This window comes from Phocoena sinus, chromosome 20 (assembly GCF_008692025.1).
Source record: "Phocoena sinus isolate mPhoSin1 chromosome 20, mPhoSin1.pri, whole genome shotgun sequence".
NCBI classification, from domain to species: domain Eukaryota; kingdom Metazoa; phylum Chordata; class Mammalia; order Artiodactyla; family Phocoenidae; genus Phocoena; species Phocoena sinus.
This window is the reverse complement of record NC_045782.1, coordinates 33,223,227-33,498,744: the sequence shown is the minus strand read 5'-3', so window position 1 is coordinate 33,498,744 and position 275,518 is coordinate 33,223,227. Positions and strand designations below refer to the sequence as shown.

The 275,518-nt window shown below is 44.7% G+C and overlaps 8 protein-coding genes and 3 pseudogenes across 18 annotated transcripts; 2 read left to right on the top strand and 9 right to left on the bottom strand.

The window, feature by feature from the left end:
• Positions 1-77,174: 77,174 nt before the first annotated feature.
• LOC116746350 (C-C motif chemokine 1-like) lies at positions 77,175-80,744 on the top strand. The gene is made up of 3 exons (XM_032617776.1): positions 77,175-77,906; positions 79,064-79,178; positions 80,302-80,744. Exons 1-3 carry the CDS (start codon positions 77,831-77,833, stop codon positions 80,390-80,392), a joined length of 282 nt encoding a protein of 93 aa, XP_032473667.1. The 5' UTR covers positions 77,175-77,830; the 3' UTR covers positions 80,393-80,744.
• A 16,990-nt stretch (positions 80,745-97,734) lies between these two features.
• Positions 97,735-99,881, bottom strand: LOC116746168 (C-C motif chemokine 8-like). Its single transcript, XM_032617470.1, is given in 5 exon segments — positions 97,735-98,043; positions 98,449-98,566; positions 99,383-99,449; positions 99,451-99,558; positions 99,873-99,881. Coding segments are annotated over 5 exon segments (408 nt in total). The 3' UTR covers positions 97,735-97,937.
• A 10,275-nt stretch (positions 99,882-110,156) lies between these two features.
• LOC116746167 lies at positions 110,157-118,213 on the bottom strand (annotated as a pseudogene).
• A 1,618-nt stretch (positions 118,214-119,831) lies between these two features.
• LOC116745793 (transmembrane protein 102-like) lies at positions 119,832-122,948 on the bottom strand. The gene is given in 5 exon segments (XM_032616835.1): positions 119,832-120,959; positions 120,961-121,789; positions 121,791-122,157; positions 122,259-122,615; positions 122,811-122,948. Coding segments are annotated over 4 exon segments (1,449 nt in total). The 5' UTR covers positions 122,473-122,615; positions 122,811-122,948; the 3' UTR covers positions 119,832-120,920.
• Positions 122,949-124,754: 1,806 nt separating this feature from the next.
• Positions 124,755-127,159, bottom strand: LOC116746166 (annotated as a pseudogene).
• Positions 127,160-128,056: 897 nt separating this feature from the next.
• LOC116746165 (uncharacterized protein SPEM2-like) lies at positions 128,057-131,201 on the bottom strand. The gene is given in 5 exon segments (XM_032617469.1): positions 128,057-129,265; positions 129,268-129,489; positions 129,623-129,680; positions 129,844-130,037; positions 131,180-131,201. Coding segments are annotated over 5 exon segments (1,524 nt in total). The 3' UTR covers positions 128,057-128,237.
• An 882-nt stretch (positions 131,202-132,083) lies between these two features.
• LOC116746164 lies at positions 132,084-133,306 on the bottom strand (annotated as a pseudogene).
• Positions 133,307-135,940: 2,634 nt separating this feature from the next.
• On the bottom strand, positions 135,941-139,394 carry LOC116745753 (neuroligin-2-like). Its single transcript, XM_032616778.1, is given in 6 exon segments — positions 135,941-136,817; positions 137,610-138,206; positions 138,575-138,744; positions 138,746-138,768; positions 138,891-139,076; positions 139,250-139,394. Coding segments are annotated over 6 exon segments (1,974 nt in total). The 5' UTR covers positions 139,371-139,394.
• A 6,697-nt stretch (positions 139,395-146,091) lies between these two features.
• Positions 146,092-149,791, bottom strand: LOC116746421 (peroxisome assembly protein 12). Of its 2 annotated transcripts, XM_032617960.1 has the most exons (3): positions 149,141-149,791; positions 148,292-148,845; positions 146,092-147,469 (listed from the first exon to the last, which is right to left on the bottom strand). In XM_032617960.1, the coding sequence occupies exons 1-3, from the start codon at positions 149,264-149,266 to the stop codon at positions 147,070-147,072; spliced, it is 1,080 nt and encodes a 359-aa protein (XP_032473851.1). In that variant the 5' UTR covers positions 149,267-149,791; the 3' UTR covers positions 146,092-147,069. The 2 variants fall into 2 exon arrangements, 1 of the variants encoding a protein (XP_032473851.1); XR_004347704.1 differs by lacking the exon at positions 149,141-149,791 and having other exon boundaries at positions 147,320-147,456; positions 148,292-148,426.
• An 85-nt stretch (positions 149,792-149,876) lies between these two features.
• On the top strand, positions 149,877-274,657 carry AP2B1 (adaptor related protein complex 2 subunit beta 1). Of its 10 annotated transcripts, XM_032616606.1 has the most exons (24): positions 149,910-149,954; positions 150,360-150,431; positions 154,662-154,970; positions 161,163-161,222; positions 165,336-165,441; positions 169,297-169,432; positions 171,366-171,611; positions 186,601-186,791; positions 189,065-189,286; positions 189,817-189,937; positions 190,070-190,165; positions 197,068-197,183; positions 199,183-199,348; positions 200,881-200,979; positions 208,965-209,224; positions 215,687-215,879; positions 228,054-228,095; positions 228,943-229,089; positions 232,033-232,178; positions 235,238-235,367; positions 259,142-259,226; positions 260,164-260,250; positions 268,037-268,191; positions 272,932-274,657. In XM_032616606.1, exons 4-24 carry the CDS (start codon positions 161,186-161,188, stop codon positions 273,004-273,006), a joined length of 2,856 nt encoding a protein of 951 aa, XP_032472497.1. In that variant the 5' UTR covers positions 149,910-149,954; positions 150,360-150,431; positions 154,662-154,970; positions 161,163-161,185; the 3' UTR covers positions 273,007-274,657. The 10 variants fall into 10 exon arrangements, with proteins under 10 accessions (XP_032472496.1, XP_032472501.1, XP_032472502.1 ...); XM_032616605.1 differs by lacking the exon at positions 150,360-150,431 and having other exon boundaries at positions 149,877-149,954; XM_032616612.1 differs by lacking the exon at positions 150,360-150,431 and having other exon boundaries at positions 149,898-149,954; positions 197,068-197,118; positions 199,193-199,348.
• Positions 238,832-248,840, bottom strand: LOC116745392 (glutathione-specific gamma-glutamylcyclotransferase 1-like). Its single transcript, XM_032616095.1, is given in 2 exon segments — positions 238,832-240,403; positions 248,694-248,840. Coding segments are annotated over 2 exon segments (1,002 nt in total). The 3' UTR covers positions 238,832-239,548.
• Positions 274,658-275,518: the final 861 nt, after the last annotated feature.

The following is a 275,518-nucleotide window of genomic DNA, read 5'->3' as shown; positions in this document are numbered from 1 at the left end:
TTCAGAGGTTTTCCCTGTGAACACACATGGAGAAGACACTTAGAAAGTTAAAGTCAGCATGTTAAGTAATTTTCTTGAAATACTGTAACTAGCACCCAGTTTACCTTCTTCACAGGCCTTTTCATAATCTATTTAATTTTAGTCCTTTTTAATTGTCTGGTACACCTTTAACACCTAAACTCCAAGACGTTTTCAAGTGAAGGGCGTTGGCGGGGGGGGGGGGGGGGGGGGGGGGGGGGTCGGGAATTTAAACTTTGAGGCTACTCAGATTTCAAACTTTCTGTATAGAATAAGTTCCCTATTGTATATAGTGTAGGAGTGCCTCCAATTTCAGAAACTGAAGGGGGTTGGGTAAAGGGTTAAGGGGATCTTTCTTTCTTCATCTGTATATTCACCACACCATTTTATTATTATTATTTTTTTTTTTTTTTTTTTTTTTTTTGCGGTACGCGGGCCTCTCACCGCTGTGGCCTCTCTCGTTGCGGAGCACAGGCTCCGGACGCGCAGGCTCAGCGGCCATGGCTCACGGGCCCTGCCGCTCCGCGGCACGCGGGATCCTCCCGGACTGGGGCACGAACCCGTGTCCCCTGCATCGGCAGGCGGACTCTCAACCACTGCGCCACCAGGGAAGCCCCCATTTTATTATTAACAAAAGCTTTTCCTCCTTGTCTTCATCCTCTTTCCCTCTGCTCCCACTTCCTCTTCTGCCTCCTCTTTCCTCCTCTTCCTTCCTTCCCTTCCTTTTCCCTCCTCCCTTCCTGCTCTTTTGTCATGAATACTGAGGGAGTTATCCAGCAGTGAAGAATAGTGTAGGATTTCATAATTACAGCAGCAGGGTCAAGGGTCATTTGTAGTGACACCAGCTGTCCGGTGACTACTCTGGCTGCATGTCAGTGGTGGTCTTCAGACGCATCCTGCCAAATGACCTTGGCTGAGTTTTACTTTTATGCCGGCCTCGCTTGGTTCCTGCTCATTTTCTTAGTTCTGTTCTCTGCTTTCTGTTGATTCTATGAGGTATAATATATCCTTCCAATAAGATCTTTTTTGCATAAATTAGAATTGTACATGTTTGCATATATTTGCATAGAATTTGCACATATTAAAACCTGCCTGGTAGACTGAATAACAGCAGTTTCTGTTATTCAGGATATAGACTTATCCTATAAGAACTGATTTAAATTCCAGCTCTTGAGTACAGTCCCCCATGACTACTTCATTTCTGCATTGATCTTTTGTGCTGGTAATTTTTTCTAACTGAATTAAGCTAATTTATTTCAAATTCCTAATTCCATCAAAAGTTTCTCAAGGGCAGATTCTCTCTCCATCCCTCCCACTCCGATTTTTCTCCTTTTCCTCTCTCCCTGATAGAACTGTGTATGAAACTGAGCACACCGAAGGTTTGAAGGTCAGAAAATACTTGTCTTTCTTTAATTGATGTAGGTCATAGTGCTTTGTTGACTAACAAAGATTAAACCATGCCTGTGCAACCAGTGTTGAACATACCTCTGTCTGTGTTTGTAGCTCATATGAACAAGAACAGTATAAGAAACTGGTGGGCTTGAGCATGAATTCTAGAGCAGACAAACCTGGATATGACCTTGGAAAGCTTTAACTTTTTCTAACTGTATAGCCACAGACTGGCTTAAATTAGCTCACTCATGAATGGTTTAAACAACACTTTCCAGGGTAGAAAAGAGGATTAAGTAAAGTGATAATAATAAAGTACCTAAAGCACATATCAAGAGCTCAATAAATTTTGAGTGTACTTATTCTCAATCTGTTGTGGCTTATCAGAAAACTAACGGGTGCATAGAATGAGTTAATGGAAGTAAAATATTAAAGGCGAGGGAGGGGGAAATTCCACTGTCCTTCAGCTCTTGTTATCTACTGAAAGTAAGCATTTCTGGCGTCCTTTAGGCAGAATGTTGACAACCAGTACATTTTCAGGGATGAGGATCCAGGATCTTGGAGGGTTTCCCTGTGGAGAGTGAGTCTTCATTTATGTTGCTCTGGAAGTACGGTCTAGAAACAATGGGTTCTGATCACCGTGAAGAAGATTGCAGTCTGACCTTAGGAAGCACTTTACCATGTGACAGTTGGAACGCTGAATGGGCAACTGGAGATGCTCAGTTAGAAACTGCATTAACACTTGGCCAATGTGTGGTGGAGAGGACTGAGCACTGGAAGAGCAGGTTGTATTAAGGTATCCTTCAAGATTCCTTCCACAGATTCTCTAGTTATCCTTATAGCTGTTCATCGTCTAGAATATATAATTGCCTAGAATCATAAAATCCTTATGGGCCAACCTACCTCTGGAAATTCTCCAGCACCAATATTTCAGATGTCTCTCCTTTACTTCTAGCAACATTTTCCAGACTTTTCTGGTTGCATCTGGACACTTATTTGAATTATTCTGCAATGCCTTGTTCTCCCCTTCCTCCCTCAGCCATGTCCATTTACACAGCGATGGGCTCAGAATCCAGACTGCAGCTCAGAGAAGTGGGCTGTACTTGCTTTGGCATCACTTTGCATCACCTCACCTTGGAGTCTGCTCTTCTGCCTGCTCAGGGCATTTTGTGAAAATTGCCAATAATATGGCTTCTACGTCTGCTGGTGTCACTTACCCTTTAACATGATGGAATAAAAATGTTGGAAGTACTGGAGATGCTTGTTACTCTACATTTGGAGCTGTCTGTGGATGTGGCCCTTGACATGAAGCTTCTCTGTAGAGATGCTTTCTGCTTCTGCTAAAAGTTCCGGCTTTCTAAAGCAGTCTGACATCATTGCTAACTCCCCTCTGCTTCTCCAGGATCAGACTTCCTTTGTGCACTGACAATGGGGACAGGGAAAGGAACTCACAATTATTGGACACTGTTTTGGTATTTTATATTGGTTATCAAATTCTGAGCTCACATCCACTCTATCTGGGAATCTCTGTGATTCCCATTTTACAGAAGAGAAAGCTGAGTGTCCAAGGAGTTGAGTAAGTTGCCAAAGACACAGACATAGTCAAGAGTGGAGATGAATGCATGAATTTTATGATTAAACTTACAAGAGTCAGTTTTGCTTGGCACTAAGAACTCTGATACAGGAATCAAGTTCTTTTTTTTTTTTTTACAATGGTTATTAATTTATTTTAAATTGGCAATACTTAGTGCTGACAAGGATGTCAGCACTTCTCAATGCAGTGCTGGTCAGCATGTAAAATGGTACAGTCCTTTTGCGAAACAGTTTTGCAGTTTCTTTTTCTTTTTTTATTTCTTTTTTTTTACATCTTTATTGGAGTATAATTGCTTTACAATGGTGTGTTAGTTTCTGCTTTATAACAAAGTGAATCAGTTATACATATACATATGTACCCATACCTCTTCCCTCTTCATCTCCCTCCCTCCCACCCTCCCTATCCCACCCCTCCAGGCGGTCACAAAGCACCGAGCTGATATCCCTGTGCTATGCGGCTGCTTCCCACTAGCTATCTACCTTACATTTGGTAGTGTATATATGTCCATGCCTCTCTCTCGCTTTGTTACTGCCTACCCTTCCCGCTCCCCATATCTTCAAGTCCATTCTCTAGTAGGTCTGTGTCTTTATTCCTGTCTTACCCCTAGGTTCTTCATGACATTTTTTCCCTTAAATTCCATACATATGTGTTAGCATACGGTATTTGTCTTTCTCTTTCTGACTTACTTCACTCTGTATGACAGACTCTAGGTCTATCCACCTCATTACAAATAGCTCAATTTCGTTTCTTTTTATGGCTGAGTAATATTCCATTGTATATATGTGCCACATCTTCTTTATCTATTCATCCGATGATGGACACTTAGGTTGTTTCCATCTCTGGGCTACTGTAAATAGAGCTGCAATGAACATTTTGGTACATGAATCTTTTTGAATTATGGTTTTCTCAGGGTATATGCCCAGTAGTGGGATTGCTGGGTCATATGGTAGTTCTATTTGTAGTTTTTTAAGGAACCTCCATACTGTTCTCCACAGTGGCTGTATCAATTTACATTCCCACCAACAGTGCAAGAGGGTTCCCTTTTCTCCACACCCTCTCCAGCATTTATTGTTTCTAGATTTTTTGATGATGGCCATTCTGACTGGTGTGAGGTGATATTTCATTGTAGTTTTGATTTGCATTTCTCTAATGATTAGTGATGTTGAGCATTCTTTCATGTGTTTGTTGGCAGTCTGTATATTTTCTTTGGAGAAATGTCTATTTAGGTCTTCTGCCCATTTTTGGATTGGGTTGTTTGCTTTTTGTTATTGAGCTGCATGAGCTGCTTATAAATTTTGGACATTAATCCTTTGTCAGTTGCTTCACTTGCAAATATTTTCTCCCATTCTGAGGGCTGTCTTTTGGTCTTGTTTATGGTTTCCTTTGCTGTGCAAAAGCTTTGAAGTTTCATTAGGTCTCATTTGTTTATTTTTGTTTTTATTTCCATTTCTCTAGGAAGTGGGTCAAAAAGGATCTTGCTCTGATTTATGTCATAGAGTGTTCTGCCTATGTTTTCCTCTAAGTGTTTGATAGTTTCTGGCCTTACATTTAGGTCTTTAATCCATTTTGAGCTTATTTTTGTGTATGGTGTTAGGGAGTGATCTAATCTCACACTTTTACATGTACCTGTCCAGTTTTCCCAGCACCATTTATTGAAGAGGCTGTCCTTTCTCAACTGTACATTCCTGCCTCCTTTATCAAAGATAAGGTGACCATATGTGTGTGGGTTTATCTCTGGGCTTTCTATCCTGTTCCATTGATCTATCTTTCTGTTTTTGTGCCAGAACCATACTGCCTTGATTACTGTAGCTTTGTAGTATAGTATGAGGTTAGTGAGCCTGATTCCTCCAGCTCCGTTTTTCGTTCTCAAGATTGCTTTGGCTATTCGGGGTCTTCTGTGTTTCCATACAAATTGTGAATTTTTTTGTTCTACTTCTGTGAAAAATGCCAGTGGTAGTTTGATAGGGATTGCATTGAATCTGTAGATTGCTTTGGGTAGTAGAGTCATTTTCACAATGTTGATTCTTCCAATCCAAGAACATGGTATATCTCTCCATCTATTTGTATCATCTTTTATTTCTTTCATCAGTGTCTTATAATTTTCTGCATACAGGTCTTTTGTCTCCTTAGGTAGGCTTATTCCTAGATATTTTATTCTTTTTGTTGCAATGGTAAATGGGAGTGTTTTCTTGATTTCACTTTCAGATTTTTCATCATTAGTGTATAGGAATGCCAGAGATTTCTGTGCATTAATTTTGTATCCTGCAACTTTACCAAATTCATTGATTAGCTCTAGTAGTTTTCTGGTAGCATCTTTAAGATTCTCTATGTATAGTATCATGTCAACTGCAAACAGTGACAGCTTTACTTCTTCTTTTCCGATTTGGATTCCTTTCATTTCCTTTTCTTCTCTGATTGCTGTGGCTAAAACTTCCAAAACTATGTTGAATAAGAGTGTTGAGAGTGAGCAACCTTGTCTTTTTCCTGATCTTAGTGGAAATGCTTTCAGTGTTTCACCATTGAGGACGATGTTGGCTGTGGGTTTGTCATATATGGCCTTTATTATGTTGAGGAAAGTTCCCTCTATGCCTACTTTCTGCAGGGTTTTTATCGTAAATGGGTGTTGAATTTTGACGAAAGCTTTCTCTGCATCTATTGAGATGATTATATGGTTTTTCTCCTTCAATTTGTTAATATGGTGTATCACGTTGATTGATTTGCGTATATTGAAGAATCATTGCATTCCTGGAATAAACCCCACTCGATCATGGGGTATGAACCTTTTAAAGTGCTGTTGGATTGTGTTTGCTAGTATTTTGTTGAGGGTTTTTGTATCTATGTTCATCAGTGATATTGGCCTGTAGTTTTCTTTCTTTGTTACATCCTTGTCTGGTTTTGGTATCAAGGTGATGGTGGCCTCGTAGAATGAGTTTCGGAGTGTTCCTCCCTCTGCTGTATTTTGGAAGAGTTTGAGAAGGATAGGTGTTAGCTCTTCTCTACATGTTTGATAGAATTCGCCTGTGAAGCCATCTGGTCCTGGGCTTTTGTTTGTTGGAAGATTTTTAATCACAGTTTCAATTTCAGTGCTTGTGATTGGTCTGTTCATATTTTCTATTTCTTCCTGATTCAGTTTTGGCAGGTCGTGCGTTTCTAAGAATTTGTCCATTTCTTCCAGGTTGTCCATTTTATTGGCATAGAGTTGCTTGTAGTAATCTCTCATGATCTTTTGTATTTCTGCAGTGTCAGTTGTTACTTCTCCTTTTGCATTTCTAATTCTACTGATTTGAGTCTTCTCCCTTTTTTTCTTGATGAGTCTCGCTAATGGTTTATCAATTTTGTTTTTCTTCTCAAAGAACCAGCTTTTAGTTTTATTCATCTTTGCTATTGTTTCCTTCATTTCTTTTTCATTTATTTCTGATCTGATTTTTATGATTTCTTTCCTTCTGCTAACTTTGGGGTTTTTTGTTCTTCTTTCTCTAATTGCTTTAGGTGCAAGGTTAGGTTGTTTATTCGAGATGTTTCCTGTTTCTTAAGGTAGGAGTGTATTGCTATAAACTTCCCTCTTAGAACTGCTTTTGCTGCATCCCATAGGTTTTGGGTCGTCGTGTCTCTATTGTCATTTGTTTCTAGGTATTTTTTGATTTCATCTTTGATCTCTTCAGTGATCACTTCGTTATTAAGTAGTGTATTGTTTAGCCTCCATGTGTTTGTATGTTTTACAGATCTTTTCCTGTAATTGATATCTAGTCTCATAGCGTTGTGGTTGGAAAATATACTTGATACAATTTCAATTTTCTTAAATTTACCAAGGCTTGATTTGTGACCCAAGATATGATCCATCCTGGAGAATGTTCCATGAGCACTTGAGAAAAATGTGTATTCTGTTGTTTTTGGATGGAATGTCCTATAAATGTCAATTAAGTCCATGTTGCTTAATGTATCATTTAAAGCTTGTGTTCCTTATTTATTTTCATTTTAGGTGATCTGTCCATTGGTGAAAGTGGGGTGTTAAAGTCCCCTACTATGAATGTGTTACTGTTGATTTCCCCTTTTATGGCTGCTAGTATTTGCCTTATGTATTGAGGTGCTCCTATGTTGGGTGCATAGATATTTACAATTGTTATATCTTCTTCTTGGATCGATCCCTTGATCATTATGTAGTGTCCTTCTTTGTCTCTTCTAATAGTCTTTATTTTAAAGTCAATTTTGTCTGATATGAGAATTGCTACCCCAGCTTTCTTTTGGTTTCCATTTGCATGGAATATCTTTTTCCATCCCCTCACTTTCAGTCTGTATGTGTCCCTAGGTCTGAAGTGGGTCTCTTGTAGACAGCAAATATATGGGTCTTGTTTTTGTATCCATTCAGCCAATCTGTGTCTTTTGGTGGGAGCATTTAGTCCATTTACATTTAAGGTAATTATTGATATGTATGTTCCTATTCCCATTTTCTTAATTGTTTTGGGTTCGTTATTGTAGGTCTTTTCCTTCTCTTGTGTTTCTTGCCTAGAGAAGTTCCTTTAGCAGTTGTTGTAGAGCTGGTTTGGTGGTGCTGAACTCTCTCAGCTTTTGCTTGTCTGTAAAGGTTTTAATTTCTCCATCAAATCTGAATGAGATCCTTGCTGGGTAGAGTAATCTTGGTTGCAGGTTTTTGTCCCTCATCACTTTAAATATGTCCTGCCAGTCCCTTCTGGCTTGCAGAGTCTCTGCTGAAAGATCAGGTGTTAACCTTATGGGGATTCCCTTGTGTGTTATTTGTTGTCTTACCCTTGCTGCTTTAAATATATTTTCTTTGTATTTAATTTTTGACAGTTTGATTAATATGTGTCTTGGCGTATTTCTCCTTGGATTTATCCTGTATGGAACTCTCTGTGCTTCCTGGACTTGATTAACTATTTCCTTTCCCATATTAGGGAAGTTTTCAACTATAATCTCTTCAAATATTTTCTCAGTCCCTTTCTTTTTCTCTTCTTCTTCTGAAACCCCTATAATTCGAATGTTGGTGCGTTTAATGTTGTCCCAGAAGTCTCTGAGACTGTCCTCAGTTCTTTTCATTCCTTTTTCTTTATTCTGCTATGCAGTAGTTATTTCCACTATTCTATCTTCCAGGTCACTTATCCGTTCTTCTGCCTCAGTTATTCTGCTATTGATCCCATCTAGAGTATTTTTCATTTCATTTATTGTGTTGTTCATCATTGTTTGTTTCATCTTTAGTTCTTCTAGGTCCTTGTTAAATGTTTCTTGCATTTTGTCTATTCTATTTCCAAGATTTTGAATCATCTTTACTATCATTATTCTGAATTCTTTTTCAGGTAGACTGCCTATTTCCTCTTTATTTGTTAGGTCTGGTGGATTTTTATCTTGCTCCTTCAACTGCTGTGTTTTTCTGTCTTTTCATTTTGCTTATCTTTCTGTGTTTGGGGTCTCCTTTTTGCAGGCTTCAGGTTCGTAGTTCCCGTTGTTTTTGGTGTCCATCCCCAGTGGCTAAGGTTGGTTCAGTGGGTTTTGTAGGCTTCCTGGTGGAGGGGACTAGTGCCTGTGTTCTGGTGGATGAGGCTGGATCTTGTCTTTCTGGTGGGTAGGTCCACGTCTGTTGGTGTGTTTGGGGGTGTCTGTCGACTTATTATGATTTTAGGCAGCCTCTCTGCTAATAGGTGGTGTTGTGTTCCTGTCTTGCTAGTTGTTTGGCATAGGGTGTCCAGCACTGTAGCTTGCTGGTCGTTGAGTGAAGCTGGGTGCTGGTGTTGAGATGGAGATCTCTGGGAGATTTTCACCGTTTGATATTATGTAGAGCTGGGAGGTCTCTTGTGGACCAGTGTCCTGAAGTTGGCTCTCCCACCTCAGAGGCACAGCACTGACTCCTAGCTGGAGCACCAAGAGCCTTCCATCCACACGGCTCAGAATAAAAGGGAGAAAAAGTAGAAAGAAAGAATTAGTAGAAGTAGAAAGAAAGAAGGGAGGGAGAGAGGGAGGGAGGGAGGAAGGAAGGAAGGAGGGAAGGAAGGAAAACAGAAAGAAAGAAGATAAAGTAAAATAAAATAAAGTAAGATAAAATAAAATAAAGTTATTAAAATAAAAAATAATTATTAAGAAAAAAAATTTTTTTAAATGGACGGATAGAACCCTAGGAATGGTGGAAGCAAAGCTATACAGACAAAATCTCACACAGAAGCATACACATACACACTCACAAAAAGAGGAAAAGGGGAAAAATCATAAATCTTGCTCTCAAAGTCCACCTCCTCAATTTGGGATGATTTGTTGTCACAGGTGCAGGTACATCAAGTTGATTGTGGAGATTTAATCCACTGCTTCTGAGGCTGCTGGGAGAGATTTCCCTTTCTCTCCTTCGTTCTCACAGCTCCCGGGGCTCAGCTTTGGATTTGGCCCCGCCTGTGCGTGTAGGTCGCCTGAGGGCAACTGTTCTTCGCTGAGACAGGACGGGGTTAAAGGAGCAGCTAATCCGGGGGCTCTGGCTCACTCAGGCCGGGGGGGGGTGGGGGGGGGGGGGGGGGGGGGGAGGGAGGGGCACGGAGTGCGGGGCGGGCCTGCGGCGGCAGAGGCCGGCGTGACGTTGCAGCAGCCTGAGGTGCCGGCCGGCGTGACGTTGCACCAGCCTGAGGCGCGCCGTGCGTTCTCCTGGGGAAGTTGTCCCTGGATCCCGGGCCCCTGGCAGTGGCGGGCTGCACAGGCTCCCCGAAAGGGGGGTGTGGAGAGTGACCTGTGCTCGCACACAGGCTTCTTGGTGGCAACCACAACAGCCTCAGCGTCTTATGCCCGTCTCTGGGGTCTGCGCTTTTAGCCGCGGCTCGCGCCAGTCTCTGGAGCTCATTTAGGCGGTGCTCTGAATCCCCTCTCCTCGCGCACCCGGAAACAAAGAGGTAAGAAAAAGTCTCTTGCCTCTTCGGCAGGTCCAGACTTTTCCCCGGACTCCCTCCCGGCTAGCCGTGGTGCACTAACCCCCTGCAGGCTGTGTGTTCAGGCCGCCAACCCCAGTCCTCTCCCTGCGCTCCGACCGAAGCCTGAGCCTCAACTCCCAGCCCCGCCTGCCCCGGCGGGTGAGCAGACAAGCCTCTCGGGCTGGTGAGTGCGGGAATCTCTCTGCTTTGCCCGCCGCACCCCTGTTGCTGTGCTCTCCTCCGCGGCCCCGAGGCTCCCCGCCTCCGCCACCCGCAGTCTCCGCCCGCGAAGGGGCTTCCTAGTGTGTGGGAACCTTTCCTCCTTCACAGCTCCCTCCCACTGGTGCAGGTCCCGTCCCTATCCTTTTGTCTCTGTTTATTCTTTTTTCTTTTGCCCTACCCAGGTACGTGGGGGGTTTCTTGCCTTTTGGGGGGTCTGAGGTCTTCTGCCAGCGTTCAGTAGGTGTTCTGTAGGAGTTGTTCCACGTGTATACGTATTTCTGGTGTATCTGTGGGGAGGAAGGTGATCTCCGCGTCTTACTCTTCCGCCATCTTCCCGGAAGCCTCCTGCAGTTTCTTCCAAGTCCTCTTTAAACCAAAGTTTACATCCAATCATCAGCTCAAATTCATCACCTCTCTTTGAGATGAACTGTAGTAGATGAGTTGGCCTGCTTAAAAAGATCTGAAGAGAGATACTCTTGTTCCCTAGGGCCCTTGTGAGTTGTCATTTGTAGGGGAGGTAAAAGTGTGTGTGTGTGTGTGTGTGTGTGTGTGTGTATGATTTCAAATCAAGGTTTCATTCTTCATTAACTGTTTGAGGCTCGGGGAGGTTAAGCAGCGTGACCCAGGTGAGTTTTCTCATGTGAATGATGGACATAATATGTGTCTCATCCAGATTATGAAATGAGCAATTTGTTTCAAGCACTTCTCACATAATAGATGTTTAAAAATACGCATTAACATTCCTTTTTGTAACAGTCTTTAAGAACCTATGTTTTCCGGGAGTTCCCTGGCGGTCCAGTGGTTAGGACTTGGCGCTGTCACTGCTGGGGCCCAGCTGGGGGAGCTAAGGTCCTGCAAGCCGCTTGGCACAGCCAAAAAAAAAAAAAAAACCAACCAAACAAACAAACAAAAAACCTATGTTTTTTCTGATGTAACATTACAAAGTCAACCAAACTAGGGAATCAAAGCCAACTGAAGTAGATACCTTTAGTTTCGTTGATCGAAAGTAGGTGGAAATCTTCAGCCAGTGGAAATCTGGCCACCCATTTGCGGAGTAGGGACAGGACTGACAGAAAGTTAAATCCCTCAGGCATGTTGGAGAGAGAGTCAAGCACTGGCAACAGTTATGTCCCAAATCAGTGATTTTCAAAGTGCTCTGGAGAGCCTTAGTGTTCTCTGGAGAGCTTCAGGGGGTGTCAGTGAGAGGAGGCGACGCGGGTGCAAGCCTGACTCTTGCTCCATGTGAACTCTTCATTATCTTTTAAACTTTTGCTTGAATCATGGTCTCCAAACAACATGGTGGGAATTACGATCAATGGACTCACTGATCACAGCTGATTTCTCTTCCTCCTCATTTGTAGAAAACCAGGGCTTCTACTTTCCTAGGTACTCATGTCTGTTGTGTGTCCCTTGCAAGGGACTGCAACTAGCCATCGGTGCCCCTTATGATGAGGCTCAGGCCTGTGTGGATTTACCATAGACAGACTGGCACCCTGTCCTTAGCTCTGGACTTGGGTTCATTCACAAGGGCATCTGCTCCATTTCCCTGGTTTGATGTTGACTCCCCCTCTCCACAGAGTTGGATGCTGGTGTCTCACAGGAGCTCAGCATGTGATTTTAAATTCAGATGGTCAGATAGCTAAGAAAGTGCTGACAGCTTGTGCTGTGGTGAAATATGCTTTGTTTTGTTTTGTTTTCTGTACGTAACTGCTTTTGTATTTTGCTCCCCTTATCCCCAGCTGACAATATTTTAATTAAAAGTTGAGGTGAGAGAACATGGGGAAGTTTGTGGAGAAACGTGCTTGCCTTTTGTTTAATCCTACCACTCCAAAAAATGCTTTAAGCCCTGTGGTAAGCAAATAGAGAATTGAAAAGTGAGAAGAAGCCAGACAATGTGTTTTTCAAAAATATTTTATTTTGTTTTTTCTTGTCTTTTAAGAAAAGACTCAGAATTCAAATGCCTTTGCTCTCCCAACTCTATATTATTGCTTCAAGAAATGATCAAGATCACTGAATCCTTTCATTCCTAAAGCATATAAAAATAGACAAATCACATATCTATCTCTCTATATATGTCTATTTATGATTTTTAAATGGCAGATTCAGCACAGGACCTAATCTAAATCAAATATGAATTCCAAACCTGAATGGCACTGATAAAATTAAAATCAAGAATTGTTTCTAAAAGGGATGCTCCTATATATTACCACTCATAAGGTTACAGTGGGAAGAGTGCATTATTTTACTTCCATCAGATGGTTTTCTCTGTTCACTTCTGCAGAAAGATAGAAGCCGCAGGTAACAAGGAAATAAATTTATTTCTGTTCTCGCTGTTATAGCCTTACTCAATTTCAGCTGCCCCCTCCCAGTTACATATAGTCTCTCTCTAGTGTGGTCTTCTTCCTGACATTTTTCCTGAGCTTCGCTTCCAAGGGAAGAAGCAAACATACTTGTAAGCTTCTCCTAGAAGCATAGTTGGTTGACTTTTGCCACCTTTTCTTTTTCATGATATAGTATCAGTAAAGCCGCCTTTAGCCTGGTTTATTTTCCCAGAGTTGGGCCCGTCCACAAATGATCTTTGTAAACAAGCTGATAAGAGGTGCCAGGAAAAACAAAAAGAAGCTATTTTAAGGATTTCTCCTTTCTTTAGATACAGATATTGTTGAAGGCTTCACTGGGTTTTGCTGTCTTCTATTTTGGAGACCCTGTAATTTACACAGGAATAGTTCTTTTAGCATCACCCCTGCCAAAGACTGAATGTTTGTGTCTCCCCCAAATTCACATATTGAAACCTAATTCCCAGTGTAATGGAATTTGGAAGTGGGGCCTTTGGGAGGTGATTAGATCATGAAAGCAGAACCCTCATAAATGGGATTAGTGTCCTTATACATCTCAGAGAACTCCCTTGCCCCTTCTACCATGTGAGGACACAGTGAGATGACAGCTGTCTATGAACCAGGAAGCAGGTCCTCACCACACACCAAATCCGATGGTGCCTTGATCTTGGATTTCCCAGCCTCTAGAATCCGGGGTGGGGAGTGGGGAGGTGGGGGAAACAGGTGAAGGTGGTCAAAGGGTGCAAACTTCCAGCTATAAGAGGGTTAAGTTCGGGCTTCCCTGGTGGCGCAGTGGTTGAGAGTCCGCCTGCTGATGCAGGGGACCCGGGTTCGTGCCCCGGTGCGGGAAGATCCCACATGCCCCAGGAGCGGCTGGGCTCGTGAGCCATGGCCGCTGGCGTCCGGAGCCTGTGCTCCACAGCGGGAGGGACCGCAGCAGTGAGAGCCCCGCGTACCGCAAAAAAAAAAAAAAAAAAAAGAGGGTTAAGTTCTAGAGATCTAATGTACAGTATGGTGACTGGAGTTAATAATATTGTTTTATATACTTGAAAATTGCTAAGAGAGTAGATCTTAAATGTTCTTACCAAAAAAAAAAAAAAGTAACTGTAAGGCAATGGAGGTGATGGATGTGTTAACTAACTGTATTGTGTTAATCATTTCACAATATATACATATATCAAATCATCACAGTGTACACCCTAAACTTACCTAATGTTATATGTCAGTTATATCTCAATAAAGCTGAAGAAGTTTTTTTAAAAAGGGACCAAAAATATACATTTGTAAAAAAATTTACAGTTATGATTTCTGGACTGAGATGTAGGGGCTACATGTGACCTTTATAATAGTGCTTCTCATATTATATCGACATACTTGGTATAATAATAAATATTTGTTTTATTCATTTATCCATCCATCAATGCATTTGTCACAGGTCTGCATCAAAACAGAGCCCAAGGCAAGGATGAATTCTGATGCAATCAGCACGCATTCACTTGGCAGTTAAAAGGATAGGGAAAAAGAAAATGAGTCGGGGAGAGATGAGAGGCATTCAAAGAAAAGTGGCTACTGCTTTATAGTAAGTCACAACAGACATAGCTGATTGCTCAGTAGATCCAATACTTAAGATCACAGGATGCTTTGGGACAGAGAAGCTGTTCCTTGTAATGGTACATTGGAGGGATAAAGGATAAGAGAATTTGTCTTCTGGGCAGTGAGGCGGGGTGTTGCACAGAGGATGCGAGCAGCCACACCTCGGCTTCTGGGAAATGAATGTGCAGCTGTGTGCTCGGTGGGCCCGGGGGAGGCTGGAGGCAGAGAGGCCTGTGAAGAGGTGGCTGGGGCAGCTCAGGAGAAGGACAGTGGGGAGGTTAGCCATGGGGGTCAGAATGGGGAGAGAGAGAGAATAATGGCGCGAGAGCCCAGATGTGAGGCTTGTCTGTCTCTGAGTCACGGGGAAGATGCTTCTAGGGAGCCAGAGAGGAAGGGCAGCTTGGTGGGGGCAGGGGGATAGCAGCCTTGGTGATTGGACACCTGAGCCCACCCCATCCCTCCCCTTTGTCTGCAGAGATGAGAAGCACTACTCAAGGAGCACCTACTGTGTGCTATGCACGGGGCCTGCCAGGTGGCTGTATCATCCCATTTCACAGATGAAACAATGGAGGCTAAGGATGTGTGTGACTGGCTGGAATCACAGGATGAGGACTCAGGTCTGACAGCACAGCCAATGCTGGTCTCACCCCCTCCCTCCCTCCCTCTTGCCTGAGCTGGCACTGACAGCCCTCCCCTCCCCACCAGTTACATGCCCACCAGGCTCCTGTCTGGCACAGCCTGGGCCAGCCTGAGGCATTCCTGTGAGCCCAGGAGGATGATAAGAGCTCCCTTCTGGCTCCTCACCTTCAAAGAGCCCAGCGCTCTATTTGCAGCTGCTTACTCGGCAGGCCCTTTGATTTGCAAGAGAGGCTGGCGGCAGGGCTGTCCCTGGCCACCAGCAGAATTAGAGATCTGGCTTCAGGTGAAAAAAGTTCCTTCCTCCTCTCTCCCTCTCCCTTTTTTCCTTTTCTGACTCCTCTTCTGACTTTTTTTTTTTTTTAAGCTTATTTTTAACAAGGGATTTGAAACTTCAGATGCCTCAAAGCTCCGGGACAATGGGAGATAGAGGGTTGATGCTGATTGGCTGGAGAGGGGAGTGGCTTGGAAGCAGGTCTGGATCACAGTAATGTCCCTTAGCACTGACTGAGCACCTAAGTGCAGACATCAAGCTGGGTGCTTGACGGCCATCCTCTCCTCCCCACGCCTCTGTGAGGCAGACTTAATTCACTCTCCATGTGGAGAAACAAAGTTTTGTTCCAGGTCACGTTGCTGGTAAGGGGTGGAGTCTGGCTGTACCCACTCCCTTGGCTGGGATGCTGAAGGGACTGGGACCCCTCCCAGACCCTGTCCCACCATGAGATAGAAAGCGTAGGGGTTCAGATCTTTCTTTGCCTTCCCTGCCCCCAGACAGATTCCTGGACATTCAGAGATGTGCTTCACAAGCCTGAATCATCTTTCTGGTCGACCAGGAGGACTTACTGAAGGGTGATCCTTCCTTTCTTGGCTGTCCCCATCCTGGGTAATTTGGGACTTTAAAATCTTAAGGACACTAGCTCAGCTCTGTGCAGCCCCGGTTTGGGACTAGGAGAAGAAAACCCCAGCCTGGGAACCCCCAGAGTCCTCACTCTGCCCACCGTGTGACAATGGGCAGACTTTCCAAGGAGGTGGCCGCCATCTTCCTGTCCCTCTTGTGGGAGGAGAAGCACGAGGTGGGAGGGGACAGCATGGGATGGCAGTGGGAACCTGGCTTTGGAGTCCAACAGATCCGGGTGACATTGGGCAGCAGCCTCTCGTCACACTTAGGAGAAAATCCGGAACATTCTACAGAGCTGGTGAGGTCCTGCCTGGTCTGGGCCTGCCTCTGTCTCTGCTGCAGCCAGCTATATCCTCTCTTCGCACAGGTCCCAGCCACTCCAGCCCCACTCACCCATCCCTTCCCTCCTCAGGGCCTTTGCATATACTGTCCCCTCTTCCTGGGACACTCTTCCCTCACTTCTAGATGGTTCCTCTTCATACCTTGGGCTTCAGGGAAGCCTGCCTATCCCAGACCATCTAATCTGCCACTGTCCCCCTGCCATCTACTCAGCAACACTTGTGGCTGATTCTGACCCTGCCGTGGGGACAAAGGATCGGCTCCAGTTTGTACATCTTTGCATCCCAAGGGCCCACCTGGAGCCTGGTCCAGCCTAGGTCCACCAGAAGTACCTACTTACAAATCATTGAATTTAACCTCTCTGGCAACCTCCGCTTCTTTATTTGCAAAATGGGTGTAGTGACATCTACCTCATACGGTTGCTGCAAGGGCAAAACGAAGTAAAGCGCTCAGCATGAAGTTCCAGGAAATACCAGCCTCTATTCATATTCATATTCATTCCTGAGTCGAACTGGTTAGGCATGGCTGGCACACATGAGCATCTTGGAAACTTGCAGTGAGGAAACCCAGATTCGGAGAGGCCGCTCAAGGCTGTCTCCTAGGCAGGCTGGCCACCTGGCTGCCTGGGGCTCCTTGCTGCTCCGTCCTGGCCTCCTGCTGACCGTGGATAATCATACGGCCTCCTCTTGCCTCAGCGTTTCTAATGTGGCTGATGGGATGCATGATGCAAGGCCTCGGGGCGGCGGGGGAGGGGGGGAATGAGTGGGCCGGCGGAGTGCTTCCCAGGAGGAACCAAGAGCCGCGCCTCCACCCCCTTCCCTGCCCCCATAACTGGCTATTCAAGGCCCTTGGTCTGCCTTCCAGCTCAGCCATCCCCCGCCCTTCAGCTGACTTCCCTCCCTAGCGAAGGACTTTTGCACGAGCAAAGCATCTCCAGCGACTGCCTTCTTGCCACCTGCTCCTGTGGCTCTCTCCCCACCTGAAGCCATAAATACATATGCAAAGGCCAGGATATTAATTTGTGTTTGAGCACGGAGCCGCGGACGCTGCCGAGAAAGGGGATTCGGCGGTGGCAGTGGGTGGGAGGCAACAGATGGCCTGATGGCTTTTACCTGTTGCTAATTTGTTAGGCACCAATTCCTGGTTTGTGCTTCGTTGTGCCCAGACCCCGAGACGGCAGCGTGCCGGGCACTGGATGGCCCACGAGTGCTCCCGTGGGGTGATGGGTCAGGTGCCTGCCTGGGAATTAAATGTTGAAGTCTGGAAATGAACGGCTCTGCCTTGTTCTCTCTTGACTGGACTCTGGTCCCTCTTGCTGGCTGGGCACGAGGACCCTCAGAGCATATGCAGCAATGAGGAGGGTGCGGAGTCGGGGCAGCAAGGCCTACCTTTCTGTTAAGCGGCTGTGTGACCTTGGGTGGGTCACTTAGCATCTCTGGGCCCCATCTGCCTGTCAGGGAAATGAGCATAATCACACCTGCCCTATCTACTTTGCAGGGTTGCTGTGAGTGTGAGCTGAGATAATGGATCTGGGAGCACTTTGACACGTGGAAGCCTCTCTAGTAGTGAGGCATTATTTGCTAGCAGAGCGGTTAAGAGCTTGGATTCTGGAGTCAGTGAGGCCGGAACTGAATTCTGACTGTCACTTATAACTGTGAGGCCTTGGGTAAGAAACCTAAGGTTTTGGAGCCTCAGTTTCCTCACCTATGCAGCGGGTGATACCAGTCCCTACCTCAGGGGTGCTGGGAGGAGTAAAGGAATTAATGCCAGGGCTGGTCCCAGCTTTCCCAGAATGCAGTCCCGATGAGCCAATATTAGTTTGCTACGGCTTTCCCTTCCAGCCTCGGCTAAGCATCACCTGTTCTGTGAAGCCCACTCTGATCTGTATCCCCTACCACTGTGGATTGTCTTCTCCTGGTGGAATTTGTTCGGGGTTTACTTCTTCCCCATTAACTACAATCTGGTGGGATGGTAATCTGGAGCCTGTGAGCCTGTCACCAAAAGGACAACACGTGAATAAGCACAGCCATCCAAAAGCATCTTCTGGAGTACAAAAGAGGCGCCAAACCTCAGAAAACAGGGAGTTCGTGCACCCACGGGGCAGGGCCCACAGCAGAGGGACACTGCTCTCCCCCTTCCACACCTGGCCCTCCAAGTGGTCCTGGGACCCATCCACATCTGAGCCCAACTCCCTAGCCTTCCTGCTGATTCTCTGAGCCTCAGATATATTTCCAAGAAAGTTCCATTCGCTTCATTGAGCTTATCTTTCAAGAACCTGGCTTCTACACCTCTAGGCCTTATACGTATTTCAGTGACAGCATGGAGGAACTTTCTTTTGAATGTTTTCTATATTTGTCTCCATTACTTCTTTGTTTTGTGACCTTGGGCAAATCCTTTCACCTCTCTGAGCCTCAGTTTCTTCTTCTGTATAATGAGGGGTGGGATGGAGGGTAGGGCTCCCTGGATTATTGTGAGGATTAAGTGTCCTGCTAGTGTCAAGCATATCACTGGCACTCAGAGATGACCCATCGATTACCCTCTATCAGTTGAGGATAAGTGACATTGCTTTCATTTGAAATCATGGAGGAAACCAAGGCCTGCAAGGCTGTCAGGAAAGCATCCTTCTGAGAAACTTGCTTGAGGGCTTATTGACCGAGAAATCATCTTCTCTCTCCTTTGCCTTTGAGTCTCTCTCAGGGAAATGCGCAGTTATTAGAAGACGGAATGGAAGGTGGCAGAATGTTCTCTTGGGCCAAGTGGGGGACGGGGGTGGTGGGGGAGGTTGGGGGAGGGGGGAAGAGCCAGGGCCATGGCCGGGGGAGGCAGGAGCTGTGGCAGGGTGGGCTGGGTTCCCTGCTGCTCCTGTTTGGAGTGGGAAGAGAGGGAGAAGAGGGGAGGGAGAGGAGGAGGCGGGGGAAGGCGAGAGGCAGGAGGTGGTGATAAAGACTCTGACTTCCCTTTCCATCCCTCCTCATTTCCACCGCACCACCCCCTCTCCTCATATATTATTTAATTCTACATGTAAATAACGCCCTCCCTCAGTCATGCCCCCGCTGGCCCTACCTCTGTGGGTAACTCAAGGAGCACACATCAAATGGTCCAAGAGTTTTTCTTCTTGAACTGACGCCTTGGAGAAGGCTCTCCTGCTTATATCTCTCCTGTAGTTTTTCCTCTCTTAGGCGGGAGCAACACGGGGTGCCCAGAACAAGGGCACACGTAGTTTGAATGAGGATTTTCTCAGGTACCAGCTGGAGACTTGGGGCAGCTTACAAATCCCTCTCGCTAGGCAGTGTGCCTGATGCTCAGAGCTGCTACCATCTGCCTCGCAGAAATTCCTGTATGCAAGGTACCTAGCGCAGCACCCAGCCCAGGTGCAGGGGCTGCTGCCTGCCCTCCAGCCTGACACACGTTCAGGCAGTTGGTGCAAGGACCCCACTGCATCACGGGAACATCTCAGTGTCCGAGGCAGGTACGTGAAACCAATTCAGTGCTACAGAGCCTGGTCTCGTAAGCCAGCCGGACCCAGGGTTGAGTTATTTGTGTTATTATTGAATCTGTCCCATGTTCACCTAGATTCTGCCCTTGACCTTTAACACACCTCTCTTCTCCAAGTCAGTTCTGCCTGGCCACCCTCCCCTAGAGCTAAGAAAACAAGGATGGAAAGAGAGGAGCCCCCATTTTGGGCCAGCATAGTACTAGTGCCTCTGTATACCTTACTCCTCTAATCCTCACCAGAGCCCTTGGAGGCTGGTCGTCTTGTGTGTTTTGTGGGTGTAAACACTGAGGTTTAGTAAAGTTAATGACCTTCCCAGTTACGTGGCTGGTGGAACTAGGGCTGGAGCCCACAGGCGCCTGACCGCCTTGGCGTCACGCTGGTTCCTCCCTCTATCTCTCAGCTCCTGAGCTTTTACTGCCCCAGCAGCAGCTATAGACTCTCCCATCCCTTCTGACTCAGGAACCACATAATTCTATGACATCTAAACTTCTGTAGACTCTAAAGCAACTTCCTTTCTCATACCATTTACTCCCACTATGTTCCATCCCCCTGGAAGGTATACCGACCACACATAGTAATAGTAACACATATAATGATGGGAAATGTTTAGAATAGACCAATAGGAAATGTGGTGGGGTTGGAGGGTTAAAGGTCTGGCTCTACGTGTGCTTGACCAGGAGATGCTGCAGAGCCCAGCAGGGAGGAGCCTTACCCTTAATCCCAGACTTAACTGATGTTTACTGAGAAGTGGCCACTCTTGGAAATCCAGCAACCAGTTCCTTGGAAAGTGGTGCTGGATGTCATCAGAAACCTGTGGGGAAAATTGGTGATGGGAAAATAAAATTGAGAAGCTTGGGAAGGCTGGGAATGATGATGAACTCAGCTGCTTAAAAAAGACAAAGGGAGCAGTTCTCAAAGGAAGGAGGTCCCCAGGGCAAGGCAGGACCCCTCTCCCTCACCCCTCATACATCATCGCCGGGCCCCTCCAGTTTGTGTGCAGATGTGTAAAAGGCAACATCTGGGTGAGGTTTGAAAGCTTACGAGACTCTGCGTATTTTATGAGAATTAATATGTGTTTAATTTAGGTGTTCCAGTGCCCCACGCAAAAGTTTTCATGCACTTGTGGGGAAGTGAGAAAAACATAAGTGAGTTTTCCACAAAGCTAAATTTATTCATTTTCAATAGGATTGTCTTTTTTTTCTTCTGGGATTCTCTCTTTCCTCCTTTCTTGGTGTTAAAACATTTATGAAACTGTGGTGATAGTAGACTAAACTTGATTTCTTGAGCATCTGTGCTTGGCAGGCTGTAAAGCTGGCAACCTTATGTTGAATCCTCCAATTTTCTCTTTAAAAATTTTGCTGAACTACAAAATCTAGAAGTCTGAGGACCACTGGGTTGCACTATGTCAGTCATCATTTGTATCAACTCTCTTCCTAATCTTGGAGCAATTTTTTTCTGCTTAGCACAGATAGTCTTTGAAATTCAGATACCTCAACCCTATACTTAAATTTAATAACTTGTTTTTTGGCCTACAAGGTAACAGGTATTATACTCCACATATACTGTAATTTGAGGATAGGAGATATTTACTTTATAAGATCGTGTCTTTTGCTTTTCTGTATCTGTTACTTTGGCTTGCTTTGAAGAGTGTTCAGTCCTATAAAAAGGCTCCATCTATGACCCCATAGGCTGAAATGAGGTGGGTGGAGTGAAGGGGAGGGATTGAAGGTGGAGGAGACAGATGATGAGACCCCAAGGTATTCCGAGACAATTTAGATGGAGCAAAGTTCCAATCATAAGCAAGAGACTGACAAGTTCCTTGGCCTGGGAAGGTCAATGCCAAGAACCAAGTTCAAAGGGCAAGGTGGGGAGAACATGTTAGAGAGATCAGCAATGTTAGAAACTAAAAGAATCTTAGGGAATGTAGTGGAGAATGAGAAGTGCCAGGAACTCCCAACCATGATGGGCAACATTGAGGGCTGGAGCTCCGTGCATTCCTGGTGGATGGTGCAAGGTAAGGAGCCTGGGTGCAGAGGCTGCACGTGTCCCTGGAACAGGGGTTAGGACCTGTGCATTAGTGACCCTGCTATGCTAGACAAAACAAGAGGTGGCATCACATTGGTGGTTTTTTCATTTTCACAACCGCTATTGATAATGCAGAGTAAACAGCCTACTTCCTTCTTCCTGTTGTTGCCTGGGAATGGGGATGGGAAGTGGAATTAACTGTAAATGGTTGTGAAGGAGCTTATTGGGGTGATGAGAATGTTTCAAACTGGATTGTTGGTGATGGTTGCACAACTTGGTAGAGTTACCGAAAAATCATTGAATGTAATGAATGAACACTTAAAATGGTTGAATTGTATGGTATGTAAATTATACCTCAATCCTGGTTTTGAAAAATGAATGAATGGATGCTCCTGTGCATTCCTTAATCAGGAATCCTGGGCAGATGGAGGCTGACGGTGGGGACCAGGGCAGGACCTAGGTTTTTCTGGTCCCTTCCATCAGGTTGCCAGCATGGATGAAAGGGCCTCTCTGCTCACAGGGTGGGAGCAGAACAAGGATGGGTAGGAGCCTGACAAATCCTTGCTGCTAATGGGGCCTCAAGATGGAGAAGCCTCAGAGGCCAGGATGTCTGAGGAGGGAGGGCGGGGCAGGGGAGGGCCGCAGGAGACAGGTGGGGAGCTGGATACAGAGAGGGAGATCTGAAGTCAACAAAGGCTTTGGAGAAACAGAAGGGCAGCCAAGGGAGGAAATAAAAGGCATAGAGAGTCTTGGGGCCACCAAAGGAATAAGAAGGGTGTTTTACAAATATATCAGGGGAAAAAGAATCCTTGAGAGCTGCCTGGCCCATTAATAAATGAGAAGGGAAATAAAATTAATGATGATGATAAAAATGGCTGAGCAGCTGAAGTGCTTTGTAAAATTGGTCTTTAACAAGGAAGAGAAAAAGAAATCCGAGGGATGGGCAATTAGAAAGGGACAGAAGCCCTGTCAATAGAGTTGACGAAAGGTAGGAAAGAGAATACTTAGAAAAATTGGATAATGCTGACCCAGTTCAAATCACCATGTCCGTATATACACTACCAAATGTAAAATAGATAGCTAGTGGGAAGCAGCCGCATAGCACAGGGAGATCAGCTCGGTGCTTTGTGACCACCTAGAGGGGTGGGATAGGGAGGGTGGGAGGGAGATGCAAGAGGGAGGGCATATGAGGGTGTATGTATATGTATAACTGATTCACTTTGTTATACAGCAGAAACTAACACACCATTGTAAAGCAATTATGCTCCAATAAAGATGTCAAAAAAAGAAAGAATCACCACGTCTGGATGCAAGGATTAAACCATTGGCAGTTGTTTTAATTATATATATATCTATTTATTTAATTATATATAGTTAAATATATATATACATATAAAATTATATATATGTTTAAACATATATATATATGTATACATTTTTTTCTTTTAAGGGAAGAGACAGAATCAGTGAAGATTCAGGAGCTTGAGATAGAAGAGGGAAAGGAAGTACTATATTACCGTATGTTGACTTCCTTCATGGGGCCTGGCACCGTGCTAGGTACATTGCAAATGTCCTATCATTTAATCCCCCTAGCAGCCCTGTGTGCTTCCATGACCAGCCCATTTCACAGGCCAGGAAACTGAGGCTCAGAGAGTCTATGCGTCCCTCCAAGATTACTCAACTACACATGGTAGTGGTAGACTTTGGACCCACGTTTTTCTGATTCCCAAGAGGATTCCTTTCCGTTCTACCAGCTGCTTATTCTAACTCTCAATCAGTCGATCTCTGATTGATTCTACACATCAGAGAGAAAGACACCCAACTGCCAATGACCTACTTTTAGTGACTGTCCTTTGTCCTGAAGCCTTGGGATTCTGATGACATAGACAGAGGACTGTCTGATTGTAACTTTGAGATATTTAGGGAGGATTTCAGACTTTGCATGTTGAAGAGAAAGAAATGGGGCAGAGTTTGAGGAATGATGGGCCCGAGGGCACAGGACATCAGTGTCCTCAGGGGTATGCGGGCTCCCAGAGTCCAAAGGCCTTATCACACCGGGAAACTGAGGCCTGAGAGCAGGGAGTGACTCACCCAAGGCAGCACCGGGAGCTGGAGCTGACTTGAGGGCCAAAGCTCTGCTTTCCACACTTCTCAGCCTAAGCCCATTATTTGCCCTCATCGCTGACTTCTGTCCTTTGTCATGTGAGACTGACCTTGACTTTGATTTTCAGCTTTGACTCCATCCCCTTCTCTCTCCTTTTTGTGGCTCACATCAGTGGCTTCTTTAACCTCCCATCTCATGTCTGTTGCTGTTTTGTTAACCCTGAGGCCGCAGGGGGTGGGGATGGGAGGGTGAGGAAGAGAGGGAGAGGCATGTAGGACTCATCTGGCTCTTGTCCCACTGGGGTCCTGTCATTGAGGGGTCTTGAGCATGGTGTGGTGGGAACCCACCTGTGATTGATTCAAACACTGGCCCAAAGTCTTTACCCACCTCATCTAACCCTTGCCACGGCTTCCTCAAATATGGAGTTTACTTTCCTGCCTCTTGACCTTGGGCTTGATCATGTGACTTGCTTTGGTCAATGAGATGTTAGCAACATGGAGAAAGCAAGGACTTGAAATGTGCTTGTGTGGTTGGGCAACTCCTTGTGCACCTTTGACACTGCCATGAGATGAACATGCCTCAGCCAGCCTACTCATCCAGGATGGATGAGACACAGCTGGAGTACAGCCTCCCCAGCCAACTCCAGCCTTTCAGGGAGAATCAGAGCTGTCCCAGCTACCATGGTTTGAAGCAGAATTTTCTGTCTGGACTTAGACCAGCCAAGTTTCCACTGACCTGAATATCCCTGAGAATAGATGTTCATAATAATATACCACTGAGATTTTTTGTGGTTGTTTGTTACGCAGCATAGCTAACTGGTACACAAGCCATTGACACAATGTGCTTGGAGGGCTCTAGTTCCTATTTAAAATCTCTCTTTTCCTCAATTTATTAAAAATAAAAACAAATCATTAAGCACCCACAACATGTCCATTCCCATGACGTATTTAGAAGTATGGGTTACTGTCTTTGAGGAGCTCAGCCTGGGGGAAGCAAAAAGATGGTTACAAAATATGATGTCAATGAAAACTTCCCGGGTGGTAAAGATCGCTGAGTGAATTCTTGGGGGAAGGAGAAGAGGGGAAGGATGCTCAAGGCAGAAAGTACAGTGTGCCCAAAGACATGAGGGTGTGAAGCAAGCTGGTCCATTCATGGAACCCAAGCCCTCTTTGCACTGGAATGTTACCCCCAGCATAGACAGGCAGCCTGAGCCCAGGTCTGGCTCTGACATTTTACAAGTCCCTGACCAAATGTTTAGACAAAAAAGCGACATCGATGATGACAATTTATTACCAGATGATGAAGTTCAGGGAAACTCTATTAGATAAAAAATGGCACAAGATGTGGTAAAACTCGAAGAAACTCAAAGGGGATAAAAGACTCATGGTAGTGTTGCGATACAATAAACAAACAGCATAATCCGGGAATGCCAAAGGCGCAGACGTAATCACACATGGACACCTGCTGCCGGAAGTCGGGCTGGGGTCCAGCAGGCCCAGCGGAGGGCTGCTGACAGGGTGAGCATCCCAGCACTACCCTCACCCCACCCTACCCAAATCTTGCCTGAGATGCAGAGCCCTCCCTTGGCTTCTCCCAGTTTCCCTTCCCCTACGACTTTTCTCAGTGTCACTTGCTTTCTGCAGGGAGAGGTGGCTAGGGGTGGTAGGGAGGGAAGGTGAGCTGCCTCCCTGGCCTTATGCAATAAGCACGGCCTCCTCCTCGAGCCCACCCCTCTCCTTCTGACGCTCCCCCTTCCCCCAGCCCAAGTGTGTGCGATTTCCGAGTTAATCTGTCTGCACTAATTAAATATTGAAGGTTGTTAAATATTCATGGGGCGTTTTAGCTGGCAGGTTTGATGTCTCCAGGCCCCGCTGGCTTCAGCTCCGCTGATGGGCCATTTTGGCGGGGCACTTTGCGCTCCTGACGACCTCTCTCTCATCCAGATGTTCCCAGCTGCTCTGGACCACTTCATCTGCTAGGGATGCTCAGCCCCCAGCCTGGGACTCCCAGTTAGCTTTCTTGTGTGGGAAGTGGTACCTGCAGCTTTGGCCTTGGGGGCTTGTAGTGTGCCACCAAGGAAATCTGGCCTGGGGTGCTGGGGAGAGGGGCTGAACCAGGAGTTCACTGAGAGGCCAGGTGGTGTGTCCTCTGGGTAGGGGCTCCTGGGAGCCTCCTTCCTTCCACCGGCTTCTGTTGGCAGCTCCAGTGCTGTGCTGGGTGGGAGGTGCTGGGGGGAGAGGTGGCCGGAGACAGACTCTCCGATCCCTGCAGGAGGCCAGTCTGCGTGGAGACGGTCCTACAAAGGGCAGTTACGATCGCCGGGGACAGTGTTATGCTGGGCAAAGCGGGGCTGTCTCACGCACAGGAGCTGAGGGGTCCCAGGAGACACCAACCAGACTGGGGAAGGGGGAAGGTCAGGAAGGCTTTGCAGAGTGAGACTTCAGGCTGAACCCTGGGAGACAAGAAGGACTCAGCCCAGTTGGTATGAGAGGGTCTGTGTGGAAGGCCTCTGGTCAGGGGAAGGGCAGAGTGAGGGCCTGGACCAGAGCGAGAGAGGGGTGCCCTGTGAATGGGCGTGGCAGGCGCCTGAAGCCTGGGGCACAGAGGGGAGGGGAGCAGTCAGCACCCTGCGGGAGTGAGGGTGCCTGACCCCACCCAGGGTCAAGGCCAGGAGCTTCCTTCCTGTCTCTCACCTTCTAAGCCCCTTTGTGCGTCCCCCTCTGCTCCCGGCCCAGCACCTCGCTCCCCAAATACCTGGTTACGTCCCCCTCCACTTCCTGTAGGAGAGGAGGGCTGGGGAAGGGAGGGTCAGGAGGGCCAGCGTCAGAGAGCAGGACGTCCCATGATGGTGCCTCCCGCTGGCTGGCTGGGAAGCTGGTCCATCGCTATGTTTTCTTTCTCTTTTAAAATTACAGTTGAAGTACAACATTGCGTTAGTTTTGGGTGTACGGCATAGTGATTTAGTACTTTTGCAGATTATATTCCATTAAAGGTTATTACAAGATATTGGGTATAATTCCATTGCTGTGCTTTCTGTCGGAGAGTCACACAGACTTGACGCAGGGCCAGCATCTTCTTAGCCGGGGAGCACTGGTTTCCTGAAAGGCGGCTTATCTCCAGGCAAAGGAGGTTGCGTTCCAAGGCACACGTGGAGGTCAGTTAGCACCTAACCATAGGCCATAGACAGATGGCTCCCCGAGGCCCAGAGGAGATGCCCAGGACCCTCCACGTGCCCCTTTCCCTCTGGGCTATGGGGTCTGTTGCTGGCCTCGGGCACCTCTGTGTGACTTTGCAGCTCAGTGCAGGCCCAGGGTGTCCGAGAGGGCCATGTCCCTCCTGTGTGCGCGGCTCTGGTTGCAGGGGGAGGGGTCCGTGTGGTTCAGGGAGATGTTACCAGGGTGATAACGTGTGTCAGCTCTCCCTCTAGAGGGGAAGGCCATGCCCTTACTGTTCTGAGTCCCCGAGGCTGGGTCCCCGAGTCTGCGTGGCACCAAGGACTTGTGAATCACACTGCATTGAGCTTTGCGCCCAAGGGAATCTGAGAATCTGGAATGTTCTCTTTGGATCATACCTAAGGCAACAATGCCGACAATAGCAATAATAACTTGTGTACTGAGTGCCACTGTCTCCAGCACTTTAAACACATTATTTCATGGAACCCTGCCAGCTAGCAGCTTTTATGACCCACAATTCACAGACAAGGAAGTGGAGGGTCAGAGAGGTTGAGAAAACTGTCCAGGGTCACACAGGAAAGGGCCGAGCTGGCATCTGAACCCAGGTGGTCTGACTCCAGAGTCCATGCCTTCAGTTCAATGCCAGTGGTTTTCAAACTTCCCCGAGACAAACAATCACCTGGGAAGCTTGTTAAAATGCAGATTCCAGGTCCATCTTAGCCCCACTGAATAAGAATCCCCAGGGTAGGGCCAGGAAGTGGGTGGGGTCAGTGGGACCTCTGCTGTGGTGTTGCCCCATGTCTGGTGGTCTCCTCCCGACTGGGACAGGGAAGGGCTGGTGGGGAGTCAGCTCGGGAACAGAAACTACCACCTGAGGATCCCGACTGCTTTAGTGTTGGGCGAAGTTCTCTTTAAGATGCCAGCCTGACTTGGAGCTGCTAATAGAGCTGGAAAGAGTTTGTGTTTCCCTTGGGCCAGGGCTATAAAGCAGAGACTGTTAAGCACCAGGCTGCCCTGATGGCTGTGGCAGCAGCAGAAACCAGAGAGGGGCGGGGGGAAGGAGGGGCTCAGGGACAGGATTCAGGGCTCAGTGTTCGGCCACCCACCCCCTCGAGAGAAACAGAGTCAGAAAGAGCTGTGCTGGGATCCTCTCTCACTAGCTGTGAGGCCTTTGGTAAGCAACTGATTGTCTCCGAGTCTCAACATTCTGATCTGCAGAATGGGCTGATACCCCTTACCCAACAGTGTAGCTATAAGCCTCAGACGAGATACGCGAAGCACAGAACACCTGCAGCAGCGGCCTCTTACAGAGGACTTCCTAGGTGTCAATCACTGTTCCGTGGGCTTTACATGCATGACCTCCTTTAATCCTCAAGACAGCCCTGCCAGGCTGTTATATTTACTGTCCTTGGTTCCCGGTTGTGAGACTGGGGCGTGGAGATGTTCACGCACTTGTCTGCATCCTACAGGCGGTAAGTGACAGAGCTGGGGTTTGAGCCCCGCCTTTTGGGCTCCAGAGCTCGTCCTCTTAACCCACAGAGGCGTCCAAAAATGTTAGTCTGTCAACCTTCACTTTGCCCAGACTTCGGGAAAGTTCTGCGTTCTGTTGGACGAAGGCCCCTTGTCTGTGGATGATCCTTCTCTCAGGAAGCCCTCCAGGCCGAGAATGGATTTCTCCTTGGTCAGTTGGGGCTCTGTTACGGGAGATTCGCCGTCGCTCACTCATCCCCCCACTCACTCACCATTGCACAGCTATTCGGTGAGCACTGGTCACATGCCCTGTCCTGGGGACACAGCGCAGACACTGATTGTGACCCCCGTGAGACCACAATCGGTGAACAACAACAGAAAAAGGCAATAAACACGAAACTAAGTGAACTGTACAGTGTGTCAGGATGGGATCGCTGCTGGGAGGGAAATAAAGCAGAGAAGGGAGGATGGATGGAAGACGGTGTCTGGGGAAGCCCTCGCTGGTGAGTGTGTTTGACCGGTGGCCTGAGGGGGTGGAGGAGACAGCCACGTGGGCATGAGACGTGGAGAGCGTGCCAGGCAGACACACCAGGAACAAAGCCAGGACAGCAGCGTGGCTGGCGGAGGGGGCAGTGGAGATGCAGGCTATCGGTGGAGAAGACCTGCCTCCTCATGGTTTAAACGGGCTGCCCTGGCTGCTGTGGACGATAGACTGTAGGGCCAGGGTGGGTTGGGGACCAGTCAGGAGGTCCAGGTGACTGAAGATGGGGGGTGTACTCAGGTGCTGTGTCTGAGATGGTCAGGAGGGCTTGGATGGTGACGGATGGGATTTTGAAGGTAGAAACAACAGTATTTGCTGACAGACTGGATGTCGGACGGTGAGGGAAGAGTGAGTCCAAGGGTTTTGGCCGGGGCAACGGGCAGGATAAGATAACCATTGACTGAGATGCAGGAAGAGTGGGGTTTGGGGCAGAGGTGGGGGAATGTTTGGCTTCATTAATTAGATCTCCAAATGGAGGTTCAGGTAGGCAATTGGAATACACGTCTGAATTTGAGGAGATGTCGGGAACAGAGACATAAATTGGAGTTATCAGCATGTAGATGGTGTGTGTGTGCTTTTAAATTTTTTATTGGAGCATAGTTGCTTTACAATGTTGTGTTGGTCTCTGCTGTAGGGCAGAGTGAATCAGCTATACGTATATCCCCTCCTTTTTGGATTTCCTTCCCGTTTAGGTCACTACAGAGCATTGAGTAGAGTTCCCCGTGCTATACAGTAGGTTCTCATTAGTTATCTATTTCATACTTTGTAGTGTATGTATAGCCCAAGGAGGAGGAGAATAGATCAGAAAAAGCAGAGGTCTGAGGACAGAGCCCTGGAAGCAGGAATATTTATAGGGCAGGGAGAGGACGAGGGGCCAACACGTGAGACAGGGGCCCTGTTACCGCAGCCCACAAAGCCAGGCGGGGACCGGCTCAGGTATTTGGGTTCCCCGCCTTTCCCAGCATCAGCTCTGCGCTTTTGGCAGGCCTTTTCCGCCCTCTAGTGGTCATAATTGGGAGTGCACCCAGTGGAGCTAGAGAGCCAGACTACCTTTCTGGGTGTCTTCTGAGTCACTTCACTTGTGCATTCGGTAGGTAGGCAACTCTGCTGTTGACAAGTCTTGTGATCTGGGGTGGGTCTCAGCTCTTTCCGGCTTTGGTTTTTCCATCCGTCCTGGGACCATCTTTAATGACCTGTCCAGTTTCCACCTCCTTTGTTCTTGCACTTTCTACTTCTGAGCCCCTCGGGGCCACTCAGCCCTGATTCTGGAGTTTTGGCTTCCGAGCAGCCGGCGGGTGGGACGACTCCCCCTTTCCAGGACTTGGGTCTTGAATAAAACGGGGACAATTCTATCCACTTGGAGAAGGCAGCCCTTTGGGACATGTGTTATCAGGTGCTCTGCTGGGCACCCCAAGAGTCACAGGCTTGGAATCTACTTGTGTGAATTCCTAAGACCCTCCTCCTCTGGGGCCTGCGTCTGATGGACCTGTGCCAGGCTCCTGTCTGCCCAGCCATGTTTCTGGAGAGCAGGTAAACAAGCTTTGCAACAGGAAAATCAGAAAGGACACAGCCTGAAAACTCATCAGAGACAGACAGAGTTCTCTCTGCCTTGTTATTTAAAGAGGGTTCAATTCGAGTGGGCAGAGGTGAGAGCAGACAGGGCCGAGGCAGGACCGAGTGGGAGAGGGCTTTCTAACAAGACAACACCCTGTATGCACAGTGACTCACAGCCCATGGGGAGGGGGGAGTTAGTGGATCATCTCCATCCATACAACTGAGATCCAGAGGGGAACTCGTTCAGCAGATGTATGGCTAAGCATTTGGGTGGAGAACCCAGGCACTCTGACTCTTGTTTGATGTTGTTTCCGGAACATCTGTTCTGATGCCTTGTCTTTGATAGAGTAGGATGCTGGGGTCTAGAGAGGCAAAGAGACCCACAGGTCATCTAGCTGCTGAGTGACACATTAGGGACCAGATCTTACCATCTTGCCAGGGTCTCCTGCCTGTAACCGGCAAAGGGCTAGTGATGTCGCCCATCTGTCTCTTATTTCAGAAATTGCTTGTCTCTGTGCATCCCTCTCCCTACATACATCATCCACTGACATCACACAAAAGTCTCCTCCACTATAAAAATACAAAGAGAATTTAGACAATAAAGCAAAGTAGGAAGAAAAATGGTCCTACCACTCAAGCATTAACTTTTGGGTACATTTACGTCCTTTGTTTTTCCTGTATGTGATAAGTGATTCTTTTTTTTTTTTTCCCTTTTCACATAATTGAGTTCATATCGACTAGACCACTTCATGCCCTGATTTCACTCACTATTATAAGTATTTTCCATGTTATTACATACACTTCATAAATGTCATTTTGAAGGCAGGAAGCTTGCTAGACCAACCCCTGATTATTGGACATTTAGACTGTTTCCAGTTTTTCACTGTTACACACAGTGCTTCAAAGAGCAGCTCCGTGTAGGATGGCTTTGAATATTTAGGATGGTGTTCTTGGACTGGAATTTTAGGGAGAATACTGCACACAGGTGCTCCCATGGCTGGCTCTCCCATGGGCGGCCCAGTCTTGGGGATCCAAGACAGAAGGCTAACAGGTCCCCTCTCCTCTTTCTACAGCCTTTTCTGAAGGCTATGTTGATTTCTTTTTCTCATTATTCACTCAGGACCTATAAGTTCTTTCCCAAGACTCCTCTGTTAAAACCTGTCACATTCACCAGGATACTCTCTCTCTCTCTCTCTCTCTCTGCTGAAAGTGAAGAAAACTATTGATTGAAAATAGAATATATTGTTTCAATAAACTGAAAAGTTTCTGACTTCAGGTATAGCTGGATCCAGGCACTGAAGCAATATGATCAGAACCTGGTTTTTCACTGACTCTAAGCCCAGTTCTGTTGGCGGCTCCATCTTGAAGCCCACTGTCAAGAAGACTGTAGAAGATTAGTTTCAGCCTGCCTGTTTCCACGCCTGTAGGAGAGAGACAGAGAAAGAATTTCTCCCTGGTAGGTCCTATATAAACCCCAGAATTCACTCTGATCAGACTAACTTAGCTGCTCACTAACTCCTGAACTAATCACTGTTATATGTCCTGACCTTAAGCTTAGGCAACTTGGATAACATGTGTGCCTGGGGCTGGGGTTGGCTCTGCTTGTTCCAGAGCCCGTAGATTAGGAGAGGTGTTCCCCGTGAAGTGTGTTTGGGGCATTTATTATCCCAAGAAAGGGGAGTGGAACCAGGAGGGAGAACACAAAACAATAGTTGCTGCTCTATTTGGGGAAAGACTCAGAAGCATAGCATTTTGGACCTGAAAGCTCCTGTGAACACATGCCTCTGCTCTCTCAGAGAAAGAGGATCCCCTGTAACAAACTTTCTGAGAGACAGCCCTTCTGATTCTGCTTGTATGCCTCTAATGACAGGGAGCTCACCACTGTCCAGACCAACTCACTGCACCCCTGGTACAGCTGTAACCGTAAGAAGATGAATTCTCCTCTACACTGAGTGTTCAATCAAGCCTGTCTGTCTGTCTAACTGCACCCCCATGGCCCTGGCCCCATTGGACCCATCTGGGGGACCATCAGATATATGACCTTTAGAATCAGAGCCATCCTGGGGTTTTTTCTTCTTGACTAAACAGCCCCTGGACTTTGTTGTGTGCTACTTGGTTTCCTGTCCCTGCTATTGGTTGACTTTCTCCATATGCTCTTGTCAGTCAGTATAAAGTCAAGAACTGAACATGAGGCTGGGGTCCGATGCACGCACACGGATTCTGGCTTTTTGAGAAGTCTTTAGCAAGTGACTCAGCCTTCCTCTTTAAAAAGCTGCCCAGCTGTGGAGAGAGTTTGTTCCAGTCCAGGTATCCGAGTCACCAGTCCAGGTATCTGAGTCACCAGTCCAGGTATCTGAGTCATTCCTTCCCTTGTGGTTCATGTGAATTGCTCTTTTAACCAGTTCAGGGTCCTGAAAGCAAAAGTAACAAGCCCAACAATGTGTTACTTAAAAGGAGACTTATTACATTCAACGGAAGGGATATTTTTCTAGGAAGAGACCGCTAGGTGTGAGACACAGGCAGATGTACCCGCCATGTGGCTGGCTGCCTGGGCCTCCCCACAGGTCCCCTTTCCTGCCACTGCTGCCCTGATGTCAGAGCTGTCTCCTGCCCTTAGGTGGCATCCAGCGCCTCACGGGTCCAGCAGATCATAGCCCATGTAGCACAGGGGTGGATCATGGTGCCTTGGTGGCCCTGCAGCATTTTGTAGACTCTGTTTTCCTTCCTGAGGCCCTAGGGGGCTGCCACTCAAGGCAGCCACCAATGCCCCCTTGTTGGCCAGCCTTAAGTGTATGCTGTCACCATCCCTCCAACGGCCAAAAGCAAGCAAGGGGTCCAGGAGATCATCCATCGGCTGGATTTAGTCAGAGTCAGAGCTGGGTGGCTAGGTTGCCATCTAAGTGGGTTAGGGTAATGCTTGCTGCTGTAACAAATAAACCCCCAACTGTACAGTGGCTCAGATGTGACAGAGACTATTCCTTCCCTCTGCCACGGGCCTGGTGTGCAATCAGGTCAGCAGCAGGCCAGCCTTTGTGCTGTCTCTGGACCCCAGGCAGCTCGAAGCTCGGCCACCTTCACCTAAGGGCTTTGGTAAACAATCCAAGGGTCGCCTCCATTTCAGCCGGCTAGAGAAGGAGAGGAGCACCAGCAAAGCGGAACCTCAGTGACAGTTGTATGGAGGGTGACCCTGGAAGGGACATAGATTTCTGCTCATCTCCCATCGGCTGGGTCAGACCTTTGCCACGTGACTGCAAGAGATACTGAGAAAAACCGTCTAGCTATGGGCCAAGAAGTGGATGCAGATTTTGGTGATCAGAGAGCAGTCTTTGCCACACAATCCCACCCCAAATAACAAGCTTGGACCATTCCATAGGGAAGCGGGGGGACTTGGTGCGTATCAGGGGAGGAAGGTCATGGGCTGCAGGGCAGCCAGGCTGTCAGCCAGTCCCTGTCATTGGTCATCTCTCTCACAAGACTCTCTCCTCCAGCCATCCCTCAAGCCCAGGTCCCAGTGCCCTTGGCTGGTTACCGTGACCCATTCCCAGGGCAGAGGCAGGGAGGCCTTGTGTGTGCATAATCCCTCGAGGGGATTCTCTGATCTCTCCACTCCACTCCCCTCTTTTGCTTCTCAAACACACACTAGGCGTGATTTAAAGACATCCTGATAGAATCATCTGGACACATTTTGCAACTTCGACTAAACCACCGGGGATGTCTTGAAGGCTTGTCGGGCAAGAGGAACCATGATTGGTGATGTGGAGACACGCGGGAACTCGGGGAAGGATTTCTGATAATGCAGTGCGATCGATCTACAGCATTTCCTGACTTGCGTGAACAACCTCCAGCTGCCACTTCTCCATCTTGTCAGCTCACGTCATACTAACGTTCCCTTGCAAAGGATCAGCTCAGACTCAAGTATATTTTACAGACTCTCAGCCGGCTCAGTGGCTGTAATTATTGTCTTGATGCTCAAGTTCAAGTTCTACTTGCTGTTGCATGACAACTCTTTTTTTTTTTTTTTTTTTTTGCGGTATGTGGGCCTTTCGCTGCTGTGGCCTCTCCCGCTGCGGAGCACAGGCTCCGGACGCGCAGGCTCAGCGGCCATGGCTCACGGGCCCAGCCGCTCCGCGGCATGTGGGATCTTCCCGGACCAGGGCACGAACCCGTGTCCCCTGCATCGGCAGGCGGACTCCCAACCACCGTGCCACCAGGGAAGCCCCTCCTGATAGCTCTTTATGATATTTTACACACCCCACATCTTTTAATATTTATCTGACCTGGAGAGCTTGCATTCTTGATTGACTTTCCTCACTTTACTCAATTTGTTGACAGCAGTTTCCATATCCAGCACGTTCAGGAAACTGGAAACAGGGTAATTTCACCTGAGGTTCCACGTGTCCTTTTAATATGCTTGGATCCTATCCAAGCACCCTTTTAAGAAAGAACACTCCACTGTGAATAAGATGTGGACTCTAAAAAATAAGAATCCTTTCCTGTTTAAACTGGCCTTTAGAATAATCCTATTCACACAGCATATGACACAACCAGATCATCTTTACCCAGGGCAAATGGCCCTGGATGATTTCAGGGAGGAGTGTGTGTGGTGGGGATGAATGGGGGAAGGGGCTCGTTTGGGAGGGGAAGGTAGTGATGAGAAATGGCAGGGTTGGCTTGGCCTTGGGAAGACAGTCCTGGGCCCCAGGAGAGAAGCATCCCAGACTCATCAGATCTATTGGGATAGAGAGCACACACACACACACACACACACGCACACACACACTGGATTTCTATGGCCACTGCCTGCGCAATTCTGTTCCTTCCCTGGAACACTGCCTTCCTCCACTTCTGCCCAACCTGTGAATTATCCTAATTCTGCATATGATGATCTGTGACGCCGTCCACATGGCTTGCCTTCTGTGCATGACACCGTATCTATACCTCTTGTACCATTTGCCACACTTGATTGTAGTGTGTGTGTGTGTGTGTGTGTGTGTGTGTGTGTGTGTGTCTTCCCTTTTGACCACAGGCTCCTGGGGGTAGGAAGCATTTCTTCCTCATCTTAATATCCTTAGTGTCTAGCATGGGGTCAATACTCATTGAATTGTGAACAAACCACTAAAATTAGCATCCAACTTACCATAAAATCTTTGTGGACGTTAAACTTGAAGGGAACGATATCCCATCCAATGTCTGTTCTTTGTCAAAATCCAGGAAGACATTTGATGTGCTCGCTAATGACAACCATGCGTATTTCATAGAAACGTTTCCAGAACCTACCAAGCCCCCACTTCCGTCATTCACAATGGCAGCGTGTTATTCCACTGTGTTAACCCATTTCTCTTTGCTTGGTTAGCCCCCTCTTCTTTGGCCTTTAGGTGATTGACAGTGTTTAGTTATCACAAGCAGCGCTGCTATAGACGTGCTTTTCTTTCTTTGGGGCTAATACCATGGGGTCTGTTACCAGAGAGAGGATCGCTGGGTAAGAGTATAAAGAGTCCTCACATCTGTTGCCTGATGCTTTACGTAAATTGGTCCAGCCTTTCTCGATAGCAATGCTGAAGGATGTGTTTTCACTGGCTGCCCATCTTGGGTTCTATCATATTTATTTTTTGTGACTTTAATAGGCATGTAATGGGACCTGAAATGTGCTTGGTTCTAAATTTTATTTCCTAGTTGGCGGGATGGTGCCTGTTTCCACATGGTGATTTACTGTCTCCATTTCCTGGCCTAATTCTGTTCATCTCCTTTGACCACTTATCAGGGGGAGTCATGTAACGGCCCATCCGTTATCTGTTTGGGGCAGTCAGCGAGCTTGGGAAGGGGAATATGACAGACGGAACGGATGCTGCTAGTTTCCTTTTGATACTGATTTTTATTACATGGCAGTGTAAACATTTTCATTCTTAGATATTTGAACCCATCCATCAGAGCCCTGATGGTATCTGTTTCTTCAGTAGCTGGGAATTTATCTCCTCGTTGGCGTCAGGGATGGTAATGCTTGTCCCTTGTTCCCGGGTTTGTCACCGATTAATGGTGCCATAGGGCTGAACTTGACAGGTGTGCTGTATGGATTTAAATGAACTCTCCCTGGCCCGTTAGCCAACTGTCCCGGTGATGTTTATTAAAGAACAATTTCTTTCCTTGGTGTTCTCCTTTGTTGGCCTAACGTTAGTTTTACCAGGGCTCAAATTCATCTCAGGAATCTCTCTTCTGGTGACCTTTGCTGCTTTTAACTCAGCATAGGCTGGTTCCACTGATTGACGGTGCATATTGTAATTGCTCCAGAGGGATGGTCTGTCACTGCCATCGAAAGTCAAATCCTTTGATGATTCTTCACCTGGAAGAATAAACATCCCACACTCAGAGCTGTCAAATTCTATTAGAGGACTTAGGGAGATTTACATTGGTATTGCATTAACTCTATACTTTGACTTTGGGACATAGCATATGTACTTAGGGATTACAATTAGACCCGAGCTGGGAAGCTCCCCAAAGACCTCAGGGCTTTAGACACAAGGAAGATTCACCTTTCCTTCCAATGGGCCTGGCCTGGGGACAGTCCCATAGGGTCGGGCAGTCCCGAGGCTGATGGTTTTAAGTAACGTCACTTTTCTGTAAACTCCCTCCTCTCCCACCCCAGGAGGATGCTCTGGCTATTAGAAAGAGAAGACCAAGAGGGAATCTTGACTAGATCACATGAGTCCTACGATAAGGGTGTAGTGGGTGAGTGGTGGGTTGGGACGGGAATGACAATAGAGGACTCGCAGCTCCTCCAATCAGGCTGGAGTCCACGGAATGTGTCTCCTAACACTTTATCTATCTATCTATCTATCTAGGCCATACTGCTCAGCATGCAGAATCTTAGTTCCCTGACCAGGGATCGAACCCACGCCTCCTGCAGTGGAAGGGCAGAGTCTTAACCACTGGACCACCAGGGAAGTCCCTCCTACCACTTTAGTGTCAGTATTTTCCTCTGTCCCTTTGTCTTTTGGTTACACTCTCCTGGTAAATCTGCCACATTGAATCAGTCGACCTGTCCACCTCTGTCACACCTGGGCTGCTGGGCACTCCCAAGGAAGACCCTGCGGAAAATTCATGTCTCCAAGCCCAGGGTTGCCGGTGGTCCTCCTCTGCTTCCATGGTCTTCACTCTCTCTTCCAGCCTGTCTTTCCTTTCTTCTTCCTGTTTCCCTGGGAGCAGCATCCTTGCTCACACTTGGATCTGTTCCTCCTGGGGCCCTTCCCTTTTTGCCTTATTGGAGAGCTCACTCCCCTGATTACACTCTCTGTCCTGTATCCTCAAACTTGTCTTCTCTATTAGCTCCTTCCCATTCATACTTATATAGACCTGACTGTCTTCATTACTGAAAAACTCTTTCTTTCTTTAAGATGTTTTGGGACTTGAATGTTCTTCGTGTATTCAACTTAAAATAGTGAAAATGGATAAACCCTCGGGGAAGGTACTCTTCAGCTAAGCCCAAGACTCCCTCTAGCCATTGCCTCCCTCCATCCCCTCTTCAACAGCACATTCAAGAGCTGGTCTACACTTGCTGTCACATCTCTTCCATTATAACAATCTTCTCAACTCAGTAGCTTAAGGATTTGGCTCCCATCACTCCACAGAGACTGTTTTCCCCAATGTAACTATCAGCTTCCTTATTTATTATTATTTTTTTTTTTGCGGTACGCGGGCCTCTCCCGCTGCAGAGCACAGGCTCCGGACGCGCAGGCTCAGCAGCCATGGCTCACGGGCCCAGCCGCTCCGCGGCATGTGGGATCCTCCCGGACCGGGGCACGAACCCGCGTCCCCTGCATCGGCAGGCGGACTCTAAACCACTGCGCCACCAGGGAAGCCCTCGGCTTCCTTATTTTTAACTCCTACGGTCACTTCTGCGTTCTCATCTTCTCAACTTCCAAGCAGCATATGGCTATTCTCTCCTTCTTGGACCACATTTTTCTCTGACTTGGGAATAGCTTTCCTTCTCGACTTCCCTCATACCTCTCTGGCCGTCCCCTCAGTCTCATCTTTTGGTTCCTCTTTGTCTGCCCAGTCCCCCTCTTCCTCCCGGGGCTGCTTATGCCCTTGATTCTCCCCATTGGCCACGCTGTGTCTTGCCAACCACATCCATTCTTTTGGCTTCATGGCCCTCTGTTCATGTGTAGATGACTTTGCATTTACACCTCCAGGCTCAGGACAACTCTCTCCTGAGCTTTACATCCTTCATATGAGCTCTGGAACCTGAATGTCTTTGTATGAAACCACCCCTGCCTCTTAGGGGCTGTGTGACCTTGGGCAAGTTACTTGACATCTCTGTGCCTCGTTTTTCTTCCTCCTGAGATTGTCACGAGGGCCAAATTGAGTTGTTGTCAGTAGTATTATGAACAGCCAACTGCTTGTTGAACATCATCTTCTTCTGGTGACCCAAAGACATAGCGAATGTGACCTGCCCAAATCTAACCTCACCATCTTCTCCACCTTGTCCTTTAAAACCTTCATCTCCTCAGGTGCTCTTTTCTTTTTGGTGGATGATACCACTGAAGTCCCCCAACATCCTGGACTGCCCTGCTTTCTTCACCCCTGTGGCCAGTGAGTCCCCGAGTCCATGCATCTACCTTCTAAACATCCCTCTTACCCCCTCCTACCCACGAGCCGTGACCCCACCCTCGCTCTGGCTGCCACCATCTCTCACTTAGGTTTGCCTAAGTGAGCATGAGCTCTTCAGGGGGTCCCCCTTGCTCTTCACGTCCAACCCCCTTAGTATGGTTCACAGGTTCCTATCTGGTCCGGCGCTTCTCATTTCTCTTTCCCCTCCCTCCCCTCCCGCTAACATCCAGCCACTATCAACACGACTCCTTTTACTGCGCTCACTATGTCCTCTTGCATTTTCACCTGCTGTCCCCTCTGGCTGGAAGTCTTTTTTCTGTTCCCTTTCTGTTCATTGCTAACTCCTCATCTCTAAAGCCTCATATTAAAAGCCATCTTCTCCAGGCAGCTTCTTGGACCTCCCCATGTGGCAAGAGATGCCTAGTCCTGTGTGCTCCCACAGCACCCTGTGCTTCACCCATCCTCGGACTCATCACCACTCCCCACCCCACACGCACACCAGCCTGTTTAGAAGTTTATATTCCCCACCAGAGGAATCATGACACTCTTGTTCACTCTTTTATGTCTGGTGCTTGGCACAGAGTAGGTGCTCCATAAATATTTGCTGAATACACATCTCATTCCGCATCCTTGTGACGATATGCATATGCTCTAGCCATCCTCTTCCATACGTTGCTCCATTCAACACTGGGCACTGGATATCAGGTATCTTTCTCTCTTGCTTACTCTCCTTGAAATGTTTCCCAGCCCTTGCCATTAAGAAGCTCAGAGTGCGGTAGTGGAGATTTACAAGGCAGAAGGTAATGACCAGGAGGATGACCCAAGGTGATCTGTGTGTACAGGAATCAGTGGTGTGGGATAGAGGCAGCGGGGCAGAATAATTCCTGGGGGAATTGACTCTGAGCTGAGTTTTAAAAAATAAGGAAGAGTTGGACTGGGGAATGAAGGAGGGGAGCAATGCTCATATTCTTCTATGGGCCAAAGAGCAGCTAAGCAGACACAACCCTTATGTCTATTTCCATCAACAATTTTTACAGCTCGTATCAGCTTCGTTTCATTGAAAGACTGTGATGTACTCCTGGGGTACCGAGAACAGCACCCGCTTCTCGAAACCCCTGCTATGTCTTCACTCATCTAACGAAATCTGGCTGACCCTGCAGGGCAAACTGCATAACTGATGCTACCAATATCCAGGGCATGCCTGTCTTCACTCATGATTTCCCCAGACGAAGGAATGGGCTCGGAGGAGATGAATCATTTGTCCAAGGTTGCACAGAGCTAATTAGAAGCACAGCCGGGTGTCAGCTCCAAGGACCTGCTCTTTTCACCTGCTGCCTGCTACATTTGTAAACACATGTGTACCAAAGAGTGATGTTAAGGATGGTTTTTCAATGGGGCTGGGGTATAGAGTAGCAATACTCACATCTTGAACTCGACCAGTTAATCTTCCTGGATAGATTCTTCATGGAATGTATCACTTACTGGGAAGCAAAGACACTTATTCAATAAGAAAAGACAGAAACATTTTGCCTTCTGTATCCTAAGATGGCAGTTCAGTGAAATTCGAAATAAATCTCACAACCAGAAGGGGTTATCCATTCACACAGAAGTTGGCACTCCTAAATAATACCACGGAAAGAGGAGTAATTCAGAACAGAGTATTTAAAGAACAAAGATATAAACACAGCATATCATATAAATTTATGGGATGCTGCCATGCTGGTACTTAGAGGAAAAAGTATTGTGTAAGATGGTCTCTAATAGCGAGAAAGAAGAAAAACTGGGAATTAAGTCTCTATCTAAATAACCCAGAAAGGGTAAAAATTATCAAATGAAAGGAAAGTGGAAAGAGTCATAAACCCAAAAATAGAAATGAATAAAACAGAGACATAAAATTGAATTTGAAGCGCAAGCTAAGCCAGTGCCTCCAATGCATCAGAATTACCTGGGATGCTTGTCTGAAGCATAGATGCCCTGACTTGAGCCTGGACTTACTGAGTCAGACTTACTAGGGACAGGGCCTTGGAATCTGTATTTTTGACAAATGCCCTTCATGACTGCTATGCACCCAGAACTGCTATGTCTAATCAACATTAGACAATGTTGATTCTTTCAAATGGGACTTAAGGAGTCCCGGGCCAACATGGCTTTTAGTAACCTCAACCTTCTCCTTCCTCCACATGGTGGGAGCACCTAGGTCACAGTGGAATACCAGCCTCTGGACGCAGTTGATTAGTCTAAGAATGGGCCCTCGACCCTGGCTGGGCCAAGGTGTCCTTTCCCTGGGACTTTTAGATTTGGAGCCAAGAGAGTTTTGCAGCCTTCCTCATGGTCAGGATTGTTATATATGAAGTGATAGTCTCGCTGATACCCTATTTCCCACCTTGTGGAGTGGAAAGAGGAGGAGGCTGGTCTGTAGAGAGAGAAGGTTCAAGGTGACACACAGAAAAAAGTAGAGAGGCCAGAGAGAAGGTGAAATCCCAGCAGCATTCAACTCCTGCTTCCGTTTGTCCCTAAGACTCAATTTCGAAGAGATTTCGAACAGTTTCGAAGACATGCTTCTGTGCACTTATTTTTCCTTCGTGTGTCAGCTGGATGTATGATGTGTCCCATACATCAACAGAGGCGTAGCTGATTCACAAGTTTATGTCGTTCCTTTCTCTCCAGGCACAGGCCCCTAGTATCACCTCCCACACCTATCCTTCTAGGAGAGTAGTAAGAACACAGTTATGGGAGTCTTGCCATCTAAGTCTTGGTGACAATGAGGCTTTACAAGTCCGGGTATCATAGAGGTCTATCGTAAGTCAGAATCTACTTTCTTCTCTGTGACATACTTTCCTGATTCTCAAGGTCAAATCTCACTGTGCAGCCAAATAGCCATGCAGATGGGCTTAAGATGCAGCAGCATGACTGAGGTGGCCCATCCTTTGGAAAATTATGGAATAAGTCCTAGACCATAAACCTATACTCATCATATTTTTAAAGGTTGATAAGACACACAGTAGTAGGTGCTGTTGAAATAATCATCACCAAATAGTCAAGAAATATATGCTGAATATCTCATTTAAACTGAAGATGGTGTTATGTCTGGGTATTCTGAACGGCACGTAGCCACTGTCCCATGGCGTCTGAGTGATGGAGGACACGTACACATGAAGACACAGAAGGGGCAAGATGACAATGAACAAGGCATTAAGGAGGACAGAGGTGGGGATTCAACTCTAACTGGAGATGTCAGAGGAGGCTGACCTGGAGGAGGAGCCATCTGCCCCGCGTATTCATAAGTGAGTTCACAGGCGGATCAGCGGGTGGGAAGGGCCTGAGTTCAAGGCAGAAGCATGGACAGCCATCTGGGTCTTTGGAGGCTGGAGGTGCTGTGGAGGCGCATTGGAGGCAAGGTTGATGGATCAGGTGGGAGCCACACTTGGAGGGCCTCATGTGTTCTGCTCGGGGGCTCATACTGGATCTTGGTGGGGAGAGAAAGCTGGGAAGGTTTTTAAGATGGGGTGTGGTCTTGGTAGATGTGCCATCATTCGTGTGGTTTATCAGTTATTTCTGGTTCTCCTCTGTGGGCCTTTGGTGGCACTGCATTTCCCAGCCTCCTTGTGATTGGATGGGACCCCACGAATGGCTCTGGCCATCAAGACGTGAGTGGACATGACATATGTTATTTCTGGGTGAAGCATCTACTGGCTGGTGTAAGACCCCATCAAGTTCTCTTTCCCTCTACCATGTTAACTGTCAGTGTTCCAGATGGCTGTGGCTCCACCTGCCTGGAGGTAGAGCAGAACCCTTGGAAGCCCCCTGCTGGACATGTAACATGAACAAGCAATAGACCACTGTTCATTGTAAGCCAGTGAGCTTTGGGGTTGCTGGGTACCACAACGTATCTCAGCCTGTCCTGATTAATAGACCCGACTTTTCATCCATCCCCCATGTTGGGGGGAGGGTAAGGTAGGATGCTGGCAGAGAAGGTCTGTGGGCTGGGCCTGCTGTCCATGCTAGTGAAGGACATGGAGGCCTGGGGACCCTCAGATGGGCAGCCCAGGGGCAGGCCATTGTCCATGTAAGCAGTACTCTTGACTGCCCCTCTCACTCCAACCCCCCGGTTGATCCCTGGAGAAATGGGGAATTCTGAATACGATAATCAAAAGTGAAAGGTGAAAGCCCAGAGAAATGACGGTCATGAAAACACCTTGACTTGAAAACTAACATGTGAACTTTGAAAATGCAAATCTCCTCCCAGCTAAATAAATGGCACACACAAATTTTGAAAAGTGTGATTGAAGAAAAAGGATGAGAGAAAACAAAATATAGTGGCAAGATGGCAGAATATAGCAGAAAGGATATGGACTTCAGAGCTGCAGACCTGGGATCAGACTCTGCTTTGGATGTTTACAATATAACCTCCCGAAATTCATCCATTCATTATTCATTCAATAAATATGAGATGCCTACTGGGTGCCAAGGACCATGCTAAGTCCTGGGGCCCCGTCCCTTTAAGCCCTTCCAACACCGACTCTGCCTACGTGGAACTTATGGCCCAGTGGGTCACCCAGTCAAGAACCTGATTTCCTTACCTGTTTAGCCAAAACCGCCCACCTGCCAGGTGTTGCGAGCAGCTCCATTATTGAATAAGCCCCCTTGCTGCGTGCACAGCAGGCCAGAGATGCTAAACGGATGATGACTAAGATTATGAAAATGCCAGAGACCAGTAATAGACCACAGGATATTGTAGGAAAAAGAAAAAACAACTCTGTTCAGTAATCATTGGAGAGTCATGCATTATTTAGAGTCTGCAAAGAGGCAATTTGTAACGTGCAAAGTTTCAATAGAAACCAAAAGGGAATTATTGCTCCGTATTCTTAAGTCCAAACACTTTCTCCTGAGCCCGTGCATGGGAGTCTAAACGTTCTATTATAGATTAGGTGGCCCTTTAACATGAGCAGACAGACAAGGGCTAGGAACCAGGGGGTTGAGGTCATCAGGCAGCTCACTGGGAACTGGTTCTCTGGTCTCTTGGCCTGGCACACCTAGGCTACCCGGCTATGCCCAGAGCATGCTGTCACCTCCCTCCCCCACCCTTGGGTTTGGTAAGACACATTTTGGGGATGCCTAGAGTCGATGTACACAGAATTCAGAAGAAATATTTCAGGGAGCTAGATCTGTCATGCGTATATTTATGTGTGTTTTAAAATAAATTTATTTATTTTTGGCTGCATCGGGTCTTCGTTGCTGCGCGCAGGCTTTCTCTAGTTGCGGCGAGCGGGGGCTACTCCTTGTTGCAGTACGTGGGCTTCTCATCACGGCGGCTTCTCTTGTTGCGGAGCACGGGCTCTAGGCACGTGGGCTTCAGTAGTTGTGGCGCACGGGCTCTAGAGCTTGGGTTCTGTAGTTGTGACGCACGGGCTTAGCTGCTCCGCAGCATGTGGGAGCTTCCCGGACCAGGGATTGAACCTGTGTCCCCTGCATTGGCAGGTGGATTCTTAACCACTGTGCCACCAGGGAAGTCCCTATGTGTTGTTTTTAGGAGAGGAAAGAGTGTGGAAAGAACATGGGTTTCCCAGTCATGAGCATTTGGAATCAAATCCGGCTTTGTGACCTTGGCAAGTTAATTAATCTCTCTGAGCCTCAGTTTCCCTGATTTTTAAATGGGCTGTTAATGAGGGCTACTGTGAGGATACACACACACACACACACACACACACACACACATACACATATACACACTCTGTCTCTCTCCACTATATACATATTCACACATACAGTATATATAGAAATGTATATACATGAGTACGTCTAGGGATATGAATATGTATATATACATAGGCATACTCATGTATACAAAATATATATTCACATGTTTACATATATTTATACCGTCTATACACACGCAGATGTATGTACACATATATACATAAATAAACATATGAATATGATATACACACATATATACGTAATACATACATTTATACAAAATACATATGTTTATGTACACACACACACACACACACACACACACACACACACACACACACACGGCTTAGCCCAGTGCCTGATACCTGGTCAAAACTTGGAATGTATTAGTACCTTTTATGCAACTGTGATATCATTTAAGGTTCCGTGTGATCTGAAGAATAATAACTGTGGGGGGGGTCTCTGGAACCCCTCTTCCCCCTCAAACTCCTTTCACAACTGCTAAGTTCAGGTGCCAAATTGTCTTCCCAAATACCTTTTAACCTGGTACCAAGCTAGAAGAGTGACATCAGACAGCTGACAAAATACGCTGTTCTAAGCCAGAGAGAAGTTTCCCTGTTGGTCAGTCACCCTTATAGACCATGCGGGTAGACTTCCTATTTAAGAAGCAAAAGTAGCAAACCAAACTGGTTGTTATCTAAACAAGAAGAGAGGTGACTGGGGGCGAGGGAAGGGATAAATTAGGAGACTGGGATTAACATATACACACCACTATATATAAAATATATAATCAATAAAGACCTACTGTACAGCACAGGGAACGCTACTCAATATTTTTTATAATCTATATGGGAAAAGAATTTGAAAAAGAATGGATACATGTACGTATAACCGAATCACTTTGCTGTACACCTGAAACTAACACAACATTGTAAATCAACTATACTCCAGCATAAAATAAAAATTAAAAAACAAGAGAGGTGATTTATTATCTTTTACCCAGAGGACCGACTGTTAAAGGGAATATATAGGTGAGAATAACGGAAATAACAAGCAATCTTTATTGAGTACTAGGTAAGTGTCAGGAGCTGTTTAAACTCATTGTGCTCTTACCACAACAGGATGACTTAGGGGCACTTCTCCCTGTTCTGCAAAAGAGGGAGTTGAAGTCAGAGAGGTTAAGTGACTGGGTCAAGTTCACACAACCAGGAAGTGACTTGAACCTGAACGTACAAGACCTCAGGTCTAGCTTAAAATCCCAGTGATATAATTTGTAAATTGGATGTCCTTCAGTAAGCCACTTGGCCACTCTGAGCCTCAGCTTCTCACGGTTAAGTGGTAGCCGCAAGTCTTATTTCAAAGGATAGAGGTTAGCATTAAGCAAGATGATTTATGTAGCAGCTTATCCAGTACCTACCACAAGATACGTGCTCAGTGACGGTACCAGCCCCTTTTCCTCCCCTTCCCACAATGCTGGGATCTCAGTCCCCTGCCCAGCCTTGGCCTCTGGTCCCAGAAAGACAACTCTATTTCCTATTGAAATATCTGTGTTTCTCAATTGTTTTGTTATTTTGGCTTCTGGGAATGTAGGCAACGCCTTTGGGCAATGCTGGTAGTGAGAGGCCAGACCGCTCTGTTCCACGTATAGGGGGAGGTGAGCCTTAGGGTTGGGAGCCCCAGGCATGAGAAAACAACCACCCCCCACCAACAGCTCCCTGATGAGGTCTTAATGCTTTGCTGGCAGGAAGAGGCAGCTTTAGGGGGACACAATCCTTACAATGTAATTTCACAGCCCTGGAGGTTCAGACAGGGCAGGAGAGGAAGTAACTGCCAATAGTTGGTGGCTCCATCTTCTTGCCTCAGCCTCTCCTAAGCACAGGACTCCAGCAAAGCTCTGATTTTACTCCTGAGGATACCTAGATCAGAGGGTTGAGTCTCCATAGGTTTTTCCCAGAGCTATGACTGGGAAGAAGTAAGACCAGAAGTCCTAATATTTCCCCCTCTCTTTTATATTTCCACTGCTGTGCTGGGCTGCCTTCTGCCCAGGCCAAAGACACTATGACCTTCTACCCTACCCTCCAGTTCACACTAGCACCCCACCTCCAGAAGTTTCTCCTGGTTCCTAGTTTTTCCTTTCTAATTCCTTTGGGCTCCTTTGGAGATGATCTTGGGTAGGGGTTGAGCAGCTGGGTTTGTTCCGAATCTTGATTGGAACTGGAACCTCTATTGTTTCATCCCTTTCAGCTTTGACATCTCATATAACCATTCCATGAGGCCTTAACATTCCAAATGTGTGTGCACACACACACACACATGCACACACCCCAGGCCACTCCCCAGGCAGGGTTGGGGAGAGGTGTGTTAGGAGGAGCTGGTAGACCCAGTTTTTGCCCTTACTCTGTCGTGCACTCCTCCTTCTGGGATCACCAGACCTGCCTATGATTTTTGATCTTCCCGGGCTTTGATGTCCAGGTTTCTCTTTGATGCTATGAGATGCCCCAGTATCTTTCTGATACATTTCCTATTTTCTTAAGATACTCATTCATGCATTTAACACATATTTATGGAGCTTCGACTATTCGCCAAGCACTGTGCTAAGTGGAAAGTTGAACTGGCTTCTGTTTCTGTCACTTACAACCAAAAGTGTCTTAGCTAAGACACCCAGGTATTATTAAGTTTATTTTACAGGTATAAATGTGGGGAACAAGAGGGCATGAATGAGCCTAAACTAAGAGCCTTAGCCAAAAAGGGTAGATATAGAAAATATACCCTTGTCTGGGCTCTTTCCACTGCACTTCACTGCCTCGGGGAGATACTTGTCAAACTTTCTCTGCATTCTGCTAAGATCGGAAGGTGAATGTGCATGGTGTGTTGTCCCAAGAGGGAGGCACTAACAACCTCCTGGGTAAGGCTGAAGAATTTGATGACATTCTTAACTTTTAAGGCAGTACAACATGATAATTATAAAAATGAATTTGCGGACCAGTAAATCTGGGTTCAAATTCTCACCTTGCTGGGCAGGTGACCTTGATTAACTTACTGGGTCTCAGTATCCTTCTCTGTAAAATGCGGATCACTGTAACTACCACCGTGTTTGTCATGAAGCTTCGCTGAGATAATGATGCCTGTAAGCACTGAATGCTGCACGCCTGGCATAGATCAGGCACTTGGTACCGTTTGTTAAGATGGTGACAATGATGATGATGCTGACCTACCAAATTATTCATCTTGGCAGAAGCACTGTGGCCCTCAGGTGGTTAATATTAAGCAATTCTATTCAACAGGTTAGCCTGTATAGTTTCCTAGCAGCTATATTTTAAGGCTGGTATTGGTGTGTGCTGTGGGGTTGGTGAGTCGTTGGCCCTGGGTGTCTTTACGTTATCCAGGAAAGGTTGCCTTTGCTGTTGTTCATGCTGAAGACCTTTGGGGAGCTCCAGCCAAGTATGTCATCGGGCCCTGGAGAGCATCTAGAGTGGCTTTGCATTGGAATTTGTACAAGGTGCTCTGCCGCCCAGCTGAGTCAGAATTAGTGGTGTTCTAGATAAGGCAGAGACTCCACTCAGACTCTTAGAGCCTCTTCAAAGCCTCTTTGCAAAAAGGTCACTGGCCTACTTTCATCCAACAGCAGAAGCTCCCAGCCCACTGGGTTCATTTTGGAAGCTGTGGTGGGCTTCTCTGCCATGCAGTTGCTATTAAAATCTCAGTAACGGGGGAAAGTCATCTTCCCATGTTCCTTGGTGCTCGCTTGGCACTGAGGATGGTAGTACGAGGAGAGAGTCCCCACCCGAGGAATGAAGCAAAGCCCAAGCCCTGGAGGTAAATCCCTAGCAGGTCCCAGGGCAGGCAAATCATTAAATGTCTGTAAGGCGGCTGTGAATTAGAACTGTCCCTTAGGCTGGACCACAATGCCACAAACCCTTCAAGGACAGCTACAAAGGGAATTTTTAAAACCTCAAGGTTATTGTATAATTTTAGAAGTTTAAGGTCATGTATAATAAAAATCATATATTATTTAAATGCCACTCTTTTTTTTTTCCCTATAAAGTATCTGGGGGAGGCAGAGAGAGAGAGAGAGAGAAGAGAGAGAAAGGGGCAAAGATAGAGACCAAAGCAGAGAGAGAGCTTTTAAATATCATTTAATGCCTAAATGTCATAGGCTTAAAAAATTCACCAGAATTCTCATGCATTCTTTCCCACAGGGGGCTGGCTACCCTTTAAACAACGACCTTTAAAAAAAACCCAAGCAAACGAACAGCCCTGATACTGATGACGTGTGGACATTCTGCTGTTGACAGGATGAATTTCATCAGCCCAAATGGTCAGTATTTGGGGTGGTAGATCTTAGGATCTAACAGATTTTTATGGCCCACATCTGTCTGGGGTGATTGAGTTCCTGATTCTTTCAAGATGGGATGATTTAAATAATTGTTCTTTACTGCGGTTTTAAAAATTCCATTCTGCCTTTCTAGCTGCAGTGATTTATTTGAAGACCCCAGGGGCAGGCAGGGTTGGAGGCAGAGTAAGCTATAGGTAAACATACCAATTACATTGCAGGTATTACTTCCCCAAAGGTCTCAAAAAATGGCTCAAAAAGCAGTGTTTCACAGTGGAAAGGGCATGGTCCTCGAAGTCTGAAGGCCTGGGCTCATGCCTTGGTAACATTAATAAGCTCCCAGAGGGAGCTACAGTGCGGCTACACAGAGAAGCCTTTCCAGGTAATTGCAGATGTTTTGCAAGGCTACTGGAGACAGCAACTCTCTTGAGAAAATAATTAATAAGAACTCTGCTTAAAGTCAGCACTTTGAACAATTGCACACCGAGAGACTGATAAATCTCTATAATTAATATTAAACATGTTGATACGTGGAAGTGACATTCAGCTCGGACCGGTGTGGAATGAGACCAGTTCGGTCAAGTTAAGCAGGTCCTGGGTGATACAGAATAGGGATCCAGGTAGGCGCTACACATAGAAATTCTTTTCCTAGCTAAGGGGTCCACTAACTGTTAGCGGGGAGGATTGCAAGTTGTGTCTGAATTTCGCTCTATGTAGTATGATTACGAATCTTCTATTCTCAGTCCTTTGCCAGTCCTCAAATACAGCAGCCCTTTCAGGTATTAAGAGAAAAGTAGGCTCTGTAAATAGTTGTCTGTACTCACTGTCTTCAATTCTTTTCTTCCATCCTCTCTTGAATCCATTGTGATAAGGCTTGTCAAGGTCCCCAGGGACCAATGATGAAGCTAGTTGTCAGTTATTCTCCTTGAACTCTCAAAAGCATTTGACTCGGTTGATCACCCCTTCCTTCCTGAAATACTTTCTTTATTTGGCTTCCAGGAGACCATAGTCTCCTGGTTTTCCTATTGTTCCTCCTTCACCACCACCCCTCCCTTCCTTCTTAGTGTTCTTTCCTGGCTTCTGTTAACCTTCCTGACATTTTAACCATAGAGAATGCCAGGGATCAGTCAATGAACCTTGCCTCCTCTTTGCCTACATCCAATCCTTGGTGATTGGATCCAATACGATGGTTTTAACAACCATCTCTAGGCTGATGCATAAGAAGTCACCGTTTTATGGGTCCAAGGGGTTGAATATCAGTACCTTCATATAGTTAAACCTAATGACTCCCAAGCATCATTGCCCATGAGCTCCAGGTACCTCCATCTACTTGTATATGGGACTTGATATTTTCTCTGGGATGACTAAGATGCCTTACAAGCATAATATTCTTGCTTATTTCAGTTAATGACATGTTCATTTTTCCAGTTGTTCAGCTAAAAATCCTTGAATCCTCTATTCCTCTCACAACCAACATCCCATCCATCTGCAAATCCTTTATGACTCTAACTTCAAAATATATCCAACCCTGACAACAGTTACCGTCCCCTCTACATGTTGGCTCATGGTATTATAATCTCTCATCTGGCTTATGGAATGCTTTCTAACTGGATCCTTGCTCTGTCCTTGCCCCGTAAAGCAGCAGGGGAACTCCTGTTAAAACACAATTTAGATCATGTCAGTTCTTTGCTTAAAACCTCTGACTTACTCCGAGTTAAAGTCAGAGGTCTTGCAATGGCTTCCCAGTCTCTGTAGAGATCTGGTTGCTGTTTCTTCCCTAGGCTTAACACTGAACTTCTCCTTCTCGCCCACTCCAGGCACACTGACTCCTTGTTGTTCTTCTAGACATGTTTCTGCCTCAGGACCTTTGCACTGGCTAGTTTTTCCACCTGGAATTCTTCTCCCCTGGATAGCCTTATGGTTCAGTTTCTTATTGTTCTGCTTTGGAACCCACTATTTCCACTACCTGCCAGTCTGTGTGCCAAGTGCTATGGATACAGTGTGGCAAAACTATAGCAGTTCTTACCCTTGTGGAGCTTCTATTTAGTGGGGGGGGGACATATACTAACTGAATAATTGCACAAACCTGCAGAAGCGGAGCTCAGATGAGTGCTGTAAGAGAGAGATACTCGTGCAATGAGAGCTTAATGGAAGGATCTGGGGAGGCTTCTCAGAGGAGGTGATACTTGAGCTGGGAATGATGGAGGGCCATGGTTCTCTCGGTGCGCTGATTGGTGCACACATGGACCTGTGACTCTTGCTAGGTCAATGACTGTCACCAGGCCTCCATGCCCTGGGGGTTATCTATCAGGATGTGGGAGAAAGTGATCCCTTTTTTCCAGGTAGCTGAGCTATTGGCTGTGAGCCCAGAGCTGCTGGTGGTTACATCTCCATAGTTGGAAGGATCTTACCTGATGGAAGAAAGGATCAGGACCGCATTAGAAAAAATTTAGATGGGCTGGATGGAGAGTTCTGACAGTAGGGGAGGCTCCTGATCCGGTGTCCCCAAATCCAATCCTTCCCCTAGGTTATATGAGCCATTAAACTAGTTGGGCAGTTTTAGCAAGTTCAGTTTAGCGATTTGTCCCTTGAGATATGTGCATCCTGACCAATCTTCTTCCCTCCATAAGAGGAGCAGAAGGGTGCATCTCTGGGAGAAAGAGCTCAGCTTGACAAGACCCAGAGCCTCCTTCTCAGGTTCTCCCCTCCTCCCCAGCATCTTCAGTCTCTTCCTCACAAGAGCCGCATCAAAAGGGAGGAGGGTCATGGATTCTGGTAGATTTGAGGGCAGCCGTGACAATGATCATGGACAGAGCTGCACCAGGTGGGGCCTCAGCTGCTTTATCAAGTGTTCTCACCTTTTCTAAAAGTTAAGGTCTAGAGAAAAAAACTCTCTGAGCCCAAGATTAAATACTTATCATGAAATGTTTCCTTTCTCTTTCTCATCTCTTACAGTAGATGCTTCGTGGTGTAAAATGTAAGAAGCCCTTAGGGTAAAAAGTAAGCCTCTCTTTGTCTTCTCCAGTCATGAGTTCCTCTCCTGAGACAGCTTCTGGAGTATCCTTCCAGAGGAATTTTACACACAGACAAGGGAGTATGTAACTCTGAGTGCATATGGTTTCACACAAATGGTTTCCTGCTATGCATGCTGTTCTGTCTCTGGCTCTTAGTACTTACTGTATTTTTGGTTATTGTTTCATATAAGCGCACATAAAGTGGTCTCAGCCTTCTTATAAGTTCCAGAACATTCTATTGTGTAGAGGTATACGTGCTTAACCAGCTCCCAATTAAAGGATTGTTTCCAGTCTTTTGCCATTATCAAAGATTTCCCGAGTGCTCAAAAGACGATACACACATCTTTGGGTCTATGGACAGGGTTCTCAGTAGGGTAAATTGGGTGATGTTTTCCCTTTAATTTTCATTTTGTCCTTCTCTGGATCTGAAATGCACTCTCTCTCTTAGTCCAGAGAGGGGGTATAATTAGAAGAAGATCGTAGAATAAGTGATGAGCTAAGTCAGAATTAGAACTCGGATGCCGGGCCTCCTAATCCAGCCAGCATTGCCTCTGCCCACCTCCACGTGGCCCCCTGGCTCACCAGAGAAGCAGGCAACAGCAGCTGAGCTGGGGAAGGTGCAGGAGTGGGGCTGGGGGAGGGAGGGTGATTATAGCCCAAGCTGTTGATAAGGCAAGGCAACAAGGGAGGGCTCCATCCAGGGTGTTTAGGACCTGGGGAAGGACAGGCTGAAGGTGCACGGCCCAGAAAATGCACTTAGGAGTGAAAACAAAAGGCAAGTATCCATTTTTCCCTTTTTCCATTGTCACAGAACTTTTAGCTGGGCTTATGGCCACCCAGAATAAAAATTATTTTCCAGCCTCCCACTGGAGGCTGTAAAGTGATGTGTCATGTGACAGCCTCCAGGAACCCTTGTTAAAAGACAAGGTCTGCCCCCTCTTCTTCCTCATCCTGCCCTGCTGCCTGGAGAGCAGGTGCCCTCACTCGAGGCTGTAGGACCAAGGCCGTAACTTAGGGATGGAAAGAGGGTGCTGGAGTGAGCCTGGGTCCCTGGCAACCTTGTGGATCAGAGCTCTCTTATAGCCTGGACCTCAGGCCTCCAGACTTTCGCCTGAGAGATTAAAAACTAGGGTGCAAAAGCTCAGAATGTTTTGGGTTTCTTTGTGCAGCTGAATTGAATCTTACCTGAAACTGAAGGCCATGGTTGAGTATGTTGAGTTCTTACGGTTCTGACAATGGATTTGTCCTGGGCTACCTGAGCTCCGTTTGCTAGATCACCTGTCAGCCTTGGTCAGGGGTGTAAATGGAACCATGATAGTGCTGGGGATGGGCCTGAGGAGTCAGGATACCTAGGTCCTCAGCTGGCTCTGCTGATGCCAGTACGTTTCATGACTTCATGCAAAGAATTCCCTCTCCCCGGGTCTCAGTTTCCTAATCTGGAAAATGAGACGTTTGAATCAGAAAACCTCTAAGGTCCTTTCCAACTGTGACGCTGATAGCTCTGGCTCAGATGTTTGACCTGGATCTCTCTCCCTTCCCAGCTGTGTCCTCTGAACTCCTCATGGCATTTCACTGGTCTCGCCCTTGGACCATGGTCAGGTTTTGTCTTGCATCTCTCTTCACCTTGAAGTTCTCTGACATCAGGCCCTTGGGCTTCTTCCTGTCATACCCTTGTCTAGCTTCTAGAATAGTGCCCTGGGTATAAAGAGTATTCAGTACACCTTTGTCAAATAGACGATCTCACACAGACACAGCTGGAATATGATCCCGGATCTTTCATGCCCTACTCCCCCAGCCCGCCCCCCAGCCCCAGCCCATGCTGGTTCCACTTTGACCCCGTGGAAGTTGGGAGGGAACAGCAGTCCACACCCACCTTCCCCTGCTGGAGCTTTGCCTCCCTCAGAGCTGCACCCACACAGGGTTTTCCTGCCCCAACTTGTTGCTAATTTTGGTCTCTGTGGCTTGGTCCTCCTCTGCCACACCTTCCTGTCACGTCCTCAGGCCCCCATCTCCCAGCCAGGGAGTGAAGGAAGGGAGATACCACTGAACGCCCTGGCGGGGGTGGGGAGGGGTTCTTTGCTGAGGTCTTCTACCTCTTTCCTTTCCAGTAGTTTATTCCTCCTCATTCTCCTCCCTCCCAATCAGGAGCTTTGTGAACATCATTCTCCTAGACACCAAAAAGAGAAGGAACAGAGTGGGTGAGCAACTTCCCCGGGGTTACACAGCGGGACGGTCTCTGTGGACAATAAGTTTCTTGGTGGCCACCTTCAGCAGAAGATGACAGGAAAGGGTAAAGACCCCAGTCCTGTAATGTTCCCATCCATCTTTGCTCCATGAATATCATAATCTCTCTCTGTGACTGGGAAATGCCCACCTTGGTTTGGCAGTAGGGTTTGGATCTTTTTGGGCATCTGAACCTTCCTCCACGCCCCTTCCCCTCTCTTTCTTACTGCCCACAGCTCATCAGTCTTCACCACAGGGCAATTCCAGTCCCTGCCTCCTGGTCTCTGCTCTCCTCTGAACCGTGCTAGGGGCTGTCACCTACCCGGCGTGACACCATTACCCTGCACAGTTGGTAGCCTCACTATCCTCATTCTAGAGGTGAGGACACTGAAGTTCAGAGACGTCCAGTGACTTGTCCAAGGTAACACCCCGGGTAACGTGTAGGGCTGGGCTCTGAAATCATGTCCTTAGCCCCCAAGCCCAGGGCTCTCTCCTTTGCAGCCTACATGGGGTGGGGGCAGCCGTGCTTTCTTCCACTCTCCCGGGGAGTGGCTTTATTGGAGAAGAACGCAAGCTCCACAGTCGACATAAATGGAGCACTGACTCTCTACCAGGCTTGGCTTGAGCTCCTTCAATCCTCACCACACCCTATGCAGTGGGTACCACTACTCTCTTTGGTTTATAGCAGGGGAAACTGAGGCCCAGAGAGATGAGTGACTGATCCGAGTTAACATATCTAGTGGTTGACAGAAGTGTCAACTTGAACCCAGGACCGACAGCTTCAGTGCTTAAGAATGGTGCTGCCTTTCTGAAAGGAAAAGCACAGGTTTGAGAGAGCTATATAGATCTGGGTTTGAAGCCCCACTTTGCCACGTCTAGCTGGTGCCGTCTCTCTCACCTGGGCCCCTAGATATGCAACGGGGGTGCTGCCCTGCAGTGTTGGGTTGTGTGGACACAAGAGAGGCATCTAGAGATAAAGCTTATTATAAAGTTCTGGCCCTGGGCGCAGGGTAGGGGCTCAGTCAACCCGAGTTCCTTTCTTCTCTTTCTAGGCTTCAGCTAAGGTTCTCCGGTCTCAGCCCACGAAGGAAGGATCTTAGATTACAGGAAAGAGGGTGTTCTACTGAAGTTGGAGCCGGCTTCTTCCTGGTCCCAGGCAGCTTGCCCTTTTCATCTTCCTGGACCTCGCTCCGAGGGGCTGTGGGAGAGACTGTGCCCTGTGTCTCCCTCTCTGTTTTACAGCCTGAAGTTTAATCTTCTCCCCTCCCTGCCCACCCTGGTGTCCCCTTTCCACCTCCCTAGCACACTGCCCGTGGGTTTCTACCATGGAAAGGCCCTACTGCCTGAACTCCTATCTGCTTCCTGTGGTTAATATTGGGGCAGGTTCTTTGAGTGGGAACATCTGTCTGAGTCACTGTGCCCTCCGCAGCTCCCACTGATTCAGCATTGGGCTTCCCTTCCTGTCCCCATCCCCCCCTCCCACAGGTGAGCTGCTCCCTGCTCTGCTCTGACCACCAGCTCCTCCTTTACCAGCCGCTCAGAGCCTCTGAGAGACTCTGAGAGAGGGCAGGGCTCAATTTCAAGGCTCCACTCCTTTTGAGCACCTGCTCTGAACCAGGCCCTGTGCTAAGCATTTTCTGTGCATTATCTTATTTGAATCTCAAAACATCACTGTGTGGTCACGATTAGTTACTAACTGTTTCCTCTTGGAGGCTCAGGGAGGTTAAGGAGGTTAATTTACCCCAAATCGCAGAGCTAGGCAGAGCCATGACTCAAACCCATGTCTGGTGGACTCCAGATCCCAGGTTCTTAAACACACTGTCCTGTGCGATATTTGGTCCTGAAGCAGAGGGAAAGACAGACAAGCGTCCTTCTAGCTGGGAGAATTTGAATACCCCATCACACACTCAACTTTGGGGGAAAATTTGGCTCCTGGGCACCCACTTAGAAGTCAAAAGTTGCCCTGGGATTTCCCAGAGACCAAAGAAGGCCACCATGTGTGGGAGGGAGGAAGTGTGAATTTCCAGGGGCCGGAGGGGTTCTCAGTGCTTGGAGTCCAGTGGTGCTGGGCAGTCCAGTGGTGCTTTCCTGTAATCTAAGATCCTTCCTTCGTGGAGGGGTGGTTCTCATCTCCTCGGAGGTCTGGGTTACTTGGACTGGGCTGTTCATTCCCTAGCAGACCTTCACAGAGGGCCCTGTGTGTACTCACACTCTACCACCAAGGCTCTCTGGGTAGTAAAAGAGGCAGAAGTGGCAACAAGTATTGGCATGGCTGGTGACAAGGGCTATGGTGGAAGCAGGCAAAGAAGGAAGGCTTTGAGGAAGGCTCTGAAGAAGGGCAAGGACCCACTGTTCCCAAGGTCTCGTGTAGAGTGATGGAAGGTCAGAGAGTGCTGGGTTCAAATCCAGGCTCTGACGCTTCTGACCTAGGGGATCTCCAGCAGATTTTCTCTGAGCTTCAGTTTTGCCATCATGAAATGGGGATAGTCCTGTCTACTTCACTGGGGTGTAGTGCCTGGTAAATAAGGCGGGTTTTTTTTTTTTTTAATTGATTGATTGATTTTGGGCTGCGTTGGGTCTTCATTGCTGCATGCCAGCAGGGGCTACACTTTGTTGTGTTGTGCGGGCTTCTTATTGCGGTGGCTTCTCTCGTTGCAGAGCATGGGCTCTAGGTGCATGGGCTTCAGTAGTTGCAGCACGTGGGCTCAGCAGTTGTGGCTCGCGGGCTCTAGAGCGTAGGCTCAGTAGTTGTGGTGCACGGGCTTAGTTGCTCCGCGGCATGTGGGATCTTCCTGGACCAGGGCTCGAACCCGTGTCCCCTACATTGGCAGATGGATTCTTAACCACTGTGCCACCAGGGGAGTCCAATAAGGCGGGTTTTAAAGCCCTGAGAGGTATCAGATGCTACTCTCTGTTTCCGTTCCCACCTTGTCCTGTCATCAAAAAATACTTGCAGGAACAATTTTCCCAGCAGCCATGGTTGCTGTCAAAGTCAATGGCTTGATCCTCAAGTTAGACAGTAACTCTGAGCTCTACTCTTTTGGCCTGATCACAGAGGGTTTTAGATAAGAGATTGAGGAGAATTGGGGGTCACTCCCATACCTCTTCTTAAAAACAAAGCAAAAGAAAACCAAACAAAAAAAACCCCAAAACTAAAAATAGTGTTACAATGTCAATTGATGGGGAATTGGGAACTTTAACTCGCAAAGATGCTACTTAACCCTCAAAACTGGGAGGCTTTACAGGCTGGGTTAAGAACACAGATTCGAGACTCAGACTATCTAGGTTTGCTTCTTGGCTCCATGATGTTCAAGCTGAATGAACTTGGACACTTTTCTTATAATGCCCAGTATCCTTGCATCGGGCCTTATCTTTCTTAGCTGAGAATGGGGATCCTAAGAGTACTACTAGGGTCTTCCTCCTGGAGAACATGTGAGGCTGAAATAAGATAGCATGTGTCAGGAGCTAAGCACAGAACCTGGAGTATAGGAAGCTCTCAGAAAACATTAGCTGGTCTGTTACTGCTTGGAAACTGCGGTTTAGCCTTAGAGAGTGGCAGTGCTGGCCGGGACTCTGGGGTTATCTAGATGCATGGTTTTCACCTGGGGGGCTCCAGGGTGTGTGGACGTGCCCCAGGAGCCCCTCGTCAGATTCCAGAGAGGAGTAGGCAGGCCCACCTATCCTCTGCCTCTGCCCCTGCCCCCATCTGTTTCATAGCTTGGAGTTCCCTGTAAAAGTTGTTTGGATAAAAATGTGTGTGTGTGTTGATAGGGTTGGGGGGTTGGTGGTTCTACTGTTTTTTTTTAAAGTTTGAAATCTACAGATTTGTGTCAGTGATTTCCAGCTCCCTCTACCCCATGAGGACCTTTGACTATCTTTTCATCATAAACCCCATGGTTTGAAGAGTTTGGTCTACCTCCAAACTACATGTATTTAGCAATGACGTGTAAGATTTTTAGCTCTGGTTAAGGTATTTTGGGAAGACCTTTGGCAACACTTACAATTAGGAATCGTCATTGTCTATTTCAGAGTCTGAGAAGAGACTGGGGCCCTAGGCCTGGGACTTGGGTCCCCTCCACTCCTTTTCCTACAGGGGACCACGTCTTCTGAGCACCTTCTATGAGCATCATCTTATTTAACTTTCACAAGCATCCTTTGCTCCGATCTTCATTTTAGACTCAGAGAACAGAGCACGGAGGCATGGGCGGGGGTTGTTGGTGGTGGTATGTATCACTGCCCAGTATCACTCATTTGATAAATGGTTTTCAAAGTCCCAGCCCACTGAAGCTTTATTTTCTGCATGAAAACTGGAGGCTTGTAGGATCTGTCCACTTTTTCCCAAATCGTCCCATCTCTTCTATACATTTCACTGTTATTTGGAATTCATTAATTGGTTCCCTATGTTAGCAGAGCTATGCAGGAAGGTACAGATGAGAGAACTGTGTTAAGCCACAAGTGGTCTGTGTTTGATTTCATTACTTGCATCTCCTCCACGATTCCACGCTACAGTTTATTCACACATACACATGAGCATTCTCCAAGGAATACATGCTCAGAAACAAGGTGTCTGCAGCAGAACCCCAGACATACACACTCCACAACACGTCTGTTCTTTGAGGCATAAACATGGAAGCGGATACACACACAGAGACGGTCAGATACTCGGACTCTTATATGTATCCAGATACAAAGAGCCATAGCTACACAGCATGCACACACATACACGTACACCCTAATTGAAATGAATTCTCTCTGAAGCCCGTTTGACCAGATGTCTTTGGAAGGAAGAAGGGATATAGGATTTACAAAAAGGAAAATTGCAACGATAACAGGGTAAACTTACATGCTCACTAAACTGGAAAAACAAAAGTTGGAGGGGAGTTGAATAATGACACCCAATGCTGAGGACTACTTTTTATAAAACAAGTGTCTTTATACATTGCCACTAACAAAGAAATGGTCGCTTTTTTGGGAAACATCTTTCTTATCGCTCCAGTAGTCAGATGTGTTTATACTCTCTTTTGCTGTAAGTCCACTTCTAGGAAGTTAATCTAAAGAAAAACATCAACAAGAAGAAAATTTGACTTATAGCCACAACACTGTTACTTAGGAAATAGTGGTAGCCAGATAAATATCTACAATTAAATCCCGTCATCTCAGTTTGAGGCAATCTTTTCCAGTCACATCACAATGACAATTATGAAGACTAGGGAACATCACAGAAAATATTTATGATAAAGTCAGTGAAAAAGAAGAGCACAAACCTGGGAGTTCACTGTGGATGGGATGAGATGAAGATTTGTCTACAAAGAGCTAAACAATGGAAAGTGAGAAACGAACAGCTCTTTGAGAGAGATATGACTATTATTGATTTGGTTTTTTGTTTGTTTACTTTAATGTTGTTATAATAAAGATCTCTGTTCCCAAAGCTATCTGTAATATAAAAAACCCAATGTAAGCCAGCCTGACAACTGCAGTAAAGATTTAACCCACTCGCGGATAATGGACCCTTAGCAACTCCTATGTTCGAGGGGCTGTATACACAGACATGTGCATCTCTAAGGATGCCATGTGTACATTGGACTTGGTCAGCCTCCCAGCCTCAACCTACAAGAGTCTTAAATGACAAGCTAAGAATTGTCCATGGTGCTTCACAGGCCTAAGGCTCACCTCTGTTATTCTTCCAAGCCCTAAACTTGAATATTTTCAGGTGATCTCTTTAATACCAATATCTGACCTTGCAGCTCTTGATCCTTGGAGATAAGACTCCAGTTGGTGAAAAAAGTTATTCAGTAGGGCCAGAGACCAAGTAAGGCCTAGCCTTTCCATGAACTAGCTCTGTGACCTTTGACCAAGCTTGTTAGCATTCATTGAAAACTGACCACTTTGGGTGTTGTGGTGGATGCCCTACACCAGAGGTCCTCAACCTTCAGGAGCGCCAGAATCACCTGGAGGGGGTTTCTTGTTGATACAGAGGTTACTGGGCCTCACACCCTGTGATAAGACTCAGTAGCACTGGAGTGGAGCCCAGGAATTTGCATTTCTAACAAGCTGCCAAGTGATGTTGAAGCTGCTGACCCAGTATGGAGGGCCACTTGCTCTACATATATTTTGCTCAGAATAACCTTGCAAATGAAGTGCCTTAAATATTACTCCCATGAACTAAGAGGATAGAGAACTTGAGTGACTTAATCTTCTTGGTAATAAGATTACCTCCTTCTCTTTCAAGAACTGAAATATGGAATTGATGAGACAATCCAGATACTAGTCATTTGCTCTGATGTGAATACACACACACACACACACACACACACACACACACACACATCTTCTCCTCTATTATGGAGACCCACTGCCAGCCTGCCTTCTTTTTCAATATGAACTATCTCCAGGGGTCAGTTTCCTGTTTGTTTTTTGTTTTGTTTTTCAGTCAATGAGAATGAACTGACTTAGATGGTCAACTTAGAAACTTAGATGGTCAACTTAGAAACCTGCATGGTTTCTGCTGTCACCAGGGATCCTCAGCAAAGTGACAGCATGCACTGCTAGTGACTCTGCAGATGACCCAGGCTTTGTGGTCTCAGGCTTATCAGTGTATCCACTGTGCTGCCTGGGTGAGCTGCGTGCTGGGGCATGCAGAAGAGCTACTGCTTTGCAGCTGTGTGCCAGCAGTCCATCTCTGTGCATCTCAGCTGTAGTATGAGGAAAATAACACTGACCTTCATCAGGTAGTGGTGAGGGTTCAATGAGATGGCCGTGTAAAGAGCACAGACTGGTACCCAACAGAGATTTTCCTGGGACTTGATGAAATGGCTCCAAACTTGACGTAAAAGAGTAAAAGGGTGAAAATAGCCGGAACGCTTCTGGTTGAAACACAAAAAAAACAACAAAAACAAGAGAGGGGAGCCTTACTTAACCAGATACCATGGCTCATTATGGTCAATGGAGTGATAAAGTAGGTGACCAATAAAAAGAAAGTCCATAAACAGAACCACGTATGTATCATGCTATGGTATATGATATGGCTTGTATGTCACATCAATTCAAAAATTAGGCCTGGAAAAATGGCAGTCCATATGGAAGAAAAGATTAAATTGGATCCTTACGTTACACCATATGCAAAAATCAACTGCAGATGGTTAAGTGTTAAAAATACGCCCCTGGGGCTTCCCTGGTGGCACAGTGGTTGAGAGTCTGTCTGCTAATGCAGGGGACACGGGTTTGAGCCCTGGTCTGGGAGGATCCCACATGCCGCGGAGCAACTGGGCCCGTGAGCCACAACTACTGAGCCTGCGCGTCTGGAGACTGTGCTCCGCAACAAGAGAGGCCGCGACAGTGAGAGGCCCGCACACCACAGTGAAGAGTGGCCCCCGCTTGCCACAACTAGAGAAAGCCCTCACACAGAAACTAAGACCCAACACAGCCAAAATTAATTAATTAATTAATAAACTCCTACCCCCAACATCTTCTTAAAAAAAAAAATACGCCCCTGAAAATTTTAATAGAAAACCTTAATAGAAATATCTTTTGAACTTTGGAGAAGGGAAAGATTTCTTAAACAAGATACAAAAATGTTGACTCTAAAAGAAAAGAATGATACATTTTCTGTATTAAAATTAAGAGTTTTCTTTCTTAAAAAGACAACCTGAAAATAAACTACAGGTACTTCCCTGGTAGTTCAGTGGTTAAGACTCCGCGCTCCCAGTGCAGGGGGCCTGGGTTCCATCCTTGGTCAGGGAACTAGATCCTGCATGCTGCAACTAAGACCGGCGCAGCCAAATAAAGAAAGAAAGAAAGAAAAAAGAAAATAAGCTACAAATCGTAGACTATATGGCAATCCACATCCTAACAAAGGATTATATAAGAATGTATCAAGAGCTCCTTGATATCTGTGAGAGACTCTATTCTTGTTTAAAATGATTCGAATATATTGCCCTACATCATTGGCTTTGTGCTTGGCCATGTAACTTCCTTGAGCCAACAGAATGTGAGCAGATAGGACATGTGTCATAGCTTAGCAGAAGCTTTAAAAGCGTTGCAAGTTTCTTTTTCCTGGATCCTCTGCCAGGAGAATGACATATCCTAAACAAGAGCTGTTCTTTAGCCTGAGCCCAGGAGTGGGAAGACGTGGGGCAAGGAGCTGACCCACAGATTGGAGCAGAGATACAACTGACCTGCAGACTTGAGAGCAAAAAGGAATGTTTCCTGTTATAAGCCACCAATTTGGGGGATGAGGCGGGGGGGTTGTTATGGTAGCGAAAGCTGACCAATATGGAAACTAGTACCTAGCAGTGGGGTGCTGTGCTACCCAAAGAATAAAATGTGTGGTTTTGGCTTTGGGGCTGAGTGGCAGGCAGGGAAGTAACTACTATAGGGGGCTGGAAAACCAGCAAGCTATGTAATGTAATAGTTAAACATTTGGAAAAACTGTCACATGTGATCATTCGGAAGGCAGAAAATATACCTACCGAATTTATGGCTTTGGGAGAAGTTTTGAGACAGAATGCTGTTGGTGTGAGTTACTTGTTACTAAGTACATTTCATCAGATACAAGAAAGAGGTGACAGCAGATAAGACTGGCTCATTTGCAAGCAGAATTGGAAGAGAACATAGAAAGTGTAGAAGTTGTAGGGTTTGAATGATGGAAAGGTGCAATCATCTGTTTTGTCAACCTCTGCAGCCTGCAAAATATTCTCAAAATAGGAACTAGCTTTAGGGGCAATATCAAAACAAAGGCATGACCTGGGGTCAAGACCAAATCAAGAGCATGACTGTTACTCCCTTTGTTAAGACCTCTGAGGAGATTTAGATAGTCCCAGGGAATCCTGCCAGTTGGACAACATCACTTCTTAGAAAAGAAACTGAATCTCATTAATCCTGATAGCGTCCAAATACTTGGAGTTGTATCTAGAGAAGGACGGAGAGGCGTGTCTCAAAGCGCATGTTGTGGCCACTGACACTTGAATTGGCTACTGACCTTTCACAAAAAGTTTTTGAGAGTTCCATCACCAAAAGTGCTGCTGGTCTGGATTAAATAAGACTGACTCTTCAGGACATAAAACGGTCTTGAGCCCCAGACTTTACAGGCAGGAAGCAGACTGATGATATTGATAAGAAAAACACAGACACCCAGAAGAAAAATGATGAAAAACAGGAACAGATATTTCATAGAAGAGGACACACTTAATGATTGATGTGATGGACAAGCGAAGCAATGTTTAACCTCATTACTGTTCAGGGCAATGCAAATCCAGACAAGAAAGAGATCTCAACTCAAAGTAATTTGACTAGCAAAAACGGGAAACTGACGACATCAAGTGTTGGAGAGAACATGGATCTACATGATCTCTTACACATGGCTGGTATCTTCAGGCAGCTACTTTAGGAAATGATTGAAACTGTACTTATAACAGTGACTATCCTAAACCAGCAGTTACACTTTTTCATATAGACGTAGTAGGAGTCTTGCTCGTACAAAAATGTTCATAGCTGCACTGTTTACAATGGCGACAATCTGGGAAAAACCTCAAATGCCCATCAAGAGAGAGCAGATGAATAAATAGGAGCATACTTAACCAATGGAATATTATACAGCAGTTAAAACAAAATGAACTGCATTGGCACAGTCTGTAATATGGATATATATTAATAGAATACTACTGGCCGAAAAGTAAGTCCCTACAATTATAAACACTATGATACTCTTTTTTTTTTTTTTTTTTTTTTTTTATACGGTACGCGGGCCTCTCACTGTTGTGGCCTCTCCCATTGTGGAGCACAGGCTCCGGATGCGCAGGCTCAGCGGCCATGGCTCATGGGCCCAGCCACTCCGCGGTGTGTGGGATCTTCCCGGACCGGGGCATGAACCCGTATCCCCTGCATCGGCAGGCGGGCTCTCAACCACTGTGCCACCAGGGAAGCCCACGATACTCTTTTTATAAAGTAAAAATATATATACTTTAGAAACACACAGAGATTAAAATAAGCAAGGGAATTTGGGATGTTGGTTACCTTGGGTTGAAGGAGTCAGGAAAAATAATATAGAGGGAAACTATGATTAGAAGCAGGTTATTGTCAAGGTTCTAGCTTTTGTTTGGAGTGGTGGTTCACACGGGTTTGTGGCATTATCAAGAAGAGCTAGAACTTTAAAAAAGAGGGATTGTTTTGCTTGCTTTTTTAAAATTTTATTTATTTATTTATTTTATTTCTTTGGCTGTGTCAGGTCTTAGTCACAGTATGCGGGATCTTCATTGTGGCATGAGGGATCTTTTGTTGTGGCATATGGGCTCTTCATTGCAGTTCATGGGCTTCTCTCTAGTTGTGTCGCATGGGCTCCAGAACGCATGGGCTCAGTAGTTGCGATACATGGGCTTAGTTGCCCCGTGGCATGTGGGATCTTAGTTCCCCATCCAGGGATTGAACCTGCGTTCCCTGCACTGGAAGATGGATTCTTAACTACTGGCCCACAAGGGAAGTCCCTTGATTGCTCTTTTATATTTTATTTTGTTTTTAATTGAAGTATAGTTGATTTATAATGTTGTGTTAGTTTCAAGTGTACAGCAAAGTGATTCAGTTATACATTTATATAAATGTGTGTGTATGTATATATGATTGTTTTTATTTAAGTCATAGACTATTAGAGTTAAAAGCATCCTTAGAAGTCAGTTAGGGGGCTTCCCTGGTGGCGCAGTGGTTGAGAGTCCGCCTGCTGATGCAGGGGACACAGGTTCGTGCCCCGGTCCGGGAAGATCCCACATGCCACGGAGTAGCTGGGCCCGTGAGCCATGGCCACTGAGCCTGCACATCCGGACGGCAACGGGAGAGGCCACAACAGTGAGAGGCCCGCGTACCGCAAAAAAAAAAAAAAAAAAAAAGAAGTCAGTTAGTTCTACTTCCTTATTTCCCAAATGAGAAAACTGAGGACCAGATTGGAGAAGTGACTGACCCAAGTTGCACAATTCCTGAGTGGTGCAACCCAGCCTGCTCCTCTTGTAATCCTCCTACCTCAGTACTGACACGCTCAAACCAAGGCTTCATCCTCTTTTACTCTGCCCCACATCTAACCCATCCATCAGTTCTGCTCTGCTCTGACACACCTGGGTCCATCTGCTTTGCACAGTGCCCACCCCACCCCACCCCCAGGAGCCAAAGCCAGCCTCATCTCCCACCTGGACTTCAGCCAGTGCCTCCTGACTGATCCTCCTACATTCTCTCTTGCTCTCCAAAACACCTGTTTCCCATACAACTAAGGGAGGAATCTTCTTTTTTTTAAAAAAGTCAGTTCTTATCTCTGAGTTTCTCAGCTGTCTTCCCAAAGCACTTAGAATAAAATTCAGACTCATCATGGCCTCCCAGGCTTCACCTGAGCTGGTCCCTGCCTTCCTCTCAGGCTTCATTTCCTACCATTGCGCCCCAGCCCCTGCCCAAGTTTAATATGCCACTCTCACTGACTTTCTTTCTGGAATATTCCAGGCTGCTCTCTGCATGTAGCAGATGCTGCCAGTAGCCAGCTCACATGCCTTAGCTAGGCCTTCCGTCTCAGTGCACATAAGCTTCCTTCAGCCATGGAAGATCACTCAGCCCATGAGCAGGACAGGACAGAAGTGCCAGGGAGCAGGCCTCACCAGTGGGAGACAGGAAGTGGAGTATAAATACCCCAACTCTCTTGCTCCTAGGTGAGATAACTCAGCTGTGTCTCAGCTGTGTGCTCTGTACTGTTTCCCAAAGTGTCCCTGGGGAGCCGGCCCCACGACTCACAAAGGAGCTGGCCTGATAACAGTTCTTTATCAAGTCCTTGTTTTGCTCTCCTGTTCCCTTACTCATCTTTCCTGCACCTCCCCAATAGATTACTTTCTTTAAATCTTTGTCTTGGGTCTTATTCAGAGGGTAGTGTTAAGATACCACATTAGGCCTTTGCACTCACCGTTCTCTCTGCCTAGAATATTCTACCCCTCCAGGTCTCAGCTCAAATGCCAACTCTTTAATCTCCCCTCTGGTCATATCCCATTGTTATATGTCTTCATTGACTTATCTATCCTATTAGAAATTATCTTGTTTATATAAGTAACTGAAAAATTATGTCTCTCCCAGGGGGTTAGCTCTACAAGGCAAGTGCCTTGTGTATCTTGGTTCCCAGCACATGGGAGAGTGATTGGCACTTAGTAGGCACCCTTTAAATATCTGTTGACTTAATGAGTATTTTTTGCCGGGAGGGATGTCAAATACTGCATCAAGAGTAAGATTTACAGTAGCTGTTTGAATTTATGCATTTCTAATCGGCAGACAAATTGCTAGCATGTAAATGGATACTGAAACTGTGTTTTTGAGTCGTTGATTCTCTTTAGTGAGTTACCCTGCTTCCAGCTACTTTAAAGTGCTCTCAGTTGCTGTGCTAATTACAAATCCTGATAAACTCTCCGTTAACGTGTATCTTCGAAGTACCTTCAACGCGATAATACTGTTAGAAGGATTTATATATGGTTGGAAGTAAGAGAACCACATTTATTTAATAACAGTCTTAAATTCAACTTGCCTTTCCACTGATGTACCTGAATAAGTGAAACTGGACTACATTTACCTGCTTGCTTATTTACACAGGGGGGATGTTGGCAGAGGCTTGCCCTGGGGAAGTAGAGATGTGGAGGCCAGAAAGAAATTCCATACACAGTCTTGGAGAAAACTCATTTCTTATGTGGCCTGGGCCCATCTCATGCTCACCTGGCATAAACCTGCTTCAGCATGGGACAGGCAGTCTTTGGACCCATAGGGCCCACCGCTTTCCGTGGAGGCGTGTGTGTGTGTGTGTGTGTGTGTGTGTGTGTGTGTGTGTAGTATTAATTTCTATGCGCCTTGATTTCCTCATTTGTCAAATATATAGATTTATAGCAACTATTCCATACCTTGTTGTGAAGCTTAAATGAACACATGGGTGTAAGGGACGAAAGAAGCCACAAATAGTTGTGAACACATAAGGGACTATTTTTGTAACTACTGTTGGAGACAGTCCTGTCTATGTGGGACATGACTCAGTAGTCAAGTTGTAGCTGCTAGGCCCCATGAAACGGCCTGAACATTATGGAAGAATGCAAAACTCAGTCTCAGAGTTGGGATGAGACATTGTGGAAAGGCAGGATTTTCAGACTCCTGGAAGGTTGTACAGTTAGGAAAATGGCCTGAGGGGGCTGGGACTGCCTAAGGGAACTTCTGAGCCTGGGAATGTGTGCGTGTGTGTGTGTGTGTGTGTGTGTGTGTGTGTATCATTGTATGCACATGAGAGCGTGTGTGGATCTGAATGTGAAGGCTTAGATTTTAGGTAAAAACACAGGGTAGATGAGGTTAAAGTCTCAGGATAAAGAAGCAGGACCCGATGGGGCCTTCCTGGGACAGACCTCCCCATGTCCTGGCCTGCCTCTTGTTTGTGGAAAAGGTTTCATCTCCCAGGCCTCTGTTGGTCGCAACAGGGTGGCTCAAGAGTTAATGATTGGAAGAATGTGAACATGTATAACAAAAGACAGCAGCTGGGTCAGGAGAACAGGTAATAATTTAAACAATAGATCAGCCATACAGTAGAGTCACAGAATCTTTAGTTCTTCCCTGAAGAACATAAATGACAGTACCTGACACACATTCCTGAGCTGTTTCACAGATACTAAAACCCCCACCAGAAGGAAGGAGTTAACTGCATGATGACCATGTACATGTAGCCCCCAGACCAGTTGGAACCAGAAGGTTGATGATGTTGACTCCAGAATGCATCACCACCAATCAATCAGAAGAATGTCTACGAGCTGATCAAGCACCTCACAACTCTCTCCCTTACCCTGTCTTTGGAAACCTTTCCCCAAAAGCCAGTGGGGACTTCAGGCCTTTTGAGCATTAGCCGCCCATACTCTGCTTGGCCTTGCAATAAATGCTGCACTGTCCTTCACCACAGCCCAGCATCGATAGATTGGCTTTACTGCATTCGGATGAATGGACCCAAGTTTGGTTCGGTAGCATCAGGTTCCACTGAGACATGGGCCAGCTCATTAGTTCACCTACACATTCTCCAGCGGGATCATATGCCTGTGTTAAACCAGGAACTCAGAGTCTAGACAGGAAGGCAGTCTCAGGAACAGACAAATTACATTATAAGGCAGTCCGTGCAAGCACAGAGGGAAAAGCACGGTGCCTGGGATCCAGGGAAGACGGAGGATTGGGAGGAACCAGAGAAGGGTTCACAGAGGAGGTGATTTTGAACAAGAGTGGAACTTACCACGGGAAAAAACAGTTGAAGTTTATTCCCCTTAAAGAAAGGAGCGTGTGCAAAGACCAGGGTGTGTCTGGCAGAAGGGTGTGGAACCCAGTCTAGGGGCACAGAGTGTATATATGGGGTTACAGGTGCTGTAGGTTGTGGCCAGATCAGGAGGCAGATTGCAGGACAAGGTAAGATGTTGGGCAGCACCCAGGGGTGAGTCTCTACCAAGAGGTGGTGCAGAGTACTGTTTCAGGATTGAAGCCAGACTGTCTGCGTTGGAATCCCACCTTCCCAGCGACTAGCTGAGTAATCTTGGACAACTTCTCTGTGCCTTGGTTTCCTCAGCTGTATAATGGGTGTTAATAATAATGACTACTTCCAGGACCATGAGGAAGACTAGACAGCTGAACACACATGAAGTGCTTAGAGTAGCTTGACACACGTGAAGTGCACAACGTAACGTTAGCTAATAGCCGCTGTTATTCCACGGAGGGCCGGGGGAACATCAAGATTAAGGGATGAACAGAGAACCAGGAACCTCTAACCAAGTCTAGAAGTAACAGCAGAGTGCTTGGAGGAAAACCATGAGGGCCACCTGTCATAGAAGCCATGGCAAGAGGATGTTTCCAGAAGGAAGGGTCAACAGGGTCAAGGGTGCCAAAATGTCAGGCAAGGTGACAGCCAAGGATGCCATGGATTTAGCAACAAGGAGGTCACCGTTGACTTTAGCCATTGCAGTTTTGGTGGCGTGGTAGAGACAGAGGCCAGTTTGCAGTATATTGAACACATGGGTTGGGAGGAACGGGGGAGAGTGGCGCCAACTCTTCCAGCTGTTTGGCTGGGAAGGGACGCAAGTGAGAGGCAGCAGACGTAGAGGGACGGTGAGGTCGATAATCATATGCTTTGCCAAATACCCACTGCATCCCGCCATTGTCTCCTATGAGGTTCACAATCTCCGGTCAGCTAAGCAGGAGAAAGAGCAGAAAATATAAGTCATAAATGAGGACACGTGTATAGACAGATCAAGAATGGCAGAGCTGGGAGAAAGGCCGGCTACCCATTTCCTCTCCCTTTTCATGATGTGATTGTGGGCAAGGGGGGACTGGGCAAGAGGGTGGAGGATGCTCAGTGCCGTCTACCTGCTTTACCATACCTGGATGTAAAGGACCTATCTCTTGAAGGTGGATGGAGGAGGTGGCAGAAAAGGTTGGTGACAGATTCCTTTAAACTAATATACGCTGGGTGCCCAATATGTCCCATCCTACTGAATCACATCATATCCAGGTGGTGGGAGAAATATTTGGTTGAAATTGGTTCCAGCTAGAAACAGAGTAGGCAAGATGGATCCCACATCAGCAGAGGCAACACTGTCTATTTTTCACTCCTGCCCCTCTCTACAATCCCTTCTCTGACATTTTAGATAGGTCTGGTCTTTCTTTGACTCTGCAGCTGGGGAGTTGTGGGTGGGATTGGCTTGGAGGTTGATGTGTCACTTAAAGCAGCAATGCTTGTGGGAAGTAAACTGCATCCTTCTGATTTGTTTGGGAAATGTCTTTATGTCAAGGACTTTCGAACGATAAAACCATAATGGTGGGATTTTGGAAAATCATTTTCCAAACCAGGGCACAGGAGACCCAAAGTGGGATATTTCAAGAAGAAAACCAATGGATGCCTGTCCAACATGAAGCAGAAACATGGCAGGAGGGCTGAGAGGGGCAGGGCAGCCTTCATGGCATATGACTTGTGCAGACTCTGCTGTTGCATGCTTGAAATTTTTAGTTTTTAAACAAGACCCCTCATTTTATTTTGCACTGGACCCTGCGAATTATGTGAACCTCCTGGTCAGGGCCGCAGGCTTGGTGGAACACATGGACTGCAGACTTCAGCTAGGTCTGGCAGGCAGCAGCCCTGACTTCAGATGCTCCCCACGTGAACCTGGCTCCTGAAACTCACCCACCCTTGGGAAAACTGGGCCAGCCAGCGGAAGTTGAGAAAGAGGACCTGGCCAATTTGCAGTCAGCTCTTAAGAGCAGCTGTAAAGATGCCTCAGACAAACCGAGCAGGGAGGGAGGAAACACAGAACACTCTTAGAAACCACGATAATGAGCAGGGCTCTGTGCTGCAAGCCTTCTGACACATTTCCATATTTAGTCCTCACAACGGTCCTAGTACAGAGGCACTGGGATCCCAGGTTTAGGGGTAATGACCCAGAGGTTCAGGAAGATGATCAGAATTGATGGTGCTGGTAAGCGGTGACCTGGATTAAAATACAGGTGTCTGGATCCCAAGTTCAGTGCTTTTCCTATTACACTAGAGGATAGAGGTGAAGGCCAGGGGACCCGGATGTCCAGGCTATGCTGGCTAGCACATCCCAGGCCCGGCTCCAGTTCTGAGCTAAATGCACTCTCTGTGACCAGTTCAGCTCACTCCAGAGCCCATGAAGCCAGACCTGGCAGTGGAGGTGTCTCTTTGGGTGGCCAGCTCTAAGCTGAGCCTGAGAGCCTGCCTGAAGGGCAATGAAGGAAGAGCATCCCTGCTCAGGCTCCCCTGGGCTCCCAGAGCTGTGGCCCCAAGATGAGCTGGGAAATTGGTGGTGAGCAGAGGTGGGACCCAGGCGTCCACCTACTACCTCAGGGGGAGAGGGCTCCTCAGGGGACTTTCCTAGCAGCATGTGGGCGTGTTTGCCTACATGGGTAAATCATGGGTGACCTTGTTGGTGTTGGTGGGTGTATTTTGGGGTCAAACTGTTGCCACTTCCTGCCCCTGCGTCCTTGCTCTGTTGGGTGGAAAAGCTGGGGCTTTTTTCTTCTACCATTCCCTGCAAAGTTGGCATCGCGCCCTGGCCTCCAGGTGGGCTGCAGGAACCCTGCAGGGCTTTCCAGCATCCCAGGGGCCCCGATGATGCCCAGCTTCTCTCTCTGACCACAGCCCAGCTCTCTGGTCCTGAGCATAAAGCCAGAAAACCACAGAGAAGGAGCCCTATCTGGGAGTTAAGGTGGGTTATCTTCAGGGCTCTGTCACAGGGTCCCCATGTGACAACTCGCTTTTCCTCTCTGGGCTTCCGGCTCCTCAGCTGTAACGTGAGATGGTCCACCCCAATTGTCCTGAGTGTCCTCCTGAGCGCTGGGGGGATGTGGCACACACCTGACCCACGCTGACTCCCCGAATACACCCACAGAGACTTTGCAATGTGGCTATTTTTGGTCCAGGGCCGAGTGGCTCAAGAACCACAAAACTGAGGCTACAAAACATTCTGATTCTAAGCCTATGAGTTGCCTATCGGGCTTCTTTGAGTTTCTGGCTTCCTGGGAGCTTTCTGAGTTTCAGATGACCCTGGCTCCTAGGGTGGGTGGGATCTAAATGCCTCAGGGACTTGGATCAGCCCTTATTAGGCTCTTTGCCCTCTATCCTCATCAGAAAGGGCAGGGAGCCCTCCCCAGCAGGCTCTCTCAGTACAACAGGCCTGATCCGAAAGGCCAGTTCCACCTCGGATGGACGAGGGGGCTGTTTAGGGTGTAGATTGTGGGCAGGGCTCTATCTGCCCTTAGGGACCCAGAATATCATTTCATGCCAAACCAGAGAGGGTCTCAGTAGCCATGCAGGCTAGAGGGAAGTGGTGGGATTGGATTATCTGGGGAGCCCTTTTGAGATACTCCAACTACCTTGAACTCAGAATACAAAGGTCCACAGTGAGGTTCAAGCACGTGTCTTTGGATAAAAGCTTCCCAAATGATCCTAATATGAATCCCATTTCCAGGTAAAGAGTCACTGACTTAGGCCAACTTCCCCACGTTTTAGGTGGGAGAACTGATGCCCAGAGGCAGGAAGTAACCTGCTCAAGGTCCCACAGAAAATGAGCGGCAGAGCTCAAAAATCCTAATTTTTCACCCTCTTTCTACAGAACCCCACCTCCGTCACCTCTCCTGGACTCCTTCAAACTTCCCAGTCTGACTGCCTTCTTCCAGTCGCTGTGTCCTGCAGCCTCTAGCACAAGCCCTCAGCACAAACCACAAATCTGGCCGCATCCCTGTCCCAAGCAAAAGATTACTTAAGGCCTTCCCTCCACTGACAGCAAGCTTAAGTCCCAAGTCCTGAGCCCAGTAAACAGGATCTTGTGAAACCCAGCCCAGGTCCTCCTGGCTCCATTTCCAGCCCCTCTCTGCAGGCCTTCCTCACCCCCCCATGCCCTGAAGACATCAGCCTCCACACCAGCTATTAGCATGCCATCAAACAGCTGTTTGATTTTCCTTAAGAGATACAGCACGTTTCATTTTCACACAAGCCTATGAGCAGGTATCATTATTATCCCTGTTTGGAGATGAGGCTGGGAGGTTAAGAAAGGGAAAAAAGTCCCACCAGTGGTGTACAGAGGAGCTGGGCCTGGGGGCCAGGCAGAGCCCACCCTTACAGCCACACACAATGTGCCATCCAGGCCCCTGCCCGGGGGAAATTCCACCTTCATCCTTCCTGGCCCAGCCAGTATTCCACATTGCACCCCAGTGAGCTCTCCGCTCCCCTAGAATGGGCATGTGCAGAGTCTAGTCTGCATATTATAGCAGCCTTGACCATCTGTGCCCACTTACTGGTTTGCGTATCTGTTTCCCTCTGAAGGCCCTGACTCTGTGGTCAGCTCTCCTCTCTCACCTGACTGCCCATGCACAAAGTGGGCCTTCAGAAGATGTTTCCTGAGTGAATGAGTGAATGAATGAATGAATGACCACATCAGGAATTGAGACCTGTCACCAGCATCCTGTGTGTGGAATGGTGCCCATCAGCACAGTCGGAAGATGGTCCATCCATGCCAGAGGGTCCAGGGGGGTATAAACAAGCACAGGGTTTGGGCCAGAGCTTCTCATCCTAATTCTGTCACTTGCTACTTGTATGACTCCTGTTACCTCCAGGGCCTGTGTTTCTCATCTGCGGCAGGGGGATGACAAGAATGATGTGAAGGCCTCTCCTTCCGCCTGCTTTAGCAACAGTCACTACGCACCCATCCTGGGTGGGGCGCTGGGACATGAAATGAGGACCACGACAGGGACTGCTGCTCCCCGGGAGCTTCCAGATGAGGGAGGGGTGTGGACCACCAGGCAATCACAAGATTGGCTTGGCTGCTATGGGGCGTGAGCCTGCTTCATGCTGGGAGCTCAGATGGGGCAGCCTGCAGGAGGTCTTCCAGGTAAAGCTGGAGCAGGCGTCCCAGGCAGAAGGCGCAGTGACACCCCAGCACAGGTGCGCCGAGCAGTAACAGCGCCGTGCAGCTAGAGCTCTGTGGGCCACATTGTGTGGGACTACGTAAGCCGAGCCAAGACATTTGTACTTCACCTCCGAACAGCAGGCTGAGTTGTCACTCTGGAGCTCCACGGCTGTGGACGCGAATTGAAAAACTGGTGACTGTCACTGCTGTGACATTCTTTGGGCACCCCCAGGGTCTGCTGTTGCTACAAGAGATGCTTGCTGTCTCGTTCACTTTGTTGCTGAGAGCTGGATAACAGAGGCCTCCTGAAAAGAACAAAAAGTGCTGAATGTTAGAAGACAGTGTACAAGGGAACCCAGGAGGAGGGTAAGAGTCGCTGGAAAACAGAAGAAAGGGTTTTTAATTCAAAGATGTTTGGGTGCTGGAGGCACTGTGGCTGGACTTGCACTTATAGGAGGCAGCTGGGGAGGGGTGCGGAGGTGGGGATGGAAGAGAACACTGCACTCCTGTGGGTGACAGTAGAAAGCCTGGCCTGGGCGTTGGGCATCACAGGATTGGAGAGGAAAGAGACCAGGAAGGGGGTCCCGGCTAGGGAGGTGGCAGCACTGCCTGGTTCCTGGATTAATGGGTAGAGGGGGGAGGGGTGCAGTTTTATTGAGCACCTACTATGTGCCAGGCCCCATGGTAAGCGCTTCCGTATACTCTGCAGCTCATAGGACACGAGGTCTCTTCTCGAGCACTAAACACAGTTCCCAGTACCTGCCTCCTGCGGTGAGCTGTAAGCCCCACAGGGGCAGGACCAGTGTCTGTCTTGTGTCTGCTGTGTCCTCAGGACCTGTCATATTTTAGGTGCTCCACAATGATTTTGAATGATCCAACTTTCTTTTCCTCTCCCTCCTTCCTGCTCTCTTTCGTTTTCTCCCTCCCTTCCCTTCCTCTTCCCTTGTTCCAAGATAAGGTGAGACATCTCATTTAATCCTTCAAATAGCCCAAAGTTAGGCTGTGGTTTGGGGAGTTTATTTTGAAAACATTGGGGAGAGCTTTACCAGATCCAGTCGGTAGTGGATTTTACAACGAAGGAACTAAAGTTCAGAAGTGTTAAGTTACTTGCCTAAGGTCACACAGCTAAAAAGTAGTGGGGCTGAAATCTGACACAGTTACCTCTGAGGGCAAACACACTTCCTCCCTAAGTGAGGGAACTAAGAAAACTTGGCCCCAGAGATGGACAAAGCGAGGCCAGTATTGCTGCAGCTGTGCGATGCTGGGAAAATGACTCCTCCCTCCACCCCCATGGGTTTCTGTGTCCTGGTCTGAAGAATCAGGCTAAGATGTAACTGGAGGGGAAGAGGCAGGACCAGGCTCCAGGACCCCAAGGCCAGCAGGGCTGAGGCAAGAACCTGGGGCCACTCCAGGAGGAGATGATCTTAAGATGAACCCGCACCAGTTGAGCTCTGTCTGACCTCTACCCATCTGTAGTAAATTGGTCCCTACTTCACAAAATATGACTAATAAGAAAACCTCTCGAGGGGTGGGATAGGGAGGGTGGGAGGGAGGGAGACGCAAGAGGGAAGAGATATGGGAACATATGTATATGTATAACTGATTCACTTTGTTATAAAGCAGAAACTAACACACCATTGTAAAGCAATTATAGTCCAATAAAGATGTAAAAAAAAAAAAAAAAGAAAACTTCTCTACAGGCCCATACTGGTTTTCAAACTTCTAACTAAGAAAAGGGTAGTTCACATGAGAAACTGGTTCAGTGTCAATGCTGGGAGCTTTTCTTACCTTTCCCTCAACTACGCAGTTCTGATCCATCACATTCAAGGCCATGCAGATCTTACTGAGTTATTACTTGGCCAGTGCTTTGTGCCAGGCTTAGAGAAGAAGAGTTGGAGTGGGGCTGGGGGCGGGACCCTGTGGGACGCTGGGTTTCCATGTAATTGGAGCCTCTGGCCAGTTCCTTCTGGGGCTGCGACAGCTGGGAAGGGGGAGGCGTGACTAAGTGAGGCATGACTAAATCTTTCTGTCGCCTCTTTTCCTGTCCTGGGCTCATGGTAGCCGCAGTGAGGGGGAGCATGGGAAGTGAGCAGCTGGAGGGGGAGCCCTGTCCTGGTCTCGAGTGGGCCAGGCAGCATCCCCGGGAGGAGGGGAGAGCAAAGTATTTCCTGGGTGGCGACCTGGCCCCTCTCTGTGTCCCAAGTGAGTCTAAAGGATCTAAGGTGACATTTGACCAACTGGCCACATCCCTTTAATCTCCTTCCTCTTTGAGACCCCACTAAAATGACAACCAAGTAATAAAAAGTATCAGTCTGCGAGGACAAAGAAAATAGGAGAGTGACAACAGTGTCTTAGTGATTTCAACTGCTTTAAGTACTTTTTGGGTGGCAGGAAGCAGCTGGCCAGATGAAGGAATTGATGGAGCAGGTCCTTACTGACAGTGTGTTCCCAGAGGTGGCCGCACGTGGTGGTCAGATGACCAGATGCCTTGGCATCCACTGTTCATCTGTGCAACGAAGTCTCGGTATGGCCTTGGCAAAGTCGGTTTCTGCTTTCTGAGGCTCGTTTGTTCCCCATCTGTAATAGAAAGAGACCGTACTAGATTCTTATCTGCCGGTGCCTGAATTACCTGGAGTTTTCCTCCCCTGCCCCTCAACACGTACGGGCACATGTGTCTTGATGTTGCTTCAGAAATGGGGCAAAGGTATTTTTGCATTTTTTGCTCTCCCAGGACACTTTCAGAGCCACTGCTGCAGATGGTCTCCAAGGGAGCTTTCAACTCCGACACGCCAGGACCCCCACGCAGGTGTTAGGATGGAGAATACACGGAATGGAGGGGTTGTAAGGATGAAAGACCTTCATGTGGGAGATCCAGGCACAGAGGGGCTTCAAAGGAGGCTGAAGGCCTATCTGTGGGGACATCAGAAGGGCCTTTACAGAGACAATGACATTTGCAATGGGTAGAATTCACAGAGGGAGACAAGGAGGAGGGCCCTGCAGGTGGAGGTTACGGTGGCAGCAAATCCCGGAGATAAGAAAGCATGTGACCTGTTCAGAGACCTGCAAATATTGCAACATGCGGGAATCCATGGAGACATCACGTGAGCCACGAATGGCCAGGTCAGCAGCTTGCACTTCATCCCATTGACCATGGGAAGCTATCACGTTGGCCTTGTGATTTTAACACACGGATATGGCCCAGCTACTTTTTCTTGAGCACCTGCTAGTGTTACTTATTCCACGCACTGCACACCATGTCTTCCTGACCTGGCCACTTGGTCGCTGGACAGTCACACATCTCTCCAGCCATTTCCTCACTCGGGGCACTGTCCTCTACGCCTCGCTGTCCTTACACAAGCTCATTCCTCTGTGGAGAGGCCGCTTTCCAATTCAGCCTTCCTGCAGGAGACTCTGCTTGAAGAACATTCCCCTGGGAGGCCTCTCTCCTGTGGGCAGCTCCCAGCCTCCCCTGCGCCCTCCATATGGCACATCCACTGCTGTCCTTACACCAACTGGCTTTTCCTTATTTAGCTGTGATGCAATGGCTTGCATGTCATCGGTAGCTGTCTTCCCTGGGGCTAACCAAGGACCAAGAACAGGGCAAGTGATTGAAAAGTGTTGAGTGATTGAAAAAATAGAAATTGCAACTATCTGGGCCAGGCCCTTGACAGAATGGATCTTACTGAATGCTCCTCGGTCACCTGTGAGATACGAGTTACTCTTTCCGTCTTCCACAGGAGATGTGACTCGGGCGAGTTTATGTATCCACTGATTTGCAGAACTGGGATTCAAACCCATGTGTGTCTCAGTGCTGGTGCAGAGCTCTTCTGCTCTACCATGTTCCTGGGACAGTAGCTCCATCCCTGGATGGAAAAACGTGACATCAGAGGAGCCACAGACAGGCCACTTCCTCTCATTCACCTTTTTCCACGTCCCATTCAGCTGGGACAGCTCCTACTCAGCCTCTCAAGATCCGTATCTGTTCCTGCGCTTAGGGAAGTTTCCTTACACCTCTCACACCACCCAGGGGAGGTAAGGAAAGGAGTTTTCCATGTGGTCACTGGACGTGAGTAACCACCTCTTCTTCCTGTGACTTCCCCACCTCTGCACTGGGGCTTGGAAAACCCCACCCAGGTCTTCTAATAAAAGCTCTGGGTACTGCAGGATGGGCCAGAGGACAGCTCTTCACTCCACCAGACTCCTTGAGGGACTCCTTCCAGGGAGGCCTGAGCTGGACGTCCCGAGATGAAGGTCATCACCGCTGCTCTGGTGTGCCTGCTGCTGGCCAGGGCATGGCTACAGGATGTGGATGCCAAGAGCAGTGAGTTTGGCTGGAGTCACTTTGCTCCTCCTTGGGGAGGGTGGAGACGCAGGCAGGTGCTCTGGGGCTGGGGGCAGGCTCACCCCTTCATCTCCACTCGTCCAGAAAGAATTCTCCCTGAATAGGAAGGGAGGACTTGCTCGGGGGCAGGGGAACAGCAGGAGAGCCATAAGCCTGGGGCCGACACAGACCGCTGAGCAGCTGGCTTCAGCCAAAGGAGGCCAGCCTCGTCCAGATCCTGCGGACTGATGGAGGGCAGCTGTGAGGTCATTGAGGCCAAGCTGGAGGCCTGAGGTCCAGAGGAGGGACTGACTGGGGTCTCGCCTCCGCTGTGTAACAGATAACAGGCAGCGTCTGAGGTCAGGATCTGGGGCTTTAACAGTTGGCTAACCTTGGGCAAGTTACTATACCTCCCAAACTCTGGTTTCGCTATCAGGAAGATGGGTTTGATCATGCCTACCCTCTAAGGCTGATGAGAGAATACTGACCTAACAGCAGACATAGGGAAGGGGCTTTGCAAACGGTCAAACTAGGAGGAAGGAGCCAGGATTGAAATGCAAGTCTTTTGAAGGTGGGGTGTGTGTAGGGGAGGTTACAAACCGGCAGAATGGGAGTTGTGGGTCAGAGCTGAGAGGACCAGGGTGGAGGGTGAGGTTGGGATTGCGTGGAGCTGACCAGTTCCTGGAAGCTCTTGCCTGGTCATTTCATCAGTCTGAGCTCCTAAAACAGTCCCTAATCCTGCCCCAAATAGTGGACTGCTGTTGAATCAGACTCACAGGGTCTCAGGGCCCTTGAACCCAAATGTAAGGGCAGAACCATACCCTAGTGGTGGGATGTCAGAACTAGAATTAGCCTTTAGAAATCAGTCTAAAGAGTCTTGCTTTTCAGCTGGGAAGTCTGGGGCCCAGGGGAGGGCTCATCGTGACCAAAGCCACACAGCTGTTTTGTGGGGAGCTGGGATCTGAACCCCAGTGTCCTGACTGCCTAAATACAGAACTGGGTGGCTGATGAGACACTAGTGCCCTTTGGGTGTGATCCCAGAGCCTGAGCCTGTTCTGGAAGGGTTTTTTGTTTTTGCTTTTTTCCCCATCCTGGATGAAAGGAACTCAGTCCAGCTTGAGAAATGGATGCAAACCATTTTTGCGCTTCTCTTCTAGTGCATGTGTCATCCTCCAATTGTTGTTTCACACTGGTAGAGAGAAAGATGTCCCTGCAGAGAATCCAGTGTTACAAGAACACCAGCTCCACCTGCTCCTACAAAAACCATCTAATGTGAGTGGTTGTATCCTCTTCCATCCTTGACTCCCTTCTCCAGAGGACAGAAAGCGGCCGCCCTGGAATTAGAATAGCAGACGCTAGATGGCGATGTTCCACCGGATTAAGGTTTTTTAACCAAACTAGTGAGGAGGCCAAAACCTGGGCGCAGAGCTGAGAGTGGGCGCTAGGACGAACACCTGTGTTCCTGCAGTGACATGGGTTTCTTGGAGCTGCAAGGTGCCAAGTGTTATATCTTAATATTTTATGCCCAGAGCTTAAAAGCTCCAGGTACTACTGGGTGATGGTAAGAGTGAGGGGCTCTCACATAGTTCCTGCTTCTGGATTTGCCAACCTATAGTCTTGAGTGACTCTGGACAGGTAAGTCTTCTGAACTTCCTTATCTGGGTAGCCCCTCTGCACTCCTGATCTGTGACGTGGTGTAAACACGATAGCTGCATCACAGGGTCGTTATGAAGCTCCAGGGAGGTAGCTTACACTTGCCACTCAGTGTCTATAAGGCACTTTCGTGTATATTATTATCTCATCTAACTCTTGGTGCACACATTTTCATTATCGTGAAAACTGAGGTTCAGGGAATTGGAGAGATTTGTCTAAGGTCTTGCAGATAATTAGAGGCAGAATTGATCTACGGTTTTGGACAATAGCCAAGTTTGGGAGGTGGGTAGATCAGAAAAGAAACACACGCAGGCACGCGCACACACACACACACACACACACACACACACACACACACATCCAAGGCAATGACTAGGGGTCCCGGATGGGCACAGACACATGAAAAGATGGAGCAGGTGGGCCCTCAGAGATGTTCTAGGAGGGGAATTTTCCATGTTAGCAGATCCTCAGAATGTCTGCAGCCTTCACTCTACCCTGATACAATAAATCCGCAAAAGGGGTCCACGAAATGCAGTTTTGAAAGCCCCCCATCCCTTGCCCCTGAAGCTTGGGTGTTCCTCCCAGTGTACAAACTGTAGGGCTTACGCAATGACTTCATTTTATAGGCCCCGGGAGAAAAGCTTAGGGGCACCCAGGAGCAATGAGGGGGTGATGGGACTTGTGTGTGGCACCCAGGGCGTGGCTCAGGTGACTTAGCCCTTCCTTTGTTCTCTGCCTACAGATTGAAGCTGAACGGAGGCCAAGAGGCCTGTGTCTCACAGACAAAATCATGGGTTCGGGCTTATTTAAAAAGGATAAACCCCTGCCAGTGAAAGGACATATGAGCTGATTCCTTTCCGTCCTGGACTCTGGACACCGTGTGGCTTTACCTGTCCCCTCAACGCCCAACCCTACACCAGTCCTTCTGTCCCAGCTTTGCCGGGTCACGCCAGAGGGTCTGCTGGGTCCTGATAAGATATGTTGTCGCACTTTATATAGTTAAATTCTAGAATCTTCAACTTCTGCCTCCCTGTGCCTCTTGGACCCCACAGGGATTTCAGGGTGCAAAGCTGATTGACATTGAGGAGCTGGGGTCAGGGGCTGGAGAAAAGGAAACATGTTGGACCAGGTGCCAGGGGAACTGACTTCTCATCATAGGAGCCAATAAATGACTTACATCTCTCAGCTGACTGCCTTTGTCCCGGGGGATAAGTGTGGGCTCTGGGTTGTGATGTAGATTCTCTGTGGGGCTGGGTCCCCATTTGGATGTAGGATGTTCCCCATCCCCCCCGCCCACTCTGCACTGCCCAGAGGGTTCAGAGGCTGATGATATCCAAAAGCTGCCCTAGCTGGAAGGGATCTTGGGCATCGTCTGCCTGTAAGACGATGCTAGCCCCATTGTATAGATGAGGTGAGGGCTGGAGAGGGACACCCACAGGCCTGAGGACACGCAGAAAGTCAGGATTAGATCTGGCGCTAGAGCCCAGGGTTCCCGCTGCTCGGCTGCTTACAAAACCAAACTCAACAAGTGTCGCTAGAAAGGAAAGTTGCCGTTAATCAGAATGCTGGCAATCTGGGGAGATGGTGGACTCAGTGTCCCCCCAAAGCCACCTCCGAAGATTCTCCTCGGCCATGAAAGGTTTTTTTTTTTAATTAATTTATTTATTTTTGGCTGCGTTGGGTCTTTGTTGCTGCACGCGGGCTTTCTCGAGTTGCAGTGAGCGGCGGCTGCTCTTCGTTGCGGAGCACGGGCTGCAGGGTGCATGGGCTTCAGTAGTTGTAGCATGCAGGCTCAGTAGTTGTGGCGCACAGGCTTCGTTGCTCTGCAGCACGTGGGATCTTCCCGGACCAGGGCTCGAACTCGTGTCCCCTGCAGTGGCAGGCAGATTCTTAACCACTGCACCACCAGGGAAGTCCAGCCATGAACGTTTTTAAGGGGAAACAGGGAAGTAATCTCAGTTAATCACTGAAATAGGGGGTCAGAGTCGTCACCATCCCCCACTGTGTGCAGGCTTGTGGACTCCTTGTGATCTTTTTTTAGATGCTCTCTTGCTAGCAGTTTTTTCGAGAGATTACTGAACAGGAAGCTGGGGAAGAGATCTGGCACTCCGTTAATTACTTACTCTTCATTTCTGCTTCTTTGATCTATGTAAAGAACCAACAAGTTAGGCAAAGTATTGTGTGATCAAAAGGTTTGAAAAGTGTGCTAGGGCCAGAGACAAGTAGAGCATGGGGGTGCCTGTTTAAGTTTAGCAACAAGACAAAAGGGACCTCCTGCAGAGAGCGCTTTCCTGCCCAAAGCTGCTTACAATGCCTCCCAGGGTAGAACTCTTCCCCGAGTCCCCAGATGCCACGTGACTGTGTGGTACAGCAGGATACCTGGACCCTGTCTCAACCGGAAGCAGCCTGCAGAGTTGGTTAGCAGGGCCTTCTCCTGGGAAGGGCCCTGGGGAGGGTCCAGGCATCGGTGGGTCCACGTCTGATGAAGATGCCAACACAAGTCATCCAGGGGAGGGAGGCAGTCTCGGGAAGAACAGGGGGCCCCTCAGGGGATAGAGAGGAAGAGGAGGTCCTGTCCCTTTAAGAGGGACAATCACAAGCTCCAAGTTGTGTAACCTGAGACTCTAGGGAGACTAGCAAAGGAGGGCAGTGAATTCTGGGTCTCAGGGTTTGGTGGCTTTAGGGGAGACGGTCTCCTGTCCTGTGTCTCAGGGCTTTTCCCTCTTTCCCCGGCATTCAACACGCAGCGCATCTGGCTCATTCTTCTTAGGCCATCTCTTCCCTCCGCCCCCATGACTGCCCTGCTTCTCTGGCTACCCCTCACCTGGACCACTGCAGTAGGCTGCTCTCCGTGCCCCCCTGCCAACCCCATCCTGCCCTCGGCCTGATCCCAGGCTACTCTTCCTGGCACCCCACACCCTGCCCTCCCTATCGCTCCAAAGATTTCAGAGCTGACTCCAAACTCCCACCTTGATATTCCGATTCCTCTATAACTGTGCCTCAACCTTCCTTTCCAAAAGTCTCTGGCTTTTCCATTCTGGATCCCTTACTCTGACTATTTGGGGATATTCCCTGCAGGCCCTCTCCCCTCTTTTCCATCCCGCATCTTCTCCGGGAGAGTCTTTGCTGTGACGGTGCTACACCATCTGTCCAAGTCCCATCTTTGCTGTCAAGTCTGATGCTAATCAGGACAGGGCCACCTGATTCCTCCCCCTCCCCCGTCCCCGCCAGTGGGTGTGTCAAGTGCACTTACTGGCTGTCTTACTCCAGGGTGGAGGACGAGGGCAGGGAGACCCACTGGAAGCTAATGCTGGGGACTGGAGCCATCGTTCTAGAATATCCTGGGCTGATGAGCCAGGCCCTCCCTGACACTCAGATGGGCCCAGGTTAGCCACACAGCCAGGCCCTGGCTACATCCGCATTCCTCTAGCACCCTCTGCCATCCACCTGCACCTGAGAGCACCCCCTACTCGTTGGGAGTTATCCCTGAAGAAAACACCATTACTGTATTAGAGATTTTAAACAAAATGTATTTTCTGCAAAAAGTCAGCCGTCCTACAATTGCATTCATGTTTCCATAATAACACATTTAGCAACACCTCACATTCACCAGGCGCCGTCCTCCCTAGATTGCAGTAGCCCTTCATCGCCATGGCTCTCATAGGCATGCTCATCTCCCCTGGGGAGTTAGGCAGGAGAAAGACGCACTTCCCACAGCTTACAGGAGAAGGAACTGGGGCTCATGACAGGAACCAAGTGGCTCAAGGCCTTGCTTTAAAAAAAGAGATCACCAATATTCAAAATAACTCCCCAACCAGCCACACTTCAAATAATATGAAATATTACTTAAGACATAGTACATTTTGCATCAGGAAACAGAAAGCACCCTATTTGAAAATTCAGGTCAATTTAGTCCAGGATAGAGACAGGAAGCCTGGGGGAGAAGAATCATTTCTCAGCCTCTGGCTTGGTCTTAGTGTGGCCGAAAGAGTCCAAGTCTTCAGGGTGTGAGGTTTCTGACCCAGGTGTTTCATGTAATTCCAGACCCATTTCTCCTTTGGGTCGGCACCGATGTCCTTGGCCAGTTTGGTTCTGAAGCTGTGGATGAAAGTGGGCTGGCAGGGTTAGGTGAAATGTTGGAGGGTTTTATCCAAGGGATGACTCGTTAGGGATGACCAGGCCCACCTGCTACAGGTGAGGGGCTGCCCTAGGACAGGAAGTCAGAGGGGTGTGGAAAGGAGAGGCCCTCTGGGGGTAGTTGCTGTTCTTGCCACGCCCTGGGAGAAGCTGACCTGGCATCCAGCAAAGCAACCACCCGAGTGTGAGCTGGTACCCATTCAGCAAGGAGGGTGTGGGATGTTACCGGCCCTCTCTGGGCCTGTCCCTGATGTAATAATAGGAGGCTTTGGATTACATAGTCTGGTTGGATCTTATCCCCTGAGTGGGACATCTCAAATTAGTCTATGTCTGTCTTGTGGGGCAGAACTTAGGATGGGGGGGATGAAAGAAAGGGAAGGGGTGAGATGAGGTGGGGGGCTGGAGGGGAGCAGGGTTTTTCTAGCTACAGGACAGCTGCCTGCGGACACTGGCTACTGGTGATTCCATAGCTCTTCAGCCTCTGCAAGGGGATCTTCTTATGGTTAAATGTGAAACAGCAGTTGAACAGGTCGCGGAGTGCATCTAGAAATAAAGTCACGGAGAAAAAGCATCTGATATGTCAGGCTTTTCTCAGCTTGAACGCAGCAGGGGAAGGAAAGCTAAGAGGTAGAAGTGTGTCTTCTCCACGCAGGTCCAGTGCTCCTGCCAGCCGCCCCGAGTGGGGGTGGGACCAGGAACATGTGGCTCAAGATTTTGAGGTTGATTCTGCATGGTGAGGACACATCTTTGCTGACTGAGGGAGGCCAGTGCGACAGGTCCTGGATATGGCCCCCCAACCTGCAGGGTTTGGGGCGATCATCTGGGGTCAAAGAAAAGGCCCTGGATTTTCAGTAGAGTTTAGGCTTTATTCTGGCTCTGTGTTGTCCTGGAGGGGGAAGGGGGCAGGTAGGATGCCTGCTGTCCCCAACCTGGGCTTCTGCTTTCTGGCTCCAAAATTAGATGTTACAACTCCAAGGACCCCGGGTGCTCTGATAGTCTCTGAAGTGGGTCACTTTGTCTTAGGCCTTCCTAGAAGATGAGAAACAGAGGGAAGGAGAGAGAGGAAGGGAAGGGGGGAGAAAGATTGAATTTACTTGGCTGAGTGAGCACCTGGGTGCTGATGGCAGCTGCCGTGAGCAGCAGACACAGAGGCGCTGTGGACACCTTCCTGTTGGAAGGGGAAGATGTGAGCTTCAGCCTAAGAGCTGTTGGTTTCTGGGTTTATCTCAGCCTCTTGGCAGCTCTGGCTGCCCTGCCTGCCTTTGTAGAGAGGCAGAGAGGATGGGGGCCCCCAGAGGGATCATTGCCTGGCCAGGGTACAGTCAAGTCAAGATGAATCTACTAAGATTCTGAATTCTTACTGTGTATGCTGAATCTACTAAGCTGGAGGCTGGGTTGCCAAAGAGTTTTCCAGGAAATGCAAGGCAAAAGCTGTGGCCTGTAGCAGGGTAGGCACCGTTTCCCTCCAGCCGCCCAGACCACAGAAATGAAGACAGAACACAGATGTGCTGGCACTCACCCTAGTAAGTGATCCGAGGAGCTGCTTTCTCCAAAATGAAAAAGAAACCATAGAAAAGAACTCCTATGCTAAGGACTTTCCCCTATTACATATTTAGTCCTGACAAGGTAAGCGCTATTATTATCATGCCCATTTACAGATGGGGACACCGAGGGGCAGAGAGATTAAATAACTTGCCCAATGTCTCATGGGGAGTGAGGGGTGACACTGGGAGAAAAAAACCAGTCTGTTTACATATAATCACCAAGAGAGTTTCATGTAGCTGATGTCTTTTTCCAAGGCAAGTTTTAGGTGGAAGTCTCATACTGGAGACAAATTAAAGCCAGCTTCTGGTGACCAGGCTCCTCCCATCACATCTAGGTGCTCCCTTCTGCTACTCAGGCCCAGAGGGATACGGTTTGAAAACCACTGATTTGTCTAAGCCCCTTGTTTTCAGGAAGGATCATTGATAGGACGGGGTGGGGAACAGAGCAATGAAGTGGGCTCTTTGTTCCTGAACCTGGCTCCCTCCTGCAAGGGGTCTGAGCTAGGAGCTTGGGGTGGTGGGGGGGAGTGCCAATGAGCACGGTGGCAAGGAGGGAACAGCTTGGACTATGATAGAATACCTGGCAAGGCCCTTGGCCTGAGTGTTCCTATCCCCATGCTCATTCTTGGCTCCCAGACTTTGCTTGCTTTTTGCACCTGCTTGGAATATCCTCCTGTCCACTTTCCATCCTTGCAAGTTTTTCTACTCTAGCAAAACAAGCCCAGTGATAGTAAAAGAAATGAAATAAAGAGCTATGTTTTGTGAAATAGAAAAGAATATATAGACAAAGGGCTAAAGAGTCTCAAATTTGGTTCTTTGACAAGCCTACAAAGAAGCTGAAACTCTCCTGAACTGACCATGAAAAAAGGAAAAAAGGCACCAGTAGGGAACATCACTACAGAGCCTGCAGACACCAAGAAGAAAATAAGAACCTTATGCCAGCAACTTTAATTTAGAAGAAGTGGACGGATTTCTTAAAATCTAACTTAGCAGATTGCAAGAAAAAAAATTTTTTTAATCCTCAAACTATTTAAGAAATTGAGTCAGTAATGGAAAACCTTCCCACAACACATCCTCCAGTCTCCAGAAGCTTTAACAGCTCTTCCTCCAAGCATTCCAAGAACAAATAATTCTGATCTTACACAATCGCTTCCAGGGAATATCAAAAGTGTTTACTCTTCGACTCATTTTATAAGTCTTTGACATAAAAACTTCTCAGGAACCACAAAAGAAAAGATTTCAAGTTTGTCCCTGCAGACACACATGCCATTCTTTTGTGGATCACGTCAATGAGATTGCAGGTCTTCTGGCTTTGGGTTGGGTTTGGACATGAGGGAACCCTGCAGGGTGTTGGAAAGAGGGAGTAGTTAGGGTGAAGTACTGATTTCTCTGTTGCCTCCTTATACCTCTGCCTGGATGCAGCCCTCAACCAATGGTTTTCACTTCCTTTCCAGGTGGCCCTCTCTGTGACTCTCTCCGTCCAGTTTTGGGGAACCACACTCTGTCCTTGCTCCTTCAGGTCCAAGCGTGGTCACCATGCTGTCACTAGCCTCAGAGTACCAAAGCAGCCCTATGGTTTCTCCACACCCAGCCCACATCTTGGTAAATAGCATTTTTATTAAACCCTCCTCAAATCATTCCAATTTCAGTGTTATCTATTTCTTCCTCACTGACAGAGGTTTAGGTACCAGAAGTGGCTTCTGGTAATAGACCTTCTAAATGGGATTCTGGAATTGGGTTGCTCATATATTTTAGGAGCATAATAATGGCAGCTGCTGGCATCATGATAACTTAAATTGTCACCAATAGTAGGATGGCAGACTGTGTTGTATCAAGCCCTCCAGGTGATTCTTAATGGGCACTAAAATTTGAGAACCGCGGGATTCCAGCATATCCCGTGGCCATCTCTGACCTGTAGTGAATAGCCACCAGAGAGCTCTTAAGGACGCTGGCCTCCTCTCACGGCCCCATCAAAGCATGCCTTGCTAAAGGAAGTGTCCTCTGGCCTTGCCCGGGAGTGCAGTTAGGGATGGCTAGGCAGCTTGCACATAACAGATCCTTTTCAATAGACCCACTTCCCTGAGCCTTTAGACACCTTCCTAATGTCCCAGGGGAGTTCTGGCATTTCAACTTCATCAACTGCAGGCCTGTTTTAAAGCCTAGATTCCAATCAGCCAATCTAGCTAAATATTCATCATCCCCAAGTACTTGTGCTAGGGCATTGAATCCTGAATTCTGGATAAGCACATTCATGCCAGTGAATTTAACCAACTGAGTCTTGTATGTTATCATCCTCTTACAATCCACTCCTACACATGCACCCCAAACTCTTCTCCAAATTGAGTGAGTGGGGGGACATTCAAACACTTCCAGCTGAAGGGACTCCTGTCTGTCCTTCCCTCTGCTTCAGGACCTATTATCTTGTAAGAAAACATGTTTAGGAGCCTGGGGTCTGGAGTCAACCAGACATGGATTTAAGTACTGTATTTGTCGTTTACTGGTTATATGATTTGGAGCAAATTGCTTACCTCTCTGAGCCTCTAAGAGGAACTGATTGCTAATTATTACCTCATTGTGATGTTCTGAGAACCCAATAAGATAATGAGTGCATGCAAAGTGCTCAGTCCTGTGCCAATAATTTCAATTTTGAAAAATTTTTATGTTCATTGAAGTATAGTTAATTTACAATGTTGTGTTAGTTTCTGGTATATATCAAAGTGATTCAGTTATATATATATATGTTATTTTACATATTCTTTCCCGTTATGGTTTATTACAGGATATTGAATATAATTCCTTGTGCTGTACAGTAGGACCTTGTTTATTTATTTTACATATAGTAGTTTGTATCTGCTAATCCCAAACTCCTAATTTATCCTTCCCCCACCCCCTTTCCCCTTTGGTAACAATGTTTGTTTTCTATGTCTGAGTCTGTTTCTGTTCTGTAAATAAGTTCATTTGTATCATATTTTAGATTCTACATATAAGTGATATCATATGCTATTTGTCTTTCTCTTTCTGACTTACTTCACTTAGTATAATCTCTAGGTCCATCCATGTTGCTGCAAATGGCATTATTTCATTGTTTTTTATGGCCGAATAAAAAAAATTATATATATATATATATATAAAGGAGGAAGAGAGCAACCAAATCAATAAACAAGTCTACCAATGATAATAAACTCTAAATACTAAACTAACTTAAACATAAAACCAGAAACAAATTAGATGCAGAAAGCAAACCCCAAGTCTACAGTTGCTCCCAAAGTCCACCTCCTCAATTTGGGATGATGCATTGTCTAAAGCAGGGAAGGAAGGAAAGAAAGAACGAAGATAAAGTAAAATAAAATTGTTATTAAAATAAAAGTAATTATTAAGAAAAAAATTTTTTTTAAAAACGGACGGATAGAACCCTCGGACAAATGGTGGAAGCAAAGCTATACAGACAAAATCTCACACAGAAGCATACACATACACACTCACAAAAAGAGGAAAAGGGGAAAAATCATAAATCTTGCTCTCAAAGTCCACCTCCTCAATTTGGGAAGATTCGTTGTCTATTCATGTATTCCACAGGTGCAGGTACATCAAGTTGATTGTGGAGCTTTAATCCGCTGCTTCTGAGGCTGCTGGGAGAGATTTCCCTTTCTCTTCTTTGTTCTCACAGCTCCCTGGGGCTCAGCTTTGGATTGGGCCCCGCCTTGCGTGTAGGTCGCTGGAGGGCGTCTGTTCTTCGCTGAGACAGGACGGGGTTAAAGGAGCAGCTGATTCGGGGGCTCTGGCTCACTCAGGCCGCGGGGAGGGAGGGGCACGGAGTGCGGGGCGACCCTGCGGCGGCAGAGGCCGGCGTGTCGTTGCACCAGCCTGAGGCGCGCCGTGCGTTCTCCCGGGGAAGTCGTCCCTGGATCCCGGGACGCTGGCAGTGGCGGGCTGCACAGGCTCCGCGGAAGTGGGGTGTGGAGAGTGACCTGTGCTCGCACACAGGCTTCTTGGTGGCGGCAGCAGCAGCCTTAGCGTCTCACGTCTGTCTCTGGGGTCCGCGCTTTTAGCCGCGGCTCGCGCCCGTCTCTGGAGCTCGTTTAGGCGGTGCTCTGAATCCCCTCTCCTCGCGCTCTCCAAGACAATGATCTCTTGCCTCTTCGGCATCTCCAGACTTTTCCTGGACTCCCTCCCGGCTAGCTGTGGCGCACTAGTCCCTTCAGGCAGTGTTCACGCCGCCAACCCCAGTCCTCTCCCTGCGCTCTGACTGAAGCCCGAGCCTCAGCTCGCAGCCCCGCCCGCCCCGGCGGGGAGCAGACAAGCCTCTCGGGCTGGTGAGTGCCGGTCGGCACCGATCCTCTGTGCGGGAATCTTTCCGCTTTGCCTTCTGCACCCCTGTGGCTGCGCTGTCCTCCGCGGACCCGAAGCTCCCCCTCTGCCACCAGCAGTCTCCGCCCGCGAAGGGGTCTAGTGTGTGGAGACTTTTCCTTCTTCACAGCTCCCTCCCACTCGTGCAGGTCCCGTCCCTATTCTTTGTCTCTGTTTTTTCTTTTTTCTTTTGCCCTACCCAGGTACGTGGGGGAGTTTCTTGCCTTTTGGGAAGTCTGAGGTCTCCTGCCAGCTTTCAGTGGGTATTCTGTAGGAGGTGTTCCACGTGTAGATGTATTTCTGATGAATCTGTGGGGAGGAAGGTGATCTCCACGTCTTACTCTTCTGCCATCTTGAAGGTCATAAATATATACACACACATATACACACACACACACCACATCTTCTTTATCTCTTCATCTATTGATGGACACTTATGTTGCTTCCGTATCTTGGCTATTGTAAATAGTGCTGCTATGAGCATTGGGGTACATGTATCTTTTCGAATTGGAGTTTTCTTTCCAGATATATGCCCAGGAGTGGGATTGCTGGATCATATGGCAACTATATTTTTAGTTTTTTAAGGAATCTCCATACTGTTCTCCATAGTGGCTGTATCAGTTTACATTCCCACCAACAGTGTAGGAGGGTTCCCTTTTCTCCACACCCTCTCCAGCATTTGTTATTTGTAGACTTTTAAACTATGGCCGTTCTCACCAGTGTGAGGTGATACCTCACTGTGGTTTTGATTTGCATTTCTCTGGTAATTAGCGCTGTTCATCATCTTTTCATGTGCCTATTGGCCATCTGGATATCCTGTTTAGGTCTTCCACCCATCTTTTTTTTTTTTTTGAGCTCTATCCCTTGATCTGTATTCTGCGGTTGCACTATTTTGCGAGAATGTTTATTTCAGGACTTCCCTGGTGGCGCAGTGGTTGGGAGTCCGCCTGCCGATGCAGGGGATACGGATTCGTGCCCCGGTCCAGGAAGATCCCACATGCCGCGGAGCGGCTGGGCCCGTGAGCCATGGCCGCTGAGCCTGCGCGTCCGGAGCCTGTGCTCCGCAGCGGGAGAGGCCACAGCAGTGAGAGGCCTGCGTACCGCAAAAAAAAAAAAAAAAAAAAAAAAAAAGGGCCTAGGAAAGGACTTAGAGGGCATTTAGCCGTTTCAATTGGGCTTTAAAGGTTGATTAGCATTTTCCAACAGGTAAAGAAGGGGAGGGATGAAGGCCCTCAGGCAGCAAAGCTCAGAAGGTGTTGGCACATGGTAAGCCCTCTGCTGTGTGACTTAGGAGAGGGTACAAGAGGAGAAGGAGGAAGAGAAAATATTTTGGATTCAGATAGGAGGGTCGTGAGTGCCATGCTAGGGAGCATGGATATTCTGGGGACATGGGGAGCCATCCACAGAGGGTCTCTGAGCACAGAGGTACCATGATGAGATCTATCTAGACTTTCCTAGAGACGGCAGCCATCAGGGTATTAGCTAATGACTTTTTTTTCTCTTCCTCCTATTGGGAACTCCTAGTCTTCAAGAACATATTTATTTTCTTTCTACCCTGGGGTTTATAATCAAACATCAATTTAATCTGCCTAAACACACATACCACAGAAGCAAAGTTTCTGTTTTATCCAAAGAAGACTGTAATCAGGCATTCACACTCCTTCAGCTCTCTGGGTGTTTCTTTTTATCCTCTTTGAAATAAACATTCTTTTTTTCTTTTTTTTTTTTTTATGTGAGGTCTGGCTTACATTGGGTCTGGCTTCACAGATTTCATAGGGAACCAAACTTGCTCTGAAATAGATGGCTGATGACCTTCCAGCTCAAGACCTCCTACTTCTACTCTAGAAAACAGATTCATCTTTCTGGTCATGCTCTGGACCAGCATATAGTAAAAAATGAATACTTACCAATGATCCAAGGAGCCTAAAAAGACATAAGGGTTCTCCTCTGTGGGAAGATTCTCATGTAATTGATTTTCCAAGCCAGACAGGGGTGAGGCAGAATTGTCCTGGGCAAACTGAGGTGTGCAGTCTCCCTACCCACTGGGGTCTTAGCATTTTGCCTGTTGTTGCATTGCTAATTCAGGTGTTTATAGTTTTTAGTTTCTGCTGTCCTCTCTTTGGGGGAGACTCCCAGGATGAATGCCTGAGGCTGCCCCTTCCCACGACTAAATAGAAAATACAGGCAGAAAAAACTTTGTATTTGGCACACCCTGGTGCAGTGGCCAAAGAAACGGAAGTTCTTCTGTCCACAGGCGAGTGGACCCAAATTTGATTCGGTAACAGATTTTCCTCCTAATTCAATGTAATCCCAATTAAAATCCAAGCAAGAATTTTGTGGAGATTGACAAGCTGATTCCTTTTAAAGGAGAAATAAAAAACCTAAAATAGTTAAGACAACTTTTAAAGAAGAACAAAGTTGTAGGACTTACACTCCCAGATGTTAACAGTTTTTAGAAAGCAATAGTCATTATGACATGGTGCCATTGTTCCAAGAATGGATGATATGCCAAGGGAACAGATTAAAGAGTGCAGAAGTAGAACCATACATATGTTGATGTTGGATATAACCTAAGTTTGCACTGTGGAGTAGTTAAGAAAAAGAACTCTTTTGAATAACTGATGCTGAATCAATTGGATATTTATATGGAAAAATAAAATCTTGATCGCTAACTTTCAGCGTACCCGAAAATCAAGTTAAGGTGGATTGTAGTTCTAAATGTGAGCAACAAAAAATAACGCTTTTTGAAGATAATGTAAAAGAATAACTTTGTGATGTCTGGTTAAAAAAAGTTTTCTTTAACAGAAAACAAAAGCACTAACCATAAAGGAACATATTGATAAATGGACTATTTTAAAATTAGGAAGCTGTATTTCCTGTTAAGAAGGTCAACAAGACGGGGGTTCCCCATCCTAGCCTCTCCCCATCCACATACACAATGCAAAGCCTAAAACTAACTCTAGCCACTGAGGTCTCTTTGCCATTCCCCAATCCCTCTGGACTTGTCCTTATTTGAGGCCTTTGCTCTAAGTATCCCCCTCCTTGGATGCTCTTAACCCCACCTCTCTCTGGTAAATCAGCAAAGGCCTATCTTGGGCCAACTATCCTCTGGCCTCTGCCCAGTGATACTCATTAGTGCATGATGAGGAAGTCCTGATGGGGGTGCTGAGTCTCTTTTACCACCATAATGGCACCCTCAACAGTGCCAGCATTGCACCAAGCACACAGTGGCACTCAGTAGGCGATGCTGAGTTGAAATACATTTCTCTCCCAAGAGATATACACAGAGAAGTTCCAACTCAATGGGGTTAAAAACTAGGTTCTGATCTACTTACTCACTGAAGAGTGAGACAGAAATTTCTCTTAGGCCAATTAATTGCATTTGAACCTGTTGCCCAAGAACAATTCAGCACATGTGTACAGCACCCTGATCCTGTATCTCTCTAGTTACCTCCATCTTGGTCTTTGTAAGCCCTTCCATGGAAATCAATCAATCAATCAAATCAAATCAAATCAGTAAGCTGTATCATCAAAAGGCAAAACAGGAGTGAAAAATAAAATAACAGATTATGAGAAGATATTTCAGTTCACATGTCTGTCAAAAGATTCCTATTCAGAATATAGAAAATACTTCTACAAATTCATAATACAAAGACAGGCAATCTAAAAATAGACAAGATCCAAATCTAAACCATCTACAAATGGGCAAAGGATATGAAGTGGACCTTCATAAAAGAAGATATCTAATAAACATTTAAATAAACATTTAAATTTAAACCATAAGTATGTGGAATTATACACATAATCATCATGGCTAACTTAAAAAGAATGACAGTACCAAGTGTTGAAATACCAAATATGGAATAACTCAAACTCTCATACATTGCTGGTAGGAGTGAGTGTAAACTGGTGACATAACTCTGGAAAATATTTAGCCATATCTGGAAAGGTGTTTGGTGGTTGAGCATATGCTTAATATATGCATGTCCTATCATCCATGTGTGTATATCTATCTATCTACTTATCTATCTATCTATCTCTATCAATCTATCTATCCATCTATCTATCCATCTATCTTTATCTATCTGTCTATCTATCTATCTATATGTACTATCTACGTGTAATGGTAGATACAGGTAGATAGTACAGGTAGATAGTACAGGTTCACACTGATACCTCCAATTGCAGTCCAACACCACAGGGTTTTTCTAGCTTCCAACATTCCATATTTTTCTATGGAAGCTTCTCCAACAGTAAGGGAGATGGCTTCCATTATCTTCAATACATTTACTTATTTGCTAAATCCTTCTTTAGGTCACCATTCTCCTAGCTACGTGGCTAACTCAGTCCTCATCCGGTTGACCCGGACTTGTGGGCTGACCTCTTGAACCCAGTTCTACCAAACATGCTGGTTGAGTCCACAGTCTTGGCCCCAGCCCTGGTCCCAAAGAACATACTGGGTGAGTCCCTGATCTTGACCCCAGCCCCAGCCTTGGTAAACACACCAAACAAATGCCCAGCTAAATCCCTGGCCCTGAGCCAGCGAACTTGCCTGTTGAAATCCAGGCATTGGCTGGGAGAAGGAGAACAAATATTGACTGCATAAAACAATGAATCAATAAGGCAGAGCCTGAGATGAGAACTTCTCTCATACATAGCTCCTTTGGGAAGTGACCCCAGAGATCATGACTGAGAGGCAGCCGAGTGAGACGGAAAAGGAGGAGGAACGAACAGAAGCATGCAGAATCAAGGTCGGTATAGGGCGATGGGGATAGCTTCTCCTGAACTGGCTGACATGCCTGCAGAATGGCTCTCAGAATCAGCCGCCGGAAGGAAGGGTGGCAGAAGCATTTAAACATCTGCCTTCCACCCTGCATTGGTGGAAAGTTGTCACCCAGAGTGTTCACTGCCCCGCACTTGTGAGCCTCAGGCAAATGTGCAGGCTGAGCCAACCCCTGACCTGAGATGACACCCAAGGAGGAGCCTGTGTGCAGAAAGCAAGAAGTGAGGAGACACAGAGCAGTTGCTGAGAGAGTGAAATGAGTCCAAGCCCGCAGCAAGCTCCCTGCCCGAGCCCAGGGTGAATCAGAGGAGAGCCCTAGAGGATGCTTGTCAGCTTCAAGTGACCTCACCAGTTCTTTGCCCCCAGTTGACAAGGGAATGAATTGTGCTCACAGATATGAACCCATTCGTGGAAGGATGTGTTTTTCTTTTTCTAAAAAAAGTTTTAATTTATATTGGGGTATAGCCAATTAACAATATTGTGATAATTTCAGGGGCACAGCAAAGCGACTCAGCCATACAGATACATGTAACCATTCTCCCCAAGCTCCCCTGCCATCCAGGCTGCCACATAACATTGAGCAGAGTTCCCTGTGCTATACAGTAGGTCCTTGTTGGTTATCCATTTTAAATGTAGCAGTGTGTACATGTCAGTCCCAAACTCCCTAACTATCCTTTCCACCCCATCCTTCCCTCTGGTAACCATAAGTTCATTCTCTAAGGTCTGTGAGTCTGTTTCTATTTTGTAAATACGTTCATTTGTATCATTTCTTTTTAGATTCCGCATACAAGGCATATCATACGATATTTCTCTTTCTCTGCCTAACTTACTTCACTCAGTATGACAATCTCTAGATCTATCCATGTTGCTGCAAATGGCATTGTTTCATTCTTTTTAGTGGCTGAGTAATATTCCATTGTATACATGTACCACATCTTCTTTATCCATTCCTTTGTCGATGCACATTTAGGTCGCTTCCGTGTCTTGGCTTGTAAACAGTGCTGGGGTGCATGTATCCTTTCAGACAACGTTTTTCTCTGGATATACGCCCAGGAGTGGGATTGCAAGGTCATATGCTAGCTCTATTTTTATGGGGATTTTCAAAACATTAATATCCAAGTTAAGGCACATAAACATCAACAACTTAAATAAGATGACATATCACTTAACACATTTATGTTTAATGTCATTAATAAAGTTCATTGTGATTTGAAATACAACGACATAATCCCAGAGTGCCTCTGGGTAATGCTCGGGGAAAACAAATGGATTGTGTCTTGTGCTGTGGCCTGGTGCCAGTTTAGGGTGAGTCTCTTGCCTTTGGAATTTAGGATTTGTGTCTAGGTGGTTCATGAAACCCTGGGCCCAGATCTCCAGAGGGAGCTTGACCTTGAGACTGTGGAAGAGAGTGGTTAGAACTGGATGGAGCCTACTGTGGTTGGAAAGCACTCCTTTTGCCCAGCTGACATTTAGGTGCCTTATTTAGATGCCTGGGGTTTAGGTGTGCTACCTTGGACTTCAATGGAAAGCTCATCTTCAGACAGGTTATATACCTGACTTGCAGGTGTTTGCCATTAGGCTGGGCTCCTGGCTGGCTCAGTGGTTTTAATTCTAGGCACTTTCTTCCTGGCCCTAGCCAACAGATGTGGCCAAGGTCCCAGGAGACATGGCTCGTAGAGCAGGAGAGAGTTTATGAGGTTGTCTGCCAGATCCTCTCACTTCCTGCCTGTGACACAGAACAACTTCCACTTTTGTATGGGGCATCTTATTGCCAGAGAGAGAAATTGACTTGCTGTAAGTGACTCAGAGAGTCAAGGTCAGTTCTGGGATCAGAGCCCAGAAACATTGCCTTGCTATGTTTCCATGTTTGTACTGGAATCATGGTATTTCTCCAACCAATGACAGCCCCCCTGGACTTGGGTCAGCAGGACAATAATCTTCTTTCCCTTAATGAGGGGTCTGGTCTTTCTGCCTTGGTACTGTGGGTCTCATGTCTGAAAAAGGAGCCAGCTATGCTCATGAAGTACAAGAGAATCTTGACCTTAAGGGGCTATTAAGGAAAGGAGATTCCATGCCTTCAAATGGATTTTGCAAATTCTTGAGATTGGGGGCTGAGGGTATAGTGACAGAGATGAATTCATTCTGTGTCTCAAGGGTGCAAGCCCTGTAGATATTGGTTTGCAAGATTATAAGAGTCAATTATTGGTCTTGGTCAATTATGTGTCTTGGTCAATTATTCTCAACCTTCTACAACATTTAACCTATCACTCTTTCTGGCCCATTCTTCCTCACTTCATCTCCACTCCCACCCTGTACCATTTATGTCCCCATCATTTCCCCTGCACCATGGCAGCAGCCTGCTCTCAGGCCTCTATCTCTAACACTCCATCCTGTACTCAGATACTAGGTTATTCTTCCTGATGCTCGCCTCTGAATGCGATATTATCCTTCTCTCCTATTTCAAAATTTTCGGTGCATCTCTATTACCTGCTGACTTCCCAATCTGAAATTCAAGAGCCCCTACAACCTGGCTCCAACCTGCGTTTCTAAAACTCTGACTCCTCTTTCTTCCCAGAGCTTGATTCCTTCCTCTGGCCCCCTCCCCTCATCTCCCTCCTGTATCAGTTCTGAAGAATCCTTTCATTTCCCATCATATTCCAATCTCTCAAGACTGGTCCTGTTGAAGGCTCATCTCCAGTAAAGAACCTTAAGTGGACCTCTAAGTTATAGACATCTAGTTTCCTGTTAGACTCAGTTTCATTTCTGGGACATTACTCTGGGTTTGAGAATTAATTAGATGGAGAAAACCTGGGGCTATGGAGAAAAGTTTTCAGACTCTTGCAAGAGATCAAGAGAGAGACCAGGCAAAGGTAAGTGTGGAGAGAAAAGCAATAGGACTCTAGATTCTATTAAATAAGGGCAGGTGATTTAGGGACTGGAGCCACAGGGCTGGAACAGTCTGGTCTGGTCCTTCTAGGTTCTCCGTAATCCTCAGCTGAGTCCAAAAGACTCAATTTAGAGGATGATCCTCACACCCCCAATTGTCACTCACTACTGCCATTTTCTCCCTTCCTGCCAAATGTTACCCCATGAAAAATAAGACCAAGTAGTTTAAAATTATATAGATTTTTTTCTTTGAAAACACCATAGTCATTTAATAACATTAATTTCCTTCACAATACTACATAGCACACATCGACTTCCAGGAGCACTGATTTCCTAAGAATCCAAAGGTGTTTCACTCTGATGATCAGTGGAAGGACCTCAGGATACTACAGGCAGGTAGGAGGGAGAACAGTGCCATCTTACCATGAGCTTAATTGAGCTCGCAAAGGAAAACTCATCACCAGATGTTGTGTTTTTACATTCATTAGGATTTATGGCAGATAAAGTTAAAACATCAATAACTTAAATAGAATTATTGTTTAAGAAACTATGTGTTTTAAATTATTAAACAAAGAACCTCTTTTTGGACATTATAATAAAATAATACAGCTGGGGAAGGGTTGGGGGAAATAAATAAGATTTTCCAGGGCTCTGACTGTCTCTCAGTCCAGGTACGAAGGTTCAAGCCTTCAGGGCTTGGGGCTTTCGATCCAGGAGCTTTATGGAATTCTGGACCCACTTCTGCTTGGGGTCAGCACAGACCTCCTTGTCCGCTTTGGTCTTGAAGCTGTGGGGAAAAGAGGGCACAGTTAAATCAAGTGTCTTGAGGATTTTGCCCAGGAGCTTGGCCCGTTGTCCCCTGGACATGATTAGCCCTTGCTCCCTGTGTGAGGAGCCTGGATGGGGACAGGGAGAAGGGGAAAAGGGAGGAAGAGGCCTCTCTTCCAGAAAGGAAGTTCTGTTGTTACTGCTCCAGGGGAAGCCTTCCTTTAGCTCCTGGCTAAAGGAACTTGGATGATCTGACCAAGCTTCCAGAAGAGCCTGGAGTGAGTATGGATTCCTTCTCATGGGCTTCATTTGTCTATGGGGTAAAGGGTCCTTTGGATTAGATGGCATATTTATCTGACTCATTTGGAAGTATAGAACTCAGATAGAATGTTTGGCTGACGGTGCCCGGGCATGGTCCACTCACATCACAGCTTCCTGGGGACACCGGCTGTTGGTGATTCTTGTGTAGCTGTCCAGCTTCTTGAAGGGGATCTTCTTACTGATCACAATAAAGCAGCAAGTGATTGGGATGGAAACTGAATCTGAAAAACATTTTGCAAAGCATCAGAGAGTTATAATGTATTGTCAGCCTGCATTTGTAAGAGAAGAAGGAGAAGGTAGAAGACAAAGCAAATACACAAGTTCTAACTAAGACCTACCATTCCCTAGTTCAGAGCTTTAGTCCAGATCCCATAGATAAAATGTTATCTGTGAGTCAATTTCCTCTGCTGAACTATGGGGCCCCTCATTGTTGACTGCAGATGGCGAAATCTTGAGTAACAAGATTAATCCTTGTAGCGTGATTCGGAGGGTCTACAGATCCAAAACCTCTGACCCTGGGAAGATAAGTTCTAAGACCTTGCTTCCCAGCTATTTGTCCCCATGGGCTTAGAGCCAACCTAAGTCACATGCTGAGATGCCTCTGGGTCCTTTTCCTCCTTACACAGCCACCCTTCTGGGAGCTACCCTGGACTGTAAGCCAACATTTGAAACCTCCAGCAAGAGTTTCTTCCTCTCTACTACTGCCCGAAATGTCCTTCCTATCCACAATGAGAAATGGTTCTTCCTTCTGTGCCACATCTCCAAACAAGGTAAGGATTGTTGAGATAGCAGCTGCATTTAATGTCCCAAAGCTGGTGTCGAGAAAGATCGTGGAGCCTGGCTCCAGTGGCCTGGGCTTCTAGTTCTGGTTCTGCCTCTGACCAGTTGTGACATGCCAGCTCTTCTTAATTCCCCTCTGGATTTCATTCTCTCCATCTTTTTAATGTAGGCTATGCAGCAAGCATGGGATGACTCATGCCAGGTATTAGTACCTGGGGTAGTTAAAATGTTAAGGCTTAAGAAGAGAGGAGGCTTACCTGGCTGAGCCAGCACCTGGGTGCTGAAGACAGCTGCTGTGAGCAGCAGACACAGAAGTGCTGCAGAGAACCTTCATACCGGAGGGTGAGCACGGGAGCTTCAGCCTGAGAGCTGGAGGTTTCTGAGTTGGTCTCAGCTTCTCTGCAACTCTGGCTCCTCTGGCTGATCTGCCTGCCTTTTATAGGGAGCAGAGCACACGGGCAGGGTCATGTCTAAGGAAGGATAAACTAGGCCCCTAAATGTGATGAGTAGGTACCAGATCCTGGTGGTGATTTCCAAACACTGAGAAAAGGAAGTCGTGCAGCTTCCATCATTTGTTTAGATGGTGGGGCAGTGGTGGAAGGGTATGTGGTTATGCCCAGTAAAGTGTAGGAAGTGACCTTATTGGTCTATGAAGGGCTCTGATTTCTTTGAAATAGAACATGATCTGTTGGAAAGGAAGAGTAGAAGCTGAGTTCCTAACAGAGCGAAGAGAACCAAGTGCCTGACCCTCCCCATGTCCCGGGAGGTCTGGGACGGGGCCCTAAGGCTTTGCCTGGTCTCTTTATCAGATTCGTGTCCCTGCCATCCTAAATCAGTCAGGCTCCTTTAGAACCTCATACAGGTAGCTTGATAGAGCCTTAGCAGAATGATAGAATCCAGGAATCTTCAAGTCTTAATGCCCTGGAATGTTCTGTTGTGGAGCCTAAGAACTGGGTGGCAAATACCGATCTTTTAGGGTGGTGATTTCCAAATATTTTATCTAGACACTAAAGTTTCTTTCCAAGTGAAATGATATGCGGAAGCCCAATATATCATACAGATTCAGGTAGAATGGGTCTGTTTGAAAAGGGTCTTTTGCTTTTGGTGTCAAATCTTTTGCCCATTTAAAAAAATTTTTTTTTCTTACAGTTGACTTTAAGAAGTTCTTTGTATATTTTGTATTCAAGTCCTTTACCAGATATGTGCATTGCAAATATTTTCTCCACAGGCTGTAGCTTATATTCTTAACAATGGCTTTCATAGAGCAGAAGTTATAAATTTTAATAAAGTCCAATTTATCATTTTTTTCTTTCATAGATGTTGCTTTTGGTATTATAGCTAAAATCTCATCATCAAACCCAAGTTTGCATATCACCTTTTCAATGAATATTTCCAGATTTTCCACAAATCATTCAATATTCTCCAATAATCTTGAATGTTAAAGACTCCACAGGAGTCCATATATAAAGGCATCATAATTAATTGAAGAATTTCAGTTGGGAATTATATAATTTCCATTTTTTCACAATCATAATAATTATGAGAAAACTGATGTAATATTATCATTAATGTCTCCATTCAATTCCATAGCTAAGGGATTAATCAATCAAAATGTGTGGATAGAGATACACCAGAAATACATCTACACGTGGAACAACTCCTACAGAACACCTACTGAACGCTGGCAGAAGACCTCAGACCTCCCAAAAGGCAAGAAACCCCCCACGTACCTGGGTAGGGCAAAAGAAAAAACAGAGACAAAAGAATAGGGACGGGACCTGCACGAGTGGGAGGGAGCTGTGAAGGAGGAAAGGTCTCCACACACTTGGAAGCCCTTTCGCGGGCAGAGACTGCGGGTGGCACAGGGGGAAAGCTTCGGAGCGGAGGAGAGCACAGCAACGGGGATGCAGAGGGCAAAGCAGAGAGATTCCCGCACAGAGGATCGGTGCCCACCGGCACTCACCAGGCCGAGAGGCTTGTCTGCTCACGCCGGGGCGGGCGGGGCAGGGAGTTGAGGCTCGGGCTTCGATTGGAGCACAGGGAGAGGACTGGGGTTGGCGGCGTGAACACAGCCTGAAGGGGTTAGTGCACCACGGCTAGCCTGGAGGGAGTCCTGGGAAAAGTCTGCACCTGCCGAAGAGGCAAGAGACTTTTTATTCCCTCTTTGTTTCCTGGTGAGCGAGGAGAGGGTATTAAGAGCGCTGCTTAAAGGAGCTCCGGAGACGGGCGCGAGTCGCGGCTAAAAGCGCGGACCCCAGAGACAGACATGAGACGCTAAGGCTGCTGCTGCCGCCACCAAGAAGCCTGTGAGCGAGCACAGGTCACTCTCCACACCCCCCTTCCGGGGAGCCTGTGCAGCCTGCCACTGCCAGGGTCCCGGGATCCAGGGACAACTTCCCCGGAGAACGCTGGGCGCGCCTCAGGCTGGTGCAACGACACGCCGGCCTCTGCTGTCGCAGGCTCCCCCCGCACTCCGTGCCCCTCCCTCCCCCGCGGCCTGAGTGAGCCAGAGCCCCCAATCAGCGGCTCCTTTAATCCCATCCTGTCTCAGCGAAGAACAGACGCCCTCCGGCGACCTACACGCACAGGCGGGGCCAAATCCAAAGCTGAGCCCCTGGAGCTGTGCGAGCAAAGAAGAGAAAGGGAAATCTCTCCCAGCAGCCTCAGAAGCAGTGGATTAAAGCTCCACAATCAACTTGATGTACCTGCACCTGTGGAATACATGAATAGACAACGAATCTTCCCAAATTGAGGAGGTGGACTTTGAGAGGTAGATTTATGATTTTTTCCCCTTTTCCTCTTTTTGTGAGTGTGTATGTGTATGCTTCTGTGTGAGATTTTGTCTGTATAGCTTTGCTTCCACCATTTGTCCGAGGGTTCTATCCGTCCGTTTTTTTAAAAAAATTTTTTCTTAATAATTACTTTTATTTTAATAACAATTTTATTTTACTTTATCTTCGTTCTTTCTTTCCTTCCTTCCCTCCTTTAGACAACGAATAATCCCAAATTGAGGAGGTGAACTTTGAGAGCAAAATTTATGATTTTTTTCCCCTTTTCCTCTTTTTGTGAGTGTGTATGTGTATGCTTCTGTGTGAGATTTTGTCTGTATAGCTTCACTTCCACCATTTGTCCCAGGGTTCTAGCCATCCGTTGTTTTGTTTTTTTCCTCTTAATAATTATCTTTTTATTTTAATAACTTTATTATATTTTATCTTACTTTATTTTATTTTACTTTATCTTCTTTCTTATTTTCCTTCCTTCCCTCCTTCCTTCCTCCCTTCCTTCCTCCCTCCCTCCCTCCCTCCCTCCCTCCTTTCTTTCTTTCTTTCTACTTCTACTAATTCTTTCTTTCTACTTTTTCTCCCTTTTCTTCTGAGCCGTGTGGATGAAAGGCTCTTGGTGCTGTAGCCAGGAGTTAGTGCTGTGCCTCTGAGGTGGGAGAGCCAACTTCGGGACACTGATCCACAAGAGACCTCCCAGCTGCACAAACGGCGAAAATCTCCCAGAGATCGCCATCTCAACACCAGCACCCAGCTTCACTCAACGACCAGCAAGCTACAGTGCTGGACATCCTATGCCAAACAACTAGCAAGACAGGATCACAACCCTACCCATTATCAGAGAGGCTGCCCAAAATCATAATAAGTCGACAGACACCCCAAAACACACCACCAGACGTGGACCTGCCCACCAGAAAGAAAAGATCCAGCCTCATCTACCAGAACACAGGCACTAGTCCCCTCCACCAGGAAGCCTACAAAACCCACTGAACCAACCTTAGCCACTGGGGACAGACACCAAAAACAACGGGAACTACGAACCTGCAGCCTGCAAAAAGGAGACCCCAAACACAGTAAGATAAGCAAAATGAGAAGACAGAAAAACACACAGCAGATGAAGGAGCAAGATAAAAACCCACCAGACCTAACAAATGAAGAGGAAATAGGCAGTCTACCTGAAAAATAATTCAGAATAATGATAGTAAAGATGATCCAAAATCTTGGAAATAGAATAGACAAAATGCAAGAAACATTTAACAAGGACCTAGAAGAACTAAAGATGAAACAAACAATGATGAACAACACAATAAATGAAATGAAAAATACTCTAGATGGGATCAATAGCAGAATAACTGAGGCAGAAGAATGGATAAGTGACCTGGAAGATAAAATAGTGGAAATAACTACTGCAGAGCAGAATAAAGAAAAAAGAACTGAGGACACTCTCAGAGACCTCTGGGACAACATTAAGCACATGAACATTCAAATTATAGGGGTTCCAGAAGAAGAAGAGAAAAAGAAAGGGACTGAGAAAATATTTGAAGAGATTATAGTTGAAAACTTCCCTAATATGGGAAAGGAAATAGTTAATCAAGTCCAGGAAGCACAGAGAGTTCCATACAGGATAAATCCAAGGAGAAATAGGCCAAGACACATATTAATCAAACTGTCAAAAATTAAATACAAAGAAAACATATTAAAAGCAGCAAGGGAAAAACAACAAATAACACACAAGGGAATCCCCATAAGGTTAACAGCTGATCTTTCAGCAGAAACTCTGCAAGCCAGAAGGGACTGGCAGGACATATTGAAAGTGATGAAGGAGAAAAACCTGCAACCAGGATTACTCTACCCAGCTACGATCTCATTCAGATTTGATGGAGAAATTAAAACCTTTACAGACAAGCAAAAGCTGAGAGAGTTCAGCACCACCAAACCAGCTTTACAACAAATGCTAAAGGAACTTCTCTAGGCAAGAAACACAAGAGAAGGAAAAGACCTACAATAACGAAACCAAAACAATTAAGAAAATGGGAATAGGAACATACATATCAATAATTACCTTAAATGTAAATGGACTAAATGCTCCCACCAAAAGACACAGATTGGCTGAATGTATACAAAAACAAGACCCATATATTTGCTGTCTACAAGAGACCCACTTCAGACCTAGAGACACATACAGACTGAAAGTAAGGGGATGGAAAAAGATATTTCATGCAAATGGAAACCAAAAGAAAGCTGGAGTAGCAATTCTCCTATCAGACAAAATAGACTTTAAAATAAAGACTATTAGAAGAGACAAAGAAGGACACTACATAATGATCAAGGGATTGATCCAAGAAGAAGATATAACATTTGTAAATCTTTATGCATCCAACATAGGAGCACCTCAATACATAAGGCAAATACTAACAGCCATAAAAGGGAAAATCGACAGTAACACATTCATAGTAGTGTTCACCAATGGACAGATCATCCAAAATGAAAATAAATAAGGAAACATAAGCTTTAAATGATACATTAAACAAGATGGACTTAATTGATATTTATAGGACATTCCATCCAAAAACAACAGAATACACATTTTTCTCAAGTGCTCATGGAACATTCTCCAGGATGGATCATATCTTGGGTCACAAATCAAGCCTTGGTAAATTTAAGAAAATTGAAATTGTATCAAGTATCTTTTCCGACCACAATGCTATGAGACTAGATAGCAATTACAGGAAAAGATCTGTAAAAAATACAAACACATGGAGGCTAAACAATACACTACTTAATAACGAAGTGATCACTGAAGAAATCAAAGAAGAAATTAAAAAATACCTAGAAACAAATGACAATGGAGACACGACGATGCAAAATCTATGGGATGCAGCAAAAGCAGTTCTAAGAGGGAAGTTTATAGCAATACAATCCTACGTCAAGAAACAGGAAACATCTCGAATAAACAACCTAACCTTGCACCTAAAACGATTAGAGAAAGAAGAACAAAAAAACCCCAAAGTTAGCAGAAGGAAAGAAATCATAAAAATCAGATCAGAAATAAATGAAAAAGAAATGAAGGAAACGATAACAAACATCAATAAAACTAAAAGCTGGTTCTTTGAAAAGATAAACAAAATTGATAAACCATTAGCGAGACTCATCAAGAAAATAAGGGAGAAGACTCAAATCAGTAGAATTAGAAATGAAAAAGGAGAAGTAAGAATTGACACTGCAGAAATACAAAAGATCATGAGAGATTACTACAAGTAACTCTATGCCAATAAAATGGACAACCTGGAAGAAATGAACAAATTCTTAGAAATGCACGACCTGCCAAGACTGAATCAGGAAGAAATAGAAAATATGAACGGACCAATCACAAGCACTGAAATTGAAACAGTGATTAAAAATCTTCCAACAGGGGCTTCCCTGGTGGGGCAGTGGTTGGGAGTCCGCCTGCCGATGCAGGGGACGCGGGTTTGTGCCCCAGTCCGGGAGGATCCCACATGCCACGGAGCGGCTGGGCCCGTAAAAAAAAAAAAAAAAAAAAAATCTTCCAACAAACAAAAGCCCAGGACCAGATGGGTTCACAGGCGAATTCTATCAAACATGTAGAGAAGAGCTAACACCTATCCTTCTCAAACTCTTCCAAAATATAGCAGAGGGAGGAACACTCCCAAACTCATTCTACAAGGCCACCATCACCCTGATACCAAAACCAGACAAGGATGTCACAAAGAAAGAAAACTACAGGCCAATATCACTGATGAACATAGATGCAAAAATCCTCAACAAAATACTAGCAAACAGAATCCAACAGCACATTAAAAGGATCATACACCATGATCAAGTGGGGTTTATTTCAGGAATGCAAGGATTCTTCAATATACGCAAGTCAATCAATGTGATACACCATATTAACAAATTGAAGGAGAAAAACCATATAATCATCTCAATAGATGAAGAGAAAGTTTTTGACAAAATTCAACACCGATTTATGATAAAAACCCTGCAGAAAGTAGGCATAGAGGGAACTTTCCTCAACATAATAAAGGCCATATATGACAAACCCACAGCCAACATCGTCCTCAATGGTGAAACACTGAAAGCATTTCCACTAAGATCAGGAACAAGACAAGGTTGCCCACTCTCACCACTCTTATTCAACATAGTTTTGGAAGTTTTAGCCACAGCAATCAGAGAAGAAAAGGAAATGAAAGGAATCCAAATCGGAAAAGAAGAAGTAAAGCTGTCACTATTTGCAGATGACATGATACTATACATAGAGAATCTTAAAGATGCTACCAGAAAACTACTAGAGCTAATCAATGAATTTAGTAAAGTTGCAGGATAAAAAATTAATGCACAGAAATCTCTGGCATTCCTATACACTAATGATGAAAAATCTGAAAGTGAAATCAAGAAAACCTTCCCACTTACCACTGCAACAAAAAGAATAAAATATCTAGGAATAAATCTACCTAAGGAGACAAAAGACCTGTATGCAGAAAATTATGACACTGATGAAAGAAATAAAAGATGATACAAATAGATGGAGAGATATACCATGTTCTTCGATTGGAAGAATCAACATTGTGAAAATGACCCTACTACACAAAGCAATCTACAGATTCAATGCAATCCCTATCAAACTACCACTGGCATTTTTCACAGGAGTAGAACAAAAAATTGCACAATTTGTATGGAAACACAAAAGACCCCGAATAGCCAAAGCAATCTTGAGAATGAAAAACGGAGCTGGAGGAATCAGGCTCCCTGACTTCAGACTATACTACAAAGTTACAGTAATCAAGACAGTATGGTACTGGCACAAAAACAGAATGATAGATCAATGGAACAGGATAGAAACCCCAGAGATAAACCCACGCAGATATGGTCACCTTGTCTTTGATAAAGGAGGCAGGAATGTACAGAGGAGAAAGGACAGCCTCTTCAATAAGTGGTGCTGGGAAAACTGGACAGCTACATGTAAACGTATGAGATTAGATCACTCCCTAACACCATACACAAAAATAAGCTCAAAATGGATTAAAGACCTTAATGTAAGGCCAGAAACTATCAAACTCTTAGAGGAAAGCATAGGCAGGACACTCTATGACATAAATCACAGCAAGGTCCTTTTTGACCCACTTTCTAGAGAAATGGAAATAAAAACAAAAATAAACTAATGGGACCTAATGAAACTTCAAAGCTTTTGCACAGCAAAGGAAACCATAAACAAGACCAAAAGACAACTCTTAGAATGGGAGAAAATATTTGCAAATGAAGCAACTGACAAAGGATTAATCTCCAAAATGTATAAGCAGCTCATGCAGCTTAATAACAAAAAAACAAACAACTCAATCCAAATATGGGCAGAAGACCTAAATAGACATTTCTCCAAAGAAGATATACAGACTGCCAACAAACACATGAAAGAATGCTCAACATCACTAATCATTAGAGAAATGCAAATCAAAACTACAATGGGATATCATCTCACACCAGTCAGAATGGCCATCATCAAAAAATCTAGGAACAATAAATGCTGGAGAGGGTGTGGAAAAAGGGTACCCTTTTGCACTGTTGGTGGTAATGTAAATTGATACAGCCACTGTGGAGAACAGTATGGAGGTTCCTTAAAAAACTACAAATAGAACTACCATATGACCCAGCAATCCCACTACTGGGCATATACTCTGAGAAAACCATAATTCAAAAAGAGTCATGTACCAAAATGTTCATTGCAGCTCTATTTACAATAGCCCGGAGATGGAAACAACCTAAGTGTCCATCATCGGATGAATGGATAAAGAAGATGTGGCACATATATACAATGGAATATTACTCAGCCATAAAAAGAAACGAAATTGAGCTATTTGTAATGAGGTGGATAGACCTAGAGTCTGTCATACAGAGTGAAGTAAGTCAGAAAGAGAAAGACAAATACCGTATGCTAACACATATATATGGAATTTAAGAAAAAAAATGTCATGAAGAACCTAGGGGTGAAACAGGAATAAAGACACAGACCTACTAGAGAATGGACTTGAGGATATGGGGAGGTGGAAGGGTAAGCTGTGACAAAGCGAGAGAGAGGCAAGGACATATATACACTACCAAACGTAAGGTAGATAGCTAGTGGGAAGCAACCGCATAGCACAGGGAGATTAAAAAAAAAAAGTGTGGATATTATTAAGGCTCTTAATCAAATTACAACATTGTTACATTGCTGGACGGTTTGCATCTTCATTAAAATACGAGCTTATTGTTCTTAAAAATATTTAATGATTGCTAAGAAGATATTTATCTCATTAAAAGGTAAAACTAAGCTGTGGAATAGTGGTTTCCTTTGTGGTGTTGACATCATGAGGGAGTCTTTTTAGAGGCAGAAATGTTGTATATCTTAATCAGAGGGGTGCTTAAACAGTTGTCTACATATTTAAAATTCACGAAATTGTACACTTAAAATGTCTGCCCTTTATTGTATGTAAATTAAGTTTCAACATAAAGTAAATAAAAAGAAAAAAGCACAGCACTATTTTGCTTACATTCTAATTTATTTATTTTTTTAGTGAGTCTGTTAGTTGATTTATTTTTTTTCTTGTAATACATTCATGTTTTTATATCAGATGGCTTTTTATTGTTCTTATTGATTTGGAAGAGCTTTTTGAACATCTACCTCATGCATTTTCCATTTATTGCAAATACTGTGTGAACTTGTAAGAGTATAGAGTTTGCAGAACATGAGACAAATAAGTGTCATCAGAATTTCTTGTGACCAGAAGGGAACTTGAGTTCTTCCAGACAATCCACCTTACTGGTGTACTGTGTAGCACTGATCTCTGTGTGGGAGGATGTTGTCTAAGAGGTGGTTTGCACACATTTTTCATTCAGAAATAAAGTCATTGTCTTACAGAATACCTTCAATGCCTCATTAATTTCTCCTCTGAGTTGCCTTCATATAGAAAGTGCATCTATAAGCAGATGACAAAAATGGTAGCAAAAATCATATTAATGAGAATCAACAAGGGTTAGTCAAATGAAGGGAATTAAGTGTCAAGTAACTTGATTCCAGTCCTGATGGAGCCAATAACAAGCCAATGACTTGCCCAATGTGACCATGGGTAAATCTTTTTTTTTTTTTAAACATCTTTATTGGAGTATAATTGCTTTACAATGGTGTGTTAGTTTCTGCTTTATAACAAAGTGAATCAGTTATACATATACATATGTACCCATACCTCTTCCTTCTTGCGTCTCCCTCCCTCCCTCCCTCCCTATCCCACCCCTCTAGGTGGTCACAAAGCACCGAGCTGATCTCCCTGTGCTATGCGGCTGCTTCCCACTAGCTATTTTACGTTTGGTAGTGTATATATGTCCATGCCACTCTCTCACTTTGTCACAGCTTCCCCTTCCCCTTCCCCCTCCCCATATCCTCAAGTCCATTCTCTAGTAGGTCTGTGTCTTTGTTCCCATCTTACCCCTAGGTTCTTCATGACATTTTTTTCCCTTAGATTCCATATATATGTGTTAGCATATGGTATTTGTCTTTCTCTTTCTGACTTACTTCACTCTGTATGACAGACTCTAGGTCCATCCACCTCACTACAAATAACTCAATTTCGCTTCTTTTAATGGCTGAGTAATATTCCATTGTATATATGTGCCACATCTTCTTTATCCATTCATCTGATGATGGACACTTAGGTTGCTTCCATCTCCTGGCTATTGTAAATAGAGCTGCAATGAACATTTTGGTACATGACTCTTTTTGAATTTTGGTTTTCTCAGGGTATATGCCCAGTAGTGGGATTGCTGGGTCATATGGTAGTTCTATTTGTAGTTTTTTAAGGAACCTCCATGCTGTTCTCCATAGTGGCTGTACCAATTCACATTCCCATGGGTAAATCTTAACTCCTAGATTCATTCTCCTCATCTACAAAATACGGAGTTTTGACAAGTTCAGGGATGACAAATAGTTTTCAATAATTTATTAACTTAATAGATTGATGGCAGATAACCAGAAACGTTTCTTGGGGAAAAAAAAAAAAAGCCAAACCAAAAACTCCAGTGAGGCCTTACCTCGGGTTATCGAATGCAATGCTGTGATTGATTAGTGATGTCTGCCATGGGTACAGCAATAGAAAGTGGTACTACCTATGTAACATAGTTGCTATTCCTGGATTAAATAATATTTAAACTTTAATTTAATTCATTAATGATTGTTTGCAAAGTATCTAGTCAGAGACAAGAGAAGCTAGCAGGCCTGGCAGAGAAACTTCTTAGCTGTCAGCCCTAGGAAAGGCAGAATAGCATAGTGGTTAAAATTCTGAATTTGGATACTATGAACACTAGTTCATATCTGTATCAGAGAAAGCACAAGTTATATAACTTCTTTGTACTTCAAATTCCTTACCTATTCTTTATTTATGTGGAAATGGGGTTTATTGTGAATCTTAAATTATCTGATACCCAAAACTTGCTTTGCAGTGTGAGTAGCATATGGCAAGTGATCAATAAGCTAGCTGTCATCAATAGTCAAATAAGAAGGGTATTGTGTCTAGTACATGCTAGGAAGGGACCCAGAGTGTGGTTCTTGGTCTCTTGTACAAGTTCTCTCTGAAATTACTTCCAAACAAAGATATGTGGTAGGGATAGACCTCTGGGAATATCTGTGCTATAGGTGAGGAAAGAAAATGAGTCTCCCAGAAGCAGAGAAGTGCAGTCCTGGGATCCTGCCATGAACCAGAAGAGTGGGCCCCAGAGGAGATGGGGGTCATACTCCAAGCCTGACACACCAAGGGGCACCAAGGTCTTAATTCTACAGGGAGCTCAGAGATCTCAAGTGGTAAGTCACTTTGATTATGAAATTTCCCTCTCTTGTTTTGTTTTTAAACTGAATTCGAGAAATCCCATCATAAAAGTTAAAACGAAACTTTAGGTCATGCAAGTTCAGCAGCTGTTTTTTTTCCAGCAGCTTGGCTGTGCTGTTTAAGGCAGTGTTCATTCTGCCCTCTCTCTTTCTTTTCTCCTGGGTGTCTTCCCAATGAGCATCTTCGTAACGCAGTTTTGACAAGTCACCTATGGCTCAGTGGCTGTGAAGGGGCACCTGAGGTCAGAAACAACCTCTGTGAATAGAGGGTCAGAAATGGGTACCCTGCGGTGGAAATAGATCTGGATTCTTACACGGTTCTTTTTTTCTTCTTTTTGCGATACGCGGGCCTCTCACTGTTGTGGCCTCTCCCGTTCCGGAGCACAGGCTCCGGACACGCAGGCTCAGCGACCATGGCTCACGGGCCCAGCTGCTCCGCGGCATGTGGGATCTTCCCGGACCGGGGCACGAACCCATGTCCCCTGAATCGTCAGGCGGACTATCAACATCATTTGGTGGCTAGCGGATGAAATATTCATCTGTTCCCCGACTCCAGCCACTTCCTGGAAAATCTCTGAGAGGTATAGCAGGTGGCTCCGGTATCTGGTCTCTCTCAGGTTTGGGTCTCTTCAGACCCAGATACGGAGGGAGTTTGTGGATAAAGATCTGCAGAGTAGAAGAAGAGGCGTATTGGAGGGGGCTCTTATGCTCTCAGACCAGAAGGGAAGCCGGCAACCACCTCCACGGCACGTGCCCATTCCTACGCATGGGTGCATGCGTCCCACAGATGAAATGCAACTACACAGCCCAAGAGTTCTTAAGTGGGTTAGGAGGCATCCTGACTGGAAAGAAAAGTTCTGAGGGCTTCCACCCTGATAGTACCTCACCCTTAGAATGCTTCCTTGGGACCCACGATGGGCAGTATTGATGAAGAGAGTCTGGGATCTACGCAACGTCAATGATGGGAGGATAAAATTAATTGGGCAACATTTCAACACTCAAAGACCTTGGCACTTTGACACTCTACCAGGAGTTGTAGTTCTCCCTCAGGTCTGTGAAAGGGAAGGTTGAAGTTGGTGGGAGGGAGGAGCGATACCTGGACAAAAGGCCAAATACTAGGATTGAGAGTTAACACAGGTTGGAGAGGAGATCTTCTTACCTGACGGACCCAAAGGGCCATTTGGTGGGTGTGGGGTGAGCGATGGTGTAGGTTGAGGTCTACGACGCTAAGGATGACTGAGAAGGTGACGAGGACCATGTAAACATGAGGTATTTGATAATGATGGGGACAGACAGGGAGGTCTCAGGCACTTTGTCTGCCAGCAGCAGCAGGAACACAGTAAGGGTCAGCAGGGCAAAGATCGAGAGCCCCATCTTCTCTCCTTGGGGGACAGAGGGGAAGGCGGAAGGATTAGGCTTTGCCAGAAAGCAATCTCCCTGGCATAATCAGTGACCGTGTTTCCAGCCCACTCAAGGACAGGCTTTTGGAAGGGCCAACTGGATGCAAATAACTCCTACATTTATACCTCCAACCTGGACTGATTCCCCTAAATTCCACACTTGTATCCACCTACCTACTTAACCTCTCCATTTGGGTATCCACTAGACATCTCGAACTTCACATGTCCAAAACTTAATTCCCTCACCACCGACTCCTGCCATAGTCTTCCTCAGTTCACAAATGACAACTCGATCTTTCCTGTGGCTCAGGCCAAATCCCTTTGAGTCATTCTCAGCTCTCCTCTCTCTCATCCCATATCCAGTCCATACCAAACTCTGTTGGCTCTACCTTCAAAATATATCCTGAAACCGATGACTTATCACATCTACCACTACCATCTTGGCACAAGCCACCATTACCTCTGATCTGAGTTATTATAAAGGTCTCCTCTTTGCTTCATCCTTTGCCCCCCTGCTGACTGTTCTCAACAGAGCAGCCAGATTGACTCCGTTAAAATGTAAATCAGATCATAACCCTCCAGTGGCTTCCCATCGCCTTTAGCATAAAAGTCCATACTGAAGTCTACAAGGCCTTCCCATTAGCTCTCTGACTACATCTCATACTGTTTTCTCTCTTGCTTACTTCATTCAGTTATTACTTCATTGGCTATTTCTTGAATATGCAAGGCACACGCCCACCTCAGAGCTTTTTGCACTCACTGTTAACTCCTCCTGCTAATTTCTTCCCCCAGATATCTACCAGGGTCATTCTCTCACTTCCTTCAAGTCTTTGTTCAACTATTGATCAAACATTCCCTTTTTAGTGAGGCATTCACTGACCATCCTATTTTTAAATTGCAACCCCTGTGATAAAGCATAGCGGAAAAGAATATGAAAAAAATATATATCTATAAATGAGTCACTTTGCTGTACAGCAGAAATGAAACACAACATTGTAAATCAACTATATTTCAACAAAATTGTTTAAATAAATAAATAAATTGCAACCCCTACCCCCATTCTCATCCTCCCCAAACCCTTTTCCCATTTTTCCTTCTTAGGAATTGACCTCTCCTTATATACTATCTAGGAATTCCCTGGTGGCACAGTGGTTAGGAATCCGCCTGCCAATGCAGGGGACGCGGGTTCAAGCCCTGGTCAGGGAAGATCCCACATGCCGCGGAGCAACAAAGCCCGTGCGCCGCAACTACTGAGCCTGTGCTCTAGAGCCCGCCAGCCACAACTACTGAGCCCAAGTGCCACAGCTACTGAAGCCCACGTGCCTAGATTCTGTGTTCCACAACAAAAGGAGCCACCGCAGTGAGAAGCCCGTGCACTGCAACGAAAGTAGCCCCTGTTCACCACAACTAGAGAAAGCCCCCGCGCAGCAACGAAGACCCAACGCAGCCTTAATTAATTAATTAAAAAAATAATAATACACTATCCAATGGGTTTATTTATTATGTTTGCTGACTGTCTCCCCACTAGAATATAAACTCCATGAGAGCAGGGATTTTTGTCTGTTTTATTCACTGATGTATTCCCAGTGCCTTGCACATTACAGATGTTCAACAAATATTGTTAAATGAGTGAGTGGACCAACCCCTGTAGCGGGAACTATATAGCAAATCGAAGGATCTAAAAATGAAAACAAGTATATAAGAATAGGCCAGGTGACTGGTTATTACTGTGGCATACAACAGGCACTGAAAACTTCATGGAAGGTATTGAAATAAGTAACTATTATGGTCTGTTCTACTTTAGTCCTGTAATATTGGGTTCCAAGATTTGCCTTGCTCCAGGAAGAAGGAGAAGTTACATGTGGAAGTGTGTTCTAGAGATGCATCACTCTCCTTCCCTAGACGGAGAGGGGGCTTGATTACAGAGAGAAGGAAAGCATGTGTTTTTGTTTGTTTTGTTTTGTTTTGTTTTTCAGGCCACAGCAGTGAAAGCCCAGAATCCTAACCACTAGGCTACCAGGGAACTCCCAGGAAAGCATGTTCTGAATATGAGAGTTTAGGATATCAGTCTCTGAATCAGACTAGTACTAAGCAGGGTTGGAATAGCAACACTGCCTCTCTCTGTGTAATGTCAGGTGAATGACTTAAACTCACTTAGCCTCTGTGAAACGGGCAGACAATTCAGTACTTACCTCACAGAGTTGTGAAGATTAGAACTGAGTTAATATATGTAACACATTATTTGTATTATCTTATAGCAAGTGCTCCAAATTAGAAAAGACTATACCTACACTTACACAAAGCTTACAGAGTACCAGGCATAGTTCTATTAACTCAGTTAATCCTCAAAACAGTCCTATGTGGGAGGGACAACGACTGTCCTATTTCCAGATCAGGACACTAAGAGATTAAGGAATTTGCCCAAGGTTACTCTGTTAGCATATTGTGCTGTCTCCCAGAGAAATGTTGGCTATTATTTCCAAGGAACATAGGAGGTTAAGGGACTAGTAGGCGGCATTTGACAAGTGGGGGAGGGAGTATGCCAGGAATGGGGAAAGGGAAAGGAAGCGTTAGCTGAGCCTGGGAGTTTGTTGGTCATAGGAGTGGCAGTTCCAAGGATGAGATCCTAGGATTCTGAAGGGAAGAGTTCAGAAGTTACTGGGTGCAGAGAAGTGAACAGCAGAGGGGAGGCAGAGCTTCAGGTTGGAGGGGAAATCTGGATGCAGAGGCAAAGGCTCTTCCTGAAAGGAAAACCTGGGTGAGATTGCTGAGGCACAGTTCATGAAGGCTTGAGTTGGCAGGAAAACCTTCCCTGTTTTATGGGTGAAGAGCAAGAACCTGACCTATTGGTAAGAAGGAGTGCTGGACCCCTTCCCCTCTTACCTGCATCTGGTGGCAGGTAGAAGACGAAGATGGCCAGAAGAGTGATGAGGATGCATGGGGCAATGACGTTGACCAGGTAAAAGAGAGGCTTCCGGCGAATGATGAGGTGGAAGGTGACTTCTTCACGCCGTCTTTCCCCCCCTCCCCTATGATCCACTGGAGGCTGGATTAGCCAAGAAGGCTTGTGAATAATCTCCCATTGACCATTCTCTTGGGGGGAGTGGGGGGAGAAGAGAAGGTGACACAGATGTGGAATCTGTCTTTGTTGGTGCCAGATACGGCTTACTTTTCTTTTTTTCTTTCTTTCTTTCTTTTTTTTTTTTTTTTTTTGCCTCACAGCGCCACCGCGCTGCTTGTGGGATCTTAGTTCCCCAACGAGGGATTGAACCCGGGCCCTCAGCAGTGAAAGTGTGGAGTCCTAACCACTGGACCGCCAGGGAATTCCCAGATATGGCTTTCTCTGCCACATCCTAGAGCAGGGGGGACTGATGTAATAAGGGGCTAGCTATGGTCCCTGGGCTGGACAGCCCATCTCTAATAAATTTGAGCAAGTCTCAATTTCCATAACCACAAAATATAGACAGTTATACCTATCTTGCTGAACCCACAGGACTCACTGAGGGCGTATATTTATCAGCCTGTCAGAAACTGGAAATCGTAAAGCCCATGGACATGGGAGCAAAGCCCACTCACCAATAAAGGTGCCTTCATGAATGTGCACTTCCTGCCGCTCCTGCCCATCGGGACCCAAGCCGGTCTGCAGACTGACTTCTGATCTGTCATAGCTATAGGAACTGAACACCATGGTGCAGTTCTGCCAGTCAGAGGGGAAGTAGGTGACATGGATGGAGTGGAGAGTCACTAGCGCTGCCAGAGAGCTGGTCAGGGCTGGAGGAGTTGGGGAGGCCACAGGGCAGACAGGGGTCAGAGGATATGGGGCACTAGGGAGATAGGGACCACCGGGGGAGATCACAGATAAGTGGAGTCACAGAGGAATAAGAAGGTTATGCGGGGAGGTCATGGACAATGGAGGGGGGCGGTCACTGAGGAAGACTGGAAGTCAATGAAAGTGGACAGAGAAGATGAAACTCAACGGAAAATCAGAAGGGTAAGTGAGACGTGAGGGTCATGGGGATTATGGAGGAGGGATATCTGAGTGAGGGTTTCTAGGAGCGCCTTGAGCTTCCCAGGTGGGGCCGGACACCTGGATGCTGCAGCTGCTGCGACAGATGCCCGGGGGCTGCCAGCGCACGGAGCCGTCGGAGGACACCGTGACGCTGATGTCCAGAGCAACATCAAAATTTCCGTCGTTGCTGCCGGGAAAGAATCTTCTCATCTGGGATCAGGCCCCTCCCTCCGGAGGCCGCGCCCCTCCAGAGGCCCTTCCCCACCTCCCAGACTCTGGGAACATCCTTACTTGTTTAGGACCACCACGCCTGGTAGCTACACGGATTCGGCAGTGATGCGGAGTGAGTCGATGCCCTCTTGCTCCTCAGGGTCCCAGCTCAGCCTGTAGTCAGTCCACTCCTAGGGAAGCAGAGGCTGAGGGGCCGTCTGGGGCTGGAGGCTGGAAGGAGTCTTGGGATGTGCTGAGGAAGCCCGGGCAGGGAATGCAAGGGAGGAGAGCCACGCAGGCATGGTCTGTGGTTCTGGAGGCCGGGGCTCTGTTTAAGACTCCACCTGCACTCTTTGGGACCCTATCAACTAATTTCCCCTTCTCTCTCATGGGGCCCCAATTTCTTCTTTCTGTAGAAACGAGGGGGTTGCACGCTAGCCTCTAAAACAGTGGCTTTCAAACTGCAGTTAACGACCCTTTTCATAGGTCCGGAATCAAATGAGTGGCCCCAAACCAGTGTTTAAAAAAATTTAGAATGAAAAATGCATGGAATGCAGCTCCCATAGCAAAGATAGGTATTGTTTCCTGAAGCTTCTGTTTCAGTTATAAATGTGTTTTCTGAGGTCGTGATGCAAAAAAAAAAAAAAAAAAAATCTTACTGCGCGGAACATTCGAGGAAATTGTAAAGGCAGCGGGACGCCCGCCCTTTCCCACCCTGCGCGGGTCTCCGTACCAGGTCTAAGTAGACCTTTGTGCTCATCTCCTCATCCTTCTCGTTCTAGAAGGGAAAAGTTTAAAGGGTAGATATGATGTCAGTGTAGAGAAATGAGGGGCTCGGTGGGTAAACTCTCCCTGGAAACTCCCCTCTTTTACTGCGTCGCACCCTCTTGGGTTCAAGCTCCACCTCCTATAAACTGTGTTGGCTTAAGCTCCGCCTCTATCTCGTAAACTTCCTGCTGGCCGTACAGCCAGCCAGTTCATTTACCAGTCCCGGGCCCGGCCGGAGTGAATCTCTGCCCGCTGTCGTTTATTGACCCTGTCCGGCACCAAGGTCCGCCCCAGCCTGTGACCCCGCCTCAAGGTCCGCTCTCCGGCCTGTCCATCGGCCCCAGCTCCACTTTGAGATCCGCCAACAGGCCAGTTCATCATCCTGCCCTGCTCAATCCTGGCCCGTCCAGCAGCCACGCCCACAGCTTGTCTATTGGTCCGATTTCGACCCAATCTCTACTAACGGCCCGTCAGTCACCCAGCCTGGCCTCGCCCCGGACCCCGCCCCCGGTGGTCCCTGGGTTCCGCCCTGCCTAAAGCCACGCCCCCCAGCCAGCTAGCGGGCCAGACCTCAACTCCCCGCGTGCGCCCTCACCAGGCTGATTAATTGCGCTAGGCTGAGACCAATGCTGACCCCGACGCGGTCTCCCACCTCCCGCGCCGGCCTCACCGAGCTATCATAGCCCGAGCAAAGTTTCTCGCGGAGTCGGCCCTCCGCCTCTGAGGCGCGGGCGCCTGGAGGAGGAGAGAACTGAGTGAAGCCGTGGTGCCCGGCCACGACCTCTGGCCCTGTCACTGCCCCTTTGAGGCCCAGACTTACCCGGGGCAAACGGCGCCCCCAACGTCCGCAGCAGCAGCAGCAGCAGCAGCAGCAGCAGCAGCAGCAGCGCCCCTGGGGTCATAGCCCGCCCGCGTCGCTCAGTGAGTCCGCTTGGGTGAGCCGCCAGGACAGCCAGCGCAGGGGAAGTGACGAGGCGCCCAGGAATGTGCACCTGTTATTGGGGGGCAGCCGCCAGCCTACCCGCCCCGCCCCTGGGACTTGATCCCTCCCCGAGCGACTGCCAAAGCCTGCTACCCACAGATGGCAGACAACACTCCAATTGTATAAATCTTCTTTAATTGAGAAAGCAGGACACTGGTCCCCTGGGAGCAGAGCCTTTTTGGGGACCTAACACACAGCTGAGGTAAAGCAAGTTCTATTCAGTTAGAAGCTGGAGGGGTGTATGAGGTCTAGAGACCAAGAGGCCCTCACCCTCCTTGGCCTGACCTGTAGGGGAGAAGGGTGGGACTTATTGCTGAATAGGTGTCTCCTCATTTGAGGGGGTTCAAAGCTATGTCCCATTTGTCTTTTTTATTCTAGACCCATTACCCTAAAGACTTCAGCTTTAAAGGGGACCTGGAAGGAATTCCTGCTGAGGTAGCTAAGTGTTCATGTCCCCCCATCCCAGGCACAGGTCCAGTCATGCCATGGTTCTGGCCACTTTCCCATCCTAGCTGCCCTTCTATGAGCCAGGGATTCCTTCCAAAACTCCTCTGCCCTTTCTCAGCCTCTGTTCCCTGGCAGGGCCCCAGCTGAGTTGCAGGAGCTAGAAACTGCATGTAAAAAATAAGGTGAGCATTCTATAGGAAGAATGAGAGTTTTGGAAAATTGTCTAGGGAAAACAAGAAGTTCTGGATGATCCATCCAGAACTTAGTTCTTTGTGGATCATAGCTGGGTCCTTTCCAGAGCTCCTGCTTAACAGGTATCACGAGAGAAGGTGGGAGCGTGGGTCTAGAACTCTTACTCTAGACCAATAACATGCCTATATAGGCTCTAGTTCCATCCTAGAGGGAAGGGCTGAGAGTCGGGGTCTATGTCCTAGACCTGAGATTCAGGAGGAAGTATGGCTCCGTATGTGTCTAGAACACCACGCTCTAGAATTGGGTGTCTCTGGGGTAAGAAAGTTAAACCTGTGGTGATCTGAGACTGGCCCAATTCAGGCCAAGACCAACAGCTGGACAGGGCCCAAATCCAGCCTCTCTCTAGTTGGAAAACAGGGGTCCATCTGGGTGAAGGACAGAAGCCTGATGGATCCAGAACAGAGCCTGGCAGCATGCCTGTGTTCCAGCACAGACCCTGGGTGCAGAAATGGCCCTGGCTGCGGTGCCTGGTGTTCCAGAACCTGTCTGGAACAAGGCAAAAGGTGGAGTAGCGAAAGAAGGAAACTAATCCTGAGCTGCAGTGGACCTATAAGTCTATGGCTTGGTGGCCATGAAAAGGGCAAAGGGCTCCAGGACCTGGCTGAGCCCGGGGTGGGGAAGATTTATGCCCCGGTTTTGTCAGTTTTGGAACCCCCCGCGCCATCTCGGGAAAAGGCTTTGGAGGGTGTGAGTGTGGAAGGAAAGAGGTGATCAGCCAGGACCATTGTCAGACATCCCCCTCTCTGACCCCTTTCCCGGGCCCAAGGATCTAAGGGTCTCAGCAGCCCTGGAAGTCATGGCCGGCCCCTAGTCTCCCTCAGGGTAGAGCACCTGGTGGGACGTGGCTGCTCAGGGCATGAGTGTGGCAGCAGGGGTGAGAGCAGGGCCAGAAGCAGGGCTGGGAGACAGGCTGTGGTGGTGGCGAGTGCAGGGAGCCTCCAGTCCGGGGACTACATGGCAGGGGGCAGGGGGACTAGAAGGGGAGGTCTCAGGGACACTGTGGAGAGAAGGCCCCTCAACCTGTCCTGTCTTGTCAATCCGGGGACGGCTGGCGCTGGCTCCGGTTCCAGGCTCCTCCCTCTCTGTACCCCACAAGCGGAGCTTCCCCCCACGCCCGGCAAGGCGTCCCGGACCCCAGGAAGGAGTGAGAGTGTCTCCGCAAGCGCCCTGGTCTGGCGAAGTGAGCGCTGGGCCTGGCGGCTGGACCAAACGGAGCGGCGGCAGCGTCGGCAGCGGTGGCAGCGGTAGCGGCTGTGGGAAGCTGAGGCGGCTGCGGCGGCGACAGCGGCTTCCCCCTCCCGCTAGAGCCGGTCCGGGGGCGGGGCAGGGGGCGGAGACGCCAGGAAAGAGGGGGAGGTGAAGCTGGGCGGGCGGAACCCCGGGGTTCCTTGGAGGCAGGGAGTGGCGACGGTCTTAGAGACAGGCGGAGCCGAGGCAAGGCCGCATGTCTCGCAAGTCTCCGGGTTCAGAGGAGGAGGGACAAGGAGGCGACTTCACTGAATGGAACTCTGGATGGGGGGAGAGGTTGGGCTTAGATAGATGGAATGGCGGATGCCCCGAGAATGGAGAAAGGGACCCTACTGCCCGGGATGGAGGACAGAACTGGATGAGGAAGGTGGGGGGAGTAACTGAAGAGATAGCGGTGGTGGTGAGGTCTAGCCTGGGGTGAAATCCGGCCTCCTTAGTGTCTCTGCTTTTGTGTGAGACAAATTGGGCAGTCCCTGGTCTCCATACCTTTCTCCTTTACACGTTCTTTCAGCAAATATATTACCCCCATCCCTATTGACTCCTAAGAGAAAAGACCATAAGAACAGGCGGGAGATGGATGCCAGAGGCTGCACCGGAGTGGGAGGGGTGCTGGCCACAGATATGGAAAGTGGAGAGGCCAGAATGGAACGACCTGTGCCAGGGATGGGGCGGGAGGAGGGTGGGAGGAAGCGGAGGAACCGGCGAGGAGGCCTTCTAGAATGGGCTCTTCAGGCCCAAAGGGCTCAGCCTGTCTCCCAGGTGAGGGGAGAGCAGTCCCCTCCACATCCCGCTGGCCAAGAGAAGCACATTCCAGGTTAGTAGGAACAGACTCTTTAATGGGCCCCGCCTCCCACGCCCGCTAAGCCGCCCCACCTTGCGTGCAGCCTTGGCCTCTTCCACAGCGGCGCGCAGGACGCGGGCAGGGTCCCTGCGAAGCAGGGCCAACGCCCCGAGCAGCGAAGCGGCGCCGTCCCCCGCACGGAGCTTTTGGCCACTCAGAAAATAGTGGGGCAGCGTCCCGGCCTCGAGCACCCGGCCCAGCTCATCCAGCAGCCCGAGGCAGCAGGCGCCCGCATTCTCGGCTCGCGCCAGAGAGGGCGCGGGCAGCCGCTCACACGCCCAGTAGAGCAACGTCCGCAGGAGGTAGGGCGCCGCGACCCTAGTCCCGGCCACCAGCGGGCGCAGCAGCGCCTGGGCCGCCGCGTGCGCTTGCAGCAGGGGAACGGTTATGCGCGTCTTGAGCGCCAGCTCTTGACGGGCGAAGCAGAGCTGCCAGCCGGAGGCGTCCGGCCGCTCTGTGCCGCCGCCGCCGGGCACCAGGTAGAAGGAAGACGACTCCGAGGCCAGCGGGCCGGCCCACGAGTGGCTCCGAGGCCCCTAGGGCCAGCCGGCCACGGACACAACGGGGATCAAGTCGAAAAGCAGGAGGCGGCGCGGGGGCCCGGGCGTAGCCAGGAGGATGGTGGTGACTCCCGCGTGGCGGGCTGCGTGGACCAAGCGCGGGGCACCCGGAACCGGAAACGGGGACTCAGTGACCGCAGCCAGCGAAGCAGAGAACCAGGCAGCCACCTGGGCGGGGCACAATGTGGGCCATGCCTCAGGAGCCTCCAACGGCTGTGGCACTGGGCTAACGTCGGTTGCTTTGGTGACGTCATCATTCGTTTTTTTCAGCGGTGAGGGAAAGCCAACATCGGTTACGTCTCTGGTCCACAGAGATTTGCGGATCCTTGGGAGTTTCTTTGCTTTGGGCTGGGTGGATCGAATCACGTCCTCTTGGGACTGGGGGTCCTAGGCAATCCTGCCATGCCTCCCGGACCGAGGTTCCGCGTACCTGCTCTGGGAGGAAGAGCCATGTGTAACAGGATCCCACGTCCGGTTGCAGCTCCTGCCCAGTGCCATCTAGCGAAAGCACGGGCGCCAGGAGTGTGAAGCCGGCATCGTAGTGAGGTCCCCGAGCGTAGGGACCTAGAGGCGCAGGCCCCAGATCCAGGGAGCTCGCGCGAATCCCGCAACTAAGTTGCAGGAGCTCTGCCTGAGGAGGAAAGCGAGGGTCCCGGCGGTGAACGAGACCTAAGGAAAGAGAAGGGACCGTAAAGTCGTGATCCAGAGCCGGGGCGGGGTGAGGCGGAGCTGAGATGTGCAAGTTCCGGAAGGCTGGGAGGGTTACTTACCAAGCAAAGAGAAAACAAAGTCCTTGGCCTGGAGGAGATCTGGTCCTGGCTTGGGACCTTCACTCCAGCTCGCCTGCACACCCAGCTCCTGGATCAGCTGGGTTAGTTCTTGCAGCTGCGCCCCAGAGCAGAAGTCGATGTCCGTGAGCGGCCGGGCTGGGGCTGGGGGCGGTGGGCGCAACCAGGGAGCACTCCCCCAGACCGCGGAAGCCATATGGCTCTGTCGTTTGGGGGCTAGGAAATACACAAACGGGAGGAAGCCCAGACGGGCCGTACCTTTTGCTGCGGAAAACTGGTCCCCGTTCTTGGCTCTTCCAGAGGCCAAGAGGGTTCCCAAGACACAGTCCGCCAATGGGTCTGCAGACGAAGGGCCCTAAATTTAGTCTTGAAAGAGAACAAATAAATACCTCCTCCGTCCTTGCCCTTTTCTCATATGCTGGTCCCCGCCCCCATGGAACGGTTCACCTGACTCAGCCGGTAGAAAGTAGCTGTTTGGCCCCTCCTAAGGAATGCAATAGCCTCCTTCGCTGCCCCTTGTCTACGTCCACTTACCTCTTTTTCAGAAGAGGCTAGTGGTTTGCGGCTTCCCTCTTAGGGTTCGCTCTGCAGAGATCTCGCGGCTATCCTGGGAGTTGTAGTTTGTCTTCAAAGCTACCAGGGCGTTGGGGCCACGCCCCCACATCCTTTCCTGTTCCGTTGAAGTAGTGCCTGATGGAAGCTGTAGTTTCTATGGAGGTAAGCTATTCTGTGTCTTTATGATAAACTATTCTGTGTCTTTACAAGGCCAGGTGAACCGCACAAACACTCCTTGGGGTCAGAACAGAGGCCTAATAGGATGAATCTGAATAGCAAACAATAATGAGGGACATACAGTAGGGTATGCGGAGAAATAGGGGACTCTACATCTCACTTGGGAGTAGAGGAGCCCTGGTCATTTAAATCTAGAAGGGTTCTTGCATGCAATGATAACTTCAGTTTAGAGATGAGACTGCAAGCCTAGAAAGGTTGCACATGACTTGTCCAAGGTCAGAGCTGAGCCAGAGAGGTGTTGGAAATGGGCTCTCCAGCTGGGACGTATCTCCTTGGAATCGGTGGTGGTAACGTTAGACAAGAACACACCGATAGTGTGCATGTAGTGACCCAGGGATGGACATCTGACTCAGGGAAGGGACATATTAGTGTTGCCCACCTCAGACACACAAGTGGTGGCAGGGAAAACGCTTTGGAATCTCACAGCTTATGTGTGTATACAGAAGAGTTATCAGGACTGAAAATCAAGTCCAGAGGAAACTCCAGCTGGGCTAGGGCAGGGCAATGAAAAATTATCAGGGGAAGGAAATGGCTTTCAGCGACCAGTGCTATCATGGACACAGCTTAAGTCCAGGATGAAACTAGGAGCCAGAATAATAGGACAGAAAGATAGGACACCAGAGACACGCTCACAGATTAGACCAATGCATACTGGACCAGGAATTCTTACATGCCTTTTACCCAGGGGTCTGTCTCCACACTGAACTGGGACTAAGTCCATGGGCAAGAAAATTAAGTGGAGACACCTCGAAATATTTAGAGGCCTATGAAGGAGGGTACCCTCAGAATCCAGGGCTCAATTTGGGGAAGCCTAAAACACAAGGTTTCCTAGTCACTGACAAAGAGAGGTCTTCTTCCTCAGTAACCAAGAGCCCCAAACACAGCCCAGAATGGGGGAGGCAAGTTTCCATACATCTGGTCGTGACCCAAGAGACCAGATGAGGAAAACTGAAGCCTGGGCTCTTTCTCACAGTCTGGGGAAATCAGGCACTGGGTGTCCATCCCCACACCTTACCTCCTCCCTAAAAAGTTCTCTGAGCTCTGGGGGAGCTTTAAGGTGCTGGGGGTGGGTGACAGGGAAAGGAAAATTGCTCTAAACTCTAAAGCACTGCTCTCCAATAGCATTTTCCATGATGATGCAAATGTTCTAAGTCTGTGCCGTCCAATGCAGTAGCTGCTAGCTCCATGTGCCTACTGAGCACTTAGAAGGTCGTGGCACTGAGGAACAGAATTTTTTTTTTTTTTTTTTTTTGGCCAAACCATGAAGCTTGCGGGGTCTGAGTTCCCCGACCAGGGATTGAACACCAGCCACAGCAGTGAAAGCGCCAAGTCCCAACAACTGGACCGCCAGGGAACAGAATTGGATGCCAGGGAAATTCCGTTCCCTGAGGAAGAGAATTTTTAACTTTTCAACTTAATTTTTAACAGAATTAATTTTCCTTAATTTTAACTAATTTACATTCTAATAGGCATTTGGATAGTGGCTACTGTAATTGACAATGCAGCTCTAGGGCCTTGGGGATGACGGATTCAGCTAGACAGCGATGGAGGGAAAGCAGGGATAGTTTAGGTCCTCATCAGGCCCTGTGGGATGGGGCTGGGGTGGATGTCCTCAAAGAACCGCAGAACACTTCTCTTGTCTTTATTCCTCATGCATATCTGTCCCCTCTTTTGCTAAGTTGCTCATCACACACTGATATCCCCACTCCTTGATGGTCTCAGGTGAGTTGTTGGAGGTCTCTCGGTGAAGGCGCCTGGGAGACAGAGCTTCTCACTTGTCCCTGCCTGCTCTGAACTGTCTCTGGCGGGCGTCAAAGACCACATGCCCGAGCCGGGTTGCCTGACCCAGGACAGTAGGGCTTCCAGCTGGTTTTGGGAGGCGTAGACATCTGGCGATGGTTCTGGCAGGCTGGAGGAACTGTATCCATGGGGTGGTACACCCGTTCTTGGCCGCCTACTCGCCGGGAGGGTGATTGCAGTACAATCAGCACAGGTACCTCTGAGCAGGTGAGCAGGTCATTGTAGGCCACCTGAGCCTCGGGAGAGCAGGAGTTCTGACTGGGTGGGATAGAAGTCCATGGTATGTGCTGCCCTGCATCCTTGTGGAGGCCAGGATTTGGGATAAGGCATGAGTTGTTATGGAGGCCTGATGTCTGGGATAAGCCAGAGTACTGAGTAAGGGCTGGACCCTTATGGGGGCCAGGAAGCTTGTGGAGGCCTGGATCTTGAGCAATGCCTGGGTTTGTGGTAAGGCCTGGGTTTCTGGAAACTCTGCAGACTTTGGAAGGGTCTGGGGTCCTTGAGAAGACAGAGCCTTGGTTGAGGCCTAGAGTCTCATGAAGTTCAGGGGGTTGGGCCTGGCTTGGGGTTTGCGAAGTAGTGGATAACTGGGGAGGGATGGGGCCTGGGAAGAGAGGACAGACTGAGAAGACTTGGAGGTTGGGGGAAAGGTGGGGTGTTGTATTAAGGTGTAGGGCTTCCCAGGAGTCTGGGGGTCCGTGTTTCTCTTCTCAGACCTGCAAAGAAGGAAGTTGCAGTAAGGGAAGGTCTTGGACTGTACAAATTTGTCTTTGGCATCATTTGAGATCTTCCATTCCATATTCCCCAACTCCAGGTAACCCAGTATGGATCCTGTGGAGGGCTTAGCACTGTCCCCACTACAACATTGCTTGAGTGTTTGTTCAGCTGTACCAGAGCTCACCAGACCATGCCCCTCTTGGGGCCTGGAGAGGGTACCCAAGTCCTTTCTGGAATACCCAGAGTTCTGAGGGGGACACACATGGAATAAGTTCTGCTTTACCCTGCGGGCATCGTAGACCACACGGCCGGAGGAGAGGCCTTGGCTGAAGGCAGACAAGGTAGAGGGAGTAGAATCTAGGATGGGGGTTGGGGTGGTGGAAGGGACTGGAGTGGTCGTCAGAGCCATGACCAGCGCTGGGACAGAGGTTGTGGCAGAGATCGGGACAGGGGCTGGTGTAGGGGCTAGGGCAGGAGTAGTAGCAGGGGCAGAAGTTGGGGGAGGGACTGGTGCAGAAGTTGGGGGAAGGACCAGAGTGTTGGCATGGGTATAGGTCAGATGAGCATGGGTCAGGGTGCAGACAGAGGTGTGGCCCAGGGACTGGGCTGAGGCATGTGAGGGGGCCTGGGCTTGGGCCTGGGCTGGGGTATGGGCTGAGGTATGCTCAGGGCCATGGACCTGGGCAGGGCTGTGCTCAGGGGTGAGGGCTGGGGAGGGGTTCTGGGCCTGGGGGGTAGTGTGCTCAGGGGAGTGGAATGTGGAGCAAGTCTGGGCCTGAGGTGGGGCGTGCTCAGAGGGGCGGGTGGAGGAGAAGGTCTGGGCTTTGGCAGGAGTGTTCCCAGTGGGGTGCAGTAGGGAGAAGGCCTGGGCCCAGGCGGAAGTGTGCTCATGGGCGTGGCCTCGGGAGCAGGTCTCGGAGTGGGGGAGGTGTGTTCAGGGGGGTGGGCTGAGGAGGTGGTCTGGGCTTTCGCAGGAGCATGTGCAGGGGGCTGAACTGGGGGGCGGGTCTGGGCCTGGGCTTGGGACTGGGCTGCGTCAGAGTCTGGGGTCTTTGTCTTGCTCTCTTGGGGCAGGCGGAGTGGAAGCACGTCCACCTTGCTCATCCTTCGGAGCTTGGAAGATGTCTCTTACCTGGAGTAAAAGTTGGCTTGGGAATTTAAGTCTGTGACCGGAGGGGCCTCCCCAGCTCCCACTACCCGCTCCTTCCACAGTCCCCGTGGAGCCTCCGTGGAAGCCGCAGCCCGTCCACACTGAGGCGGCATCCGGCAGCACTTAGGAGCCTTCTCATCTTTTGTGTATCGTATCCAGGAGTCAAGGTGGTTTGGGTGCCCGAGCGGGAAACGTGGGCCATGGCGGAAGCGGGAAGAAACTCTTGAGCACAGGTTCTTGGGAGCCACGGAGCAGCGCCTGCGCATGCGATGGCTGCCTACACAGCTGGCTTGCTTGTCTGCAGGGAAAGGCGAGATGGGTCAGGGCCTGGGTTCCTGAGGGGCTGAGAATCAAGGCAGGGATAGAAGAAAGGGGACAGGCCCATATCCCCTGAGCTCACGCTGGCGCCCACTCACCTTTGGGGAAAAGATGATTGAAAAGTGCCCGCAAGAATCTCTTCAGATGCCTCCAGAGCTGAGGAAAGAAGGGGAGGGGGGAGGCCGGGAGCAGGGTGAGCCCTGAAATCCAACCCTTGTCCAGCCACACCCCAGCAGCCTTCCCACCTCAGCCCCTTCAAGACCCCAGGGCTCCCCCAACCCCGCTGCCCAGATCCTGCCCTGACCATAGTCACCACGTGGATCCCCACGATGAGGAAGATCAAGCTGACGAGGAGCAGAAGAATTGAGTCTTCTTGCTCCTGGCATTTCCTGGGAATGGGGCCAGGGAACGGCTCGGCTCCATAGTAGGTCCGCTCACCCATGGCCGGGGGTCCCAGGACTGCCTGGGCCCCCTGCCCTCCACTTTTAACTGGGAGTCAGACTGGGTCATAATGGGGCAGGTGGTGAGGTCACAGTGAGGGAGGGGGATTCCCTGGTAACCAGGGTGGCATTCCCTGGTAACCAGGGTGAGGTAAGCTGAGCCTGGACAGTCAAACAGGGCCTGTAGGCTGGCACACCTCCCCTCAAGCGGTCAATCATTCGCTCACAGCCCGCTGACTCACTTGTTCAAATGACACATTCCGTCTCTTGGCCCCTCTTGAGACTAGAAAGACCTTGGCCTCAGAGCCCTGCGGAAGGCCTGGCTGGAGTCCAGAGCCTCAGGCTTCTTCATGCCCTTCACTGGGCGTGGAGCTGGACCTGCCCAGATGTGGAACCTCCCAGTTTGGAAGCAGCTTCTTGTACGAGACTCTTTGGGGACAGGGCAAGCTGACACACAGAGGAGGTGCCCAGAGACCAGAGGTTTGGAGTCTGCAGCTGCAGACCTACTTAGTGCATGGTATAGGACCAGGAGGGGCCTGCTGGCAGGACTGCAGCCACTAAACCAAGGGGACCCTCAGGCCAAGAAGGGGACACCGGCTTCTTATTGCAGGAAGCCAAGGGCAGGGACCCAGGCTGGCAGAAGGAGTGGCGCTTCCAAGCCACAGACCACCAGTGTTTCCTGGACTCTGGCGCTCTTTATTCCTCTCTCCATGGCCTGCCGCCCCGCCCCCCATTTGCTGCTAGTCAGTTCATTTTCCCAGTCTGGCTCCTGTGCAGAGAGGGCCTCGAGGCCGAGGTGGAAGGTAGCAGTGAGTTGGCCCGCACTTGGCTCTCCTGCGGTTGCCGCTTCTGCTCCAGGCTGTCATACACCTGGTAGTTGGCATTGCCCCCCGGGTTCCGCCTGAGTGGCATGAAGGTGGGTGGAGGTGGAGGGTGCTCGGTAGCCTGGACGTCAGGCAGGGGCTGGGAGGGGCGGAGGAGCAGCGCTGAGCTGGGAGCCGGGGCCCACTTGTACGAGGCCTCGGCCAGCACCGTGAGGGAGGCGGAGGTGGCCAGAGGGCGCCGCACGGGCAGCATCTCGGCCCATTCGGCCGCCCGACGCCGCACCTCGTGGGGATCCCGGGAGTAGGTCAAGTGTCCCGTGGAGGGGTGCGGGCTGCGGTTGGGCTGGCTGTGAGCACAGCTGGGGAGGCTCCATCCGTGGGCCAGTGGGGAGTTGCGCTGCCAGGCTTCGGGCCGGCAGCCCCGAGGCACCAGAGCGGATGGAGGCTCAGAGCCCTCCAGACCACGGCGCCGCTGATCCCAGGAGTCATACGGGAGCTGGCCCCTTGAGGGGTAAGTGCTGTGCCCCCCAGGGACCCACAAGGGTTTAGGGGGCAGCCGTCGGGGAGGTGGTGGAGACGAGGTCCACTGGTCAGCCTCCACGTTGCCCCAGATGCGGGTTGGTGAGCAGGGGGCCCCGAAGGACTGCAGCCTTAGCTCGGACTTGGCCTCCACACGCTTGGCCATGCGGCGCAGCTCGGGCGACAGGTAGAGACAGAGTGGTGGTATGCTGGCCAGGATCCCACCCTGGCAGGCCCAGAGGCCCACGTTGGAGGGCAAGCCCATCTGCTGGTAGAGCCCTCCCCAGCACCCCCACGGGTACTTGGGTTGTGGGAAGGAAAGATCCTCCTCCTCCTCCAGGTAGGAGTCCGGGTCCTCCCGATCAGAGGAGGGCATCGGCCGCAGCTGTGACATCCCGTGGCTGCGATGCGGCCTACGGAAGCCTGAGCGCTGTAGGGGAATTGTCTGCGGTTCTTCGGCCTCCGCTGGTGGCTGCCGGGGCGGCGGCTGCAGCTGCGGCTACGGTTGCCGAGATGATGGTAGGAGGACAGGGGGTAGCAAGCGGGCCAGGCCATCTTCACTTCCACAGGGTCCAGGGTGCAGTGGATGTGGACGTCTTGGGCCTTGGCTGGAGGATGTTTGGGGGAACTTTCACAAGCCTGCGAGATGTCATCTGGCGGAGGCGAGAGTCCGTGAGGGCAGGGCAAATGTCAGAAGAGTTCAGGGTTGGGAACCTGGGGGCCTGGGTTTCTAGGGCCCTGGGAGTAGCGGGGGCGTGGTGCCCCCTACCTGTCTTCCGTACTTACTTTTCTGATTAATCCAATAGATGGTCTTGTCTAAGGCATTCTGGAGCCCGTGCCATACCTGGGGTGGGGTGGGGTTGGGTGGGTGAAAATGAAGGCCAGGCTCTCTACCCTCACCCCCCCGTCCCAGCCAAGACCGTTCCTGCAGACGGAGGTGCAGGCTGCAGCTGGTTCCCACCCTCAGCCCTCTTCACCCCTACTGGTGGTCCCCAACCATCGCTGACCATAGTTGCCATGCTGATCCCAATGCTGACAAGAACGACAAGGCCCAGCAGCAGGAGTAGGAAGTCCTCCGCATTCTGGGTACTTTCTTGGTATTGATGGCAGCACCCCAGGTTGTCATACCAGAGCCGGTTTTCCAAGGTGGGGGGGGTCCTAGGGCCACCTGGGCCGCGGGCCGCCCCCCCCGCCACCAGCCCTGACCCACAGTGCACTCATGCCAGGACCTGCGGACACCCACCAACAGGTGAGGGAGCATGGTCATAATGAGGCACGTTGCAGGGAGTCACAATGCCGAGGTGGCCAAGCTTTCATCCACTCAGCTGGCCCTTTATGTGGCCATCTCTGCCCTCGGCTCCCACTACATGGAGCCTAGTCCCCAGAGTTCAGTCTGTCCTTCTGTCTCCATGGGGCCTTGCTTAACTTGATTTGCAAGCATGGTTGCTACAGATGGGAGACAGTCTTCATAGGGACTGAATCATGCATAAAGGATTTCCTCCATTTCATTGTTCGAGACATTATGGCAGCTTATATAGCCTTTTGGGATTCCCCACTCACGCCTGCTTGGGGCCAGCAGCGAGGGTGACTAGATGGATGAGTGACAGTAAGAGTCCCCTCTGGGGTCGCCCCACTGCACCATCCCCTCCTTGTCCTGCTCATTTCCCTGTCATAACCCCTCTAGTACCCACCCCTTCCTGCCAGGGATTGCAGCCTTAGGTGTTGGCGGTCACTGAGCCCACTGGCCCCTTTAGTTCAGAGCAAGGGTTTGCCGCCTTTTCCAGAGACCACCCCAAACCATGGTTTCTCTCCTTCCTAACCAACTTCCCTCCCACTGAGCCAACGCTCAGAGTTGAAAAACGGTTAGCTGCTGTCTTAAGAAAAACCACATGAAATTCACAAAGCACAAAATAGATGTAGTTGTTGATATGACAAACGGAATCTACTATTATCAACCAGGTTCATTGCTGGGGTCTGTGAAAGTGGTACCTGGGGAACCTCAAGTCATTTTCTTTGCACAATGAACATCTCAACAGATATAGAGGAACAGGGAGTTCCTGGGATGTCCGGTGATTAGGACTACACGCTTTCATTGTTGAGGGCCCCAGTTCAATCCCTGGTCAGGGAACTAAGATCCTGCAAACCACACTGCATGGCCAAAAAGAAAAAAAAGAAAGAAAGAAATAGAAACAGCCAGTGGGCCTTTTCCATCAAGACTTCAAACACATAGCAGGTGCTCAATATAGACCCACTTAATGGAATCAGCTTAAAATGATTGATAACATTAGTCAAATGAAAATGAACAGAGAAGCAGGATGATTCATAAAAGGCCTATCTGCTCACATTCCAGGAACCCATCTGGCATGGAAGGTGGTCTAGTCCCCTCAGCCTGGCTCCTTGTTCCCAAGTTGTGTGCGTGTGTGTCTAGAAGTAGGTAGGGCCTGGGTTTCCCTGCTGTCCAGTGGATGCAATTTCCTGATGAGTTTACATGGGAAACCGAGGAAGGTGGGAGGAGACTCTGCCGGGCCAGGCTGGCTCAGTAGCAGTGGGAATCTACCTGTGGGAGCAGGGGGACGGAGCGTCTGAGGCCATGAAGTTGATCCTTGGTGTCCGCGTGACCATGAATAAGTCACTTGGCGTCTCTGAGCCTCGGTCTCCTCATTTGTGACATGGAAGTGCTAATCAGAGGAGTGAGGGCACACAGGGCTGTGTGGAGGCAGCCCTTGAGAGTGTCCTCAATATTTTATCCTCTGCTCCAAGCCTTCTCGAGTATACAGGAGCTTCGGGTTCTGACTGGGGAACTGTGAGGGCCTGGGTACCCTCACTCTCAGCCATCCCTCCCCAAAGAAACCAGGGCTTCAGAGGGACCACACCTCACCTGTAGTTACAGCCTAAACCTGGGCTCTGGTAGGAGCTGGACCTCTGAGAGACTGAGGCCATGGGGATGAGGGTCTCCACTCAAGTGCAGTACTGCCTGGGGATCTGGAGTGGGATTTGGGGGGCTTCCCTGGGCACTAAAGAACAGAGTAGAGGCAGGTAGGAGGCTTGGAACCAAGAAGGGCCTGGGAAAGGGCTGAGGACAGGGCCTGGTGAGGCCAAGAAGTTGATGAGGGTCCTCAGGGCTCTCTAGGCCCTGTTGCCAGGGAGATCATTTCCTTAGCAACCGGCTTATGGGTGCTGTGTGGGCCCTGGCACCCCCCCACACCACCACAAACCACCTCCTCTCTTCTTTTTATTCTTCTCCCAGTCACCTCTCTGTCAGGGAACGGTATACCTAGGCCTTTCCCATCCCCTCAGCCGTGCTGGATCCAGAGACCGGTGGGTAACAGTGGGACAGGGCCTCCACCTCCCTGGTCAGCTCCCGCAGCTGCCGCCTCACGTCTCTGGCATTATAGGCTACGCGCCCTGAGGAGTGGCGCCAGGGGATGTCTGGGACGTGGGCCGGGCCCAGGATGGGTGGCTGGGCTGGCGAGCACTGCTTCTGTTCTGCTTAGGGCACCCCCCAACCGTTCTTGTGGCTCAGGGCCTAAGGGCTGTGGGGCGGGGGTTCACAGGGTACACGTAGGCCTGTAAGCCCAGCTCTGACTGCCTCTCTTTTGAGCGGCCTTCCCTCTACAGTTTGCTGGAACCGGATGGTCTGGGTAGGTGGCTCCACAACATCCTGGGCCCAGGGAGTCCAGAACCCCTGGGTGGACTGAAAGCCTTCCCAGTCCTTGGGGCAATTCCAGTTGTGGGAGCAGATTGTTGTGTGCTGACGTGGGGGCTTCTCGTCATCGCTGTCAGTTGTCAGGGGCCCAGGCTACGGGGCGGTGGGCGCGGTGTGCTGAAGAGTCTCGACGGCGACGGAGGCCAGTGGGTGGGGGGGACACGGTCATTTTCACAGGGTCCATGGTGCACCGAAGGCAGACTGCAGGGGCGCTCTGCTTCGGGGGCTGGGTCTGCTTCCCAGGTGAGCATAACTTAGAAAATTCTGTGGATCGGGGACAGGTGAGAGGCTGGTGGGGAGCCTGGCTCCTCCAGGGATGGAGAGGCAGGTTGCAGGAAGAGAAGCTGCATAGTTATGGTGTCTGAGCAGGGAGAGCGGGAGGGGAAGGGGCCCACTTAAGGTCAGGGCCAGAACACCTGGTTTCTGCCTTTCCTATTCCCCAACCTCCCCATCCTCCACTTACCTTTCTCACAAATAACATGAAACACTTGGTGTAAGAAGCCACGGAGTCTGCGCCAGAGCTAGGTGGGGGAGGACAAAGTGACTCCAGGCAGGCCCCCGCCACCCGGCCTGCCCCCCAGCCATCCTGCCAGCATCCTCCCACCCAGCCCCACCCTGACCAGTGTCACCGTATTGATGCCAATGTTAACGCAGATAATGAGGTCCAGCAGCAACAGGATGGAGTTGCCCAGGTCCTGGCAGCTGTTGGTGCTGGGGCTGTGACACGAGGCCCACCCGGGCCAGGGCCACTCAGCCGTGGCCATGGGGGTCCCTAGGCCCCCAACCTACTGTGCCCACAGTACCACCGGCCGCCTTCCTGTCCCAGAGGCTCCTGGGGGTAAGCGGGTCACAGTGATGTGGGGCTTTCCCTCAAAATGTACCAAGAGGGAGAGTCCTGGGCCTGTGTTTGACCTCCAGCCCGGGCCAGGGCTTAGCAGAGGCCAAACCCTTCACTTTGCATGTCTCTCCTGTAGCCAGCCACCTGCACCAGCCCATAGGCCCTCTGGCCTGTTTGGTGTCTGTCCCCATCAGCCCCTGCCTGGTCCTCTACGCCAGGCTCTGACCTCTGCACGGACACTGGTCCTGATCTTAACTCCCCGAACAACCCCATTACCAATGACCACCTCACCCCAGCACCCACTCCCCCTTTCTCTCTGACCTCAGAGCTGTTCACTGGCGAAGGCTGTGGGCTCGGACCCCCTCCTCCTCCCTCACTGGCAGAGTCACTTTTCCAAGGTTTGTTTCTTTAGAGCCCCACCCCTACCTCCCAACATAACAGCAGGCAAAACCAACAGTTAAAATTTTATATTTACAGTATTCTCTTCATCTTTTGCCAGGTTTAAAAATGTGTACAGAGCCGGGAAGGGTTGGGGTGGGGACATGGGATTGTCAAGGAATTGTTCTGGGGATAGGGGCTGGGCATTGGAGTCTGTGGCTGAATCATGGGGTCCCCCAGCCCCCCTCCCATGCCCCAGCTTGGGGGGCATCTGTCTACAGGGTTCAGGGCCCAGGTCCCTAGCATTTAGAAGGCAGGGCTGTTTGGAAAGGAGCTAGACCAGGCAGGGGAAGGGGTGGGAAAAGAACTAAGTTTCCATGGGTGGAGGTGGGGGCAGAAGGGACAGTTAGGGGGCAAAGTTCTGGGGAGCCAAGACCAGGGATTTGGGGGTCAGTGGAAGACAGCACTCCACCCCCTATTCAAATTTGGCACCAATGAACCCACAAAACGCCAGCAGACGAGGATTGGCTCCTTCTCAGCTGGTGTCCCTTGAAACCCTTCCTGACATTGTTCCTTTCCCCAGAGGCCCAAACCGTTTCTCTTTGGGCAGTCACCTTACACACATCCTTTCAAATCAAATTCTTCCTGCTGGTGTCTGCCCAAGCACCGTCCCCCACTGCCCCCTCCATCTGTTCCTCAGTACAGCTGACCCCGTTCTCTCCCCCAACCTGTCCGGGGAAGCCTTTCTCCCCTGCTCTCCTCCTCTCCCCCCTCCACTGCTCCTTTCCTTCAGCCCTGGGGGCCCAGGGGAGAGGGGGCAGGTCAAAGGAGGGGGTGGGCAGCTGAGGGGAGAAGCTGGCTTGAGACCAGGAAGGGATGTCTTCAGAGGGGGACGGCGAAGGGGGGAGGGAAAACAGGGGCAGAGAGGGAGGGATGAGACATGGTGAGAAGAGGGACACAGGCGGGACCCCTTTAGCTGCCACCTCCCCCTCTCCTGTATCCTACTTGCCCTGGCCCAGGTCTGAGGAATCTTTGGCACGTTTTGGGGGGTCTTCGCCCCTCAAACCCACTTCACCAGTTTGGCATGGATGAGCGACGGTCTGAGGACTGAGGGAAGAAGGGCTGCCCTCAGACTGCGGTGAGGGCTTTGGTCAAACATGCACGGCCTCTGTGGGTGGCAGGTGCCACGCAGCCCCCCACCCCATCCCACCCCCCGAACTCTAGGGGAAGGAAGGGCAGAGCTTAGGGTCTGTTCATCTCCTCAGGGTTTGTCCCTCCCCCTCAGCTTCTGTCAGTTTGAAGTCCTTTCACACCTGCTGTGTGAGAAGTTAAGTGCTGGGCCTGAGGCCCTAAGATGCAGGGAAGTGCTGCAGAGAAAGGGGCCGTCTGCATGGGAAAACATACATCCACATGCAAGAACATGTTTCCACTCCGAAATGCATCCTGGACCCAGGGGAAGACAAGTTCCCAGGCAGCACAGGGATGCAAGATCTCCTCTCTTCCCGCGGCAGGGAATGTGTGTCTGTCCCGCGGCAGGGAATGTGTGTCTGTCATCTGTGGAAGGCGAGGCCTGCCCGGGGGAGACCGTGCTTCACCTCACTTGTGCCACGGGGGATACACATGCTTCGCTGGGGCGGGAGGGCTGGGGGCAGGGCAGGGGGGCTGTGATTTCCTCGCTACTTCCCAGGCACCACCCTGCGTCGTCCGGTGGCCAAGGGTCGCTGTTTGTGAACACACCACTTCCAGGGTCTCCAGGGGGTGGGAGGAGGGAGGAGGTGGGGGCACAAATCCCCACAGAACTTCTTTGAGGGAGCCAACATGTGTCCAGGGCGGCAAAAAAAAACCCTCACCCTGCACATGGTTTCTCACCCCCTCGTGAGAAAGCACACCTCCACGTGGGAAAATACTTCCACGTCTCCACACACCGAAGACGGGTGTCCAGACGACGGAGGGGAAAAAACACCCCCCCCCCCCCCCAGTTTTTCAAAGGCCCAGGTCCGGAGAAGAGAACTGGCCACTCCGCGCGGGAGAAGCGCACACATCCCGGCGAGGAAACCCATGACCACCTAAAGCACCTCGACGTGTGACAGCTCCACACGACAAAAGCCTGTCGCCAAGTCCTCCTCCCTGCCTTCTGAGCTGGCGGGGAGGGCCGGGGAGGGGGGCTTCCCCGAGCCGCCCCCTATACCCGAGTGGTGGAGTGGGAATGGGGGAGCCTGTTGTTGTGGCTGGTAGCGGTGGGGGGAGGCGGGGGGAAGCGCCCAAAGGGATGGAGGGAGGGGGGCGGCGGGGGAGGGGGTGGCCCCAGGCCGCTGGGCAGCAGGGTCAGGGCCCCGGGGGTCAAGAGTGGCAAATCGTCCGGCGCCCGGCGCAGGGCCAGGGTGTAGTCGGGCGGGCAGGCGGGGCGCAGGGCCTCCGCAGGTTTCGCCCCGACGCCCCCGCCCCGCTTCAGCTGCAGCGACACCAGCTCCTCCTCGGCTGGCAGCTCACGGCCGGCAGCAGGGAGCAGGGGGCCTCCGCCGGGCACGCCGGAGCCCGAGCCGCCGTGGGGGCTGAGCCGCCTGCACCGCAGCTCCGGCCGCCGGTCCCGCTTGTAGTAGAGGGCGGCGAAGGCAAGGATGCTGAGGAAGAGGAGGGAGGCGCCCACGGCCACGGTGACGCTGAGCTCCGTGGAGTAGTCTCGGGAGTCCCCGGGGAAGCGGTCGTAGGCCCGGGGGCCCGGCTCGGGCTTGGGCTCGGGCGATAGGGTGGCCGGAGGCCGGGGGGGGGGGGGCGGGGAGCGGCGAGTGCCGGGGGCACCAGGGGGCGGGCGCGGCGGCCGGCGCGTGGCGTAGGGAGGGAGGCGCGTGGTGGTGGTGAAGAGCTCCGTGAGCAGGCTGTGGAGGTGCGGCACGAGCTCCAGCCAGAAGGCCACCTTGTTGGCGCGCACGCGCGACTTCAAGCCGATGTGCAGGTACTGCTTCTCCTTGCTGTTGAACTTGCTCCACACCACCTCCTCGAAGCGGTTGCGCTTGGTGTGGATGAACTTGGTGTCCTGTGGCACCGGCTGGTTGGGGTCGCTGTGGACACAGGGGGTTAGGGAAAGGAGGAGTAAGGGTGAGGCTCCCATGAAAGGCAGGGGTGGGGGCGTGCTATGGGAGGAATGGGGAGAGAGATGGACAGAGATGCAGAGAGCTAGGGAGACGGGAAGAGAGACAGAGACGGATATGAAGAGACAGAGAAACTGCCAGAGACGGATGGACAGACAGACAAATAGGGATGAAGCCAGACTGCCAGAGACAGTCTGAGATGAGGACAGAGGGGCAGAGAGGGAAGAGACAGACCACCAGTGACAGAGGCAGAGTCTGAGACTGAATGAGATAGAGACATATGGAAACAGAGACACAAAAGGACATGAGAGACAGCCAGGGGCAAACCAGCGAGTACAGAGTAACCAGATCAAAGCAAGCAGAGATATCAATAGATTTCAAGAGAGAGAGGCAGAGACAGCAATAGACAGACACAAACCCTCACACACACTCAGATACACAGATGGGAGCACTCAGAGGGCCGAGCTCTGGGAGGAGAAGGAGAGAGCTGGGTGGGCAAGGGAGGGAAGGAGAGACAGACTCAGAGCCAAAGGCACCAAGTGAGCCCGCCCCCCAGAAAAGACAGGGACCTCCCTGTCCAACTCTTCTGTGTCTCCAACACACACGGAGGAGCTGTCTGGCAGGTGTCTGAGTAGAGAAGGCAAGAGTGCCTTGATGGAGGAATGATGGCCGTGTGAATGAGAGGGAGAGAAGGGGCTGAGGATGGAGGCGGTGTGTGCCCTGACCTGCAGGGATGCCCGACCCAGCCCCTCTGGCCCTCACCCGGTCTTGGCAAAGTTGGTCCAGTAGATCATGACCACGGCGCTGAGCATGACATCATTCTTGGAGAAGTTGCAGGGGAAGAGGTCGGTGGCACCCACCATGGGCACACCAAAGACGTAGGGTAGCTCATCCCCGTGCACTGCATCTGCCCACTCAGGCCGGCCCTCAGCCTGGCAGTGGTGGTAGAAGGTGTAAAAGTAGACAGGGGACGGGTAGTCAGCGTGCAACTTGGCGGTGGCCACAGCCAGTGCCACCCACTGGTGGCCGGTAAAGAGCGCCAGCAGGGTCTTGCGCCGCATCTCGCCATTGTCCCTGTCGGCCCAGTCCGTGTACATAAACTTGATGGTCTCCCGCAGCACATCCTTGCCCTCCGGGTAGCCATACAGGTTGTCCACAAAGTTGGAGACGGTGAAGTCGAAGGCGCTGGCGGACACGCCGTCCTCGCTCTCTGCCGAGTCCTCCACGAACTTGAGGCCCTCTCCCTGGTTGACACTGATGAGCATGTCGTAGGTGAGGAATTCTCCCTGCTGCATGAGGATCTCAGGGTCATCGGGGACTATGTCACCGTCCACCATGGGCCCAAAGGCGATATGGTAGCTGGGGAGAAGGGGACAAGGTCGCATCACCTGTTCACCAGCCTCCTCTCAGCTCACAGCCTGCTGAGTCCTCTGCTCAGAAGACCCCTCTCCCCTAGTTAAAACCTTCTGAGCCCTTCAGGGTACTTGACCTCTCAGGAGGAAGTCCTCCCTCAAGCACTTCATGGAGCCTCGTGCACACTGGCTCTCTTTAGGCACCTCCACCTAGGGAAGGCTACTGGGAGAAGGCAGGGCCCCGGGAGGGCCTTGAAGTCCACCTCTCCTGGCTAAATGGAATGCTTGTGGCCTGTGGGCACCTCTCACCCTCAACCTCCTTGGAACCAGCAAGGAGAATGGAGGCCTGGACCTGGCCCTCTCCCACCCCCATACCGGGCGGGCTGTATGTCCTGGTCCACCAGCTCCCGAGAAGGCTTCCGGCGCAGACACTCCACGGCCTCGGCGCTGTCCTCCCGGTCACAGCCCACCTTGGCCGCCAGCAGCCGCATGTACTTGAGCAGCTGGTAGTTGACAGACCAGCTAGAAATAGCAGTGCCACTCCTAGGCGATGGCCTTCTGGAACAGCCCTGGTGGGACAGGCAGGCTTTAGGCTGGGCTGTATCAGCCTGGGGGAGGAGAAGGGGGACCTGGTGGGGTTGGGGGTGTGAGAAAGGGGACAAGAGGGACAGGCTGAGGAGGTGGCTGGTACCTTCCGAATGGTGGGAGAGGATCAGAAGGTTGACACAGGAGACCCCTGCCCCAGATCCGAAGATGGTGATGCACTCGGGGTCGCCCCCAAAGTGGGCAATGTTCTCACTGAGCCAGCGCAGGGCCTGGATCTGGTTCACGAGCCCGTAGTTGCCTTTTGCAGCCTGGTCCCCAGTGCTGAGAAAACCTGGGGGTAGAGGAAGAAAGGGGGCTTCCTGGGGGTGTCACAGCACGCTGGCCCTCTTTCTGGGCAGCTCAGTCCAACCCAGAAGCCATTCTGCTTCTGCTGGGTTTAGAGGAGCCCTGCTGGCAGGCCCTCCTCCCAGACTCCAGCCCCTAGAGTTGGCTGCCCACCCTCACCGAGCACCCCAAGCCGGTAGTTGAGTGTGGCTACAATGACGTTGCCATAGGTGGCCAGGACAGAGCCATCGAACATGTTCCCGGTGCCCTCCATGTAGGAGCCACCATGCAGAAACAGCATCACCGGCTTCTTCCCGGAGTCCCGGATATCTGCGTGGGGAGGGGGCAGGTAGGTGGGCCGGGGGGTGGGGGACAAGGACACAGTCAGACCAGAAGCAGCACCGCCCAGCTCCCAGGGCTGCTGAGTTCCAGCCCAGAGCTCAGGAGACATGTCACTCCCATCCCTGGGGGGCAAGACCGGATCCCCCTCCCTCCCTCCCCAGCTAGCCCTGGCAGAAGATCCCTCCCCACCTCCTGCCGGTGTGCCCTACAGCACTTCTCCCGATGCCTGGCAGGCCTTCCAAGAAGCCTAGCAGAGGCAGGGCTGGGGGCTGGCCCTCCTCAGGGCGTCTGCTGGACCCAGGGGAACCCTCCCCCCCACCCCCCCCCACACACACAGCAAATCTCCTTCCTGCTCCTAGGAAGAGCGAGCTCCCAAGGCTGCCACTGGAGCTAGAGATCCTGGGAGGGTCCTGGCGTTTCCTTCGACTCAGGCCGTGGGCCTCAGCTCCACATGGTAGCCTGTTCTGTGGGTGAGGGGGTGCCAGGCCCTAGGGTCCCTGGGGGCTTGGTCTCCTCCCCAGTTACCATGGCAACCCCCAGCTTAATTACTGTGGCCGGAGGCGGCAGGGTGGGAAAGAGCCTGCCTAATGAAGCCAGGGTGCAGCTCTAGTCTCGGACCCCCCAAACTGGCCTAAGTCCTGAGCTCTGGACCCTTCTCTTGCCATGTCCCCAAAGGATCCCATGATCACTCCCATATGTAGAAGGCCCCTTGAGCGGTAATTCTGGCAGAGGGTGGGAGTCTGAGAGGGCTTGCCAGGGTCCCTGCCCCTGCAGCTCCTCCACGATGCAGCCACAGTGCCTGTGCTGGTGTCACCCCTGGCCTCCAGGCCCTCCTCTTTCTTGACACCTACAATCTCTGACCAGCCTGGGCACTTGGGCAAATAAGATCCAGGCCTGGGCCTCCACAGCTGGTCCCCAGTGCCTCTGCCCGCCTCCCTCATGCCGCTAGGAACTTCCCTCCTGGCGGAAGGTCAACCAACAGGTCACTGAGACACTCCCCTCCATCCCCCCACAGACAGCTTCCTGCCTCCTGTCTCTTAGGACCTTCTATGACACCTCCTTCCACCTGACTTTGGCCAGGAGCTCCTAGGTGGGCAGTGCCCTCTCTGTGTCCTCCCCCAATCCTATTCTTCCCTTTGTTCCGGAAACTCCAGTGGCCTTCCAACAGTTCAGGCTGGTCTCCTTCCCTCCGAGGTCCTGTCCTAAACGTCCTCACTCCTCCCCGCTCCTCCTCGCCACCCAGCACCTCCACTCCCAGCGAGGGGGGAGGGGGAGTCAGAAAGGGGAGGAGCAGGAAGGGGGGCTGGGGCGACAAGAATTCAAAACCAACAACAAAAAAGAGGATCAAGAAAGAAGAAAGAAAACAACAACAATCAAAAAACAAGAAGCTCTTGGGGCAGATTCAACAAGAAAAGAAAAAAAACCCAAAAAAACAAGAAACCAAAAAGATCCGTTTTTGGAAAAAAAGAAAAAAGTTCTTTGCACTTTTTCAAAATTTTGTGGTGAAACTTCAAGATATTGGGCCCTGTTTTCAACAGTGTCCAAATTCTTTAATTTGCTTCAAATGTGCATTTTCTGCATCGGACAGGCTTTTTTTTGGAAACTGTAGCAGGTTTCTGCTGTTTCGATTGTGTCATCAATTTGCCAACTTAAACTTGTTTTTTTCAAATGTTATTTTGCTCCAGATTAAAATTGTTTTTTCAAATGTTATATTTCCCAAGTTTCAAAACAGTCCAAATGTCTTGGGCTTCCCTGGTGCCACAGTGGTTGAGAGTCCGCCTGCCGATGCAGGGGACACAGGTTCGTGCCCCGGTCCGGGAAGATCCCACATGCCGCGGAGTGGCTGGGCCCGTGAGCCATGGCCGCTGGGCCTGCGCGTCCGGAGCCTGTGCTCCGCAACGGGAGGGGCCACAGCAGTGAGAGGCCCGCGTACCGCAAAAAAAAAAAAAAAAAAAATATATATATATATATATAGCTTCCTTATTTTCAGCTATAATTTGTCTCCCTATAACTTCCACCTGCTGGGACTCACAAACAAATCTAATTGCTTTTGTACTAGCAGAACTATACTCTCATGACTCCAAGGCTCATTGATGTCACTTGGTTGCTGATGACAACCATGATAGATACAAAGTTTTCTGAGAGTCTAGCTCCATATGAACATCTGTTCCACATTTCCCCAAACTTCTCACTCATTCTCCTTTACAAGTTGCTCCTGAGCTATGATTTTACTAAGCTCTTCATGCTCTCAGACATAAACTGAGAGGAATGAGATTTTTAAAATTTTTATTTATTTATTTTTACCTGATGCTCTTGCTTTTCCTCTTGTCGTTTCAGTTCCACATCTGGCTTTGGTCTGAATGTTTGCCTTCTGTCACAGACCCTGTTGCCCTTTGGTATCAGCCTGGGAGGAGCAGGAACTCTGCCAGACTCCCCTAGTCTTCATAACATTGACCCCTAAGGAAGGCTGATAAGGACTCAAGAAAAGCCTATGACAGGGCAGATTGGCAGGCCAGGGTCTGACCTCTGGGAGAGAATGAAGTATTAGTGGGGAAATTCAGGGGTTTTCAAGTGAGGGGCCAAAGCTAAAACGTCCCTCCTCTAAAGGGCTGAGTGTTATTTCTATACATCATACAAGCATCTCCTGTCACGGTTAATTTCATTTCAAAGCTCTACATTTATTTTAGATTAAGCTGTCCTGTACATATCTATTATGAGCAATATTAACCTATTCTATCACCTTCCAAATCGTTTGTCCTATTCTATTCACTTTTATTCTCTTTTTCCTACTTTTCCTTTTTGTTGGACACAAGACCCAGCCTAGAAAAATACTCTTTGGTGAAGGTTTGGCTACCCCTGGGTGAGAGGATTACAGATGATTTTTCATTGAATTTCTTTTCCTTTCCTTTTTTTCTTTAACTTTTCTCTATTTTCTAAATGGCCTACAATGAACATCAATTGTTTGAGTAATTAAAAAAAAAACAAGTGAAAAAAAATAAACAGGTAAGAGACAGTTATCTCTTTTGGGGATGCTGGTTAAACTGGAACAAGTGAATACTGGCCAGCAATTATTGATGATGATGATGATGATGAACCTATGAACGTTAACTTACAAGGACAAAGGGTCTTTGCAGATGTGATTAAGAAAGGATGTTGAGACGAGGAAATTATTCTGGATTATCCATGTGGGCCCTAAATCCAATCACAAGTGTTCTCATAAGAATTCAGTAGAGGGACTTCCCTGGCAGTCCAGTGGTTAAGACTTCGCCTTCCAATGCAGGGGGTGTGGGTTCGATCCCTGGTCAGGGAGCTAAGACCCCACATGCCTCGTGGCCAAAAAACCAAAAACATAAAACAGAAGCAATATTGTAACAAATTCAATAAAGACTTGAAAAAGTGGTCCACATCAAAAAAAAATCTTTAAAAAAAAAGAAGAATGAGGTAGAGAGAGATTTGATACCTACAAAAGAGGAGGGGGCAATGTGACCACAGAGGCAGAGATCGGAGTGATGTGGCCGCAAGTGAGGGAATGCCGGCAGGCACAGGAAGCTGGAAGAGCACAAAATGGATTCTCCCCTGGAGCATCTGAGGGGAGCACAGCCCATGCTGACACCTTGATTTCTGCCCTCGTATGTCAAACTTCTGGCTGTGAGAGAATAAAGTGTTATTGTTTTAAACAACCAAGGTTGTGGCAATTTGTTACTGCAGCCACAGGAAACTAACATGCTTCTCTCGAGTAACTCAAACCATCAAACAACTCTTTGTTTCTACTCCAATTTGCTTATGCTGAAATGGCATTCTGAAATAGGTTTCTGAATACCCCCTCAGGTTTTTTTTTTTTTTTTTAACTGAGGTTACTTTTCCTATGGAGTTCTGCTTTGTTGGCACGACACTTTGTACCTGTCTGGCTCAAAAGTTATTTCCAGGAGAGGAGGCAGAATACATACCATGACGAATAATCAGCACAGCAACATAGTAAGCTGCAGACGTCTGCTCTCAGCTTCAACTTTAACCCTTTTTCACTCACGTCATTTCCAAATTCAGTCTCACTTTTATTTCATTTTAAAATGTATTGGCCGTGCCACGCGGCATTTGGGATCCTAGTTCTCCAACCAGGTATCGAACCCGCGCCCCCTGCAGAGGAAGCACAGAGTCTCAACTACTGGACCGCCAGGGAAGTCCCCAGTCTCATTTTTAGTTCTACTACCTACCTTAATTCTTAGCTTCACTCTCACACTGAAATCCTTCTGATATCACTTACTTTTAGAAAGATAAAAAGGACCGTCATTTACTGGACATATGCATTTGGGCACAAGGGACCAAGCTGGGAGTGTGGCACATGATACGGAACCTGAGATTACATGGCCAGTTAAGTGGAAGAGATGGCATGCACAGCCAGGTCTGTATAATACAAATGCCCCTACTCCTTCCACTGCCTTTCAAGTTTGGGATTCTGGATTGCTTCGGAGTCTTCAAAATCTGAAATCTACCTAAGTACCTCCTTTTTCCTTCCCAATCAACAGGAAGGACATTTTTTGGGCAGAAGAGCTAGGAACTGTATTGTGTTCTCCTTCTTATTCTTTAATGCACTATTAGGGACCAAATCAGGAGAAGGAAGGATAATGTGAAAGATGAGCAAAGAGGGTTTCTCTTCCTTCTTCAGAGTTCCTTAGTTAAGTCCTCTGGCTATGAATAGTACGTTATCAGGCCAGCGAGGAGCTCACATCCTGGCTCTGATACCACAAAGCAACTTGGAATGAGTAGCTTGTACAGTGGTTTTTTTCTAGGTCTTGGGAAAATGATCTGGCCACACTGCTGACAGTTGGCTAAGAACTAGAGCTCCCAATTTATTTGTGTTTATTCACTGAGCATTTCAATTTATCAGCCGAGATAGGTGTAGCACAGCTTTCCTGGTCAGTAGACACAAACTGCCAAATACCAGCGTCCATCTCACTCTCAATTCATTTGTCAAGATGATTCGGCTAGAATAGCAGACTAGATAGCATGGTGACCAAGAGTAACAGTGCTGGTTCTACCACGCCACCACCTGACTCTGGGTGAGTCTCCTTTCATTCATTCTCTCATTCAGTCAGCTGTTTTTTAAAGCACCAAGGGCCTTGAAATCCTAGCTCTAGCACGTTTTGGCTTAGAAGGCTTCGTTAAGATAATCCAAACCTCACATTCCGTCTTTGTAAAGTGGAGATAATAACAGTGCCTTCTCCACACGGTTCTTGTGAGAATGAAGTGCGATGATGTATATAAAAAGGTTAGCATGGTGCCTGGCATATAACGTCAGCTTTTCATTCGATAATCAGTTACTAAGCATCTACTGTGTTCTGAACATGGTACTATGTCCTGGGGCCACCCATCACTTGCACCATTTAGTGACTGCCTTCTTTGGGCCAGATCTGCAACTCTGATGATCTCAAATTGTCCTCGTAACAACTTATAAGACATGCATTATTTTCACTATCTTATAAATGAAGAAACTGAGTTCAGGGAAGTAAAGTTGAAGATTACACACCTAGTAAGTAGCAGAGCTGGGATTTGGACTCCTATCTATCTGATTCCAAAACCCATTTACTATCATTCTGCCATGCAGCCTTTACTGTTAGCAAGAAGAATGAGACACATGTCCTGTTCACAATCTAGAGGGGGAACACATGTATTAAAGAACTCATTGCAATACAACGTATGTGATAACACCAGGTGTTATCGCATTGTTCTCATTCAGTTCTCATAACAGCTCTGTGAGGTAGGTACTGTCATTATTCCCTTTTCACAGATGGGGAAACTGAGGAACAGAGAGTTTATGGTGCTTGCAAATACTATAGTCCATATACACGACCACTACACTCTAGCGCCATTCTGGAGAGCTAGAAACATATGAACAGTGTGCTTGGGGTGTTCTAAGGAGTGACAGTGACTATGCTTGTGAGAACAAGATAAGATTTCATAAATGAGATGGTATGTGAGCTGAAACCTGCAAGTAATGCGCCAAGTTGAGGGCTTCCGTGGTGGCGCAGCGGTTAAGAATACGCCTGCCAATGCAGGGGACATGGGTTCGAGCCCTGGTCCGGGAAGATCCCACATGCCGTGGAGTAACCAAGCCCGTGTGCCACGACTACTGAGCCTGCGCTCTAGAGCCCATGAGCCACAACTATTGAGCCCGCCTGCTGCAACTACTGAAGACTGTGCGCCTAGAGCCCATGCTCCACAACAAGAGAAGCCACCGCAATGAGAAGCCCGCGCACCGCAACGAAGAGTAGCCCCCACTCGTCGCAACTAGAAAGGCCGCGCACGGCAATGCAGCCAAAAATAAAATAAATAAAAAACATAAAAAAGGACTAACCTCATTTCCATAAAGACAAGCAAAAAAACTTACCTTAAAAAAAAAAAAAGAGGGCTTCCCTGGTGGCGCAGTGGTTGAGAGTCCGCCTGCCGATGCAGGGGACACGGTCCGGGAAGATCCCACATGCCGGGGAGTGACTGGGCCCGTGAGCCATGGCCGCTGAGCATGCGCGTCCGGAGCCTGTGCTCCGCAACGGGAGAGGCCACAACAGCGAGAGGCCCGCGTACCGCAAAAAAAAAAAAAAAGGCAAAGGTGGCCTGAATGAAAAATTTACTCTAAATACCTCGACTCATCTTTCAGTTTCCACATAATCATGACATGGAACAGCTCTTTGCCAAAAAACATTTATTCTTAAAATTTACTTAAGCGTTTCATAGAAACTTTAGTAATAGCCAGAATAATTCATGTCAGCTTAGCAAACTCTTAACAGCAAGCAGAAAGAGCTTATGAAAATATCCTGTCTTTACACAGTCATAGTTAGGGCAGTATTTTACTTCATCTCTTCATTAATAGCTTTGCTTTCACACTGAAGTCTTCAGACTATTCTGTATATACATTCAACCCCTATTTTCCTGTAACCAGTTTCCCAAGGAAGATATGTGTGGTTCACAAAGGGATCTTTAAAAGGTGATAAACTATAGCAAATGTTACTTAACAAATGAGTCTCAGCATATGGAAAGAGAAAGTGTTTCTAAGTATTTTTATAAAAAGCATGTCCGTGGGTGGGGGGGGGGATGAACTGGGAGACTGGGATTGACATGTATACACTGATGTGTATAAAAGTGATAATTAATAAGAACCTGCTGTATTAAAAAATAAATTAAATTAAAAAAGGAGGTCCATATTTCATACTGTTTGCAAACCGATAAAACCTATTCCTCATAGGCAGATAAATGCTTTCCTTTCTCAAAAGGCCTGCTTCCCCTTCACTACCCACTCTACGAGGTCTAACTTGGGTTTTTCCTGAGAGCTTCTATACCTCTTGTCCTTTAAGGAAGGGGACGGGAAAAGCTTCTGTGCCGAGTACCCTCTTTGATCCCCTTCTCTATGCTGACCCTCACATCCCCTGCCAGTCCTGATTCTCTCACTCTGACCAGCTCGGTCAACTCTAAGTAGAGGTGTCTAGGGAGCAAGCTAAAAGGTTAAGATCAACGAGTACATCCTTTTAAAGAAATCCATGTGGCTGTTTAAAGTTCATACAATTATTAATTGAGGATGATCAAACAATGCTATTTATCGTGCGGAAAACCAGCCCTCTGGCCTTATAGTGCAGTCATTTCGTTGTGAGACAAGGTGCTAATCCCTTTCAGTTCTCAGGGGAGTACAGTTTAATCAGATGCTGTACTTGTGTTGGATAACCTGTGATGGGACAAGCTCGGTGACTCTTCACGTAATTAAACACACAGCGATAACAAAACACATAGCCAGAGGTGGCGAGAACGGTGTCATTCACCCGGTTTTTACGACACAGTGGGCACACAGTCTTCATTTGGGGCAACAGGGGAGAATCAGAATTGTAGTCTAGATGTACCGGTGGTGGTGGAGTAGGCAGGGCAGTCAATGACTTGATGGTTTCTTGGTTTCCGGATGAATACCACCACTCAAGGAACTGCAGGAAGAATACACCCACCGAAAGGCCAGTAGAGAGGCATGAGGCGGCACCTCCCACGGCTTGCTTCAGAGCTGACTTCATCTTCTCGCCAACGCTGTTTGGAGAATAGAACAAGGAGGCAAAAGGAGAAACTGTTTATTTAGGTACAATCACAGAACAACTAATACGCATGCAATTCTTACACTTTTCATTAGAATCGTTGATTCAGCTTGGGGATTGAATAGTTGCTGGACTGGCGTTTTCACTTGTAAGTGTCCATTCGAAACAATTCCCTCTTTCTGACCTACCGTAGTTTAGGAGTTCTAGGAGCTAAGCTTTGTTTTTAATGACTAGGGCTTTGCTGCTTTGTGTTTTGAGAAGGAAATTAATGAGCCATTGATTATATAGACCTTTTATGGGGGTGGAAGATAGTATATCCAGAAAAAGAAATAACTCACTTAAAAAACAACTCAGCAGTACTGAGGAATATATTTGAACTTGTCAGAGAACACAGACACTAGGAGTGGGATAGCACCATGGTTAAGAGCAGTCTTTAGAATTGTACTGATCTGGCTTGAATCTCAGCTCTGCCGCCTATTAGCTGTGTGGACTTGGCAAGGTACTCAAATGCTAGAACTTAGTTTCCTCAACTGTTAAGTGGTGCTAATGCATTTATTTCATTGAGCTGTGATGAGGATTGAGATAATATATGTAAAAACCTAGCAAAGGGCCTGGTACATAGCAAGTGTGTGCAAAAATGTAGCCAGTATGATGAGGAAGGTTACCAGGATGGCAATCCTTGTTTTATGGACACAAGAATTTTTCGATGATTTTATGAAATACCCCGAAGTGGACTGAGGGGGGTAAATTTCATAAAATTGGGATAAGATTTTAGGATTTATTAATCAAATATGTTGGGGAAATGTTAAGGCCTCACCTCCCAGCTGGTTGCTGCACCATGCTGGCTCCGGCTGGTTTGTGCTCCAGAGCTTGTATATCCTGAACTGTAAGTCGACCTAGCCGAACCCCAGCCAGACTCAGCAGTGGTGAGTGATGCTGAGCCTTTCCTAGGATGTATCGAAGCTGCTGTACAAGAAACCAGCCTTCCCAGGCCATGTTAACAAATGGGTAGGCTGCCAAAAAGGCTCTGTAAAATCGTTTCCAGCGGGAAGTAGGGGGATGGATGGAATATTCATCCTCTTCTCTCAGGCTAGAAATCAGCTTCTCCAGCTTCACTTTCAGATAGGGAAGAAGAACCAGAAAAATAACGGACTTCCAAAGCTGCTTCTTTGGGAGACCAGCACTGGCCAGTCTCTGAAGCTTGTGTGTGTCTCCCATTACGATCCTCTTTAAGCCATAAAAGTTTTCAGAAAACGAGGCGCTGGTTTTAGACAGATAATGTTGCTGGAGCAGAAGATCTAGCAGGGTGAAGATTTCATCAAACCACTTCCACAAGAAGCCGTAGCAGGCAGGATTTGATTCTGCAAGAACCTAAAGCAAAATAAATAAATGAAATTCATTCCACTACACAGCTACTATGCCTTGTATTTATATTTCCTTTTTTTCCCTCTGAATTTCCACACTTTTCTTTCTGGGTCTACCTTAACCTCCCCGAAGTGCTGGGTATTCAGTACACATAACAAGAGACTCCATAACCATTAAATCATGTGATGTACATTATATGCTAATTGGTTATTTCAAGACTTAGGCCAACAAATAAATTCAGATTATTGGCTTGGTTTTTACCCGGACGTTCCTAAAACTTTTCAGAGAATTAAATCCTTACCTTGACCACATGCTGAAGAGCAGGTCTCACTGCTGTCATTAAACTGTCCTGTGCTACCACCTCAAAGATGGATGGCTGGTCATCCACCGCAGAAGCAGTTGTGATATGAGCCCCGTGCTCAGCCATAGTTTCGCGTGTGCACTAGGTTTTACTTTGCCCACAAACTCTCTAGTAAACATGAACTTTCTGGGGGTGCCAGATGGGTGCTATTTTACAGGAACTGGGCAAAAAAGACCTCTTCCGGAGGCAGAGGGGAGGGGTCTCAAGGGAAGGTGAAGAATGAAGTCAACGCGGACACCCACGTTAGGGAAGCAGTGTGCGGGAGAGGTGAGTTGATTAATGCTGCACCTCACAGGGAAAAGCGTGACTATGGGGGGACAGATACGGCGAAGGAGCACTCGCCTCTCGAGCGGCAGTCCTGGAGGCGGCCAATCACGGACTCCCAATCCGGAGGGCTCAAAAGCCAGGCGGCTCTGAGGGATCGAAGGTGCCAGTGCAGGCCGGCCCCAACGGCCTGGCTCAGCTGTGGGCTGTGCAATCCCCCCGCCCGCGCCAGTCCTTGCGAGCTGACCCCAGGCGAGGGGCGAGGAACCCGCGACGCCGCGTTTGAAAGGAGCTCTCGGCTTTACGTCAGAAGCCGCAACCGGAAATAGAAGCCGCTTGGAAACCGGCCATGGAGAGGCGCTCTAGCCCCGAACGCGGGCCCGCGACCGGAACTAGAGAACTCTATGATCTCACAGCGACTTCCGCTTCCGCCCCCAGCTGAAAGTAAAGAAGGCTCCAGCGGGCTCGGTTGGAGAGGAGTTTTCCGCTGGTTGGTTTTACTTTTCTTAGCTGGTTTTGCATCGCTGTCTTGTTGGAAAGCCACAGCTCTGATACCTATCTCTCTACAGAGTCTTTTTGGCAAGGTGTTGGGTCGCCGCACTGAAGTCTGGCGCCCGGAGCCAGAGCTCGGCCTGTTGCTGAGGCCTTTGTTCCCTGGGGCGATAGAGAGAGGCGAGGGACCCAAGGGAATGTGGAGATGGAAGGCTCACTTTGCTTGCGGCGGGGGTGGTGGCTCACTATTTTTGCCGCCTTCGGGAAGGATTTGAAGCGACAAAGCCGAGATAGAAGCCTTAGCCTTATGGCTGCCAATGATTAAAAAAAAAAAATTCCTGCTGGTGTTCAGAATTTGGGACGATTAGTTTTCATTCAAGCTGGTACCGTAATTGTCTTCTAGGTTAGGTTACGTTCAAGCGAAACTCCAGGCACTTGCTACACTAAATGAAAATGGTTCCTGCCCTCGAACACGGTAGGATGCGTCACATTAGCGATACGAATACAGTGCTAAAACGGAGTGATGCTGTTGAATTCTAACTAGCATGAATTGGGGAGGCTTGGCAGAGAAGGTACTTTTCATTGTATACCAAAGTTAATGTAATTAACCTGACCTTTTGCAAACTGCTTTTACATCGTATGCAATTGCCTTGAGTAGCTGCAGGTTTACTGAATTTGGATAATAGTTAAAGTTCATCTCCTCTTTCTCCAACCTCTCCCCTCAACCCCTGGGCTAAATAGCTAGAAATGGAAGATATTATTTGCTTACTTTATACCATAGAGGACGTTATGGTATAAAGATAGTTAATTGTTTCACATAATGAGAACGCTGGAACAAGGTTTGGGTTTAGTTGTTTCAATAGGAGAAATAAAATCTTGCAAATTAACCGTAATTGTGGTTCCAAAAAGTGTTTCAGGGAATTCCCTGGCGGTCCAGTGGTTAGGACACTGTGCTTCCACTGCAGGATGAATGGGTTGGATCCCTGGCCAGGGAAACTAAGATCCTGCATGCAGCGTGGCCAAAAAAAAAAAAAAAGTGTTTTATAGTCTGATTGGATAGCTGCTGGAGAAAGTGACATTGATGGAAGATTTTACCTTACAGAGTTTTAAGGAGTAGAGATAATGTATCTATATAAAACACCTAGCTTTAGGTTCTTGGTCAGTGGTAGCTCTTACAGAGAGGCTTTTCTTAAGTGAACAGCAAAAAGACAAAGTTGAAAAATAGCATCACCTAAGATGAGTGGGAAGTTAGTTAAACATTGGTATCAGTTAGGGTTCTTTGGTTACAAGCAACAGAAAACAGGCTAATTTAAACTAAAAAATTTATTAGAAGAATATGGAGTAGCTAACAAAATAAGGAAAACCAGCTCTGAGGGAACAGGAATTACACAGTCCTACTGGATGTTTCTAGCAAGAATTAGCAAAGTGTCATACAGGCATCGTTGTTGCAATGAATGAGCTTCAACAAATTTCTGTCACTGTACTTATGATTCAGATCCCTATTGACTGACCTTGGTTCAGATTTCATCTCCACTCCCTGTTTCACTCTTAGCCAGAAGAGTGCAAGACACCTTAATAGTCCTTTGAGAATATTCCAAAAGTAAACTGATGTTGTTATGTGAGAAAAAAGGCAGTCAAAACTAACAATGCCAATTATTACAGCCAATAAATAATAAACACCTCGTCACAAATCCCACTCCCAGGTTTATGGTGTAATAAGTAAGACACAAAAATTGATTGCACTTACGTAAAAGGTGTGAAGAGCCATCAGGTTAATATGGTGAGTTTAGAGGAAGAGACAATAACAGCTGGGAGAAATGAGGCCGTTCAAACTAGCTTAAACAGAAGCTATATTGGCCTTTGTAACCAAGGGGAAGATCGTTTCTAACCTCACGTTTTATCTCAGCTTCTTTCTGCCAGTTGCTTTCTAATACAGCGACGTAACCTGGTATCTCCTGCATCTTACATCAGGACCAGATGTCCACTGAGAAAGTTTTGTGGATTAGGTGGACCTCAAAAGATGAGTACATTTGGGGAAAGTCGCAGTCATGGTGACAGGGTTTTCCAGGCTAAGGGAGCAGCGTGGATTGTATTTGAGGAAATTGTTGGCTTTAAATATAGAGAGGAAAATAGACCAATAATACATAGTCTATACTGTTGACCATAATATAGAGGCTCTTAAATGCTAGTTTTAGTACTTTGCTTGTGGACATTCATTCATTTATTCCTGAATAATTTACTTACTCATTTATTACTGAATACATCCTGTGCGCCAAGCATTATGCTAGGTGCTGGGTAGACAGTAGTAATAAAAACAGACTTGGTATCTGCCCTCATGGAATTTACAGTCTAGTTGGGGAGAGAGATACTAAACAAGTAAAGAGACTAATATATAATTTACAAATGGAATAAGAGGGCTATGATGGGGGTGGCAGTGGGGCCTGGGAGAGAAGAACCTTTTAGACTGGGAAATCAGGGAGTGCCTTTATGAGATTACAATTAAAGTGAGGCCTAAATTATAAGCCAGCCAGCCCTGTGTGGAGTTGAGGAAAACGAATATTAGGTAGGAGGAGTGGTAGTTGTGAAGGCCCTAGGATGGGAAAGAGCTTGGCCTATTTGAGAGCTGCAAAAGCTAGCAAGAGGTGAAATGAAGAGGAAATGAGGAGTGACTGAAAGGATAAAATGATATTAAGAGAGGTAGACGGGAGCCTAACCACTCATAGGCCATGGGAAGGAAACTGGATTTTAGTCAAAGTATAATGGGAGGTCACTGAAGGATTTATACACCAGAGTCATGACCAGGTTTATATTTTTAAGATGACCCCGTAATGGTTATGTGGTTACATTTACTTTGTGAAAATTCATCAAACTTTATATTTTTGGTGTGCACTTTTTGGAATGTTCGTTTATACTTCAAAAAAAAGTGAAACAAAAATCTGGCTGCTGTATGAATAATGGGAGGAGAGTTGAGGTTTCTAGTAGTTCAGGCAAGAGGTGATGGTGGCTTGGAATAATGAGGTGAATAGAAGGGATTGGATGAATTTGAAATATATTTTGAAGGTAGGATTGACAACTTGGAGATGGAATGAATGTGGCAGTTAAGAGAGAGAGAAATCAAGAATGACCCCCAGATTTCCAGCTAGTAATTTCTGGCAGTGTAATTTGTTCAGATAATTGCAATCATAGCAAATATTTACATAGTCCATACTATGTGCAGGCATAGTTCTAAGTGCTTTACGTACACTAATTCATTTCATCCTTGTAATAATGTTATGATTGGATATTAGTATTTCTCCCATTTTATAGATGAGAAAACTAAAGAGCAAAGAAATGGGGAAAACTGGGAGAAGGATAGGTTCTGTACAAATTAGGAAATGAGGAGCTGTTGAAAGTTTCTGAACCGGGGAGAGGTATGAATCAAAGATTTTTCTGGTGGCATCTCTTTACAAAATCCACCTCTGTCTTCTATGAGTTGTACCTGGAACCACATTTTTAAAACACCCCCCCATACTCTTATGATTTGCTTAATTTGGGTGGGCCATATGTGCAGACTTACAATCAGTGCAGTTAGCAATTTGATGGTGAAGTTTGGGGACTAGGTCAAGGCTAGAGATAGATATTTTGGAGTCATGTGGGTAGGAAAAATGATTGAACCCATGGTATTGCTAAAGGGTTAGTGTAAAGAAAATGTATGAATATAGAACTTAAAATGCTTGCTACTTTCTCCCTCAGATACCATCCTATATCTCTTCTCTTTCAGCCATAGTTTCTTATGGAGTTATCTGTTTTCATTTCCTTACCTCCCATTTATCTTCAAACTTCTGCAGCATGGCTTTTGCCCTCATTATCTCTGCTGATGGTCTCAGCAATGACATCAAAGACCTTTGTGCTGCTAAATCCTTGGACACTTTTCGGCCCTTCCTCCTTTTCTCTATAGCGACTGTTGTTGACCACTCACTCATACATTTATCCACTCATACATTTATCCATTCAACAAATTTTGGGGAGGGGGCGGCTAGGCCTCAGAGATATAGTATATAGTTCCTGTACTTTCATAGAACTCTAAAAACGTCCTAAATGATATGACCACCTGCTTTTCCTTCTACTTCTCAGTCCGCTTTGCACTTTGGTTTTTTCCCAGCTTCTGCCTCAGGCTCTCATTCTTCACATTCCTCTTCTTCTTGTTTGGATAAAGACTTTATTATTACTTAGAGCAGTTTTAGGTGGGAAGTTTTCGTTTAGAGGGGAAGGTACAGAGATATCTAGGTCTTGGTTTCTGAAAGGAACTTACTTTTGTGTAAGCACGCCTATTACATGCTGGGCGCCTTACCTACTTTAAGCTTCACAGGCTGGAGAGAGTTGTATCACTGGATTTATTTCACAAGTAAGACTAAGGTTGCGGAGACGTTAAGTAACTTTCCTAATCACATTCAGGACAGGGATTCGGTCTCAGATGGATTCAAACTCAGATCTGAGGCCATGTCAACCTCTTTTCCTTGCACAACTCTCCACCAGTCCCACTGCCCTTGTATGGTCTTGGGCTGGATCACCATTGTCCACATTCCTGAACTGGCCAGGGAAATTAGCTGGGTTTTTTTTTTTTTTTTTTTAAGAAAACAGGGTGTTTCACTATCCCTATGTGTAAGTTTTTAAGACAACTCCTGTGCGAGGAAACAAATCCAGGGAATGTCATTTTGTTTAATAGATCCATTCCGATAGTCAGTGAACTTCCTCGGAGGCCCGGACCTCAGGTCGCTTCTCGACTGCGCAAAATTTTTCCGTCTCCAAGGCGACAGAGATGACCGCCTTTCTGGCTCTCCCGCGCGCCTGGATGACGTCACACGGCGAGGCTTTCTGAAGTCAGAGTTTCCTGTCCACCATCTTTGTCCCTGGCAAAGTGGGTTTTGCGCAGTGGCTTAGACCTGGAGAAGGAGTCGTGACGTGCAGGAAACCATTACAACACCGCTCGGGCCGTGCTCTGTGGCTGCTGCTGCCACCCCTGCCCTTGCCTCCGGTGAGTTCAGGGCGGCTAACTTTGGGGTGTGTCCCCCTTTCATGGGGAAGGGGGCCAGGCTTGATTGGAGACGGGCGGAGGAGAGGAATCTTAGGAGCGTGACCGTTGAAGATGGAGTGAGCCGTCGGGTGTGACCGTTGTGAGGAAGAGGGTTGGAGAAAGGATTCCACCGCTGGAGCGGGGTGAGGGAATCCGCGGGGTGGCAACTGGGAGTTGGGGGGCACTGGGGAAAAGATATGTTCAAAGTGGGGGGTTAGGAGGGCCAGAGGCCAGGGGTGTGGCCGGTAGAGACTGGAGGCCGAGGGGAGAACCTTCTTCCTGGTTTGGCGTCGTTCACTGAGAGGCTGGGACGTGTCCAGGTACCAGAGGGGGAAAGGGGTTCCCCCAAAGTTTTGCTCATAGATGGGCAGACCTCGCCCGTCTTCTGTAATTTGAGGTTGAGACACCTCTTCCTCACCTCGTAATGGAGGAACATATCCCTAGAATCTTAACCACCTGGGGAAAGAAGAGGAATTCCTGACATTGGAGAAAGGGAAGAGAAACCTCCAGAATTGACCCGATGTGAGAGAGGGGGAAGCAGGTGGGAGTAAATCTTAGCCCGGAGTTTTTTCTTTCTGGTCTTAGGAGGAGCTGTCTGGTTTGAGAAAGACTGTAGATTAAGACAGAGGTAAAGAAACTGGAACTTCCTGTTATTCCATATTCTTTGAGTCCAAAGAATTGATTCATGTTCTTTGTTTTCAGAGCATGAAAACAGAGCCCATTTGCGGGGCAGACTTCTTTTCAACTCACCTGGCTGCTTCATTATGAAGCAGTGTGAATAAAGTGTGAATGCTTCATTAAACTTTGACTTTTAAGAAGTGTTTTTTAAATGCCAAACACTGTTATAATCATGTGGTTTAAAAGAGAAAGTAAAGAAAACTCAGTAAGTTTAGAAAAGGAAGAGTGACAAAGGAAGTGGTCTCAGTGAGGAACGATTTAAATTATTAATCACCTCCCTGGTAGAATTCTGTTGCTTAGCCTCAGGGTACACTTACAGAGTCATAATAGAAAGCAGCAGATGAAGGAGATGCAGCTGTACAAGAAAACGTGTGACACATTCCAATGATGACTAAGCGTGGTGGTAAGATGAGAACTGTTTGCAGGTACCTTAGTAGTTTTAAACTCCCAAAGAAGCAGAAAGTATAGTGTGTTCTGCAAATAGCCTCACTGAAAATTGGGTGGTAAAGGTAATACAAAGCTAACGTTCTGTGACTTAAGAGACTCAAGAAAGTCCAGTTCTTCCATCTTTTCTTTTTCTTCTTTGACACACCCGTATTTTAAAATATTACGAACCAAGCTGAACAGGGAACGAATCGGGTAGGACGCATTTTCCTTTCTTCCTTCTTTTCTCTCCTTCCAGGCGTAAGTTTCCCAGAGTTTATTTCAGTTAAGAATTGGATGTAAAACTTTTGAGCTTTTTTCTTACCGGATAATATTAACAGATTATTCTGTGGTCATTTTTAAATGGAAATTGCAGGTGTGTCTGTTGTAATGAGTTTTCTGCTGTCATTTCTTAGGCAATAAATGATACCTGAAGATGCCATTGTCTTTGCATTACTGAAATATCTGATTAGCATCTCTCACCCTTGTAATGAAAGATTGCTGAAATGACCTTTCTGCTTTATAATTTGGTCAACTGTTCACTTTTTCCCTACTAGCACCAACTGTGTAAAGTCCTACTTTATGCGTAGAGGGGATTTAGTGGCCTCACCAACTCTAATTTAGCTGCCATTTCCCAGAGAGCCATTTGAAATTAAGACCCTATTAATTTTTTTCTGGCCTTATTCTCTTTACGGGCACCGGAAGGAGGGAGGAGTAGTTGAGAAGGGACTTTTACAACCTATATTTAGTAGAAACTAGGTTATGTTAAATCTAGATGTATAATCCTGTACAGGGAGACCTTTTCTGAAATGCAGTGACATCATACTCTGGGCTAGGAAAGTTAGAGTGATTGTGCTTTTGACTGTGGCAGCATTATTATTATTATTTTTTAACAATGTCCTGAGGTCATACCTCAGGTCCTCAGAACAGCCGGTGACTTCTCTAGTTTGATCTGGTAAAAAGGTAGTGTGACTTCCAGCTCCATGATGGCTTGGCTTTGCCCTGGGACTCTCCTGAGGAATAAATTCTCCCCCAGCTCCCAGAAGGAACTTGATTTTTGAGGCTCTTCAGCAGATACTTGACTTATTCTTTGAACTCTATCTTGGCTGCTTTTTCTTTGGCTTCTAAAGCAGACAACAGTTTTTTTTGTTTTTTTTGTGGTACACGGACCTCTCACTGTTGTGGCCTCTCCTGTTGCGGAGCACAGGGTCCGGACGCGCAGGATCAGTGGCCATGGCTCACGGGCCCAGCCACTCCGCGGCATGTGGGATCCTCCCGGACCGGGGCACGAACCCGTGTCCCCTGCATTGGCAGGCGGACTCTCAACCACTGCGCCACCAGGGAAGCCCCAGACAACAGTTTTCACCATCCTATGTTTTAGAAAATCTGACCATATTCATCTCTGGTGTGTGATTAAGAGTGTCTCATTTAAAAAAACAACAAAAAACAGTGTCTCATTTAAAAATATATACAGGGACTTCCCTGGTGGTGCAGTGGTTAAGAATCCTCCTGCCAATGCAGGGGACATGGGGTTTGATCCCTGGTCTGGGAAGATTCCACATGCCACGGAGCATCTAAGCCCGTGCGCCACAACTACTGACCCCACGCGTTGCAGCTGCCGAAACCCACGCGCTTTGGGGCCCATGTGCTGCAACTGCTGAGCCTGCGTCCTGCAACTAATGAAGCCCGCGCACAGCAACGAAGAGTAGCCCCCGCTCGCCACAACTGGAGAAAGCCCACGTGCAGCAACGAAGACTCAACGCAGCCAAAAAATACATACATATGCAATTTTTTGAGGTGAAATTCACATAACATAAAATTAACCATTTTAGAGTTTGGTGGCATTTGGTACATTCACAGTGTTGTGCAACCCCGACTCTTCTCATTTGTTTTTGTTTAGGCTGGTTTATTTTTATTTTGGGGGAGTTTCTTTTGGCTTAAGTCAGGAACTGACATGATAAAATGTTGCTCTGCCAATATGTGTAAGGGATATTTCATTACTGTTGTGTAGGACAGTGCGAGATAAGAGAGTGGTGTGTTTCTCCTTTCTCTTGAAAAGCAGGGGTTCTTAATTTAGGGTCTAAGATCATGTACTTGATTCTCTCCTCTTCCCTGAAATTTTGTGGGCTGGTACATTATTCTCTAGTTAAGAACTTAGTGCTCACAATGTGAAAGGACAGAAATCTATTCCTCGATGATGAAATTTGTTAGGGGAAGTAATGAAATATGTGGGTCACTAATAAAGGTACGATTTAAGACTAGGTTAATTTAATGTTTAACAGATTGTGCTGAAATTTTCTGTTAAAAATTTAATATATGTGAATGTATATGAGAGCTTTAGAAAACAGAACGATTTTGGGGCCCTTTTTCAAAGAAACAGTGAGAAATTCCAAGCAGCTTTTGTCTTTAAATGTTAAGCAAGTTTTAACTTTTGATGATCCCAAAGGACTAGAGTGGCTTAACAACATCCTGGATAGACCATAATGGCCTTGAGCTATGGGCCTCCTGTCAGGCTCTAGTACTGTAATCATTTCTGTATACTGGTTTTCCTCTTTGTATATATAAGTTCTTAGATGATAACTTCAGATTTATTCCAGGTCTTTTTTTTTTAATTAATTATTTAATTTATGGCTGTGTTGGGTCTTCATTGTTGTGCGTGGGCTTTCTCTAGTTGCGGTGTGTATGGGCTTCTCATTGCGGTGGCTTCTCTTGTTGCGGAGCATGGGCTCTAGGCTTGTGGGCTTCAGTAGTTATGGCGTGTGGGCTCAGTAGTTGTGGCTCACAGGCTCAGTAGTTGTGGCACACGGGCTTAATTGCTCAGTGGCATGTGGAATCTTCCTGGACCAGGGCTCAAACCCACATCCCCTGCATTGGCAGGTGGATTCTTAACCACTGCACCACCAGGGAAGTCCCTATTCCAGGTCTTTTATGTGAAGGACTCCTTTCTTCAGTTTGCCTACTTCACATTTAGTTTACATTGTGAATGGATTAAATGATTAAATGGATTAAAAGATTATAATTCTTTGAATTTCAGCTAGAAAAGATATTATGAAAATACTACATAAGACAAGCCTCTGAAGTAGATAGCTAGTGGGTAGCAGCCGCATAGCACAGGGATATCAGCTTGGTGCTTTGTGACCGCCTGGAGGGGTGGGATAGGGAGGGTGGGAGGGAAGGAGACGCAAGAGGGAAGAGATATGGGAACATATGTATAACTGATGCACTTTGTTATAAAGCAGAAATTAACACACCATTGTAAAGCAATTATACCCCAATAAAGATGTTAAAAGAAAAAAAAGACAAGCCTCTGTTACAGGCTCACTTTAAGTTATAACAAATAGTGTCAAATCAGAAATTTCTGTATTCTATAATGATTTGTGTGAGTTCTAGCTCACTTCTTTTAACGAGGTAAATTCAGTGAAATTCTTGTACAACCTAAAAGCACTATTGTATAAGGATCAGTACTACAAACATTAAGTAGCTCCTTGGAAAGATAACAAATGAGTCTAATTTCCCTTAAATAGTCCAAGTAGTACATTTTAGAGAACAAATTTGAGCCAACCTTTTTTCATTATTTTATGATTTTCTGGCTTTTTTCCTTAATTGCATTGATTTGTTGAGTGCTTAGGTCTTTTTTCTCAGATCCATAATTACCATTGTTTGTGGAGGTATTATCATTCAAGTTTGCCAAATGTATTATCACTCATGTTGTTTTGACCAGAAAATAATGAGTAGGTGCCAGGGCATCTGTCCAAAGTTTGGTGATAAGTATTATTAATGATGGTGGTCAGTAAGAAGATAATCATTTTTTTTTTAAATTTATTTATTTGGTTGTGTGGGGTCTTAGTTGTGGCAGGCGGGCTCCTTAGTTGAGGCTCGCTGGCTCCTTAGTTGTGTCATGTGAACTCTTAGTTGCGGCACGCATGTGGGATCTAGTTCCTGGACCAGGGATCGAACCTGGGCCACCTGCTTTGGGAGCGCAGAGTCTTAACCACTGTGCCACCAGGGAAATCCCAGAAGATACTCATTTTTGAGATGCTCATTTTTCTTTATTAAAAGAAAATTTTAATGTATTTAAAGAAGTCAAGTACATTGGACAAAATCTTAGGGTTTCTCAAATCAGAAAACACTGTCTCATTATTTGGGGAGAAATGTGATCAGTCCATGCTGTTTTTGTTTTACCAGTGGAGCCTTATGTCAACTGGATTAATTCTGGAAATTGGAACGGAAAAGTTAAAGTTGAAGCTGGGATCCATGTTCTTTTTAAGTTTTAACACCAGTTCTGATTCTCTTTAGTACTCAGTGTGACTGAACAAATATCTCAGTTTTTTGCATTGTTTTTAACTGTAAACTGATATTTTTTATTTTGGGGAATACTTGGGGGAATTGTAGGTTGTTGGAAATATGAAAACCATAATTTTTTTAAAAATCCATGCATAACACCTCTCTAAGATGTTTGCCTCTCTAGGTGTTTGTCATGAAAGAGTATTGTCCTACTAATCTAGGCTTTTCTTTTTTTTCTGAAAGAAATTCCTTTTATTGATAGTTGCATGTAATGGTGAACAGGTTGATAAAATTTTTTTCTCTTTCAGTTTTACTCTGTTTCAGAATATATGTCTTAGAGTGACTCCATCTTGAGGCAGGGAAGTAAATCAGATTTGCTTTAACGGAAAGTAATGGGGAGATCTTTTGAAACAAACTTTTCCTTATTTTAAATATTGGAGTGACTAACTGAAGATGTATTTGTAAAAAAATGTAGCTTTAGGTCTTGGAGGCTCTGAGGAGATAATTGTGGATAAAATCAGAAAACTATGATAGGTTCAGATTATCACTCTATTCCATTAGGCCTTTGGATTTTGTTCCAGTTAGCTTTTGAGGCAAGGATTACATTCTTAATTATCCTTGCATCCCTTTGGATCACCAGTGATGGTGGTAAGGATGAAGATACTTTCTGAATGCAGAAATTCTTGTATATAAATGATCTTAAAATTAGTTGAATGCCTTGCTGGACATAAATAACTTGGTTAAAGGAATTCTTTTCTCTTGCTATAGGTGCACATTAAAGATCCACAACCATGACTGACTCCAAGTACTTCACAACCAATAAAAAAGGTAAGTATGAGAACCTGATCACAACCTTTTTTGAAGATTCTTCAAAAGTCGTGGTGTAAGATTGTTCCAAGTAGAATGCTCCTGACCTCTTCAGACATGTATGTCTTGGACCATCTCATTGGGGATATCCTACAGAAAAGTGTATTGAGTAAATTATTAAAGTATGGGTTTTTAAAGATACGGCTGTGGTGCACATCATTTTGACTTGAAGGTTTTAGTGAAAGGAAGAGATCCAAGATTGATCCATTGAAGATTGATAGATCTGAGGAGGGTAAAAGGAAGAAGTATATTTTCTCTTTTTTTAAAAAAATTGAGTGTAATTGGTTTACAATGTTGTGTTCATTTCTGGTGCACAGCAAAGTGATTCAGGTCTGTGTATATGTATGTGTGTGTGTATGTATACATATATATATTCTTTTTCAGATTCTTTCTCATAGATTATTACAAGATATTGAATATAGTTCCCTGTGCTATACAGTAGGACCTTGTCGTTTATTTAATATATACTAGTTTGTATCTGCTAATCCCAAGGTCCTGATTTATCCCTTCTTCCCCTCCTGTTTGGTAACCATAAGTTTATTTTCTGTGTCTGTGAGTGTTTCTGTTTTGTAAATAAGTCCATTTGTATCATTTTTTAGATTCCACATATAAGTGATACCATATATTTGTCTTTCTTTGTCTGACTTACTTCACTTAGTATGGTAATCTCTGGGTCCATCCATGTTCCTGAAAATGGCAGTATTTCATTCTTTTTTATGGCTGAATAATACTCCATAGTATATATAAACCATATCTTCTTTATCCATTCATCTGTGGATGGACACTTAGGTTGCTTCCATGTCCTGACTATTGTAAATAGTGCTGCCGTGAACGTTGGGGTGCATGTATCTTTTCGAATTAGAATTTTCTCTGGATATATACCCAAGAGTGGGTTTGTTGGATCATATGGTAACTCTAGTTTTTTAAGGAACCTCCATACTGTTTTCCATAGTGGTTGCGCCAAATTCTTTTATTTTTTACTTGGAAATAAACATTTTATTACAAGGAGTACTACTAAAGCAATACAGCAATAAAAAGTCAAAATGAAAGTTCCCTCCCTCCCTATTCCTGTTCCTGATGGGAACTCGGTATGTATCCTCAATCTTTTCTATGCATGTATTAATACATACGATTTTTAAAATTTTTAACAAAAGATGATTATGCAAAACAATGCATGGAAATTTGATATTTTCTTATCCTTCCACACATGATTTCATACCATCACTTCTGAATTATGGCTGCCAAAAGGCATGATCTCAGTGTAATCATGAAGGTACACCCGTGACAGCTGAGGGTGTTCTATAAAATGACTGGCCTGTACTTTTTAAAATTGTCATTTTCATGAAAGACAAAGGCTGACCAGCTGTTTCAGATTAAAGGAGACTAAAGAGACATGACAGTAAGCGTAATGCATGATCCTGCATTGGATCCTGGCCCAAGGAGGATGGGGGTAAAATTACTATAAAAGACTTTATCAAAATCTTTGAATAAGGTTTATAGATTAGATAATGACAGTATATCAATGTTAAATTTCCTGATTTTCATCATTGTATTATAGTTATGTAACATAATTCCTTGTTCTTAGAAGTTATACACTGACATATTTAGAGCTAAAGAGACATGATGTCTACAGTTTACTTATTCAATGAATCAGAAAAAATGTATAAGTATATAAAAATATGATAAAGCAAATGTGGCATAACGTTAGCAGATGGGGAATTTTGCAACTTTTCTTTAAGATTAAAATGATTTCAAAAGAAAGAAAATGGGAGGGCACACATAGTGGCCTGGAGCACCAGAAAATTTTCTAGAAAGCACAAGCATATTTCTGTCATTTGGAGTTACTTAAGGGTAAACTTCTATTATAATACAGAAAACACCATAGAGAGTTGCTTAATTACATTAGCTACTACTAGTCCATGGCTTTTCAGCCTTGCCTGCACATTGGAATTGCCCAGTGAAGTAAAAGACAATAGGTGATGTCCAGTCCTACCCCTGCAGATATCCTGATTTCTTTGGTCTGGGATATGGCCTAGACGTGGGGTTTTTTTAAAATCTCCGCAGAATTTTCTGATGTGTAGCCGAGATTGAGAACTGTTGCTAGCTGCTGGCAATGCTTGGTAGATTTGATTCAGGGGAAAAGGAGGGGGGAAAGATAAGAATTTAATAAAACTGTAGTATGTATGAGATACCTTGCCTCCGTGCTCCTCCTTGGCTCTACCCAACTTCTTGCTGTTTTTACTGCTTATAGCGTACAAAAGCATTTAGCCCCTTGGCATTCATTTTCAGCATTTTTTCTTATTCTCTTATCATTCTGAAATGTATTTATTTCTTCTGTTAACATTTTGTGTGCTTTGATGACCAAGATGTTTCTATAATAACACAAAAAGATGTAATTTTAAAACTCACCTAATTTTTCAAACCTTCACTTATGATGGGTCCTGGTAACCTTTTTTTAATTCAGGGATTTTTGTAAGGTTTGAGACTTACAGATGAATCATGGCTGGGTAAATACCACATTTTAAAAAATGGATAGACTGTGTTCCTTTTACTTCCTGTAACACCCACCAGAACTGCCACTGGAGCATATTCTTTAAATGTATGCTGTTGGAGTTGGAATAATTTCAGTTATATCCTGTTTTGATTCTTCAGCTCCTGCTGCTATTCACAATTCAGATTTTCTGAAACCGTGCTGCTTGTCCTTTACTGTTTTCAGAAGTAAATGATGGGAACCCTAAGAGCTGGATTTGGCAGCAGAGGACTTGGAGAAGAGGAGAGTGACTCTTTAAAGGGCCCAGCTTTTCTGTCTGTGCTATTTTTGCAGCTGTCAAATAAAAGGGTGATTTTTGAAACAGTTTGTTTGCTTTGTTAGCGATGGATTTTGATGTAACAGGCTTTTTTAGTGCTCAACTTCTGTGCTTCTTGCCAGTTCATCCTTCCCATTAGAGGCTTCAGCAGATCACCTAGTTTGCTGCCCCCACTATTTCTATACTGGTGAACGAGGTTAAAGTGAACATCAAGAACAGTCATAAAGGTGGAAGAAAATGAGGCAATTCTGTGGATTGAAAGTTGACATGACAATAGTCAACTTCTTTTTCGTGGTCTTATAGTATATTTTCTTCTTTCTTTTAAAACCAGTTGAGGGTGGTTAACCTTTTTTCTTATTTCAGCTCCAGCTTTCTGAAGATAGGTGAGCCTGGGCCTTAAAATAGTGGTGACAGTCCTGGCATTTCACGGTGCAGGGCCTGAGCAGTCAGTCATTTAAGATTATACCTTTAGAAATGACTCTGGTTTGTACCACTCTTGAAGCTTCAGGATTTTTATTTCTGTTCTTAGATTGATTGAACAGGATAGGGCCTTAAAGCCCATTATCATCTTAAAGTACTAATTAGCGCAGTGATTCTCAACCCTGATTATACATTAGAATCACTTGAGGAAACTTTAAAAAATATGAACGTAGGAGTTCTACTCCTTGACATTCTGATTTATTTGGTCCAGAGTGGAGCCTGAGCATTGGCATTTCTAGATACTTCCCGGGTAATAGTGTGTAGCCAACGTTGAGAAACTCTGGATTAAAGAGTCAGGAGAAACAGTTCTAAGGCCAGCTCTGTGACTCGCTCACTTAGTGACCTTTGAGCCTCAGTTGTTTGTGGAGTTGAGAGTAGGTGAATGAGGAGTCTCTTCTGGTTTGAAAACATTGATTTGTGAACCTGTTTGCTGCCTGCATTTATTTTTTTCCCAGGACTTTGAAATTCTGACGGGAGATCATCCCTCCGATGCCGTTCTTTCCCCATAGTAGTAAGATATCATGAGATATCTTTCCTTTTTCCCACTTCTGTGCTTCCTGAGATCTGGCTTACACCTTCCTCTCTGGCGATAACCCCAAAATAGCATCCTTATCAATGGGTTGGTTAATATTCTAGGGATTTGAACTGTACCTATCCTATAATTTTTAAATAATCTTATTTCAGTTGCAGCCCTGCCACTGGTCATCTGTTGTGTTGCTTGCTATATAGTACAGTGTTCTGCTCTAGTTCTCTGATCCTGGGACCTCACCCGTTTGTTGTCTTTTAGGAGAAATCTTTGAATTAAAGGCTGAACTCAACAATGAAAAGAAAGAAAAGAGGAAGGAGGCTGTGAAGAAAGTGATTGCTGCTATGACTGTGGGGAAAGATGTTAGGTAAGGGTAATCTCTTCTGCTTTGCTCATTTTAGACTCTAACTCTATGGCTTTTACTGCTTTTTTTTTTTTTTTTTTTTTTTTTTTTAAGCAGAGGTCTTCTTAGAAGCCCATATGATTTAAATTTATTTATTTATTTATTTATGACTGTGTTGGGTCTTCGTTTCTGTGTGAGGGCTTTCTCTAGTTGTGGCAAGCGGGGGCCACTCTTCATCGCCGTGCGCGGGCCTCTCACTATCGTGGCCTCTCGTTGCGGAGCACAGGCTTCAGACGCGCAGGCTCAGTAGTTGTGACGCATGGGCCCAGTTGCTTCGCGACATGTGGGATCTTCCCAGACCAGGGCTCGAAAGCGTGTCCCCTGCCTTGGCAGGCATATTCTCAACCACTGCGCCACCAGAGAATCCCTACTGCTTTTTTTTTTTGTGTGTGGTATGTGGGCCTCTCACTGTTGTGGCCCCTCCCCGTTGCGGAGCACAGGCTCCGGATGTGCAGGCTCAGCGGCCATGACTCATGGGCCCAGCCGCTCCGCGGCATGTGGGATCTTCCCGGACCGGGGCACGAACCCGTGTCCCCTGCATCGGCAGGCGGACTCTCAACCACTGCGCCACCAGGGAAGCCCAAGCCCTACTGCTTTTTATTTAAAGCTATTACAGTCAGAACATATAAGAATGAGTTTGTCCCACTGGAAACATCAGGAAGTGTAGTTGCTTTTATATTAACTCTATGACTAAGTTTTTTTTAAGAGTGAAACGAGTTTGATTTCACTTGCATACAGATCTAGCATAAAACCTCCTGAGAGCTGACACAGTTACAGATCTGTTGCTGAGGTAGTTTTAGAAGATGATAAAAATATACTGAGAAGCAGAAGCCCATGTGTACTTCAATTGGCTCAAGCCAGTGCCCTCAACTTTACAACTCTGCCTTTAATTGCCGAATTCAAGATGAAAATCAGTGGTAACAAAATCCAAAGGGTCTTTTTTTTTCCCCTCCCTTTCTTCCTGTAATTTAGGAAGGCCATTTGGAAATAAGTAAGGATTGTCTGCAGGCCCTTGAGGATTCCTGAGATCCTTTCCATGAAATCCATGAAGTCAAAGCTGTAATAATACTTAGGTGTTATTTACCCTTTTCACTGTGTTGACATTTGCATGGCTGGTGCCTTAGTGTGAATTAAGGCAGTGGTGCCAAACTGTAAAAGAAGTCATTGTATTCTTCACCATCATGTGCTTGCAGGAAAAAAGGGCAGTTTCACTTAGGACTGTCCTGCATGAAGCACGAAAAATTTATTTCAGTAAACCTTGAACCTTGAGTTCAGGTCTTTTTAATATTCTGTGTGATGAAATAGGAATTAGGCATAAAGTACTTCTACTGCATAGCAAAGTGTGACAGTTGACTTGAAAAAAAGCCCTTGCACAATTGTTTGACTTGGGAACACCATTTCTTTTTTTTTTTTTTTTTTTTTTTTAAACATCTTTATTGGGGTATAATTGCTTTACAATGGTGTGTTAGTTTCTGCTTTACAACAAAGTGAATCAGCTATACATATACATATGTTCCCATATGTCTTCCCTCTTGCGTCTCCCTCCCTCCCACTCTCCCCATCCCACCCTTCCAGGCTATCACAAAGCACCGAGCTAATATCCCTGTGCCTTGCGGCTGCTTCCCCCCAGCTATCTACCTTACTACGTTTGTTAGTGTGTATATGTCCATGACTCTCTCTCGCCCTGTCAAAACTCACCCTTCCCCCTCCCCATATCCTTAAGTCCGTTCTCCAGTAGGTCTGCGTCTTTATTCCTATCTTACCCCTAGGTTCTTCATGACATTTTTTTCCCTTAAATTCCATATATATGTGTTAGCATACGGTATTTGTCTTTTTCTTTCTGACTTACTTCACTCTGTATGACAGATTCTAGGTCTATCCATCTCATTACGGGAACACCATTTCTTTGTGAAAGAAAGATTAACAGAACTATAGTTAATCAGACTTAAGTATTTGGGAGACATTTTATAAAAAATGAACAAAGTGAACCTGTCACTTCAAGGGAAAAAATTTGACAGTAGATAAATTTCGACTTTAAAGTAAAAATTAGAGTGTTGGAAAACTTGTATCTCCCGTCGTGAGCTTGATAACTTCCCAATACTTAGAGATTTTTCTGATGAGATTGGTGGTGAAATTAATGACTGATTATTTGCTGCTGTATAATGAAATATGCCACCATAGAGAAGATCTGCATAACTCATTGAACCAATATTTTCCAAGTGACCAGTGCTTACATCACAAAATTATGCATGGGTAAAATATCCACTCAAAATAAGTGATAAATGAATGGATTTTAATGCAACCAAGTACAGAAAGTTTATTGATACGGTTTTAGATTCCATATTGTACCTAACTTTTAAGAAACTACCATTTGTGGACTAAAAACAAAAAGAAAAACAACCATTTGTCTAGCTTTAATGTATCAAAGGAGAACATCCAGTTATATGAAAAAGCTATTAAAATACTCCTCCATTTTCCAATTTATATACGTGTATGCAAATGGATTTTCTTCTTACACTTCAGCTAAACAACATTCTACCACAGGTTGAATACAGGAGCATGTGTGAGAATCCAGCTGTTTTTGTTTAAAGTAGACATTAAAGAGATTGGCAAAAATTAAAACAATGTCATCTTAATTTTAAAAAAATAAGTAAAATAGGTAGACTTTTACTTTAAAATATTTATGTTAATATGAAATGCATTGATTTTCCGTTTATTAGTTGGGTCAAATGCTGCTGATAAGAAATGGATGAGTGCAAGAAGGCCAAGTAAATTCCAGCATCTAGTGGTGGATGTAAGGTGTAGTAACTCAAACATCTGAGAAGGTCCTAAGGCTAATGATGACCTTCCTAATGTCATTAAGAAAAGGGAAGTTTAAATTTAAGTGCATTCTGTGTCAGGCACAGGGACAGATGCTTTTATTTACAGTGTTTTTTACAGTCCTCATACCTTCTGAACTAGAGGTTATTCTGAATTAGAAGTTATTCCATGTTAGAGATCAAGCAGTGTATACTTGGAGAGGCTAAAGAAGAATCCCAAAGTCATACAGCTAGTGGTAATGTAGCCAGGATTCTAACCTAGGGTCTGAGTCCCAATAACCTGTTACTGGTGACTTCCTTCATGGATGTATATATACAATAGAACTTAAATGTGTACGTGGCACACACGTATAGAACTGTTTCATTTTCTGAAAATGGTTAAAATTTTGAACAAAGACCCTAATTATCTGAGAACTGTTTTAATAAGGAAACTAATCAAATAAGTTCCTACTGGTCACAGGTGGAAGAATATGTGCCTTAAAAAGCATAACAACTGTAGTGCTTTGAACTGCAAAGAATTGATATGAAAAATTATGGTTAATTTTTTGTGTGTGACATAGTGATTTTTTAAAAAGTTTGTAAAGATATACACTAAAATATTATATATGAAATGTATGTGCAGGATTTGTTTCGAAATTGTTTAGAGCAACTAGATGGGGTAGGGACTGGGGGAAGGCGAGTGGGTTGAGGTTGTGTATGAAACAAGATCGGGTATGTATCAATATTTGTTTGCAGCTGGGTGATGGATACATGGGTTCATTAAACTGCTGTCTCTAATCTGAAAATTTTCATAGTAAAAAGTTTTTTAAAAATCTATTTTTAGACATCTTCTTGGGATCATTATTATAAATTCTTTAGTAATTCATTTCTGTGGTAAGTATTATCACTAGTGGACATTTGTCCTCACATCAAATCACTTTTTAAATTAAGGCTGTTTCTTTGTGTTCTGTCCAACAGCCTGGCACCAACATCTGTTCGCTTTCCCTTCCTCTTTTCTCAGCTCTCTCTTTCCAGATGTAGTGAATTGTATGCAGACTGACAACCTGGAACTAAAGAAGCTCGTGTATCTCTACTTGATGAACTATGCCAAGAGTCAGCCAGACATGGCCATCATGGCTGTCAACAGCTTTGTGAAGGTAACTTTTTCCCAGGGACTTAAGAACAGTCTCTTCTACCTCAGAAAACCTTTTCAGAAGTGTCTCTTGATATGGTTAGTGTCTGCATTGCAAATAAGCAACCTCTGTTCCAAAAGAGGGCCTCTAGAGAAGTATTGGCCATTGAGTAGGAATATTCATGATTTAAGCATTCTGTATGCCAGAGTTTGTCATCCAGTTCAGACCATATGGTGAGCCTTCTGTCAGCTGGGCTTGGTGCATCCTTGCCAGGTGGGAGAAGAAAGCAAGGTGAAACCTCACTGTTTTATCTTCCAAGGCTGATAAAAGTTGGGCATATCATTGTAGTGTCAGTAACCTGGGGCTTTACCTATTTTATCTTTGTAGAAATTATGCTTATGGTTCAGACGTAGTGGAAACTACAGGAGCTACCTTTTAATTTTGTTTTATTGAATAGGTCTTACAATAGTTGATTAACTTTTTTGTTATTGTGGAAATTTTCAAACATACTCAGGTTGAGGGAATAGTATAATAAATTCCTAAATATCTACCTTGTAGTTTCAGTAGTTACCAACCTATGGCCAGTTTTGTTTAACGTAAACTCTCCATACATGCTTTCCTGACCCCCACCTCCTCTCCTACTGGATGATTTTAAAGCAAATCCCAAACATCTTAAGAATGAAAAAATCATCTAATCAGCTGATCATTATAGAAAGTCCTTAATATTATTGGATATCCAGTCAGAATGCTATCATTAGATTTGATGAACACAGTAATAAGGTTGTTCTTATTAGGGTTTTTGTTTTGTTTTGTTTTGTTTACTTCTTTTTCCTCTGCCTGGAATTTAGTCTACATTAAAAGCAAAAATCAGACAGCATTTCTAAAATTAGCTTCTATTAAATTGTTTTGGAAAATAAACATGCTTTCTTCCTTCTCATGGAATTTTTGTTCTTTTTCTGTGTTTAGCTACAATGTACAGGATCATTATAAGATTTCATTCTTTCTGTCTGGTGATTCATAGATGGATGATATCATTGGAAAGAATTTAGTTTACATTTTTTGGAAGTTAGCATGTGCATAGGTTTATAATGTTTAAAGAAATTTTTTAATATAGGGCAATTTAAGGGGTGTTCCTTCTTGGCAAGTGTTCTATTTGTACTGTATTTGGAGGCACTTGCTAGGAAAGGAGAATGTATGTTAATCAGGATTTCAGAGGGCCCTCTCTGCTGCTTCACGCAAGGAACTTATGTTGGGCCCAAACCAGCTTCTAGATTCTCCTTTGCTTTCTTGGCTGTAGGCCCCAGATATCTAGCCCTCTTTTCTCCCTGCTTAATATTTGTGGAGTGGGACATATCTTTCCAATTTCTGATTTTTTGTTGTTGTTGTTGTTGGGTTTTTTTGTGGTACGCGGGCCTCTCACTGTTGTGGCCTCTCCTGTTAAGGAGCACAGGCTCCGGACGCGCAGGCTCAGCGCCCATGGCTCACGGGCCCAGCCGCTCCGTGGCATGTGGGATCTTCCCGGACCGGGGCATGAACCTGTGTCCCCTGCATTGGCAGGCAGACTCTCAACCACTGCACCACCAGGGAAGCCCCAATTTCTGATTTTATCCTGTACCAGAATACAAGCCCAAAGCCCTTTTCTGCTTTTAGTGCAGGTCCAACAATGGCCATGGGGATGGTAACACCAGCTATCTTAGCTTCTGCCCAGCTCTGGAATGAATCCTATAGGACATTTCTTCATTGTGTATGTAAAGCAGTTAAATGAATTCCTAGCCTAAACTCTTAAAAAGGCAACTGTTGTACTTAGGAAAGGAATCGTATGGGAGATGTGGGTTCTGGTGTAGAATGAAACTGGAAGCCTACATTAATTAAATATTCTTTTGTTGCTTATATAAACCAGACTGTTTAGTTTTCTGGTTTATGTACACCTGTAGTTGTCAATGATTGTTTTTTATAGGACTGTGAAGATCCCAATCCTCTGATTCGGGCCTTGGCAGTCAGAACCATGGGGTGCATCCGGGTGGACAAGATTACAGAGTATCTCTGTGAGCCCCTCCGCAAGTGCTTAAAGGATGAAGATCCCTATGTTCGGAAGACAGCAGCAGTCTGTGTGGCAAAACTCCATGACATCAATGCCCAAATGGTGGAAGATCAGGGATTTCTGGACTCTCTGCGGGATCTCATAGCAGATTCAAATCCAATGGTAATATGTTTCTGCGTTTATAAGAGAGCAGTATTTAAAATGGGTCCCTTTAAAAAGCATGTTTAAAATAAATTTTATCTTTGGGACATTGAGCCATAGGTTAGCTATGTGAAGCATGACTTCTGTGTGTCCCACAGATTGTCTGTCTCACACCCTACATGTTTCTGAGCTGAAAACCAAGTACTAAAATACAAGGGTGTTTTTTTTTTTAATTGAAGTGTAGTTGATTTACAATATTGTGTTAGTTTCACACATACAGCAAAGTGATTCTGTTTTTTATATATATGTATTTTCAGGCTATTTTCCATTATAGATTATTATAAGATATTGACTATTGTCCCCGTGTTATACAGTAAATCCTGTTGCTTTTCTGTTTTATTTTTTAATTTTTCTAGGTTAATTTTGTGTGTGTGTGTGGGTGTGTGTGTGTGTGTGTGGTACGCGGGCCTCTCACTGCTGTGGCCTCTCCCATTGCGGAGCACAGGCTCCAGACGTGCAGGCTCAGCGGCCATGGCTCACGGGCCCAGCTGCTCCGCGGCATGTGGGACCTTCCCGGACCGGGGCATGAACCTGTGTCCCCTGCATCGGCAGGCAAACTCTCAACCACTGCGCCATCTGGGAAGCCCAATATTTTTATTTTTTATTAAAAATTTTTTTAAATTGAAGTATAGTTGATTTACAGTATTGTGTTAGCACAGCGATTCATATATATATATATATATATATATATATATATATACATACACATATATACACACACTTTTTCAGATTCTTTTTCCTTATAGGTTATTATAAAATATTGAGTATAGTTCTCTGTGCTATACAGTAGGTCCTTGTTGGTTATCTCTCTTATATGTAGTAGTGTGTATATGTTAATCCCAACCTCCTAATTTATCCCCCCCCTTTCCCCTTTGGTAACCATAGGTTTGTTTTCTATGTCTGTGAGTCTGTTTCTGTTTTGTATATAGATTAATTTGTATTATTTTTTAGATTCCACATGTAAGTGATATAATATTTGTCTTTCTCTGTCTGACTTACTTCACTTAGTATCATGTTCTCCGAGTCCATCCATGTTACTGCAAATGGCAATATTTTCTTCTTTTTTGTGGCTAATATTCCATTGTGTGTGTGTGTATATATACACACACACACACACCCTACATCTTCTTAAGCCATTCTTCTGTTGATGGGCATTTGGGTTGTTTCCATGTCTTTGTTTTTTAAAGATTAGACTTTTTTTTAAATTTAGTTTATGTATTTATTTGGTTGTGCTGGGTCTTAGTTGCGGCTCGCGGGCTCCTTAGGTGTGGCATGTGAACTCTTAGTTGCGGCATGCATGTGGGATCTAGTTCCCTGACCAGTGATCGAACCCAGGCCCCCTGCGTTGGGAGCATGGAGTCTTAACCACTGCGCCACCAGGGAAGCCCCTGTTTCCATGTCTTGGCTGTAGTAAATAGTGCTGCTGTGAACATTGGGGTGCATGTATCTAAAATACAAGGGTCTTAAAGCAAACCTTCGTATCATACTTACCCCTGTGTTTGCTCAGAAACAAACCGGTTCTTTCATCATTTTCTTAAAGAAACTTTACCTTAAAGTTTTGAGACCTTTTATTTCTCCTATTGACATTTTTAATTTTGCCTATATAATGAAGGAGAGTAGGTCTCAAAGTGGTACATTGGCTCTGCTAGTAACTGAAGTTCATTTGAATTGAGTGATTGGTCATTAAGTATCATTACTGAGAAGATGGAGGAACTTAGCCACTTTCTCTCCTTTTTTTGCCGAAGGCATTCCTTATGTGGAGTTGAATAACACTGAGCTAATCAGTGGATAACCTCTGAATATTTCACTGTTGAACTTTTTGAAAGAGAGAGTTGGATTTGCTGTGAAATAGACGTGTCTCACTTGCAAATTACCTGCTCAGATCTCTGCTTTGATACTTCATTTGGTTCATCTTACTCTTTGGGTAATCTTGGCTTCTATTTATTATCTTTGAAACTTAGTAACAAGGTCAAAAAATGAAGTAAGCCACATTTTTGAAAAGATACTGTCGTTCTAATTACTATCAGCAATCTTTTAGCCACCTTCTAGGCATAGAAGTGATGTGGGTGTATATGCTTAAACTGTGACTTTACAGGGTATAATCACCACTGTCATTAGAAGATTCAACCCTACGTTTTTCACTCAAGCAGCCCTGTGTGTCACCTTTTTTTTTTTTTGCTGTACGCGGGCCTCTCACTGTTGTGGCCTCTCCCGTTGCGGAGCACAGGCTCCAGACGCGCAGGCTCAGCGGCCATGGCTCACGGACCCAGCTGCTCCGCAGCATGCGGGATCCTTCCAGACCGGGGCACGAACCCGTGTCCCCTGCATCGGCAGGCGGACTCTCAACCACTGCGCCACCAGGGAAGCCCGTGTTACCTTTTTTAAAATTCCATAAAGAAATAAATTTATAAAGCAGTAGTATCTGTTTTTAGAATGTTTAGCTGGTACTAAGTTGTATTTTTGACATTGCTTTTGATTCACTTTGTTATTTTGAGCAAATATTCTTGAAATTTTCTACCTGAGGACAGATGAGAAGATTGAAAGTGTTTGGGCTTTGCTCTCCAAGTTTTGGGCATCCAGATGAGCAGAATATCATGTACCCTGCGGAAACTTTTAAAATATTCATTGGGCCTATGAATGTGGAGTGGAGTGAGGTAAAAATGAGTTCTAGCTCATATAGGCAATTCCAGTTCAGGGAGAAAAAGACATCTTTACACTAATGTAAATTTTTCAAAGCAGAACCTGTAAAATTAGATCCTCAGGGGTAAGGGACTAACTGAGGGTTTAGTAAAGGCTTTTTTTTTTTTTGGTACCCCCGTAGCACTTAGAGATCTTTATCCAAATCAGTTGAGAGGATGGAACAATTCTGGAACAAGCCTAATTTGTCTGATTTATTCCAAGTTTTCATTGTAGTAGAAGGGTTGGCTTTTGTCCAGTCCATAGTACTCAAGTAGTATATGTATGCCATTAATTTATTTATACTTTTCAATATGGGAATTTTCAAACATATTCAAAATTAGAGTGACTAAATGAATAAATAAAATGAACTCAGTTACCATCACCAAATTCAATAATTATTAATATATGCCTGTTTTTTACCTGTTTTCTTCCTCCATCCCCTATCTATATACAGGTAATTTAAAGAGGCTGCACATGAATGGGTCTCTATTTGAATTTAAAGTATCATGATATTATAGTAATTTTTATTTTAATAATTCTTAACCTCTTTTTGTTTTTTTGGGTTTTTTTGCGCGGTATGCGGGCCTATCACTTTTGTGATCTCTCCCGTTGCGGAGCACAGGCTCCGGATGCGCAGGCTCAGCGGCCATGGCTCACGGGCCCAGCCGCTCCGCGGCATCTTCCTGGACCCTGCGTCGGCAGGCAGACTCCCAACCACTGCGCCACCAGGGAAGCCCTCTTAACCTGTTTTTTTTTTTTTTTTTTTTTTGTGGTACTCGGGCCTCTCACTGCTGTGGCCTCTCCCGTTGCGGAGCACAGGCTCTGGACACGCAGGCTCAGCAGCCATGGCTCATGGGACCAGCCGCTCTGCGGCATGTGGGATCTTCCTGGACTGGGGCACGAACCCGTGTCCCCTGCATCGGCAGGCGGACTCTCAACCACTGCGCCACCAGGGAAGCCCTTAACCTGTTTTTATACAACAAATCAGGAGGTGACTTGGGGAGATTTTCTTAAGTATTTTTGAGAAAACTTTTAGAGAAAATTTACGGTTACTTGGTAGGTTTGTGAGAAACTGTTTTAGGAATGCCTTATGTTTTATTGTATCTTTATTACAGATTTTCCTAGAACAGGTGTCAGCATTAGAGATTAAATTGTTGGACCTACTCCCCTCTAACTAAATAGGAAATTTTTCTTATTCTTGTCAGACTTATTAGTAGCAAAACTTTTCCCTGATATTGTTTGACGTCTTGCTAGTAAGGTGCCCAGGATACAGAATTGAAGGAGGCATTCATTCTCAGGTGCCCCCTCTACCTGCACAAGCCTGAGAGTGGGATACCTCGATTGTCTCACTCTGTCCTGGCCTTATTTTACATACATTCAAATCATTTTTTGAGCTCTTCATTCTTGTTACTTAAGTGAAGAACTGAAAATCTTGGACTAAGAGATAACCAACACATATACCCACGTGCCTACTTTCATTCTTGAACCCATACTTTTTTGTTTATTTTTTGCGGTATGCGGGCCTCTCACTGTTGTGGCCTCTCCCATTGCGGAGCACAGGCTCCAGACGTGCAGGCTCAGTGGCCACGGCTCACGGGCCCAGCCGCTCTGCTGCATGTGGGATCTTCCTGCACCGGGGAATGAACCCGTGCCCCCTGCATCGGCAGGCGGACTCTCAACCACTGCGCCACCAGGGAAGCCCATGAACCCATACTTTTCATCTCAACTGTATGTCCTGTTTTTTTGCCAGAAGTATTACAACTGTCTTTAGATCATTGATTTTCCTTTTATCAGTTGGGTCAAATGCTGCTGATAAGAAATGGATGAGTGCAAGAATGTCAAGTAAATTCCAACATCTAGTGGTAGATATAAGGTGTAGTGACTCAAACATCTGAGAAGGTCCTGAGGCTAATGATGACCTTCCTAATGTCATTAAGAGAAGGGAAATTTAAATTTAAGTGCATTCTGTGTCAGGCACAGGGACAGATGCTTTTACTTACAGTGTTTTTTATAGTCCTCGTATCTTCTCAACTAGAGGTTATTCTGAATTAGAAGTTATTCTAGGCCTTTCTCACCTTCTGAGATGGCCCACACTCTGTGGAGTGTGTTTCTCCTTAAATAAATACACTTCTTACCTAAAAAAAAAAAAAAAAAAAAAAGTTATTCCACATTAGAGATCAAGCAGTGTATACTCGAAGAGGCTAAAGAATAATCCCAGGACTTCCCTGGTGGCACAGTGGTTGAGAGTCCGCCTGCCGATGCAGGGGGCACGGGTTCGTTCCCCAGTGCAGGAAGATCCCACATGCAGCGGAGCGGCTGGGCCCACGAGCCATGGCCGCTGAGCCTGCACGTCCGGAGCCTGTGCTCCGCAATGGGAGAGGCCACAACAGTGAGAGGCCCGCGTACCGCAAAAAAAAAAAAAAAAAAGAAAAAGAATAATCACAAAGTCATACAGCTAGTGGTAATGTAGCCAGAATTCTAACCTAGGTCTGAGTCCCAATAGCCATTACTGGTCACTGCCTTCATGAGTATACATATACAACATGTTTAGAACTGTTTCGTTTTCTCAAAATGGTTAAAATTTTGAACGGATAAAGGCATTAATTACCTGAGAACTGTTTTACTATGGAAATCTTCCAAATCCTCTTAATCTGATGAGGGGTATGAGTCCTATTTTACTGTTCTTGAGGGGGAATTTGTTCCACTTTTTCAGAAGTTGCTCCACATGGTGGCAGCACTGTACCAGCAAATATCAGAGCCTCTTGCAAAAGGAATTAATGCTTCTAGGGTGTTCTGCCTTAGTGGTTTTCTTGTAGCTCACTTTAGAAGGGCATCCTAGATGTGAAAGCACCAGAACATCTGGAGAAATGACTTTGAAATTGGAGGGTAGCATGTTGATAAAAATCTGACTACTCTTGGGGTTATGTTGACCTTCAGGTTGATTCCTGGTAGTCTGCGTTGCTACAAGTAATAGGACTTTATTATATTTTCATTTCCTGTCTTTTATGGGGGAATCTCACACACCTCATTTTCCTGCAGTTGTTTTTACCATTTTATACTTTAGTTAAAACTGACTTTCCATGAAATACTACTTGAAAGAGAAAAGATAGTTTGAAGTAAAAAAATTCTCACTGTTAAGTCCTAGGTTAACCTCCCTGAGTCTGTTTCCTCTTCTGTAGAGTGAGAGGTACCAACTTAGAGAGTCATTAGGAGTATTAATTGAGCTCTTGCATAAAAAGCATCTGTGAAAGTGCCTGGCTTATGAGAGTTCATGAAATGATGGCTGCTGCTGCTGTGATTATGAAGTAGACATTAGGCAAAGGTTAACATTATTGCTACAATATTAATTTAAAGGGTTCTGACCCCTTTGATAGCTATACAGGTTCATATGGTAAAATCTTTCTGAAGGAATGAAAGCTAAACTTATTTCCAGACACAGATTTATTAGTCCATTATTTTGAACGTAAACGTATTCAGAATGAGGAAGCACTTTGGCACGAGAGGAAAATAGCTATGATTTCTTCACAAATAATCAGAGTTTTGAGAATTCTGTCTCACTAAATTGACATTTGCAAGAAAGATACACTTCTGGGTGATAGTGATAATTCTCTAGCTTTTGCCCATACATTAGGATTTTCCCTCCTTACTGCAGTTTTTCTTTTCTCTCTTAGAGGCATTTTGAGGTATTCCAACTTCAGTTAATGTTTACACCAGAATCTGCCACTCCAGAGACTCTCTTGACAGCCCCACCACACGTACTTTGCTTTTTGTTTGTGAGCTCAGGTCTCCTAAATCCTTTGGCTCAGCGGCTTAGCCCCTTTGATCTTGTCTTCTAAGCCTTCTGAGTTCTACCATCACTCTGAGAACTGCCCCTGGGAATGCCCTTCTTCCATTGCTCTGTCCTGTCTGCCAAAGCACAGACTACTGAATTAGTTAAAAAAACAAAAACAAAAAAACCCCCAGAAACATATTTTCGTTTGTTGAGGGTTTTTCTGCACAAGCAGCATGCTCTCAGAACTTGGCCCGGTATGGCCTTTAGCAACGGTTCTAGTTACTGCCAGCTTCTTTTAATATGAACTTATTTTGGAAAGCTGTTTTATGAAAAGTAACATTTTTTTTCTCAGAAAAAGTATGTATTTTATCCATGTGCTAGCCAGCATGTAGAAGCCACATGAGATTATGACAGTGGTTCTCAACTGGGGGCGATTTTGCTTCCTGGGAGACAGTTGGCATTGTCAGGAAACACTTTTGGTTGTCACAACTGATGGGAAGGTTGCTACTGGCATCTAGTAGGTAGAGTTCAAGGATACTTTAAACATCCTGCAGTGCACAGGGAGCCCCCTACAACAACATGAAGGACTAATTTGTTTCAAAAACTTAAATAATGCCTGACATATAGTAAATGCTTAACATATGACAGCTATTCTTGAGAAACAGATCTAACGTGACGTACTTTCTGATTATTGTAATTTCTAGTTAGGCTTTAGAAGGTTTGTGGTGGTTTGCTGTCAGTTTGAGATGATAAATGTTGAAAAACTGAAGTCTCTCTAGATCACTTTGTAAATTTGAGAAGGATTTTTGTCAGAATATGTTTGTTGTCCTCGTGGGCAACGTTAAATCATCTATTAATGACCTCACTTAATTTAGTACTTTAATTATATGAATTCTGTTATCCCTAAATATATATCAATAAATAGGAGAATAGTTATAAAATTAAAATATTATATGGAAGCGAAATTAGAAATGAGTGATGCTCTTCGTGCCCGGCGTCCATAAAGGAGTACCAGAGCTGGTAGAATTTAGGCATGTGTGAGAGTGTCAGTATGTGGTAGGCACTGGGTAAGAATGATGTAGGAGGTAACATGTTCGCTCAGTCTGTGTCTGGATGCCCCAAGTAAGTAATGTTGTATTTGGTACTAAAAGATGAGTTGCTGGTAATTTCTGCAGGATCAGAGTGTTGAGTAAGTGGAATCATTGGAGGCTGCTCTGTTATAAGGGCAAGTGCCCATCTCAGTGCTTTTCGGTTTTTAAATTCTTGCAGAGGAAGGAAACAATTTTTGTTTTCCTTTATGATAGACTTTGTGGAGATCTTTTTATGTGTATTCTCACCTTAGGAATTTTAATCATCAGTTTTCATTTTATCAGTTATTACTAACTTAGGTTTTTGGGTTTTTTTTTAATCTCATTTTGGGGGCGGGTTTTTAGATTTAGAGAAAAGTTGCAAAGACCGTACAGAAAGTTCTCATATACCTATCTTCACACAGTTTTACTTAATGTTAACATCTTACATAACCATGGTACCTTTGTCAAAACTAAGAAATTGGCGTTGGTACATCACTATAAACTGAAGTACAGATTTTATTTCACCTGTTTGAACACAAATATCCTTTTGCTATTCCAGGATTCAATCCAGCATACCAAATTGCATTTAATCACTTCCTTTTATAAAGAGTTGATTCACTCTTCATGAAAGTATCTCAAAAACAGAAAAGTGCTTTGTAACTGTGAACTTTTTTTTTTTTTTTCGCTCCAGTACTAACACATGAGGGTTAAAACTCAGGCTCTGAAACCAACCAGACTTGGATTTGTATCCTGGTCTGCCATTCTTAGCTTGGTGGTCTCCCTAAACATCTCGGTATCCTCGTCTACAAAATGGAGATTATAAACAGTGCCTCTATCATTGGATCGTTGTGAAAAATAAAAGAGGGCTTGCAAAGCACTTAATAGTGAACCTGGTATAGAGTAAGCCCTTAATAATAACAAATGTTTCTTTATTGTATAGTGATCGTGGTGCTGGTTATTAGTGATTTTAGAAGGGTTAATATCTTAACCACTGTGTCACCAGGGAAGTCCCAAAGATACTTAATTCTTTTGTATACATTATTTAAAGCCAGGCATTATTTTTTAGGGTGATTCTGAGGGCAGCTTATCCACAAATGAAGTAAATCTATTTGCAGTATTACTTAACACATCATTGCAGGATTACTTTTAAAAGATAATTGTTCAAGGATATGCCTAAAGCAGTTTTCGTAGGCAACTTCCTGAAAACTGGATCTGTTGTACATAGTAATTCAGTAGTGTAGTGAAAGATCACGGCTTATTCATTTCTTAGTGTCCCTTTTTTTTTTTTTTTTTTTTTTTTTTTTTTTTTTTTTTTTCCGGTATGCGGGCCTCTCACTGTTGTGGCCTCTCCCGTTGCGGAGCACAGGCTCCGGACGCACAGGCTCAGCGGCCATGGCTCACGGGCCCAGCCGCTCTGCGGCATGTGGGATCTTCCCGGACCGGGGCACGAACTCGTGTCCGCTGCATCGGCAGGCGGACTCTCAACCACTGCGCCACCAGGGAAGCCCAGTGTCCCTTTTAAAATGATCTCAGGGCTCTAATTTGGCAGGGGATTACTTACTCTCAAAAGGGAGATAATGGTGTAATAATAAATTTTTTGTTTTGTTCATTTTGCAGCATGCTTTTGTGTGATTTTAGGGCTGGTGGGCCAAGTAACTCTTGGCTTCTTAGGAGTGCCTTTTGTCCATTTGTAGATATTTATTTGTAGTGTTTTAGCTTTGTGAATATTCACATTTCATCAAAACACATCTTAAGCTACTTATGTAAGCCCCTTAAGTAAGTAATGAGTTTTATTGAGTCTAATTTTTAAATCTTACTTGTTACCAGATATTCAGACTTTCTTGCTGTAATGGGATGTGTTGACTCCACTAGGTAGATGTGTTCACTTAGCTTCCTCATTCTGGGAAAGAAGATGGGGGAAAAAAACGGAACATTACAGAATGTCACATGTAGTCAGCATATTATTAGTTGGCAGTCTGGACAGTGTCTTGGATTAAAGCATGACTGTAAAATTAACTGGTACCGTATAGTCATTGTATTCTTTTTTTTAAAAAAATGCATTTTAAAATTTTTATTTATTTACTTATATTGGCTGCGTTGGGTCTTCGTTGCTACACGCAGGCTTTCTCTAGTTGTGGAGAGCGGGGGCTGCTCTTCGTTGCGGTGCGTGGGCTTCTCATTGCAGTGGCTTCTCTTGTTGCGGAGCATGGGCTCTAGGCATGGGGGCTTCAGCAGTTGTGGCATGTGGGCTCAGTAGTTGCGGTGCATGGGCTTCAGTAGTTGCAGCACACGGGCTCAGTAGTTGTGGCTCGAGAGCTCTAGAGCACAGGCTCAGTAGCTGTGGCACATGGGCTTAGTTGCTCTGCAGCATGTGGGATCTTCCCAGACCAGGGATCGAACCCGTGTCTCCTGCATTGGCAGGTGGATTCTTAACCACTGCGCCACCAGGGAAGTCTAGTCATTTTGTTCTTAAGGAGATGATAATGACTGAAACATGCTTAGAATAAATGCCCTGTGATTTAACGTGTTATTTGAGGCAATTACATAAAGAAGAAAGTGAGATTCTGAACCGTTGCTGATTTTCTAGAGGATAAAAGTATGCAAATCACCTTTATTTTCCATTATAATAGTTTCGGTCAGTTATTCTACTGCGTTCAATTTATTCAGGTCTTCAGGGGCAGCAGCCAAAACGATTGTAAATTGAGTGGGAAAATTGAAGTGTTTGTTCAGAGTGTGTGACCTTGAAGGTCATTGCTAGAAATGAAAGTCTTCTAAATATAGTTAATAGGAGGAAGTCACTATATTGGGAAGTGCTATCTTTCTTGGGTTCTGAGGCTATGAAAATGAGTGAAATTAGATCATTCAAAGGGACAGGGAAATGTGTGAGAGATTTCTCCTAAAGGAACTTCTGTCTGTGATACTCTACTCCCAATGTATATCTAGATTTCCTTCTAGAGTTCTTTTTTTACAGGATCATTTTTATTTTAATCATACCCACCACTCCAGCTTGCTCCTTAAAAAAAAAAAAAAATGAGGTCTGGGACTTCCCTGGTGGTCCAGTGGTTAAGACTCCACTTGCAGGGAAGAAGATCCCACAAGCCGCAGGGCGCAGCCAAAAAAATAAAAATAAAAAAAGTAATGTCAAATTTATGTCCTCAGAATTGCTGCATATGAGACAGGGGTAGCTTATAAATCAGATTTTATATAGCTGGATAGTAAATCTTGCCTCTTTGAAGTGCTGCTAGGATGTGATTATCTCTGAAATATATAAAGTAGGAGAATACATTTTTCTCCTTGTATAAATCTGCCTGGAAATAATGTTTTGATTATATTATTCTCCCCAGCTCCGATTTTTCTTTCCCTTTCCCCCATTTGAAGTTCACAGCTCTTGGAACTTCTATAAATGCAGGCGGCAGAGTGATTAGTACTCAGACACTAGAATCAGATACAGGCCTTGAGTTTGTTTCTTTTTTTTTTTTTTTTTTTGCGGTACACAGGCCTCTCACTATTGTGGCCTCTCCCGCTGCGGAGCACAGGCTCCAGACTCGCAGGCCCAGTGGCCATGGCTCAGGGATCCTCCCAGACCAGGGCACGAACCCATGTCCCCTGCATCGGCAGGCGGACTCCCAACCACTGCGCCACCCGGGAAGCCCCAGGCCTTGAGTTTGTATTCAAGCATTTTCCCTTTCCAGCTTTGTTGGCTAAGCAAGTCACTGAATTTCTCTAATCCTATTTATAAATTCATTTTTAAGCCTATTTCCTTATCGGTAATAGGTGGATTTTGATAGCAACTACCTTAGAGTTGCTGGGAAGGTAAATGGCATAGTAAGTGTTCAGTAAGTTTTAGCTATTACTGTCTTTTATCTCTTTGTCCAATTCTATTAGGCATAGTATAAAGTAAGTCAGAACACAAATTGCTTACGTTAAAAAAAAAAATCAGCAGACTCTAAGGGTCCACAATGAACTGTCAAATTGAAGGGAAGTCTGTAGTTAGGATAGAGAAAAATTTGTCTAGTGTTGAGTGTGATTTTACACATGCACGTGCATGCATACTTCTGTATGTATGTATATGTTTGTGTTTAATATCTGTATCTGTAAAGTATACATATTATATTAGGTCTACAGGGGGTAGGGGTGGGATGGGGAGGAGGAATGTTTCATTGCAGTCTTCCAAAGAACAGAATTTACCATAATTGGGAGGCAAGATGAATTAAAAAAAATTTTTTTTTGATGCTATGGGATATGTTCCTTTGTAGCCTAGATGCCAGCTTTTTGTAAATCAACCAGTGTGCTGAGAAAACTCACTTAAACCCTATTTATAAATCCATTTTTAAAGCAAAACTTCCTTTAGAAACCCCTTTCTTTCTTGGGAACTCCAGTTTTTCTGAAATTATAATTAAAAGGCCATTGTTCTCTTCATGGCAGTGTTTCCTAAAAGAACTGCCAGTTTTCTAGGGGGGAAAATGTTATGCCTGTTTTTCTTAGTTCAGATTCAAAGTGATGGTACAAGAGAAAGAGACATAACCTTTGTTTTAATACACTAGTAAACCAGGGCAGTTACTGCAAGAGTCAGATTTTTTCTTTTGATAATGAATTATTGTTTGGAGAAAACTCTCAGGGAAGAGGAAGTAAATCATGTTTCAATCCATTATTTTTAAAGTTTATTTTTACAAACAGATAATATATGTACTACATTCTATACAAAATTCCAAAGAAACACAGAGACAGGTGAGTTGTCCTGTATACCCCAGCTACCCAGCTGCTGTCTTGAAGTCAGTCTTTGCCTGCTTGAGATTCGATGCTCATTTTGAGTTTCCATTAGAGTGAGATTAGCATGGCTTACTGACCAGGAGAACTCTGAGCAGCTCTTTATGGGCCCACACAGTATATTTCTGAAAACTTAGCAGTATGAATGTGAAGATTAGGAGATGAAAGTGGAAAGGTAGAATAGAAGGAATTTTAGAGGAATAGCAGTAGAGTTTTGTTATTGGGGGTGTATCTCTGGTCAGTCATTGGCTCAGTGGCCATTTGGCAGTGATCTTTTTTCCCCATGCAGACTTTTCTAAACATAATCATATAATCTGATCTCTCTGGATCTTTTAATTAGATTTACTTTTCCCTGTTTCTTTTCTTGTTTTAATGTGATAGTAAGTGAAAATTGCCTGTTTTACCACCAGAACATATACTTCATTAGCTGCATTATATACTTGGTTTAATTTCCAGTTACCTGTGATGTTAGCAGAGGAATTCTAATTGTTCATTCTGTTCAACATTTCCTGTTAACAGACCTCATACTTAATTTTTTTTAACATTAAAAAAAATTGACTGGCAGAAATGGTAAGTTGTGACAGGACATTGGTTTTGGACGAACTGGTAACCAAGACGGCATGTGTTGGCAGCAAGAGAGGAAAACAGGCATTTGTTCTTCCAGTGTGACATTTTGATCCTTTATCCTGTAATCCAGTGTATTAATTGTATTATACAGGGGAAACACAGTACCTTTTCCCTGCCTGTAAAGCACTGAGATGGTGGAGATTATTGTTTCACTTTTCATGCTTTTTAATTTTTACTAAAGGCCATGCTTGATGGTGTGGTTGGCAAACAAAAATTAAGTCAGGAAAGAACCTCATGCATGCTATCATGTGATAGGTGAACTAGATAATCCTTCTCGATTTGTCTTAATAACAATAGAATATTATATCCATAATCATACTTACCAAGTGAACCTTTGATTTTTTTCATCTTGGAATTTTTTGTCCTGATCACTAAGTTATAACTGAAGGCGATTCCATTTGTGGCATCATTATCTTAGTTAATGGATACTGTCATGAATGTATTATTTGATTTAAAAAACCATATTCTCTAGAATTTATCTTCTAGGTAAAATCATATACTGGGATAATCTGCGGAGTACCCAAGTGATATGGATATTAAAATCAATAGCTAAACTGTGACCATTATGTTTCTTCTCTTGCTAGCAAAAGGATAATCATATAACTCTTAGTTTCTCAAGCTTTTAACAGGGACTTCAGTCAGAACTAAAAACGAGTTGACATTTCTGAGAATCTTTTCAATATACATAATTAATGAAGCTGCTACCTATTGCATCTCTTTATGCTTACAGAATATTTATATATAGCCTTACTGTGCTAATATTTAGCGACAGTTGAGAGCCTCACTGCAAAATGTGGTTTTAAATTCATTTGTACAGAGCTATAGTTTTTTGTCTGTTTTGTTTATTTTTGGGTGTCTTTATAATCTTAAAATTACTTTAAACATTCATTGGTTGTAGATTTCTTAGTTAAATTAGACATAATCTGTAATTTTGTTAAAGTGTCCACTTTTTTTTTCTTGCAGCTAGTATGGATTTCTGGGTCTGTAAGTCAGGATACAAGTGTACTTTCTTATATTTGGTAGCAATTTTTCATTTATTATACTGCCTGAGTTAAGGATACATTTGAGGTACCATATTTCATTGATTCTAAGATGCATTATTATTTCCTGTATTAACGTAGAAAGAAAAATACCTCCTATTAAACTGACATGCCGTTGATTATTAAATATATCCCAACTTCGGAGATGTTAATATGAAAAACTGTGCAACTTAGTCTTGATGAATTATGGTAATATTGCCACCTTAACTTTGTATAAGGCTTTGTAGAAAGCACTTATACATAAGCCATCTGATTTTATCCTCAAACTAAAGCTAATCTGTGAGGGGGATTAAATTATCCCATTTTCAGACGAGGAAATTGATTTTCACAGAGATTATGTGCTTTCCCAACATCATGTTACAGTGAACTATGGTTTCAAGGTCACATTTTCTTACTCTGAGACTTAAGGTGTGATTGACACCTGAAGTATCATCTCCCACCCCCCCCCCCCAGTACATGCACACCCATACACATATAAAATTGTTTGGCCTAGATATTTCTTTCCATTGCCTAATGTACATGTTTCATATTTAAACATCACTGTTTTGTGTTTTTTGTTTTGTTTTGCCTGCGAGGCATGTGGGATCTTAGTTTTCCAACCAGGGATCGAACCCATGCCCCCCTGCAGTGGAAGCACGAGTCTTAACCACTGGACCGCCAGGGAAGTCCCTAACCTTCACTTCTTTTACAGCTGTTCATGTGTCTTAATTCTACTGATAGTTTTGACTACTGTTAAAATTATTATTGTTTTAATAGTAAGTCATGAGGGACTCTCTGCTAATATGTGAATTGTTTTAATTCTGTGTTGCCTGACCACGAGGAAGCTATATATGCCATCATTGGTGGTTTATTATACGTTTTGAAAGCAGTATATCTCTTTCTAGCTGACTGCGTAAAATGTTCAGGAATGGTTATGGGTTGAGATCTATGAAGTGATCCAGAGAAATAGTTGTACTGTTCTTGACAAATCAAGGTCGTATCTGCTTCTTTCCCAGGTGGTGGCTAATGCTGTAGCAGCATTATCTGAAATCAGTGAATCTCACCCAAACAGCAACTTACTCGATCTGAACCCACAGAACATTAATAAGCTACTGACAGCCCTGAATGAGTGTACCGAATGGGGCCAGATTTTCATCCTGGACTGCCTGTCTAATTACAACCCTAAAGATGACCGGGAGGCTCAGAGGTCAGTCTGTTTTTCTGGATAGTATCTAGGAGTCTTGCCCGGTTCAATAATTTCTAGTAAGTCTGTATTAGAATAAGGGTCTGTTACGTTGGGAAAATCAGTGGCTTATGGGATATATATTGCTATCCTGTGGTATTTTCTCAATGTATTTAGGAACATTTTAGGTGGTAGAGTAAACCATGCAAAAAATAGCTCTTCCTAAGAGGAGATGTGTATTTTTCATTTCTTCTTTGAACAGTATAGTTACAGCCCTCTGAAGAAACTCTCCCTCATCATGGTCTCACATCTCCCATACAGCAATTCCTAGCCATTTGGCAAACAAAGGTTTTTTGAGCGTCTCTCACTGTAGTAACAAAATTTTCGTTCTTTTACATACATAGTAAGTGGCTTGGCTTGATACTAGTTATTGAGCTGCCTTATACCTATAATTAATACTAGAGGAACTGTGTTGGAGCCAGCAAAATGTATGGTGTCTTCCGTTAGATACAGGAATCTCATCAGTCTGAATTTGGAGAAGATTTTGGAAGGCACACCTGGATTGTTCTGCTCAGCTCTCTACCACTTTAGTGTTGCAGATTTTCTTTGACTATCAGATACTGACTACTAAATTTCATATACACATACATACATTTTAGTTTACAGAATTGGAGGTATCATCAGTTTTTATTGAGCATTTTGTGTATATAGGCACTGTACTAGGCAAAACAATTCTGAAGAATTGTTGGCTCTTCATTTTATTTTATTTTATTTATTATTGTTATTTTCTTTTGCGATACGCGGGCCTCTCATCGCTGTGGCCTCTCCTGTTGCGGAGCACAGGCTCCGGACGCACAGGCTCAGCGGCCATGGCTCACGGGCCCAGCCGCTCCGCGGCATGTGGGATCTTCCCGGACTGGGGCACGAACCCGTGTCCCCTGCGTTGGTAGGCGGACTCTCAACCACTGCGCCACCAGGGAAGCCCTGCCTCTTCATTTTAATTATGGTAGATAGGAACCTTCCTTGCCCGGCTAAAGCTCGAGCTACTATAATGTAAGTGCTCTTCACTCGTCTGGGAAATTGTTCCCTCTGGATTTAATCAAAGCTCACCCTGATAGTTTCTTTCCATCACTGAAAGTACAAATATCTTCTGGAAAGAACTTTACATACAATTTTATTTTCTCTTGGTCATTGACATCTCACACTTACTCATTCACTCAGCAAGTATTTATTGAGCCCATGCTGTATGCCAGGCATTGTTCTAGGCTCTGAGGATATAGCAGTGGACAGACAAAAATCATAGCTCTTATGGAACACTTATTCTGAGGGATAGGGCAGAAGTATATATAAAATGTATACGTAATACAGCATATAATAGGTCAGATGATGATAAGTGCTAACAAGAAAGATAAAGTAAGGAGGAGATCTAACAAATGCTGGGTGGTCAGGAAAGGTCTCCCTGGGAAGGTAGCATTTGTATAAATACCTAAAGTAGGTCAGGGAGTCAGCCAAGTAGATACAGGAGGAAGGGAGAGAAACACAGCTTACTTACCTTGTGTCCTTAACTGAGTCAGCTAGCCACTCACGTTGCCTAAGAGCTATCAAAATTAGGTTAATTTCTGAAGAACCCTCAATGGATAACTAAATATTCTGTATTTTATGAGACATTTAAGTGTAGGTGGCAGGGACTGGGAGAAGGGGATGAGGTTGAGAGAGTATTGCAGTGGTGTCGTGTTGTTAAAAACAAACAAACAAACAAACACCCTTCCCGAGATTCCCTATTATGCTGAATGCAAGAGGTTGGGTGGTTTTCCCTGTCAGCCCATCTCCTTCCGCATCTTATAGTGAAACTTCAGCCACAGTTGGTTGATATCTCTCACTATGAAATAACTCTCAGAATGCTTAATTTGACTTCCTATAGGCTGAGGAGAAATGGGCTGTGAGGCAGGGAGCCCTTACATAGTATGGGGAGACAGAGAGGACTATAAAATAGGAAGGTAAATGGTGTGAGCTTCAGGTGTTTGGGGTATTGGCTAGTTCCCTTCCAGTTTGAACATCCCTTATTGCTGGTTTCCTAAAGTCTTCTGATATCCCTGCTCTGTTTGTAGTTTGCTGGGATTGAGGCGTCCGCAGTGTTAGATCCCAAATTTACCTATGTATGGAGTTTTGACTTTTCTAACTGCTTTTCTAATTTCTTTATACCTGGGCCATGAGAGCCTCTGACAACATTACCTTATAGGTTGGATTGAGCAAAGAAATTATAATTTAAGGTACTAATTTTCATTTTCTGTCCTCAGTATCTGTGAGCGGGTAACTCCTCGGCTATCTCATGCCAACTCAGCAGTGGTGCTTTCAGCAGTAAAAGTCCTAATGAAATTTCTAGAGTTGTTACCCAAGGACTCTGACTACTACAATATGCTGCTGAAGAAGTTGGCCCCTCCACTTGTCACTTTGCTGTCTGGGGAGCCAGAGGTGCAGTACGTCGCCCTGAGGAACATCAACCTGATCGTCCAGAAAAGGTTGGGAAAAAATGAATTGGTGATTAAAGTGTTTGTAATTTTGAATTAAACTTATTTAATAACATCATTATTAAAGAGGACTGTGTTAAAACTCTGTTTAATCTATGGAAATGAAAATACTGTATGGTAGAGCAACTTGCCCAGGGTCAGGAGGCTAACAGTTGATTTTAGAGTGTTCCTACAATGAATGCTTGGTGTTGCTCTACAATTTAGTCTCTTTTCTGAAGGAACTCTTAGTTGTATGATAGCTAGTGTCTGCTTAATATGGTTCAGGCTGTAATTTAGATCAGGTGGTTGTCCTTCCAGTGGTTCTTCTTGGCAATATATACTTTACTCCTTAAAAAGCATAAAAATAGTCTGCCAGATGGATCTGGTTAGAGGGATGTAGAGGAAGTTTGTGAGTTTTTTCCCCCTGGAGTGGAGTGTGTGAATGGAGAGCAGAGAAGCACAGGTTAGGTACTAATGCAGACTCAGAAGGATATATCAATATATGCCTCACCTTACTTACCTTGTGTTTCTGTGTACCACAGGCCTGAAATCTTGAAGCAGGAGATCAAAGTTTTCTTTGTGAAGTACAATGATCCCATCTATGTGAAACTAGAGAAATTGGACATCATGATTCGTTTGGCATCCCAAGCCAACATTGCTCAGGTCAGACTTAAAGTAGATTCAAGTTAAGATCTAATAACTTAGATCTTAAGATCTGGCCTTCAGAAAAACCTAGGCCATGAAATTGCTGTTGGAGAATCCTTAATGATTGTTCACTTCATGGATTTTTAACAGGTCCTGGCAGAACTGAAGGAATATGCCACAGAGGTGGACGTCGACTTTGTGCGCAAAGCTGTGCGGGCCATTGGACGGTGTGCCATCAAGGTGGAGGCAAGTGTCCCGTGGTAGTTGTGATCACGTTGTGGGACTCTGGGTATTCTCTTCACCTCTTTTCTTACATTTTTAAGTTTAAATTAAAAAATACATTTTTAAATTTATCAAAATAATAAAGCACATTGTTAAAATATTAAAGAATTTTTAATGAAAAACAGCTGTCCCTGGTCCGTCTCTTTCCCGAGGGAATCATGTTTAACTCTGTTCCTAATTTTAGTTATTTTGATTACTTCCATATCTCTAATATCCTTATGCTACTATTTATTGATTTACCAATTGTAAACATTGTGTATTAACTTTCCGCTATGAGAGAAGCAACTTAGTTCATATACTCCATCATTCCTACTTCTACCGTTCTGTATAGATCCCCTGTATAGTTCTATCATGTGGTTTTTGTTCCTGTATTATCTTTGTAAATTGAGGTAACATACCTTTATTTCTTGTTCTATCAACTAGAGTCTTGCAAAGCTTGCTGTGCGTATTATGCCTGTAAATATGTAGAGCCTACACAATCAAATGATTGCATTTTCTTTCTTATAAAGGCTTTTGTTTTTTCTGTAGTTTATAATGGCCTTTGTTTTTTTTTTTAATTTCATTGTGCCTTCATTGCACTCCTATCTTCTTCCAGCTTTTCAAGCATAATATCAAATTAATAAAACTTCTTTTGTTCTAGACCCTTCTCTCTTCCAGTCCTCTGTCCTTCCAGTCCTTACTCCAGTCTGGGTGGTTGCTTTCTTGTCTTCTGCACAGCCGTCTTTCCATACAGCCTCCCTTCATTGCTGTTTCTTGTTATGGGTACTTTTTCATAGCATTCCTTTTTTTGTGGTTGCAATAGTTTCTTAAATCTCTTGTGATGTGAATTACAGTTTTTGGTTTTGTTTCTGCAGTTTGAATTTAATTATCTGGAGTATTTTATGGTGATGGTTGCATGTCTATTTATGATTTTTTAATTGAAGTGTATACCATACTTACAGTAAATTGCTGCCTATTTATACTAAAAATGAGACGACAGAAAAGTTGTCAGGACTTCTGTGCACATAGGCAGGGCTGTTGACTAGCAGGTTTCTGCTTTAGGGAAGGGAGTTGATCTTTACTTGGAAGTCCTCCTGAAGAGCTTCTCTGTGGTCTTAGAGGGCAGATTGGTTCTAGCTTGGTTGCAGCCTTCCAGTAGGTATTAAGGGCTACAACTTACAATGCACTGCTTCATCAGTCACCAAGCCTCTGTTGTTTTTCCTCATTCAGAAGTTTGTTGCAATTATTGATGGCTTCTGTGCACAACGATATTGTGGATTCAGAGCTCCATATTTGTTCTTACTACTTGACTATGTGCAATTCTGCTTTTTTTTTCTTTTGACATTTTATTTAATTATTTATTTATTTAATTGGCTGCGTTGGGTCTTCATTGCTGCGCATGGGCTTTCTCTAGTCGCGGCGAGTGGGGGCTACTCTTCGTTGAGGTGCATGGGGGCTTCTCATTTTGGTGGCTTCTCTTGTGGCAGAGCATGGACTCTAGGCACGCGAGCCTCAGTAGTTGCAGCACGCAGCCACCGTAGTTGTGGCTTGTGGGCTCTAGAGCACAGGCTCAGTAGTTGTGGTGCACAGGCTTATTTGCTTCACCATATGTGGGATCTTCCTGGACCAGGGCTCCAACCCGTGTCCCCTGCATTGGCAGGCGGATTCTTAACCACTGCACCACCAGGGAAGTCCCTACAGTTCTACTTTGAGTCAGATTGGGCCATATGATTTCACAAGGATAGTTACTAAAATAATTTGTACAGTATGACCAGTGCTTCACAGGAACAGAAGGAAACAGATGCTGTGTCAGAGAAGTGTCTCTGAAAGCCAAATTCCTAAGTGGCCTTCCTTGTTTTTTTTTTTTTTTTTTTTTTGCGTTACGCGGGCCTCTCAATGCTGTGGCCTCTCCCGCCGCGGAGCACAGGCTCCGGACGCGCAGGCCCAGCGGCCATGGCTCACGGGCCCAGCCGCTCCACGGCATGTGGGATCTTCCCAGACCGGGGCACGAACCCGCGTCCCCTGCATCGGCAGGCGGACTCTCAACCACTGCGCCACCAGGGAAGCCCGCCTTCCTTGTTTTTATTTACTGAATGCTGCTTCATATAGTTACCACTGATAAATCGTTTAGTAGACTAGTTGTTATAGCAAGAAGTTAATTAATCCTGGTTTCTACTTCTGGTTCTGCCAGCTCAGTTGCTTCACATACTTAATGTATACTTCTGTTGCTCCATTTGAGAAATGGGGAACTCTGTTTATTGGATCTTGACGTGTTACATCTTTTTTTTAACTACCACACTTCTTAACTTACCACCACTACTTAACTTTTTTCTTTTTCTTTTCTCATTGTGGAATAGCCACCTGCTTATGGTATTAATGCAGACAATTTTCAGAGCTATTTTGGTAGCAGAAGAGTCATTTTGTGCTTTTCACTGCCAGAATGTCATTGTCTTAATAACCTCTCTGACAGTGCTCTTGCGAAGAGTCTCATTCCAAAGTTAAAGAGATTTTTCTATCCCTGGAATTACTAGAAAGTGTTCTCAAAGCATCTAGATTCCTAGCGGCTGTTAGTACCGTCTATTGTGACTAACTAACTGGAAAAGTTATCCATCATCTTCCGGAAGAGATGAACTGGTGGCTCTCACTTCTTCCTTTGATTCAGGGTGCCCTGTGGGAATATGAGTGTGTGAGGAATGAACTTCCTTTGGAAGCTTAAGATCAGCCTTCAGGAATCCTGCCTTTTAGATAGTGTTCTCTTATCTCCAGTTACCTGGATTTGCCTAAGAACTTTTCTTAGAACTGGTTAAATCATGAAAGTTATTAGTTGGAAAGAGTTGCCTAGTCCAGACACAGTTGTTGGGGCAGGAGAGGCAGTGATTGCCTGTTTTTAACTAACCTATCCATGGGACAAGGGCAAGAACCAGCGAGGGAATTGTAATAGCCTTTCTCTGTAGCTTCCAGACTGAGCTGCTGCTTTTCTCTCAGGGCACCTGACCCTTTTTTAATGTGTAGTTGGTTTCAAAGATATTACAGATGAGAAAAAAAGAATTTTAGTTTAGTGCTTAGCTAAGATAACAGGGCCTGTTGTAAAATTTGGGTGTTAAGAGTTGGAGTTGTTTTTTATCATGACTGTAAGTGCAGGTGTTTCCTTGTTGCTTTAAGTATCCTGAGGTGAAAAAAGTGTATAATTTTATCATATTAAGTTGGTTAGGTTAAAGATTAAGCATAAGCCATTGAGTCAATAAATAACACTGAAAAAGCAATTTCATAGTACTGTTTTTTCAGTAACTTTTGCCTATTCTTTTTTGTTTGGTTGTTTTTTTTAATAGATTTTACTCTCCACCCCACCTCCAGCTTTATTGAGGTATGATTGACAGATTTAAAGCTGTATATATTACAGTGTATACCTGTTTCTTTAAGGAGGAAATAAATCCCTGCCCTCCTTTTCTTACAAATAAGATGATTTTGTTTGCGAGATTTATTTATGTGTTTGGTTTTGTTTGAGAGAGATTAAGTCACTAATTTAAGGTATTCCTCACTTCCCACTCTTCTGTTCTTTGGTGTTTACCGTTTCTCATTTTTGTAGCTCAAGATAAGGTACTGACTTATGTCTTATGCAAACAAAAAGCATATGTATTTACTACATAAAATTATTAAAAAAGACAAGTTAAAAGTAGAACACTCTGCTTTCTCCTACCCCTGTTCTACCCTTCCAGAGATGATGTGGACATGATTTTAAGTCTTTGTTTACATAGTCCTCCATAAACAGGTGTGTTTTTTACAAAAACGAGATCATTCTACAAATGCTATTATGTTTTGTAGTCTACTTTTTTTGCTTATTATACATGGACATTTTCCCATGTTACTGATAATATTTTACATCATTTTTAGTGGTTTGTAGACATACTGTGTGATTGCTTCATAATTATTTAGCCTTTCCCTTCCTGTATGGACCTTAAAGTTGTTTCTGCTCTTTTTCCAAATAATGGTTATAAGGAGGATCCTTGTAGCTAAATCTTTGATCTCTAGTTGAGGTGACATTTTTTTCATTACGCTTAGCCATTTGGAATTGCTTTTTCATGGCATGTGTATCTTTTTTCAATGTGTTATCTTTTCCACATTGATTTTTTAAAGTTTTTTATAATTAATTAAAGGTATTAATTCATTTAATACCCCTTCATTTCATTAATAGTTATTTTCCCAATTATTTTCCTTTTGATTTCATTTGACTTCTTGATGCATAGGACTTTGCATTTCCTTATGTACTGAGTTCTGTCCATTTTCTCTCAATGGTATCTTTTTTTAAAAAAATAATAAATTTATTTATTTATTTTGGGCTGCATTGGGTCTTCGTTGCTGTGTGTGGGCCTTCTCTAGTTGCGGAGAGTGGGGGCTACTCTTCGTCGCGGTGCACAGGCTTCTCCTTGCGGTGGCTTCTCTTGTTGCAGAGCATAGGCTCTAGGTGCTCGGGCTTCAGTAGTTGGGGCATGCAGGCTCAGTAGTTTTGGCTCGTGGGCTCTAGAGTACAGGCTCAGTAGTTGTGGTCACGGGCTTAGTTGCTCTGTGGCATGTGGGATCTTCCTGGACCAGGGCTCGAACCCGTGTCCCCTGCATTGGCAGGTGGATTCTTAACCACCGAGCCACCAGGGAAGTCCCTCTCCCAATGATATCTTTAGTGGATCACCTAGAAAAGTGTGTTTCACTTCAAAGTTATATAAAATTCACTTTTATTTTCTACTTTAATGGCAATGGTTTGGTTAAAGATAAGAGTGTGGGGATCAAACACCAGAACAATTCATCCTTTCCTTACTGTTATGAAATGTTGCCTTTATCATATACTAAATTTTACATGTCTGTATGCCTTTCTCTGTTTCTGGACTTACTTTGTATATACAATGATTGGATATTTACTTTTGTTCCTCTGCCATACCGCTTTAATGGTGTTTTTAAAATTTAATCAAAAGCAATATAGGTGAGATGACAATTTGCTTGAAAATTACTATCCTAGACTTAATTGTTTTTGAATATTGATGAATCATGGGAGATGGCCTTTTGTTTATCTTTATTATAATAATGAAACTAAGGGTTCAGTAAATGTTAGCTTTCTATCAAGCCTTAATGCTGAGTACTTTATTTGTACTATCTAATTTGATAATTTAACCCTTACATGCTTTATAATTTATCATAGCTTTTATATTTCCCAACTGTTTTGCTGTTGTAATAACAGCACAGGAAATAACTAGTTGAAAATGAATAAAATAGAATTCAAAAATGGGAAAACTACAATAATAAAAGAGAACAGAATCATCATATATATGACCTCATATAAATAACCTCAAGATGCAATTTTGTTTTCGTTATATTGCTTGAAATGGTTTAAATTATAGTACCTTTAAAAGATTTTATTACAGAAATTTTTAGGTATACACTAAGGTAAAATTAATTAATGAGCTCTCATATACCCACCATCCATCTTGAACAAACATCAACACATTGCTGTCCCCATTTGATCTCCCTCTCCCTCCCCCTTCAAGGGAGTGGGTTACTGTTATATTTTAATGCAGATCTCAGATATGATCTTATTAGAACAGTTGCCTTGTTCAAATCAAAATCTAAACAAGAGCTAGCTATACATTGCATTTGGTTAATATGTCTCTTAAGTCGTTACTTATTTATTTGGGTGCCATTTATTGAAAGGACTAGCTCATTAGGCTTGTAGAATTTTGCAGAATCTAGATTTGGCTGATAGTATTTTAGTGATGTTGTTTATCTCATTCCTTCATCCCCTTTAGAAAATTAAATCTAGAGGCTTGGTAATATTCAGTGTTTTTGGCAAGAATACCTCTTAGATGCTGCTGTGAATTTCCTATTGCATCTTATCAGGAGGCATATAATGGAATGACCCATCATAATACATTGTAATATATGATAAATCAGTCCTTGGTTTTTAGGATCTCTCTTCTGGAACCCTTTTAAAAACTATGACTTAGGGCTTCCCTGGTGGCGCAGTGGTTGAGAGTCTGCCTGCCGATGCAGGGGACACAGGTTTGTGCCCCGGTCCGGGAAGATCCCACATGCCGCAGAGCGGCTGGGCCCGTGAGCCATGGCCGCTGAGCCTGCGCGTCCGGAGCCTGTGCTCTGCAACAAGAGAGGCCACAACAGTGAGAGGCCCGCATACCACAAAAAAAAAAAAAAAAAAAAAAAAAAAAAAAAAACTATGACTTATTGTTTCAATACATTAGTTTTGTCACTTGTATTCTTCCATATTCCCTTCATTAATAAAAGACTAATAGATTAAATTCTATTTTATAGATGAACCATACATAGGCTGTGGAAAATTGCAGTTTATCTAAGGCCATAGACTTGCAGTTATATAGCCCAGAAGATGGCAAATTTTTCTTAGAGTTTTTTGAGTCACAGAGAACTTTGAAAATATAATGAAAACTGTAAACCTTCTCCCAGGAAAATATGCTTGTGTGCACAAGTGAAATTTGGCAGTTTCATTTCAAGAGGTTTAAAGATGCCTTCTGTCTGTGCTTATTCATGAACTGCAGATAAAGACCTCTTCGCTTGGCTTATTCTTTCATTCTTATTCTTTCCTTCTACCTTGACTTATGCTTTCTTCTCATTTCTGTCATCCTGGCTATCCAAGATGATTTTTTTCACTTGAACTGTTTCTTGTAATGAGTAAAATTTGGAGTATATCTAGAACTTCTGTATATCTCCATCAGATAACCCAGCCTCTAGTATAGTGTGGTCAAATTAAGTGCCTCATCTTTTAGTCTAGTTTAGTTCATACACCTGAATGTTCCAAAAAAAATATTTTTTATGTTGAGGTTGTGTTATTGGATAGATCATCTGACTTCTCATTATGTTCCTCTTTGCAGCAATCTGCAGAGCGCTGTGTAAGCACATTGCTTGATCTCATCCAAACCAAAGTAAATTATGTGGTCCAAGAGGCGATTGTTGTCATCAGGGATATCTTCCGCAAATATCCCAACAAGTACGTCCAGATACTTCTGCCCCTCTTCCTTAGATCATTTAGGAAATGTTTAAGTAAGGCACTTTGAGGTTGGCTAGGTAAGAATTAGTCTTTGTAAAGTAACTGGTCATAATTGAATACTTTATTAAAAATCAGAAACATATAAGTTGGTTAGCACAATGATTAAAATCTGATTTTTCACTCTGCTTTATCACTTTTAGAAGAATTGAAGCTCTGTCTGAATATGCATTGTCAATTGGCATACATTAAAGTTAGCCAGATTCTTTGGTGATGAAGTTACTATTAAATAAGGATACCCATATGTTCCACGTTGTCTGGGCATAATCCATTTTATGCCTCTTACCAGGCATAATTAATAATTGTGCCCCTTTTCACTCTCAGAAACGTCTCAGTTTGAATAATAAATTATATGGTCACCTTACTGTAAAAGCCAGGGAGGTGACAGCTTCACTACTCACTTAGTATGTTACCTAGTACTTGTAGAAAATTATAGAACATGCAACAATAAACTGTCAGAGTTTCAGGCCTTTTCTGAAGTATTGTAGCTGCTTCCATTAAGATATACAAAATCTACATTTTCACTCCATAAAAATTTTCACATTGAGGCCTCTTAGTTATGAAACAAAAATACTTCTTCAGATTTGCTTTTGAAGGCAAACAATTAAGGAATCTGAAAGAGTGAAATAAGAGCAGATCTTATAAGCATCCTAAATCTCATTTTACCTTATAATCATAGAGATGAACTGTGCTAAGGCTTCTGATTATCATTAAAGATAATGTGAAATGAAGTGACTTACAGTTAGTTAGCTTAGTGGTGGACTCAGAATTAGAGGAAATATTTTAATAAGGTAGTGGTTTATTAAGCATTATATATACTGTATATATATATATATATATTTTTTTTTTGAATTCTAGAAATGGTATTTTTGGAAAAAGGATCATATACTTTTACCACTCTCCCAGGAAAGAGGAGGGTTGGGTTTCTAAACTTCTTGATTAAGTGGGGAGGTGTATATCTTAATATGCTTGGTAAAGAAATGTGTCCATTTCTGGTTTGTATTACTGAGGGATTATGATAGTTTAATTTTAAGAAAGCATTATCGAGAACCTGGTTTAATCAGTGGAAATAGGGCAAACAAGTGTATTATTCAGTTGTCCATATCTCATTTATTATACAATTTCATTCTGATGTTTAAAACTACATTAGCTGGGCTTCCCTGGTGGCGCAGTGGTTGAGAGTCCGCCTGCCGATGCAGGGGACACGGGTTTGTGCCCCGTTCCGGGAAGATCCCACATGCCGTGGAGCGGCTGGGCCCATGAGCCATGGCCGCTGAGCCTGCGCGTCCGGAGCCTGTGCTCCGCAACGGGAGAGGCCCGCATACCGCAGAAAAAAAAAAAAACACATTAGCCAAGGAGATGGATTTAACATGGTAAAGAATGAGAGCTATAGACCTGTAAAAATAAATACTCGAATTGCTTATTTCTTTAGAAAAACAGGTCATTAGTGTGGGTGCCTTGGGAGGAAGGAACATAAAGATCTCTATAGAAAGCAGAGATAGGTGGATAAGAGACAAAATTACTGTTTCTGGATGCTATTGTTGTCTGACTCCATTTTCCTAATAGTAAAGTGGAATTTCTGATCCTCTATGATGAAGGTAAAATGAAGTAATAGGAAAATTCTCTGATCTAGTTATGAGAAAGACTGTGAGAAATGTAGTGGTATTGTCTTAAACCATAGGTTAGTTTTTCCTTGTGAAAAGAATATCTGATAAGCTTTTACAAAGATTTATGGTCTAGTTATTAAAACATAATTGAAGGAAAATTGAAGACATTTATAATTTTCTGGCTTTAAAGCCTGTACATTCTCTTGGCTAAAAGTCTTTGTAGTTTGGTGGTGGTTTAGGGTACCTTGTCCATGGTTTTTTGCTTTTTAGGCTTCATTGTTAAATATACTTCTCAGTTTTGCCTTCAGTAACCATAGTCCATTTTGTTATATCAGATATGAAAGTATCATTGCCACTTTGTGTGAGAACTTAGACTCACTGGATGAGCCAGACGCTCGAGCAGCTATGATTTGGATTGTGGGAGAATATGCTGAAAGAATTGACAATGCAGATGAGTTACTAGAGAGCTTCCTGGAAGGTTTTCATGATGAAAGCACCCAGGTAAGTTCCCATCTATATCTTACTGTATTAGATGTTTTGGGGACGATTTCAGGAAAGGTAAAGGTTAGGCAGTTTCATGTGTGTGAATTTATATACACATATAGTATGTACATTTTTCTCCCAGAAAGGGGTGACCTTTTTCAGTTGTGCTGACTTCTGTTGGAACAAGCCTGCCTAATTTAGACAGTGGTTCTCAACTTTAATGAGCCTTAGAAGCACCTAAGCACTGGTGTTTAACCTGCGTTAAAGGACAGGTTGCTGGGCCCCACCCCTAGAGTTCCTGAGTCAGTAGGTCTGAGATGGGCCTAAGCATGTTCATTTCTTACAAGGTTGAGGGTGGTGATGCTATTGCTGCTGCTGGTCCAGAACCACACTTTGACAACTACTGACTTAGAGCAGTAGTTATTACTTTTTCATTTTCTGTCACCTAAAGATGATTACCCATTGCTGTTAGTAATGGTTGTGGCTCAGTTGCAGCTGGGTTTTTGTCTGGGGTGAAAGCTGGCATGTGCAGTTTGAAAAGGTTCTTTGTGGATGGTTAGACTCCTTCCCATCTTCTGTCTGTCTTCTACCAAAACTGAGAGACCTTCGAGTCAAAGGCCCACAGAAGCAGATAAATTATTAAAGCTTTTTCCCCGGCATTTGTACTCACTGCAAATTGAAGTTCATGTGTGTAATCTATCATAGGAATTTTAATAGGCCCTACAAGGAACATATACCAGCCAGTAGTTTCATGGTTCGGCAGGCGACTCTTTTTTTTTTAGTTATTATTTTTAAAATTTTATTCTTTTTTTTGTTTTTAATAGATTTGTTTCATTTATTTATTTTTGGCTGCATTGGGTCTTCTGTTGCTGTGCATGGGCTTTCTCTAGTTGCCGCGAGCGGGGGCCACTCTTCATTGTGGTGCGAGGGCTTCTCATAGTGGTGGCTTCTCTTGTTGCGGAGCACAGACTCTAGGCACGCAGGCTTCAGTAATTGTGGCGCATGGGCTTAGTTGCTCTGCGGCACGTGGGATCTTCCTGGACCAGGGCTCAAACCCGTGTCCCCTGCATTGGCAGGCGGATTCTTAACCACTGCGCCACCAGGGAAGCCCTAGCATGCCACTCTTAACTGGTCGTGATCTGGCATAATTCTACTGTCTTGGCGCTTGCCTCAGTATGATAAATGATTCCCTAATTACCTGGAAGTTGTAGCTTTTGGTGGAAGTAAATAATAAAGAATTTGGTCAGGAACCAGTTTTATTGCCATCAGTATGTTAGCATGTACTTTAAGAAATACAGGTGATTATCTGGGCCAGAAACAAACCAGCAGTTTTTGATGCCAAAAAATGCAATTTGGAGATAGGAGGCTAGTGCGTTTTCAGTTGATGAAAACCTTTGACTATTGTGGATATTGGCTGAGTTTTAACCTTTGTTTCTTAATCAAAATCAGAAAGACCTCATAGTCATATTTGGGAAAATATCACTTTGGAATTCATGATGTGGAATAATGCAAATGTCTTTCACTTTACCTATTAAATTACATTTGCTTAGGTACAGCTCACTCTGCTTACTGCCATAGTGAAGCTGTTTCTCAAGAAACCATCAGAAACGCAGGAGCTGGTACAGCAGGTCTTGAGTTTGGCAACACAGGTAAGAAGTCTGAAAAAAGCATGGAGTTGATTTGTCTTGTTTTAAATTCTAGGAAATTGTGAAACTTCTTCCAAGAAGGTTCATTTGCAGAGATTTTAAACGGAAGGAGTGCAGTCTTTAGATTCTGTTAAAAAAAAAACAGTGCCTCTTTTACATACTCTGCTGAATTAGAACTGGTTGTATGGCTTCTAAATGAATTGACTGACTCCAGTTTTAATGATAATTCATGAAAATTGAACTTAGACTCTTTAGTGTTAATGAAGGACATGACTTTGTGAAAATGACATTCAGTCTCACAGTATCTCCTTCTGGGGGACTTAATTTCAGTTTTCAGATGAAAGTACCCTGTAGAGATGGTAAATGCTTTGACAAATATCTCGTGTGCTATTCTGCGTTCTAGATAAGTTGCCTTTCTCTTTAAGTAATTTTAAAGTGGTAATGCTGCTTCCTTAATTATTTAGTATTTTTGGTCCTTTTAGGGAGGGTTCTGATTTCAGGAATGTGGCAACCAGCTGGATACACAGAAATCAAAGTAGTTACTTTTTCTGACGTAACTAGTATAATGATCAGTCCGTCATGATCCAGTAATGTTCTTAATTAGATTTGAGAACAGGCTGGCTTTAGCAGGCTGTCAAGAGTTATGATGTGTGTTTACACATGGAATCTGATTCAGATATTCAATTTACCATTTTCCTCTTTCATCTCTTTATAGTTTTATATTAACAGCATCTGAACTCTTTTATAGTTCTTTAACCTAGTTCTGAGCTGTCATCTTTCCTTTTTTTTTTTTTTTTGCTCTGGGGAGCTTGATTTCATATCAATAATGAGCACAATTGGAGGACTAAGTATGGTAAATCCTGTAATTAATTAGTACGGTTGGGGTGTGCACTTAGTACACTTCTTGAAAACCAGTTCCAAACTGAGACCACAAATGTGAACCTTGAATAGTTGCCAATACATCATCTGTTAAGTGGTCAAAGCGCATCATTTGGTACTTGATAAATGCAAAGTTCTTCTTTCCTCTGACAGTATTTAATTTTAGAAATGCCAGGAATCCATTTTAAGGAAAAGAAGTTTGACGGGCAGATAAGGCATTTGAATACTTAATGGAATACTATAAAGCAGACAACATTATTAAATAAGTTGTTTATAGAATATGCTCTACAAGTCTGAAAAAAATACAGCCAAGAAAACTGTTAGAGTCAAAGGCTACTTTCTGACACTTGATTCAAGTACAGATGTTTTACAATCAATGAACTCAAATGTGAAGAAGACTTGAAACTAAAAATTAATTGTCTTGTCTGATTACTGATGCAAGTAAGCATTTCTGAGAATTATCGCTTGATTATCTTTTAAGGAGCAGTTGACCAACAGTAGTTGAGTTAAAGGATGTCAGAAAATTTACTTCACAGAAAATAGAGGTGTCCCACTCCACCCCTTGTACCTCTCAGTCTTCTCCATTTCTCCAACAAATTATGAATGAACTTTTTAATGTGCTATTTCCCCAAGTCTCTAAACCTTCACTTGACCCCATTATGGTTAGTGTGAAGAAGCGTCCATATGAGTATGTGGAGTCAAGGGCAGGCCATGGCTCACCATCTGTCCATGAAAAGTGGACTGGGAGGTTGTCCCATCACTGATGAGGCATGTCTTGGCACTAAGAGCAGAAATTGGTCATCTTCTGGATCAAAGTAGTTTAGGTTAGACGTTAATTTTTGCGTTAGTGTTTAATAGGTCATCTACAGGGGGCCATTTTGAATAGAAATTGCCCCTTCTTAATCATGTAGTGCTTATTACAGACTCCGTAGGGTGATTGCCATTAAATTAGCCATGTATTTGACTTCATCTTAGGGCCTTGAAGTTCATTTCTGTCTTTTGCTACAGGCCCTGGAGCCTCTCTCCTTTATGAAAGAAAGAGCTCTGTATAAATTAACCAGATTCAAAGAAGTCTTGTGTTTATTCTAGATGGTAATATAGTAAACTTGACTTTAATGAGGCCTATGTACTAACACTTCAGAAAACTCTCTGAACACGGATAAATACCTATTTATACAGGCTCTTAGCTTTCTCAGAAATCTCATTTTCTTCAAGAATCATGGGATTTCTGTTTATTAAAGTATCCCAAGTTTTAACTCTCCCCTGACGGCCACATTTGAAAGCATCAGCAATATTTGGCTCTCCATGAAAGTTACCACAAGAAGTAGAAAATAAGGAAAGAGAAAATGTAGAGATGGGAGTGCTGGGTGGTGACCTAGAATCACTCGGCAGGTAAGAGACTGTCTCGGCTTACATTGTGTGACAGATTCATGCCTCAGCCAAATTGAAGATTCTGTGTTTATGTATGTGTGGAATAGTCAAAATCATCTTAACTGCTGAGAGGCCACTTGACATTCATCCACCTTGGAAAATAGATACACCTTTCCTATTATTAATTTTACATCTTTTAAAATTTATTTGTTAGAGCTCTTTGAAGTGTTTTTTCTAAAACTTCCTTTTGCCTGAAGCAAAGCAATTAATATTATCTATATTGAGCATTCTAGATTTCCTAGTCTAGACCCTTTATTACCCATTTGTATCTCTGTTAAGATGGAGTTAGAACAATTTTGTAAAAAGAATTTTGGCTTTGCTCCTTCTCTACTCCCTTTTTAAATTTAATTATTTATTTATTTACTTTTGGCTGCATACGGGCTTTTTCTAGTTGCAGCGAGTAGGGGCTACTCTTTGTTGTGGTGCACAGGCTTCTCATTGCAGTGGCTTCTCTTGTTGCGGAGCACGGGCTCCAGTAGTTGTGGCACGTGGGCTTCAGTAGTTGTGGCACACGGGCTTAGTTGCTCCGTGACATGTGGGATTTTCCCAGACCAGGGCTCGAACCTGTGTCCCCTGCATTGGCAGGCAGATTCTTAACCACTGTGCGACCAGGGAAATACTGTCTACTCACTTCTGAATAGATACGGCTAGCCTCATAATCAAGTGAGTGTCTTTGGTAGATATCTATTGTATTCACAAGTTCTGAACCCTGCCTTCATCTCCATTGTCTCTTAAGGCCTCTGTATTTAACAGGCAGCATAGGAGAGCTGTGTTTTAGGTTCTCGTCAGAGTTCAAACTTACTCTTATTACAGTATTTGCCTGAGATAAAGTGTTTAGGGGGGATTCCCTATGTTCTTATAGATGTTGAAATTTACCACTGAATCAAGCCAGATTAGTAGAGAGCTGGGGGTCTAGACTGCATTGTATTTGACCCTTATTAGAATTGTTTTTACTGAATTACACTAATATCATCATCCTGTAGTAAGGGTTGTCATGAGAAACTATCCTCTTTAGGTCTGTTATCAAAGTATTTATTCCATTATATATTTTTTTCTCTATGAAATCCCATAAAAAAATTCCTAACCAGTTTTGGATTCTCTTATGCATTAGTGTGTAATTAACTGCCCCTCTGAATGGCTTATCTGACTAGACTTGTTTTTCATATCAGATGTTTGAAACCTTAGAATCAGATTTAAGGATCTCCCGTAGAAAATGTGTAGGTCATCGTGGCTTGCATTTTTCTGCCTTTGCTTCTAATTTATGTTCTCTAGCCTTAGATGTATTTTATAAGATTTGCTAAATCCATTTCTAGAACAGGGCAGGGTATAAATAAACCATCAGACGTTCCTAATTCTAGATTTTCTGTACAAGGACTAGTAGAGAATCTTAGTAACAACAGTCATCTGTATAGTGCTTACTATGTGCCAGGCTTTCAGTAAGGGTTAATAATACTGTTACTCTTCCCATTTTATAGGTGAGGAAACTGAGACATAGAGAGGCCGGCCCAGTTAGTATGGGGTGGAACTAGGACTCAAACCCAAGTAGCCTGGCTCCAGAGTCTTTGCCCTTTTCTACTCTGTTAATGCTGCTTCTCAAGTCTGAAAGTTGAGAATGACTTTTGAGAATATGCATTTCCTGTCTTGCCTGCCTGAAGCATTGTTGTGCATAAGCCAGTATAAATAAGTGAATTTAGAGGTTTTAAGATTATTGTGGATGATTATTTCATATTTGGCTATAAATAATTAATAAACAGTTTCTCTAGACTTGCCTTTTCTGTCCAGTTAATGAAATCTGAGGCATTAGCATAATAGAGTAAGCACATTTATATAAGTCTTTTCCACTGGAATTTTCCTCTGGAATTTTTTTCTCAAGTTCGTGAAATAAGAACCTAATTTAATATTTATGTTCCCAGCCATAAATTTTTAAGTTGGGGGCAGCATGATCTGCTGAGTTACGTTAGTTTGAATTGGGTGGTGGGGTTCTGTTTCTGCTACATCCCCTGGTTCAGGACGTGACTGGGCAAATTTCTCTGTCACACTACTGTTCTGTCTTTATAGTAGACTTAATCCTATTGTTTATCTATGCTGAGAATTCAGTGAAGTATATGTGAAATCTTTGTGCTTCTAATTTTAAATAAAATGGTGGTATGATTAGAAATGTTATGGGACTTTCCTGGTGGTGCAGTGGTTGAGAGTCCGCCTGCCAATGCAGGGCACACGGGCTCGAGCGAGGATCCCACATGCCGCGGAGCAACGAAGCCCAGGCGCCACAACTGCTGAGCCTGTGCTCTGGAACCCGTGGGCCACAACTACTGAGCCCACGTGCCACAACTACTGAGCCCACGTGCCACAACTACTGAGCCCACGTGCCACAACTACTGAAGCCCATGCGCCTAGAGCCCAAGCTCTGCGATGGGAGAAGCCACCGCAATGAGAAGCCCGCGCACCGCAACGAAGAGTAGCCCCTGCTCGCGGCAACTAGAGAAAGCCCACGCGCAGCAATGAAGACCCAACAACGAACACCCAATGCACCAAAAAATAAATAAATTTATAAAAACAACAACAATAAAGAAAAAAGAATAAAAGGGGAGCAGAGAACAGATAAGACAAATAAAAAAGAAATGACAGCAGTTCCAAACCTAACCATATCAATAAGTACGTTAAACGTGTCTAAACACCCCAGTTAAATGACTAGAGGTCAACAGGTTAGGAAAAAAAAAACTATATATATATATATATATATATATATATATATATATATTATTAGGGGAAAAGAAAACCAACCCTTGAATCCATGGCTTTATTTCAAAGATTTGTCTTTTCGCTTTGATAGTTTTAGAGGAATTAGTAAAGAATACTCATAGAAGTGTCCAAACTTTAGTAATTACTATTTTTAGTACATGGAAAAGAAGTCTTCACCTTAGTTTTTCCATCTGTGAACTAGAGACCGTCATCATCAAAATCACCTATGCTGCTTGTTAAAAATAAAAGTTCCTGGGCCGCACTTCTGACATAATGAATCAGAAAGTCTGGAATCTGCACTTTGAGTGGCTTTCCTGGTGTGTTAAAATGTTGATGCACATTATAGTTTAAGAATTACTGTTTCAGAGCTTGCCTGGTAAGAATTGTTTTGGAAGCTCTCACATTTTGGGAAATACACTATTTTCTCGAGATCCTTACGGGGGCTTATCTGACTAGCAGTACAGTAGATCCGAAACCAAATTTTCTGAGTCACCAAACACATAATGGCACCTTAAAATCATAAAAAGTTTCTATTTTCTTGTCATTAGCCTTGACTGGGCCTGATTTATTGTGGTCTCCATGTGAATTAGTGAGGCAGTGAAGGCCAGCTGATAGTAGTCCTAACAGATCACCCCTCAGGATAACTGAGTTTGGACAGTGGAGATCCTTGCCCAGTCTTCACTTCTAGTCCTGGAAAATTTGCACTCATTTTCTCATTTCTCATAGGACTAAATTTTTAAGTCAGTGTTAAGATTTACAGTACGTATACCCGTTGATCCAGTGATTCTGTCTCCAGAAGTTTGTCCTGTTGCAGTGTTTTGAGTTTGTGGGGGGACTCAAGCTATTTTCATGGAAGTATATATTTTGTGAATCCCCACAGGAATCTTTTTTTTTTTTAGCCATTTGGTTAAATATGTACCAGCTATATGAGAGAAATAGTTTGAAGTAAAAAAAAATTATTTTGATAAGTATATTATTAAGCTGTATTATGGAGTTTATTTTAATATGTTTAACAACTTTACCACTATATAAAGGCAAATTAAGTTTTCCTAGTTAAGTGATGTGTAGTGTTCATTGTGTAATAAAAAGCATAGTCTACAAATTTTAAATCACATGCTTTGGGGACTGAATATACAGATTAAAATTTAACTTTTAATTTAAATAGCAATAAAAGCTGGGCAGGGGATTGCTTTCCTAATGTGATACTTGGAGAAACTTGTATTCTGCTTTTTTAAAAACTCAACTTGTTTATGTTTCATAATATTCACGCTTTGTTTCCAAATGAAAATCTAAGTGAGGAGATTTCAGGCTGCTATTTATAAACACTTCCTCAGGAGCAAATTAGCCCCCCTCCCAACAAGCAACAAAACAAACTCATTTAGATTGGATAGTACATTTCAAATACTACAAACATTTAGATTGGATAGTACATTTCAAATACTACAAACATTTTGATATGAATAATACATGTATATGTGCATTTCTATTAGAATAATGCAACCTATGAATGTGATAAAGATTATCTTGAGGTAAAATTTACCATTTTTATACTGTATTAACTTGTATCTCAATGTTCTTTATACATTTTTGTTTTTAACCAGCACTTCATTTTGAGTGCAAATTAAATAATACATGATTAAGAAAATATATATAAAACCATCAGGGTCACTTCTGATATTGAGTTGAATGATACATGCCTTAAATGGCTAAATTATAAACCAGTTCATCTGCTTATGTAGAAACTCATGGGGAAAACCCTGGCCTAGTTTAAAGAAAATATTTTTGTATGTGTTTTAAATACAGAAATTGAAATGGGACTGATTGTTGCCTTTAATAACATGATACCACTGGAACAATTCATGCGTAAATGAATGCCACTATATAGACATTCTGAGAGGTGGATACCAGGATATTTATTGCCACTTTGTAATGATTGCAAAAATAAATAGTAGGAAGGAGGGAGAAAGAGGCAACAGCCTAAATGTTCATCAATAGGACACTAGTAAATAATGATGCAGTGCTGCATATACAGTGGAAAATGGCAGCTGTATGTGCCAATATGGAAAGCAGCTTGAGGAGCAGTATATATACTATGAAATGGTTTTGTATAAAATAAATATATGTATGTGTGGGAGTTCTCCGGTAAGATATATAGTGCACTGTTAATATGGCTATTTTGGGGATGGGGAGTTAAGGTGGGGTAGGGTTGGATGATGGGGGAGCCTTATTTTTATATTATACATTTCTAAATTGTGATGTGTCATTGATAATAAATTTTTCTTAGCCATGACCATGTATAAAATTATTTTTAAACAGCCACAAAAAAAAAATGAGACCACTAAATTCAAGTGTCACCCCTTTTAGAAGCACTTAGTTATGTGCTCTCTTTAACAGTTTTTTTTTATTATTTAGGTAATAGTACCTCTCATACTATATTGTAATAATTAATATTCTTTGAGCTCATTGAAGTCAGGCACTGTGTTGTTGTCTCTTTATTTCCAGGGCCTAGCCAGTGTCTCCATAGGAGATACTTAATAAATATTTGAATGAAGAAAGAAGGTATGGGTGAAATATATGTAAGATGTGTTTCATGAATAATCCTGCTAATATTAAAGCAGTTAAAAACATTATTTTTATGTCCTGAGGCCATCGTAAGCAGTTGATTTTTACTGGCTTAAACTTTATTTTCCTTTTCCCAACTTCATTTTGAATTTGAGTCTTAGAACTAACCCACTTCAATTTATATTTAAATTCTTGGAAACATTAGAGATTACAGAATTATGACTCTATTAACAATATATTGAGTCTAAATATCTTCTTAACGGCCAGCTCTGTGTAAACCACTTCAGCATTGCCTTGATAATAAATCCAGCAGTTTGGCTTTCTGTATGGAGAAAGGTTACATTTAAACCTTCTTGCCATTGTCTTTTCATTAGGATTCTGATAACCCTGACCTTCGAGACCGGGGCTATATTTATTGGCGCCTTCTCTCAACTGATCCTGTCACAGCCAAAGAAGTAGTCTTGTCCGAGAAGCCACTGATCTCTGAGGAGACAGATCTTATTGAGCCAACTCTGTTGGATGAGCTCATCTGCCACATTGGTTCTTTGGCCTCAGTGTACCATAAGCCGCCCAATGCTTTTGTGGAAGGAAGTCATGGAATCCATCGCAAACACTTGCCAGTACATCATGGGAGGTAAGCAGGTAAACTAGGTTTGAGTGAGAAGTGATTCTCTGTTTAGACGAAGTTGGTCTTCGTCAAGCTTTTATAGCCTAGAAAAATTTGCTATGCATTTGGCAAACCTACTCTACTGCCCTGGAGGCTTCATCTGAATACTAGTGACCACACACAAACAATGGGTTAAAAGGCCCCTCTGTGTTCTAATCTCAGGGTAGGTAAGGTTGTGCCTTTAGAAAATTGTGGTGAAGATTTTCTAAATGGATAAAGTTTGAAAGTTGCTTAAGTCTGCAGAAAGATGAGGCTAGAAATTTTCCCAGAGTTGAAAACTTGGTAAAAAGCCTGTACAGACATACCACAAAGATAGTGCACTTCAGTTCCAGACCACTGCGATGAAGTGTCATGAATTTTTTTGTTGTTATTTTTTCAGTGCATATAAAAGTTATGTCTATACTATACTGTAGTCTATTAAATGTGCAATAGTATTATGTCTAAAAAAATAGTCTACATACCTTAATTTTAAAATACTGTATTGCTGGGGCTTCCCTGGTGGTGCAGTGGTTGAGAGTCTGCTTGCCAATGCAGGGGACACGGGTTCGTGCCCTGGTCTGGGAGGATCCCACATGCCGCAGAGCGGCTGGGCCCGTGAGCCATGGCCGCAGGGCCTGCGCGTCCGGAGCCTGTGCTCTGCAACGGGAGAGGCCACAACAGTGAGAGGCCCGCGTACCGCAAAAAAAAAAAAAAAAAATACTGTATTGCTAAAAAATGCTTATCATCATCTGACAATGCAGGGTTGCCACAAACTTTGAATTTGTAAAGACTGCAGTATCTGCAAAGTGCAATAAAATGAGGTCCGCCCATGTATACATTTAGCTGTTTTTATCCTTTACTGTAACTTTGGTTCAAGCTTATGGATGAAGTTAGCAGACACTGCTTCTCTTATGCTGTAAAGCTAGCTGTTAGTGAAATAATGTTTGCAGCATTGTTTTATAAGAGCAGCCTAGATTCTGTGTAGACATAGTCGTTCAGTTGCCTGTACCTTTTTTACCAGAATAAATTGTTTCATATCAGTAAGGAAATGCTATTATGAACAGACTGTCAGGTAACATGGAACTCTTGCTTTGTAGATAACCCTAAAATTTTAATTTGGGAGCGGCAGTACTCTAATAAACTCTTACAATGGGTATCTTGGAATCTTTTCAGAATCTCCCTTCATTAATTATAATAAACCTCAAATCTAAGTAGAATTTGATCTCTGAGTGGTTAGAGTATCTGCACTTGGCACCGTTTCTGAGTGTCTCGTATTGTCTAATATAGGTGTTTCAGTGGTTCATGAATAGCCAGAGTGTAGGATTTATTGCTTTACAAATTAGTGTAGTCAACGTTTACAATACTGTAGCTCTGTTTTAACAGACTATGGGCACAGATAAACAAAAAGAAAAGGGCAGTACCCAAGAAAATGATTATTAATCTTTCATTAGCCCTTGAGTTGAATCTTTGGTTTTAGGGCAGTGCTGTGATTTTCACCCAAAGGAAACTTGTGGTTTCATGAGGATCAGGCCTTGTTACAGGGTGTTTGACCTCGTGGGCAAGCATATTTAACATTCGCTAGATATGACCATTTAACTTCTAAGTACATCTCCCAGTCTGTGCTTCAAGTTTTGATAAATAGATATGGACTTTCTGTTGTTTGCCATTTAAATTACCTTTCTCCTGATAACTTTGACCCTCAAATGGGATGGGGAAAGTGAAACAAATCAACAAACAAAAACACCTCTTCCTAGAACACAAAGAGAGAAGCAATATGTAAAAAGAAGCACAGTCTTTTACATAAGGTCTTTATCAGATTAATAGCCTTTAATTTGTTACCTTCACAATTCCTTATGTGGTTTCTTTTTGGATGACTTTTTTGTCCATTTGTCCTTGTTTTGTGTTTTTGTTTTGTTTTTTTACGCTACGCGGGCCTCTCACTGCTGTGGCCTCTCCCATTGCGGAGCACAGGCTCCGGACGCGCAGGCTCAGCAGCCATGGCTCACGGGTCCAGCCGCTCCGGGTCCAGCCGCTCCGCGGCACGTGGGATCTTCCCGGACCAGGGCACGAACCCGCGTCCCCTGCATCAGCAGGCGGACTCTCAACCACTGCGCCACCAGGGAAGCCCTGTTTTTAAAAAAGAAACACAAGTGCAGAAAAATCCCCTTTGAAATAAATATGGGTATGTTGCTGCAAATGGCATGTCTGTAAGAGTACTGACATCACCTAGCTTCTGCGTCCTAAGGGTAATAAGTGATATGCCTCTGACATGAAATACGTTTGCACCATAAAACCTTAGAGGCTTAAAAATGCTTTACTTCATGAGGTCTTTTAAAATCACTTGGGAAAGGGAAAAGTGCTTTTTAGTTGAGTATTGCTTACTATACTTGTCAGCTGCTCTGTGGGCATGAGATGGTAAATAGTTGTCTAACTTGGAAATATCTCACCTTTTAAAAATACTGCTTGGATGACAGTTTTATGCAGTTATTTCCCATGCCTTCACAATGGGGAAAGATTTTCATGTTAGTTTTCTTGTGTCTTCAGTTTAGAAAAAATACATAATAACGATTTGTCATGTTCTTAATTTGTAGAAACTATAAGATCATTTATTTCTTTTCATCTAACTCACTTTTGTCTTCTCATAATACTCTTAACTGTCTATTAGAGTGGAGGAAAATATGTGCCTATTCTGCCTTGTATTTAAAGGTGCTGATAAATCCATGTGTTTTGTCACATTTCCCAAACGGTACATGTTGAGAGATGATAGAATTTCACGGGCAGAGGATACCCCTTATGGAGATTTCATATATTTCTTGCTAGGTGTATATGAAATTGTTTCCCCTTTTGACTTCCTTATTAATTTTTGGCTTTATTTGTACCCACCCTCTCCCCAATCTAGATAGGTCTCCTTTTGGCTTCCTTGACACTTTTTCCTCCTAAGCCCTCTTTTTTTTAGATTGTTTTTTAATCTTTGCAGTTTTGTGTTCCTTCTCTTCTCTGGTTGTATCACAAGGCTCATTCTGAACCTTCTCTATGTATTCCCTTAGGCGGTTTATCTTCTAAGCACAGTTACCACTGATACATTCTGTTAAATACGCCCTGCTCTTAGCACCCCCCCCCCTTACTCTGCTCATTTCACCTGAGACGGGTATGTGAATTTCTTCCCAAGTTCACTTCTGTAACTGACTGCCAGTCCCTTTTCCTTAGCTGTCTGTTGGACTTCCCTACTTGTTTTTCTCACTTGAAACTTAACAGAACTGAAAGCAGCATATTATTTTCCCCATCATCCCTCCAGATTCCTCTTATAAGGAGCAACACTAGTCTTTCGCTTCTTCGTTTTTGTTTTTTCTGAGTTTGATTCTTCATTCTTCTTTGTTCAGGTGTTGTCAGAACCTACGTAGGGTTTTCGTTTTTTAAGAAAGCATTTGTTTATTAATGGAATTTTTATAGTGGTTGTTTAGTTTTTAAAACATTATGTAAATCTTAGGAAACATACAAGATAGAATGGTATAACAAACACGTGTACTCATCACTCAGTTTCAACAGTCATCAGTATTTTGCCAATCTTGTTTCATTTATCACCCCCACGCATTTTTTTTTTGAGGGAGCTGGAGTATTTTAAATTAAATTCCAGACCTCCTATCACTTCACCAATGAGTACTTAACTTGGTATCTCTCAAAGATAAGGACTTAAAAAAAAATCACAATATATTATCAAGCCAAAATTAGGGGTAATTCCTTAACATTCAATAAAACTGAAATACTTTCAGATTTTTTCAATTGTCATTCTCTATTCTACTTTAAAGTTTATCTAAGATTGGTTTTACTTTTTTTTTTTTTTTTTGGCGGTACGTGGGCCTCTCACTGTTGTGGCCTCTCCCGTTGCGGAGCACAGGCTCTGGACGCGCAGGCTCAGCGGCCATGGCTCACAGGCCCAGCCTCTCCACAGCATGTGGGATCTTCCCAGACCGGGGCACGAACCCGTGTCCCCTGCATCGGCAGGCAGACTCTCAACCACTGCGCCACCAGGGAAGCCCTGGTTTTACTTTTTGCTTAAATGTTTGGAATAATTCACAGTGAAGCCATCTGAGCCTGAAATTTTCATTGTTTTTTTTTCACTTTTTAAATGAGTATGTCATTTATAATGATCTTAGTATTAGTGCACTAATCTTTAGTGTATAGCTCAATAGATTTTTACGTGTGCATGCGCTCATATAACCGCCACTCTGATCAGATATAGGATATTTCCAGCACCCCAGAAGACTCCTCATGCCATTTTGCTGTTATAGCCACCCTCCAGAGATAACCACTGTTTTGATTTCTATCACTGTAGATTAGTTTTGTCTCTTCTGAACATCATGTAAATGGAACCATACAGCATTTGCTCTTCTGTTTCTAGCTTTTTTGCACAGTATAGTATCTGAGACTACTCTAATGCCGTATTATCAGTTGTGTGTTCCTATTTATTAGTGCATAGTATCCCATTGCCTGCATATGCCACAATTTATTTACATCTGCTGTTGATGTATCTTTGGGTTGTTTCCAGTTTGGGGCTCTTATGGAGAAAGCTGCTGCGAATATTCGTATATATTTCTGTTGGTAGACCTATGTACTCATTTCTCTTGTGTATACACTTCGTGGAATTGCTGGGTTATAGAATAGATGTATATTTAGCTATAGGAGATACTGCCAGTTTTCCCAAGTGATTGTACCAGTGCACACTCCTTCCAGAAATGTATAAGAGTTCTAGGTGATCCACATCCTTAGCAGCACTTGGTATTGTCAATCATTTTAATTTTAGCCATTCTGGTTGATTTGTAGTGGTGTCTTATAGTTTTAATTTGCGTTTTCCTGATGAGTAAAGCTGGAAGTACCTTTTCATGTTTATAGACTGCTAGTATATCTTCTCTTGTGTCATGCCTGATCTTTTCCTTATTTTTTAATGAGTTATCATCTTTGTAGGAATTCTTTATTAATGATTGAATGATTTGTAGGAATTATATATAATTTGGATACAGGTCTTTTGTCAGATGGATATTTTGCAAACTTCTCCCAGTCTGTGGAGAATACCTTTTCTCACTCTCTCTTAATAGTGTCATTTGAAGAAGAAATGTTCTTAATTTTAATGAAGTCCAGCTCATCACTTTTTTTCTTTTATGGTTAGAGCTTTTTTTTTTTTTTTTTTTTTTTTTTTTTTTTTTGCGGTACATGGGCCTCTCACTGTTGTGGCCTCTCCCGTTGCGGAGCACAGGCTCCGGACGCGCGGGCTTAGCGGCCATGGCTCACGGGCCCAGCCGCTCCACGGCATGTGGGATCTTCCTGGACCGGGGCACGAACCCGTGTCCCCTGCATCGGCAGGCGGACTCTCAACCACTGCGCCACCAGGGAAGCCCTGGTTAGAGCTTTTTGTAGAAACTTTTGTCTTCTCCAAGGTCATAGAAATCCTCTTGGTTTTCCTCTTCACGTTTATGTCTGATTTATCTCTAATTTTTGTTTATGTTGTGAGGTGTAGGAGTCAAGGCTCATCTTTGTCCCACGCAGCTATTCAGTTGACCCAGCACCATCTATTAAGATCATTTCCCCCTGCCTAGTCCATTTAACATCTCTTGGAACTCACCCCTTCGTTTTTATTTTTACAGTGTTGTGGCAGTAACGGTTTAGGTCACTCTTAGCTCATCCTCATGTCCATTCTCCCAACTTCAGTCCATTATACACACAGCTGCTTGGGTAATGTTCCTCTAACTGTTCATTTTAGTTCTTTATTCAACAAATAAAAGTGATTGTGCATTGCCTATCATAAAAAATTAACTCTCCAGACCTGTTTTCAGAGTTGTATTTCCCTCATCTTCACTTCCCCCAAATGTTACCAATTACAGTGTCTGCTCCTGCCAGTATAATTTTTTCACCACCCCTCAAGTCAAATTGTTCATTTCTGTGCCTTTGCACAAGCTATCCTTTCTTTTTCTGAAGGTCTCTCCCTGGTAGTTCCTCATAACTATGCTGTTTTTGAAAATCTAGCCATAAAACCATTCTCAGAATCTTTTGGGATCAGCCCCACCTGGTTCTGTTTTGCTTCTCATCTATATCCTGTCAGTGTGCAGACACACAATACTCATTTCTGCTTTTACACGGTGAGTGTGCTTTTCACTTGTTCTGTGAATGCTGGTTTTTTGTTTGTTTGAGTATAAGTTATTTGAGGACAGGAAATACATTTCCTTTTTTAAAAAAAAAAAGATGAATTTCCCCAGAGTTCTCATTACAGTGCTCCCTTATAGAGTAGGTGCTCAATTAAAATTGACCTACTCAATTAAAATTGATGAAGTTATATAGTATAAGAGTTTTTTCCCCCTCCCGTTTTTGTATATCTGACCTTCACCCCATTGCCTTGTTACTATGTCCCGGGTGAAACTGACTTTTCTCTTTTCCCCTCTTTCTGTGTGTGACTTGCAGCACTGATGCGGGTGACAGCCCTGTTGGCACCACCACTGCCACCAACCTGGAACAGCCTCAGGTTATCCCCTCTCAAGGTGACCTTCTGGGGGATCTTTTAAACCTTGACCTTGGTCCCCCAGTCAATGTGCCACAGGTATCCTCCATGCAGATGGGAGCAGTGGATCTCTTGGGAGGAGGACTAGATAGTCTGGTAAGCATCTTTCTTCTTTCTTTTGGATATTTAAATTCTTTTTATTTTTAAATTTCTGGGGTTATTTTTAATTCTTGATATGCTGAAGAAGTTTAAATTATTCTGCTTTTTAGAACTAGACCTTTCCTTGACGAGCAGAGCAATGTCCTTTGATAAAGGACAGGATTATTTTTTCTAGAGATGTAATTGATACTGTTCATCATTGGTATGGGATATGTCTACAAGTGTACATGATTATTTTGTTGTCCTGCCTCTGAATGGAGCTTTTGATGTTGAACCAACCTAGTCACCTTTCCAGAGCTTATTGTTGCTCCTGCTGCTTAACTCTGGATAGCCCCCGTAATTCCCCTTCTGACCTGAACATCGTTCAGATGACCTCATAGTGATCACCCTATTTTGAGGCTTTCAAACTTTTGCCTTTTTTGTATTTTGTTGGCTTATGCCTTGTCTAATTCCAAAAGGTTCATTGGAGCCATTTGTGTTTTTATTTTAAATGTATCTTACTTATAGTTGAGAAGTACTTCTTGATTGGTTCTTTTTTCCCCTTTTCCATCCACACCCCCCTACTCCACCCTGTCATACTTCCAATTTAATTAGCTTCCAGGATTCTAATACTAAAAGGCTCCAATGTCCAGAGTATCTGTGAATATGTGCCACCAGTGGAAGCCAATTAGTTATACTGTTGCTGTAAAAGATAAATGAGAAATATTAAGGATGACCTTCCATCTGTGTAGAGAAGGCCAGAAAAATAACAGGTCTCATCACACAGCTCCCTGCAAATTAGACACTTAACTCTGGTGGAATTAGAGGGGCTTTTTTAGCTGAACACTTGAAAATAAGTTGTTCATCAACCTGATGACTATAAATATGCCCAACAAACTGATTTATTTCCCAGCATCAGAAATTGGAAGGCAATGCCATAGATACAAAAATATATGTTCTCAGAGATTACATAAACAAAACGACCTTACTTTCTGCTTCATACACTGGCATTTTCTCTTCTACTTTACGAGCAGTATTATGTCTGGGATTTATGCCAGCTGGTACAGGTACATTTACTTTTGGCTGACAGAGAGCCTGAGGAGATAGGGTTACCGTCATATCTTTGTGGGTGATGCGTTTTACTAATGGAAGTCACTGCTTCCAGAGTCTATACACTGATCAAGCTCTGGACTCCAGCTAATGGTGACACAAATGAGCACTGCTTTTGTCTTCCTTGGGAATAAAAGCATTTGCTTTTCATTTTCATATCTCTAATGAATAGAGTTGACTGAATAGCTTCCTCGTGTGATATCCTGCGTTGCTATATAACCTCCTTAATAGACTCAGGAGACTGACAAATGAATATTGAAATATTCATGGAGACTCTCAGAAATCCCTTATAAACACTGAAATAGCTCATCCTATTCTGTTGACACATGAGCTACAAGTTAAATGTTACATCCTCCCCACGGTTATGCCTTACCAACCCTGCTTATTTCCCTAGTGGTTAAGACATAGTGGACTTGCTGAACCTAAGAAGACAAAGAAATTAAGTTTGAAGGATGGAGGGGAGAAAGAGGCTCTATATTTTGATGTTGACTGGCCCAGGATTCTGTCGTCTTGTTTCTTAACCCACTTTAGCATGGAAAGGAAAGAAACATGTTATTTCCATTTGGCTTTGTATCAGCTCTTGCTGGCCCTTAAAACTAGTGAGTTTTCTCCTTATATTTTACACAGCTAATTCAGTCATGTGTCAGAATTCTGGCAAGTTCACATCAGATAGAAAAACAATTAGAACTTTCTCAGATTGTAGTAGCCCAAGTCACACATGGGCCTTTTTTCATTTTCTTTTTTTGCAAAGGATATTCTCTTTGGGGTGGAGAATAAATTGTTTTTATAATTGGATTTCAAAATATTATACAGCCTTTGCTAGGTAGGCCCAGTAATGTTTCTGTGTAACTCTAAATTTTAGCTTATTCTGACTTTGGGATTTAAAATGGTACAATTGGTGTTATAGCCCCAGAAAGTGTTTACATGCAGGTTTCTTCAGCTTATTCTGTGATATAAATATGTCCCAGAAATCAAAATGAGGAGTAAAAGCCCTTCTTTTTGCTTTGGATCTGTATGTAGTTAAATATATATCACTCAGAGAACCAAGATTCCTTTTTAAGAGAACATCACAAGGAAGAGGCCTAAATCTGGCTGTGTGAAAGACGAGTTTCTGTGGCAGCAGTAGTCTATGCCACTTTTAAAATGCTTTTATTGTTCTTACGTAAATTATCTAATTTAAAGACGAAAATAGTTCTCAAAGTTTTTACTTCGTCTATACAGATAGTGCTGTTTCTTGAATGAATTGTTGCCTTACAGCAGTGCTTCTCAAGCTAATGTGTACATAAATCAACTGGAGATCTTGAACAAGACAGATTCTTGTTGCTCTGGGGTGAGACCTAGGAGTTTGCATTTCTAACAAACACCCAGGTCTGTGGACCACATTTTGCATAGTAAAGATCACTGTGAACCACTTCACTTTAGTGTTTGAATAGCTGTTGGTAAACCCAGATGCCTTGTTCTCTTGGCTTCAGTAGTAAACACACTCCTGGAAAGGGGGCTCCTACTCTGCCTCAGATTGAGAGAGGGCAAGAAACTCTTGAAATTATTTTGTTAAAGGTCTGTCTTTCACTCTCTAGGAAGAAGAACGTTGCTGGGTGTGGTAGAATTTGACCCAGGTCCCCATTGAAAATATGGCCTGGTTTAGAGTTATGTGATTGTCTGGCAAGCAGCACTCAGGTTACGTGGGTGTTCATCTCAGAACAGCTCTGAGCAGCGTTTTTGCTGCTTTTATCGCTGGTTTCTAACAGAACCTTACCCATAGAGGTCAGTGGTGTGCTGCTAATGAAGCGTGGCAGCTACTAACCTTTCATTTCAAGCTTTGTGGTTCTCAACTCTAGCTGCATAACTGGTATTTAAAAATATATATTGTCAGCGTTTGGACCCAACCCTAGAGCAATTAAATGGAATTTCTGGGAGACAGGACCTTAGACATTGGTATTTTTTTTTAAAAATCGAAGTTATTTTAATTTTGCAGCCGAGACTGAGAATATTGAGCCAAATGAAGCTCCAGGTGAAGTTAGGTAGAGATGTTACAAAATTGATCTTTAAACCAAGGCAGTGATTTCCGCAGAAGAATTACATTTTGGTGAGCCTCTGGCACCTCCTACAAAACAGACCTCTCTGACTTTACCTTTGTTCTTCCTCCTACCCCTCCACACCCTCACCCCCTGACCCCAGGACATTTTCCTGTTGTGATTTGCTGTTAGGTGATCCAGCCTACCGGAAATTGACCAAGAGTTGAATTTGACCGATTTAGATTTAGTTGCTCATTCCCAGGGTTCGTCTCACCCTTGCTCATGTTCCATAATTGGAGACTGAAAATTGTCTTGTATTTTCTACCCATTTTCTGTTCCTCTGTTTTAAAACTTGATATTCACTAGAGGATAATATTACTCTTCCATTTTCACATCCTGGTGACCCTCCCATTAGATCTTATTTGCCCTCTTTCATCATTGCACTTGTGAAGTTTTGAGATTTAGTGAATTGTGACTTTTCTAGAACTGTCATTCAGGAAATACTTATCAATTTATTTATTCATTATTATTATTTGTCACAAGCTACCTGAAGGCTCCAGCCTCCTTCCATCAATAATCGTGGCTCATATATAACAGCTGTGATTCTTAAACCAAAGAGAGTGAAGTAGGTATATTGCTATGATGTAAAAAAACACACACACACACACACACACGTGCACACCATTCCCAGGTGACTCTTAGATGGTGTTTTTCGTTGCTGTTTGGTTTTTTGTTTGTGTTTGGAGACAGGTACCTTTGAAAATCATTGATGTAGGCAGAGCTTCAGATTTTTAAAAATGTTGCTTCATCACAAAACACAAATCAAAATGGATTTCCTACATACTCTTCACTTTCCTCCTTAGTTTTTGCTTGCCCTTTAGCGTATTCTCTTTTGCCTAAATGTAGATAGTTTCCTCCTTCTGTTAGTGTAAACTTAACTGTCACCTTGATGTGGAATGCATTCAGGTAATGAAACTCTGATCTGTGTATAGAGCAAGATAGTATACTATTTAAATGTTATTGGGGTTTTTGTTTCTTTGTTTTAGAAGCAGTATAGGTGTCTTTTTATGCCCCTGCTACCAAATCTAAGAAACTGCTCATCTTGGGTAGTGTGACATTTCTGACGGTGGTGCAGATCCTTCTGGTTTGGTGGTAGTGTGAGAGGTGACCCGGCACCCAGTATGTAAATCTTGCATACATGTTATAAAGATACAGCATCTGCTGATGAGTCTGACATCGCTGAGGATCGCTAGAGTAATAATTGAATCTCAGTTATTTGTTGCCGTTACTTTCAGACTGTCAGCAGACTGTCAGGCCTTGGCTAAATTACGGCCTTCCGTTTATCCAAGGTGCTGTGCGTTATTCTATTTAGAAAAATGGTGCTATTGTGCATCAAGAATAGAAAGGAAGCATTATCCAGGGTGCCCTTTCTGTGTGCTGACGAAGGGTTTCCTGCCAGAGATATGTGCTTCAGTGTGCCCAGCTAGGATGGAGTAGAAGAGAGGAGAAACTGCCTTTTCCTGACTCCAGTGTATGTTTTTCAGAACCTCCTACCCTGTTTCTTACAGGTTTTTACCTTCCAGATATTTCAGCTCATGAACTATTGTAGTAATGATTTTGAGGGTTTTTTTAGCCCGTGGGAAATCCATTGTACATACTAGTTTTGCATCTTCATATCTCTTCCTCTGGAAGAGAGTTGCTGTGATTTAAGAGCTTAAGTTTTAGAGTTCGTAGTCTTGTGAAGACAGTTTTGTAAATTGTAGCCTAATTTTGCCAAATAAATTCTTCAGTGGCTTTTGTAACCACTGTCTTTTTATCAATGCATAGATTTAGTGAAGGCTGGCCTCAGGCAGTGTTGGGAATAATTACCAAATACTGAATGCCTATTTCTGTGCCAGTCTCTGTGCTAGAACTTTTATAATTCCTAATCCTTAAAATAAGTCTGCAAGGTAATTGGCATTGGGTCCCATTTTACAAAAAAACTGAAGGTTGCATAGCAAGTAAGACTCAGAGTCAGGATTTTGAACCCAGACTTCTTCAAAACTTTAAAGTTTATACGCACTTTTCCACTGTCCTGTGATTCCTCCAGTTTTTTTGTTATTGTCATTTTCCAGAATAGAATTCAGTCTCACTTAACTTTGGTCCTTCTCAGACTAGGGTACACAGTCTCTGGAGTACACAGCAGGGTACAGGGTGCATTTGAAGCTGCAGGATAAACCTGGTTCATCATCTTGCAGTGTCAGTCTTACTTGATGGTAAAGAATGTAAACACACTGTATTACAGCTTAGAATGTAAAATTGCATGAATGTTTAAGATAAAACACAAGGCTTGTTTGCCCTAGGCCTCTCCATGCTATACCTCCCAGATGCCCTATGTGTGAGTTTGGGCTAGCTTATCATTAGGAGGCACTTGAAAGTTTGAGAAAGACTTTAGAAGTTTATTCATTAATGAGGCGAGGGATTGGATATGTTTATACATCTATCTCGCAGCAAAAGGAATAAGATTGCTTTCAGATAGAGCCACAAAATCCTGTGTTCCCATCTATTTGGTGGTGAATTGTGATATAAAGCAAGTACTTTCAAGGCAAATAAATGATGCACAGGACATTCTTGTGCTGAAAACTGGCAATCAAAACCACTCAGACAATACATTTCCTTTCTAGAAAGAGCTTTGGCCTTGGGGTGGGAACGGAGGGGGTGGAGTCATTTTTTCCCCTAATTGGTTGTATTCATATGTGTTGGCAGTGTTGATGCAGATATGGTGCTCTAAGTCAGTTGGGAAAACAATTTTGTCAACCTTCTGTCCATTTTGTGATAATTTTCACCAATAAAATGATTCATTTCCAAATTGTCTCCCCAAGAAATAATACTGCCATAGTGGTGCTTATATGGAAATGCATTCACTCAGTAAATATTTGCGTGCTTATTCCTTGTCAGGCTCTATTCTATGTACTGGGACTATAGTTGTGGCGAGTCCTTACAAACATACATTCTAGTGAGGGGAGACGAATGACAAACAAGTACATAGGTAGTAATTACTGCAAAGGAAAATGAGACAGGATGCAGAGCTTCTCCTGTGAATTTTTACTGCCTTGAACATTGAGTTATATCTGACCTAAGAGACCGACAGTGGCCATTCTAAGGACTTTCTGTCACATTCTATTCCCTGTCCCATCTCAGGAAGTAATCTGTTATATCTCCCTATTTTTCCATTGATGTAAGACTTTTTTCCCTTCAAGTTAAGGAGTCTTCTGATGATTTTGTATGATCTCAACTCATTTATGCTATTCCACATGAAGTCTATTCTCACCATGAGTTTGTCTAATAGCTTTTGCATGGTTACCTATTCTTTTCACCAATTTGATAAGTTATATTTTATGGTGCTTTTCCAAATAGCTTTTTGAAGATTAAATTAAAATTTGTAGCCTAAAACCATACTTTTACCTAGAAGATAGTGTGTGCCTTCTAAAATCTAAAAGCTAATAGGAAAAACACAGACTGATGTTTTTGACACCAGTAGGATTTTGGTATAAGTTTTGTTTGTGATCGGAGTCATTGTGTACTATTTTTACATCATTCTGTTTTGGCTCCTAACTAGCAGAGCTATATGACCTGAAGCATTCCTTAGACTCCCTTCAATTAAATCAGTTCTGGAAGGTGTCAAATAAAGGAGGTGATAATTCTAGACAGGAGCAAAGAAATGTGTGAGCTTAAGATCTACACCTCTAATTAAGAGAATGTCTTCAGATACTCAGCTTCAGTTTCAGAAGCAGTTTTAGACTGGTCAGATGGACCTCAAAGGGGCTAGCTAACCCAGAGCAGTGATTGTGAACATTTGTGGGGGGAGGTTGGGTTTTTGCATTTAATTTTATTTTTACTTGTTTATTTATTTTTGGCTGCATTGGGTCTTTGTTGCTGCACAGGGACTTTCTCTAGTTGTGGCGAGTGGGGGCTACTCTTCGTTGTGCTACACGGGTTTTTCACTGCGGTGGCTTCTCTTGTTGTGGAGCACGGGCTCCAGGCGTGCGGGCTTCAGTAGTTGTGGCACTTGGGCTCAGTAGTTGTAGCTCGCGGGCTGTAGAGCGCAGGCTCAGTAGTTGTGGCACACGCGCTTAGTTGCTCCGTGGCATGTGGGATCTTCCCGGACCAGGGATTGAACCCATGTCCCCTGCGTTGGCAGGCGGATTCTTAACCACTGGGCCACCAGGGAAATGCCATGTGGGGTTTTTTTTTGTTGTTGTTTTGTTTTCGGTCTGCTTGGTGGCCATGTCAAGACTTTTCCTTTTCTTGGAGTCAGGCAGACTTGGTCCCTTACAGAACCTCAGTCTGGGGTTCTTTCTCTGTACTTCTGCTTTTGTAGCATGTTGCCATTGGCTGAAGGTATTTCCTTTTGGTATGCAGACTCAGCTCTCAAACTTTTGGCTCAGCCTGGTTCTGCAGCAGAGCTCATGCAACCGTGCTGAAATCCCTTTAGCCCATAAAATAAGTCCCCATGAAATCACTACTTTCCATCCAATTACTGAATGAACAGTGCAGCGACACACCTCCCTGGTTCAACATGAACTGAACCTATTTCAGCACTACTTCAGGCATGATAAAGCACCTGCTCTGTGGCAGTAGCGAAATGTTAATGTTATTCTTAGTGCCATTGAATGTGATTTAGATTGGGGGCTGGGGAAGCTTTACCACTAGCAGAAATTTTAGACTTGGGTATCAGCTATGGACCTGTAGGAAAATTCTGCTCAGTTTTCAGCATTTGAAGTGTTCTTTTCCTGAAATTGGCACCTCTCCTTCATCTTCCTATATCCTGATTTAGTTGGTCTGTAGTTGACATTATTTCCTTCATGGAGAAAATAGCGGCCTCATTAAGGCAGTCCTGGGATTAACGGGAAATGGACAGCTCCAAAAGACACTTAAAACGTACACAGTATTTTGACACCTAAGATTGAGATTAAAGCCATGCCTTATGCCTCTGGCACTTTTCACTCACCTCTCCCAGCTTACTGGATAATAGATATCACTGAAATTTTACAAGTCCAGTTTGACTGATTTTGTACCCTACCTGATTAGTAAGTATTACCAAACAGATGAATCTTGTCTGACTCCAGATGATATCAGCAACTGAACTGAAATGGTTAGTGGCTAGTTCAGGCCAACATGACAACGACATTGCTGTGTTTTGTTCAGCTTTCTCGCCTCCCCCCGCCCCCTCCTCGATTAATATCTGCATCAGCCTGCTTGTCGCTGTAGATAGGAGAGGCCCTCACTGGGCAATTGGCTCCCATCCTTGCTGACATCTCCCTGTTAGCTACTCTTGCCCAACACTGTGCTATCACCTGTGTCATATTTTCAGAGAGGAAGATGATAACCTCCCTTAGAAACTTTTCATTCAAAAGGAAAGATGCTGAATAAAGTCTGAGTAAGCTATAGTTTTGCTAGTTAGAAAACATATTGAAATTGTCCTTTCCTTTTTTTCTTTGGACATAGCACAGTTATGTGAACCTTTATATTTCTGGCTACATGTCTCTAACACCCTTTGGATTCTGTCTCTTTAAGATCAAGAGTTCTTGATTGTGGGTTGCAGCTGAGTTGTATTTGATAAGCTGAATGTAAACAAAGGAGTATCAGAATTACTTTTCAGTTTCTCTTACATGTTTTTGAATAAAATTGACAAGCAGCATGGTGGGGAGGAGCGGGGGGGAGTACATTTAGATCCTGTCCAGCTAAGATAATATTCATATAATACTCAAGTATAATAAGAATGAAATCTAAGAAAATAAGGGCTATAAATGGGCTTTATTTCCTTTGGAAATAACACCACTAGTGAGTGCCTTTTCTCAATGCCTTTTATTTAATGTAGCATATTTGATAATACTGCCATTTCTCTTCCAGTGTGTTTTTTCTTTCTTGCCATCGAGTGCCAACAAGGTCCATAAAGAATTCCATCTCTTTCAAGCTTCAGTTGTGAGATAGGCCAGAAGGGAGGAGAGTGGCTGGGGGGAGGATGTGTAAGCCCATCAGAAAGTCATAAAACTAAATCAAAACCAGCATCAGGACAAGTGAGACATTCTGCATCATTCCCTTCCTTAGAAAGGGTTTTTCTTGGACTTCCCTGGTGGCACAGTGGTTAAGAATCCTCCTGCCAATGCAGGGGACACAGGTTCGAGCCCTGGCCTGGGAAGATCCCACATACCGCAGAGCAACTAAGCCCGTGCACCACAACTACTGAGCCCGGGCTCTAGAGCCCGTGAGCCACAACTACTGAAGCCCGTGTGTCTAGAGCCCGTGTGCCTAGAGCCCGTGCTCCACAACAAGAGGAGCCACCACAATGAGAAGCCTGCACACCACAACGAAGACCCAACGCAGCCAAAAATTTATTTATTTATTTATTTATTAAAAATAAATAAATGGGTTTTCTTTCTTCTTAAGTTCTAGCTTCCTTTTCAATTCAAGAGTTAGTGCCAAAGTAATTCCTGAGCATATATTCTTGTCTGATTCCAAATCATAGTTAATTCTCTAAGGCAGTGGTTTTCAACCTTGTCTGTCCATTAGAATCACTAGGGCAGCTTTTTAAAATTCTGATGTCCAGGCTACAACTCAGAACAATTAAATCACTATGGCTGGGATTGAGACTCGGGCATCAGTACTTCTAAAAATCCCCCTCCTCCCCACAGTTATACACACGCAGGTGGTTTATTCCATTGTGTATCTAAGGTTGAAAACCATAGTTAATAGAACACAATTGAAGTAGTTATTAGTAATCTTAGAAAGATTGAATCTTACTCTAAGAAACCTCCAGGTTTTTGTGATGGAGGAATTGAAAACTAAAGACTTAACCATAATCAGTTTGCCTTTGCAAACTTATTTTCTTTGACTTTTTTTTTTTAACACATATCTACCCTGTGCTCCAGTCTAATTAGACTACTCCTTCTTCTTCTTCTTTTTTTAAAAAAATATTTATTTATTTATTTATTTGGCTACACAGGATCTTCATTGCCGCGTGCGGGATCTTCGTTGTGGCGTGTGGGATCTTCGTTGCAGCATGAGGGAATCTTTTAGTTGTGGTGTGAGAGATCTTTAGTTGCAGCATGCAAACTCTTAGTTGCAGCATGCGGGATCTAGTTCCCTGACCAGGGATCAAACCTGGATCCCCTGCATTGGGAGCATGGAGTCTTAGCCACTGGACCACCAGGGAAGTCCCTACTCATCCTTCTTGATCATGCTTTTTTATTCCTACTTCTTAACCTTTGTTCAGGCTATTTGAGAAATAACCTCCCCCATTTTTGCATTCTATAATTTCACACTACCATGTCTTTGAAGCTTCTTTTCATTATCCTTCAGCCAAAAGGAGGCTCTTCTATTCAGAACTTTCTTTTTTTGCTTTAGTATATTCTGTATGGTTTTTGCATTCGTGTTTTGTTTTTTTGCCAGTTTGCAAAGCCTGGATCTTGTTCATCTATTGTTTTCCTCTCATTGCCCGGCATCTTTATAGTCCCCATAGTACCTTATGTCCAGCAAATGTGAGTGTGTGTTTGAATAAAAGGAATCTCGTGCTTTTCAGATGTCATGCTATGGATGTGTGTTATTCTAGAAACAGGGAGAAGGTAGGTGTGTAATATCTTTTCTATTTGCTGTCATTCTTTTCCAGTTACTCGAATTCTTGGTTGTGATGACCTTTTTATCTGTATGCCTGTGATTTCTCACCCCACGTCCAACCAGTAAATAGTCTTCAGGAACCAGACTTTGCAAATGTTGGTTCTTTGAGGTTTGGAGTGTTCTGTAGCTTAGTGCAGAACATGCTTATTTATGCCAGTTATGAAATGCCTGGGGGTTTTGTTCTGTCGTGGTGGAAATAAGTCCCATTATTTTTCAGTATATATATTATTTTTGAGATTTTGGCAACCCAGTTTCATTTATCTGTCCATTGAGAAGGTAATAAATCCCCTCTCTCAAATCCTGAAGACAAATACAGTTGTTGTTGTTGTTTTTAACACAACCACAGCCTAGAGCTCTCCAAGTTTCTACCACTAAATGACAGACAATAAAGGAAACAGTGTTTTGTAAAGCAGACAAGGCATTTGGTGATTCAGAGGGGAATGTTAGTTGCACAGTGAGAACTAGGGAAGTAGCAGTATAGAATCGTAGCACAAAAGCGTATTGTTTGCTTTCTGAACGGCACCATTAGTTGTGGATATGTGTGCTTTATGTTTTTTCATGCTAGCTATTTTCAGCTTCAGTTCTTCTTTAATGCTTTTGTCCTGGAATTCAGGGTGAATTATATCAGAGCCCTGACGGGAAAAAGAGGCAGAAGTAAGACCATGTGGAATTATTTTCCTGTCGCCTAGCTAATTGCATTAGTCTAATTCTCCAATAGTTAGCATCCTTTTAAATGATCTACTCCAGATAAATCACAGCATTTCTCCTTAGCTGTATTGACTGTGGGAGAGATTTGAAGAATTGCATGCCTTCGCATTTCCTACCCAGATAGGATATCTTCCTAACCCAGCCGTTTGCTTTCTTAGGAGAGTTCTAAACTCTAAAAATCACTCTTGCTCAAGCTATAATTTTTGAAGCTTGAAATTGCAGCTCATTACTGGTTTGGTTCCCACTTACTCAGTGGGGCGGCAAGTTTTGTAGTTCAAAACATATTTTAGTTTTTCTTTTCCCCCCCCACCTTAAATTTCCTTTTAAAGAAAAAATAAAACATATTCAGAACATTACGACTTAGAGATATAGCTTCTTGGAATATGTAAACTCTTTAAATCCTGTTTGGGTTTGTGCCTATGTACCCCAGTGGAAAGATTGGATCTGAAACATCCCTGAGATGTCCCAGCTCCGTCTTCTTTCCACGTTTTCTCAAAACTCCCACACACCATCACTTCCCCTACTCAGTTCCCCTAGGTTATATTTCTTTGCAATCTAGGATTTCTTTAGGCTTTGGGAGTCAAGTTGAATAGCATGTATTCCCCGCAACTTGGTAGAGCAATTTACAGATTCTGTATGGGCATCTAGTACTTAGCTAAATGAACTCTACCTTTCTCTCCTCTCTCTCCTTTCTCTCTTTCAGCTTGGCAGTGACCTTGGCGGGGGCATTGGAGGAAGTCCGGCAGTAAGTGCCATCGGTTTTTTTCACCATGGGATGCACTGCCCCCTGTTTGATGCCTTTCCTATGCACACGTTCTCAGACCAGCCACTGCTGCTATCTAGCCCTGTACACCAGAACCTCTGTAGCAGTGTATGAAGAGTAGAAAGTAGCGTAGGGTTACTTGGAATCTTTGGGACCATACACCACATGTGGTGTAGGGGTCTCTTTAGGGATTGGCGCTCTGGTGTCTACAGAGTTCTTTGTCTTCCTGACATTAAAGGGCTAAAGGAAATGGAACCTCCGATCTTGACGAGAGAATACTCTTTTCTGTCGTCTAGAAAGAGCTTGAGCGTCAGCTGGACTCAGAGTGAGACTCTCCTCGTACGTGAGTTAGGGGGGTGTGAGTATCCATCACCCCCAGGAGAGTTTCCTACTAGATATTTATGCCTAAATGGGGAAATAAGACTTGCCTGGGCCCAAGTGGAAACGGAACTGCTGTCTAAGTTGGATGCTTCTCCTTCTTCCTATAGAAACAGATTCCCCCTTCATTAGGGTACCTGTAGGCCTTTTGCACAGAATCATGGAAGCTAAAATTGGAAACAAACATAAAAAACTTTGGATCACTGTGTTCCTGATCCTGCTGATGACTCTCTTGATAGAACTTCTACAGAGTGTGTGTATTTTCAGTGACGAAAAATAACCATGATGATTTGAAGGACAAAGAATATACGCATTAAACGCCTAAGAATATTGTAATTATGGTGTGTTCTTATTGATTTATCAATACTACTAAGATATATAGCAACATTTTAAGGACTATTAATCAGTTCTTCCTGATCTCCCTGCTCCCCTTCCCTTTTATTCCCTGCAGGTGGGACAGTCCTTCATCCCATCATCAGTGCCTGCAACCTTTGCTCCTTCACCTACTCCTGCTGTGGTCAGCAGTGGTCTGAATGACCTGTTTGAACTCTCCACGGGGATAGGCATGGCACCTGGTGGATATGTGGCTCCTAAGGCTGTAAGTAAAACAACACTTTCTTAGTGGACACGACCTGAATTATTTAGCATCTGACATTTGTGTTACTCTCACTGATGATAAATCCAAGGTTGGGGCTCTTTTTCTAGAGGATTTACGAGGAGGATGAAAGGCGGCCTTAAACCTAGCAATAAGAAGCACCATAGCATCCTTATTAACCATTTGTATAATTAGACTTAAAATTGGAAATACTAAGCATTTAGTATTTGTTCTCTAGTTTAGAAATATTGCCTAGCTTGTCAACACTGAAGTCAGTCTAGTATAGATCTGATATACAGAGCAACAGCAGGAGGAAAGAGACATAATAGAGAAGTAACATTTTACTTTGCATTCTTTCCACTCTCCTTTTTCCATTGGTACTGCATATGGATTCTAGAGTACCATTGCTCAGATTTGGTTTTCATGCATTTTACTACACCTTTTTAGAGTTTTGATTTAGGTTAGTGTCATTGGTGTCCCTCTAGTCTCAGCCTCACTTGATGTCATGCTCAGATTGAAATTCAAAAGGGGAAGGGGAAACTCCCTGTAAATGAAGCATATTTCGGCCCTTGGGAATAGTGCCTTCCAGGCTAAGCTAGGTTTCTTTTAATTTTGCCTTTCTGGGGGGCAGCACGCCTGGTTGCTTTCTGAATTCTCTGCCTGCTCATCCAGCTCGGTGTGGGGGATCCCTGCTGCAGATAGTAAACCAGTTGTCCATCCCAGGAGTCTTGTCTTTGTGTACACACCTAGAATAACCAGAAATATGATTCAAAACTGAGCTATAGTGTTTTGGCACAGCTTAGTAGCTTTGTTGTAAGGGTACTGCATTGGATATTATCCCCACAGACTTTTAATCGATTAAGAGATTATGCAACGTACTTGTTTACTAACATTACAGTAATACCTAGAAATGACAAATTTAAATAATGTAGAAAGATCAGGTGGAAAATTAAGTTTCCCTCTGTCCCCACTTCCCCATAAGTAGCCACTATTAACTTTTTCTGTGTCCTCTCAGAAGAAAGAAAGATCCTGCATATACGTGTATGTTTGTATTCTTTAAATACTGTCAGTGGGATATACTGTTTTGCACCTTGTTTTTTCTCTACCACAGTCTTTTGAATGGCTGTATCCACTTTATTGATGTGTGCCACAACGTATTTAATCTTTCTCTTGGTGATGGACTTTTAGGTTATTCATCTAGTCCTATCCCCGCCCCCTTTTTTGTTATTATGATGTTACCATGAACATTCTTGTTTATGTGTATCATGGTGTATTTTTGTAAGCATATCTATAGGATAAACTTGGAATGTGCTTGATCATTTAAGCATTTAAAAATAGACATTACAGGGGCTTCCCTGGTGGAGCAGTGGTTGGGAGTCCACCTGCCGATGCAGGGGACACGGGTTCGTGCCCCGGTCGGGGGGGATCCCACATGCCGTGGAGCCGCTAGGCCCGTGAGCCATGGCCTCTGAGCCTGCGCGTCCGGAGCCTGTGCTCCGCAGTGGGAGAGGCCACAGCAGTGAGAGGCCCGCGTACCGCAAAAAAGAAAAAGACATTACAGGGACTTCCCCGGTGGTCCAGTGGTAAAGAATTCGCCTTCCAATGCATGGGTCGTAGGTTCGATCCTTGGTTGGGGAACTGAGATCCCATATGCCACCGGGCAGCTAATCCCACGCACCACAGCTACTGAGCCTGCATGCAACAACTACTGAGCCCGCGCACCTCAACTAGAGAGCCCATGTGCCACAGACTACAGAGCCCATGCGCTCTGGAGCCTGTGCTCCACAACGAGAGAGAGATCAACACACCACAACTAGACAGAAGCCCACGTGCCACAGCGAAGAGCCCGCGCAGCAACAAAAAGATCCTGCTTGCCGCAACAAAGATCCTGTGTGCTGCAACGAAGACCCAACGCAGACAAAAATAAAACAATAAATTATTTTTTTAAAATAAGACACTATCAGCTTACCCTCCAAAAAGGTGACATCAAATTGTGTTCTCCAAAGCAGAATGTAATAGTGCCAGATGCCTTATATTCTCCTTCACTGAGTATTACTGACTTTTTGAATTTTTGACCCTCTGATAGATGAAAAATAGTATCTTGTACTATTAAATTGTGTCATTTTCTTCTTTTCTTTTTCCTGTAATGTGGTTGAGTATATTCTCATGTTTACTAGCCACCCACTGACTGATGGGTATTCTGTCTTTAGTCAGGACAGTTCATGAATTCCTGTTGGTTTATATATATATATATATATATATATATATATATATATATATATATATATATATGTAAACTGGTACACTCCAGGAGTATCACAGATTCTGGGGCCAGAGGTGGGTCACGAATGAATTATATAGAGAAAATAGGCATTCAGATTACTTAAACGACATCTGAATACTTACTATTTCCCAGAGACTGTAACGAGAGTTAAAAATATACATAAGACATGGTCCTTGCCCTTAACAGATTACTGATAAGGAATTTGGTAATGATTTTTAAAAGTCTTCAAATATTGTAAACATGCGATTTTCATTAGATCAGTTTTTTCCCCTTTTAAGCCTTTTACCAAAGCTGCTAACCAAAGAAACCCCATGTTATGCTCATTGGAATTTCTCCTTTTGCCATGGCTACCCATAGACTATTTTGGGGTTTGTTTTTCTTTTTTTGTTTGTTTTTGGCTTTGGTTTTGGGTTGGGTTTTTGTTTTGTTTGCTTGGGGTTTTTTTGTTTGGTTTTTGATTTTTGGTGGGTTCTTTTTGGTTCTTAAATAGTTGAGAGTGATCTCAAAATTCAGCAAATATGACTTTATCCGGAGCCTTTTGCATTTGGCTTGGTATTCATGGTATAAAAATCACCTTAGTTGCCTAAGGAAGTGAAATCTTAATTTCATCTTTATTCAGAAGCGTCCTGTCTGGTTTCATTGGGCTTTATACCGTGTTTCAGGTCTGGCTGCCTGCAGTAAAGGCTAAGGGCCTGGAGATTTCGGGAACATTTACTCACCGCCAAGGGCACATCTATATGGAAATGAACTTCACCAACAAAGCTCTGCAGCATATGACAGACTTTGCAATTCAGTTTAACAAGAATAGGTAAGAAATCTGAGTTCCCCAGCTCGATCCTGACACGGCAGTGTACTTTGTGTCCAACAAGAGAGTGTTCTATTTAGCAGTGGGTAAAAACTCTTGTGTTGGCAGATGTTTCATGTAGAGTGAGTGAAGGCTCTTGCACATCTGTTCAGTGGTCAGCTTCAACACTGGAGGCCCTAGGGAATTTTGCTGGGAAAACTCATCCATATGGAATAAGAAAACTGTCTTTGCCATTATAATTATACCTTTTCTATAATGTTTTGTAAATGAAATCATGTAGTATGGAGTCTTTTGCATTTGGTTTCTTTCACTTAGCATAATGCTTTGAGATGTTTCAGCAGTCTGTTCTGTTTTATTGAGTAGTACTCCATCGATGCTTATACCGTGATTTGTTTACACTTTCACCAGTTGGTGGAACTGGGGGTTGTTTCCAGTTTTATCTTTTTTGACTAAAGCGCCTGTGAATATTCACGTACAGGTCTTTGTGTGGATATATGTTTTCATTTTTCCTGGATAAATACCTAGCAGTGGTATTGCTGGGTCACATGGTAATAAGTGTGAATGTTCCAGCTGTTCCATACTCTTACCAATGCCAGCCATGCTTATACATGTATAGTAGTATCTCATTTTAACTTGAATTTCCCTAATGGCTAGTGATATTGAGCATTCTTTTCATAATCTTATTGACCATTCTTATATCTTCTTTGGTGAAGTATCTGCTCAGATTGTTCCTTTTTCTTTTTTTCTTTTTAATTGATTGTCTTATTATCAAGTAATAAAGTTTTTTATATATTCTGGATACAAGTCCTTTGTCAGATATGTCTTGCAAATATTTTCTCCCAGTCTGTGGCTTGCCTTATTTTCTTAACAGTGTTTTTCAAAGAACAAGTTTTTTATTTTTTTGTTTTATTTATTTATTTTTTTAAGGGAGATTGCAATTGACACATATACACTGTTTGTTTTTTTTTTTTTGGCTGCATGGGGTCTTCGTTGCTGCGTGCCAGCTTTCTCTAGTTGCCGTGAGCAGAGGCTACTACTCTTCGTTGAGGTGTGCAGGCTTCTCATTGCAGTGGCTTCTCTTGTTGCGGAGCACGGGCTCTAGGCGTGCGGGCTTCAGTAGTTGTGGCATGTGGGCTCAGTAGTTGTGGCTCTCAGGCTCTAGAGTGCAGGCTGAGTAGTTGTGGCTCAGGGGCTTAGTTGCTCCGCAGCATGTGGGATCTTCCTGGACCAGGGATTGATTGAACCTGTGTCCCCTGCATTGGCAGGAGGATTCTTAACCACCGCGCCACCAGGGAAGCCCAAGTTTTTTATTTAAATAAAGTTTACTTTACAATTTTTTCCTTTTAATGTCTTTTGCTTTTTGTGTTCTGTTTAACAAATCTTTGCCTGACCCACAGTTACAATTTTTTTTAATGTTTTTAATAGAAGTGTTCATAGATTTAGCTCCTACCTTTACCTTTTAGAATTCACTTTGAGGTACTTTTGGTGAGATAATATGTGTAAAGTAAGAGTCAAAGTAAACTTTTTTTCCGTAGTAAGTCTTGAAGTCAGATAGTCTAAACCCTCCTACTATGTATGTTCTTTTTCAAAAATTGTTTTGGCAATTCTAGGTCTTTTGCCTGCTGGAATTTTGCTTGAGAGTGCAGTGAATGTGCAGATCAGTTTGAGGAAGAGTTGGCATCAAACAACATTGAGTCTTCTAATCCATTAGCATAGCATATCTCCCCATTTATCTAGGTCATCCTTACTTCCCTCTGCAGTGTTTTATAGTTTTTCGTGTACAGATCTTGCACATCTTTTGTCACATTTAAGTGCTTTATAGTTTTGATGTTATAGTAAGAAGCATATTTTAGTTTTTGGTTGTTGCTAGTATATAGAAATACAACTGATTTTTGTACATTGAACTTGTATCTTGAAACTTCATTAAACTTACTTATTAGTTCTAGTAGCCTTTTTTTAGATTCCTTATGGTTTTCCACATAGATAAATAATGAGAGCAAGGGCAAAAGGGTTTTTTGACCCATAAATGTTGATACCAAAATGAGTGATGTGTCTACTCAAAATCATTTCTTTATTGCATTTGGGACTCTAAAGTGTAGTTTATCTACAAAAAGGAAAATGTTTCTTCTGCTGGTCTGTGACTCTTGAAATTGATACTACCTATATAAACTCAATAATTATTTTATAAATATTAAAATCCCATCTTCCTTCCTGAGGCTCATTAGAACATAAATTCATTTTAAATTTATATCATTAAGTTGTTTATCTGTTATACCTATGGGCCTACTTTTCCCTTTCTGCTCCATCTTTTTAAAATTGTATTCTTATGTTTCTGAGACATAAGACATGTCTGTCTTCCCTCATATATTTTGGGGGTTTTTTTGTAACTTCAGACTCAGGCTTTTCCCATCTCTTTACTATTCTTGTATTATTATTAGGCAGGCTTCTCTGAGAAGTCAAACTGGTGGGTACTCACTGCCTGCCTTAGGCGAAGTAAGTGGCCAGATTTGAGTCTACAACTTATCCTTTGGGGTGTTGTTTGGAATGTTTAAGCCAATCAACTCTGCTTTACTTAGACTGGCTCTTTCCCAATGATCATATCCTGTGTAAGTAAATAAAGAAGAAAGAAAATGAGACTTACCAGTAAATCATCCTCTGGTCTGATCAGGCAGGTTATCAAGCAAGTGAAATAACATCATTATACTTTACAAGGTTGGTATTCTTAAGTGTTCTTTCTCCCAAAGATTATCTAAGGAAGATGTATAAGAAAAAGATGCTTATCAAACCTGTCCCTCTAGGGGCATGATAAACATAAGAAACTTTCAGAATCAGAGCATTAGCAAACCAGTGTGCTTATGAATGTTTTCTCCTTCCTCAAATCTTCTTAATGGAAAAAAGAGGTTATGTTGTAACTAGTGTTACAGCAAATTAGAATTGGGCACTTTAGTGCCTGCTATTCCTTATGTTTCCTTCAAATGGAGTAAAAAGCCATTGAAACCTAGAGACGTGACTAAATCCTGCCTCCTGATTAACCTCTGGGATTTCTTCATCATCTCTCCTAGCTTTGGTGTCATCCCCAGCACTCCTCTGGCCATCCATACACCACTGATGCCAAACCAGAGCATTGATGTCTCCCTGCCTCTCAACACCTTGGGCCCAGTCATGAAGATGGAGCCTCTGAACAACCTGCAGGTTAGACTTTTACTTCACTCAGGGGTACAGGTTTATGTCTTGCCGATTTTATCTGTAAAGCAACCCCTCTCTTTCTTATATTAGATTTGGTCATGGAATAGGGTTTGAAATAAATCTGTGGAGAAGACTTTTATTTTTCATTAAAAATACACACAGAAGTCACTCATTGACACAAAGTTATTTTCTTTTTACTCAACAAACAAACGTTTCAAGGTGTTATGTACAAACTTTTTTCTTTCTTAAGACTTTCATAGGGAATTTGAATGTCACAAGAATAGATTTCAGTAGAGCTGTGTGGAGGTCATTTTGAACACACAGCCATAAATAGTTGGGTTATCTGCATTTAAATATGATAAGTGTGTGGTAAGTGTAGCAGCATCTTAGAGGAGCTCAGAACTTTATGAAGTTTATAAGAGCCTCTCCATCTTGAAAATACTGAATTTTTAGAATGCTTAAGGTCCTAGCTTAGAGTATCGTTTCGTTTTCACCACTTTGAATTTCTCTTGAAATTTAAGCCTTCTGGGGTTCAAGCAACATGAAGGCAGAGTAGTAAGCATGTAAGCTGAAGCTGTAGCAACCCTCAAAGGATAAAATACAGATATAAGCCCAAGAAGTTGAGGGTTTTAATGCTCACAAGGACAGAAGAGACAACCTTGGACTGACCTGAGATGGGGAATTGTAACTGATCCCTGCACAAAGCTGAGACCCTGGAAAGGCAAGTCCCTCGATGAAAGGGGAACTAGGAAAAGATTTCCACAGGGGCAAGTGATGAGAGAGTTCTCTTTGACCTGGGTTCTGAGCGACCTCTTGTGAGAAATCCAGGGCCCGAATTTATACTGTGTACATGAAGAATTCTCCAAACCAGCAAATTAATGTAAAATTGGACCAGAACTGGTGAAACCCAGGGTACCTGGCAGAAGCAAATGCAAAATGGCCTTTATGCAATGGTTTTGAACTTTAAGGCCATCAGGACTCCCATCTGAGAAGAAAATCTCTACTGAAAGTCAGCTCACAATTTAACCAAAAAAAAAAAAAAGAGGGGAAGGTGCACTGTGACTGACAGTCAGAAGATGCAACAAAGAGGATTGCTATCCCCTTCTATCGAGAACTTGAAATGATAGAATAGTATGAATGAGACTATAAAACATGTTTCAAATGATGAGCAAAAAATTTCAACCTTCCACTTTCCAATCAAGACAGGTGGGATCCCATTGCTCAATCTCCTGGAAATACCAGTGTGGGATACTAGTACTTATGGTGAGAGACATCAACAATAAAATTACTTAGAGTTGAACGTAACATTCTCCAAGAGTTTAAGTACCAGTGCACCAAGCCTGCTTGCCAGTTGACTAACTACCTTGCTGCCTCAGCAGTTGACTGCTGCTTTCTCGGCAAAGGGTGTAATGATTTAGAGTGACAGTGAGTGAGTCACAGTATAACTTGGCTCAGTCTAGAAGAACAAAACAAGGATTTCTGTGCAGAAGGAATTGGCTCTGTTGCTATAATGAGACTAATGTGTTAAGGCGCTTTTCCAGCACAGAATCCTAAAAGAAACTAACTAACTCAAATTTACATCTCCTCTGTTTTCATTGAAATCTAACCTCCTGTTGGCCCACAGAGCCTCAAGCCAAATATTTGAGGACAGTCAGCATGGGTGCGAGAATGCTTTACTTTAGAATTAGGAAAGGGAATTTGGGTCACAGAAATGAGGGCAAATTTCCTACTCTTAAAACCAAAAGGAAACGGTAAATAAATAAATGTCAGTTTACTTCCCTATTTGCGTTTCCATTTCACATTCAGTGAAATGAACATCCCAAATAGGAACCCTCATAAAAGAAATTGAATCTTAGTCCAAACCCCTCCCTCAAAAGTATTGTTATGATATTAGGAGTAGCAAGTTTTCAATTTCACAAACGTGACATTATAAAAAACAATCTTAAAAATTTTCTATCCATGCAGAATGTAATAAAGCAGTTTCCATTTGTAGTCAACTATTGATTCTCCATGTTTTCCCCATGGATTCTTTTCTTGCAGGGATGTCATAATATTGGCTATTTTCTCATTAATTGGTATTGCCCAATGGAGAAAATAAGCAAAAACTTGAAAAGAGGTGAAGTTATTTTTCCCCGCTGTGAGCAGCTCTATTTAATGTCTGCTAGTGCAAGGTGAAACTAATGACTAGCTTAAAGTGGTGGGCTACTTTAGATTTCAGCTTCCATTCTGCTCTTGTCCTAGTATGAACAAAAAGAATCAGATCTTAACTTCAACAAGCTTAGACCATAAAGATCCAGATAAAGCCAGGTAAAGATTGATTGGCATTTAAATGTTATGCAAACATAATGTTTAAATTCAAGAGCTCATGCAGGAAAAATTAGTACTTTTCTAGTACTCCAGACCATAAAATCAGGAAAGAAAAAATGGGGTTTAGGAAATGAAATTTTGAAAGCAGTGTGAGTTTTAGCTATTTTGGCTAATTTGATATCAACGTAGGACAGATAAATCAAACCTAGTCGCCAAAACTGTAATGTAACATTTAGTACAAAAACTTTTCATTAAAAACATCGTCAAACTACTTATTGGCTTATAGTCTTTTTGAAACATTATTGAAAGACACTGTTCCCTCTTAAAATGTAAAATAGGTTATACCTTAGATACCTACTAGAAATTTGAACCTAGAAAATTTTTTCAGCTGTACTAATAATGTTGGTTGTAAAAGCCTTTGTGAATTCAACTTACCAATATTACACAAAGTAAAGCTTAGCTTGCCCCCGTTGGGAGCTTCTCTTGAGTTTATTTATATCATATAATTATATTCCTTAAAAAGAAAAGAGAATTGATCCCCTCTATTTAAATAAAACAAAAACCTTAACAAATGTCTAAATGAATTTTCTCTGAGTTTTCTCTGACTTTGATATCCTCGTTTTTCATTTCATCTGTGTCAGTTGCTTAGAAACATTTTCCCAATATACTCCTTCAAACTTGCTACCTGGCAGCTGACTGCTTCTTCAAGTCAGTGTCTGCAAAAAGACAGTAGAACGATGATATAACACGTGTTCATCCCAATCTTTGTATAGATGCTGTAGTGTTCTCACAGCTGCTTGGCCTCCTTTTTCACCAGGCTGTAAACTCTTGTGAGAACATGGATAGCACCATTCTTTCAAATTTTAATTTTATCGGGATTATAAAAATAAATTTAGAGTCAGCTAGTTCTGTAGTTAAAGAAAAACCCAGTCCCCAGCCTTCTCTCACCACTTATGGCCGTCATCTACATACATATTTCCAATCCTTCTGTTTTCCTGATAGAGCTGTCTTAGAATTTGCTTTAATCATTGTTTATGTTATTATGATTGTATATACTCCTCATAGCTGAGCTATATAGTGTGATTATTTTTTTCTCCATAAAATTTTATATAAGTAATTAGATATTTACACATGAATACCTGTCTTTTTGTTTAATTTTTTTTTTTTTTAATGAGATCAGTTTATGGATTATAGTATGGGACAGATTGGGAAGGTGCCAGGACCTATAGTGATGAGCTTCCCAGGAATAGACCAACAAACAGACAGGAGTAGCCCAGACAGAAGGACAGGGAAACAAAGCCAAATGGGTAAGAGGCCTAGGCCCAGCCTCAGCAGCTGTGTCTGGCCTCCAGATCCAGCTCTGCCCTGGGGACCTGGGGGATGAGCACGGCTGGCAGGGGCCTCAGCTCTTGTAGGGCCCCCTCTCCTCACTGCCTCCTACCCTCACCAGCAGGCTGGGACCTTTGACGGGTGTTGTTTCTGGGGCTAGGGAATGGTTGGTCTGGAGTCAGGGGCAGAGGGTCAGGGCTCTTGGAGGCTCCCTGGGGAGGTGGAGGCCTGGGTAGTATGGGGATAGCAGCAGCGCTGGGGGGAATCTGATCAGGCAACAGGCGCCTGGGGTGGGGCACCGCTCAGCAGGGCCCCTATATCTAGGGCAGGCCCCCCACCCTGCCCACCACACCAACATGGTTCAATAAATAAAGTTTCAAGTAGTAAGTCAGTGTCAGGTAGGAGATCTGGGGGCTGGCAGACAGGCAGGGGCTTGAGAGAGGCCCCAGTCGGCCCACCAAGTGTTCTCAGTGGGCTCCAGCTATATCAAGTCTGTCTGTGTGCACTGGAGTAGGGACCTTGCCCCTGTGTCCACGTAGGGGCTCAGCCCCTCAGACCAGTGCCAAAGCCTGCTCAGTGGGGCAGAAGCAGGGCAGCATGGTGCCCACAGCATCCACTATGGCTGCCAGGTGCTCATCCTGTGCCTGGGGCCCACAGAGCTGCCTGAAGTCCGCCAGGCGCAGCAAGTACTCAAGGCTGTGGCCAGAGAAGCCTCGGCAGGCCAGGATCTGCGTAGCGATGGCCTCCTCAGGCGCAGGGCCCAGGTAACCAGGGTTCTGCGGGGTGGCCACGTAGGCCAGTGCCTTGAGTAGTTGGTCAGGGGCATCTTGAGGGCAGAAGGTGACCTCCTTGGTATCATAGCCACCAAGCACTGCCTCCCACACGTTCAAGTACTTCAGGGCCTCATTGACCTGCTCACCTTGCACCTGGTACGCCACACCCCAAGTGCAGCCCTCACGATCTTCAGGGAGGGTCACCACACGACCAGGCATCTTGTCGCTGCCCCAATGGAAGGTGTCTCCCTGTCAGAGGTGGCCGCTGTAGCGGCGCATGAAGCCCACACAGCTGTCACTGTAGGCGAAATCGGGCCTCCACACCAGGGAGCTGTACCCGGAAATCCACAGTGCTTGGGGGGCCGCCGTCGTCCTGGGGGGTGGGGTGTTCTGGGCTGCCAACTCCTGCTTCACGGTGCCGGCCACAGGACGGGCCTGGGCCACCTCCAGGGTTGGTCTCCAGTGCAGGCATGGCAGGACCGACAGACGTACCCACCTGGCCTGGCACTGCTTGGCCGCTCCTGTTTGTTTAATTTTTTGTGTTAACTGTAATTCATTCCCAAATTGCAGTGAGATCAGACCCTTCAAGATAGTCTTAATCGGTTTCACTTTCTTATAGTCTCCTTTTGGAGTCTTTTGACTGTGTCAGTCTGAACTGACTTCCTTCAACACCTGGAACTGTCGTCCTGGGATCTCCCTTCATAATAGCCCTGGGGATTCATTCCCTTCGCCTGTCTGGTATGTTGGGTCTCCTATTGTATTTTTCTTTCCTTGGTTTACTCCTTCATTTTGATGAAAAACATCCTCTAGTAGCTTCCTAAGAATAAGTATGTAGAGAATAAAGTTTTTGAGACTTCACATGTTTTAAAATGTCTTTTTTATCTTCACACTTGTCTGATGGTTTCTGTATATCATTTTAGGTTAGGAAAATAATTTGCTTCCTAGTGTGAAGCCATTCTGATTGTTGATCCTTTTCTGTGCCATGTTCTTTCTCAGTGAAAACTTGTACGATCCTTTCTTTATCCTCCCATGTTCTGAAATTTCACAGTGATGTGCCTTGGTGTGTGTGTCTCTTTTCACCCATTTTACTAGGTACTTTTTGGGCTCTTTCAATGTAGAAACTTGTATCCTTCAGTTCTGGGAGTTTTTCTTTTTTATAGATGTCCCTCCATTTTCTCTGTCTCTCTTATTGGAAGTCTTGCTATTTGAATGTTGACCCTCCTGGACCGATCTCCCTTTTTTTGGTCCTATTTTCCATCTCTTTCTCCTTTTGCTCTACTTTCTAATTAGAAACATTATATGAAAATTTTTTAACTCTACAAAAGTAAACAAAATAGTGTAATGAGTCCCTGTGTGCCCATCATCTAGCTTCAATAATTATCAGCCCATAGTTAATATTGTTTCATCTATACCCCGTCCGCAGCATATTGTTTTGACGTGAATCTTAGACATTTATATCATTTCATCTGTAAATATTTCAATATATATATTTAAAACAGATGGTGTCTTATTAAAAACATAACCACAATAATTATGTGCACATTAAAAAATTAACAAGAATTCGTTAACATCAAATATCCAGTCAGTTCTCAAGTTTTTAATTATCTCCGTATCTTAAACTTTTTGTTTGTTTTTATTATTAGTGTTGGTTTGAATCAGTAAAGTGCACATATTATGATGGGTTGATATCTCATAAGGCTTCTTAGCTACACTGTTCAGTATGATAGCCACTAACTACTTATAGCTGTATAAATTGAAATTAATTAAAATAAAATGAAATTAAAAATTCATTTCCTCAGTTGCATCAGCCACATTTCAGATGTTCACATGGCTGGTGGTTACTAGATTGGGCAGTGCAGAAGTAGAACATTTCCATCATTACAGAAAGTTCTGTTGGACAGTGCTGATCTATGGACACCCTCTCCTTTTCTTTTATGTTTGGCTTTCAGCAGCTTGACTGTTACGTACCTAGGTGTTTCCATTGTATTTATCTGGCTTCGGGTTCACTGAGCTTGGATCTGTAAATTGATAGTTTCTGCCAAATTTAGGAAAATTTTTTTTCCATTATTTCTTTAAATTTTTTTCCGCCTCAGCATCTCTATTCCCTCCTTTCAGACCTCCACTTACACATATGTGTAACCACTCAATATTGTCCCTCAGATCACTAAGGGTGGTTTTTTAGTTGTTATTGTTTTCTTCCTTTCTGTTCTTCAGATGGGGTGATTCCTATTGATCTGTCTTCAAGTATACAGACTCTCCTTTTATAGGCTACAGTGTTCTGTTACATCCATTCAGTATAACTTTCATTTCAGATATTGTACTTTTCGGGACTTCCCTGGCATTCCAGTGGTTAAGACTCTGCACTTCCACTGCAGGGGGCACAGGTTCAGGCCCTGGTCTGGGAAGATCCCACAGGCCGCACGGCACGGCCAAAAAAAGAAATACAAACAACAGATACTGTACTTTTCAGTTCTAAGACTTCCATTTGGTTCTTAACTAAAATTACCCATCTGTTCACTCAGGAGTGCAACTGAAGAACCCTGTTTCACAGCCTACTCTTCCTTTATTCAACTTCCACCCTTTGGCCATCCCTTGGGCCTATGGATATGCTTACTGACCCTCAGGAAAAGTGACCAGTAGAAGTATTTCAAGAAGGCCCTGGAAACAGTGTTAGGGCTTTTTAGCCAGGAAATTCTATGTGTTCTACCTGGGCATGTCTCTTTGGCCATGTGGATTCTTCTATACAGCGGTTCCGAGGAAGCCAGAGGAAGATCAGAGTATGGCCCTCTAAACCATGAGGGCCAGGTTAGGAGCTCCAGTTACCCGTCACCGAGGGTAGCTAGAATCCTCTATGTCAGTACTTTCATGTCTTTCTTTAGGGACTGGCTTAATTTTTCAAAAAATTATCCTTGCCTCTCCTGTTTAGAATATAAAGAGTGTCTACCAGCCTCCTGGGAGCTAAATTGGGAAAGAGGGCTGGAGAGTCTCAGCATTCAGTATATGCATAAATTCACTTCCTTCACCACCCCTCAGCCATGCCTGGCATCCCCTTCAAAGTGCCATCTATCTTACTATTTTATTTATTTTATTTTTTATGTATTTATTTATTTTTGGCTGCATTGGGTCTTCGTTGCTGCACACAGGCTTTCTTTAGTTGTGGCGAGCGGGGGCTACTCTTTGTTGCAGTGCACGGGCTTCTCATTGCAGTGGCTTCTTCTCTTGTTGTGGAGCACAGGCTCTAGGCGCACAGGCTTCAGTAATTGTGGCATGTGGGCTCAGTAGTTGTGGCACACGGGCTTAGTTGCTCCGCGGCATGTGGGATCTTCCTGGACCAGGGCTCAAACCCACGTCCCCTGCATTGGCAGGCGGATTCTTAACCACTGCGCCACCAGGGAAGTCCCAAAGTGCCATCTGTCTTATTTTCTCTGAAAGAATCAATCTTTCAGTTTTATTCAGGGGCTGAGGGTCTGAGGTAGCTTAGAATGGTGGGGGGATCTAGGGCTGTAACAGTTTCTTGATCATCTTCCTTTTAACATCCCCTCCCCCCATTTCCCCTCCATACAGTTCCAGAGGCGCTACCAGTCCTAAGCCTTTGAGAATTCTGTGGTATTTTTGCTAACACCATTTGTTTCACAGTTACCGACATTTTGTTGCAGTTGTATTTTCTCTTCCCCGTCTTTATGAATTTATACCTTTAAATTTTTTCCCTTTAATTATGGCAGAATTTCTTCCAAGAGAAAGAAAATTTAAATGTGATTTTCAGTCTACTACCTTTACCTGAAAGCCTGATGGCACCTTCATAAAAATTCTTCTTTCCTTCTACACTACTTTATGGTTAGAGGTTAACCTATGGTTAAAGAATTGGTCCTTTAGTGTATATGGTTTTTATTATCTATCTTTGTATCCCCTTGATACCCCACATAAGTGTTGTTTAATAAGAGGATGGATATTAATTAGGGAAAAGCCATAATGTCTTGGTTTTTTCTTTAAATGTCTCTTCTAAAACAAGGCAGTATTCATCAACTGTGTTCATTTAACCTTTGAATGATTAGGGCAGGAAGTGCTGAGGATGCTAGCTGCAAAGGACACAGTCTTACAATCCCATTTATTCATATCTTTAAGATCTTTGTCAGCCAAAAGGGTTTTTTTGTTTGTTTTGTTTGGCTGCATCGGGTCTTAGTTGCGGCACCCGGGCGCTAGAGTGCGCTAGTTGCCCCACAGCATGTGGGATCTTAGTTCCCTGACCACGGATCAAACCGGCATCCCCTGCATTGGAAGGCAGGTTCTTAACCACTGGACCATCAGGGAAGTCCCCAAAAGTTTTTTGTTTTTTGGTTTTTGGGTTTTTTTGCCAGTGTATGGCCCTGAGAAAAGTGTGTCCGTTGCTACTCCTGTATTGCAGTCCCAGCCTGTGAGACAATCAGTTGCAGATGGTGCCTGTCCCTAATATTTCATGTCTTCCATATGTCTGTTCACACTCAGAAAGCCCACAGCTGTAGCTATTGTACCAGAAAAACTGGTAAATGCTGCCAAACGGAAGACCTTTTCAGCAGCTTCCATCAAAGGAAGCAAACCAGCTTGGCATTTACTGACTTTTCTTGACTGTTGTGCAAGCCAAACAACCTCAGTATTAAAGCCTCCTTTGGTCTTCCGGGATCCACAGTTGAGGACAGTGCACTCTGATTGCTTTTATGGAACCACATGCTGCTTGAATAGACGCTGAGTCCTTGAGGTGGTGGATCTTAGGAGAACTATAAGAGATTCCCAGGTCACAGGTAGATCCAATGCTGAAAATAACCCCTGTAGACAGGACAGAATCTGAAATATTCCATTAGCAGTATGTAGGTAATGGTTATGAAAGATGAAAATATTTTACCACCAAAGAAAAAATTGTTTTTTCTGATTGCTGCTTCAAATCTGATATATTTTTCATGTCACATCAGGACTATAAATGTTTCTTTTAATCTCATCTGAGAAATAGGGTATCTTATATACTAGATGTTCCTTTTTCACTAGGTTGGCCTTAGTAAGAACCCTCTTTACCCTTTCTGTCTGGATAATCAAGATTCTGCTAGACAGTATCTTTTGTCTTTCTATAACCGGAACTCAACTACTGGCTTCTGGGACTCTCTTTTAGGATATGTTTGTTTTTTAATTTTTATTTATTTATTTAGGCTGCATTTGGGTCTTCGTTGCTGCACGTGGGCTTTCTCTAGTTGTGGTGAGCGGGGGCTACTCTTCGTTGTAATGCAGATTTCTCCTTGCGGTGGCTTCTCTTTGTTGTGGAGCATGGGCTCTGGGCGCACAGGCTTCAGTAGTTGCAGCATGCAGACTCAGTAGTTGTGGCCTGCAGGCTCTAGAGCACAGGCTCAGTAGTTGTGGCACACGGGCTTAGTTGCTCCTCAGCATGTGGCATCTTCCTGGACCAGGGATTGAACCTGTGTCCCCTGCATTGGCAGGCGGATTGTTTTTCACTGCGCCAGCAGGGAAGTCCCAGGAATATGTTTGTTAATAGCGACGGCCCTGCTTGAATAACCACACATAAGCAGTAGATAAGAATTCTGTATTCTAAGGGACTTCCCTGGCAGTCCAGTGGTTAAGACTCTGTGCTTTCACTGCAGGGGGTGCGGGTTTGATCCCTGGTCAGGGAACTAAGATCCCACATGTGGCGTGGCCAAAAATAATCTGCCCTCAGTGGTAGGAGACAGTTGTTCCTGAAACCCGGAATTCAGTTCGTAGGACACCCAAGCTTGGGAGCTAGTCCCTCATTGAAAAGAGCCTGTGAGCTAAGGTTACTCAAGTAACAGAAGCCCATGCTGAGAATCTTGAGCAAATGGTAATAAATTTCACAAAGTAGTTCTACAGGGTAATAGAACTTTTCCTCTCTCGAAATTTAATAGACGAAATTGTGCATTTTCATCTATTAAAATCTCAGCCATCTTTATATCATGATAGTAAGTCAGGAGTTGATGATGAAAAATGGAATTAGTTTTGTAGTTCTGGTTTGATAAATGATTAGAAAATAGATTGAATCATGTGATCTTTTTTGCAGTAGGGGACTTTAAATTCTGAATAAAAAGTCGGTACTTGTTTCTAGTACTTATGTTCTCATTATGGCTAATAATTTTTACGCAAAGCCTTAGGGTGTAATAGGTTGGAATTAAAGGAAACACCCTGGGATTTTCCTAAGCTGGATTGAAGCCCACTTGAGAGCCATATCTTGCCCTCATTCATGTTGTTCTCTTTATATTGCTATTTCTCTATGGTGTCATGTTCAGTGAGATAGGAAAAGAATTTCTTTTATTCACAATTTTTTAATATAGAGGTTATACATAGGTTTCATGGTATTGAGGTTCATACATGTTGAAAATAAAACTTGAGAAAAGCTTTGAGCTGTATGAGTGTGCAGACAGAAAGAATGTAAAATCTCCTGGTTGTAAGGATGACCTTTAGTATTGTCTGTTTTAAACCCTATTTCTGATGGAATTTGCCTTGTATTAGCTGTGATTGGAGCCTCAGCATCTACATGAATACTACTAGTGATTTACTACCCTAAAATGGCCCATTCCATCTTCCTAAAACTCTCTTAGGAAGTTATTTATATTGAACTAAAATTTGTCTGTCTTTAAATTCTATCTGTAGATCCTAATTCTACAGTTTGAGGTTTTATAAGGAGATATGTTTTTATGAAGCCTCAGCTTTTTTTGGCTCCGGGCGCGCAGGCTCAGCGGCCATGGCTCACGGGCCCAGGCACTCCGCGGCATGTGGGATCTTCCCGGACCAGGGCACGAACCCGCATCCCCTGCATCGGCAGGCAGACTCTCAACCACTGCGCCACCAGGGAAGCCCCTGGTTTGAGGTTTTATAGAACAAGTTTCTCTCTGAATCAAGGTTCATAGGGCCTGAAAATCAGTCAGGTGGGCCTATAATGAAAATATACTCAGTCTGAATTCATTTTCCCTTTTATTCCACTTCAGGAAGGCCTAAATTTATGGAAGGACATATGTTTGTGTGTTCTGCAAATAGATATCAGTTTTATTGTTCTAATTAAAAGAAAAAAAAAAAGCGGTTAGAGGTGGAGACACTGGGCTTCCCTGGTGGTGCAGTGGTTAAGAATCAGCCTGCCAGTGCAGGGGACGTGGGTTCGAGCCCTGGTCCGCGACGATCCCACATGCCGCGGAGCAACTAAGCCCGTGAGCCACAGCAACTGATCCTGTGCTCTAGAGTCCGTGAACCACAACTGCTGAGCCCACGAGCCACAACTGCTGAAGCCTGCGTGCCTAGAGCACGTGCTCCACAACAAGAGAAGCCACCGCAATAGGCCTGCACGCTGCAACGAAGAGTAGCCCCCGCTCACCGCAACTAGAGAAAGCCCGTGTGCAGCAACGAAGACCCAGTGCAGCCTAAATAAATAAATAAATAAATGATATTCTTTAAAAAAAGAAAGAAAGAAGTGGAGACACTGGTAAATGTACTTAGACTCAGTTACAGTTTGGAGACAAAGGAAAACATTATTTAATTATTTTTGAAAAGTGTGTGAATGAATGGTGGTCCTTAGCTTAGTGGCAACAATCCTTCCCAGGAGCCATTGAAGGAGATGGAAGGCAGATACTCCAACTATGAAAGCACCAAACTTCTCAAGTCCATAGCTCATGCTGTGCTTCTGACAATAGTTTCTGCTCCTTCTGTATATGACCTGATTCCCCAGTAAAACTGCCCAGAGATAGCATCTGTGCACAGTGGGCTACCCATGTACCCAGTCATCTTGACAGCCACCTGTGCCTGCCTTTTTGTCCATGTTGAGGTTAAATAATATAGTGGGCATTACATAGGCACACCTGTGAACCCTCTTGATTTCTAACTTGCTATGAACTAATCTGTGTGTTTACCACCTAGAACCTAGATTAGATTCTAGATCAGTTTCACCTCAGGATTTTAAAATGAATAATATTCATTCACTCTCATTACTGAAGTCTGTTCTTCTGTTGAGTTTTTACTGGGTCTTCAGTCCCATGATATACCAGACTGGGGTGTGGAATAGCTGATAACTTTAACTGATAGTTTATTAGTCCTGCCTTCACCATTTTGTGACTCAGTACTGTATGTACGAAATGTATTTTAAAGTTGAACAGTAAGCCCTGCATAGCAAATAGTTCATGCTGTTGATGTATTCTGTGTACTCGTATTCTGTGTATTCATAGTATTCTATGGTGCAACAGCTGCAACCAAGGGCACGTCACCCAGTCCTAGCAAGGTACACAAATCTGTCATTAAAGGGAAAAAGAAAGATCGTGCCTTTAGGGTGAGAGCCTATGTAGGTCGGGCAGAACCTGTTTAAGGTAAGACCTTGGGTTTGGGGAACTTGTCTGTCTGTCAGGCTGAAAGGCCTGTGAAGATACTGCTGGCTCTTTCTGGCAGCTGAAACTGCATAGAGTAATTCTGTTGTAGACTGCTGGAGGAGGAGAGCATTAGGGGCTTGTGATTAATTTGGTTAGCATTTGGTTACTTACGGGTAGTAACCAGATTGGTCAGTATAGCACGGCAGGTGGGTTTTGTATTGACAGAAAGAGATCAAGTACGCTTTTTGCTGTAAGTTTCTGATTTATTTTGCCTAACATGTAAAACTTGGAGGAAGCTGCCTGGAGCAGGAACGGATGCAGTATATCTTAGCATTGTTTTCCCTTGACCCTGTGTTCCTTTTGAGGCACACAGCTGCTAGTGACCCTCTCTACCTAGGTATGGTCCTATCAGAGTTGTGGCAGTTGCTTAATTCTTGCTGTACCACTGCCCTGTTATACATGGGTTTACATCGCCAGTGTGGAACAACTTGCATTGATACTTTTTCTAAGCGGAAAAGCCCAAGTCCTAACAATGGTCTACAAGTCCCTGTGTGATCTAGCCATGCCTTCCACCTCCCCCTTACCTCATTGACTTCATCTCCTTCTCCTCCCCTCACTCCACTGGAGCCACACTGGCTTCCTCGTGGATCCTCAAACAGGTATACTGCCCCCTCAGGGCCTTTGAATTGGCTGTTTCCCATGTCTGGAATGTTCTTTCTCCCAATTGCCATATCTGCATGACTCATTGCCTCCTTCAGGGTTTTGCTAAAGTAGGACCTTTTTGATAAGGCCACCTCACTCTACTCCCAGTATTCTTGATTCCCTTTACCCTTACTCTCCCCCAGAGCACTTATCAATTTTAAATACTGTTTATTGTTCTTACTCTCCTGCCCCCCCTCGGTCACTGGACCGCAAACTCCAAAAGGGCAACAGTTTTTGTCTTCGTTTTTTTTCTGCACTGATTTATCTCCTAGTGCCTAGAACAATACCTGGCACACAATAGGTGCTTAATAAATATTTGTTGTTGAATGACCCTTTTTGCTTTCATTTAAGAAAGTGTTTACAAATATCAGGTGCATCTGGTTCTTGACCAAACTCAGCAAGGGCACCTCCTCATCTTAGCAAACAGGGTATCCCTAAACACTCTGTCTGCCAGTTGTTTCTTAGTGGCTTTGCAGTCTACCCCCTGCCCCTGTTTCAATACCCTTTTACCTGGGTGGGTCTGGTCCTGATCCCAAGTTTAATCTGAGGACCTACAGTCACAGATTCATTTTCTCTCAAATGGGCAGAACAAACAGAAGCTGCTGCTTCCATTACTCTTGTTTATAGATATTTGAAAAGGCAAGATCACAACATGTTAATGGACCCTATTTCCAAGGCTGGCGATAACTAGGAAAATAGAACATGTGACTATTCTAACATTTGGGGAACTTTTTCTGTTACTAACCTATGTCTGTGTGCCACTTCAAAATAAAAACAACTTGTCACCACACAACTATTAAGCCATTATCCTAATGCCCTCCGACTGTTTTGTATCATATTCTCAGAGTAAATTTGGAAGCTTAAGGATGCTCTGTGTGTGTCTTGGAGCCCCAGGGAAAACCAGAATCATTTAGCTGTCTGACAGGAAATGGAGCCGAGCAAGCCCGTTTTTCTATGAGACCAGAAAGAAGCCTGACTTTTTTCTAATTCTGATGGATATGAAGTGATGAGAAGGCAAGCTTTAAAAGGAAGGGCAAAAGGGTTTGCCTTCTGCCAGTAGATGATCATTGTATCTTGTCGCTCAGTTCTTTGCTTTCAGAAAACAGTTTTTTCAAATAATACTCAAAACAGTCTAACTTTGGCCTTTAAAAGGGGAAAAAAATTTTTTTATTTAAAAAGGTAATGGTCTAGCATGTCCCAGTTCCAGGTTTTTCCACCCTTCCTATCAGAAGAGTTTGCTTTGGTGGGAATGGGTGTGATTGTTTATAAGTTCAGAGGTAAGCAGTAAAAAGGGTGGGACTCCTAAACTGAAATTCACTCTGGGGTGAGGTGTCACAGTGCTGGCACTGGAGGTTGTGCTGGGACTTTAAGGGTATGAGTGCAGGCTGACTGCAGTTCAGATGGCTTTAGTGGTGGCTAAGGGTGGGCTTCAAAAAGAAGCTTCATGAAAATTGTGACCTTTCCACTTTTTTTCCAAATGCCTTTGACGGAGAGGGGGAATTCTTTTTTAAAGCAATACTTGAGAGTCTAGCTTAAGTTGCAGAAGAATTACAGAATTTGATTCCAGTAGTTCTAACCCTACTGTGCTTTAGGGTTCTTCCAGTGTACAGCCTTGGAGACTATCATTCTGATATACTCCTTCCTCTTCTAAACTAATGTCTGTATATATACCACTTTACAGTGTTAGTCTTCTCATTGCTGTTCTGGAGATTTAATCTGCCTGCATTCTAATTCATGGTGTTAACTCTGTGGGAGGCTTCTGAGATTGAGATTAAGCAAAACTGCATGACCGAATGGGAACTCCAGGAGGAGTCATAGTTACATCAGTTTCAGTATCTTTTGGTTTCTCTTCGCCTTTCAAAACAGGGCCCACCAAGAGAGCTTGTCTCTTAGGTTCTCATTGCCATTCATTTTTTTTTTTTAAATATTTATTATTATATATATATGTTTGGCCGCGCCGTGTCTTAATTGAGGCATGCAGGATCTTCATTGCGGCATGCAGGCTCGGGCTTCTTAGTTGTGGCATGCGGACTTCTTAGTTGTGGCATGCATGTGGGATCTAGTTCCCTGGCCGGGGATCAAACCCGGCCCCCCTGTATTGGGAGCGCAGAGTCTTACCCACTGGACCAGCAGGGAAAGCCCCCTCATTGCCATTCTAAAACCCAGTAATTATGTGTACCACTAGAAGATTTAAGTTTAAGAGATCATCTATCTGAGGGTCTGTTCAGAGCTTTCCTTTCCATTCTGAGAGCCACTTTAACATGGAAATTTCAGATGCTGAAGTGCATGTTGTTGCCCAAGGGGAAATTAGCTTAGGGACATGGAGCTACTGCTTTTATCAGGAAGAGAGGAACCTGTCAAGTTTTCCCTGTAAGAGGCTCCACCGTCCACATGCTCTTAACAATGAAAATCAACAAGTGTGGCTTTTATCTATAATGACAGCAGATTGGCAGTGTTTGAGGGCTGCTCAGCTGCCATGCAATCCATCTGATCTATTGGGTGAACTAAAAAAGAAAATAGAGGCTTCTTGTTTGAATCTTAGCCCTGGAAGTAAACTAAAGATGGCTGTTCAAGTTAAAATGTAATTAGCATCGGAAGGAAAGTAAATTGACATTTTCTATGGTGGGTTGCATGACTATTTCTGCTATGTTTTTAACTGTATTCAGACATTGTCAGATATTATAGATAGCCCTGATTTGTCAGGACGTCTCTGAGAAGTCTCAGATAATGTATCGGTCAATAGGGTTCGAAATGGAAGACCATATTTAAACTAAAGATGGTAGATATTTTTTGGCATTGACTAGGAATGCAGAACTACAGGTAGATTTAACTCCAGCAGCTAGCAGAGAGCCTCTTCTGCTTGAGTCTCAGATGACATATCACACAGTTGGAGTCAGTGTCATTATAAACCTGTCACTCAGAGCCATTCCCCTAGGCTCTGTTGACTAGGTGGTGTGGTGCTTAACACACATCTGAATCATCATTCCTCAGACAACTGGCGATGGTTGGCGTCACTGCCTGGTCCTGGCTTGGACCAGCCTGCAAATAATCTTTCTAAAAGCTAAATGGAGAGGAGGAAAAAAAAATTCCTCAGACACTTGGAAAGGTCACAAGTGACGTCATGGAAGAGTAGATGATATACTGTCAAAGGTGAGCTGTATACCACTTGGCTTGAATTTTCTTGTGGCAGTGCCTCCTGTGGTGATCTGTGGGGAGAGGCTGCATTTGCCGGAGTTCACACTGAGTTCATCTCGTACCTTTTTATAGTACTTTTGAGCACACTGAAACAAGGTTAGAATATTAATTCAGTCTGCTCCTCTCCAGCTGTGCCACCATAAAGAGGCTGCAGCTCCTGCAGCAGGCTTCCTATACTATGGAAAGAAACTAATTGCTGGTTACAGGCTGAAGCTGACAGGCTGCTCTTTCCCCAGCAGCCACTGAAAGTAACTCTTAAAAATCATTATTATTATTAAGCATTTATAGCCCGCTTTTGTGTTTTCCAAGTGCCTCATAATCATTTCTATTTGCTCTTCTTATTGATGTCCCTGAGAGGCAAGTTAATATTGTTATGTCCGCATGTCACACGTGACAGACCAGAGGAACAGAGGATTAGGTAATCAGCTCCTTGGTACCATCTGTGATCTGCTTTAGGCATCCTCAGAGCAGAAACTGAGGTGTGCACTCTGTTCCTGAGCTCACTGAGCCCATTTCCTCACTGCTTCCTTTTTAAGTTGGTGTATGAGTATTATGGTGGTTATACTTTTTTGACTGCAATTTACAGTAAGAGATACATTTTACATAGTGTATACACACAATACATAAAACTGAAAGTTTCAGGAAACATTACTTACTCTTCGTGAGACACACTATGACATTTTCTATTCTATTTTTTATGCCAGTTTCATCCCACTAAATTAATTTTAAGTAACACCAGTTTTAGGGGGCTTTCCTGGTGGCTCAGTGGTTGAGAGTCCGCCTGCTGATGCAGGGGACACGGGTTTGTGCCCCGGTCTGGGAAGATCCCACATACCGCCGAGCAGCTGGGCCCGTGAGCCATGGCCGCCGAGCCTGCGCGTCCGGAGCCTGTGCTCCACAACGGGAGAGGCCACAACAGTGAGAGGCCCACGTACTGCAAAAAAAAACCCCCAAAACACCAGTTTTAAAACCAGCATGTTAGGAGGTACGTGAGGCTGAAGAATACACACGGTGTGTTCGCCTGGAGCATCAGTTTTATTTAAAGGAAAATGGAGAAACACATTTTCATATTAGAACACATGGATTCATTATGGAATAGCATGGAACTTCAAGGAAATTTTGTTCTTATGATGGGCTACTTCATATTATGCGCCTAATCCTGATCCTTACCCCTACCTCCACCCCACTATATATGTCCATTCTTCCCTCCTCTGTTAAGGGAAGTACACTGGAAAAAACTTGAGAAGTCCTGTCCTTTTGGAAACTTTAGACCAAGTTCATATCTTGTCTAAACCCAAATGGCTGTCAGGAACTTTGAGTAGTGTATTTTACAGTCGTTACTCTTATTGAGCCCTTACTCTGTGCCAGTCACTGTTTTAGAAACTGAGAATACAGTAGTGAACAAGAGACAAAAATCCCTTCCCTTGTGAAACTTACATTTTACTCGAGGTGGATTATGTGGCACAGGGACAGGCAGTGCACCAACAAATAAGTAAAATAATATGTCAGATAAGAGCGATGGAGAGAAACAAAGCAGAGGTTGGGATAGGGAGTCCTAGAGTTGGAGGTTGGGTGGTATAATTTTATAAATACGTTGGTCATGGAAGACCTACGTGAGAAGATAATATTTGATTTAAAGCAAAGACCTAAAGGAGGCCAGAATGAGCCTTGCACATTTCTGGTGGAAGAGAATTTCAAGCAGAAGAAACAACAAAGGCAAAAAACTATGAGATAGGAGTATGCCTGGTATGTGCAGGGCACAACAGCAGGCTCCTGTGGCTGACGGGAGAGTCATAGCATATGACAACAGAGAAGTAAGAGACATCCAACTATAGGCAGTTGTAAGTTTGGGAAGTCATTGGAAGTTTGAGCAGGGAAGTATTTATGAATTGATCTACATTTTAAGATCACTGCCTTGTTGACAGTAGACTGGGAAGCTAGGTGGGGAGGGTGGAGAGAGACAAGTGCAGAACCAGGGACACCATAAAAAGCTTGGCAGTGTTTCATATACTGAGTTTGGAAAGTCAGCAATAGGGTCCATTTAGGGATGAGATGGGGAGATCAAGAATTTGGTTTTGGACATGTTCATTTTCAGATATCTGTTAGTTATCCAAGTAGAGATACCAAGTAGGCAGTTGGATATATATGTGATAATTGATTTGCCATAGGCAAGCTAGACGTTGATGTTAAAGCTCTTGGAAAATACTTCTCCACCTTGTCTGGATTATGTCTTTCTGTTCTGTACCTGTTGGGATGGTGAATTTCAAAATAAGAAAACAAAGAACTCTCCTCTCTCCCGTTGAAGCAGTCAGTATCATACTCTAAGGTTTACTCAGTTCTGTTTAAGAGAGCTGCCATCTGGGAAATTCCCTGGTGGCATGGTGGTTAAGAATCCTCCTGCCAATGCAGGGGACATGGGTTCGAGCCCTGGTCCGGGAAGGTCCCACATGCTGCGGAGCAGCTAAGCCTGTGCACCACAACTACCGAGCCTGTGCTCTAGAGCCCGCCATCCACAGCTACTGAGCCCACGTGCCACAACTACTGAAGCCTGCGCACCTAGAGTCCATGCCCTGCAACGAGAGAAGCCACCGTAGTGAGAAGCCTGCGCACCGCAACGAAGAGTAGCCCCGGCTTGCCACAACTGGAGAAAGCCTGCGCGCAGCAAGGAAGACCCAACGCAGCCCAAAATAAATAAATAAAAATTTAAAAAGAGAGAGAGCTGCCGTCTGGATTGGAATTGGACTGGCTTCATACTGTGTTTTCCTTGAATCTTTTTTGCCGAGACTCCCGAAGAGTTATTGGCATATCCTTGGAGAATCTAATATTCTTTGGGTTGTGATCTACTGCCTGTGTTATTCTTCCTCAACATCTAAATATTATTTTAGCCCAGTGAATTTGAAACCAAAAGAGCCCACGTATCATTCTATCCCCCCCATCCTTGCCTCATCAAGTATCTGTGTGCCTAATGAGCCATGTTACTGGTGAAATTATGGGGGTTTTAAAATAAATTTATTTATTTATTTATGGCTGCGTTGGGTCTTTGTTGCTGCAGCACAGGCTTTCTGTAATTGCATCGAGTGGGAGCTACACTTCGTTGCGGTGCGCAGGCTTATTCCGGTGGCTTTTCTTGTTGCAGGGCACGGGCTCTAGGTACATGGGCTTCAGTAGTTGTGGCACATGGGCTCAGTAGTTGTGGCACACGGGCTTCAGTAGTTGTGGCTCACGGGCTCTAGAGCGCAGGCTCAGTAGTTGTGGCACATGGGCTTAGTTGCTCCATGGCATGTGGGATCTTCCCGGACCAGGGCTTGAACCCGTGTCCCCTGCATTGGCAGGCGGATTCTTAACCACTGTGCCACCAAGGAAGTCCCTGAAATTATGTTCTGCATATGAACGATGTACAGGTTAAAAAGGAAAAAAAAAAAAGGTTGAGAAACCAGTGTTTCATTTCATTTGCTCAACTTCTTCCCCTTAAATTTCATGCAGCAAATACTTATTGAGTCACTAGAATGCGAATGAAGATGAGAGCCCCTGCACTGAGAGATCATTGTGTTGTGGGTGAGGCAGAGATAAACAATTATTTATTCTCTATAGAGGTGCATGGATTGGGTGCTACGGAGAGGAACTAGAGCCTTCCTGAGAAACCCTTGTCAAGCTTGAACTGCATCTTCAGATTAAATAGATATTTTCCAGACAGATAAAGTTTTAGGAGAAGAACATATTAAGCAGAAAGGACAACATCTGACAAGAAACAGCATGTCAGTTTCAGTGTTTGGGGAGCAAGAAGTAATTCTGATGTGCTTGAAGTTAAGGAAATAGGCTGGAGAGGTAGGCAGGGCCCAGATCCAAGGGAACCATATACATTTGAAATAAATGTGGTCCTAAAAAAATAGCCAAGAGTAAAAGTTTGAGAGCTGCAAGATGCAGATTTTGAAAATCTAATGTAAACGAGATGAAACGCTTCCTCACTGAGCTCTTGTTAGCATAGTTGTAATACTGCATTTGAGCATGTGTAAGATGTCAGATAAGCCTAATGTGGTTATCCTTAATTATGAAAAATTCTGAGTAAAAAGGTAAAGCAGAAAATGGTGAAAGAAGAGGGAACTTTTCTTTGAGAAACATTTGTTAATAGTACTTAATTGTAAGTCAGGCACCATTATAAGTGCTTTGCAAACATTTACTCGTTAGCCTCATAACAACCCCGTGCATTTGGTCCTGTTTGTTATCTCCATCCTTCAGACCGGAGACTGAGCTGAGTACTACTGCCTAAAGTCACACAGCTAGTAGGTAACAGAGTCAGCATTTGAAATCAGGTGGTCTGGTCTGGTTCCCAAGTCAGTGTTCAGAGCCACTGTGTCTGCTGCCTCTGATTTGGGTGTCCCAGCTTCTCAGAGAATTATTCTAGAGCAGAAGTCCAGGGATAGTCTTCAGGGTGTCCTGAAACCCCTGAAGTTTTTGTGGAAACATTGCATGTACGGTTTTCAGAAAGAAGGTCCCTGGCTTTCATCTGTTTGTCAAAAGGGTACTTGAGGCAGAATGGTTTTAGCACTGCTGACCTAGAAGAGATTTTCATGTCTTTTCCATTGTTAAAGGGCTTCAGTTGGAATAAGGATTCCCTCAGATGAACAATCTTATTTATAAGCCCACACAGACTTCTTAGGTAACATTGTTCTAAATTAATTACTTGTCTGGTTGATCTTCCTAGGAACTTTTTCCAAAAATACATGTTCCAGGTCCCAGATTTAGGGATTGCTGTTTTTTTAATACAGGATGGAGTCCCGGATTCTGTTTTGAGAAATCTCTCCAGATGATTCTAATATAAGTCTTTGGTTGAGAACCACTAATATTACCTCTTGGAGGACATATGACCCACGTTAGCCCACTTGAACCACTTCCAGTTTTCACTTCTAAATGACCTTTACAGAGCCTGGCACTCCCTCAAGGTCTTCTTGGTGCCCTTATTTGAAATAAGAGTTCCTGTTCTCTCATTGCTGAGTACCAGATGAGTTAGAAAATACCTCCTTCCCAGAAGCCCACAGCTGGTATAGATCTTTTGAAGTAGTGCTCTAGTACATCTTAAAGAATGTCTAAGGTCCCTCTTCCCTGAGGTTAGTTACTCTGCTTGTATTCACCAGACTCAAGCTTTTTGAGACTCCTGCTGTCTCAGCATTTTGGGCATCTGATTATGTGATATAGGTCAGAAACTCCTGGGTGTGGGTCATTGAAAGGTTAAATGTACAAGTTACAAGGAAAGTAATTTGATGAATTCTTATAGGAAAGAGGGTAGAAAGATATCAAGTAGACATACCCAAACCAAATTATGGAGGATGAAGTAAAGGTACTATTTAAGGTGGGGAAGGGACTTCCCTGGTGGCTTAGTGGTTAAGAATCCGCCTGCCAATGCCAGGGACACGGGTTCGAGCCCTGGTCTGGGAAGATCCCACATGCCACGGAGCATCTAAGCCCGTGCACCACAACTCCTGAGCCTGCGCTCTAGAGCCCACGTGCCTAGAGCCCATGCTCCGCAACAAAGAGAAGCCAACGCAATGAGAAGCCCACCCACCACGACGAAGGGTAGCCCCCGCTCGCCACAACTAGAGAAAGCCCGTGCTGCGCAGCAACGAAGACCCAATGCAGACAAAAGAAAAAAAGGTGGGGAAGATGAGTTGATAACAAATGTAAAAGAACTGGAAGTACTTCGGAAAGAGGATATTTCTATCTCAATATGCTGTTGGAGTTATAGGCATTTGCCCCAAGAAGGGGCGGGGAGAGAATAGTGGTGCTAGATAAGCACTTTTTACCTTTATTTTCTTAGGGAGAAATAGACTTGGTTACTGATTATAAAACTCACCCAGAGAAATGGTTTTCTGCAGTGCCAAGAGCATAGATAGGAAAGTCACCAGTGACAGGAACCAGTGGGAAGTGGTAGTTTCGAGCAGTTCTTCTCCTACTCTCCCCTCTTACAGTATATGGCTCTTATAATCTGCCACGGTGGAGTCTGCCTGTTTCTGAATAGAGACACCAATCAGTGTTGCCCCTGAACACAGGTACTTATTATAGCTTTTTAAAAAATATGAACAGCATGCCCTGGATTGAATGGGCCATGGTAGAATCACAGCCTGCCCAAATCCAGAAGTTTGTATTGTGAGAAGAAAACTCATTTCTTCATTTGTTCAAAGGCTTTTCCTTCCGAGAGTCATCAGATTTACGAGTGTTTGACCCAGCAAGCTTTTCCAGCCATATGACTTAGGAAAGTAAGATTTTATAAAAGAAAGAGCTTTAAAACTGATACCTGAAAAAAGATAAGGGGCAGTATGCCACCAGTTATTGTGGAGAGAAAAAAAACAAGGTTTAGAGTCAATTTTGCATTTGAATCCTGGTTCTTCTGTGTACTGACAGTATGATACTGGATGTTACTTAATCTTTCTGAACCTCAGTTCCTCATCTGTAAAATGAGAGGGTAGTAACAGTACTTTGTTTGGGATAGTTATAATGAGGATTAGAAATATTCTCATTAATAGGTACTTAGTAAGTGGTAGCAGAAACTACTATTAAAACAACTGACTGGATATCGCAGGTATAGAATTTGTGCCTTGAATTCATTCCTCCTGGGGCCCCTCCTGGAGCAAGGCAGAGTTGCAGGCTGTCCACGGTGCTCTTGACAGTGGAGTGAATAAGGACATGCTTTGCAGTGTATGGGCTGGTATGTCTTGATTTGGGGTTTCCTGCCCTGTCTAAAAGAGGAAGGAGGGACTTCCCTGGCCGTACAGTGGTTAAGGCTCTCCGCTTCCAATGCAAGGGGCGCAGGTTTATTCCCTGGTCGGAGAACTAAAATCCCACATGCCGTGCAGTGAGGCTAAATAAATAAATAACAGGTTTTTGGGACTTCCCTGGTGGTCCAGTGGCTAAGGCTCCGTGCTCCCAATGCAGGGGGCCCAGCTTTGATCCCTGGTCAGGGAACTAGATCCCATGTGCCGCAACTAACTAAGACCCAGCGCAACCAAATAAATAAATAAATATTTAAAAATAAATAAATAGGAAGGAAATTGGGTGATTTATTTCTAGACACATAACTGTTCTTTCCCTCCTACCTGGCTTCTTATGATGTCCTAATTTTCCCTTGCTACTTTACTGGCAGGTGGCTGTGAAAAACAATATTGATGTCTTCTACTTCAGCTGCCTCATCCCACTCAACGTGCTTTTTGTAGAAGATGGCAAAATGGGTAAGTATGTCCTCCTGTCCTGCCAAATATACCTTTGCTCTTTCTCTGAATGTGTCAGGCAGAGCATAGCCCCGGAAGGACAAGCTATTTTGAGGTCTAAAAAAATGGAGGAAGGCTATTCTAAAGCTCTAATAATTGCTAATTATATATTCTCCTGAGTCACAGTTGATCTTGCTTTGCTGTTGGTCTCCAAGTCACAATGCCTATTGTCCGAATAAGCCAGTCACCACAGCATACAGAGTAAGTGGCTTGGTGACAAGTAGATGTGGATTTGAATCTCAGCTTGGCTATTTACTAGCTATGTGACTGTAGCAAGGTGCTTAATTTTTTTGAGTTTCAGTTTCCAAGTTTACAAAGCAGAAATCGTTTTTATAATGACTTGAGATAATACATGGAAATTCAGCATTTAGCCCTGTCCTGAGTTCTTACTGTCTCAAGATAAGAATTCAATAATTTGTGATAAATTTATTGGTATTCCCCATGTGGTTGTTGATATTTCTCTCTTCCCTTACTTAGGAAACCACCATCTAATAAAACTAGCTTGTATTGATACATATGAAGTTGTATTGGCACTTAACATTGGTTTCATTCTTACAGTAGCTCTTTGGGTAGGGTAGGCAGATGTAATAATATATGATGAAATTAAGGATCAGAAAGATCACAAGACTTACCAAAGTCACCCAAATAGGAAAACAGTGGAGGCAAAACTAAACCCTAGATGTTGACTTTTTTCCAGTGTATCTTAGTGCTACTCATGAGGGATTAATTGACCTGGAGTGTAGCACCTCTGCATAGCTAGGAGTTGACTCCAGTCCCAAGCTACTGCTGGCTGTATTGCTAGAACCAGCACTCCAAAGGAGAAATGGTACAAGGGCTTAGATGTCAGAATATTGACAGATTGTGCACATCCTTCCTTTCCCTCTGCTTCCCCATACAGAGCGCCAGGTCTTCCTTGCAACATGGAAGGATATTCCCAATGAAAATGAACTTCAGTTTCAGATTAAGGAATGTCATTTAAATGCTGGTGAGTGATGAGTCTAAATTTCATTTTCATCTTAGTGTATTAAATTAGATATTTGAAAATGTTGTCTTTTCTTTACCTACCTTTTCACACCTACCTTATTTCTAGTGAGTATATGGTATTACTTTGCAAACTTCTCTTTAAAAACTTGGGATGTTTTGATGTAGGTACTAGATTACTTACAAACTAACAGATTTAAGAAGAGAACTAGAATGGATCCCCCCACCCAATTCTCTAGTAGTTGAACATGTATGAGTCATGTTACTTGAACATTCTAAGCATTAGGTAATTGAAGTGGCACTTGAAGACATGCACTCTCCCAAAATTAAAAGGACTGTTTGTCATTTTACATCAGCCTTCAGTAGTGACTCTTTCTGAGATCCTTATTTGGAATCCTGTGTTTACTGTTAAATAAGACTACATCATAGTTGATTAAAGCCTAGTTGGTAGCCTTTTTCTTTCTTGCCTTGTGTCAGCTTTCATATGGTTATACTGACCTCTTTAATCACCATGAAAAAGCTCCAGCCCCCTTAGTAGTTAGGTTTATTACTGTACTAGAACATCAAACTGGGGGGCCCAGGAGGAGAAACAATAGCAGCCGACAGTGCCTAGGGCTTTGTTTCACTGAAGCATCCTCAGGAGTGGAAGGAGCCTTCAGCTGTTCAGGGTCTTGCCTTTGTTCCAGTCTCTCTTTGAAGTTAGTATAAGGCCTTATGAAATGAAAGGCGTTTTAATGAAAGTGAGCCTTGGTGCTGTTGGGTGCCGCCTCTTTTCCTGTTTTCTCCATTCACCCGTCCTTTCCTCCTTCTGGCTACCGCCCTCCCACTGTAGCTGGAGCATTGAGTGGGGGAAAGAGGCAGTATAGCAGTACAGAAAGAAAAAGAAAAAAAAAAAAAACTCACTGTCTTCTCAGTTCAACTTGTTCTTTAAAAAGTTTTTTTGCGGGGAGTGGGAGTGCTCTATGATGCATTCATCCTCTGTGTTCAGACAAGTCTTTTCTTATAGGGCTTTTCCTGAGCCCTTGGAGAAGTGTTTGAGGAGATAGTTTTCTGTAATGTCCACTGTCGCTACTAGTTTGTCGATTCTCTTCAGGAATACCACATATCTGCCTTCTTTTGAACATATTCTTGGTCTGGGTTTTTCAGCCTGACTGGTTATGTAGTTATTAAACAAAACCAGATTTTTGCTGAGTTTTCACAAAAAAGTCATACTTAAATTGAGCTGCTTTTTATGCCGTATTCTAGGTAGGTGACGGTGTTATCTCTCTGCTAGGCTCACTGGTTAGTTACCACAAGCCTCATTTGATGAGTTGGGAGGTTGGGCAGCCTTCCATTGTGTAAGCTGTTTTTCAGGAAGCTCCAGGTGCAGACTCTGCAGTGGTTCGTGGCGAGAGTTATAGTCACCCTTGTGTAGTCAGTCCCAGGGCATTTCATTTATTATGCTCCTGAGAACACTTGTCCCTCAGAAAAGGGTTCTGTGGTCAAAAAAGTTGGAAAATACAGTGTATGCTGCGCCTCTCTTGGGTGTTGCCATTGCCACATGAGCACACTAGAAGCTGAGGCTTCCTGCGTCGAGGAAACCAGCTTACCTCAACAGGAACTGAACTTTTTCGCTGTGGAATTTAAAGTCACAAAATGCTTATTATTAACGTCTTATGGAACACCAGTGTTCCTTGAACATGCACGATCTGGGAAACTCTGGCCTATAGAGAGCAGAGAAAGGCCAGGGTAATTGGAAAGCAGATTTGGTTTCAGAGGTCTGGTGTGAAAGGGACATGCTTTTTCAAAAAAGAAAATGGAAGTTTGGATGATTGAGGGCTTTACTGTGGCCTGTCAGAGTTATAGAAAAGATCCCCCTGCTTCCAGATTGGGATTCTGAACCCTTACTGAACCTTGGTGTACATTTGTGATCTTGCCCAAAGAAGGGGTGTCTGGTCTTGCTCCCAAAGGGTCTTTGGCTTCTGATGTAAACTGGAACAGTTTCCCAAAGCAAATTCAGTTTTGATCAGTTCTGCCATGGCCTCATGCCGGTTCCTCCCTGCCTCGGGTGCTCCAAATACCAGCGAATCAGCTTTCCAGTGACACACAGTGCAGCACGTGGCAGTGCAGCGCATGGAGCAGAGGGAAAAGCAGCCACTTCGTTTTCTCCAGGAGCCTGAGGCCATCATTTCCCACACTGAATCATTGCTCATCGCTTACAAGACCACTTCCTGCAACTATTCCTTTCTAGCTTTTCCTCTGCCTCCACCCCAAGGTCTGGAGTACCCTGGCCTTTACATTTCCTTCCAGTCTGAGGGCTCTATTAACATGAACATTTTCGGGTTTAGTGCCTTCTGATTCAACACCCTGGGTCTAGCTGAGAGCTAAAAATACCATCCTTCCCAGCTGATCTGTCCTAATCACAATAGCACCAACCCTTTAAATAGCTTTTTTGTGCCAGAGTAGACATTTGACAGATGGAGCTAACACTCTGAGGGCAACAGGAAGTCGCAGGCTTAAAGGGCTGACCGCCTAGCGTTGAGCTTTTACTTTTGCTCTTCCATGTCTTCTAGAGATGAAAGAAGAAGAGAAACGCTCTTCCTAAGCCTTAATCATTTATCAGTTCTTAATAGAAAAGTGTATATGATGGGGTGCTTATGGTGCCACTAGTTGTGTAAATACTAGAAAATATTAGATCAGAAAGGCACCAATGTTTGGGTCTCCCTGCTTCCTAGCACTGGTCATCTCTACTGGCATCAGGCAGTCTGTATGAATCTGTTTTACAGCTTATATTGTAGCTGTATTTGGGCTTAGTACATGTCTGGGACCACTATCTTAAGTATACAAGAAGTAGTTGCATCTCCAGCCATATCCAGAAGGGAATCTTTCTGGCAAGCAATCTACAAACCTGTTTTTTAAATTAAGTGTTTATTATACTGTGAAGAGCTCAGAGACATGTTGTATCTATATTCACTAGTTGGGCTCTCTAGTAAGGGACAAATATTTCTTCTGCCACAGGGACTAGGTGAGGATGAGTTCTGTTTCTTTGTTTTGTCGTGGTTCTCCCCATCCCTCGGAACATTTCATAAATGCAAATGCTTTGCCAGCCAACACTTAAATATAGTTTGGTTGTTTAGATGGTAAGAAGTGTCCTTTTCAGCAAGCACAATGGTTTTGAACTTGCTGATGAGTATGTACCACAGCTGGGACCCATGTACAGATTCCCCCTTGCCACTCACCGAGTACCTTCACTCTTATGGCTGCTGGAAGAGATGTGACCTTAGCTAAAGTAGGAAAATGAAGGAGGGAAGACCACATTCACACCTTCTAAGACTTCAGGCCTCAGGCCCAAAGCCAGATTTGAGGTAGGAGACAAATGAACCAAAAGAAATCACACCTTGATGCACTTGTAACCATATTTGACCATCTTTTAAAACTCTGTCCTTTAGGGCAAATCTCAGTGTCTTAACATTGCATTGTCATTCTCAAAGTCTCACAACTGTAAGATTCCATCATGTTTCCCAGGAGTTCAGGTATATTTAAAACAACTACAAAAAACTGACATCTTGTAAAGAAGTCTATCCCAGTCTGACAAGGAAGCCTCCTTAACATTGGCTCGCATTGCCATTCTTAATAGGTTCCTTTAGCTGAGTCTGATGATCCTGCCATCTACATACCCTCTAACTCAAACCTGATAGCGAAGGTTTATGAAAATTGACTCACACATACTTACGTTATAGAACCCTCCTCCCTCCATTCAGTCTTCTGATAGAAATCACGATAACAGCCATTTAGTAGGAGCAGAGCCAGGTTCCTAACTGGAATGCTTCCAAACACAGTAAAGTTACATCCATTCAACTTGCTTATTCTACCTGGCTGTTTGCCACATTTTCTAATTCTGGAAGGGGTGAGTGTGTATGTGTGTCTGTGTGCTTCCATTTCTTAGCCTATTATCTCTTACTTAGGTGGTAAAATCACGAGACATCTGTAGGCATCTGGGCCTTGCTATGTATATTGTCTAGAACATGTGCCTATGCAACAAGGTAGATCTTCAACAAAAGCTCCTGCTGGGCACATGGGCTTCAGTAGTTGTGGCGTGCGGGCTCAGTAGTTGTGGCACGCAGGCTCAGTAGCTGTGGCTCGCGGGCTCTAGAGCGCAGGCTCAGTAGTCGTGGTGCACGGACTTAGTTGCTCCGCGGCACGTGGGATCTTCCCGGACCAGGGTTCGAGCCCGTGTCCCCTGCATTGGCAGGCAGATTCTTAACCACTGCGCCACCAGGGACGCCACCCCCCCCCCCCTTTGTATTTAAGACAGTCCTGTCAAAAGGCATTAGCCAAACTCCAGCTGGTGATGTTGCCTGGCAACCCAGTCTGAGCTGCAAGAGCCCTTCATTGTGGGAACCAAGGTGACAGCCAGAACTGCCTGAACCTCCAAAAGGTGATTAAAAAGCATACCGAGGCCCTCTCCTTCAGCAGTCTTGCATATAACAACCTTGAGATATACTTTTTAGCTCCTCAAAGAGAACCAATTCTTGAGTTTTAACTACTCTGCTTGGTGTTAGTGAAAACCTTGGAAATAAAAGGAGGGAAATTAAGTCATAAGTAAGTGTGGTGCAGTTGTTTAATGAATGGGCTTTAGTGCCTCCTCGCTTGAGCTCTCACTGGTTTGAATGTGGAAGAAAGACATCAGGGCAAGAGCTACCTCCAAGGGGGATTGGGATTGACATATACACACTACTATATATAAAATAGACAACCAATAGGGACCTATCAATACGATATAGCAAAGGGAACTCTGCTCAATTTTCTGTAGTGACCTATATGGGAAAAGAATCTAAAAAAAGAGTGGATAGATGTATATGTATAACTGATTCAATTTGCTGTACAGCAGAAACTAACACAACATTGTAAATCAACTATACTCCAATAAAAAATTAAAAAAAAAAACTACCTCTAAAATTAGACCACTTCTAAATAGGTGGTTTTTAGACTCACAAACAGAAAACAAGATTACTGTTACCAAAGGGGAAAAGTGGGGGAGGGATAAATTAGGAGTATTGGATTAACAGATACATACTACTGTATGTAAAACAGATAAACAAAAAGGATTTATCGTATAGCACAGGAAACCATATTCAGTATCTTGTAATAACCTATAATGGAAAAGAACCTGAAAAAGTGTGTGTGTATATGTATATACATATATATGTATATATATCCAAATCACTTTGCTGTACACCTGAAACTAACACAATATTGTAAATCAACGATACTTCCAATAAATAAATAAATAAAGGGTTTTTTTCTTAGCAGAGATTTTTTTTTACTGAAGTATCGTTGATTTACAGTGTTGTGTTAATTTCTACTGTACTGCAAAGTGATTCAGTTATACACATATATACATTCTTTTTATATTCTTTTCCATTATGGTTTATCACAGGATATTAAATATAGTTCCCTGTACTGTACAGTAGGACCTTGTTGTTTATCCATTCTGTATATGATAGTTTGCATCTGCTAACCCAAACTTCCCACTCCATTCCTCTCCCACCCCACCCTCTTGGCAACCACAGGTCTGTTCTCTGTGTCTGTGAGTCTGTTTCTGTTGCATAGGTTTGTTCATTTGTGTCATATTTTAGATTGCACATATAAGTGATATCATATGGTATTTGTCTTTCTGACTTCACTTATTATGATAATCTCTAGTTCCATTCATGTTGCTGCAAATGGCATTATTTCATTGTTTTTTATGGCTGAGTAGTATTCCATTGTGTATATATGTGCCACATCTTCTTTGTCCCTTCATCTGTCGATGGATGTTTAGGTTGTTTCCATGTCTCAGCTGCTGTGAACGTAGGGGTGCGTGTGTCTTGTTGGATTATAGTTTTTTCTGGATATACGCCCAGGAGTGGGATTGCTGGATCATATGGTAGTTCTGTTTTTAGTTTTTTGAGGAATCTACGTGCTGTTTTTCATAGTGGCTGCACCAACTTACATTCCCACCAACAGTGTAGGAGGGTTCCCTTTTCTCCACACCCTCTCCAGCATTTATTACTTGTTTGTTTTTTTAATAAATTTGTTTACTTATGTATTTTTTGGCTGTGTTTGATTTTCATTGCTGCGTGGGCTTTTTCTACTTGCAGCGAGTGGGGGCTACTCTTCGTTGAGGTGCGCGGGCTTCTCATTGCAGTGGCTTCTCGTTCTGGAGCACGGGATCCAGGCACGCGGGCTTTAGTAGTTGCACCACGTGGGCTCAGTAGTTGCAGCATGTGGGCTCAGTAGTTGTGGCACACGGGCTTAGTTGCTCCACGGCATGTGGGATCTTCCCGGACCAGGGCTCGAACCCGTGTCCCCTGCATTGGCAGGCGGATTCTTAACCACTGCGCCACCAGGGAAGTCCCAGCATTTATTGTTTGTAAACTTTTTAATGATGGCCATTCTGACTGGTGTGAGGTGGTACCTCATTTTAGTTTTGATTTGCATTTCTCTAACGATTAGAAATGTTGAGCATCTTTTCATTTGCCTATTGGTAATCTGTATTTCTTCTTTGGAGAAGTGTCTTAAATAGATGTTTTTTAATGCCTATGGCATTATGTACATATCAGCGTCTCCAACACCTGAGTCAGAGGCTTATTCACAGGTATTGATGGCAGGTATCCATTGTGTCCCAGATACTGTGGGAAATACAGTGATGAAAAACTCTAGGATCCCTATGCTCAGAGAGCTTACTTACTGTCTTGGAGAACAGAAAGACTGTCCCTCACAACAACCTTTTCCTAGAGAGGACAATAGAACATGACAGGATTTTATGTGGAGAGAATTTAGTCCCTGAGTAATTTGAATTCTCATCAGAAATGAACATAATAAACTATCAACAAAGAAGTAGTGTTTATCATCTGTGTTTTTAAAGTTTCTCTTTCTGTGATGCTGCAACATCTCATGTTAGCAGTCAGAGAACAAGGAGAGAGAAATTACCTTTAATTCTAGAATGTCATGTCTCTCTGATGCTGTAGTCACAAGGAAGACCCCAAAGAACACCAGCCTGTTCTTACCCTGTGTTGGTGACTATGAAGTCCTCCACTCTGACCAGCAACGGCAGCCGGGCTTACATGGCCTTGGAGCAATCATCTTTGCACAACTTCAGTCTTCCTCAGAGTCTTTTGTTGAGAGACAGTTTGTTTCATTATTAATTTGGGGCATGGTATTCCGCCAAATTAATAATTTAATTTAAGACCTAAGAAATCATTTGCCTGCTTTTAAAAAAATCTTAAACATCCAGATTAATAAATTTGACTTGCAGGATTTCTGCAACTGGGTGCTTTTCTGATCCTGGCACTTGAGACCAGAATGGCTTACGGTGAAGTAGTAGCAACTTGTGAGGCAGTGTTGTGCATTTGAGTGTCAGTTTTGTATCCCCGTGAATCTGGGACTAGCGTTGGAGAGATGAATCTGACGTGGCAGTCACTGTGGCACACCCATGTACCTGTTTCTGTCTTTGTCCTCGTCAGTGCATTTTTACGTGTCTAACACCTAGTTTAAGATTACCAACTCCTTAGACCCACCATAATCTCCACAGGTAATTCTTACACTAATGCTTATTTGCACCTTATTCTGTTTTCTGTCCTGGAATGTGATAGACAGGCACTTCAGGAGCTTCTTCCTTATCCTTCGCTCTTGTGGGAGAAGGGCTTTCTGAAATGTGCATGTATGCCTGTAACAGTGCTTCTCAGGAGACTTGAGCACACATAGCTCATAGCACATTTGTTTGATATTTTAACTGAAGGTGTTGGATTTTGAATCTGTGTTTCTAGACACTGTTTCCAGCAAGTTGCAAAACAACAATGTTTATACTATTGCCAAGAGGAATGTGGAAGGGCAGGACATGCTGTACCAATCCCTGAAGCTCACTAATGGCATTTGGATTTTGGCTGAGCTACGTATCCAGCCAGGAAACCCCAATTACACGGTAAGGCCTTTCTCAGAATGGGTGAGATGGGTTCAAGGAGGGGGGTAAGAGCCCTTTCATTTTTTCTCAGCATCCTGGAAAGACCTGGTAGAGGTGCTTCAGACGCCAGGTATCCAAAACAAGCAGTCAGTAAAGAAGTCTCCAGTTGCCTCCTTAGAAGACCTTCTGTCTGTAGTGTCTGCCCCGTCCAGCAGGCACAGTGCCTCCCAGCACGAGTCTCAGACTCCTCCTGGTATATACAGAGCTGCTCACAAAACTTCATCAGTATTGGTTAATACTTAACCTAGCATATCTATGCATGTGGTACTGTAACAAGCTGCTAAGAGGATTGTTTTCGTAGCTCATTTCAAGTTCATTCCTGCTTTGCTTAGGATATCAGAATCCCAGACATATGAGCCTTTTAGCAGTATTGTGTGGCCTAAATGGTTGTTGAAAAGTTAAAGCAAAATGGGACATACCTTTCACAGCCTGTAAGGGGCCTTTAGTTTAGAAAACTTCATTCATTACCACACTGGACTAAAATTGGAATCCTGGCAGTATTTTTAGGGGAGGAGCCAGTTGCTTTGTTAAACAACAAAGCTTCAATACCTAGGCACCCAGTGTTGTTTGCTGCTGTGAAATGCAGTCTCCCAACAGGATGCTGCTTGTCATCTGCATTTTGTCAAGTACAAGAAAAACCCTTGCGATGGGGGAAATATCTTATTCTTGTTATGTTTAAGGCTTTTGAATTGAATAACTCTGAGGAAGCTTCATATTCAGTAGATTAAGGGAGCTTTTTAGCCATGTAGCTGAGAAAAGTCTGTGACTCCTTTCCTTAATTTTAAGGCAAGTCTGTTTTCGTTAGCATACATCAAGGAAATAATACCACCAGAACTAAAAATTCTTGGTGTCTTCCCACTAGTTCCCTCCCTTGAAGTAAACTGGACTAGCATGTGTGTGTGTGAGCTACTGAGTTCCACCAAGCTAGATGTTTGTCCAAGCATTTGTGAGCTGAGAGACTTCAGGCTTCCCTCATAAAGTGTATGCTCCTCCCACCCACCTCCTCCATGACCAGTGCCTTGTCTTTTTTGTAAGAAACTACTCTGTCATTTTCCTTGAGCTCCCTAAGAAAGGAAAACTCCTCTGTACTCTTCCTGGAGGGACAGGTTTTCACTGTAAAATCAAGGTCTTGTAAAATAACTCCATTTGCTTCCCCAGAAATTTCTTCAAAGTGTATATATTTGTGTGTGTTTTATTTTTTATCATCCATTATTTTATTGTATATAGTATTCCATCTCAGCTAGGTTAAAGAAGCATGATTACCCCCAGTTTGCAGGTAAGGAAACCAAGGTTAAGAATGAGTAGTGACTTGTTCGAGATCATATAAGTTGTTGGTAGCTGAGTTGTGTGTAGAACTCAGGTATCTCAACACTTCCTGCCATATTCTTTCTATTCATTTTAAGGATAGTGAGAATTTTGAGAAGGACCTCTTAGTAACAGCATAGTTCGTTTAAAATTTTTAAAAACTTTTTATTTAAGACTCACAGAAAGTTTTAAAAATGGTACATAGAGTTCCCATGTATCTTTCACCCAGTTTTCCTCATTGAGAACATGTTACAACCATAGTACATTTTCAAGCAGGAAATTGATATTGGCACAATACTATTAACTAAGCTACAGACCTTATTCAGATTTCACCAGTTTCTACATCATTACTCTTACTTTATTTTATTTGGTTAAGGAGTGTACAGTACTATGAAATCTTATCACACATATAGATTTGTATAATCACCACCACGGTCAGGATACAGAACTGTTCCATCACCACGAAAAAACAACTTCTCGCTATCTCTTTATAGTTAGACATTCACCCTAGCCCTAACCCATGGCAACCACTGGTATGTTTGTTCTCCATTACTGTAATATTCTCATTTCAAGAGTGTTATATAAATTCAATTCCTACAGCCTGTATCCTTTTGAGACTTCTTTTTCACTTAACATAATACCCTTGACATCTGTCTAAGTCATTGCATGTGTTTTTTTATGACCGAGTAGTGGTGCACTACATGATAAATCACTTCCCCCAACCCCTTACTGTATTTCATTAAGAAAGTATGTTTATCCCATGAGGAAGAGGCCTCATATCTCTAAGTAGCTCTATCTCACCTGGGAAGATAACTTGTCCCAGGTGAAGAAGTCTATGTTCCAGGCTATAAACCAGAAGTGGATGTGTAAGTCCTTGGCTTACCTAGGCGGGGGGGTGAGTCTAGGTGGGTGGCATTCCTGAGTGGTTGGTGTTAAAGATGAGTCACATAAGCAGGCTAGCGGTTCAAAAGTTAAAATCCTGGTAAGGCCTCTTTTCCCTGAGGAGCCATGTAAAATGAGACCCAGAGTCCTAGGTGAGATTTTTTAGCCTCTTTGTTCTTTATGTATGTTTCCCTTCTGCTTTCTTTAGGAATTAGCAACAACAACAAAAAAAATCTTTTTTTTTTTTTTTTTAAATTTGGCTTGTTTTAGCTGTACTAGTTGGAAAGCAAGGAATGGGTTTAAGTCTAAACTTAACCATTTGTTAAAGGCTGGGATGTCTGGGGGAGGGAGGTGATAGAACAGTCCAGAAAGAGAGGTTCTTCCTTCTCTTCCTTCGCCTCCCTCCTTCCCCCTCCAAAGAGCAGCTGAAACTCTCAGGGTCCACGCGTGGTCAGTCCATGACCCCTGCCAGTGCCAACCTTGGCAGATAGGGCTTTTATTGAGGAAGGCAACATTTCCTTATCACTCATGAACGAAAAAGTGGATTTCCAACTGGTTGGAAGTTCCAGTATTGCTACAAAGATGTGAAAAAATACAGGACAGTATTTTGAAGGGGAGGAACTACCCTCGCTTTAGTCTGGGAGTTAACTCCCTTAGGCAGTTCTTAACTCTTTTTAGCTTCCTCTCCTCCTCCTTTTCTGAACCCACATACTCTCCCACGAGAATTTTCTACAACACTGACAGTGAAGAGGCTGTGGAGGAGGAGGTACAGATTGCCTCTATAGGGAGCTTGAAAGTCAGGGAAATGCCTATAGCTGCAACTTTGACCAAAGAAGGGAGCTGTTTTCTACTCTTTTTTGTTTTGTTTTGTTTTGTTTTTTTACTTACTTTATTTATTTATGGCTGTGTTGGGTCTTTGTTGCTGCACGTGGGCTTTCTCTAGTTATGGCAAGCGGGGGCTACTCTTTGTTGCGGTCCGTGGGCTTCTCATTGCGATGGCTCCTCTTGTGGAGCATGGGCTCTAGGCACGCGGGCTTCAGTAGTTGTGGCATGAAGGCTCAGTAGTTGTGGCTCGCGGACTCTAGAGCACAGGCTCAGTAGTTGTGGCTCACGGGCTTAGTTGCTCCGCGGCATGTGGGATCTTCCCGGACCAGGGATTGAACCCGTGTCCCCTGCATTGGCAGGCGGACTCTTAACCACTGCACCACCAGGGAAGTCCTCTATTTGTATTTATATTCTTAAATTAGGTGTTCATTTGTTTTGTTCTACATTTATCAGAATTGTCTTCCTGATTCATGTCAAGCAGCAATTTTGGAAATGCCTTAGAGACTGAATATTAAAGCTGCAAATAAATAGAGCCTCTTTTGATGTTCTTTTGTTTGGCTTGGTTTTGTTTCGTTTTGCATTTTTAAAATATCACTAAGTTTTGAGGATGTGAGTTTTCTCAAGTTCAGGGTTGACCAGTCATCTTCTTGACATTTTTGCCAAAAATATTCTCACCTTTTGTACTTTGTTAAATCATCCAGAGTCTCTAATAAGAGAATAAGGAGGTAATCTAAAATCTCATGGTGATACATCGTTAAAGACAACTTTTGTTAATCTACCTTAACAGTCGAGCAATGATGTCAGTAATACAAAAAGCAAGTATTAAATTTTCTGGTTCTAAATGCAGTTTGCATGGTTTTGCTGTTATGTTATTGTTAATAGTGTTTTGCCTAATCTAGTACAATTCAGGAGTCCAAATATGGGTTTACATTTTGCACTTGTTGACCCACAAAGTGAAAATCTCAGTGTTCAACATTGAAATCTTTTTAATATTTTAATTTTAATTTGGTAATTGTTAGACTAGAAGAAGAGGTGGTGGTAGAGAAGTAGAGTAGTATCAGCAGTACCTGATAGGCCTGAATAAGAGGCAGAAAATGGAAGATTATGCTGTTGGCATAAATGGCTGTACAGTTAACACTCAGTAAATGTCTTTGTGTGTTGGTTCTTGTTTTCCCTCCTTAACAGTGTATGCTCTCCTCAATGTAATACAGGAAAGGCTAGTACCATTAGAGCTAGTATCTAGCTTACGCTTTTATTTTACTTGAATATACATCCTCCTGAATTGGGACCGAGATAACCATCCTTGTCAGACAGAAACTGGAGCAGGCAGCTGAAATGACGACCACGTTAAGGGTTTTAACCCTTCCCTTTTCATTTGGTAGTAGTCCCTATGACTCTTAGGAAAGCAGTAGAACACCTTTTCCTGTACATTTTTTCATATGCATTATTTCCTAACCTCGTAGACCCACATAGAATGTCGTTAGAAACACAGCACAGCTTGACATTGATTAAACCGAAATTCTAAAACCCATGTAACCTATTAGCAGGATCTCTTTGTTTGGCTACTCAGTGGTAGAAGCTCTTCTCCCCTTTTATCAGAAAGAGGTGTCCTTGCACTGAGTACTTGGATACCTTTCGAGTTAATGCCAGCCTCTGTGCTAACCTTCCTTCTCCTTTTCCTCCGAACAGCTGTCGCTGAAGTGTAGAGCTCCTGAAGTCTCCCAGTACATCTATCAGGTCTACGACAGCATTTTGAAAAACTAATAGACTGGTCCGGTGCCCTCTGGCCACCCTGTGATCGGTGCAAGCCAAGAACTCTTAACTGGAAGAAAATTGTATTGCCGTGTAGAATCTGAACCCAAACACACTGAGGCCACCCACCAAGGTAGTGACTAGTCTAACCTGTGCTAACATTAGGGCACAACCTATTGGATAGTTTTAGCTTCCTGTGACCATTTGTAACCACTGCTTCAATCACTTCCCACCTCGTGCCACCTGCTGCTATCTGTCCTTACTTGTGGGCCTCTCCATCCTGTACCAGTGGCTGGCATTTTTGAGTGTAGTTTGATATTTTGTAATCGAGAGCTCGTTTCAAAAGCAGAAAAAGACAAAAAAAAATTAAAGCAAGGAAAAGTGTCACTGAAACGTAAACTGCACTTTATTGTTTTATATTTTTGTACATATGAGAAATTGAGGGAATAGTGTGTAACTGATAAAAAGTGTTAAAACAACCGCACAGTCCTGAAGGAAGAGACGCAGTTTCTTGGCCACCCCATTAGGGGATTTTCGTCTGTGGCAGCCTTGTCCCTGATCACTTTTTTTTCTCTCCAAACTCCTTTTCCTTGTGATTGCCCCTGCCCCGTATTATCATCTCCTCTGACGCTCTGCGATTAGGAATGGTGGTCTTTCTTGAGTGGTGCTGCAGGGTGCAGGAAATCGGGCCTGTCCGCATTGAGGCTGAGAAAAATGAGAACTTACTACATTCCTTTCCACTGATCTAATCTATTAATAACACTGATTAAGGAATTTGAATAGAGATGGGAAACAGGAACCAAAATGCCCTTCCCCCATCTCCCGCTCTGGATTTATTTTAACTCTCAGGTCCAATTCAGATCTAAAATCTTAGTTTTAGAGTTGAAACAGACTTTAAGTAATAACTTACCCAACCTTTTTTTTCTAAAAAGGAAAAAGATAAAAGACAAACAGGGTGTTATTGCCTAAGGCCTGTTAACTGATCAGTAGCAGAGGTGGGGGAGTGGGTCTCCGAAGTCCTCATCAGTGTTGTCTTCACTGCAGGACCGGCTCCATAATTTTCTTCCTTCAATGCCTTTCTTTTACCTTTTCTGTGCCTGCTTCTTTATGGCTCTTCTCATACTTCATACAGATTTTGGCACTCCATTCATTGGCATCCGGTAGCAGCAGAGTATCTTTCCAGGGACTTGAAGGTAAATCCTGATGCCAGAATGAAGGAGTAGCTAATAGTCTCCTGGAGCCGCAGTTCTTGAGGCCAGCAGGATGGGTGCAGGGATGAAGTGAGCTTCGGGATGCTACAGATTCACTTGATCCTTCAGTTCTCTGATCTGCTCTGCTCTTGTGTTGCTTGGGCTCCAAGGCAATTGAGATCACGTCAGAGGGCCAAGCGGTTCTTTTCATCTCTCAAAAGATTGGGAGATGTGAGGACCCCCTGCCCCCTGGGCACATTGGGTGTGATCTGTCAGAGAATGCTTCATGCCTGGAACACCAGTCTGTTTAGCAGTGTTCGCACTGTTTCACCTGTGGGCACCTGTGCCGACCAGTGCCCAGGTATTCAGGGTCCGTGACCAAGACTGCTTCTCACATGCCCCTGCTCAAATCAGAGGCGCTTGGGTCCAGAGACCTCATGTAGGACCCAGACCTAAGAGTGAGTCCAAGAGAAGGAGGAATCATAGAAAACAAGAGCAGAAACTACCCCCCAACCCTGTCGCAAGTGAAATGACTCTGATTCATATCAGTTGCAAAGTTTGGGGGTGCAGATCCCCCAAAGCAGCTTCTTAAACCTTGAGAATCTCCGAGAGAAGAATTTCTCGGGTGAGGGTCAGGAGCCATGTCCTGCGCTCACCACCCCTCAGGCACGTGGAGAACAGGAAGTAGCACAGGATTGTGTGTGGGAGGTGGGTCAGTTGGTGACAGGTGGGGTAGAAAAGCAGGTGGGTAAAGTCCCCTTTTTGGGAAATCACTCGTGGAGTCAGTTGGATACAAGCGGTGAAGAAGGTCCACACTACAAATGCAGTGTTCTCATCTCAAAGCAAACTGCAGTTCCAGAAGGAAGAGCGTGTGTCAGGGTAAGCAGACAAGACAATTTTGCACCAAGATACGTTCCTCCACCCCTGAAACCAGGCTTCTCTCAGCCTCCCCGGCAGTGAGGGGAAACAGCTGCTGTTCTCAGCTGACCTGACTGAGCCAATCCGCGTGCGAACTCTTCACTCCTTGGAGAGGCTGCCTCCCGGTTTGCCCCTGAGCAGTTAGGGAGGGATTCTGCTCCACGGAAAGGACCTCTCTCCTGAGGAGACAGAGCCTGTTGCCTCCACCGCAGCTTCCTTTTGGGCCCATCTCAAGCCTGGCCAAACTGGGGATCGGAGTGGAGACTGCCCTGCATTCCCCTCTCCTCTGCCTCAGTATGTCTTTGTAACGTCAGCTGGTGTCTTACAAAGGGCAAGGGAAACACACACACACACCCAGAACTCTTGCTGGTCAGAGATTCCCTGAGTGTCTGTCCTCGCCCGAGCCCGTTTTGTGT

Excerpts from the sequence above, each read along its gene's own strand:
- LOC116746350 (XM_032617776.1), top strand. The coding sequence starts at position 77,831 with ATGAAGGTCATCACCGCTGCTCTGGTGTGCCTGCTGCTGGCCAGGGCA. Across the intron at positions 77,907-79,063 it reads GGATGTGGATGCCAAGAGCA|TGCATGTGTCATCCTCCAAT; the intron begins GTGAGTTTGGCT and ends CTTCTCTTCTAG. Across the intron at positions 79,179-80,301 it reads TCCTACAAAAACCATCTAAT|ATTGAAGCTGAACGGAGGCC; the intron begins GTGAGTGGTTGT and ends CTCTGCCTACAG.
- AP2B1 (XM_032616605.1), top strand. The coding sequence starts at position 161,186 with ATGACTGACTCCAAGTACTTCACAACCAATAAAAAAG. Across the intron at positions 161,223-165,335 it reads CTTCACAACCAATAAAAAAG|GAGAAATCTTTGAATTAAAG; the intron begins GTAAGTATGAGA and ends GTTGTCTTTTAG. Across the intron at positions 215,880-228,053 it reads GAGGAGGACTAGATAGTCTG|CTTGGCAGTGACCTTGGCGG; the intron begins GTAAGCATCTTT and ends TCTCTCTTTCAG.
- LOC116746421 (XM_032617960.1), bottom strand. The coding sequence starts at position 149,266 with ATGGCTGAGCACGGGGCTCATATCACAACTGCTTCTGCGGTGGATGAC. Across the intron at positions 148,846-149,140 it reads CTCTTCAGCATGTGGTCAAG|GTTCTTGCAGAATCAAATCC; the intron begins GTAAGGATTTAA and ends ATTTTGCTTTAG. Across the intron at positions 147,470-148,291 it reads GTGCAGCAACCAGCTGGGAG|CGTTGGCGAGAAGATGAAGT; the intron begins GTGAGGCCTTAA and ends TTCTCCAAACAG.